This window comes from Cynocephalus volans, chromosome 7 (genome assembly GCF_027409185.1).
Source record: "Cynocephalus volans isolate mCynVol1 chromosome 7, mCynVol1.pri, whole genome shotgun sequence".
Classification (NCBI taxonomy): domain Eukaryota; kingdom Metazoa; phylum Chordata; class Mammalia; order Dermoptera; family Cynocephalidae; genus Cynocephalus; species Cynocephalus volans.
In genome coordinates, this window is record NC_084466.1 from 87,127,482 (window position 1) to 87,372,952 (window position 245,471).

The 245,471-nt window shown below is 38.7% G+C and overlaps 2 protein-coding genes across 2 annotated transcripts; one reads left to right on the forward strand and one right to left on the reverse strand.

The window, feature by feature from the left end:
• Positions 1-6,759: 6,759 nt before the first annotated feature.
• Positions 6,760-36,234, reverse strand: FGF9 (fibroblast growth factor 9). Its single transcript, XM_063102723.1, has 3 exons — positions 35,154-36,234; positions 26,763-26,866; positions 6,760-7,622 (listed from the first exon to the last, which is right to left on the reverse strand). Exons 1-3 carry the CDS (start codon positions 35,428-35,430, stop codon positions 7,377-7,379), a joined length of 627 nt encoding a protein of 208 aa, XP_062958793.1. The 5' UTR covers positions 35,431-36,234; the 3' UTR covers positions 6,760-7,376.
• A 75,183-nt stretch (positions 36,235-111,417) lies between these two features.
• Positions 111,418-232,395, forward strand: MICU2 (mitochondrial calcium uptake 2). The gene is made up of 12 exons (XM_063102763.1): positions 111,418-111,634; positions 148,102-148,243; positions 173,900-173,931; positions 174,025-174,100; positions 188,887-188,934; positions 189,907-189,989; positions 197,884-197,949; positions 211,305-211,402; positions 220,712-220,883; positions 225,528-225,636; positions 226,091-226,248; positions 231,199-232,395. The coding sequence occupies exons 1-12, from the start codon at positions 111,425-111,427 to the stop codon at positions 231,301-231,303; spliced, it is 1,299 nt and encodes a 432-aa protein (XP_062958833.1). The 5' UTR covers positions 111,418-111,424; the 3' UTR covers positions 231,304-232,395.
• The last annotated feature ends 13,076 nt before the right edge of the window (positions 232,396-245,471 follow it).

Here is a 245,471-nt window from a genome sequence, read left to right on the forward strand (position 1 = left end):
GAACTAATTATTATAAAACATGCTGAAAAGAAAAATTACATTATATTAACTTTGTGCATGTTTTCTTTTTCAGAGACACTTTTCAATTAAAGTCAAACCAAAACGGAATTTCTTCAGGAACACCTTAAAGCAACCAGTTGAATAGGAACCAAAAGAAGATTTCCAAATGGCCTAAGTACACTATCTAAAGTACTTGTTTTAAAGAGATGGTACTGTGCTTTAAACTACTTCCCAGTCCCCTTTCCCATAAAGGAGACAAGAAAAAAAAAGCCTCATGACAATTATTTCATGACACTTCTACAAAAAGCAGGCATAAGCCAAATAGGTCAATATACATTCCTATTATATATGGAAATAAATTTTAATAAGTCTGTTTCTACTTTCATAATCCTAGAACACTGTATATATCAATAATTTAGTAAGTTTCAATAAAAAGTTCCCTTTACTTGAATTTTGGTCAGTTTCTAAGCCATAGTTTGGATACTACAGACATGTTGAAAAATCATGTGTTTACCTAAGAATAAAACTCAACTCTTGGCCAATTTTTAATGGTTAATTCATGTACTTCAATAGAAAGCATTGTTAATACAACCCTTCCACTCAATAATCTATATTTTAAAAGGAATAAGCATTTTGCATCTAGAACAAAATGAAAGCTCTGAGGTGAGCATAACAGAATTCAGCCTTTTTGTATAGGAAATATGCCAAAGAAACAGGAAGACGAAGCAGTAAGACAAAGAAACAGGAAGCACATAAAGGCACATTAGAATCACCAAAAAATTTAAGTTGCTTCTTTGAAGCTAATCATCGGAAGAAATGGCTTGATTTTTAATTTTGTGCCCACCTACCAAAGAGTCATTCATAACCTCATCTATGTCCAGATGGCACGTCGGACTCTCAGGTGAACGGCAGTGTCATGGAAACGTTTAGCAGTTGAGCTTTACTCAGCAGGGCCAGTCATGAAGTATCTCCTGAAGGCTGGAGAGTATCTTTTCTTGCCAATACGCCCTGCTTTGAATACTGCTCTAATTCAGTTAGCTATCATTTCCTAAGCCAAATTTAGATCATAAAACTCTTCTGGGAAAATTCAAAAGACCATCCATCACACTCTGTCAGTTCTACTCATTCTGTAACACGCACCTAATCAGATCTACTCTTTAAATGTGGGTGGAAGAGGGTGGAAATTCATGGTACCCCATAAGAGAAAAGGAAATCAAAGGAAGCCAGAAGCTGATTCATTACACATTCGTAATGCTGGTGAAGACAAACAAAATGAATGGTCTTATTTTTCTAAGTTGTACAATTTCATTTCTTGGTATAAAGCTGTGGTTATATGCCACATGGCCATTTGTATTTGTTCCAGTGAGATGGGTTCTGTGGGAGGAGATGAGGCATTTCCCAAGCTTCACCAGTTCTTTAGCCCAGTAAGTGACATCTTCACTGAGCTCTCTTACCCTTAGAAGACATAACTAATCTACAGATGATAAATTTTTACATTCCATTGCCTTTTCCCTTGGATTTTCCCAAGAAGGAAAGAAAGAGTGGAGAATAGGGTGGCCTCCACTCTGTTTATTTCAAAAGAAACCCATTTACTGCCAAGAAGGAGCTCATTACCCAAACAGTCTATAACACCAGATTTGGAGAAACTCCTTTAAAATGCTGTCTGCTTAAAACAATAGGACTTGAACGGGGCTGCACCTAACTGGGTTCTTAGTCACTAATGTAAATTAAGTACAAAGTGGAAGAAGAGTGAAGATCATGGAAAACTGCCAAAGTTGTCCTAATTGCCTTGTAATGTGGGCACCCAGTCCTACAGTGTCCACGTCCTCATCGACATAGAACCCAGCTTTGTATTCAAGTAACAAGATCAGAATGCTGTCTGGTTTTTTCTCACCACTATATCCCCAGCACAGTTTCATGTCTATAGCAGTTGCTCAATACATATTTATTGAAAGAATGAACTGGATATTTTAAAGATTATGTTATAGTTTCACATCTTATAGTTTCCTATATCTTAGTTGTTATTATGTTGCAGATTTGGCCCGTGAGATGAGGTACACGTGAGGGGAAAAATTTAAATGAGTAATATTAAGAAAAACAAGTAGGGTCACCATCCTCTGACTAGAAACCAGGAACAACAACAGAGCGACCTCTGAAAAGGCCACAGGTAAGTGCAGGGCAAAGAGCTGGCCTGACCCAAAGGCTGTGGTTGTGACCATCTCCACGAGTCGACACCCGTGCACAAGGGGTAGGAAACCCTGCAAGACCAAAACTGGTCAATCAGCCGGCCTTGACATGGTGGGGCTCAGCCACAGTAACCCGGGAAACATCAGTAGAAGATATGACGAGCCCAAATTCCCACAGAACAGAGCACTTTCTTGACACACTTAGAGCGCGGAGGTGTCTATAGCTCTCTTCTCTGTAATTCCTGCTCCTCCTTTGCATTTCACCTCAGACATCAGGACGCCGGCCCTCAGAAGTCTGCATTGTGAGCACTTCCTGGCCCCCATTTTCATCACACTATACCACGATGCCTATTTGTTTAAACTCTGTGCCATCAGTGACGTGCCTGTCATCTTTATCACTGAGGCCAGCTGCACATAATAGAACCAAGGAAGGAGGGAAAGGAGTGAAGAAAAGAAAAATAGGACAGGAGAAATGGAGGGAGGGAGACTTTGCCAACGTTAGAAGGAAGAGAGTTTGGAGTATCGCTTCCCTCTGAAAGGGCAGTTGTAATTCTAATATCTTTGCAGATGAGGAAAAACTCTCTTATTATTAGTAAGAAACAGAAATCTCAGAAAGCTGTCATTTAGCAACCCTATGCATATGCATGCACGAGAAGCCAGAGGCAACAGCCAGGTGGAGTTTACAAAATGTTTTGCAACATCCTACAAAATGGTTAGGAAGAAGTCTGCATGAGCATTTTAAAAAATAAGTTTCTCGAAGCTGGGCCATGAACATCATCGATAATGCTTGCTCGTCCCCAGTGAGAGGACGGAGAACCAGTTGTTCAGCCCCGAATGTTCTCATTCCACTACTTTTTCTTTTAACTCTTTAGCTCCTGATATCAAATTTTCTTGGCAAAGTCCACTAATATTAACGGGAATCATCACCAAAACCACACACATAATTAAAAGGACCTTCAGAAGGGGATAGGAAAAAAAGCAAGGGCCAGTTGCAACCACAGCTTGTCAAGGGCTTATTCAGATATCCAGTATGCCTACACACTTTTAAATTAAAATTAAATTTTAAAAATGTTTTTCAGGATATAAGCTAGCATATAGTTAGAGAACAATGAAAATTTTAAGTAAGATTTTCTCCTTTACTATTAATCAAAATAGCAAAGAGGCCTCACAATAATCATCCAACCTTAGAGCCAGACGTGTCTGTCCAGCAAGCTCGTGACTACCGCTGGTGAAGACAGACGGGGGGATACACATTAGAACACAAGCTTTCACTTCCTTCCCAAACAAAATTATAAAAGAGTCTATTTCTTATTTCTACATGTTACTCTCGGGTGAAGAAAAGTTTACATCAAATTTTTTTCTAAACACCTAAGGGCAACCACAGAGGCACATTGCAAGTAAAAGGTAGAAATCAACTCTTAAGCCACTATTCACACATTAGCGACCAAATCCTTTGTGGCCAGGGACAATTCTACTAACCTGAATTCCGGAATTTGGTGCTGCGTACTGAAGAAAGTAGACACGATTTACTGTTATAATTTTTCTCCATTCCACTTTTAAGAATACAATGTCAATTTAAAAATGTGCCACGTCTCTGGATGCATGTGGGTACCATGCAGCACGTCCACCGCACGTACACACACGTACTCTCCAGAGGGGCTTGGGGCTAATACCTCTTTGAATCTATCTGGCATATCCCCCGCCCCCACCATTCCATCGCTCTTTCGTGCAAGTGACCACAAACAGTGGATCTAAATTTGGCACATTTCAAGGTCAAGTGATGCAGCAAACAGAATTTGACCTCAAACAATATGCCTTTGTCCATTTACCCATCCACATCAACGTGCACACCCGCGCTTTGCCTGCTGCGAGTTCATAAGTCTTCCTCCCAGAACATTGCTCGCTTCTTCACCAAACGGTTACAGAAAAGTCACCTGGATGTGTTTGTCCCTCCCCCTACCCCCACCCCCAGCCCCTCAACACACACGCCACAGCTGTAAGGGCAGAGGGAGTATGGTTTTTAAATTTCATTGGTTCATGCAGGCACAGAATCTGAAGCAGCTCCAAAATGGACAGCAAGTAAAAAATACCAGTTTTCAAAAGTCTATAATTATGTATTTACACAAATTACATAATCCTATATGTATTTACACACAATTACAGATTATCAAGTAAATAACACAATGCCGTAGTGTTAATGAGATGAAATAGAATGAAAACACCATAAATGGAAGCCATTCATTTATCTACAAAACAGGACCTGGCAGGGCAGGTTTCCAACACTGACCTGGCATGTCCTTCAACACTGCTTGGGCACATTTGCATGACAGATGGGAAGGTGGTTCAGTCCATGCCCGGTAAGTCTCTGACCACAGTGCAACTGTTGGCACCAAAAAGATAGTGGTTTGGTTATCTGAGCATCTGTTTGTGAAACTGGATCCACCCATTCCACAGAAGCTTGGGGCTGCCCTCCAAGGGGCTTTGGGTCTCTTACAACAAGAACCGGATACAAACCCAAGAGCTGGGGGTAACTCACTCTACTGCCCAACAGACCATGCCCACGCTGAAACCCTGAGCCATCTACTCTCCCAGAACACCTATTTACATAAATTGCGTAAGTCAATATTTATTTATTTACAGACTGTTACAGTTTATTTTGTCAATTGCAAAAAGCACATAACACTTTGCTTTTCTTGGGGGGGGGGGGGATGATACCAAAACAAAATAACTCCGAAAGTAGACATTAAAGTAGTATTTCCTAGGAATGCATGGAGATATTAGTCTTTTTTCACAATTTTTTTTCTTTTAGGCTGATTATCTAGGGTCTTGTGTCACTTCACGGTTACTTTTGGCTGTCTTCTCAAATCAATTTCTTCAGTGCTAAATATTATACCTATGACATCCTAGAAACTTGATTCTTCCCTGCGGTCAAATGTTTAACGTTTTCCAGCCAAAAAATAAATAAATGCCTTTTCGAAAAACTAAAGCCTGAATATGTGCACATTTTAGCAGCAGCAAAGAGTTAAATAATAAATAAGAATACTACTTCTTGGAATTAAATGCAGTTTCTGTTTAGGAAAAAAAAATTTTTTTTTAATCAAGAAAATAAATGAAGAGGACATTCTGACCTTTATCATGAATCAACTATTTTACATTGCTCTGTCCCCTCCCTGCAAAATATTTCTTAATTCCAAATATTATACTTGGTTTTTCCTCAGTGCACATCAGCAGCAGAGCAGTGCCAGGTGCTGAACCTGGACCACGGAAAGGCTGTGTGTACGTGCTCACAACAGCAAGCCATGTGCTACTAGTTCATAACAGCTTCAACTCACCAGTGACATATTTGTATTTCTCATAGAGAATGTGCATCAGAGCAAAACGAGGTTGGAATATTAAATTTTAAAATCAGTTACATAAATCCCAATTTTTTAACTGTCACTTTCAATTTCTCAGCAGAACGGGCTAAGAAGTGTTACATGTAGATGAGAATTTGTTATAAATTCCTTTTTCTTAAATATTGCTTTAAGAATTTGGCTCTTTTCTCCTCAGTATGTAGTAAGAAATAGTTTCCCTCACCCAAGGGCAAGTTCCAAAATTATTGCTACTAAAGAAATATGTATTCTTATGCTTTTTCAGCATAAAATGTTATAAAAGCCTTGTAAAAGATATTCTAAATAGTAACTTCCCCTCTAAAAAAAATGAGTGCTTATGACCATTTTAAAAAACAAAACACAGTCAACAAGTATAATACTTTCCCCCTCATTGTCATTATTGATAAAGATTTATTAGTTTCATTTTGCAAGTTTTACTTGAAGAGAACTTTTACCACGTAATTGACAGTTGACATCGAAAGCAACTTTCTATAAAAGATGTTACAATGACCCCTATGGTACTTGTATAATTGCATATTTGATAGCCAAGTGCACAAATAAAAAGTTTACAAGTATGATCCTGTTAACATGATTCTTGTTTCTTAAAAAAAAAAAAAAAAAGTCTGTGCTATGTAAACTCTTTATTTTTTTTTTTCTTTTTTTGAGAATTCTAAATCAGTACAATGTTTCATGTTAGTCCTGTTGTTCTGGAGATCGACTAAAATAAAAGCATAGTTATTATTTAGCTTTGGTATATTCTGCAATAGATTTAAACAGGTAAGACATCTACCAACCCTCGTATTTTCAGCTGTGAAGTTACAATGATGGAGTCACTTATGAGAGAGGAAATATAACAGACACAGAATAAAAGTTTGAGACCCAGTTTATCTTTAATCCTCTGGGATAAGCTATGAAACAAGCAGTCTGAAGAGTGAGTACTCAGTGTCATGAGCCATGTGCATAAGTTTACAATAATACGGGCACGAAATAGATTGTCGCCTTTAGTACATTAGGGTCATTAGAATTTCTCATATCCATGCACCGTTATACCTACTTGCATGAATTTACCACAGGTTCATAGCGGACTTTGCCATTTAATGCTTACAGAGCCTAAAGCTTCCGAAATGCCTATCTGGCCTGTACATATTTCATTAAAAATAAACTCTATATAATAAATAAATATATAAAATAAATAAAATGTTGCCTTTGGAATTTCTATAAATAAATTTAATTTTTTTTTCTTTTTTTTCTTTTTTCTTTTTTTTTTTCTTTTACTAAGAGGTCTTTGCTTTAAGTCACTGGGATGATGCCAGTGAGAACTGAAAAAGTCTTTTAAGTAAGACTGCACCCTCCATGCCTTTGAAAGTGCAGCGTACCTTTGCGCAGGCCACCAGCCAAAATCCTGATGAGTTGAAGTGTGGCAGCTGTGCTGATGCAGGATGAAGTACAGCTGATCAAAATGTAAAAGCGTGTCTGTCCCCGCATGCATGAGGCTGCTGTCCTCTCCGCCTTTGCTACTTTCGGTTCCCCTGCTCCTCATCCACTCACACACTCATACCTCTCTCGCTCAGCCTCTCTCTCCTCTTCTTTCACAATCAATCAAGCAAGTGGCCCTAGGCAGCACTCCAGGAGAAGGAGCCTTTAAGTGCAGAAGAAAATCAGCATGTTCTCATCCAAGCCTCCATCATACATTATGCATGCGACAAAGTTTGGCAACAGTGGAGCTGATGTGATGACACAGCTAATCAATACGAACCCACCGCATGAAACCTTTATAGTGGTTACTTTGTTAAGGGCTCAAGTGAAGAAATTGTCTTTGTCAACTTTGGCTTAAAATATCCTTATATAGTTCAGGTACTTTGTCCGGGTCCACTGGTCTAGGTAAAAAATGTGTGAATTTCTGGTGCCGTTTAGTCCTGGTCCCTTCTCTTGGAGTCCCGTCTTTATTTAATGCAACATAGTATCGCCTTCCAGTGTCCACGTGTTTATACAGGTTCGATGAGTACGTATTATACCAGTTTTCTTCAAACTGTTCTCTGAATACACACTCTTGGGTTAGTTTTTCCTGTTTAAAAAAAAAAAGTAAGTAAGTATGTTGCAAAATGAGCTACTCTGTATTAAAAGTAACATTTGCTACACAATATAATCCTGATGAGAAAGTAATGGTTTTTAAATCCATTTAAACATTTTAATGCATTTTACTAAAACGGCTTAACACTATAAATTTAACTACATTCTAACTTTTTATTCATAATGACTAACGTGCAAAAGATTCTAAATGTTTTCTAGTTAAACTCTTCTACATGCCAATTGTATGAATGAGCTGACCGCAAACGACAACTAACAATATGAGTCATTCTCATTTTCACTATAGCAATTACACGTGGTGACCATCATGGGACCATCCTGGGAGGAAGGGCTGTTGCCAAAGCTAAAGGCTCAAGTAACAGCTTCATCCCTAATATACTTTTCATAAACTATTTAAAAGACCAACATTAGCAACATTACCAGTGATATCAGATATTTTCGGCCCTTTTAAGCAGTGGCATTTATTTATTACTTTCTAAGAGTAGTTTTCAAACTCCAGTGAGCAGCAGAATCACCTGAGATGCTTTTTCAAAATGCAGATTTCCAAGCCCCAACCATTTAAAATTCTGATCCAGAAGTTCTCAAAATACACATTTTTAACAGGACCCTGAGAGAATTCTGATGCAAATAATCCTCAGTCCACATTTTCAGATACAATCTTTTTACCATCACTGAGGGAGTCTTCTGAATACAAAGAAGTAAAAAAAAAATATTCGGACCCTTTATTTCCTTGAATTTAGGTAGAAGAGCCACCCAACTAAAAAAGCCACATTCTCAGGCACACAGGTACCAAAAGGAAAGCTGGACTTCTTCCTACATTCCCAGAGCAAAAGGTTCCACATCTTTCCATAGGCATTGCACCTGCCTCCACCTGAGTTTATGAAAGCCAGGACCCCATTTAACCCCACAACTTGCGCTCCTACAGCTGCATTACGTGTGGGCAGTAACAACCGGGAATAATAACGTACACATCACATCCCAAAGCCACAAACACGTCGCAAGAAGAAATGTGTGTATCTGTGCCGGAGAAAGAAGGCAGCAGAACCACTGGCGTTCTTACCTTTCTCACGGAAAGTTTTTGAAATTGAAACTTTTGAAACCAATACCTTCCTGGATGGTACTTTTAAAAAATAAACGATAAGATGACTTTTCAAAACTATTTCCCTTCCTTTTGCCCTCCTGGCATTTACATAAATAAAACAACAAATACAGGTGAGGGCATCAGACATTCCACCATTTCTGTCACTCAGACTCAGAGGATAGACACCAAACTTCGTACATCGCCAAAATACAGATGTTCTTTGTACAAGCATACAATTCTAGTACACTGAAGTCACAGATGTTAGCTGGGTAGGGTGCACCATCTCCAACTGCTTAAGGAGTAAGTCAGGCGAAAAAAGGAGAGGAGAGAGAGTCTGACATAATCAGCCCACAGGCCCATGTCTCTTCCTAACCCAAAGGCTCATGAGGGCCTGCGCTTCCTGATAGGTGCTCTTCAAATTGGTCAAAAGCACTGAGTAGGTTTCTAACAAAATTTTGTCTCTTTGGACCAAGTTTGGCTGAGTTGGAAGGGGAAAGCAGCAGGAAAAAGCAGTGCATCAGGCAGGAATGAAAATGACCAGAGAGCTGCAGGCTGCGCCGTGGGCTTACAGGGACAGAATGAACTGCAGACAGCGAGAAGCGATCCCCAGCTCCACCCACAGCTGGACCACTCCATGCGGGGCTGGGGGAAGCTCTACCCTGCAGGAAGGGTGCACGTGAAGAGGCACCCTGACCCCCACACATGAACCCAGAGGGACATTCTGGGGAAACACAACCTCCTCCTGCACTGGGGAGATGAGGCTGAATGTGATTTTTCTCATCTCTGTTAAAACTGATGAAATTTTTAAAGTGTGTTAAAGACATTAATGGCTATTTTAGTCTACTTCCATCTGCATAATAAATAGTCTCCTCCCAGGCAAGATTATTCCTGGCTAAAAATGGCTGGTTTCAGTTTGCTGTAATTAAGTCAATTTCTGAACAAATTATGGGCATTTATTTTTTCATTAATAAAATAGACCAAAGTATGGAAATGGATGCTGAGTCTTTAGTTCTACAAAGGACAGAAAAAAACTAACTCAAATAAAGCTTTCTTTTTCTCAGCAGGAAATCACATAACCTGACAAACACTATGTAATTAATCTTTATTTTTTAAAAAGTAGGACACTTCCTCCTCCTTTTGGAACCATGACTTAGGCACTAGCTTACGTTCACTTTGCACAACGGCCTTTCTTGGATCAGAAACACACAGCAAACTCAGCAGAAGACAGCTAGTTAACAGGATGGGAAGAGGCTGGCCTGGGAGTCAGATGCCTACTCAAAACCCAGGTTCACCCCCACTAGCTGCAGGACATTTACAACTAGTCAGTTCACCTCCCCAAGCCTCAGAAGCCTCATGTTTAAAACAGGTTAGTAATAAGTATCTTGAGACAGAGTTGTGACAAAGAGTCAGAACAGGAAGCCCTCCATAAGCATCAGCGTTTCACATTATGAGTTACTCTGAGAACTGGAACAAACCCTAGGAAACAGCAAGAACAATCTTTGCAGTTAAATCCAAGGGACAGGAAGGCCCAGATGTAAAGTGATTTGCCCCTGCTCTATGCCATAGGGTCTTGTTATTACGGTAATGAAGCCACCAGAGCAAGAAGTTTCCAGAAGCCCTACTGGAGCCGTCGGACTCTCGGGAGCAGGCACCTTCCATTCTTGCTTTTCCCTGACTAAGCACCATGACTCCCCCAGCCCTGGCACCCAGGGACACTCACATGCCACTTCCCGGGGGGGGGGGGGGGTGCCAGAAGGACCGTGCAGGCAGAGCTGGATTCGCAGGCTAAGTTCACGTCTCTTCTCACAGTCATCTGTGCCTGCTTTAGCCTTTACCTCAAAATGTAATTTTTAAGAAACACTATTCACTTTGCAGAAGGAATGGGTGGCGAGGGGAGGAAAACAGAAAGCATGAACAAAATCCTGCAGCGCTAAAGGCATCACCCTCTGAGGAGGAAACACTTGTTTTCACTGCTTAAGAAGAGATTCTCATTTTGCACTTTTTTAAACCAAATATAAAAAACCCTTTTAAAAAGTTGAATAAGCTAAAAAATTGAACTGCCTTTTCACTGCTCAGTTAACATTGCTCTATTTCCCTAGCAGACTATTACAGCATTGTTTAAACACACAAAATATAACTTTCTAGGCAACCAGTAAATAAGGTGAATTATTCAATTTAGAACAGTGTAATCTACAACCAGCATTTTTCATGACGGTTGAGAGTTTAATCATCTCATACACGGGAGGGCTGTACAACTTCAGTTAACAAGTTAAATGAGATTATGCAGACATTACATTGCAAAACCACAGGTACCTTTCAGCTCCTGTAATTATGCCAATTATGCCACTCTGATAAGCTTGCATACCTTAAAAATTAAAATTGTCATTAAAAATTAAAGACTATTACTTTTCTATATCATGTATATGATTTTAAATAATTTCTTCCTCTTATCTGGAATTATGTCAATGTGTGATTTTTGCTTCAGATGGAGTAGCAAGATTTACAAAATTAATCTCTTTATGATCACATGTCAGTACTTAGTGATAAAATATTTAGTTGAGGTGAATATACTTATGTTATGCATTTCTAATCCAAAATTATTTTTCTAAATTAAAAATAAGTAAATGAATGCAAATTAGGATAGTAAAAAAATACGCTAACCTGTATTCTTACATATGTGCAGGGCTCGGGGGGAGTGTCTACCTTCAAATAAACTATACTTTAGAATTACAGAACTCAGATGTTTTAAAACTCACCACATGTTTCTAATGCAGACAGTTTATAGAGTATTCCACTATAAAGTGATCAATTCTTGTTTTATTGTATTTCCATGTTTTAATTTTTTTTTAGATTATTTAACTATAGCTGTTTATGGCATACCTATCTTTGAACTGTTGGATTATATCACTAGGCTTGGGTGGAGAATGTGGATTTAATTCAAAAGTCTACTAAAGCCCATGCTTTGGAACAAAATCTGGTGAATGTTAGCAACTATGGAAACCTCTTTTCATTTTATATTATCAAATTCTGAGCAGTGGGAAAAACTGAAATTAAAACTTCAAAACTTTTACCAACCCTATTAAAACCAAAGTATGAGATAAAAATGTGAAAATTATACTATAGCCCAGAGACGGCTTAGGAATGTCATAAGACATAAACTTACATAGATACTAATTTAAAATATTGGATAATTTGAAAATGTGTAATCCACATGGGCATTATTACGCCCAATCCATATCTACGCCCTTTTAAGAAATAAAATCAAAGTTGCTTCATAATTTGAGACTAAGTTCTCATTGAAAACATATAGAGTTATGTTGCTATTTTTAAATCATGATTTCCATATTAATAAACGTATGGTGTGGCTTTAACCACACTATCCAAAATGGTTGCATTTATCCAACTCAATGGGTTGCTTAAACTACTTGCTACTACAACATAAACTTCTACAACACATAAATTCAGGATCATTGACTATACAGACATTGACTTAATTGTAGAGTTCCCAAACATTTCATAAGTTAATAATTTTGACGTAATCATTCATTCTCATATCTACTGTTTATTACAGTCACAGTATTTAAACCTCCCTAACCACAATTACTCACACAGATGCACTCTTCCTCATTAATAATCTAGCAGTAAAGCCTTAATGGGAGTTGTTGCAGGGATCACGGTGATTAAATATAATGACTAAAGGACCATTAATAAGAAGCCAGGTCTTTTAACTCTTCTCTCCTGGGAGAAGTCCCCGACTAGACAGAAAGCAACAAACACAGAGAATAGGGTAGAAGGGCACTATTTCTTACTTTATTAGAAGCTCCAATCCAGATCCAACCCCCTTGTGCCCTCAATATGCCTCACCGTGAGTCTGCTTTCCAAAGCCTCTTTAAATTCCCCACTGCTCCAGATGGGCCTGCTTTTATATCCATGTTCCTGGCCATCAAAATTACCACCAAAATTGTGGGAAAAAGTAAATCTACTGTGTCTGGTCAAGGTAAATAAAATGAAGCAAGCAGGTAAGCAACTTTTCATTTTGTCTCATCAAAATATATAGAAAATTAAGAATTCCTATATTCTCTCCATTCTTCCCCCACCAAAAAAAAAAAAAAAGAAGAAGCAGCAGAAGAAGAAATGGAAAACACCTTCTCCCCAGAAGCTGCTTACTACAGCATTTGAGGACTCAAATGTCAGGGTCCCAGTGTGAATCTAGACGTGCATACACACGCACACACACCCCTTCCATGCCACATGCACGCCAGCCATGTGCCCTCCAATACACTGCCAAGGACAGAACCTGCCAAATGTACATAGAACAAACTAGACAACTGACAGGGTTTCCTTAGAAGCTGCCTATAAAAATGAATATTTGTTTAGCATATTAGCTCATAAACTTTCAATATATCTTCAGAGATGTATTCCCACAGGGGATCAAAAATCTTGCTCAAGGTATAATGGAATTCAAATTTGAAAAGGTCAATATTCACTTCAAGAAATGTTCTTGCTTGTGTTAATGTATAGGCAATGTACATTTAATTCTTCTGTAAACAAACCTATAAGGAAAATTTATCAAATTTCCTTTAGGATCTTAGAACACTAAGTTGAAAAAAATCACACATAACTTTTCTTATCAGACTATTATCTGATAAGAGTTGTAATATCATTCAATGACCACTTAAAATGCACATCAAAAATATGCAAAAGCTGAAAATACTTCAAATTAAATATTACTCAGTAAAAACTGAGAACAGAATACCCTTGAATTGACAGACAAGGGAGGAGAAATGTAAAGCTTAAAGGGTGAGATGTAAAATAAAAGGAAATAAGGATTCAGGAAGGGTACCATACAAAGACAACTCAATCTAGAAGGGTACTATACAAAGACAACTCAATCTAGAAGGGTACTATACAAAGACAACTCAATCTAACTACTCGGTTTTCATGATAGTCGCCAGATGTACTGGAGGGGGAAGAATCAAAAAAGAAAAATGTACCAAAGGCTCTCTATAATAGACAAAGCAGGTTAAATTCAGCACATGGTTTATAGAAATAAAGTGAGACAAATTGAAACATTAACAAATACAGTGACAGAATAAGCCAAAAGACTGAGTAAGAATAAGCCAAAAGAACTAAAAGATTCACAGAATGAATGTCCTTAGTAAAATCATGCCAACCTTCCAGAAACACGTGCACATCATCTGGTAACTGCAGGTAGGTTGATTAACATTCCTGGGCCTCAGTTCCTTTTCTGTAAAAGGAGGGAATTAACGAAGAGATTTCTAAGGTTCCTTTGAGTCTAAGATTCTAGTGATTCAGTCTTGGAAACGTCAGAATGTGGAAAGCAAAGTTGTCCACAGTACCTCGGGAAGGACACACTGAACAGGAAATGAAGAGAGAAACTGCAGTGGAGTCGGAACACGGTGAAGAAACGGCATGAAATGTGCACATCTGGGGCCCACTGCGGGGCCAGCGGGTCAGAAACGCAGACTCAACTCCTGCTTCCAGAAACAGCCAAGAGAAGGAGGTCACTATTCAAGGAGGACCCCAGAGGGAGGAGCGAGGACAGGAAAGGAGATGGCCACTTCAGTACAAGGGCCCTTCCTTCCTCCTCCCAGGAGATCATGGAGATGACACACTCCTGCAGGGCGCCTCCACTTCCTTGCATGTGGGGGCCTCCCACATCCTCTGCCCAGTGAACAGGGCTCATTAGTGAAGTGTCTGCCTGACCAATAAACCCTAGATCATGGACTGCCCTAAGAGAACTTATGTGGAGGAAAATCAAATCCTGCAGGAAAACGAAAAGTTAGCAATGTGGTAGAGCACTCAAATGGGAGGGAAGGTGACATGCACACAAGGCAGAGAAAACACATGCCAAAGAGCAGTAACAGCACGGCTGCCTCGGCCTTACGTGGTACTTCCACGCAGCTCTGGAACTGCTCGAGCACCCCCACCCGATGCACTGTCTCCTTGGCACCCCTCCTCCACCCAGCGCCCACAGAAGAATCTTCCACGAGACTGAGAAGAGGTAAAGCTCATCTCTGGCACCCTCCCTACTTTTTGGGTCCCCAACTCCTAGCTCCCACTGTTCTCATGTCAGCCCAGACTCTCTGGAACCAAACCCTTCCCCCACCCACCTGCGATATCTAAATGTCCCTTTCTCTCCTCAGCACTTCCACGACTAGTGGCCCTCCCTCTGCCACTTCCAGGGCTAATCAGGGCTGAGATGATCAACCTGTCTTTCTACTCTTCCAAGACACCAAATGGATATGCTAGTAGAGGCCTTTTAAACCCTGTGCCTTAAATGCTGAAAGACCTGGTGAGTTCACTAATAAGTGAACATCTAAAAAATAATAATAGGTGGCCAGTTAGCTTGGTTGGCTTGAGTGTGGTGCTGACAGCACCTGCGTCCAGGGTCTGGTCCCCGTACTGGCCAGCCACGAAAAGAAAAACAGAAGTGACAAAAAACGATGATCATCACAAAGTAAATGAGATCCCTAGTACAAGAAATTTCTCTAACAAGGGGATAAAAGATGAGCAGCGTATGAGAATAAAGTATGTAAAATTAATCGTGATAAATAAGGTCTCACCTACTAAAGTATAATTCAAAGGATGCCATAGTTTTATCTGAAGAAAAATTTTTACTTATTTTCAGAGCCTACGTAATGAGTCTTAATTTCAGAATTCAAACTTGCAAGAAACACAATGTCGGGGTAAGTCCCATGCAGTAAGGACTATCGGAGGTCACCCGAGAACAGCATTTCCATCCCCACCACAAGCATCCTTGAAGAAGGCTAGGACCAGCCATGGGAGCGGAGCGCTGTGCCACGCTTCCCGGGCACCGTGTCCCCTCAGCCCACAGCAGTGCTGGGAGATGGCCAGCATGAGACTGCATGACAGCCACTGCTCAGGAAGTCTGAGAAGATGCCCAAGTTTGCACGGCTAGTGAGCGACAGAGCTGAGACTCTAAGCTCTGTGCTTCCACTACCTGACTCTTTACCTCAGAGTTCCAACTGTTCAGAATGCAAGCGTAGACTAGAATCTTCCATCCAAACACAGCAAATTGAAAACCAGCTTGAAGGACAGAAAGAGAGAGAAAGAAAAAGAAAAAGAACACAGGACAAGTTAACACAATCAGGAGAAAAGTATCTGAAACACATCAATTCATGTGGAAAATGAAAGAAAGAAAAAAAGGAAGGAAGAGAGAGAGGAGGAGACTAGAAAGAAACGTAAAGCTGAGAGTGGACAGCGGCTTATGACGAGAATGCACAAGGCAACGCGCAGCCACATGGGCACCAGCAACTCAGGCGACAGCACCGCGATCCCACTGTGCACCGCGGGGGGGTGTCCTTGGCATGACTTTGGCAAGTCTGTTCTTAGAATACTGCATGGAGCTTTGAACTCTTCATTACAAAAGGGACACAAACTTCAATGGAGATTTCAAGAATTATCAAACAAACCAAAAAAAAAACACTAAGAGGGAATCAACTCATGTCAGGATTTTAAGCATTTATAGACAGCACGAAAGAGGCCAACTCTCTCCCACTTAATGCCATAACCTTTTAATCCCCAGGGAAGCCCTCTGCGGCAGGGGCGGCAGGAATGCAGACATTTTTCTCAGCCGGTTGTCACCATGCCACTGAGGCACACCAGGCCAGCAGGCTGACAGATGATGTTTCTGCACAAGTTCAAGTCAGTCCCTGGAGTGGGGAGGCGGGAGGGACCAGGCAGTCAGGGCAGCAGCTCCTACTTCACCCCAGTGGGGCCAGGTCTTCGTGTGAGGTTCAGGCGCACCTCCCAGGCCAGGATACATAACAACATAGCAGCAACATCCCAAGTAGATGCTGATGCTGACAGGGGAGGACCCTCCAGATGTCAACAAAAAAGCCTCTGGCAGCAGCTGGGATAAACAGAAGCAGAGACTAGATGAGGCAGGGACACAGGAAAAACCACAGAATCAGGATACTTCCAGCAGCCACCATGTTCCTGAACCCTGCAGCACAGGTGTCTTCTCTGCTGACAAGCTTTTTTCTCTGCTGAGAACACATGCCTGTTTTTCTCCATCTACTCTGTGGATAATCCTGGCATTCTCTTCTACCCCCAGAACTAAGCTCCTTCCTCCAATTTCTTCCAGCCCTTTCTGTACATAATTCTACAATAACATTTATCACACCAAATTGTAATTCCTGGTTTACACGTCTGACTCCCCCAACAAAGTCAAAAGTTCTTCCTGAATCAGTGACTCCTCCTGAATCACCCACAAGAGAAAGTATATTTGTATTCATAGGTACAGTTAATTCTCATTATTTGGGGTAGTTAAGTTATATAAAATCTCCTTGAACACTGAATTAGCAAATACCGAACCACTGCTCCTGGTGGAAATACAGGGTTAGGGTCCTGCAAGCCCCTGGTCACAACATTTTTGTCAACTGCTCAGTACACAACCTTCCTTTACACGTATTTCTGTTTTAAAATACTTTGTTTAACATATATTGCTGATGCATTAACATCCAGCTGACGGCCGCCTGCACTGTAACTCCCGACGGAAGCTGCTCTAGCACGTGTCTGCTTCGTGAGTCGCATCTCAGCCTTCCTGTGCTTAGCAACACCGGACAGCATTTCAGCACTACGCTGGGGCCATTTAATACACAAAGTCACCACCAGCCAGTACAAAATGTGAAATATGTGGCACTAAGAGATCCCCAGAAGGACCCTTGTTTATAGTCTGAGAGCTGCAACAAGAGGGTAGAGCGGTCTCCCCCAAGCCCAGCTGGGGGCTCACTTTTTGCTTCTCTGCATAAGTCCACAGATAACTATGAAAATGAGACAAATATTAATTTGGGGGTTACAAAATACTGGTTTTGGCAAGTGGGCAATAGTGAGGATCGACTGTATTTCCAGCACCTACTAAAGTACCTGGCACATATTAGTAGTAGGTGATCGATAATGTCTGTTGACTTTGTGAAAGAAAACAAGAAAGAGGGAGTCTGTGAGCGAGTGTGTGAGTGTGCAAGTGAGCTGTGAATGGAAGAGTGCAGGGAGAGTGAGAGTGGAAGAGTGAGCGAGTGTGTGAATGGAAAGGTATGTGACCGTGTGTGTGTGTGTGTGTGTGTGTGTGTGTGAGAGCATGTGAATGAGTGTGTGCGTGAGCGTGTGCATGAGTTACAGACCGGCTGGACAGCACTCCCCGTTTGAACCCTCTTTCTGAATCAGGCCAAACAGCACCGATTCAAAGAACTCAGGGAGACTACTCCATCAAAAGGGAAGTGGGAAACAGAGATTTGCCCTGAGGAGTGGTTCAGGGTTCTGTGTGGCTGACAAAAGGGGTGATGCTGGAGAGCTGAGATGAAGGACAGTTGTGAGGAAGGTGGGCAACAGGTGCTCAGAGCGTAGGAGGTAGAAGGGTGGAAGCTCCAGGTAGGGCATGCAGGCAGGCAGCTTGTGCCCTGCTGTCCTGATATCTTTGTCTCCTGGTTGTCCTCATTTGCCCCAACTTACAAACTGATGAAGTTTGGATGTGTTGTCCCCACCAAAACTCATGTGGAAATCTGACCTCCAATGTGGCAGTTTGGGTCACGGGGGTGGATCCCTCATGAATGGATTGATGCTCTCCCTGGGGGCGGGGGTATTAACGAGTGAGTTCTTGCTCTATTAGTTCCCATGACAGCTCACTGCTTAAAAAGACCCTGGCACCTTCTCTCTCTCTCTTGCTTCTCTCTCTCTTGCTTCCTCTGGCCATGTGATCTGCTTGTACCTGCCGGTTGCCTGCTGCTTTCTACCATGAGTAGAAGCAGCCTGAGGCCCATGCCAGATGCAGCCGTCCCAGAATCGTAAGCCAAATAAACCTCTCTTCTTTATAAATTACCCAGTCTCGGGTATTTCTGTTATAGCAACACAAACGGACTAATCCACAAATGAAATCAGACTTCACCTGCATGCCGGAGGCCCCGAACCAGGGAAGCAGAAGTCAGCACCGTCAGTAAACTACAGAAATGAAATACCTCTTTTCAAATGCATATGTGAACTGCTGGGCAGGAAATCCATTTTAAAGTGTTAATGAATTCACAGGAGTTGTTGTCATAATGCATTCTTTCAATCAGGAGACACAAGTACAGTTACTATGTGCGGGGCTCCCTAACACTTTTTATCAAAAAGGGAACTTCACACTCAAAATGACCAGGAGCCACAGGTTCTAGTCAACTCTTCTAGCTAGCAAACACCTATTCATAAACTTGGTGCTTCTCAGACAGGGTCTGCCTGATCTTTTGTAGGAAAAAAGAAACACATTTATTCGTTCAATATCCATTAAGTGCCAACCGCATGCAACACTGTTTCACGTGCTGGCAGTACCATGGGAAACAAGAGTAACAAAGTCCCTGCCTTCACAGAGCTTACACTTCACTAAATGGAACAGCTTCAATAAGTGTCTTACTTGGGACTTCCCAAAACCACTCCCTTGAGCTTTCCTCATCAGCCTCTCTGGCAGGGACTGAGGCAGAGGGACTTCAGAAAATGCAGCAGTGCAGAGAGGGGAATGCAAGGGAAACCCAGGGTAAAAGCTGAACCTGTCATGAGAAGAATTCTGCTCTGGGATTCCTGAGCTTGAAGAAAGGACATTCCTGAGCATGTGCCCTGGGGACCCAGACCTTTCTCCTTCCAACCTTTTGGCCCAGATAGGAATGTGTCTACTGAGAACTAATGATTAAAACTAAATCCTTCCCAAAATCTGGAAAATCTCCAGACCTGTGTCCTATGACTTTGGCCATACTCACTCGGTGTGTTTTAAGGGTGCCTCAGCCAATCAATAATGTAGCTACCCGGCTGAACAACAAAAACTTAACTAAAATCAAATAAATAAATGTATTATTTAAAAGATGATTTTCCACTAACTAATGGCCACCAGTGTACTCGTAGATGCAAAAGAAACAAATGAACCACCAAATAAAAACTATATTACTAGAAAGGAAAAAATTCCTCCAAATCGTATCTGTGAAAGAAATACTAAAATCTTGCTCTACTATGTGGTTAATTCCACTAAAAATATTTTTTCTTAACAAAAGTGGACGGCCACTTTGAACATGCTCATGTATCAGACAAGATTTACTAATTTGCCTACATTCAAATCCTGATTGGTTACTCACTGTCTATGTAGCCTTACGTAAGTCACTAAGTCATTAAAATCTCACTCTCCACATCTCTAAAATGAGGACACTGTATGAACTAAGACACAGAACAGAAGATGCTCTTCTGAGGTGCTTCCCTCTTTATGATCTAAGAATTACTACTTAATCCTCTGAAAATTGGCCATGCACATATAAAATATAGACCAATGCTCTATTACCCAAAATATCTGTTCAAAACCCATTTCCAGAGTATGCGTGATATCAGGTAGATTACTAAACAAATGAACTTTTCATTTTCTTTATATGAATTGCCTTCTGTGGACACTCTCTGCACAGGACATGTCTGAACGACTCCCATCAAAGCAACCTGAACTGAACCACTACAGTGACAAATGACTAAGTTTAGTGGTACCTTGCCACTAGGCACGGTACCCTGTTCAATGAACACACAAGGTTATTCTGCTTATTCAAAAGCTTCTCAGAATTGCCCCTGCAGATCACCCAATGGAGACAAGAAGGCCTCCAACAAACTGGGGAAGGACAGGGCTCCTTCCCCAACAGACCACTGACCCTACCCAAGGCTTCACATCTGCAGCAAGGCATCTCAAAACTGATATCTGCAGATCCCTGGAAGACAGAGGACATAATCTTGTGGGGGACGAGGGTGGACAAGTCCTCTACAAGAATGTCTTCACTTTATCTTTACATTTCAATGAAAAAGCAAAGGAATCATTTCAAGTATATTCAGGATCCTCCAGATGACCACCCCATAACCATATACTGCCACCCAAGAACGCATGTAGGTTCAAAATCACTGTCAGTGCCAAGTAGTGCTGCTTTCACCATCAGAGCTAACAGGAAAGGAAAAAGGCATACCTGCTACACCAGTGGTTTGAAACAAGTAAAGCCCAGATGAACAGGAAGTAGTTGGACGGGAGGCTGGAGCCGTCACGAGGCGCACTGAAGAACCACGTGCAGAGCTCACGCAAAGCAGCATCACAGAGAAGCAGCGTCTTGGCTTCCATCAGGGAACATTGGCCATCCCATTAAATCAACCAGGCCCATTTGCATTTTATGGGTCTTATCATTTATTTGAATTTGCATATAAATATGTTTTGAATTACAATTGTCAAAGAGGTGTAAGTATAAGGAATTTATTTATATCTAGTTTTATGTTTGTACATATTCAAATAACATAATAAAATAACTTACGTCAATATAGGGTTCTAAGAATCTAAGATACTTCATTTTTCCCTTTTAGAGATTGACATATTCCTCAATTCTGTGACAGGTGGATCTACACGGTTCCTCCCTTCTACCGCACAATATGGCAACACCATGCAAGAAATTTCTCTGGTTCATACACTTCTACCAGTAGAGAAAACTGCCCCAACTAACGTACTTGTTAAAAGAAAGTTTATGTGCACTGGAAACAGTTGAAACCCATCACACCTTGATAACTGATTACACAGATTCATATAAACCAGGGCCAATTTTGTCCCTGGAGACATAACCAAATCCATCAGGAAACACCTGTTTTTAAGGAGCCCTCAGTCAGAATGGTGATAGGAGTGGCTCCAGAGCGCTGGTCCGAGGCTACCAGCACCAGGCCTGAGTCCACGCTCTGCACATGCAAGTTCTGGGCCTTTGGGCAAGTCTCTCCACCTCTCCCACTTCCGGGTTGGGTAGTAGAATCAGATAAGCCCTGTGGCATCGCCTGGACTCTGCAGGCTGATTGGATGGTACTTGCACTGCTCGATGTTCTACACAGCAGACGCCACACACACATGGTTCGTGACAGTTCAATAATCAGGTCAACAAACATTCACCATGTGTCAACTGCACAGAAAGTACACTGCTGGACCTTTGGAAACAAAGATTATAAAGACAGAGGCTTCTCACTTTGTCAAATGGAAGAGACCTACAGGAATTAAAGTTCCGGGCAAAATAAAGTCAGTGCTGTGGAGGGATAAAGTCCCCACCTGTGGCTGCCGTCCCACTCACATCTGTAGACTGCACTCTCCACCCTCGCATATCACTACGATGTTAGTGAGTCTGCAATCTTTTTTAATGAAAAAGTCAAACACCTTTTACTAAATGCAAGCTTCTTGAAGGAGATTAATTTTTTCATGGCATTCTTTTTTTAATGAGACATTTATTATAGTTAATTATTCTTGCTGTTTTAAAGTGTCTTGATAAAACTCAGATAATTTTGATTAAGACCCTAAAAGTAACTATCTGAGCCACACCTCTAGTCTCTTTGATAAGAGCAAAAGTAACAAATATAAACTAATACTCTAATCTTCTAGTTGTGTGTGTGTGTGTGTGTGTGTGTGTGTGTGTGTGTGTGTGTGTGATCTGACATCCTCTCTAAATTACAACCAGGCAGGATATCCTAATCCTTACATTTGAAGGATTCTGTGCCCTAATTTCCCTTCCCTGTCCTTCCTTTTCTGAGTCTCCTATTCATCCCTCAAGACCCAGTTTAAATGCTCCCACCCAACTTCCCTCATTACTAAAAACTCCTCTGGACCCCCAAGACATTTGTACATTCCTCTACTATAGAGAATTTCACATTGCACTAAATTATTTATAATAATATTTCTCCTACCAGATTTTGAGATATATCTGTTTGGTATTTACAGTGCTGGACATGTAATAGATATAAATGTTTGTGAAATAAATGAATGAACAAATGTATGAATGGATGAATGGGTAATTAACACATGAATACAATAATCAGACTCCAACCCTGAGTTAGAATTACTTAGGTTTTCCTTCTAGTTAAGTCACGATACACATTAGCAATATAGTTTCTCCTGATTCCACATTTTAATAGGATATCAGAATCCTATAAATCTTTCTGAAGAAGTATTATCCCATTCACTTCTGACCTCTTAGATCAACTCTGAGGGTAAACTTGGAGACAAAAAAAAAAAAAAAGCCTACATGGACGAAAATAGAAAAATTAATCCCAAAATACAAAAATACATTTAAATGAGTTTTTGCTACATTTACACATTCATTTACTTTATAAAAGTGACTGCTGTTTCCACAAATCTCCTATTTACTTTTTTTCATAATGAGATCAGTCTTTTCAAAGTTTTTCTAACATTGAGAAACAAATCTCCTCTACTTTAGTTTACTGGACTTTATGCAACTTCATGCGGGTAAAGATTCCCCCAGCTCCAAACGCCAGTGTATTTAGTAATAAACTCATTGCCTGTTTCTTTTCTCTCCTTCCCTCAGTCTCATCACAATGAAAATGAGGTATTTTGGTCACTCTTCATTCCTGTTGCCTTACCAAGCATGATAACCACAGACCCAATAGAAAACGTGAGATTCCAGCCCCCAAAGAGCAAGGCTGTCCACCTCACCTGCATGAGGTGCAGACCAGAGGGAGATAACCTGCTGCCCAGGGAGCTTTCCTCCCAGCTCTGTACAGAAGAGGCGAAAAGATCATGCTGCATAAACATTTTGTGTGCACAGAGAACATCATGGGTTAGACAGGGAAGACTCCAAAAGCAAAATCTGAAAAATCCAAATTATAGAATTCCTGACATGCATCTAGAGTGGGAAGAGACATTCCAGACGTCAACTCAAGCTCTCCATCTTAGAGATGACGGAAGTGCTCCGCCATGCTCTTGCCATGACACTATCCTTTCTCCGGCCTCAGCCACATCGGCCTCCAGCCACACACACCAGAGACAACATCGACACAGTCCAATTAAGCATGGGAATGGAAGACCATGATTCTCCTTCAACTAGAGTCTTAAATACATACTGACCATACAAAAGGAGATACTTCAAGGTCCACCTATATATCTAAGGAAGGAGACAAGTAAATCACAACTTTTAATTCAGTTCAAGCCAATGAGCATTTATTGAGCAGCTATGATTGCAAGGGACATTGTTATGTGTTAGGCAACACTGAAAAGTCTGGTCCCTGCCCTTTTGATACATTAGGGAATATAGAAACACAATTGGCCATACTGTAAACTGCACTGTCACTATATAATAAAGGAAATATTAACAAAGTATAACTGAGGCCCAGAGGAAAACACAAGAAATGCTAACTAGAATAACTCGGGTTAGAGTTAGGGGTGTGATGAAGGATTTGCAGAAGAGGCATTATTTTCACTGAATCTTAAAGAAAGAGTGCTGCTTCCTCAGTTAGAGATGGGAAGAGAAAGGCATTCCAGAGAGAGGGATTCACTTGACCACATGTTCAAATCAGACTGCATGACATGTTTGGAGAAGGGCAAAGAGATGGACTCAAATCACACAGGGGAAGAAATGATGCTAGCAAAGCAGAGCCAGGCACAGTGGCCGTGAAGAGTGCCGAATGCTGCGCTAAGATGTGGGCATCACCCTTCAAAGGCGAATATCTGAAGGAATCTCAGTGGAGAAGTGACACTCATTTCTGGGTTTAGAAGGTAATTCTGCCACCGGTCGGAGAATGGATTGGAGATAGGAGATGCTAGATGCACAGAAGCAGCTGAGGAAATGTTTCCATAATGCAGTCATCACAGGGAAAAGCGTCTGTCATAGCATACTTTCCTCAGAGCCACTTCCAAGCCCAGGGACACTCTCCACATAAGCAGGTATGCATTTCTCAAGCACACAAGGAAAAAGGGCCATTTTGCCATTTCTGGGATTCCCTCCTTTGCCTAGCTGGGAGTCAGTGACTGGAGATGTCAGCTAGTTGTGTGGCCGTGTGGCAGTGCAGGCGAGAAGTCCACTCCTAGCCACACGCTCTGTGTGCTGGAAAAGCCCACAAGAAGGCAGTGAGGATTCACAGAAAACGTAACGAGACAGTGTGGCTTCCTAGAAAACACGCAAGACACTGCTCTCCAGCTCTCCCCCTGCATTCAGCGTGCCCCTCACTCTGCTCCCGGCACTGTGCTGGGAACTGGGGCACATGCCGGCAGGAGGGCGTGAGTAAGGAAGCCACTGAAATCACCCAGACGGGAGATGTGGCTTGCCCAGTCAACAATCCTACAAGCAACTGTGCTGAACACAAAATTAGATGTGCTGTCCTTGTCAACCAATAAACCACAGGGCTCTGAGTCACACCGGTGATCTCATCTGACAGACTGGTCATCTCTCAACTAGGGAGAAAACTCCAGTCAGGAACAAATAGGATGCCCTCTACTTGGGTTTACTCATACATCATAGCCTTTAAAAACTTTACTTTGATGTATGTTTTATAAAATAATACAACAGATATGAACTATACCTTTATATACAATTTAAAAATTATTTAATATACATATGTTGAGATGCATACTCCAAAAAAAATTTGGGGTAGGGGTATGTGATCAAAAAGGTTTGGAGATCTTTGTCCTAAACCATAGTCTCTTCCATACACTAAAGATCAGAACTTCTGTTCGACACACAAAAGAAGGCATTTATTATAAACCTGAAAGTGAAAAAAATTGAGGGTATGACAAAAAGGGAACATCATTTTATATTTTTTAAATTTATAATCTTCCTTCATCTTGGATCTTGCATATCTTTCTTTGAACTTAAATGTGTTAACAAAAGCTGTTTAGGAAATAAACAACTGCCTAAACCAAGAACTGTGTTTAAAAAGTTAAACTCAATCCTATACATACACATTTTTAAATAATTTATTCTCTCAAGGAGGCATTTTTTAAAAAGATTTAAATATCTTAACTAAACCAACCAACCTATAGTTTGAACTTTTTACCAAGGCAGAAATATCAGATCCTTGCATCATTAAAAATGGTGTGTATTAAATTCAAATTGCACAGGCCATAGTTTACTGTCATCTGGAGTTTTTGAGTAAAACTTCCATAGTATATATGAGTATCTTTGCATTGCATACATATATTTACCAGTATATAGATAGGAAAGGACTATATCTCTAAAAAAATTTGCCTTTCATTTCTGTGGACTGAGGACTCCAGAGCTTTTCCCATTCCAAGCTGATTTTAATTTTCAACTTTTTGTAGACTTTAATCAAAGTTCTCATATTTCAGATAATATGGATTAAATTTTCATTTGACCACCAATAATTGTAATGAAGAAATAAGGGTTAATTTCATTACAAGTTTTAATGTTGAAAACCCGAGTTAGTATATAGTAAATAATAATTCTTCACAGTCACATGTTTAGCAAAGATTTATTAACTCCCTACTATATGACATGCACTGTGCTTTAGATGCTTTAGATACTGTGCTAGCAGGAGTAAAAAGGCACAAGGATGTAAAGTCAGTCCCCTCCCCACGGAGCAGAAGGGACTTTGTCTTATTCATGGCTATACCCCAGCACCTGGAACAGTGCCTGGCACCTGGCAGGACACAATAAATATTTATGTACTGCCTCCCCCAAGGACCTTACAACCTAGTGGGAATGTGAAGTGAGACTGGGGGGGAAAAAACTCATAATACTTGCAAATAATCACAATATTGTTATATTCTTATTCATCTACAAAAATAGCTGACAATAATTTCCATCTCCCTTCTCTCTCTGCATAATGAAAACCTTATGTAGCTCAGAGAAAGAGTTTAGACTCACTGCATGGTCTATTTCTAGTTTTAATTACAATGCTTGGCAAAGCTTGGGAAAAGATCATTTCAATTCATTTCAAAAATAACTCTCATTCAGTACATGAAGATGGAATTTTTCACACTTGTGAATTTTTTATTTACTTGATAATGAAGGTGGTTTGGCATATAAATACAGCATCTTCTTCGCAACTTTGGTCTAATGAAGAGGCAGAGCTACCTGTCTATTAATAAAAATGAAATAGCTTTCCTCCTAAAGGAGAAACCTACACTCACCTTCCAAACAGACTCGGTTTCATTTCTAACTCGTTTGAATCTAGAGAAAATGCGGTTCAAACCACACTAGGGATCTAAAGCTTGGTGAAGTCTCCCATAGAACTTACTGATCCATACAGCTCCCCTCTCTCATTCATCCCGAGGTAGAGTCCACTGTCCACACCGCGGATGCTGACCAGGCCGACCGCTATGCTGATAAACTCCAGAATGCCTGTGAGACAAACACAGAAGGCAGAGGGCAGGTTAGAGCACAGAGTCCACAGCAGTCAAAAGCCCTGAGGGCTGTGCAAAGGACACCGAGTCCAGCTCCTAACTTTGTAAACCTTATACTAGTGTCTTCTTTTCTAAAGCCGCTGCTTAAAAGAATAGATTTTCCAACTAAATACTATCTTACCAAAATGATATAAAAAAATACTTCTCAACATTACTTACATAATAAAACATTATAAAAATAAAAAGTTAGTATCTACATAGATATGCTAAGAACAGGACAGATAACCAATGTAAACATTCTAATAAACCTAAAAGAGTATAATTCAAGAGAAAAACAACCTACTTCCCCTCTATAAATGTGAAATTAAGGATCTGTGTATGAATATTTTGATCTTGAACTTCCCATCCTCCAGAACTGTGAGAAATAAATGTCTGTTGTTTAAGCCAAAAAAAAAAAGAAATGTATTAGTGTATGGGCATAGGTCATAAAAAATTCTATTTAGAGAATTGGTCTTATGTCTCTCATAGTAAGAGTATGAGGTGCTAACTAAAGCCTTGATTGGCTCATACAGAAAATCACCCAGCTGTCTATTGTAGACCTTTACTGAGCTCCATTTGGAAAACTTAAAATAGTCTGCACACATCCCAAATATTTCTGCTTAAACAAAGTATTGATTTTTGTTGTACTTATACAAACCTCAAAGAGATAGTTAAGCAATTAAGATAACAATATTCTGGAAGGAAAAATGCTGTTTTCCAATAACACTCTGGATTTAAAGTAGGCATGGAATACTATATTCCAAAATCAAATCAATGTAATAATCTTATTTTTTTTCCTTCTTTCCCCTTGCTTACCTCACTAAGAATAACAACACCTAAAGCTGGGCATAAATCCAGAATTTTATGGCCACAAAACAGCAGCTTCAATTTCTTTAACTGCATTGTTGTTTTAAGATAATTATCCCATAATATATTTAGGACACTGCTAATATTACTAGTGCTCAGCCATTTTCTCATTTTTGTTATAAGTTAAAGTGCTACACTTTGTATTTACCTTGTATTAAAGCATACCAAATATTAAATTCTTACTATAAAAATATCTGCAAATATTGAAAAATATACTCACATTTAAGAGTTTAGAAAAAACTAAGGATAACACTGTACTATATAGTCAGTCTCGTGTGACTAATAAAAAAGCACTTACTTGGATTTTAAAACAATTAATTTTGCAACTCTCACAAAATAGACTGTGCTGCAATCAAATGAATACATGAACTACATAAATCTAACAAAGCAAAAGATTAACTCAAAAGGAAATTCTGTTCCAAGGTGATGCAAAAAAAAAGAGCTATTTCTTCTAAAGGGATATTCCTAATTATTTTATAAGCACGAAATGTAACAAATTTATCTCGTGCTTACAGTTTACAGAATATCTATCTGGACACGCAAACTTGTTTATTTTAATAGAAGGTGAAGTAGTATATGGAAAAAAATATAAGGAGAAATTACAAATTACTTTTGAATCTGATAATTTATGAATGTCTTGGAAAATCCATCTAAAACAAGCGAGTTTATTACTAGCCTTCCCTACCTCCCAAAACAAACGGGACAATAAATAAGGCAATAGTCCCATGAGATTCATTACACATGCGATGTACTCCCTTTTTGATGCAATTATTTTATTTCCTTGTAGTATTTCTAATTCTCATGATTCTAAATAATCAAAATTGTGGCATTTTATTACTATTAGGAGTCACATACATGTGAATCTCTTCCTAGCTACCTGAAAGTGCACCACAATGTAGCTCCTACTTATCGTGAAATTAGTGTTAGGAGGTAATGTCCAATTTTCATTATAAAATGAAATACAGAAAACACTTTTCCCCCTTTGAGTTCTCAACAATTTAATTTACCATGTCAATGAGGAAAAGTTTAACCATAAAACTAAAAGGTACTCATATCTTATAAAAGGGCACGAGATGCTCCTTCTGTTTTCTTTAAACATGAGGCAGCTCTGAGAACTAATAATGAATATTAGCCATCATTGCCCATCAGGTCCAACAACGAACAGGGTGTGCGTGATTTCACAAAGCCATTTGACTGGCTGGTCTACAGAAGGTCAAGAATAATAACAGCAACAACAATGCCCATCATAACAACTAGAATATTGACCATTTAGTCTGTGCCAAATGAGAAGTCTTCTCTATTTCAAGCCTCAGAACCACCCTAGGCACCACAAGGTTTTAAGCCCCAATGTATAAATGGGAAAATTGAGGTTTCAGGAGGTTAAATAAAGCCCACAGATTCCAAAGCCTATTTCCTTAACTATTATGCACATTTTACGTTTGGTTTTATCTTTTTTTCATGTATCTGTGATTTCTATACCATTTTCATTTAGTTAAGTTCTTTAATTATTATTATTATCATTATCATTACACAGTTTGGAAATGAATATACTAAGATATATATCTTGTTTATTTTTCTGGCATTGACAGGATAGCTGTAATTCATATGCGTTCACTTATTCATTCAAGAAACTGTTGAGAGACTATTATAAGCCAAGTACCACACCATTTATTGAGTATATAAAGATAAATGAGATATAGCCTGGGCCCTGTACCCTCGAATAGCTTACCATCTAATGGGAGGAAGGACAAACAAACAGATAAACATAGTAACAACGTGGTGAATGCAATGAGAGGAGATGCTCAGGACTGCTATGGGCAGTCCGAAGATGGGCAGCACATTCAGCTTTGGGAAGGTGAGTTAGAGGAGGGGTCCTGAAAAGAGTAACACCTGACATAAATCTTCAAGGAGCTATCCAAGTGAGCAGGAGCTACCTAGTGTCCCAGGTGGGAAAGAGTTCATCACCTCAAACCACCATCCCTATCTCTGCAGCTCCTTGAAAAGAGACCTCAAAAGAACAGCCCAGCTTCTTATGAGGTTACCTCAGTGATCCAAGGGCAAGTGCAACACCCGAAAGTATGAGTCACAGTCATTCCCCCACACGCAGGGAGAGCCAGTGCTATAAGGTCAGGAAGACCTGGCAACCTAGCAACAGGATCCCACCCCAACCAGACTAGAATCCTTATCATTCCTTGTACCACCTTGTCCAAAATGAATTCTCTAACCTCAACCAGGTCAACTAACCCTCTCTGGGCCAGAGCTGGTGCAGGCAGTGCTTCCAACAGCACCCTCTGTGTGCAGCCCATCCCACCGCACCTGCTCACACAAGTGGGCAGCACAGAGGGTGCTGGATCAGTAACAGCCAGGAGAAGGCTGCTCCATAGAGACTTGAATGTGTAATGATCAGGGGAGAAGAAGGAAAAGGAGGAAAGAGCAAAGAAGAAAAGAAGGAAAAGGGAAAGGGAGGGAGGAAGTGACAGGATTATGCCTAAAGTTGAAACTGTGGCCCTCATGTGTGCAACTTGGTGGCCTGTCTCTCCTCTTAGGCAGACACAACTAAACATCCTCAGTTCAGAAGGGCCACAGTGACAGTCAGTGACAGAGTGACAGTGAAGCACAGGTCAGTATCTAGTGTCGTTTCTCTATTCTCGTCCACAGCAGTCAGCAGTTCTGAATCAGGACATGCTCACTGGATGCCCTGGAGTCTGATGAGGTACCAGATCATACCTGGTCCAGCTCAGTGCCTGGACTACTTCAGGAAAATGACCACACCAGACATTCCTCCTCACCCCAGACTCACTAGCTATTAGTGATCAGCCCCAGAAATGAACAGAGCCCTGGCTCTGTTCAAAGGGGCCATTAACCCAAAGCTGGCCCAGTCCACTAGAGCCTATCATTTGGGCCTCACCTCCAAGGCTGTGTCAAGGCCAGCGATGGGGCTGGGAGGGCCGGCAGAAGCGGTTCCACTCTGGCTCACATCAAACAAACCTCTAACTTAAAAGCCCCAACAGGTAACAGAGCTGCACTCTTCAGAGGACACAAATATGTGCAGACTGTGAAGAGAGGCATGAAACGAGGCTATCAATTAAGCCCCTTCCCCTACAGAGCTCCCTGCTCACCGGGAGAAGCTCACACCAGGGCACCCATAACAATTCATCTCAGAGCCTGTATTGGGGTAAGTCTGCAACAACGAAAGCATATCTCAGAGTTTACTTGAGAAATGACTGACTGACTTAAAGCCCCACCAATTTTTCAAGAATCTGAAGCAATCCTAGTGAGATACTGAATTCTTTAAAGCGTAAAACCATACAAATAAGGGTTTTTTTAACCCCCCTTTGTTAAAAATCATGCCATCTATCATATTTCTCCTCACTGACCCCCTTTGAACGGGCAGCCCCAGTTTGGGTACTCATCTGGGGTCCTGATAAGTCCCGCCCTTCGGAGCCACCACCCCAGACCAAAAGCTCACCAGCTTAGGCTTCCCATGCAACCTAGCAAATCGGGCCCTACGTTCGCTTTTTCTTTATTCCGCACTGCCATTTCCCCAACTGATTTTCTGCTCACTTTTTTCAATCCATCTAGCAAGACAGGAGTATTTTAAAAGTGAAGTATGCATACGTGAACCGAAATGTCTTGCTCCCCGGCCTATTACCTAGAGACAATTCCCAGTTTCTTTCCTCCTTGCTCAACCTTATCTCCACACCACCATCCTCAATGAAAAAACAAAGGGCTCCCTCAAGGTCCCACCCAAGTTGTCACCGCCCCAGCTACTGCAGGAACCTCAGTAAGACTCCCCCACCCCCACGTCCCCTGCACTGCCTCTGCTGTGTCACTGCCGAGCTCGCCAGCAGCTGCAGTCACCTGCGGCTGCATGGGGGTGGCAAAAATCCTTTTTCCAGCACGTTTCCTTCTTCCGTTTCATTTCAGGTAGAAAATGCACCTTCTAGGTGTAAACTCACCCCACCCCACCCCCGCTACTCTTCTAGAGAGTCTGGAGAGAAACTGAGGGTAAGGACGAAGTCCCCATGGGGGGCCTGGGTGAGGAGGGGAGGCCGCTGCTCGGTGTGGGAGGAGGGCAGAAGGTGAGGCGGCAGCGAGCTGGAGCGCCAGGTGCGACGAGCCTCGGCAGCCCCTCGGCCCCCTCCCGGTACCCGCTCGCTCCCGCCGCGGGGTCCTAGCGCCGCCGCAGCCTCCGTCCGGGCGGGGCGGTGAAGGCGAGGGTAGGAGGCTCCGGGCACACGCACGCTCTGCAGAGGTTGCTAATATTGGGACCTGCCGCAGCGGTAGCAGCGGGAGACCGCGGCACTGCTGTCACCCCGGGGGCCCGCTTCTCACTGCAACCGGATGCAAGACTTAAATAACCCTCCTGCCTCGCGTCCTTCCCCACCCCCACTGCGCACAGCCACCCACTCCACTCCGTCCCCACGAGGATGAGCGGCGAGGCTCAGGGCCAGGCGCCCCCTCCCCGCGGCCGACCTCGGCCTACCGGCTCGCCGGCGCGCGTCGCCCCAGCTCCTGGGCCGGGGCTCCGGCTCCCCTCCCAGCCAACAGTACCCCTCCCCGCGGTGCCGAGCGAGTCTAAGGAGTGAAGATGTCACTTCCTTGGCGACACTTGTCTCCAACCTCTAGGATCGTGGAGGGAAGAGGTCTAGCTTTTTGTCTGGGGAGCTCTGCTCGGCCGCTGGACCTGCAGTCCTCGTCCGCTGACCCCAGCGCGCGCCCGTCCTTGCCTTCCCCGCCCGCGCGGCCCCCACCCTTGCATGCACGCCTTCCCGGGTGGCAGGGCGACTGCATTTCTGATGACTCGATTGCGGGTGGCAAACGTCCTATCTTAAAGGTGACTGCCTCAAAAAAAAAAAAAAAAAAAAAGCCCATGGCGGTGGTGGTGCGTAGAGCCGAACATCCACCATCTCCCTACGCCGGGGTCCAGTCCTGCTGCACTCGGGGTGCTAGCGGGGTCTCGCAAGCACAGGGCTCGGCTCGGCTCGGCCCGGCTCACTCACACACTGAAGCTGGCCCCGGCCCGCCGCGGCGCCCCCGCAGCTGTGAGCCCCCCGGGCTCCCCCGGGCGAGAGGCCGGCGCCTAGGAGGGGGCGGGGGAAAGTCGGCCCGCGGGCCGCGAGCTCAGCCCCCGGGAAGCGCTTAACAATAGCCCGCCACCCCGTCCGCCCACCTCCGCGGCCCTTTGTCCCCCCCGCCCCCCACTGCTTCTCCTGCGGCTCCGACCTCGTCCGGCCGGGGGCCCCCGACCCACCTCCCGGGCACCGCAGAGCCCAGCCACGCTCGGAAACTGCGTGCTTCGGGGGCGGGGGGCGGCCGGGACGGAACCGGGGAGCGCAGGGGTCGGACCTTCAGTCGGTCCTTCGTCCCCGACACCAACTCTCCTGCCGCGGCGCGCGCCTCCAGTTCCCACACCGCACACCACGGTGCTGCCCCGGGGGCGGCTGTCAGCCCCGTCAGATGCACACTCACAAAGAGAAAGCGAAGGCGCTACACTTGGGCAAAAATGAAAAATCGGATTCCCTAAGCGCTGCCAGAAGCATCAGCCCCTGCCCGCCACCCACGACACGAGAGCTCCCCGCAGCACCGTAGCGCGCCCCCGAGCCGGGCGGAAGGGCGGGCGGAAACGGAGCGCGTTTAGGACCGCGCGGAGCTGGCCGGGCGGCCGCCGAGAGCGCCGCGGGGACCTGGCTGCCGAGCCGGCACCTGCCGGCCGCGAGCGCGCGAGGGCTGATGCTCCGGCCCCGAGGCGCGCACCTAGGCCCGCCGCCCACGCGGCTCGCCGTCCGTCGGCTGGGCCCCGACTCCAGGCCGGCGGCCCCTGCGGCCCCGGACACGTGCTCTCCCACCCACGGGCGCCCACTGCCTGTTGTTCTGGTACTGAAAGCTCGGCACGGTGGCAGCCCTTAAAGCGGCCAGGAGAACGGCACTTTCAGTAAAGTTCAGTCTTCCCTTTGCAACAGCCAGAAGCTACGCTTACTTATGGACTGGAGGTGGGAGGACGCTTTTATTTCAACTGAGTAGTTTTAAAGCGCAGAGCTACAACTTTTTAAGCAGCGAGGAAATATGGCCAGAGAAATTTACAGGACTAGGTTCGGCTCTGGGTTTAGGCTCAGTGGTGAGACAGGAGAAGATCCTGGGCCTCGTGGACCTGGGACCATCCCCATGCCAGGCCCGAATCCTCCTCACCTCTGGCATGACCTACAGCCCCACGAAGCTCAACGTGTAGTTTAGATTGTGTTCGACATCTGGCATTAAAGCATGAGGAAGAAAAATCACACAGGACTTTGTTTTTTACGACCTGGTTTAAGTGTTGTCAGGTGGGTTCACTCAGAAGTTAACTCCTTCCGACAGTCTGGTTGCCCCAACTGTTTTCAGAGTAAAAAAATAAAAATAAAAAAATAAACCGAGAGTACCCCCCTCCTCGCCCAGTCGGGGCTGTGTTAGATGACTTCGTGCTGCTGGGCTAAGGGTGCCCAGCAGGCACGTGTGTGCAGGCATGGAAGTGGGCACAGTCACCAGCCCTCAGTGCTGAGTCACAAACAGCCCCCTCGGAAAATGAAATCCTCGGGATGCCCTTTAAAATTAACTCGCAGCTTTTGCACGCGCGCAGACACACCAGAGCGCCACACAAGAAACTCACACGGGGCTGCACACTATGAAATTAAAAGGCGGAGGTTATAACTTGGGAGCTGGAAGGACAAACACGCCTGGTGAGCGTTCTGACCCTTCCAGGACATTTTCCCCCAGCGCCTCTGCCCCTGCTGTTCGCGGAGTCAAAAATATGACTTTAGTCCTCCTCCCAACAGAACAATCAGTCATCAACCTTCGCCTACGGGGCTTTCAGACCCTCACAAGGGGAATAAACAATACACTTAATTTGCAATTCAAGCAGTATACTTATTAGAGGGAAAGGGGAAGGGGAAAAACCTTCATTTGGGCACAAGATACCCACAGCCTCCAGGAAACTGAATGCATTTTTAAGTTCTTAGTAGTTAATGATTAAAGCTTTAAACTCTTGGGATCAGCCCATTCAAAAGAAACTTCCTACAACCAATCTTCCCGTGTATCTAATAAACAAGAACTAGGGACTTGTCGTTTGTTTATAAACCATGCCCCCCCCCCTTTAAATTTGAAAATATAAAATAAAAAGGCCTTCCAATTTAGATTTGCACCAGTCCCAGAGGCAGATCTGCAATTCCGTAGGCTTTTTTTTTTCCCCCTGAGCTGGCGACAGAGAGAAGAGAGAGAGAGAGAGAGAGAGAGCCACGGGGGTGGGGGGATCCTTTCCCGCAACCCCCACCCGGCCACCGCCTTCTGGGTAGTTATAATCCGAACATGTCATCGCATGGACACTAAAGGGTTAATAGTATACCTACCAAATCGGCTGTGGTCTTTCCTGGTTCCCTGGATAGTGCCATTGGGGAAGATTTCTAAGTGAAATCCAGTCCTGCAGTATAGCTGCCTCCGCCTGAGAATCCCCTTTAAATGATCCAAGTCCGTGACTGCGGGTCCCCTGGGGAGCCCCCCTGCTTCGGACTGACCCAGGTGGTCACTTAACAAAACCGGGCTGTCCACCGGCAGCACGGGCACATTTCCAAACGGTACCGCATCCTGTACACCGAAATAGTTCCCAACTTCACCTAAGGGAGCCATCAGAGGACTCGGCTTTTGGAGCACAAGAATAAACAATAATGATGGTGTCGACCCAGGAGAAGATATTAGACGAGGTATATCCAACTCCCCTCCCTCACTGCAGTTGCAGAGAGAGAAAAAAAAAAAGGTCCTTTCTTCAATCCATTAAATGCATAAATAAAAGTAATCTGCTGTTTCACTGGCACAGGTTCAAGGTCAAACCACTGATAATCTAAGAAACCACCACTTTATACTCACACACTGACATACTGATAAACATATCTATGTATCTCTATGGATAGATCCCCAGCTCTTAGTAGGCAGGAAGGTCTTCATCCCATCCGACCGTAATAAGGAAAAAAATCTGTAGTTTCTCCATTTGGTTTGAGATGAGAATGACCATAGCAACTTAAATGCCTGGGCGTTATTATAGGGATTTTAAGATGCACGGGCTACGTCAGAATTTACGGATCCCGACTCCAGGAAGGCATGCGCCGTTTTTACTCTCTGACCGACTCTGCAGACATCAGCATGAATCCTTCAAGGGGAAAAAAAATCTCACGTTGGTGGCGGCGACACATCGACCCTCCCGGTCCCCCCCTCAAAAACACAATAATACAAAAAGAAGAAGAAACTTCAGGCGTCCAAAGCTAGTATCCGGAATTCTCCAGAGGTCCGGCAGATGTCCATTGGCTCAGAACGGGTGGCGAGCGGCGGGCGAGCAGAGCCGCGTCCGGGAGCTCGCGTGCCGCCCTGGCTGCCGCGAACAGGTGTTGCCGCGCCGGCTCGCGGAGCGTTGTAGCCGGCGGAGCGCTCCTCCTGCGCAGCCCCCGCCGGCGCGCAGAGTGGCGCAGGCAGCGGCATTGGGCTGGGTTTAAGGTAGCGCCGCGGCCGCCCGGGCTCCCCGCGGTCCTAGCGCCCGCCCTGCCGCCCGCGCCGCTCTGCGGCAGGCCGGGAGCCGCGTGCCAGAGCGCGGGACTTCCTGGGGAGGCCGCCGAGGAGCCCCTGCTTCACAAAGAGAATCGGATGAAAGATACACTGCGAGTGGCAGGAGGCTGAAACCTTGAGTTTCCTGACACGCATAATTCTGCGAAATACAAGCTGGTAACCTAAAATCTAACTCGCTGCGTTGGTGGAGGTTCAGAGTGAAATTGGAAAACTAGTTTTCACGTGGACTCTCACCTGGCAGTGTCTCACGAACTATGACTTAGCTGAGAGCGTTGAAGGTTAGGGGGTTGACTTGATGAGCTTGCATGGACATGGCAGTTTTTCATTTTCGTTCTTCTGCCAGACACACAGAAGCGCAGACTGTATTGCAGGTAAGACGACTGGATGTGACATTCCCCCCATACCCCACCCCCCGCAGATGTGACCGTCGTTTGGTTTTGTCCTGGGCGTTCTGCTGGGCATCTTTGGGCTGGGGGTGTGTTTAGGTCCAGCCCCGCCACCCGGGTCCCCGCGGCCGCGACGCAGTCGGCAGGGGGGGCGCCAGAGAACCGCCTCTGTCCCCGAGTTCGACCCGTGCCCCTGACTCGCGCGCGTCTTTGAGGAGTGGGGGTGGTGGAAGGCGCTCCAGTGGGCTCCCTCTTGCCCCCAAACAACGCCATTTAGGACGAGCCGTGCCATCCCGAGCCCTTCGGCTCGGGTAAGCGAAAGGCGAGTTCCCAGTGTCTCCCTCCACCGCCCGAAGCCCGCCGCGGAGCCGGGCGCGAGACGCCTGCGGGGCCGCACGTGGAAGCCTGAGCTCCAGGGCCCGGGCTCGAGCTTCTGCTCACGGCCTGCGGCCTTCGCGCCCAGCCAGAGGCAGGGACAAAGAAACCCACCGTCCGGGGCCACAGCGGGCCTCGCCGGGCCGTCCGCACAGCCCCGCGGCGGCGCGCTCTGCGCCCGGGCCAGCCCGCCCGCGTCCGGATGCCCAGCGGCGCCGAGCGCGGCGACCCCCGCCACACGCCCGCCCGCCCGCCGCCCTCTCTCTCCCCGGCTGCTCTTTGTTCACATTGTCTTAGAAATGGCCCGACTCGGGTCAAGATGGTGAAAGTTGCCGAGACTTGAGCGCAGCTCCAGACTGCGGGGCGTGCGAGTGAGAAGCGAAGTCGAAAGCAGAGACTGAACCCCTGCGGTGGGAAAGCGAATCAAAGCCTTTTCACCGGGGAGAAGTCGGATCCGCCTTCGTAGTCAGCTAAAGGCTGCAGGGGGAGAACTGGGGCTGGCCCTGCTCCGGACCGAAGGATTTCGCCGGCAGAGGAAAGGGAGCGATGAATTTGCAGATTTCGAGGGTGCTGGAGGTGCCGACGACCTGGGGCGACCTTCCCCTGCCCCTCCCCCCGGGGTGGAAGGCGTGCTCGGCCCGGGCGAGTTGGAAGGAGAACGACGTGGGCCTCCCCTCCTTGCACTCCCACAGCCCTTGCCGCAGTCTGGGGTCATTGGGCGTCCGGGGCTGGGGCTGGCTCAGCGCGTCTTGCTTACGTGATTCTGAAGCCCGGCAGCCCTGCCCCGTGATATTTACAGCAGTCACATCCGCGGTGGTACAGAGCAGGCTTTACTGTTAACTGCTCGGTGGCAATAGAAGAAGCTGGGGAGGAAGTGTCACTTCTCATAAACCACCCGAGTAGTTCGCATTAATCACCGAGGCAGCCAGCATCGCTGGGTTACGCAGAGGCGTTCCTCAACCGCTTGGTACAATGCGCCGGGTTGGTTACTAAAAAAAAAAAAAAAACTGATGGGAGAAAGAGACAGGCAGAGAGAGGTGGAGACAGGGAGACGCTTGATAAGGAGAGAGACGAGCAGCACGTGGACATTTCCACCGAAAGACAGGACTGGGACCATTTCCACCAGCTGTCTCCAGCCACATTCTTTCGGTCTGAATTTAGACTGTCATCCAATGAGCAAAGACCGTTTCCAGTTCCGAATCCTGCAGCGTCGTGACTGTCACTTTAGAAAGTGATGCAGCAATGGGAGAGAGGGCAGAGTTGCTGATGGAGCACTTTCCCAGGTAGACGCAGCCTCCTTCAGCAACTCTTTTCCAGCTGCAGTTGGCTTAGTCCACGTTTCATCTGCATCCCTAACTCCAGCTGCAGGAAGCTTTTGTTGCTCCCTTGCCCTTTGCCTTGCCCATCAGTTCTCTCTCGCTCTTCGGTTTGGCTGTTTTCCCTAGCATAGTAACTGAAACAATGTCCTTCGTTTGGCTGACCACATAACATTTCTCCGTCACTCATCACACTCGCTGTGGCTGACAACCTCAAGGTTCCTTCACAACTCTGCAATGACCATGAACTTCTATGTCCAGGCCTATGGGTATGTTTTACAAGTATGCTTCAATTAGTACTTGTATATAAATGTTAAGATCCAACAAGACTGAGGCCTTGCTTTCTAGAGATACATATTGTAATTGGCTTAATAACACCTGCCTTGGAAGATTGTTGTTAGGAATAAAAGAAAAAATGCACATAAAACAGGCAGCATGTAATGGTCACTCAAAACATAGTTGCTATTATTACACTGTTTCTTATAGCGTTCCCACATGGATTTTTGACATAGGGTACTCAGCAAATACTACTAATGATTTTAATCCCAAAGCTCCCTTAGGTTATCTCTTCTCAAAATGTTTTGATCCCTCTTGTTGTTCCTTCTTCCGCTTACCAATGTTTTCTATCACATTTGTTATCTGTCTTTTCTGCAGTCAACTTAGTACTTAGACCCAGATGGGAATAAATGACAGAAGACGTAAAGAGGGCTGTAAAGAGGAATGAACACTAGAGCAGGAGTCAGAAGATCTGGAACAAGTTATCCAGCCCTCTACCTATTCCATGTGTGGTTTCAGGTGCCCCCCTCATGGGTCCCATTGAGTTGCTGTGAAGACTGGTATGTGACGCATGTATGTAAAAGTGGCCCATAAGCTAGAAAGTCCTCTATACATTTAAGGTGGTCACTTGCAAAAAGTGCTCTGCTCACCTCCCCTGCTTTGTTCGTAAGCATGTGTCACCTCCTTTGGACCCCCAACGGCCAATCAACACAGTAGCCTTTCATGGCTTTCCTACCACAATAAAGGTGTAGCTGGGCCTCGACCCTTCCACTTGCATTTGCTCCATTCTCCCCACCCCACCCCACCCCACAACCCCTCAATCTATTCCTGGGCTTCTGTTTAGGAACTGTGAGGAGCATGGGATGTAGGCAGGTGGTTTGGGAAGGTTGAAGTCTGTTCCCAGTCTGTCCCCACGGGCTGGTTTTGAGCTTCAGAGATAAGTGGATAGAACCAGCATTCACTGACTGCTTGCTGTGTTTCACTCTACTAAATGTTTTGTGCTTTATCTTTTAAATCCTGAAAACTATCCTGTGAAATGAGTACTATTTTATCCCGTTTTACAGATGAGAAAACTGTGGCTTATAAAGTAACATGACTATTGCCACAGTGCTAATAAATGGTGGAGCCGAGTTCATGCACCTCAGACCCCCATTATGCAATACTAACAGGCATACACTTTTAAATTTTTAAAATAGCATGTCAATCAATGTGTTTCAATTAAAAATAAATAAGTTCCTTTAAAAATAGCATGTTTCCACAAAATAAATATACAGAAATAAATGATGGGTATATATACTCCACAACCATTTATACTGAGTGTATATAAACAACAACCAGTCAAAAAACATAATGAAGGAAAAGACCCCGCTTGCAATTAAGAAGAAAAAGAATAGAGAGATAAGATCCTTAGGAATAGAATTAACAAAAACTATTCAAGATCTATGTGAAGAAATATTTTTAAATCTTCCTAGAGACACAAAAGAAGACTCAAACAAATTTAAAGGCATTTAATGTTCTTAGATGATAGAAAAAAGTCAATTTCAAAAATAATGTAATTATTCCTAATCTAAAAACTTAACATGATCACAATAAAAATACCAAGTTTTTTTTAATTAGACACACTGATTCTAAAGGTAATACAGAAAAATAAATTCAAATTGGCAATAATTATTTTTAATTGACAAGAAAAATGAGGGGAGTAACTAGTCATACCATATTTTAAAATATTTTAAAGCTGCAATAATTAAAACAGAGTAGTATTATCATATGAATTATTCATATTAGCATATGAATAAACAGAAAAAACAATAACAGTATAGAAATTGCAGAAATGGACCCAAATACCTGCTGGAATTTAACATATGATAATCAATTAATGGAAGCAAATGAGCTATTGAGAAAATGGTTTTGAAACAACTGAATAGACAACTGGAGAAAAATAAGTGGTATCTATTCATTACACTTAACATGAGGATAAAACCCAAATGAAGAAAACATTTAAATGTAAAAAATATGCTGAAAGAAACAATGGCAGAATTCTTTTATAACCTGAATTATGAAGGCCTTTCTAATTGTAACACAGAATTGAAATGCCTAAAAGAGAATATTAATAATTCTAACCACTCACAAAACATATTTAACTGCATGGGAGGAAAACATAAATTAAAAAGATAAATGATGAAAGATAAATGGTGGAAATAATGTGCATCTTGTGTCAAGATAAAAGACTAAGTTTCCTAATATATAAAGAGCTCGTACAAATCAATAAGAAAAATATGACTTGTGATGTCTGGTCTGACATGTAAGGAGCTTGAAAGTCATCACATTCATTCACACAAGAAACAAACTAAACAAACTGAAAATCAAGAACTCTTCTTAGATCAATCAGAGAATTGAGGTCACAGGACAAACTGCTGCCCTGAAAACTGGAGAGACAGACAGGCATATAAAGAAAATTGCAGCTTACTGGAGCAGAAGCTGAGGTGCAGAAGCCCACAGCTGGAGCCAGTATCACTAGGAACACTTTAAATTTTAATTTCTGGAGGCTCAGTGTGGACACACTTGAAAGTTAAAAACTTATAGAGGGCTCAGTCTTAGAGGAGCCCCGACACTTTCCTGAGCTTTACCTCCAGGTGCTCTACCAGGTTCTCACTATGAAGATCTGAGAAAAATCCCATCCTGCTTCCCTCAGGAGGAGGGGAAAAGTAACATTTTGAAATATGCTCAGAGCTCTCTGTGCTCCTTAACAAGGCCTGCCCTCAAGGGAAAATGTTTTACCAAACCTAACCAACATGGGAGAAGGGAAATACCCAATTCCAGCCCCCTCTAGCCTTCAGTCTTGGGAGAGGGAAAAACCCAAGTCAGGCCCATTAACAGACTGAGACCTAATCATAGTAAGGCAGGACATTTCCCCACCTCCAGTCCTTCCCACCACATTCCTGTATAACAGGGATTAGAGCTAAAAGAAATGCAAGACCCAGGCCCTATTTAAGGAGTCTCTAGGGAATCCCAAGACAACAGGGAAGACAAAAACAAGGACACCAGAGAAAATTTTAGCTTCTGACACCTGCAGCTACAGCAGACAGTAAACCCAGACTAACTCCTGCCAGATAGATATAAAGCCTCACACTAAGGGCCTGTCAACCTCAGTAATTTTATCCAGTACATCATGTCCAGCTTTCAACAAAAAACTACGAGGTGTGTAAGGGCAAAAAAGCACAGTCTAAAGAGACAAAGCAAGCAAGAACCAAACTCAGATATGGCAGAGATTCTGGAAGTATCACACCAAAAACTTGAAATAACTATGATTAGTATATTAAAGTCTCTAGTGGAAAAAAAGTAGACAATATGCAAGAATAGATGGGTAATGTAAGCAGAGAGATGGAAACTAAAGGAAAGAATTCAAAAGAATGCTAGACATCAAAAACACTGTAATAGAAATGAAGCATGCCTTTGATGGGGGTTATCAGTAGACTGGACACAGCCAAGGAGAGAATCAACAAGCTTGAAGATGTCAATAGACACTTCCCAATCCAAAATGCAAGAGAGAGAAGCAGAAGAAAATTCGAAGTAATAAAGGCTGAAATTTTCCCAAAATTAGTTACAGACTCCAAACAACCAATCTACTAAGCTTAGAAAAACACTAAGCAAGGTAAATAACCAAAAAAAAAAAAAAATGCACCTAGGTATCTCATATTCAAACTGTAGACAATCAAAGACAGAGAAAATCTTGACAGAAACTGGGGGTGGGAGGGATGAGGGACATCTTACCTATAGAGGAACAAAGATGAGAATTACACCAAAGTTCTCTCCAAAAACCAGGCAAGCAAGAAGAGAGTGGGATGAAATATTTAGTGTTGAAAGAAAAAAGAAAAATACCATCAATAGAATAGAGTAGTCAGTTTACAGAAAAGGAAATATAAATGATTCTTAAACATTCATAAATGTGCTTAACTCTGTTCATAATAATAGAAATGCAAAATAAATTACGCTGATATACCACTTTTAACCTATAAATTTGACAAATATTAAAAAGTTATATAAAACACTATGTGTTAGAGTTTGAGGAATTAGGCACTCTGATACATTACTGGCAAAGATTAAACTGGCACAGTTATGAATGGCACTTTGGTAATATCTGTTAAAATTCTAAATACACAGACCCTTGGGCTCAACTATCTCTCTTCTAGGAATTTATCATATATCTGTGCACAAGTGTGCAAATTTGTGTGTGCAGAAGATTCCACACTGTGGCACTCTGTGTAGTATCAAAAGATTGAAAACAGCCCTTGTGTCTGTCAAGAATGAGTAGTTAGGTGAACCTCTATTGGAGATGGCTGAGTAGTCCAGCACCACTCTCCCCCACAATGAACCAATTCACAACGATTAAAAGCAAAGACTGCCAGCCTGGGACCAGAGACACACAGAGTTCATGAAGCAGGATGAGCTTCAGTGAAAGGAAGAAGATACTACTTGGATCATTTTAAGCCCCAGCCACGTCAGGGCCAGACCCAGTAAGGGGCAGGAAGAAGCCACAGCACACGGAGCAGGAGCCAGCAAAATCTGCAGCTGAGCCCTTTTTGTGAAGTTGCCTGGAGTCTTCAGCGTAGAAGAGGGCCTCAGAGCACACCATACCAGCCCCAGGCCAGCAAGACCACTGACAGGATTCCCATGGAGCAAGGGACAACAGCAGACTGCAGAAAGGAACCACCCAGAGGCTGGCGAGTATCGTGCATGACTAGCAAGGCCCACCCCACAGGAAGTATTTGGAGTGTGAAGGGAGGCTGGCCCATCAGGAGAACACTGGGTGAAGACTGGGCAGCTGGTCTGCCTCCTGATGGATACAGGCCCACTCAGTGGATACTGCTCAGGGTGATAGAACTGCACAAGGTACACTTTACTAGAAAGTTTCAGTCCTGGGCCAGAATTTCCACACACTCAGTTGTAACTGACCTCACAAGACCCAGAAGTGATAAAAAGTATACAATTAATTATCTACAATTAAAATATGGTCCACACGAAAAGCCTTCCCCAGAGAATCAGCAGCAAAGCAGCAATTTAGCAGAGCTACAGAGCTCAAGTGCTCATCCCCACAAGGAAGTTCCCCCAATTTTGTACTTAACGAAAACCACAGACCACAGACAAAGCTCTGATATTAACAAGTAAAGGTCTAAGACCACCAAATAATACCTATAAAACCTAGAAGAACTAGCAGGCTCCACAAATGCCCAGGCATCAACATATAGACACAAAGATCGACAAACAACAGAGAAATATGACATCAACAAATGAAGCACCAGCAATGGACCCAGAGGAACATCAGACTTATGAGATGTCTGACAGAGAATTCAGAATAACCCTCTGAAGGATGTCCAAGAAGTCACAAGAAAATACAGATAGAAAACAATTAAATGCTATCTGGAAAACAGTCCAGGAGCAAAATGAGAGACTTGACAAAGGAATTGAATCAATTTTTAAAAACAAATAGAAATTCTAAAACTAAAGAATTTATATTATCTAAATTAAAAACTCAATAGAAACCTCCAACAGCAGACTTAATCAAACAGAGAAAAGAATTAGTGAGCTTGAAGAGACAATATATGAAATTATCAAATTAGAGGAGCAAAAAGAAAAAAGAATAAGAAAAAATGAAGAAATACGAAAATATGGGACTCCCTCAAGTGAAATAACCTCGGCATAATCGGCATACCTGAAGGAGAGGAAAAAGGAAGAAGTATACAAAGCATATTCAAGAAAATAACAGCTGAAATTTTTCCAAGTACAGAGAAAGTTGACAGCATCCAGGTGTGGGAAGCTTTGAGGTCACCAACCAAATTCAATCTGAGGAGGAATGCCCAAGGCACATCATAATCAAATTATCAAAAACCAAAGACAAAGAATACTGAAAGCAGGAAGAGAAAAGAAATACAACACTTAACAGAGCCCCAATATACCTTTCAGCAGATTTCTCAGTAGAAACACTGCAGGATAGAAGAGAATGGTATGATATATTAAGAGGGCTAAAGAAGAAATACTGTCAGCCAAGAATTCTGTATTCAGCAAAACTAACTTTCAAATATGAAGGAGACATAAAGTCTTTCCCAGACAAACAAAAGCTAAAGGAATTCATCATCACTTGATCTGCATTACATGAAATGCTAAATGGAGTTCTTCAATCTGAAAGAAGACAACTAAGGAGCAGCAAAAAAACATTTAAAGATATACATTCATTAGCAAGTAAGTCCACAGACAACCTCAAGAATACTCCAGTGTTGTAAGGGGGAGGTGAATAAATCACTTACATCTTTAGTATGAAAACTAAAGGACAGACCTAATAAGACACTAACATATACAACAACCATATAAGAGATAGGCAGTATTAAAAGATGTAACTTGAGACAACAAATTGTCACAAATTTGGGGGGAATAACATCAAAGTGTAGAGTTAGCTTTGTGGTTTTTTTTTTTTTCTTTTTTCATAGATATCAAAGTTTTTAGTCTAAAAGAATCTGTTAAAACTATAACATGAGTTTTGTAAGCCTCGTGGTAACCATAATACAAAAATGTATGAGATATATTAAAAATAAATAGCAAGAAATCAAAGTACACTGCTACAGAAAACCATTCAATTACAAAGTAAGATAGCAAGATTGGAAAAAAGGAAAAAGATACCAACATACAACCAGAAAAAGAGGAACAAAATGGCAGTGACAAGTCCCTATATATCAATAATAACTCTAAATGTAAATGGAATTACTCAATTAAAAGAAACAGAGTGGCTGAATAGATTATAAAACAAAAACCAACAATATTCTGCCTACAAGAAACTCACTTCACCTATATAGACACATATCAACTGAAAGTGAAGGGACGGAAAAAGATATTTCATGCAAATAGAAACCAAAAAAGAGCAGGAGTAGCTATACTTATATCAGATAAAGTACACTTGAAGTCAAGGAAAGTAAAAAAAGTTAAGGAAGGTTATTATATAATAATGGGATAAAGGGATCAATTCAACAAGAGAATATAACAATTCTAAATATATATATATATACCCAACTTCAGAGCACCCAGTTATATAAAGCAATTACTATTAGACCTATCAGGAGAAATAGACTCCAACACAATAATAGTTGAGGGACTTTAATACCCCACTTTCAGCAAAGGACAGATCATCCAGACAGAAAATTAATCAAGGAACATCAGAATTAATCTTTTCTAAAGGCCAACTGAACCTAATGGACATTTATAGAACATTCATCCAAAAGCTGCAGAATACACATTCTTCTCAGTGGCACATGGAACATTCTCTACAATACACCATATGTTAAGACAAAAAACAAGTCACAGCAAATTTTTAAAAATTGAAATCATTTCAGCTACCTTGCGCAACCACATGTAATAAAACTAGATATCAACAACAAAAGAGACACTTGAAACTGTACAAACACATGGAAATTAAACAACATGCTCCTAAATAATGAATGGATGAAAGAAGAAACCAAAAAGGAAATTTAAAAATTTCTTGAGACAAATGAAAATTAAAACACAACATACCAGAACTTATGGAATACAGGAAAAACAAAAACAGTTCTAGGAGGGAAGTTTACAGCAATAAATGCCTATATCAAAAAAGAAGAAAGACTTCAAATAAACAACCTAATGTTACACCACAAGAAGCTGGAAAAACAAGAACAAACCAAGCCTAACATTAGTAGAAGGAGAGAAATAACAAAGATCAGAGCAGAAATAAGTGAAATAGAGATTTAAAAAAAGAAAAGATCGATGCAAAATAGAAATGGTTTTTCAAAAAGATAAATAAAACTAATCAACTAGTTTAGCTAAACTAATGAAGAAAAAAAGCCAGCACCACCCACACACATACCAAAACTGGAAAAAGACACACACACAAAAAAAGAAAACTATGGACCAATATCCCTAATCAACACAGTTGCAAAGATCCTCAATAAATACTAGCAAACAGAATCCACCAACACATTAAAAAGATCATTCACCATGATCAAGTGAGACTTCATCCCAGGGATGCAAGAATGATTCAACATATGCAAATCAATAAATGATACATCACATCAACAGAATGAAGGGAAAAAAACATATCATTTCAATATATGCACAAAAAGCATTTGATAAAATCCAACACTCTTTCATGATAAAAATACTCAACAAATTAGGTATAGAAGTAATGTACCTCAACACAATAAAGGCCATATACAACAAACCCACAGCTAATGTCATACTGAATGGAGGCTTTTCTTCTAAGATCTGGAACAAGACAAGGATGTCCATTTTCCCTGTTCTAATTCAACAAAGTACTGGATGTTCTAGGTAACACAATAAGGCAAGAGAAAGCAATAAAGGACATCCAAATTGGGAAGGAGGAAGTTCATATCCCTATTTGCAGATAACATGATCCTATATATAGGAAACCCTAAAGACTCTACCAAAAAATTAATAGAATTAATAAATAAATTCAGTATAGTGGCAGAATACAAAATCAACACACAAAAATCAATAGTCTTCCTATATACTAACAATGAAATAGCAAAGAAGAAATCAAGAAAGTAATCCAATTCACAATAGCTACCAAAAAAATGAAATACCAAGGAGTTATTTAACCAAGGAGGTAAAAGACCACCACAATGAAAACTATAAAATATTGGTGAAAAAATTGAAAAGGACACAAATAAATGGAAAGATATCCCATGTTCTTGGGTTGGAAGAATTAACATCATCAAAATATCTATATTATCCAAAGCAATCTACACATTTAACACAATCCCTATCAAAAAACCAATAACATTCTTCACCGAAATAGAAACAGCAACTTTAAAATTTGTATGGAAGCATAAAAGACCCCATATAGGTAAAGAAATCTTGAACAAAATGAACAAAGTTGGAGGCATTACACTTCTTGACTTCAAAATATACTATAAAGCTATAGTAACTAAAACAACATAGTATTGGCATAGAAACAGACAAATAGACCAATGTAACAGAATAGAGAACCCAGAAATAAACCCATGCACTTATACCCAACTGATTTTCAACTAAGGTGCTAAAAATATACTGCAGGGAATGTACAGCCTCTTTAATAAGTGATGGAATCAACCTAAATGCCCATTAACAGATGAGTGGATTTAAAAAAAAACTGTGGTATATATGCACAATGGAATGCTATTCAGCTATAAAAAGAAATGATATCCTATCATTCTCAGCAATATGAATGAAACTGGAAACAATCATGCTAAGTGAAGTCAGTCAGGTAGTTCTCATACAGGTAAGAGTGAATAGTTACCAGAGGGCCAAGAGAAGAAGGGGGTGGGGGAGGAGGAGTGGTAGAGTAACGGGTACAAAACTGTGCTATCGACTCTAAGTGAATCATTGTGCAGTATATGCATGCATTGAAAATATACTGTACTCCACAAATATGTACAAGTAAGTGTTAAAATAAAAAAATTTTTTAAAAAGAATGACTGGTAGAATTAATTATAGTAAATCCATAAAACAGAATCTTATCAGCTTGTTAAAAGAAAAAAAAATAGGGAAGCTCTTTGTTTACTTGTTTTTGGATCATAAGAGTCTATTATGAACAACTATATGCCAAAAAATGTATTTTTTATTGAAACGTAGTTGATTGTACATATCTGTGTGGTACCACATTGAATATCAATACCTGTGTGCAATATGTAATGCTCAAATCAGTATAGTTATTATATTTATCATTACACAATGTAATCATGTTTTGTGGCCCCCAACCAATTTCTTGCTAACTCCCCTCCCAGTCCCTCTCTCTCTCCTCTGCTGGCCTCAGTTCTGTTCTTTTGTTTTGAAGATTCAACAAATTATTGTGATTATTGCATCTTTCTTTCATTTTCTTAGTTTTTTAGCTCCCACATATGAGCGAGAACATGTAGTATTTCTCTTTTTGTGCTTGGCTTATTTCACTTAATGTAATTTAATATCCGTGTTGCTGCAAATGGCAGAACTTCATTCTTTTTTATGGCACAGTAGTATTCCATTGTGTATATATATCACATGTTCCTTATCCAGTCATCCATTAATGGACGTTTAGGTTGGTTCCAGCTCTTGGCTATTGTAAACGGAGCTGCAATAAACATGGGAGTGCAGGTGTCCCTGCAACATGATGATTTCCACTCCTCTGGGTATACACCCAGCAGTGGGGTTGCTGGATTGTATGGCACTTCTATCTGTAGTTCTTTGAGGAAACTCCTCTGTTTTCGATAATGGCGGCACTAATTACAGTTGGAATAACAGTGTTGGAGGGGTCCCCTTTCTCCACATCCTCACCAGCATTTGTTATTCTCTGTCTTTTTGATAGCAGCCAGTCTAACTGGAGTGAGATGATATCTCAGTGTGGTTTTGATTTGCGTTTCCCTGACGCTTCACACTGTTGAGCATTTTTCATGTGTCTGTTGGCCATTTGTATGTCTTAGGGAAGCTTTTTGGATACTAATATGGACTAAATCTCTGAAGAATATTGTTGAGGAAAAAATACAATCCAGAACCTTTTTCATTTGCACATAAAAGTAATAAATATCTCCAGAAATATATACAAGAAACAAGTACAACAGCATTGGTTGCCTTTGGGAAAAGAAAATTGTACAGGTGGGAGAGAAGGGGTAGGAAGGGGAATTTTTACCATATCTACTTTCTTGAATGTGATATTCACAAAAAAATAAACAGTTTAATTTTTAAAAATAAGTATATATTTCTCTTTGAAAGTCATGAAAGTACAGTGCCTGATGCAAAGAATTTGTAAGCAACTGCAGAAAATGTCATAATCAGGAACCACTTTCCTCCACACCCCCAGGCGTGTGTGACATGTCTCTGAAAATGACACATCTCTGAAAACAGGAAAAGTCAGACTCACCAGGCCTTTGGGAAGTTCAGTAAGATGCTGCTTCTTTCCATTTCTTTTCTGTACATATTATGTCCAGCTGTTTTCCTGTCCATTTTAACCTTCCTGCCTTTCCCTATTTCTCCTATCATAAAGTGTAGCTGATGAGGCCCTGGGATTTTCTTCACTCATAATTGTCCCAATATGACATCACATTGCTGGTTCAAAATGCCCCGTCACCCACTCTGAGTTTATCTCTTACAGCAAGTAGAGCTGCCCAGCTTCCCGATATGATCTTCTCTTCTTTATTTGCCTCTTTATTTCCATTTCTCTCCATTCTTTTGTTCACTCCAGCATAACCCATTTTAACTTTTCATTTCCTGCCTCTTTTCCTATTTTCAAAATATAGATGGGGTATAAATACTAATAACAATATTTACCAAACACTATGCATATAACTTCAAATACATTATTTCATTTAACCTCTTTACACTATGAGTTAGACATCATTACCTCTATTTGTTACGGCTGAGGAAACTGAGGCTTAGAGATGTCTAGACACTTGACCGAAGTCACACAGCTAGGAAGTGATGAGCAGGATTCTAACACAGACCTTTGACACCACAGCCTCGGTTCTCAGCCACTTCAATCCTCATACACTGTGGAATTTGACAGTAGGTTTTGTTGTTGTTGTGTTTTGTTTCGTTGGGTTTTGTTGTTTGTTTGCTGTTACATAGCTCACTTAGAGATCCTTCCATTGAATATATGGGGAGAGCAAAACTTCCCCCATTTTTTCTAAAAGCCTCTTGAATATTTGCTTCTTTCTTGATAGTTGGTGGAATGTTCCTAGTATTCTCCTAGGATAAGTAGAAACAAATAGCAAATTGCTTCTCATGGTGCTGCCATATTCTTCTGAAATTAATGTCCAGTGTGTAAATCCGCAGGTCAGTTCTCGACCTACTTGGCTCACCTCTCAGCAGAATTTTACGACTTCCCCCCTCTCTTGGCTGTCATAGACTGTTTTGCATCTGTCTTCCATGACCACAAACGTTCTGAGTTTTCCTCTGCTGCATCCTCCTCTCCTCAATATCCAACGTTTGGAGCGTCCAAAGGCTCAGACCTCGAATCTCTTATTTTCTCCATTTACACTCACTTCCCAGATTTCATCCATTCCCTCAGGCTTCTCAAGTGGCATCTCTAGCCCTTCCCTCTCCCCTAAACTCCAATGTTTATCCAGCCACTTTTGTGACACCTGCACTCATTGTTGAGGAGACCTTCAAAAGTCAACACTTCCACAACAGAGCTCTTGTGGCTGCACGTGCCACTCTCCCTAAGACTCTGGGCTCCCAAGTGTTCCCTGTCTCAGTAGATGTCACTACATGCACTCAGCTGCTCTGACTGCAAACAGAGGCGTTGCTCCTCATCCAAACCCTAGCAGTTCTACTTCCAAAACAGGTTTAACATCTGACCACTTTTCTACCATCTTCAACGACCCCACCTTGGCCCTAGCCACCACCATCTCTGCCCTGGGTTACTACAATGAGTTCCTCACTAGTGTCCCTGCTAAGATCGGAGTAAAGGGAATGCCACTGGAGGGATCAGCGAGCACAAAGACCAGGAGGCACGAGTGAGCCTGAAATGATTGGAGAATAGAAAGAGAGCCCGTGGCAGTGGCAGAATAAGTGAGGAGATGCATCGTGTGACATGAAGGGAGATGACCAGGGCCAGCAAGACCTTGCGAGCCTTGCTGAGGAGTTGAGTACTATGCTGAGTGTGATGACCTGGGTTATGTTATAGGGGTTAGACTATGGCATGTGGGTTAGACACGTGCACAGGGAGACCAGTGAGGAAGTCACTGATCAATCACAACAGTCGCTAACCCACGTGCCACACAACGTAAGTCAGCTGGTGGTGCTCTCCATTTCGCTGACACCTGATGACACACAACAGCATTAACTCTGACCCCAGCAACCACTGACTCCTTCCACCGCCGTCCCACGTGTTCACCTCATGGCTTCTCAGAAGCGCCAGTACATTCCAACCCGCTGGCTGACCTTCCGATTGGATCCCTTTTCCCTCAAATATCCACGGCTTGTTCCCTTGCTTCAGGAAGGTCCCTGTGAGATTATCTGTCTGCTTCACTTCTTATAGTTCTGTGCTTTTTAGTGATTCAGTAGATAATTACCAAGTTACCATTTTGTAATAAGTGGGTATGACCTAAAATATGAGACATAGGAAGGATACAATAACTATAGGAATATAAATTATATTAAAAAGAATAAAATAATATTAAAAGTGTGACTTAAATTTGTAGAAGTCAGTCATATATCAAATGTGAAGGATGAGTGAAAAAAAGAAAGAAAAAATAGTAAGAAATTTATTACAGAAGAGCATCTAACTCCTACTAACTTTCTGCCAACAAAAATTTTATACTTTTATTAAATAATTGCTTTTCTAATTAGATAAAATTTCTTTAGAATAGGAGAAAATATCCAGAAAATTCTTATTGAGCATGTATGTTGTATAAGATATTGTGCTAGAGTTTGTTTGGGATGTACATACATTTAAAACATGGTTCTAAATCTTATCTTTTATTTTTGTTTAGTCTATATTCATTTTATTTGTCCCTTCCTTTATTTCCTTCTGCATTTTCCTTTTTTCATCTGGAATCATTTTCCGACTGCATAAAAAACTCCCTGTGGTTTTTCTTTTAGTGAGGCCTGCTGGCTACAGATTCCCTCAGTTGTTATTTGTCTGAAATGTGTTCATCTCACCTTTTAAGAACATTTTCACTGGATATAAAATTCCTGGTTGACAGTTACTTTATTTTGCCATTTTAAAGCTGTCATCTTATTGTCTTCTAGCTTCTGTAATTTTGGTTGAAAATTCAGCTGTAAATTTTATTGTTACTACTTTGCAGGTAACGCATCTTTTATCTCTGGATGCTTTTAAATTTTTTCCTTCATTATTTGATTTTCTAGCAACTTTAGTATGTTGTGCTTTAATATAATTACTTGTGTTTATTCTACAAGTGGTTTGCTGAGTTTCATTTTTTTCTCATCCACCATGTTATTTATTTTTTTATTGTAACATAGTTGATTGTACATGTCTGTGGAGTACACTGTTGAATATCAATACCCGTATGCAATATGTGATGCTCAAATCAGGGTGATTAGTATATTCAACATTATATAATCCAATCGCTTTTCCTGGCCCTTTACCAATTCCTCCCTTTCCCTGGCACCATTTATGAAGAAGCAGTCTTTTCCCCAATATATGTTCTTGTTGCCTTTGTCAAAGATCAGTTGACTGTATAAGTTTGTAGCTTGATTTCTGGGTTCTCTGTTCTGTTCCATTAGTCTGAGTGTCTGTTTTTATGCCAGTACAATGCTCTTTTGGTTACTATAGCTAAATCATGTAGAGTTATGCCTTGAGCTTAATTTTTTTTTTTTTTTTTTTTTTGCACAGGATGGCTTTGGCTATTTGGGGTCTTTTGTTGTTCTATATCAATGTTAGGATTGTTTTCTATTCCTGTAAAGAATGTCATTGGTATTTTGATGGGGATTGCATTGAATCTGTAGATTATTTTTGGTAGTATGGACATTTTCACAATGTTAATTCTTCCAATCCAAGAGCATGACATCTTTCCATCTTTTTGTGTCCTCTTTAATTTCTTTCAACAGTGATTTGTAGTTTTCATTGTAGAGATCTTTCACCTCCTTGGTTAAATTGATTCCTAGATATTTTATTTTTTTGATGACTGTTGTAAATGGGCTTGTTTCTTGGTTTCTTTTTCTGCTAGCTCATTGTTGTAATATAAAAATGCTGATTTTTGCATGTTGATTTTGTATCCTGTGACTTTGCTTAAATCGTTTATCAACCCTAAGAGGTTTTCTTTGTGGGATCTTTAGGCTTTTCTATATATATAAGATCATGTCATCTGCAAACAAGGACAATTTGACTTCGTCTTTTCCAATCTGGATGCCATTTATTTCTTTCTCTTGCCTGATTGTTGTGCCTAGTACTTCCAATACTATGTTAAGTATGAGTGGTGAGAGTGAGCATCCTTGTCTTGTTCCTGATCTTAAGGGAAAAGCTTTCACATTTTCCCCATTCAGGATGATATTGCCAGCGGGTTTGTCATATGTGGCTTTTATTGTGTTGAGATACTTTCCTTCTATACTTAATTTGCTGAAAGCCTTTATCATGAAGGGATGTTGAATTTTGTCAAATGCTTTTTCTGAATTTATTGAGATAATCATATGGCTTTTGTCCTTGATTTTGTTGATGTGGTGTATTGCATTTATAGACTTGTGTATGCTGAACCATTCTTGCATCCCTGAGATGAATCCCACTTGATTGTGGTGTATATTTTTTTGATGTGTTGCTGCATTCTATTAGCTAATATTTTATTGAGGATTTTTGTGTCTGTATTCCTCAAAGATATTGGCCTATAATTTTCTCTTTGTTGCTGTTGTATCTTTGTGTGGTTTTGATATCAGGGTGATGCTGGCCTCATAGAATGAGTTTGGGAGAATGGCCTCTGTTTTAATTTTTTGGAATAGTTTAAGGAGAATTGGTATTAATTCCTCCTTAAAGTTCTGGCAGGATTCAGCAGTAAAGCCATCTGGTCCTGGGCTTTTTTTGTTGGGAAACCGCTGATTGTTGCTTCAATCTTGTTGCTTGCTATTGGTCTATTCAGGTTTTCTGTTTCTTTTTGGTTCAGTCTTGGTAGTTTGTATGTCCAGAAATTTACCCATTTCCTCCAGGTTTTGCAATTTGTTGGTGGATAGTTGTTTATAATAGTGTCTAATGATTCTTTGTATTTCTGTGGTATTGGTTGTAATGTCTCCTTTTTCATTTTTAATTTTTGTTATTTGGGTCTTCTCTCTTCTTTTTTTTTTTTTTTTGTAGCTAGGCTAGCTAACAGTTTGTTTATTTTGTTTATCTTCTCAAAAAAACAACTTTTTGTTTCATTGATCTTTTGTATATTGGGGGGATGAGTTCTGTTTCATTCAGCTCGGCTCTGCTCTTAATTATTTCTTTAAATCTACTTATTTTGGGATTAGATTGTTCTTGTTTTTCTAGTTCTTTGAAGTGTAGCATTAGGATGTTAATTTGAAGTCTTTCTATTCTTTTGATGTAAGCATTTATTGCAATAAGCTTCCCTCTTAATACTGCTTATTCAGTGTCTCAAAAGTTTTGGTATGATGTGTCTTTATTTTCATTCATTTCAAGAAATTTTTAATTTTCCATTTAATATCTTCTTGGCGCCATATGTTGTTCAGGAGCACTTTGTTTAATTTCCATGTGCTTGAATAGTTTTCAGAGTTTCACTTGTTATTGATTTCCAGTTTTAATCTATTGTGGTCTGAGAAGATATTTTAAATGATTTAAATTGTTTTTATAATTTGTTGAGGATTGATTTGTGACCTAACATGTAGTCTATCCCGAAGAAAGTAGCATGTGCTGGTGAGAAAAAATGTATATTCTGTGGTTGTTGGTTGAAATCTAACCAGATATCTAAAGAAATCTGCCAAGTCCAATTGGTCTAACATGTGTTTTAAAACTTGTGTTTCTCTGTTGATGTGTTGCCTACATGAACTGTCCAATGTTGGAAGAGGAGTGTTCAGGTCCCCAGCTATTATCATATTTGGGTCGATCTCTTTCTTTAGGTCTAATAGTATTTGCTTTACACATCTCAGTGCTCTGATGTTGGTCACATATATATTTATTATTGTTATGTTTTCTTGCTGGATAGATCCCTTTACCATTATATAGGAGCCTTCTTTGTCTCTTTTTATATCTTTTGGTTTAAAGTCTACTTTATCTGACATAGGAATAGCTACTGCTCCTCGTTTTTTATTTCCATTTGCATGGTAAATCTTTTTCCATCCCTTCACTCTTAGTCTGTCTGTGTCTTTACAGGTGAGGTGAGTCTCTTGTAGACAGCATATAGTTGGGTCTAGCTTTTTAATCCAATCAGCCAGTCTGTGTCTTTTGAATAGGGAATTTAATTCACTTACAATTAGGGTTGTTTCTGAGAGGTATTGTCTTACTTGTGGCATTTTATCAATTTTAATTTGGGTGTTTTAAATATCTTTTGTTTCTTTTTCCCTTTTATTGTTTGTCCAGTGTTTGTTGGTTTTTGGAGGTGGCAAGATACAGTTTCTTTTTCTTTCTAGTTTGCATTTTTGTTCCACCAGTGGGTTTTGTTCCTTGTGTATTCATAGTAGTAATTATTGAATTTTGGATTCCAGATGCAGGACTCTCTTGAAGATTTCTTGTAAGCCTCATCATGTGGTGGTGAACTCTCATAGTTTTTGTTTGTCTGGGACATACACTGTTTCTCTTTCATTTCTGAAGGCTAGCCTTGCTGGGTATAGTATTCTTGGCTGGCAGTATTATTTCTTTTAGTATTTTGAATATATCATACCATTCTCTTATGGCTTGGAGAGTTTCTTTTAAGAAGTCTGCTGTTAGTCTGCTGGGAACTCCCCTGTGGGTGACTTGACACTCTTCTCTTGTTGTTTTTAAGATTCTCTCTTTGTCTTTGAGTTTTGCCAGTTTTATTATACTGTACCTTGGAGAGGACCTTTTTGGATTGAAACTGTTTGGAGATCTTTCAGCCTCCTGAATCTGAAGGTCCATGTTTCTCCCTATAACTGGAAAGGTTTTCACTATTATTTGTTGAATATGTTCTCAATCCCTTTTCCTTTTTCCTCCCCTTCCAGAACCCCCATAATTCGGATGTTTGTGAGCTTAAGGTTGTCTGCTATCTCTCTTAGATTTTCTTCATTTTTTTAAATCCTTTTTTTTTTTTTGGCTGCCTGAGTTATTTCAAAGAGACAGTCTTCAAGATCAGAAATTCTTTCTTCTGCTTCCTCTTAAGGCTGCTTAAGATCTCAGTTGCATTTTTTATTACTTTGGATGACTCTACTTCCTTAAGTTTTGCTACATTCTCTTTTCAAGTATTAATCTCATTATAAATTTCCTCCTTCCTATCCTGGACAGTTTTACTCTGTTCATTATGTTGTCTATCTGTGTTTTCTTGTATCTCATTGTTTCCTTAAGGTTTTTACTCCAAATTCCTTTTCTGTCATTTCAAGGGTTTCCTGCTCTATGGGTTCTGGTACTTGAGAGTTATTGTATTCCTTTGGTGGACTCATTTTCTTGTTTGTTTGTATTTCGAGTATCCCTTTTTTGACGTCTGGTCACCTGGTAGAGTGGTTGCTTTTTCTTTTACTCTCTATTACTCTTCTATTCCCTGAGGTCTGCCAGTGACCCTCCTTGTTTCAATGCAGGTGAGTGGTCAGTGGTCTGCCTGCACAGTGGCAGTGGCTACTATAGCTGCTGCCATGGTGGCAGGCCACACTTGGATCTACAGTGGTTGTGGTGTTGGCTTTGGTGGGCTGCCCATATGGTGCCAGCAGTGGCTTCAGAAGCAGTGGGCTGCTAACATGATGATGGTAGCTGCTTGGTGACATTTGTGGTGGCAGCAACTGCAGTAGTGGTGGTTGCAACAGCTGTCCACTTGGCTGTGGTGTCCACAATGTTGGCCCATACAGCTATGGCATCTGCATCAGCAGTGGGTTTACCTTGCAGTGGCAGCAATGGCACTGGTGACTGCAACTCCCTCCCTCACATCTGTGGTGTCCTTGGTGGTGTCCTTGGAGGCAGTGGGGTTACCTCATGAAGGACAGCAGTGGGGGCTGGCAGTGGTGCCAGTGGCTGCAGCCATTTCCGTCACATCTGCAGTGTTCTTGGCAGCAGCAGGGTTAATTTGCAGTGGTGGCAATGGAGATGGTGGTTGCAGCCACCTCCCTTGTGTCTACAGAATCTGCAGCTACAGTGACAGGCCACTTGTAGGACTGGTGCTCTGCAGGGACATGCTCTGCAATGGGCAATGGTTCTGAGACCAGACAATGGCTCCAGCAGTGTTGGTGGGGGGGGGGCATTTTCATCGCCTTCTGTGGGAAGAATGTGCTTTGGGCACCTCTAGTCTGCCATCTTCCCAAAAGTCGATTTGCTGAGTTTCTTAAATCTATAATTAATGTCCTCCCGGTTTGGAAAATTTTTAGTTATACTTTTGAATATTCCCTATTCTCTCTCTTCTCTTCTTCTGGGACTACAATTATGTGTATGTTAGACATTTTTTCTATTAGTTTTTCTCTTTGTGCTTCAGTTTGTGTATTTTCTATTGACCTCTCTTCCAACTTACTAATCCTAGTTTCTACTATGTCCATAATACTGTTAAACCAATTCCCTAAACTCTTAATTTCATATATTGGCTTTTTCAGTTCTAGTCTGACATTTGATTTTTTAATAAATATCCATTCTCTGTTTAATTTTTCATATTTTCATCTCATTTCCATCTCTCCCTTTTCTTGAACATTTTAAAGTTCCTATCTACTAATTCCAATAGTTTTATCATATCATGTGATCTGCTTCAGCTGTTTTTGTCTCTTTATTATGATTTATATTTTTTTGTCCCTTTACATGTCTAGATACTCTCAATTGTATGCCAGACATTGTGTATAAAAGGGGAGGATCCAGAAGATGTTATATCCACCCAGAGAGTGTGTCTCTTTTATTCTTTTAGACATATTGGGTGAGGGGCTGATGACATGAATCAAATCAAGAATTTAATTGGGTTGAGTCTTGGTTGCAGTTTTAGTAAGACTCAATAGACTGTTGTTTCACCCCATATGTTGGGTGAAAGCCCTCCCAGGCTTTTGATGGACAGCCTGCTGGGTATCAGTTTCCTCAATGCTGAAAGATTGTGGGATATGTATATCTACCCTTCAGAGGAGTTCAAACCAGCTCTCCCATCTGCTGGCCTGAAAAGCTTCAAAATCTGTCAAAGGTCTTAAGGGCAAAAACAGCTTGAAGCAGGCTCTATCCTTTTAGAGGCCACTAGTTTCTTAAGAACATAAGCCTGTGGGAGGTCTCATTTGCTTTTAGAAATGTTCATATTCTCTCCTCAGTATCCTGTGAAGCCCAAGAACTCAGCAAATATTTTGTGGAGAAAACCATTTTTGAGTTGGAATCACCCCAAGTTTTCAGTTTTGTCCCACTAGCCCCATTTAACTAGTTGGTTAAAGCTTTTCTGGTTTCTCTTTCCTTCAGAAGGACCCTCTGCCTCAACCAAGTCTAATCCTCAATTTGTGTCCAGAATCAACAAAGGCCCCTAGGGCCAAAAAGAAAATGTCAATCATCAGCTTACCTTGGAACAGTATTTTCCTCTCTGTAATTTTAGTTCATCTAGTACTCATCTCTTCCACAACTCTCTGATGTCTTTAAAAATAAGATTTTTGTAATTTCCCCTTTTTTTTCTAGTTGCTGCAGTAGAACTACTGGCCTACCTCAACCAGCTACATCCTATCCAAAAGTAGTAGTCTCATATTTTATTTTTGAAATGAGAAAATTATATCAAGAGTTCTATCTGATATTTCACAGTTTTTATATTATTTAAAGGTCTTACATATTAACAATCCCAACTGAATATTTTACCAAGTCTGTGATATAGGTAAACTAGATATAGGTAAACCTGAGTTAGTGGAGATTCCCTGAAGTCACCTGAGCACAACTGTCCATGTGAAAGGCCAGGTGGGTTTTTCCAAGTTTGTATGAGACCTAGCTTGTCTACACTTTCTCTAATTTAAGGACATAAAAATAAATAGGAGATTATTCACCAGGCCAAACAACATAGTCTTCAACAGACTTGCACCTGTTAGTCTTTGTTTCCATGACGGCATGAATGCAGACTCAAGTTGAGATTTAAAGTTACCACTGAATCACCTTCCTACATCTTGGTAAAGATGAATTTACAACACTTATGAAAAAATCACCTCAGGCAGCATTTTCTACTAGGTTGATGACTGGAGAAAACACAAAATCAAAAATAACATTCCAAATTTCTCTAAGGCTAGATAGCAATAAAATTGTGTCCTATATGAACCTCCTGGCACATTAATTCTATGATTATGCTGGTATGTACTCTCACTTCTAGAAAGCTATCCTAGCTTCTCAATGTTATAGAACTGGAGGATATGTTTATTACTGTCTCTCTAGAAAGCTTTACCTAGCTGGCCTTTTGAAGAAATGGAATGTGCAACATCCTTAAGTATTTTCTTCTTGATAGCTTTTGCAATTCAGCAAAGCCCTTTTCACTGTGGCAGGGTAGTTGCTATTCAGCTGAGCTGGTCTTTGGCATCGTGGTCACACACACTTATGTGGTACCCTGTGAAGGAGATCCAGAAGGTCCCTATGCTCAAAACTTACCCCCCAGCATTAACACAACTGAAAAACAAAATCAGAGGGGAAATGGTGAATCTTATTCATGAACTGGAAGACATACAGTTCATATCAAGTTGTATATAAACATTTACTCAAGAATAATTGAATAGCATTGGTCAAAAGTAGGAAAATATAGTCACACCCATATACTCCATCACTGTAGACAGCTAATGTGTGTGTGGCATTCTTATTTGCACTACCACTCTACCATTACAGGAGCTACTTAAGGGCAAAGGAAGTGAAACTGTGTTTTAAAATGCCAACAATGGTGATGGTTCCTACTCCACATTGCTATAATTTAATTATATACAGATTTTAATTGATTGGCCAAACTTGGGATTGTTTACTTGATTGTGGTACTGTCCACTTCAATGTGTTAAACATACAGTGAAAGGACAATAAAAATTTCTTAGTATTTCTAAGTATACCCAAACATGTAGAGAATTCTGTATTTGAGCCAATTATCTGAAAAACTAAGTGAAGATCCAACGGACAGTGCCCGTTTTTAATCTTTGAACATGTCTTTAACAGTACCTAAAATTTATTTATTCATTGTTTTTTTATTTTACTTTGCATTCTTCCAGTTGGGTTGGAGGACCGTGCAGTATCTTTCCTGTCCGTTTCAGGTATGTATCTGATTATGTGGATTTCAAGTGGTATAGTTACTAGTGACTAATCCCAAGCCTAAAAACTCCACAGCCTTTTTGTCAGCAAAAATTATTGGAATGTAAACTAAACTTGAAGACATGAATGGAAGTAAAGCAATATGCACCTAAAGGAAAAAAGGCGTGCTTCCTTTTGCTGAGTTTAAGAAAAATTCTTATACTGTATGGCAAAGCATGGAGCCAGATGTTGAGTCTTTGCACATATTCTTTTCCACTGAACAAGATGAAAAGGAATTATTAAAAATAAAAACTTTAGACAAATTAAATTTAGTAGAGTTTAATTGAACAAAGGACAGTTTGAGAATTGGGCTGTTCTCAGAACCAGAAAAGGTTCAGAGGTAAGAAACGAAGAAAGACCATAGTAGAATGTTGAACTTTCAGAAGGAGAGAACAGACCTGTAGTTAGTGGAGATGGGGAAGGGGCGGGGATAGGGAGTAATTGGGTAAGGGACACAAAAGTAATTATGATTTGCAATGATGAACATGCTAATAATATTGATTTGATCATCACATACTGTACACAAATACTGACAATCAACTCTGTACCCCATAAATATGTACAAATAAAAATAATTTTAAAATAAAAATTTTTTTTTTAAAAAGGTTCAGAAAAACTTGTGTCTGCCACATGGTCAGGCAGCATCATATGCGCAGACAACAGAAATGAGGTCAAGTGAGGTAAGGAGACAGTTCAGGTGGTGACAGCTCAGCGTTGGCCTTATTTGAACGTGATTTGAGTAGTTGGTCACCTGTGACTGACTGAAGCGCAGCTCCTGTGATTGGTTGAGGCTCAGCTATTAGTTACAAGAGTAAGATCCTAAATTAGGCTTTCCGTTAGTTCATGTTCTAAGTTAGGTTGCAGTTCATTATGTACAGATCCAAGTACAGAGGCATCCTCAGGCCAAACTTAAACAGAATATTTTCCCACAATCCATAGATCCTGTCATCCACAAAAGAGAAGATAATGTAAAATAAGCAAAATGAGACAGTATGGCAAAGTAGTAAGAGCATATTCTTCAGAAGTTCTCTCATCTGGCAGACAGTTCCAAGCTCTTTCACAGTTCCAAGACCTTGTCTGTATAACAGGATGATAATAACACTTGACACATCCTTGTTTAGAGGATAAAAAGAGATAGACCATGTAAAATGCATAGTTACCTTATTCCTAGTGGAAACATTTAGAATATTGTTTTATATACTCCAGAGCTGTTTGCAGTGATTGCTAACAATGATTTCATTCACTTCATCATTATTGAGAGCCATGTGCCAGCCTCCAGGAGGAAACAAAGTAAGTGAGATAGGGTCCTGGCCTCATTATGTCCCTTGATAACAGTGGTGGCAGTTTTATTGTAAATCAGTGTGTGCATTAAGGGTCACTGTATCACTCAGCATCCCACCAGGGAAGCAGAGAAAGAGGGAGATGGAGGCAGGATGGGAGGGAAGAGAGGGGAAGGGGAGAGACCTATTGCAAGGAATCGACTTACTCGACTGTCAGGCCTGGCTAGGCTAATCCAAAATCCATAGGACGGGCCTGCAGCCGGCAGCTACAGGGCAGGAGCTAACCCTGCAGTCACAGGTGGAATTTCTCCTTCCTCAGGAAAACCCCAGCTCTGCTTTTAAGGCCTGCCAGCTGATTGGATGAAACCCACCCAGATTATCTGGCATAGTCTTCCGTACGCAAAGTCGACAGACTGTAGATGTTAATCACATCTATCTAGATGAGAGTTTGACGAAATAACAGGGGACTGTGGCCTTGTCAACTGGACACATCAAACTGAACCTCACAATCAACATTTTTCTACTTAATTTTCTCCTACTTCCTGGTTTATTTAAAGACACTAGTATCTCAGCTCACTTCCAACCCTGCCAAAAACAGTCCTCTCAGGCAGCAACGTCCTAGTTATGTCCCTGTCTTCCTTCCTAGGCCAGCTTGCTCGATGCTCTGCTGATGGGGACGTTACACTTGGCTGAGCCATCATGGAAACTCTCTCACTAGAGAGCACCTTAGCAGGGGAGGACGGTGTTCTTATTCTGGGAAAGCCGTTGCTTTAATCCTGATGAAATCCACGTGGAGAAGCATTAGAAAACTCAACGAAAAGCAAAATTTGCTTCTACAATTTGACCACAATGTCAGGAGGCAGAAGTTGGAGACTGGCTGTGATTCCACCACTGTAGGCTCCAAAGGTTTCGTGATTGTGGCCCTCTATTAAACTTTATTTTTATTAGGCAGTCTCTTATTTAAATTTATTTTAGGCCACGGTCTCTTACTAATTTATGTAACTGGCCTTACTCACGCCATGTGTATCTATAGCAGTGGTTCTTAACCAGGCGATTTACTCCCAAAGGGACTTTAAGCAATGTCTGGAGACATTTTTGGTTATCATAGTTGGGGCGCATGGAGAGAGCAGAGGCCAGGGATGCTGCGAAACATCCTACAATGCACAGGACAGGCCCCCGCAACAAAGAATTGTCCAACCCCAAATGTCAATCGTGCCAAGGTCAAGACACCCTGGTTTAGAACATTCTAGTATGAATTCTGCTATAGATTCCAATCAAGTTCCCCAAAAACTAGGTCTGTGAAGGAAATAAGCTTGTTAAATTTTCGGTTTTAACCTTTAGTTTGCAAGCTTTGTGGAAATTGACCTTTAAAATTGTGTCAAACCTCAACAATACATTGAACTTTCAGAAGGAGAGAACAATCCCAAGGCTGCTAGAGATGGGGGGAGGGAGAAAGTGGGTTTGGAAAGTGAAAGGTCAGGCAAAGTGCATAAAGAAATATCATGGTTTGTAAGAATTAATATGCTCATAATGAGTTTAAAATTTTTTTAAATAAAAAAATTAAAAATATTAAATTGTGTCAAAGTTTTTAGTGATTTGGGGAGGGTAAGATGAAGAAAATATGTCCTTTTTAAAAATAGCCGAAAATACTAATTCTCTGAATTAGTGAAAGTTATTATTATTGATTGTAGTCAAACTATTAAAACTTAAACTATACTCGTATATATAACATACCTACCATACTGCTATTAGTTTATCATGAAACATAATTTATGTTATTAATTTTTTAAAGTTACATATTTCAATCAATTTATTCAATTTTCATTTAACATTCTCGCATTGAACTTACATTAAACATCACTTGCTCATTTCAAAATCTATTTCATCTCAAAAGTGGAGTAAGAGGAAGTTTTCTAGATCGTAACTGAAGCATCTTCATGTCTAATATATCTAATTTACAATTAACACAATAAATGTCTTTCTGCTAACAATTCAATATGTTTGTCATCAAGAGAAAAAAGAAAGGCTGAAAATCACATGGTTTTTTTGCCCATTTGTTTAGTCAAGTTCTCCACAGAAACAGAATCAATGGGAGATGTAGCTAGACAGATACACAGACAGATAAAGATATATAATCTATACATAAATCTATATGCAGAGAGATAAGGAGATTTATTATAAGGAATGGGTTCACATGATTATGGAGGCTGGCAGGTCCAAAATTTGCAGAGCTAATGTCCCAGTTCAAGCTCAAAGGCCAGAAGCTGCTGTAGAACCAGGAAGGGCTCATGTCCCAATCCAAGGCCATCAGACAGGAGAACTCCGTCAGCCTTTTGCTCTGGTTAGGCCTTCAACTGATCGGATGAGGCCCACCCACATTAAGGATGGCCAGCTGCTTTTGTGGATAAAACAATACAAACACACAAACTGTTTTTCCTCTACTCTCACAGCACAACAAGCAACACAGACTGACTTCTGTGGCCAAATGTGTCAAAACTTTTCCCCTAACAAGCAAGCAAGCAATTCTCCAGCAGATACCAGCTAGGTGTCTGCCAACTTAATTCTGATACTACCTGGAGACAGTATCAGATTTCACAAGTTAAGGGCTCATTCCCCAAGACTGCCCCCCACTTCAGATGCCAATTGTAAGCCCAAGTCTCTGGAACTTCTGACCAACCAGCGATAAATTGGGGCTCCCAAAACTGCCTCTTTGGATTCGATTAGGTTGCTAAAGGGGCTCATGGAACTCAGGGAAGCACAAACTTACATCTACCAGTTTATTACAAAGGATATTTTAAAGGATACAAAGAAACAGACAGATACACTAGGCGATATCTAGTCCTGAGCACAGGATCTTCTACTCCCATGGAGTTGAGCACGCAGATGAGTTCAGCTGTCCAGAAGCTCTCCAAACCCTGTGCTCTTCGGTTTTTATGGAAGCTTCATTACATAGGCATGACTGAGGCATGGACAACCATGTAGAAATATGATTGGACAAAAAGTACGATCTAACGCTAACAGCCTGGGTGGCGAAACCCAGCAAGGCCTACTTGTTCAGATTCTTTTTGGCCTCTCTGTGCAGCATTCCTTTCTCTTGGTTATGGGGCAGGGCCCCTCCTGGAATGGGGGGTCTTATGACCTACAATTGGCTAAAGTAGGTCAAAGAATTTTTTATGGCCAGCTCCAAGACAGAAAGGCAAGGGAAGGTTAGAACAAGCCAAGAACTGTGGATGAAAACCAAAATATACATATCATAATATTACACTGCTTTACTCAGTCTACAGATTTAAATGTTAATTTCATCCAAAAACACTCTCACAGAAACACCCAAAATAATGTTAGACCAAATATCTGGGCACTCCATAGCCCGGTCAAGTTGACACATAAAATTAACCATCACACCCACTGAGGGGAAAAAAGACACCAGAAAAGGAGGGAAAAAATAGAAATAAATGTTCAATACTAGGATATCAGTTAAATAGACTAATTCAGCTGCACATTGATATTATAAACTATTATTTTTTAGTGTGGAAAAAGATTGTTTAGTACCATGGAAAAGTTTCCTAAACACCACTGACCAAGGTTCTGCCATCGTGTGCACGAATCCGTATAGCACTGTGGGACATGACTCGTCCCGGCCTAGAAATGTGAACCCATTTAATGCACTCAGGTCCTCACTTACCAGATCCGTGAAATAGAATTATGGTTGGAAGGAAACTTTGTGATTGTCTCATTCAAATCCCACCTAAGGGTGACTTAAAGAAAAGTAAGGCAGTGATTTTGATTTACCTTAAATTATTAATTTCAGGCAGATTTTTTAAAGAACAAGCACTTAAATATCAAGCTAGGATTGATGCCGACCACTAAAATTAATGGGGAAAGTACAAACCTATGTTGGTAAAGTTATGCTTCACTATTGCTATTATTTCTGAAAGTCAGAATTGCACTGGAGAAACTGATTAACCCTCTGTAGTATTGTTACCATCAAAGGAAACCCCGTGACCAGGTCTTGTGCCTGGCCATCCCTCAGGGTTATGTGCAGAGTGACACAAACATACAGTTGCTTGGGACCCATCTCTGACTTACTGCTAGGATTTTCCTCCCTTCTGCTGAGAACGCCGATCTAGAATTTTACTCAAAATTTGGACTAGCTTTATTTAGACATGCCCAAAGCAAAAAAAGAGCATTGAACATGTAAACTGTTATATTAAATTAAAAAAAAAAAAAAAACAGGTCTATAATTTCAAATACAGTGTTTTTACAACTACTTTTCTCCACCTCTAAAATAACATTTTGAATCAGAAAAAGTCTTAACTAAACTCATTTCTGAAGTTGATCACCAAAAAGTAAAAATACAGAGTATTAATTTTAATTTGATCAATGTCTGGAACCAGCCTGTCAGAATTCAGTTATAAACTTACAATACATCTACCTGTGAGCAATACTTAAATGTTTAAATGCCACACCCCATTAGAGTTTAAAGTTCTAATATTAGTGACAAACATAGTCTTCTTGTTCCATGTGGTGTGTGTGAACCGCAAAAAAAGTCTAAAGAATTACTGGTTCTTATTGCCAGGACTGACTTTGTATTATGAATCTTTTACTCTTGTACTGAAAAGTGCGGACAGCACAAACTCTGGCAAAACTATTATGAGAAGAATGCCTGCAAAACACATTAAGATCCTTAGATAAAAGTACCACATAACAAACTCTGAAGTTACAGCATTATTGTAGCTACAGTAATCAACATAATCAGAAAATTTTTCTTTAGTTTTGCAAAACTAGTTATTGAAATACATTACCTTTATGATGAATTAATTCTTCTTAAACCTAACTCAATAATTTATCAAAGGACCCTGCTTCCCACAGTAAACAGCTTCCCATAACTGGCTGCCAATGAAGGTGCTGCTTCTGAACCACTGGTTGTAAACAAGGAGTTCTAGAACTTTACATGGAAATCACTTGGGATCCTTGTTTAAAATTCATATTGCTGAGATAAGCCCCATGGAGATTCCAATTCAACCTGATGGGGCAGGGGGAGTGGGGATTGGTTGGCAAACATCAGCATTGTTAATACATACCCTGAGTGATTCTGAGTGGCAATCGGGAAACACACTTAGAGAAAGTCTGCAATAGGGTGTAGGCTTTGACTGGTTTCACCTGTCCTGATTTTTGCTGATTGATTCGAATTCTCTTACCTGGTTTTCTCCTTAACCCAGTGGTTCCCAAACTTGAATGAGCACTGGAATCATCTGGTAGCCAGGCCCCACCCTCAAAGATTCTGAGCAAATTGGCTAGGGGGGGCCACCTCCACCCATTTTCATAAAGCTCCCCAGATGATGGCCCAGTTTGGAGATGCAAACCAGCTGTATCGGGCCCCTCGGCCCAGCCAGCCAGCCTCATCATCCCGCTGCGAGTACCTGAGCAAACGCCTGTTAAGGTGCCCAGTACAAGACCCCAACTCCGGGCCACAGCTAAGTAATGGAGATTAGGGACTTTGATGCTAAGCAGAAAGAGGTCCTTCTGAACAGAAGCCTCCCCATCCTGGACACAATCCCAGAGATGCCCTTTGGGGACACTGCCCCTTACTCCCCACCAAAAGAAATTCAAGTCCGATCAAATGAGAGGGCTTCCAATCATAGAAAAGGGATTTTCCTCCCAGTAAAGGAGGGTTCTGCTCCTTCAGGAGAACTGTTCTGCTTTAGCTAGCCAAAAATAAACAAATAGATAATAAATTCATAAATACTGAATAAATATTTAGTATGTTTATTTATATTTTATTCTTGGCTACTAAAATAGAACAGTTTTCATAATGGAGAGGGACACTCCTTTGCTAGTAATGTGTATATATATATATATATATATATATATATATACACACATAATTTATAGGGTATTGCAAACATAACACAAGCTTGCTGTAAAACATTAAAACAGTTCAGAAGTGCAAGAAGAAAAAATAAACAATCCCTCTCACCCTCTCATAGGCGCTCACTGTACTTGATGTGTACCCTTCCAGACCTTGTTCTAAATACCGCCATATATGCATAGGCTTGTTCCTTTAAATGGGAACAAATTATATGTGTATGGATATGCAGCTTGCTTTCTTACAAATCAGTGCTATATACTCTGGATATCCTCTTCAGGCAGAACCCACAGACCTGCCTCGTTCTTTGTCGATGGCCACTTCCTTTTCCATATAATCAATGTACTGTACTTTAACTATTTTCTCCTGTTGGTGGATGACTGGATGGCCGACAGTTTTTCACCCTTCTAGACAATGTCATGATAAACATCCCTTAAACTGGGCACCAGTCTCCTCCTGAAGTCAATACCCCTCTTCACACAACTGCAGGGAGCAGTGCTCTGAGAAGGCAAAAGAGACACCGTGAGGTTGAGCAGAAAGACCTGCATGAAGTGATGGCTCCTTTAACCTAGTTCTTGGTCTTGCAGTTCTCCCCAGGAAGGCTTTCTTTACCTGTTGATAATATTCAGCTCAGACCCATAAATGTGGATTGAGCTCTTACTAAGCACTAACCCCTCTGCTAGATGCTAGGGATCCAATACCACATGGGCCTGGACCCCACCCTCAAGAAGCTCACCATGGTCGTATGTGTCAAGTGCCAGTCCAGTAACAGGAACAACGTGCAAAGGGAGAACAGAGGTGGGTGCAGTGCCTCACCAGGCCCTGATCTGAACATAGGCTTGAGCCCTTACAATTACTCCCCAGACTAACCCAGCTGCCTCACTTTCAAGAGATGAAATCACTCAAAGAACATCTCAAACATTTCTTCTCTGGGATAGATGTTGACTGTATATCTTGGGAAAAAAATAAAATATGAATATATATAACACATATACATTGTGTGTGCATGTGTGTATGTGTGTACATACAACACACCTAGAAGTGATGAACCAGCTTTCTGCATGGATGTTACATTACTTATCACCTTGCAAGGAAGAAAAAGTTTCCCTCTGTGTAAGCCCTCTCATCTACCTACAAGTTAGACACAAAATGCATGTGTTCTGTAGATGCGTAGAACTGTGTGTGATTTACTATTCTGTGCTCATCTCTCTAAGACAATGATTCATTATTTATTTATGTGAAGTAAGTTTATCACTGTTTCAAGTTTGAAAGATAGAATAAATGAAGCTTAAGGATATTTCATGACCATGATGGTTAATTTTGTGTGTCAATTGACTGGGCCACAAGGTGCCCAGATATTCGGTCAAACATTATTTATGGATGTGTCTGTGGGGGCGTTTCTGGGTAAGATGAACATGTGAACTGGTGAATTGAGTAAAGCACATTGCCCTCCCTATTGCAGGCAGGTCTTGCCCATGTCTCTGAGTTGGGACACGGGTCTTCTGCCTTAGGACTTGGACTCAAACATCATAGGCTGTCCTGGTTCCCAGCCTTCAGATTCAGACTGGAACTATTCCATCAGTGCTCTCAGGTCTCCAGCTTTGTCCACTGCAGATCTTGGGACATCCCAGCCTCCATAATCCCGTGAGCCAATTGTTATAGTAAATAGATATACAAAGAGTCTTCAAAAAGTTCATGGAAAGATTCATATGATCTTTTAATTCTATTTTTTACATGAACTTTTTGAAGTATTCTGTAAGTATGTTTCTCTGGAGAACGCAGACCTCCGCCAGTTTTAGGGAAGACTACGTGTCATTACCTCACTGTTTTTGCTGCCATTAACATCGTGTTCCAGTTCTCACTGCCATTCTTCCACATCTCTGATTTTAGATTTCTTTCCTAGCATTTGGCTTGGTTGTCCTTTACTATCCTCAAGTAGAGATTGCCACCCAAATAACAATTCTTGATATATTTCACTTATTTCATTTTCATCAAAAAATCTCATTTCAACTGTGTCTTCCCAAGCTAATAACCCTGATTTCCTTATTACATCTTTACTTTAATCACTTCCAACCTTCCACTATATTTTAGATTTCCTCTGAACTTTCTATTCTGCAGGATATGCTCTCCCAACACTACCCAAGCATAAGCTCTGCAAAGGCAGGGCTCTTTGTCCTGTTCACAGATATATCCAGGTCTCAAGAAGGGGGCTGGTTAATATTTAATGCTCAATAAAGATTTGTTGACTGACTGAACTAAGATCCCTGTCTCACCCTTCTATGTTCCAGGTCTGACTATATTTGATAAGTGTTCTGATTAAGGTTATACACCAAAAAAATTAAATCATTCTCTCCTGATCGTGACTGTGCTGGTTATCAGGATGTGTGAGTACCTTATGGCCAACTACTTGAAGACAAGGGTAGAAGTTTTTGAGTTCCATAAAATAATTTTTGTGGATACTTTGCAAATTTTTCTCACTCACTCAAAGCATTTTCTATGCATTATCCTTGATGTTACAGCATTAACTTTTCCTTCAGCCATGTTTCATTTCTGGGTTCTAAAAAGTAATGTGGTGTTTTTGTGCCAAGTCCCAGCTATGCCATTATTGATAAGTAAGCATACTATTTGGTATTTTAGGTCAATGGATATTGAGATTTGAATCAGAAACCAATTTTTGAACAAAAAGCTAATGTTAACATTTTTCTTTTCCTTTGTGAGTGATTATCTTCTGTTTAACTTTTGTTATAGAGCACTGTGATTTCTAGAGGAATGTCCTTGGCTTGCAAAAGGTGGGATAGATCTGAGAAAAAATAAAACTACCTCCTTCATTTTTCTTTTATTCTGGATAGGTTTGCTGTTGTTCCTCAGATTACGCAAAAAGGAGAGAAAAAACTAAAAGAGGAATCTGAACAACTATCAAGCTTCCATTAGACCTTGGCAGAGGCCCAAAGAGACCACCAAGCTTGCTCATAAATGCACAGTGTCTAATAAAAATGTGATGATGATGATTATTATACATTTACTGAGCAGCAAAAATGCATTAAATTAAAAAATGTATGCACTCTGTTTTTCATATTTCCTGATGGGTGTGTAGAAACTGCTGGCTGTTTGTTTTCTCCAGTAATTGGCACATTGTCCTCCTGGCCGGATGGCTGCCAGCAGTCACCATGCTGCTCACAAGCTTGAGGTTTTCTGTGGACCAAGGCCTGCACCTAACCCCACCACCTCATACTGGTACCACTAAATTACTGATCAAGTTCCATGCTATGCATTGAGTCAATGTGAGACAAGAATGTTTACCAAGTCCATTGGATTTGTTTTTAATCTCTCCAAAGGAAAGGATTCAGTTGAGCTTTCAAAGTGAGAAATTTCCTTCTTAACCCAAAGATCATGCACAAATGAGACTTTGTGTCCTACCTCTACTTCTGATTTAGAAATCACTGCAGGTAACTGCTGCCATCTTAAGCAAACCCCAACTCTATTTGGAGAATAACAAAAAATTAGTTCCTCAAGGAATTTTAGAACTCCCCCAACAACCATAATTTTACAAGCACTTTATCAACTCTGAGAAAAAGTCTTAAAAATACAGCATATGCTTAATGAGTGGGAAACCACACTTGTATTTCAAACCAGAAATAGGTGCTTTGTGAACTGCTTGCCCTCTCTAAGTTTTGCAATGAAAAGAACAAAAGATAGTCAACAGAAAGCACCTCTTTTACATAAGGTGAAGGCTGCTATTTTTCTTTGTACCTCCTCCTCTTTAAAGCTACAAGTCACTGAAATGACTCAAGCCAAAGCAAAGAATGAACACTATAGGACCCAGCTCGACTGGCAATGTTACCCCAGCACACCCATGGCCAGTTGCTTTAAAGGTCCCCTCCCTCGGTACACCTACAATTATATTCATGCACAAATAACACAAGTTAAATTGGTCATTTGTGAGCTGAATTCAGCACTGGCTCCTCATTTTAACTGGATAAGGGATTGTCATCTAGTGAAATTGTATTTTATGAGTAATTTTTGTGTCTGCATGCCATGGCTGAGACAAATGCTGAACCCTAAAAATGACAGCAAGAGCTGTCTTCAAAACTGAGTATACCAAAGGTATCTGTGACTTTCTCCCATCCTCCATCCCCACGTTTCTAAACTGGTAAATCAACAGCTGTCATACGTATACAAACTCAAAAAAGCGAAAACCCAAAGTTTCTCATTTTTCTTTTTCCAAACAAAAATGACCAGACTTGCAATCAGTTATGCTCAAGGGAAAAATTATTATGGTGAAAAAGATTTAGCTTATCTTTGAATCCACCCAGTCGTTGTCTTCAATTTTGTTTTCTGATATTTTGCAACTCATTCAACACCTACATCTTTCTACACCAAAGACATGGTCTATGTGTCCACATTAGCCAAATTGAGCCATGTATTAAATTCAGTAAAAGTAAATGAATCCTGACATTTAGAGAAAGCATTCTCATGACTAAGAATTGAGGGGTTCTTCTCAGGGCCAGGACCAGGAGAGGCTGCAAGAAGCCTGTGATGGGGGGCACTGGTACCGGAGGGAGCCCCTCACCTTCTGCATGCTGCTGCCTTGCTCTGCTCACCAGAGTCCAGGGCCTCCTGGGGTCCAGTCTATGCAGCCACGACTGGGCAAGGCTGGTCATTCTACCAGATGAGGTAAAGCCGAGCTGTGGCCTCATGGGCCACCGTGAGCCATCTGTGACCTTAAAACACCAGGCTGTCTTAGGCAGGGACCGGCAGCACTGGTTCTGTCAAACTTGTGATGTGAAAACCCAGGACAGTAAACTGGTTCAATTATTTTAAATAGCACTGAACAGCTCTTACTCACCACTAGAGTGAGTCCCAGCCTGCGGACGGGCTCTCCCGCGAGGCTTCTCCGGTCCCCTCTCCTGCACTGCTCTCTGCCGCCTTGCACTCTGCACGTGTGCGGCCTGCTGCTCCGTGCCGGTGCAGCACACAGCCTGGCCTGAGAAGGGACGCGGAGGGGAGGCACGCTTCCTTCCTCACTTGCTGGTCCAACTGCTTTGGCAAGCAGGAGTAAGTCCATGTCGCTGTATATGTATTTTGGCTTTCTCAGGAGCTGCTCGACCTACAGGAGACGTGGAAACCACTTCTAGCCAACAACGCTGAAGTGCTAGTCCCTGAATGGACATTGTCACGGGCCTGTTGTTGCTCAATGAGATTAGTCTCTAACTGATGCACACGGGTCCTTCTGAAAAGGCTCTTCTGTAATTGTTGCCATTAGCGAGGAGGCTACCTTTCGGCCGTTGCCTGGAACTTCCTGGGGGGACTCACTGCAGGCTCCAGCAGCCACAGTTCACTCATGTAGAACAGCAGGAGCTGTGCTAATTTCCAGTCTCCCATCCATTAGGGGACAGAAGCAGCTCATTAGAGGTCCTACCCTCTCAACTCCAATTACCCCGGGATAATGACAAAACATGGAGCGCCCTGGAAACTTCCAGAGCTGCACAGCCAGTCCTCTCATTCATGATCTGTTGATTACATCCACAGAAATAAACTCCAGCCCCCAAATCTTCTCACAGCCAGCCTTGTTCACATAACCAGCCGTGTAAATGCTGGGGTGCATTAATTTACATTTAATTTACAAAATGTAGGTGCATTTTTACCTACATATAAGATTTTTGGAGAAAATGCTTAACATAATAGAGTAGCATAGAAAGTTGCTTTGTTTTGTGAGAGGAACTCCTGATCCTCTCACAAGGAAAGAAACTCTCACAGTAAGGCAAAGCAAAATCAGTAGTCTCAGAAGTTTTAATATCTCTAAGCTTTGCAGAAACTGCACAGAACTTAAACCCTAACCTGGATAGCCCCTCTCTCCGTGGCTTATTTGTTTATGAGTAAAAAGTCGCAGCTGGCGTGGGGGGTAGAAGGAAGGTTGAGAGGAAGAAAGGGAATTATTTCCCAGAAAAGCAAAAATCTGCTCTAAAAATTGCATCTTCACTCCCATGTGCCAAAGAACCACCCCACCACGCATAACAGAGACCTGGAACACGGGGACTGATTTCCCAAAACTTCTCTCCAGTGCCACTGACATCCCACTTCTGCTTCCTTGCTGGCTGACTGCTCAGTTCACGAGTTATGTGGCGATTTCACACTAAGTTCAAAGGCCACGGTTGTTTGATTTTCAGATTTCTTCACCGCTCTTACCTGTGTCCTCCTCACCCCCAGGCTCACCTCTGGGACAGACAGTCCCTTTCTTATTCCTGGGTGCAATCTAGAAGTGTCATGTCACTCAGGTCTGAACTGCTAATGGCCATGTGTCCATGGTGCTCTCGCTAGAAACTGCGCCCTTCCGTGTCCCACTACCTCAAATGAAGCAACCTGTCATTTTCTGTGTTGGGTAAGTAGTCGTTCAAGTATGCTGAAGTACGTTTTGGAGACGACTGTTTTACTGACAGATCTTGTTCCTAGGCGCTAATGAAGGAGATATTGTTACAGATAATCAGATAGCATGAAGTTCATATATTAAAGGATGCTGTTAGGAGGGGCACAGCCTGTGTTTCTCTAATGTTGTAACATCACGTATCCCAAAGTCCCAAAGGAAAAAGCTATACCTTTTTGAAATTGAATCGAACTTTCAAAATTACATAAAATCAGCTCTGTAAACAGCAAAACATAAGTCACTCTTCTGTTTATTCCGTACCAGCATGAAAATATAAGGCGTTGCTTCCAGGTAGAAAAAAAAAAATGAAATAAAGTAAAATTAAATAATATTAAATAAATAAAATAAAATAATACAATAAAATAAAAAGAAGATAGGCGCCCTCTTGTGTAGAGAGCCAACATTACCACTTCAAAATTTCTAGCTTTCTCCAAATCAATGTCCGGAATCCAACAAATGTTTTTAAAGACGTTGCCCTTCCTAATTATTGCTCGGGTATTTACCCTGCTAATCAAGGGCTTCATAGTTTCCTTTGCTGTGCAATCAGAGGCCTTGACTCCCAAATTCTGGTTCTAGGGTTAACTTAGCAGACCCACCTGCGAGTTACCACGGCCCAGGGACTGCCAGGAGGGGTGTACACGTGGACCTCCTCTGCTGGGACTTCAGACAAGAGCTGGGGCTACCCTGGCCTGTAGAGACTCCAGCTGGTCTCACTTCAGTCCTTGCTCCTTTGGGGGCACACCGAAGCCATTGTAGCCTCCTTACTACACGTCGAACGAACTGGTCCTTCCCTGTATTAAACGCTGTACATTAATTTTATCTCCATTATGCGAAAAAGAAAACCTGCTATCAATGTCTTGTGATCATGGTCCTCAGAGCAATGATAATGCTGTTCTCATGTCTGGAAAACGTGCCAGAACAGGAGCTCTTTTGCAGCGTCGGTTGGAGTTGCTCAGCTGTCTCTCCCTCGACTGTAAGCACCGTGAGGGCAGAGACAAGCTCCTCTTCTGACAATCGTGCTCTCAGGGCCTTGCACAGTTTCCAGCACACAGTAGGTGCTTGATAACTAGGAGTTGCACAAATAAATCCCATCTAGATGTCCAACTTTGGCTTGCTAGAAGCAACAGCCAGGACAGCCCATAGGTAGTGAGGTGCACGTGGGAACAGCAGGTACAGCAGAGGACACCGGAGGGAGAGGGCAGGGGCGGCGAGCCTCGGCAGCCGCAGGATGACACATCCGCCTAACGCAGCCGCACCCACACTTCCGTGGGCATCAGACTCACCTGCAGGACTTGTTAAGCGCAGGTTGCGGGGCCCCACCCTCGAGTCCCTGATTCAGTGAGCCTGGCGCGGGGCCCAGGAATTTGCACCTCCACCAAGTTCGCAGGTGATGCTGCTGCGCTGGCCTGAGGACCGCATGTGACAACCGCCCTACCGCGCATCAGAACCCCCTGGAGACTTGTGAAGACGGGGGTGGCCCAGACCGCCTCGGAGACACCTGACCTCAGAATCTCTGTGGGTGGAACCCAGGCCGCAGTCATTTTTAAAGCTCCGGGCAGGAGGCTTTACAGACAGGCTTTGCCCAAGTGCAGGGCGCTGTGCCGGCCTAGGTTTAGTCTCAGCAACAGAAATTTACGAGGGCACTGCAGCAATTTCGTGGCATGATTGGATTATCCTTCCATTCTATTTTTCTACGGACTTTTTGAAATACCCGCGCACAGTGGTAATGTATTTTTTTACTACAAGGACTTCCCCAACAGTATCTTATTTGAGCCTCAAACAACCCTGGGAGAGAGGAAAAGCAAAAGTTTTTGCTCGATTTTAGAGAAGAGTTGTCGGGTAATAAGTGGCAACACTTGGACTTAAATTTTTTTTTTAAAAAAATTTAAATATGAACTTTAGAGTCAAATGAACTTGGATAGACCTCAGGGTCTGATTAGGAAACCAGAAGCCTTTTGGAGAATTTAATGCAGCAACTCGGTCACAGAGGTGATGGAATTGCTGAGAGAGGGACTCGGGGACCAGCCACGCAGGAAAGCGCCTCCCAGGCTGAACTGAAGGGGGCGCTGCTGTTACTGGAACCCAGGGTCACTTGGTGGAAGCTGCATCCATAGTGGGCCCGGCAGAGTCTTGGCAGAGAGAGAGAGGGGGAGAAATACCCTGGCTTCTCCCACCCTGGCAAGTCCCAACCAGAGCCTTCTTTTAGCCCAACCAAGGTGGAAGCCACCTGACCTGGGAGCCTGGGAGATGCAGCCTGAAGGGCTCAGCAGAACAGGGAGGACCTGGGCACACACAAGCCCAGGTCTGTCCACATAAGCTGGGTAACCTCGGGCAAGTGACCACACCTCTCAGAAATGCAATTTTCCACTCTGTCAGGTGGAGGTTGTATATCCAGATTGAATGACTGAGTGACCATATAGACCCTAGCACATCACCGGATAGGCACCCCACAAACATTAGTTTTCCTCTCTTCACCCTGGTCCTCTGCTATCAAAGCCTTTGGTCTTCCCACTAACCCATAATTAAGAAACCATTGAAAATGCCAATGTTGGTGAAAACAGCAAGTGTCTGTGATCAGAGTCAGGCCCTTTCCCGTGGAGCATGTCTGTCATAGCTGCTATCACTGCAGACATTGCCAGCTCCAGGGCTGCTGTGGCTGTCACAGGTGTTAGAACAGTACTAGAGGAAAGTGGCTACTGTAGGGTGAGGTATGACAGGCCCAACAAGGCGCTGAGGATGGGGCGATGGTCAGTTTGAGAACCTACTTACAACACAGCCCAGAGAGGCAAAGCCACTGCTGAATAAACTGATGGAGAGCTGCCCTGCAGGCTGGTCCCAACAGCACTGGGACCATGCCAACAGGTGGGTGACCACAGCCATGGCATTGGTCTCTCTATGCTGCCCAACAGAATATCCACAAGATAAAACATTTTCTGTAGACATTTTCAGGCACATGAAGAGCACTTATTTTTATATCACTAATTTTAATATCAATCTAAAGCAGTAGACTCATCTTCTGATCATTTTCTGTTTAGAGAAACTGGATGTCCGTCATATAGGAATTAATAAAGACAAATAAGAAGAGAGAAAATGTTGAAGGTAGGAAATGTAGCTTCGTGATTATTTGGTAAAAAGTAAACGAGACTTTCATCATTAACAACCCAACATGGCAGACTCTGTTTTAAATAGTCTACCCTATAGAATGCTAAATTATTAAAGCCTAATAACAAGTTGGTATTTTGAAAAAAAAAAAAAAAGGAAAGACAAAATCTTTATCTAGAAGAAAGTACTTAACTAGGAGTCAGTGGACCTGGATTCTATGGCTGGATCCCATACAAAAACTTCAAGTCTCTGGGTTCATTTTATTTCCTTTGTAAAATTAGACTTAATAAATAATCTCAAAGCTTTTTTCCAGATCTAAAATTAATAATTCTTTTAAAAATTGAAAAATGAATTTCAAATTTTACTTATTATCCCACTGGAATTTATTAGTTGGGGTGCTGGGTTAGAGCGACACATTAAAAGTGTGGTGCGACAGCTGTCTCCCTGAGGGGCAGCACAACGCTGGACTGAAGACGCTGAAGACGCGCAGCCCGGGGCAGCTCACGCGACTTCTCTGGAGCTCAGTCCTCGGCAGTCAGATGCACTGACTTTCTCCCAGGGGCTGATGGGAAGATTAAAGGAGCCCACCCACGTTAAGCACCTTTCCAGTGCCAGACACATGGTATCTCCTATGTTAGCAGTTACTACGCCACACTTAGGTGCTAAGAAAAACTTCTTCTTCGTGTTGGTCAGTTGTAAGAAGCCTGCAGAATCCCACACTAAGATTTATCATGGAAAATATCATTTTACACTTTTGAGATCAATTAAATAGTCATTCAAAAATAAAGTTAACTTCTAGAGAATTTGAGCGTTCATGTTAATGCATATAATGGACAAACAGGTCTTTCTCTCGTCATTAGTACAAAATATTAGAACAATAATAATCATATCTTTTCCTCCATTCAGATGGCACCTCCTGCCCAAAGAATTTCATGTATTTTTCATAAGCATTTTCTTTAAATATCTTGACTAGAGGATATAATCCCAGTTAAAATACGATGTGTTTTGTAGGAAACAATAATTATGATGTAGTTTTATAATCTTAAACTTTATTGAGGGAAAAAATTATATACACTTTGTCGTCTTCAATATTATTTTTAAAAGCATCACATTTTAAGATGAACTGTACTATTAATTATTATTATTATTAACAATAATAATACTAATTATAATCATTAGTCCTTGGCAGCTGCTCAGACAAAGAAACTAGAGACTCAATAAGCCTCTTCAAGTTTAGCATTTTCATGCAACATATAATTTAAAAATACTGAAAATAGATTTAAACACTAGTAATTCTATATTTGTTTCCTTAATGGTGTTGTGACGTAATAGATTTCTTTCCTATTTAAGTTGTTTCTTCCAGCTGCATACATAGTAATTATTCAAACCTTTTTAACTCACATCAGACTTAGAGACAGAGATCCTAATAAAACTTACTAGAGTTTGGAGTAAAATATATTGATTAACTTTGTTAATCTTGGCATGTTTTACTATGCTTCTTAGTTCAGCTTATTTCAGAGCCTAGAGAAATATATATATATATATATATATATATAAACTTCCTTATTATAATACCATGTTAAAAAGAAAATCATCAATAAAAGGAGTAACAAGATTAATAATTTTACTAAGAATTAAAAAGAACTAATTCCACTAATATTACACATCCTAAACCTTCTAGAATTAATAATTTCACTTGAGTACCATTATCAATACTTATCAGAGGGAAATCTGAAAATACTCAAAGGGCTAGTAGTGAATGATAGCACGTGTGCCTTACAAATTTTTCCAAAAATCATTTACCTTTCCCAATCCCGTTTGACCCATATTTTTTCCAATATCTTCCTTTATATTTATATACGCTACAAGGGTACTTCAAACAGTTCATGGAAAAAATAGGATTAAAAGATAATGTGAATCTTTCCATGAACTTTTTGAAGACCCCATGTACTCTGCGTTGCCTCTGTCCAAACTCATAACCACTATATTCCAGTTCATTAAATTTAAAGAATACAAGTGTTTGCTCTTGGATAAATAACATTATTCCATAGTCAGAAAAATTAGGCCATTAAGTTTTTTAAAAATTAAAGTAGGAATTATGACATCTGTTGGTTCTCAAATCTTAGTGCAACATAAGAATGACCTGGGAACTTCTGATCCAGCAGAATGGCAGCCTAGATAGTCCGAGAGGCCCTCTCACGATGGGACAAATAGATTCTGCATAAGATACAATTTTTGCTGCATTGCTGGTCTTACAGTAATTAAGACTTGGCAGGCATTGCTAGGCTCACTAATACCCAGTTCTCTTTTCCTTCTGGGGACCTTGGAAGACTGTATTTCCCAGGTCCCCTGCAGCTGGGGAAGTCACGTAACCAGTCCTGGCTAGTTAAATATGAGCAGGATGACAAGCAGCACTTTTGAGTTGATAGCGTGAAGGTTTTGTGTCTAATTCTCTACACTCTTCCCGTTATGTCATGAAGGCAGAGGCCTCACATTGAGATAGCGGATCCACACAGACAAAGTAAGGTAGGCAAATCAGTCAGCATGTAGGACAGGTGTGCTAGAAAGGCAGGTTCTCAGACTGTCGCATGCCTTGCATGGGTGGGAATTCAACATTTGCTGCTTTAACCCACTGAGATGTTTAGAGGTGTTTATTAAAATAATGCAGCCACACTTATTCTAATTGATTCATAATGGTAAACTATGGCGAGAAAAAATAAGCAGTGAGCTTATTTTTACATAGGAAAAGGGCAGCGTTGCCCCAGGGATAAATGTTAATATCAACTTAGCCATCACGAAGGGAGGGAAGTTGAATTAAGACACAAGGATTTTGCCAGAGACTCTACAAGGATTCAGTGAAACCCCTGGCTTCCAGCAGAAACAAACATCCTCAGTTTAGGTCCATAGGTTTTCCATATATTAAGATCAATCAGATATGAGCTCCCAATCAAAAAATCACAAAACCGAAAAAGAAAAGATAAACCACCATGGGCGAGAGTCAGCAGAAACAATAAACAACAATTGGACACTCCGCAGAGACCACACGCCCTGCGGTGCCAGTGCAATCCAGCAGGTAAGCCTCACCGCAGCTGCCCAACTCCATCCCCACCCGGCCAAGTGCATGCTGACCAGAGAGGCAGCTCCCCGGAGAGGCCCAAGACCCAAGGCAAACACACACACAAGGCACTAGTGGCCAGCTGGGCAGACACTGATGTAGCCATACCAAATTGGCAGCCCCAGCAGCATTCTAGCCAGAAAATAGTGTCAAACCAGTGGACTGTGCAACCCCCTGCTACAATGAGTAAACATCAAAGGAAAGATACCAGAAATATGAAAAATCAAGAAAGTACACCACCAAAGGGTAATAATGCTCAAGCTCTAGATCCTATAGAACAAGAAGCCCTTGAAATGTCTGACAAGGAATTTCAAGTGATAATTCTAAGGAAACTGAATGAGATACAAGAAAACTCAGCTAGACAACACGATGAAATGAGGAAAAGTATACAGAATCTGAAAGAAGAAATGTACAAGGAAATCAATGCCCTGAAAAAGAATGTAGCAGAACTGGCTGAGCTGAAGAATTCATTCAACAAAATAAAAAACACAACAGAGAGTTTAACCAGCAGGCTTGCAGAGCAGAAGACAGAACTTCTGACCTTGAAGATGGGCTGTTTGAAATAACACAGACTGACAAAAAAAAGAAAAGAAAAAAGAATTAAAGGCATTGAAGAAAATCTGAGAGAGATATCAGACAACCTTAAGTGCTCAAATATCCGAGTCATGGGTATTCCAGAAGGGGAGGAAAAGGAAATGGCATTGAAACATATTCAACAAAATAGTGGCAGAGAACTTCCCAGGTATAAGAAAAGACACAGATCTTCAGATTCGGGAAGCTCAAAGATCCCCAAATACATTCAACCCATAAAGGTCATCTCTAAGACATGTTATACTCAAACTGGCATAACTCAAAGACAAAGAGAGAATCTTAAAAGCTGCAAGAGAGAAGCATCAAATCACCTATAAGGGAGCCCCAATCAGGCTAACATCAGTCTTTTCATCAAAATCCCTAAAAGCAAGAAAGGAATGGGATGATATTTTCAAAATACTGAAAGACAGAGATTGCCAGCCAAGAATACTCTACCCTGCAAGGCTATCCTTCCTAAATGAAGGGCAAATAGTATATTTCTCAGACAAACAAAAACTGTGGGAGTTCACTACCACACAACCACCCTTACAAGATATTCTCAATGGAGTACTGGGTTTGGTACCTGAAAAATAACTACCACTGCCATAAAAACTCAAGAAAAATCAAAATGCACTAGTAAAATTAAAATGGCAACAATGAAGAGGGTAAAAAATGTTTATCTACAACCCAAGGAACCAACAAATACAGAAGACAAACAATAAATCAGAAAGACAGGAACAAAAGACACTTAAGACATCCAAACAAAAATCAATAAAGTGCTAGGATTAAATCAACACTTTTCAATAACAACTCTTAATGTAGAAGGATTAAATTCCCCAATCAAAAGACACAGGCTGGCTGACTGGATTAAAAAGGAGGACCCAACTAAATGCTGCCTTCAAGAGACCCATCTCACCCATAAAGACTCACATAGACTAAGAGTGAAAGGATGGAAAAAGATTTACCATGCAAACAGAAAAGAAAAACAACCTGGAGTAGCTATTCTTATATCTGATAAAATAGACTTTAAACCAAAAACCATAAAAAGAAATAAAGAGGGCCACTACATAATGATAAAAGGATTGATCCATCAAGAAGACATAACAATCATAAATATATACACACCCTATGTTGGAGCAGCCAGATTTATAAAGCAAACTCTATTAGACCTAAAGAAGGAAATAGACACTAATACCATAATAGCAGGGGACCTAAACACCCCACTTTCAATATTGGACAGATCATCTAGGCAAAGAATCAGCAGAGAAACACAAGATCTAAACAACACTCTAGACCAATTGGTCTTGTCAGATATCTATACAACATTCCATCCAACAACCCCAGGATATTCATTCTTCTCATCAGCACATGGATCATTCTCCAGGATAGATCACATGTTAGGTCACAAATCAAGTCTCAATAAATTCAAAAAAATTGGAATTACCCCATGTATTTTTTCAGACTACAATGGATTAAAATTAGAAATAAATAACAAATGAAATTCTGGAAACTATACAAACACATGGAAATTAAACAGCATTCTACTTAATGACATATGGGTCCAAGAAGAACTCAAACAGGAAATCAAAAAATTTATTGAAACTAATGAAAATAATGATACATCATACCGAAACCTGTGGGATACTGCAAAAGCAGTACAAAGGGGGAAATTTTTCACATTAAATGCTTACTTCAGGAGAATGGAAAGATGGCAAGTGAACAACCTAACACTTCACCTTAAAGAACTAGAAAAACAAGAACAATCCAAACCCAAAGTCAGCAGATGGAAAGAAATCATTAAGATCAGAGCAGAACTTAATGAAATTGAAACACAAAAAACAATACAAAAGATCAATGAATCAAAAAGTTTGTTTTTTGAAAAGATAAATAAAATTGACAAACCATTAGCAAGGCTAACTAAGAAGAGAAAAGATCCAAATAACAAAAATTAAAAATGAAAAAGGTGATATTACAACTGACACATCTGAAATACAAGGAATCATTCGAGACTACTAGAAACAACTATATGCCAACAAATTTGAAAATCTGGAGGAAATGGATAAATTTCTGGACACACACAAGCTACCAAAACTGAGCCAAGAAGATGTAGAAAATCTGAACAGACCAATACCAATAAAAGAGATTGAAGCTGTTATCAGAAGGCTCCGAACAAAGAAAAGCCCAGGACCAGATGGATTCACAGCAGAATTTTACCAAACATTCAAAGGGGAATTGACACCAATTCTCTACAAACTATTCCAGAAGATTGAAACAGAGGCAATTCTCCCAAACTCATTCTATGAAGCAAACATCACCCTGATACCAAAACCAGGTAAAGATACAACTAAAAAAGAAAACTACAGGCCAATATCCTTGAGGAATATAGATGCAAAAATCCTCAATAAAATACTAGCTAACAGAATACCGCAACACATATGTAAAATTACACACCATGATCACGCGGGATTCATCTCAGGGATGCAAGGTTGGTTCAACATATGCAAATCAATAAACATGATACTCCACATCAAGAAAAGCAAAGATAAAGACCATATGGTCATCTCTATAGATGCTGAAAAAGCATTTGATAAAATTCAACATTCATTCATGACAAAGACCCTCTATAAGTTGGGTATAGATGGAAAGCATCTCAACATAATTAAAGCCGTATATGATAAACCCACTGCCAACATCATCCTGAATGGGGAAAAGCTGAAAGCTTTTCCTTTAAGAACAGGAACTAGACAAGGATGCCCACTCTCACTACTCCTATTCAACATAGTGTTGGAAGTAGTAGCCAGAGCAATCAGAGAAGAGAAGGAAATAAAGGGCATCCAGATTGGAAAACAGGAAGTCAAACTGTCCCTGTTTGCAGATGACATGACCCTATATATTGAACAGCCTAAAGCCTCTATAAAAAAACTCTTGGAGTTGATCAGTGATTTCAGCACAGTAGCAGGATACAAAATCAACACACAAAAATCAGTAGCATTTCTTTTCTCCAATAGTGAACATGCAGAACGAGAAATCAAGAAAGCCTGCCCATTTACAATAGCCACCAAAAAAATCAAATACTTAGGAATTGAGTTAACTGAGGAGGTGAAAAATCTCTATAACAAGAACTACAAACCACTCCTGAGAGAAATTAGAGAGGATACAAGAAGATGGAAAGATATCCCATGCTCTTGGATTGGAAGAATCAACATAGTGAAAATGTCCATACTACCCAAAGTGATATACAAATTCAATGCAATCCCCATCAAAATTCCAAAGACATTTTTCTCAGAAATGGAAAGAACTATCCAGACATTTATATGGAATAACAAAAGACAACACATAGCCAAAGCAACGCTGAGCAAAAAAATAAAGCTGGAGGCATAACACTACCTGACGTTAAACTATACTACAAAGCTATAATAACCAAAACAGTATGGTACTGGCATAAAAACAGACACACTGATCAATGGAATAGAATAGAGAATCCATAAATCAACCCACACACCTACAGCCATCTGATCTTTGACAAAGGCACCAAGCCTATACACTGGGGAAGGGACTGCCTCTTCAGCAAATGGAGCTGGCATAACTGGATATCAATATGCAGGAGAATGAAACTAGACCCATACCTTTCACCATATACTAAAGTCAACTCAAAATGGATTAAAGAATTAAATATACACCCTGAAACAATAAAACTCCTTAAAGAAAATATAGGAGAAACACTTCAGAAAGTAGGACTGGACACAGACTTCATGAATATGACCCCAAAAGCACGGGCAACCAAAGGAAAAATAAACAAATGGAATTATATCAAACTAAAAAGCTTCTGCACAGCAAAAGAAACAATTAACAGAGTGGGAGAAAATATTTGCAAAATATACATCTGACAAAGGATTAATATCCAGAATATACAAGGAACTGAAACAACTTTACAACAAAAAACAAGTAACCCAATTAAAAAATGGGCAAAAGAGCTAAATAGGCATTTCTCTAAGGAAGATATATGAATGGCCAACAGACACATGAAAAAATGCTCAACATCACTCAGCATTCAGGAAATGCAAATCAAAACCACACTGAGATACCATCTAACCCCAGTTAGGATGGCTAATATCCAAAAGACTGTGAATGATAAATGCTGGCGAGGTTGTGGAGAAAAAGGAGCTCTCATACATTGTTGGTGGGACTGCAAAATGGTGTAGCTTCTATGGAAAATGGTATGGAGGTTCCTCAAACAGTTGCAGATAGATCTACCATACGACCCAGCTATCCCACTGCTGGGAATATACCCAGAGGAATGGAAATCATCAAGTCGAAGGTATACCTGTTCCCCAATGTTCATCACAGCACTCTTTACAATAGCTAAGAGTTGGAACCAGCCCAAATGTCCATCTTCAGATGAGTGGATATGGAAAATGTGGTATATCTACACAATGGAATACTGCTCTGCTATAAAAAAAAGAATGAAATACTGCCATTTGCAGCAACATGGATGGACCTAGAGAGAATTATAATAAGTGAAACAAGTCAGGCACAGAGAGAGAAATATCACATGTTCTCACTTATTTGTGGGAGCTAAAAATAAATAAATAAATACACAAACAACCAGTGAGGGGAAGAAGACACAACAATTACAATTCCTTGAAGTTGATACAACAAGTGAACAGATATGAGGTTGCTGGGAGGGAGGGGGGAGAGGAATGTTTTGGTAATGGGCCACAATAATCAACCACATTGTATACTGATAAAATAAAATTTAATTTAAAAAAAAAAACCAGAATTGGACACTCAAGATCTTCAGATATTTAAATTACCCATAGACTATTTATGTATATAATGTTTAAGTGTAATCCCAAAAATTAGCAAGCAATAGGAAATAGTCAAAAATAAAACATTTATAATTCATAAATCAAAAATAATGATAGTTTTGCTGTGCATTGATTGAATTGTGTCTCACAAAGTTCGTATATTAGAAGCTTAATTCCTATTGTTAACTGTTGAGGGCAGGAAATCCAATTATGGTAGTTGAAAAATGGGGCCTTGAAGAGTTGATTAGATCACAGGCCATGCGACAGTGAATGGCTTAATAATGGTGGTCAGGGCATGATTCTGAGGCCTTTAAAAGGAGAGCATGCAAGAGTCTCCCTCTTTCTGCTCCACCATTTTCTGTCATATGAGACCTACACATTACTGTAAAGCCACCGCCAATGAAGATCCTCACCAGATGTGTTCCCTGGACTTTGGAGTTCCAAGCCTCTGAAATTGTAAGCAATAAATTTTGTTTTCTTATAAATTACCCCCTTTCAGGTATTGTGTTATAAGCAGAAACAGACTAATACACATTGAAATTAAAAAAAAAAAAATCAATGGATCAAATAGCAGAAAACATAGCTGAAGAGAAAATCAGTTAAGTGGAAGGCTGATCTGAAGAAATTATTCAGAATGCAGCATAAAGGGGAAAGAAAGAGGAAAATTTAGAAGAGGCATTAATAGATGTAGAAGAATGGAAAGTAAGTCTAACAGAAGGAAAAAATAGAGTGGAGAAGAGGCAGTAGTTGAAATGATGATAATTGAGGATTTTCCAGAACTAAAGAAAGATATGAATTCACAGTTATTGAAAGCACCATTGATTGAACATGAAAATGAGAAGAAAGCCACATCTAGACACATTTTAGTAAACTGTTGTTCACCACAGTTGAGACTATCTTAAGAGCTAAAAGAGACATCTCAGAAGCAACAATGGAAGCAACAAGGCAGTCAGATATCTTCAAAATGCAAGAATAGAAAAGGGGAGGGGAGGAGGAGAGGAGGGGGGTTAATGAGAAACTGTTTAACAGACACAAAGAATGACTACATGTTGTAATAATGAATGAGCTAGCTATCCTGATCACACATGGTACCCAAGTATTGAAAGTCAAATTGGTACCCCACGTATATGTATAATAAATTATCTTAAAAAAATAAAAAATAAATAAGATGGAGTTAAACGTTTTTTTTAATGCTAAGAATAAATAATTACCAATCTATAATTGTGTGACCCAAAAAATTATCTTTCAGAAAAAGTTCAAAATAAAGAAATGTTCTGATAATCAAAAACTGAGAGTGGTTAACACTAATAGATTACACTACAGAAACTTCTAAAAGATGTATTCAGGAGACAGGAAAATGATCTCAGAAGGAGGGACTGAGATGCAAAAAGGAATAGTGGGCAAATAACTTGTTTTAATTGTAGGAAAATCTAAGGAATTATTTGTCTTTTGAATCAATAGTGATGTCCAATTTGTAAAGATAAGAAAAAGGATGGAATAAAATACTGATGAAAATAACATGTATGCTGGGAGAAAGGAATCAGAGCCAAGGTGTCCCAAGGCCCTGAATTGTTAAAGGGGGGCTGAAATGTTAACTTGAAATGTTGATAAAGTAAGTATGCATAGTATGATTTCAAGCCTGAGAAGAGAATGTTATAATTTCCAACTAGTAGATGATGAGAAAATGAATTAAATGAACAAATTTTTTTAAATTAATATTGAAAAGGCAAGCATGAAGGAGAAAAAGCATAGGAAAATCCAAGCAAACAGAAAACATCAGGTGAAATTATTGAGACAAATTGAAATATATCTATAAGGACAATAAAAGTGGACAAAATTGCCTAATAAAGGATAGGTAAAACCCACTGATATGCTGCTTGCAAATATCAGACCTAAAGCACATGGACATTGGAAAGTTTAACAGTAGAGAGATGGAAAAAGAAATTCCAAACTACTACAATTCCAAAACGTATATGCCTCAAAATATAGCAAGCAAATGTTGCTAGAACTGCAGGAGGAACATGACAAATTACAATCACAAAGTGCATGTGTGGAGAGGAGAGTTCGATACATCTTTCTCAAACAAAGAGAAAGGACAAGTCAAGCAAACAAAAGCAGCAGCAACTACAGCTGTAGAGGAGTTCAGACAGCACGGCCAGCCAGCCTGACCTACTGGACATGTGCAGAATGCACCTAACAGTTGTGAAACGCACACTCCCTCCAGCACAAATGGGTATTTATGAAAAGTAATATAAAACAAGCCTCAATATTTTAAAGAAATATAGCACAGGCTACATTCTCTAAACCTGAGACATTGCCATTGCAATAACAAAAACCTAAATGAAAGTTTATCATTATATATCTTTGTATTCAGAATTTTTTAGAAACTTCTGGAAAAAGGGTCAAAGAAAATATCATAATGGAAAGTTTAAAATATTTATAAATGAATAGTAAAAATACTGTATGCTAAAACTTGTGAGGATATAGCAAAAGCAGTACTTCACAAAAATTTTAAGCCTTAGATGATTTTTTTAGAAAACGATAAAGACTAGAATTTAAGTGTACACTTAAGAAGTTAGTTTTAAAAAAGATCAACATAAAGAAAGTTGAAAAAAAGGAAATAAGAGAAGAGCAGAAATTAACTCAATATAAAAACAAAGAGGTAATGAAGAAATGATGCCCAGCGATCTCCATCAGTGGCTCTCAAATTTCCCCTTGCAACAGGATCACCTGGAGGGCTTGTGAAATCACAGATTGCCTGGCCCCATCCCCCGAGTTTCTGATTCAGTGGGTCCAGGATGGGCCCATGATTTTCTATTTCTAACCAATTCCTGGGTGATGTTGATGCTGCTGATCCAAGGACCAAACTTTAAGAACCAGTGATCTAAATTAATGTTTTAAATTCTAACCAAAATAACTGTAAATGTACTTTTAGTTCCAGTTATAGAAGACAGATTACACATATGCATTTATCTTCTCTTCCTCTGACACTGTTAAAATATAAACCCAAGTAATAATTAGAAGATCAGGAGAGGTCTATCAGCAGGTGAGAAGGTACAATAAAGTTCTGAAAGAAAGCAGCTAGAGCAGTGATAGCACGAGTGCACAGTGAAGAAAACCAGTTTCCTTGCAGACAAGAAGGGTGCTGAATTACTTCTGATAGAACCCTAGACAGGATCGGAATCAATCTAGGATGCATGGTATCAGACTAATAAGAATTCAAGGGGGGAAGGGACAGAGAAAACAGAGCAAAAATTTATCAGTGAAATACACAAGACAATAATTTGGCTTCAAGTACCTCAGGATCTACTTGGAGAGAGACATATAAATGAAGATGACAATTATCAAACTCAATCAGGCTGGGTAATTAAGAATATCGGGAAAGATTTTACAAAAGAAGTAGAATTTGACCTAGTCCTTAAAACCACCATATGTCATATGGGGAGTGTGTGTTTCTTAAAGTTATTTTTTAATATTTCATCTTCCAAAGTATTTTGTATCATTGATGAGTAGTGCTAAAGGTAGTTTACAAACTAGCTAAATTGCTAAAAAAAAAATTACTAATTTTAAGTATTTGATAAAAAATTAGAATTTTACACATATATTCATAGGCAAGGAGAAAAAGAAACTAATAAAAGAAATATTTTATTTGCAAAATATATTCAAATAATGCACATATATTCAAAGCAATGTATTTTTAATCCAAAGACCATGAAGTCCAGAAACACCTGAACCATACTATACCCCTGCAGATGTTTGATATTAAGAAAGATTCAAAATGAACTTGTCAACTTATTACTAAAAGGGAAAAATTTAGAGGATTAACCTTAAAGCATTAATACAGTAGTAAGATACTTAGTTGTACCTTGGTCACTTATATTTCTTTAAATCTTGCTCCTAATTGTATACCATTCTTATATGTAACATCATAGAACAATAGAGGAATATTTTTAAAATTCTATCCCTTACATTCTACAAATAAGATAAAGGAGACCCAGAGGTGTTAAATTAATCCATTAACTGTCATGCTCTTATTTTAATAAAGACTTTAGTTCAAAGAGAAAACTTAATAGCAAGGTGCTATAAAATTTAGCTTATTTAGAGAGAAGCTTTTGTTTGATGATGGTTGACACCAATCTGGTGACAAACACATAAATTGCAATGCTTCTAAGTGGATTTTAATAAAAGTACATTTTCATGTGTGCTAATTTTGCAAATGCGAAACTGTAAGCAACTACAAACGTCTTACAGTAATTACAGTCGACTCTTCATCTTCATTGATTGTTTTCTCCCCAGAGGACATTTTCTTAGACGTGTGTTGCAGCGGGATGCACAGATATAATCCTTGGTGTCCTCCATTTTTTAGAACTTATTTTGAGAAATTAGAGTTTCTGGTTATTCTCCATGAGAGCTGGTTTTTCTTTCATTCTCCTCAACAAGAGACAAACTACCTCATATATTTAGGCATTTTAATTTCATGGTTTGAAGTGTCTTCCTGCTCCAGAATAACTCATCTCACTTGGCCCCACCTCATATCTGTGCTCATCAGAATCCAATCCCTGGCTTTCATGCACTTTGAATATCTTCCATTTCCCTCCTCCCACTTGACATTTCTGGTGGATTGAATACAGGTGAGATGCTTGGGTGCTAGTGCCACCTACTGTTGAAAGAACGGAAGTGACTATGACTCTTGCTAATAAGACTACACATTGAACTAATTGGCTTTAAGACTATCAAATGATAGAACCACAATCTTATTTTTAACCTATTACAAAAACACTGCTGTAGTAGATGGTCTGTAGTTATATTTTATCTTTGTTTATGTAAGATTTACAAGACTCTTTGCATTTTTGCCATATTCGATTAGACTAATTTTATGATAAAAGTGGGTATAAGCACATATTCCAAGCACAGAAAAGAGATCAAAATCCAAATGAAAAAAATAGGTAAGTTAAATAATAAAGGGTACCACGTATGTATAGACAAAATGGTCAGTGCTATAGTTGGTTCAAAAATTTAAGGCATTTTGCTCTAATACCAAGTCTTCAATTATGATAACATAAACATACCTTGATAATGTTTTTCATTTAAACTCCAAGAGTTGACTTGAAATAAAATTTTAAAGATATAATTTTTGAATAAAGCTTCTCTTTGTGGCTGCCTTCGAAATTTATACAAAATAAAACATCCCTTAAAACGTGTTCCCATTCGTATTTACCACACCCAGGAACGGAAACTGTTAAAAGGGTAGAAAATAAAAATCATGAGGAAAGACAAAAGGCACTAAGGTTATTTACAATCTCCTGTGATCCTTTCAACTCTGGGTTCTAAGAGAATCGACAACAAGATTGCCCTTGGAACCAGAGGACAATAATGAGCCTCCCACAGGACAGTGCCTGACACAGTCTGGAACTCCGGAGCAACACCTGGATCTTGCACACCCTGAGGGTGTCGTTTAGACCAACTTCCCGCCCAAAGTAAGAATGCCTTTTGAAATATCCTCAACAAATGGTCAATCCTATTTTTCTTGAACATTTCCTGAGTGGAAAGTTTCAGAGAAGTTTAAGGCCTCCCAGGGAAGCCCCTTCCACTATTGGGCATTTATAACTGTTGGGATAATCTTCTCCAAATTAAGTAAAACTAAAAATGCCTTCTACTTGGTTAGAAGAACTTAAGTGCAGCAGGCAAAATAATTTTCCAGCTTATTGGCTGCCCACACAGCCCTCTAACCTGACTGTCCCATCAAAATATGAAGATTACAATACTATTATGTAAATATATTGTACAACTTTTCAAAGGCCCACAGTAAAAAATAAAATCGCTCAATAACAAGACTTCCTTCAATCACCAAGTAATTTTTTTAATTTGTTTTTATTAGCATATTCATTGTTACAAGTCATACTTACTCTTTCTGCCCCTTGTCCAATCTCTCCCCTTCTCCCTCCACCCTCTCTAATGACCATAGATTCGTTCTCTCCATCTGGTAGATTAACTGTTGCTCTGTTGGTTTGTTGCCTAGATCACCTGTCCAGTGCTGAGACAGGTGTGGCCAAGTCCCCTCCTATTATCATAAATCAGATGCTTCTTCTATTATTCTGGAGTGTGCTTTGTGGAGAGAGAGGACCTCTTCTTCTTTTTTTCGGTCTCTGCTGCTGCTTCTCCTTGTGCCAATGCAGTTGAGAATCTGGCGTGCCATCTGCACGGTGGCTGTGACTGCTGCTGTAGAGACCAGCCGTTCTTGCGGCAGCCATGGCAGTTGCGTTGCCTATGGTGGGCTACCCGCATTCTCTACCTGGTTGCGGCTGGGTTCAGCTTCCCCTGGCTCCATGTCTCAGTCTAAGATGTTGTTTTGGAGCAGTTGGCAGGGAGGGGGAGAGGACAAGGGGGAGGGAAAGAGGGTGGGAAGAGGAGGAAGGAGGGGGAGCATGATCAAAGCCCGTGGTACGGGCTTCCAGCAGCTGTGCTGACTGGGTGGCAGATCAGCTGTCCATGCTGTGCCCCACTGTTCCCCCAGTTGCCAGTCTCCCCCACCCCACCCCAACCCTGCACTCCAAACACTTACTATGGGACAGGCTGTGCACTGGTCCCTTGCAATGACTCACTGGCCTCTCAGTGGTTCCTTTTTCCTGTTGTCTATGGCTCCTTGCTCCTATGTGGGTCCACAGGAACCCTGTTGGTGGGCTTGCTGGCCTGGGGGCCATCAAGACCCTCTTCTCTCCTACCATCTCCCAGCAATTTCATACAAAGGGTACACTGCGGCTTTTGCCAGCTCCTGCTCCATGTGTTCACCAGGGCCAACCTTGAAGGGGCAGGGCTCGAAATGGTGGGAGCAGTCCTTTCTTTTTGTCATTGTGGCTTCTCCTGCCTTCATGAACTCCCATAGATCTCTCCTCCTCTTCCCCTGAGTTCTAGCAGCCCCAAATTGGCTGTTGTTGCTTTTTAATAGTTGTAAGTTGGCAAACAGAATACAGCAACACATACAAAAAATTATTCATCACGATCAAGTGGGATTCATCCCAGGGATGCAAGGTTGGTTCAACATATGCAAATCAATAAATGTGATACACCATATTAATAAACTCAAACACAAGGACCATATGATCATCTCTATAGATGCTGAAAAAGCATTTGATAAAGTTCAGCACTCATTCATGACAAAGACCCTCTATAAGTTAGGTATAGAGGGAAAGTATCTCAACATAATTAAAGCCATATATGCCAAACCCACTGCCAATATCATCCTGAATGGGGAAAAGCTGAAAGCTTTTCCTTTAAGAACAGGAACCAGACAAGGATGCCCACTCTCACCACTCCTATTCAACATAGTGTTGGAAGTAGTAGCCAGAGCAATCAGAGAAGAGAAGGAAATAAAGGGCATCCAGATTGGAAAAGAGGAAGTCAAACTGTCCCTGTTTGCAGATGACATGATCCTATATATCGAACAGCCTAAAACCTCTACAAAAAAACTCTTGGAGGTGATAAATGATTTCAGCACAGTAGCAGGATACAAAATCAACACACAAAAATCAGTAGCATTTCTTTTCTCCAATAGTGAACATGCAGAACGAGAAATCAAGAAAGCCTGCCCATTTACAATAGCCACCAAAAAAATAAAATACTTAGGAATTGAGTTAACCAAGGATGTGAAAAATCTCTATAATGAGAACTATAAACCACTGCTGAGAGAAATTAGAGAGGATACAAGAAGATGGAAAGATATCCCATGCTCTTGGATTGGAAGAATCAACATAGTGAAAATGTCCATACTACCCAAAGTGATATACAAATTCAATACAATCCCCATCAAAATTCCAAAGACATTTTTCTCAGAAATGGAAAAACTATCCAGTCATTTATATGGAACACTAAAAGAACACGCATAGCCAAAGCAATGCTGAGCAAAAAAAATAAAGCTGGAGGCATAACACTACCTGACTTTAAACTATACTACAAAGCTATAATAACCAAAACAGTATGGTACTGGCATAAAAACAGACACACTGACCAATGGAATAGAGTAGAGAATCCAGAAATCAACCCACACACTTACTGCCATCTGATCTTTGACAAAGGCACCAAGCCTATTCACTGGGGAAGGGACTGCCTCTTCAGCAAATGGTGCTGGGATAACTGGATATCCATATGAAGGAGAATGAAACTAGATCCATACCTCTCACCGTATAGTAAAATCAACTCAAAATGGATTAAGGATTTAAATATACACCCTGAAACAATAAAACTTCTTAAAGAAAACATAGGAGAAACACTTCAGGAAATAGGACTGGACACAGACTTCATGAATACGACCCCAGAAGCACAGGCAACCAAAGGAAAAATAAACAAATGGGATTATATCAAACTAAAAAGCTTCTGCAGAGCAAAAGAAACAATTAACAGAGTTAAAAGACAACCAACAGAGTGGGAGAAAATATTTGCAAAATATACATCTGAAAAAGGATTAATATCCAGAATATATAAGGAACTCAAACAACTTTACAAGAAGAAAACAAGCAACCCAATTAAAAAATGGGCAAAAGAGCTAAGTAGGCATTTCTCTAAGGAAGATATACCAATGGCCAACAGACATATGAAAAAATGCTCAACATCACTCAGCATCCGGGAAATGCAAATCAAAACCACACTGAGATACCATCTAACCCCAGTTAGGATGGGTAAAATCCAAAAGACTCTGAACGATAAATGCTGGCAAGGTTGCGGAGAAAAAGGAACTCTCATACATTGTTTGTGGGACTGCAAAATGGTGCAGCCTCTATGGAAAATGGTATGGAGGTTCCTCAAACAATTGCAGATAGATCTACCATACGATAGATAGATCTAGCTATCCCACTGCTGGGAATATACCCAGAGGAATGGAAATCATCAAGTCGAAGGTATATCTGTTCCCCAATGTTCATCGCAGCACTCTTTACAACAGCCAAGAGTTGGAACCAGCCCAAATGTCCATCATCAGATGAGTGGATACGGAAAATGTGGTACATCTACACAATGGAATACTACTCAGCTATCAAAACGAATGAAATACTGCCATTTGCAACAACATGGATGGACCTTGAGAGAATTATATTAAGTGAAACAAGTCAGGCACAGAAAGAAAAATACCACATGTTCTCACTTATTGGTGGGAGCTAAAAATTAATATATAAATTCACACACACACACACACACACACACACACACACACAAAACCGGGGGGGGGGAAGAAGATATAACAACCACAATTACTTGAAGTTGATATGACAAGCAAACAGTAAGGACATTGTTGGGGGGGACGGGGGGAGGGAGAAGGGAGGGAGGTTTTGGTGATGGGGAGCAATAATCAGCCACAATGTATATCGACAAAATAAAATTTAAAAAAAAAAACAAAAAACTTCAGATGCCACAGGACCGGAACAGAATCATTTCTCCTCTTTTCAGCCCATGTCTTCGCCCTGCATAGACCTCCTCCTCAGCTGCCCCTGACTGTTCGTGGTGATGTCAAGATTCTAACTGCTCCACGTTTCCCCCGCTCTTCAAAATCCCATCAGCCGTCAGGTCCTTTTGATTCCACCTCTACCTTGTGCTTCAAATTGCCCCACTCTCCACGTCCCCTGTGCCTGTCCTAGGTCAGGTTGGTATGTCTTGACTCCTGGACCAACTGATCTTCTGGTCCTCCACTTAGGAACTTGGATGATTCTCCATTAAATACAGAATGAAGTCCAAACACTTCGACCTAGAATTCAAAGCAAAACCCTTCGCTCTTGGATAGTCAGACGTCTTTTCAGCCTTATTTTCCGTGGTGCTTCCCCTGAACCACACCCTGCAGTGGTTGCTCTTCTCCTTGTACCTCAACACCTGTGCCGAAGCAGCTCTGTGGGAACGTTCCTTGAGAAATATTCACAGTTGTTATACTTGCCATTCTTGAATTCCCACTGCCAACTGTTACCTCTTCTAAAAACACTTCCAGTCTTAATTAATCCCTCCTTCCCCAAATAGTCCCCAAAACTTTGAACCTCTACTGCAGCATGTATCTCATTCTACCTTCTATTAGGGTTATTTAAGTGAGTCTTTTTCCCACTAAACTGCAAACTTGAAAGCAGGGACTGTGTCCTATTTATTTCTGTTTCATCCATCTATTCTAGCAAAATCCTCTGTTCGTAGTGGGCACTTTATAAATATTTGTAATTGGAGTGAACAAAAGTCTCATTGAAATTAGAGTAGAGTAACCAATCACAAGAGCCAACTCTTTAGGAAACATTGAGAAGATGTTCTTCCTGTTTTCTTCATTTGTTTTTTGTCTGCAGTTGATTAATAAGATGTTGTACGTGGCTGCCACAAGCTGTGGAAATGAATAAGATAGGATGGATGATTTGAGAAACTTGGTTGACAACAGGCATAAAAAGAACGTTACAAACTCTGCTCCACAATTTATCCCCAGAATGCTGGATTTAGGTTGTTTTGTTTGTAAATGATGAAATTTCATAAAGTACTGATAACCTTGGAGGGATATGCAAACATCCTTCGAAGTGCTTCAGCCATGGAGGATATTTCTTCCTTGCTTTGGGGCTCAAGAATGAGGATGACAGAGACCGAATGGAAAATGGAAGAGATGGGGAGAGAGGAAAGAAGCCAGTGGTAGAGAAGAGCAGTGGGAGGAAATAAAAGGCACAGGAAGCAACTTAAAAGGACTAGAAGTGATTTACAGCCCATCTGGTGTCCAGCGCTCACGGCTCTGCCCTCAGCCCTGGGTTGTCTTTGATCTTGCTCGCATCCCATCTGCTGCCTGGAGGAGCTGGAGGGACCCAGGGTCAGAGGAATGTTATTTCCTCTCCTGTTAAGCCTCCTGCTCTCTCTGCAGTCCACTTCCTCACTACTCACATCAGGACGAAAACCAACAACCCACCTGGATAGGTATGTGTGTACATATTTGAGGGGACTGTCGTAGGTTGAGTTGTGCCCTCCAGAGAGAGGTGTTCAAGTCATAACCCCAGTATCAGGAAAAGTGACCTTACTTGGAAATGGACCAGAAGCAATCAAGTTTGCAGATGTAATCAACTTAAGAGGAGGTCACACTGGACTAAGCGGATCCTAATCCAGTGGCTTGTATCTTTATAAGAGAAAGGAGGAGATTTGGACATGGACACGCACGCAGAAGACAGCCATGTGATGACAGAGGCCGGGATCGGATGATGCTGCGGAAAGCCGAGGAACAGCCAAGGGCTGCCAGCAACCACCAGAAGCTGGGACGAGGCGAAGAGGGATCCTCCCTCGATCCCTCAGAGAGCTTGCAGTCCTGCCAACACTTTGATTTCCGACTTCCAGCCTCCAGAACTGTGAGAGAGCTCATTTCTGTTGTCTTAAGCCACCCAGTTTGTGGTGATTTGTACGGCGACCCTAGGAAACTGATACAGGGACTAAGGATGTTGAGTAATCGGAGATATTAGACCAGAGAAGAAAGATATAAAAGTCCTCCCCTCCTAAGACAGAAGTTAATCCATTTGGCCCAGACCTCTAAACAATGTGGTTTGCTCTACTTGAAAATATTTTGTAATATTAAGTTCTGACTGGGCAATTTCATTTTATTAATGTTTAAAATCTTAACCAGGCAGGACAAAGAAGCTGTCACTGAAAAAAGAGGAGAAAGTAGAAGAGTCAGCAAATACCTGGCATTCAGTAGGAGTTTAATAAATACTTGTTGAATGAATTAATGGAAACAGAATCATCAGAAAATATCATAAGACATAAAAGCAGAACCTCTGATTCCAATCCCGAATGACAAAGGAGCTTTGACAGTCTGAGCTGAGTAAGTCAAGAGCAAGTGTCTACCACAGGAGAGCCACGAAATTCAAGAGTAGTATGTGTAACATAAAATACGTGTAAAGCAATATACTACTGCACTGCAGAAAGCACTATACGCTCAGGTAAATAAAATGTTTTCCTAAGGGGATGGGTTTGGGGATAGGACTGTGGGGTAATGTAGTGTTTACCCTCTGCTTGTAAAAAATGTAATGAGCCAAAAAAAATAGTTACGATGTGAGCGAGTAATGTTTCATCTTTGTTCCCCCCCCACTTTACCTCTTCAGTACATGTGTGTTGCCCTTCAACAGAGAGGCGTGCAACATGTGAGGTGCTAGTCCGTTCTTCATCCCTTGCTGGCAGCCATGAGAACCTTCCCCTGTACTCAAAGACTCTTATCACCCTACCTAAACCTGACTGTTGCATTGCCCCTCTCCAGTTTAAATGCTGTCATCAGAGCAATCACTGTCTAGGTAAACATCTGTCAGTAACCTGCAGCCACAGATTCTCATTCGTTCTATGCCCTTCAGTAGATAGCCCTGTGCAATAGACCTTTCTGCCGTGATGAGAATGTTCTGTGTCTGTGCTGTCCAGTGCAGTAGGCACAAACCACATGTGGTTATTGAGTGTTTGAAATGTGGCTAGTATGACTATAGAACTTAACTTAAACTTCGTATTTCATTTTAATTTAAATTTGAATGGCTACAAGTGTAAAGTGCCTACTGTAGTGGACAGCATAGCTCTAGGCTATTTTTGAGGAAACCCCAGTTTTTGCTTCCATCACCTTCTGCATCCTCACTCTCAGACTCCAGTCTAATTGAAGAGAACTCATAGGCATCCATCCACATGCACTCCATCCATTGGCCTTGAATCTGCAGAATCTCCCAGGCAGTGAAGAGTCTGCCTGTCCCTACTCTGCCTATGAAATGGCAAATATTTAGGCAATTAATGAAGTTGCAAAGAATCTATATCCACTTGGATAATCCATTGCTGAAAGAAATTTTATCATAAAAATGAATTAACCTGGCTGCACCTGGAATTTTCATCTGATATCCAGTGGCCTATCATAATGTTAGTCAATTAGCATTTTTTAACAGCTACTGTTTAGGAAGTGGTTTTCTAGACACTCTGTAAAAAGTAAATAAGGTATGACCAGGAGGGGCTTCCGTCTAATTGGAGAAAATCTGTCATTCACAAAGAGATAATATACATATAAAAGTCAAATGTTCAGGATATATTTGTCATCTTACTTTTGCTTATTTATTTCATCTCCTGCTGTAAGCTGCTTAAAGGCAGAAACCATGCCTTTCCTAGAGCACATAGGATCTTCCATTCTCAGTCTAAACCCTTGCTACTTAAAGTGGTCCTCGGACCAGCAGCATCAGAAACTCATGGAAATGTCTTAGAAATGCAAGGTCCACCTTATTCCTACAGAACCCGAACTTGCATTTGAACGAGATGCCTGGGTCACTCGTTTGCACATTACAATATTGGAAAGCACTAATCTAAACCATTCAGAATTGTTCACACTGATTTCAGTAAATATTTGTGCTTGTTAGAAAGACGGTAGTAGGCTGGCCTCTAGCTAGTATTATATTTACTGGGATATTTAGATTATTTATAAAAATAATTAGCTAATTAACTGTAACTTAAATTTGAGAAGTAGTATAATTGTTGTGGAAAAAGTACTAAATTGAGACTAGAAAACCTTAATTTTCTATTTTTGGCCCTGTGATTATCTATTGATATGAGTATAACTTTGGGCAAGCCATTAATTTTGTTTGGTTTCAGTTATTTTTATTTTGTTTTTGTTTTTAAACTGCTATTCATTTAAATTTATAAAATGAGGGTTCTCTACTAGTTGCTCCCAAACTGGGGTCTACAGCTTTTTAGAATTTCACAAAAAAGTAATGATAAGACCTCAAATAAATTTTTGTATATAAAAAAGCCTAACATTGGAATTATACATTTGACCATGACAAAGTTACCCGGAATTTGCTCTTTAGTTACCACATCTTCACTGCTTCCCCAGATTAAAGTCAAGATTTAAGCTGTCTCAAACATACGAGAAATTCTATCATTTTTAAAGACTTCTGGAATTAATATGGAAGTAATATTTAACAGTCTTGACTGTAAACAAACCTAAATCCTTCAATCTTTAACCTTCATTTGAGCCTGAATCCTCACAGTCAGTGGAGATTAAGGATAGCAAGTCACCCTTTTCTGAAAAGAGCCTTTTATATAGACCCTACCAGGGATTAGTTGTCAGTTAGCTCCAGGCAGGACCCTCTAGGAATGGCATACAAGTTACTTGCAGGGGTGTGTGATGGAGGGAGGAAGTAGAATAGGACAAAAAACAAAGGTGATCCACTTCTTGCTATTGCCTGGGGTCAAAGGCCTTTCTGGTCACAGACAGAAAAGAAGATGAACACAGTTATTCCTTTGTTCATGCTTTTGTTCGGCTTATTTCTTCCTTGGGCTTTCCTAGGAATGTGAAGCCTTGTTTTCTGTTTGACTTCAGTGATTTCATACAGTTAATACTTGTAAAATCGAAAGCAGATCTGTCCCCAGTAGGGATACCTCAAAATTTTCCAGTCCTTCAATGTTCTAGGGACTTAGTAAAGGCTGTATTTAGACACCACACTGCATGTCAGAGAAAACGTGATTTTCCTTGAAGAGTCTGCTCTCACATCCCTGTACTTACACCAAACATACTTTCAAGTTAATAAAAGCTCTACCTGCCGAGGCAACAAATCTGGCTATAATTAAAAGGGAGGAAACATTTTACACAAGAGAATGTGTTATTTGGTTAAAGCATAAATATGAAAAACCATGAAAGGTGATAACAAGATATAATTTGTATTCCTGTTTTTTATTTACTGAACAAGCTGTTGGAAGAAAAATTGTTTTAACTATTAACTTACTATATTCTACATGTTTTTAATGTTTCACATAATGACTTCAGTGGAGCCTATAAGAATAACTTTGAATTCCAATGTCAAATGGGGCATGAAGATTTGGTTTCATTTTCAAAACTGCTCTCTTGAGAAATACGCCCTAAAAAGCAGTTCTCGTTTTACTCCCTTATAGCTCCAACAGCTGCAGGATGAATTATAAAATGTATTTAAACCAATTTGAAATTTAGAATTTTGATCTCTGAAGAAAGCATTTTTGAAGAGTCTCACACATGCTAGAAAAAGGATTTAGAACTTTGGTAAGGCTTCAGAAAGCGAGAAGCACTGTGAAATTTTAACAAAGGGCTACCTTCTTTTTTTTTTCCCCAAGAATGCCTCAGATCTATACTAAACAATTTAATACTTTATATACTGTATGATATATGGATGAGTACTTTATTCCTGAATTTTACACCCTTCTGGGCACAACATTTTACAATAGACAAAAAAATTCAAATAAACATGTATTTGTTCACAAATAAGCAAATGTTACACGCATATATATATACATAGTATATATTTATGTTTTATGACTATTCATCCATAAAAATCATGCTTTCAAGCAGAGTACGTCTTTCCAAAACTGCAGACAGCTCTTTGAGGAGTGACTGGTTAATAAGGACCCAGAGCCATGGTAATTTTTCAAGCCCATGCCAGGGGAACATCTCAGATCTCTAGGGAAGTGTGGAGATGGTCTACAGCACCTTGTCTGGACTGGCGGCCTTTAGGATGCAGAGCAGGCTTCCCATGGAACACTGGTGGGCTTCAGATAGGACTGATGCCATAGCCTTATCTGCACTTAAGCTGCTGTGTGATTCATCACTGCCATCATCTGTGAAAAATCACAATATGGTGCTTCAGTATCTGCTTCTCTACAGACATGATAATGTTTGTATTTGCACTAGGGAAAAATATACTTAAATAATTCTTACATTAATAAAAAATATTCCCTGTGCTATCTCACTGATTTTCCTTTTACTTCATTAAAAGATTTTCAGTGAATCTGTAAACACTATGTCCTGCCTAAATAATAACTTATGTTCTTATGCTTCTCAATGTCTACATTTGACTGAGAAATAAAATGTTTCTTACAAAAAAAAAATTGCAATACACGCTGAGATACTTTGAACTGAAATATAGAAAAGCTTATATAACAAAAGACATGTGCACCATGCAAATCTACCTGTAGATCTGATCTCTAGTTGTTTAGTATCTAATGTCCGTTTTCCTAAGTTCCTCCGTTCCATTTCTCTCATCTAATTCTATTTTAAACTGAACACTTTAAGTCAACACATATACTACATCTTTATTAATCAAGCAACCAAGAAATATTTCTTAAATCCTATGGGGAGTGCTACCAAAAATCTAGAAGACATGTTATGAACTCTCAGTTTATAAACTAACTGAAAAATATGACAAATCAGAAAACAGTAAAAGTCTCCATATTTTTTAATTTGCAGATCAGGTACCCAGGCAAGGGATCCTTTGGGATTACTAGAACTAAGACACGTTTCCCCTACAGATTCTTAGCAGGCGATACAATAGGACTTATTGAGCTACACAACCTTAAGGACAGTCTTTCAATGTTAATATTGAGTTTCCTTTTGCTGTAGGGCATTCTTCAGAGGAATGGCACTGAGACACGGTAAATAACTAACTGAGAGCTCCGTTGGAGGATTTAGGTCGGGAATACTAACAGATAACCAGTGGGTTAGTCAGTGTAATTCACGCCAGCTGCTGTAACAACTGCCCACAACGTCTCAGTGTCTGAACACGAGACAGATGAGGGAGACGCGGGTCGAGCGCTCTCCTGCACTGCCTGCGCACTGCCAGCCCTAGGTAAAAGGGGCTCCTGTCAGACAAAAGAGTAAGAGTTCTGCCACCTGAAGGAGTCGTGAGAGGTGTCCTTACCTGATGCTCATGAGCGTCCGGTTAGGTGGATTCACTGGTGACGTTAGTGCTATGGGTTGAATGTGTCCCCCAAAAGTTCATGTGCTGGGAACTTGATCCCCAGCGTAACAATGCTAAGAGGGTGGGAAATCTGATAATAGTATTTGAAAGGTGGAGCCTTTGAGAAGTGGTTGGATCCTGAGGGCTTTTCCCTTGTGGATGGATTAATCCGTTCATGGAGTAACAAGTTAATGGTTTAATGGATTTTCTTGGTCGTAGACTGGTGGCTCTATAAGGAGAGCACTCCAAAATGCTCTTGCCCTCCTCACTTTGTGATACCCTGTGTCACCACGGGACCTCGTAGAGAGTCCCCATCTGGAAGAAGGCCCTCACCAGATGTGCCCTCTGGAACCTGGACTTCCTGGCCTCCAAAATTGTAAGAAATAAATGTCATTTTCTTTATAAATTAGCCAGTTTCAGGCATCCATTATAAGCAACAGAAAACTAACTAATACACTTTCTCTAGTTTAAATAAAAATAAGCCTGACAATAATGGATAACTGGCTTTAAAAGAGTCCTGCAAAAGCACTACAGACAGGAGTTGATACTAAAATACTAAAATACCAGTCAACAAGGACAATATAGCAGGGCCCGGGCTTCTACTCTCTAGCTTTACTGTGAGATAAAGATAACTATCTAATTAGACAAAGTCAATTAATAAAAAGATAGCTATCGATAAGGTTATTTGAAAATAGATTTATATCAACTATCATTAATAATGAACCTAATCCTAAATGTATATTGTGCCTTGAGATATTAGCTATTAATGGTATGGAGCCATGATAAGAATTCAAAACTAACTCTCCAAAAAACAAAGTCAAGCTTCTACAATACATTTTTTCAGCAATATTCAATCCGGTACTGGACAAAATTTTACTAAACTTAAGGATAAATGTTCACAAGTTTCTGAGATTTGTTGCTTAATCACAAAAACAAGTGTCCAAAAACTCAGTGAGAAAAGCCTTGTTTTTCCTTCCATAATAAAAATTACTAAGATAATATCCATTCAATCATTCAAAAAGTAATTATTGCCTTCCATGGGCAAGGCATTGTTCTAGGCCTCAGGGACTTGGGGGTGCACAAATAGGCAAAGTTCACTGCCCTCCTGGAGTTGACAGTGCAGTGGGGGCAATTTTGCCCCCTGGGGGATATTTGACAACATCTAGAGATATTTTTGCTTTTCACAGCTGGGGCAAGGCAGGGTGGGTGTGGGGTGCTATTGGCATCTAGTATCTAGAGGGTAGAAGCCAGGGATTCTGCTAAACAACCAGCAGTGCACAGAACAGCACCCCCCTCAAAAAATTATCTGGCCCAAAGTGCCAATAGTGCTGAGATGAGAAACCACCAACTCTTAATTTTGTAAGAGTAACATATTTAATGTATTATAGAATCTTTACAATACATTGGAATAAGATGGAATGTGAGCATGAAACTCTTTTGGACCACACAGTGGTTTGCAAGTCAACTCACAGCAAAGTAATTTAAACAATATCCCATGGAAAGATGAGTTACATGACTTTCTTTTACAAGATGGCAAGTGGCCTTTATTTCTCACCCATTTCTATGACAAGCAGATGTTAATATACTTATTACTAACATATTTATTACTAATATGCTTATTAGTAATGCACTTTTCAAATATCCAATTTGAGGCCTTCATCTGCAACCTTTGGGCACTGAGAGGTTGGCAGGGGTGGGGGTGCTTCAGACGATGACAAAGACCCGTTGGCCGGGCACTGTCGGCGGAGACAAAGAGGAGCTGTGCAGAAGCTGTGTTGCTCGTGAGAACTTCTTCAGAAGTAGAGCCAATACACTTGCTCTGGGAAATTAAGTGCAGAGCAGCACCTTGTTTGGGGCACGTGGCAGTATGAGGGTTTTGTAGAAACCAGTCCAGGTGGAGGTGAAGTGATTACTTCTGGGCTGCCTGGGGGAAGGGCAACCATGGAGACCCCCTGCCTTCAAGGGGGTTCTCTTGGCCTGCTGGGGAGCCTGAGATGATTTGCAGGTTGACGGCTTGCAGGGTTAGGCTGACTGAGTGGGCTGGGTGGGCTGTTCACCTTCAGGCAGACCATGTTCCAGAACCAGGAGGGCAAGCAAGTTGAGGAGGCACCAGGAACCGAGAGTGTGAGCACTGGGGTTGGTGGGGAAGGTTTGGAGGCCACCCTGTGGCCTATTCCCTGGGGCAGGCAGTGACAAGCTGCTCCCACGCAGCTGTCCCACAGGGACCAACTGACATCTCGGGTCTGGGAACTGGGCGTGGGAGGACAGCATGGCCAGAAATACCACCATGATGTTACAGTTCCATTTACTAGTGAAGGGACATTTTTGTTGGAGTTTGGCTCTGAAATCTCCAGATTCTTCAATGTCATTCTCTCGTTCTTTCAGATGAATTCAAAAGGTTCAAAACTCATTAAAAATCTTCCTTTCAAATATTTTCAAATGGGCTAGAAAATCTGGTGTTCAGATTTTGTAAACATGTAGATATGAGTTTTTCTAGGACACACACTTACATCATTTTTTGGCAATAAAACCACAAAGAGATGCAAATATTTCCAGATATTGTTACCAAAATTTATACTCCAAAAACAAGTTGCTTTCAAAAAGCAGTTACTTTCTTAGCCGTTGTTGAAACATCAACTTTGCCTTGAATAGACAGAGTTATGGCCCGAGGACATGGTGAGCCAGACCAAATGGAAGCTGCCTGCATCACCCGCCTGCAAATCAAGCAGGCGGCAGCCATCTCTGGCATCCCAGTTATCAGTGTGCTTGTGCACAAGGTGCAGATCTCCCCACCCTGTGAGTTACTGCAGGTCACCTGTCACGCCTACCCTCATCCTCCCTGCAGATCTCCAACATCTCTCACCACCTTATGGTCATCAGTGTCTGTGTGGGAGCCATAGAATGGCAACCACCTCGGTATATTTTTCTGAGAATCTGAAACACAAAACAAACTCAGGACAACCAGTTAACTGAAGAAAGAAGCTTCTGAAGGGAACTGAGATTCTGCTGTCCTCAGTTAGACCAATCACCTCTGGGTGGTAGTGCTTCTACCACCTGTTCGCATAGTCTGGCAGCCTAAAGACAGCCAACCAGCAGATCTGCTTTTGGGGGGGAAAATAAATAACGAAATTGAAATTTTTTTATTTTATTATTAAAGAAATAATAAAAATATCAAAGCTTTTGTTCTAACTTAGTGATGTGGTCTTTTACAGACTTAAGGACAGGTTGTGATACTCTGGATGTCTTGATGCACATGACATGAATACATACTGTGGACTTGAAAATTCCTGCTGAAATCTTGGGATCAAGGAAATATACAGATTTTTTTAGTTCCTGTTCCCCTCCTTCCCCATGCTCCTCTGTATGTGCCAAACTTAACACTTCTCTAGTCAACATCTTTGATGTGCATTTTACAGTTGAAAAGGAGCAAAGGAAAGAAAAGTGTTAATCTTCTTTTATGGTAGGCTGTATAGTACCTTGGACATATTATAATGGACTTGAAAAGAATCAAATTCTACTGACATACACAATCTGTTTCATAAAATGTGTTTTCAGAGAAAATTTTTTTTTTACATCCCCAGACGTTGTGGTATCGCTCATTTTTGTGAGTGTACTTCTGAGCAAGTGCTACATAGCACTTGTATAGTGGACTTTTCTTTTCTTTCTTTTTTTTTTTTTTAAAGATGACCGGTAAGGGGATCTTAACCCTTGACTTGGTGTTGTCAGCACCACGCTCACCCAGTGAGCAACCAGCCATCCCTATATAGGATCCGAACCCATGGCCTTGGTGTTATCAGCACCACACTCTCCCGAGTGAGCCACGGGCCGGCCCGTATAGTGGACTTTTCAATCTTCTTCCTGTTACCTTGCTGTCCCCCTCAACTTCCTGGCATTTTAAGCAATTTATACAATTTGTTTTCTTTCTTTCTTTTTTTTTTTTTTTTTTTTTTTTTTTGGTGGCTGGCCAGTATGGGGACACAACTTGCTTTCTTCAGTAAAGTTTTGTGTGTCCATTGGATTACACGTTATTAAGAAATACAAAAGCAAAAAATTGCATGCGGATTTTCTTTTTATGAGTCCTCATCTTTTAAAAATACATAATGAAATGTGTAGAAAGAATTATGTGAACCTGGGTTGCTTCAACATGATCTAGTTGAGGGAAAAGGAAAAGACAGAGAGGAAACAAGATTGGCCATGAGTTAGTCATTGTGGAAGTTGGGTTACATGTATACAAGGCTCACCATTTTGGTCACTCTGATTTTCTGTGTACTTAAGATTTTTTGCAATAAAAAGATGAAAAAAGACACAAGTATCACAATTTCATTAGTTCAGCTAATAACAGTCACTCCTTCCATCCAGATTAATATATTTTTGTCAGATACCTTTTTGAGCTATGACAATCATTGAAAACTAATGTCTAAATGAACTGAATGTAATACTAGACCTTTGTATTTCTATCTCAGAAAACAACTCAAAATTTTCCAAGTTAATGAGGCCAATTTAATCACACTGACCTCACTAAAATGTTATTAACATTTTTAGAGGGAGCAAAATATTTATTGCATGTTTAATAATAAAATTAGAATTTTATTTTATAAATACTATTTCTTCTTTATATCATCATTTAAATTTTTACTTTTTTTTAACATTTAGTTGTAAATGTGTAGATTTAAGAAATAAACAAACATATGTAAATGGGGTCTACATACTTTAAAAAGTTTTAAGCATAGGAGGCAAAATTCAATGTGTGAGACCATGGCCTGTGACTGGGCACCACAGGGTGGGGGACCAGGGCTCTGTCTTCTCTGTCCTGGCATCTCCAAGGCATTGTGCCATGCCTGGCACATTCACATTCAATACAGTTTGTCAAATTTTAAAAAAATAAAAAATTTAAAAAAGCCACTTTAGAGTGGCACAGAATAGGAATTCTAGAATTGGAAAAATAAACTGAAACCAATCTCCTCATTTTCTGACCAGGAGACAGAGGCTTAGGAAGGTTAAATCGCACAGCTAATGGATGTGTGGTGAAAGAAATGTTTTAGGGAGATTGATCTGACATAGATCTATGCTTTAGAGGAGAAAAAGACTAGAAGCAAAGCCTCATGTTAAGAGACGATCGCAATCGTCACAGCACAAGGTAACAAGAGCGTAAACTGGGATGATGGGATGGGAATGAGACAGAGGAGCATCTGAAAGACAGAAAATGCTCCTCTGGCCAGTGACTGCTCACTGTCAGTAAGATTTCATCTTGACCTATTTCTACACGTGCTAGTGTCAATCGTGATACCCAGATATTTTTACCCATGGCCCCAAACTGCACAAAAAGACATAATTAGCAATTCTTTTGACTCATCTAGGGCCTCTGAGAGTGATTCATACCCTCTGCTACACAATTATCCACCATAACTATAGTTCAAATTCTGTCTATTCCAAGAAATGGTTCTTTATAATGTCCATTCTTAAGCCCTTTACTCCATTTCTATAGGATTGAGTCCATCTTCTTTAACTTATCTTTTGAGACCTCCCCCATATTTTTTCTCCTCCACCTAAGATAATCAATCTTAATGCACATTATTCTGTACTTTTTTTTTTTCTTTTTTTGACTGCTGGCTGATTCAGGGATCCAAACCTGTGATCTTGGTGGTACCAATACCACGTACTCTCAAGTGAGCTACCCAGACAGCCTCATTTTTCTGTAATATAACCGTAAACAATCTTTCAGAATCATGTAGTGATTTTTGTTTATCTCCCCCACACATGCTAACACCAAAGATGCATTTCAGTTAACAACTTCTTTGAAAATGGAAATACAATAGAGAATACGTCTTCAGTATGAAAAACTAGTTGGTCCTTTTTGTTCAAAACCAGCAACCCAAAAGGAATCAAAGTTTTGGTTGTCAGTAAAAAGGAAGATAATTTAGAGAAGGCCATGGATAGTGGGTGAGAAAGGCCAGGATAAAGTCTGAGCAGGCAGGAGACAGACACTGGGGTAGAGTGTCTGAGATTCAGAAGAGGAGATCAGCCATGGGGACAGGGGTGGCAAGGGGGAGATGCCGGAAAAGAGGAGCGAATACCCCAAGGACAAATGTACAGAGGGCCAAGGGGGCTGACAAACTGTTCCATACACTGTGAAAGTCATTGCACAGCCCCCCTCTGGCCCCCAAGACTCTCCAGGTCAGCCCCCAACCAGCCCTTCTGCTCCATGCCTTGTAAACACACGCTGGATCTGGCCCTCCCCAGGCTCTCAGCCCAGCACTCCTCGAGTCTTGAAGGGCCTGCCTCAGCTCACACCAAGTTCCAGATCAAGTATGCTCTCTTCCCTAGATGCTTTTCCAACTGTTTCAGCCCACCACACTCTTCCCCCTCTGTACAGTACAATAGTTAAAGACCATCTTGCATTGTTTTGAAATTCAGACTTAGTCTCGCCAGTGAAAATAAAGCTCCTCGAGGGCAGTTTTTCTGCCATATCACTTTTGTCCCTCCTTCAGAAAAAAGAGCACAGAGTAAGTAAATTAAGAATGATATTTTGAAACTGATAGGTATTTCCATTCTGGTTTTCTCTAATTACCATTTAAAACAACATCAATCTTTTAGCTTAGAAGCAGCTTCTTATTTGGGGATTGTTTTATAAATTGCATGGTTGAAGATACATCCCAGCCTAGGACTTTCTCTACAGCTGATGATGAAGAAATGAACAAAGCTGGAGCCCAAAAAGACCAACATACTCAACATGCTTAAACAAATGTTAGCAACTGCCCAGGAAGATTTCATACTTAGAATGGTTAGTTGACTAGAGATTGGTTCTATTCTAAGGATTTGTTTCCTCTGCAAAAGAAAAGTTTGAATACATTAAATCCTGAGTGAGGGTTCTAAAGTTCTGGGCACATAATGCAAAAAAAAAAAAAAAAATTGAACGAGGCTTTTGTCTTGAGAAATAAATTACACCAAAGGAATAATATATTTCTGTATGTTTGATACCCAAAGCATGGAAATAGGCCCCCCAATGCTTCATTTGTTCCATTTATTTATCCACTTACATACTCATTAATTGAATATCTAATATGTGCTGTGCGTTGTGCTGGGTACTGGGGAAACAGAGAAAAATAAAATATCCTCAACCACAAGAATGTCAAACTGTGGGAAAAATGTTTTAAAATATGCCAAATGCTTCAATAGGAATAGGTACGTATCTTGGGATTGAGGCCCTGACTGAGTAACAGATGCTGAGCTTCATTAAATGGGTGGAGAAACTGTGTGAATTAGGCAGTTTGAAGCAGACAAGTAAAGACTATGGTTTCTGGAAATCACGAATAAGCTACAAGGTAAGACGTTCAGGGTGTTCAAACATATTCTAGAAATCCCATAAGCACCAGGGAACAGAAACAAGCTAGATGTCAGTAATCCAGAAAAACAGGACATATGCCAAGAGCTACCAGAGTTCGCAAGAGGTGAAAAACAAACCAGAGGTTTACCAGGTCAGGCTAGATGCAAAACAGCAAGAAAATCTCAGGTTAAGGTGAGCTAGTGAAATCATGGACATTCCATCAGGCTCATTTGTGATCACAGGACAGGAGTAAACCAAATCTAGAAGGTAAATACATCTGTCATGAGCTTACTGTGTGCCAGGCATTTGGCTAGTCATTTCATATAAAATGTCTCATTTAATCCCTTCATCCAAAACTGGGACACGGTTGTTTACAGATGAGAAAATTGAGACTCAGAGAGATTAAATACCTCACCCCAAATCACAGTGATCGTATCTCAAACCATAAGAAAGCTGTTCACAGACGAGAAAATTGAGACTCAAAGAGATTAAATAACTTGCCCCAAATCACAGTGATCATCCTAGAAGTGCCAGAATTCAAACCTTGAGATCTGGCTCACAAGTCTATGCACAGAGAGTCTTATCTATTTACTTCCTGCCTGGGAAGATGCATTAAAAGTGGTTTCAGAAGCTGAGGAAAAGGGAGGAAGCTCTGACTACAGATTAATTTACACAAAAGGTGGCTAAGGAAAGGGAAGCAAGAACTAAAGGTGGATCGTAATAAAATGACCCAGGGCACTTCCATTAACTGATTAGATTTAGTATGATAGCTGTTTTTTGGTGTGTGTGTGGGGGGGTTCTTTTTAAAAACTTCAAGATGGCAGTGATTACATATGATGAGGAGCCTCAGCACCTTTGGCTTTGGCTCTAAGTTACCGCATGTCCAAGTAAAGCTTCAACTAGCTGGGAACATTTCAGAGGCTGAACAAAGAGTTTATCAAATAAATTTACTCAGGAAAAGTGAACACCAAGGAATGAAAGATCAGAGGCTACGAAATAAAGCCAAGTCGTCTGCCTGGGCTAAACCATTACTCATCAAGAAGGTATCTGCGGCTTATGCAGATTTCTGAATAGCACGGTACAAATACTGCTTTGTTAAGAAGTCCTTGATCCAGGCCGGCTTGTGGGGTTCAGAGCAAATCTAGTGTTGTGGAAGATGCAGAACTTCTCAGTTCCACACCCCGACCCCTCCGGATGGGCTCCTACTCTTAAGATCAAGCCCGTCGGAAAGGCAAATTACTCAATTTATCACAGTTAACACACTTTACTGTCGCAGTGCCATGCCACAACGCCGGCGCTTTCCTCTCGAGCGCCACAGTGACCCCCCACACACCGGACTGCCCCTTGGCGACCGATAGGATGACACACTTCGCCTCATGGAAAAGGTGGGACCCTCCTACACAATAGGGGCACTATCTTGTCTTGAATAGAAAGAGCCTGTTTTGAGTCGTTTTGACACTTTTCCAGTTATCCCATCCCCACCGTCGTAGAAGGCGCCGCCTGAACCGAGGGTCACATCCCGCGGCTCACAGCGTCGCCTCAGCAACTGCACGCACGTCGCACGCCCGCGCGACCGAACAGAGGCCGCCCGGATCTCGCGAGAGCGGCGTCCTCGCGGGAGTCGTCAGGTCGAAGGCGTAGGGTGAGGGGAGTGCGGGGCGGGGCGCTGCTCTGCGGCGCTTCCGCAAAGATGGCGGCGGCTGCGGGGAGCGGCGCTCGGCTGGCGGCCTGGGGAGGGAGAGTGTGGCGCGCTCTCGCTGCCAGCCGACGGGCCGTGCCGGGCCCCGGGCCCCTGGCGGCGGCAGTGGCCGGCGTGGCCCTGGTAGGAGCAGCAGCGACCTGGCACCACGGCCGCGTAAACGTCGCGGCGCGCGAGGGCAGCCTCACAGTCTTCGCTCAGGTACCGGGCGGGACCTTCCTGCGAGCCCCAGCCACGCTCCTCCCTGCTCAGACGGCCCTGGGTGGGGAGGGGTTTGGAGCTGGGCGGCCGCGCCAGTCTTCCCGAGCTGGCGTGGGACGGGCTCCTTCCTGGGCACGGGCCCCCGAGGGCATCCGAGGCCGGTGACAGGAGACTCAGCCTCCCCTAGGAGAATCCCACGGAAGCTGCACGCCACGGACAGCAAACCGACCGCACACATTTGGTGGTGATGAGGGTGGGCGTGTCTTAACTCGAGTCTTAATTCAGTTTTCTCTCCACACCTCGCCCCTTCCTCCCCGATTAGTGAAGTGGCGTTCGGGTTGCAGGTGTGTGCGTCCGGTTCCCCACCCCGACGTACCTGTGCTAACCTGTGCAACTAAAAGCTTTACGACCGCTTCTTTGTATTGCATGGTGAAGTTATCCTAGCGGGTAACTTTTTTTTTAGTCATGAAAATGTCAGTCATAAAAGTTAACCAGTCGATAATTTCCAGATTTTATCAATTCTAAGGAACATTATTACATAATTATAAACCTTAATGCTTTAATGGACCGCAAGAACTAAGCAAAAAACATTTTTGCTAAAACTTCCATCTGTTAAAGGTAAAGGTCAAGGACCGTACTTCAAGATAAGTAATATTGCTATGTAAAACATTTAAACATTTGATAAAGAGTACTACCTTTAATATGTTTTATGCAGATTTTAATTTTAATAAGTTTTATATGTGAATTTGTTTGAAAATTAAAAGTAGTATTTTATTCTTTTTCTTTATTTGTTAGATTTGTGTTATGCCTTTCTAAGGAAAAACATAAGGGACATTCAGACACAATAAAAGAGAGGAAAACAGGCCTTGTGAATTTAAGTATTGGCAAATGATGTTTTTATTTGTATTAAATTAGGATACTGCTACATAATACATGCAATAACTCTCACCCATCCTCACACCGTTTCTGATCACAGGTGGAAGGATCTATCTTCTAGTGTTTTATAGCATTTTTGTTAATTGGTCTTGAGTCGTAATTCAATTTATTATTATTCGTCGATTTCTATCCCCTTAATTCATCCTGTTTGGAACGCTTAATCTTACCCAGAATATTACTTTAACCACACGGTGTATACCCTTCTTCAGAAATCAGTAGTGCTTCATTCTGCCTAGTATAAAATCCACATTTTTGAACTTTGTCTTAGAGCCCTCTATAGTCACACTCAGAACCTTCCATCCTAAGTGATTCATTCACTGTCCCAGATGATGACTTAAATCCCCCCCCACCCAAGCCCTTAGCAATTTGTAGATTCTGATTTCACTTAATCTCACTGGGGGTTTTTTCTGACCCACTTTTAGTCTGTTAATGTTTTGAATTCCTGGCTTGACTCTGAAAAATTCTCAACAGTGTAATAATTTGGTTTCTCTCCCCAGTTCTGTCCCCACTCTCCAGCAACTTTGTAACTTTCGGCCTAGCTAAAGTAATACAGAAACCATTTTATTATCAATTGTTTTATTAGGTCTGTTGACACAGCATTTGCTTGATCTGCTGTTGGACCAATTTAAGACAGTGGTTCTCATCCTTCTGCTACCACAGTGGACATTCCTCTCAGCAGCAGAGGCTGAATATTGGAGAGAATGAGGGGACCTGAGAGAATTAGTGATCTTTCATCTCTGGATACAATTTTATTTTATGAGTTCATATAGTTATAATTATTTTACTCAGTATCACAGGACAATAAAATCTTCCTGCTATGGATCTATAATAATAGTGATAATGTCTTTCACTTTCAATCATCACACCAGGTGATTTTTCCAGTAAAAACAGTGAATTTATATTAATGGAATCCTACACTTTTCTGGTTCCCATTTGTGAGGGTCAATTACAAATTAAAGATAGAATTCCAGGTCATGAAACAGCAGATAAATTGGGATCTCCCTTCTTTGAATTCCACAGTTATTGAAATCCTACTTTGTGCCAGGCAAAGTGCAGGGAGTGGGTATTAGAGACACAGTTCATGTGCTTACCGATTAGTGGGGGAGGGAAATTTTAACACAGTGTGGTAAATGCTGTCATAGGTGTAAATGCTGGGTGCTGTGGGAGTACTGGAAGAGCACCCAACACAGTTTTGGTTACGTAAGTGAATAATATGTAAACTGACACATGAAGGACGATTGGGAGTTTGCTGGGCAAAGAGAAGGGGAAGATTGTTGCAGGCAAAGATAATAGCTTTGCAGAGGTCTGGAAGTAAGATTTGACTCCGCAGAATATGAGCTGCGATAGATGAGGTTCAAAACTGGGTGTGAGTGATGGCCAGGTATCAGATCATTAAGTGCCCCTTAATCATGTGACAGGAATTTTTTCTTGAGGGCAGCAGGAAGCCATTATAAAGGTTCTTAACCCTCATGAACCCCCATAGATCCAGGCACAGAATTCAGGGGGTCTGTGAACTTAGAAAAAGATTACATTTTTGTTTTCATTGACCTATAATTTAATGTTTTCTTCAATTAGAAATGTAGGCAACAAGCTACAGTAGTATCGTAGTTACTGACATTGTCATCAACAGAAATCTCAGATTATTTCCTTTTATATCATAGTTGTTACAACTATCTCAAGGTATCACATTTTCAAAATGAGAGTACTTATTAAACTTGCCACCACATGTTATTTATTGCATAAAGAAGTACATGTATTACTATATCACAAATTTGGTTTTGACCTTTGGGAAGAGTATGGAGACTTTAGTAAAGGGAATGAATTGAAAACTAAAGTTAGAGAGCTGTTGCAGTAATTCAGGAGAGCATTGATGGGAGCTAAATTAGTGGATAAATTTGAAGAACATCTAAGTATAAATTTCTAAGAAGTCTGAGTCACAGAAGTCTTGCATAAAATGTAGTTGTATTGTTTCTAGTGATTACAACTGGGTAACAAAATATTGCCTCCTACAAAGAAATTCTTAGTAGAATTTGCTTTAGAGCATGTCAGCATATCAGTTATTTCTATGTAAACTGCTTTTTCTAAAACACATAAGAATATTTGAAAACTGTTCTAAGATTTTCAGTATTATTCCCATTCCAATATTATTATATTTGATTCAAGCATAGTAAAATCAGATCATAAATGATAGGAGGAGGGAGACAAAATGTTATTCTATTGTTCAGATCCATTCTGCTCTAAAAGGATAGCTGCATTCTTAATGAACCTTGATTTTTAAAAAATATTATAAAAAGTTATTTTAGTAGGTTTGAGAAATGCCCTCACCCATCCAGTACGAAAGGATGGATGCGGAGACACAAGGTACAGCAACTTTAATTGCGGCCTTGCAAGGTTCAGGTGTCTGAAGGGCAGGCATGCAAAAAAGGGCTGTAGCAAGCAATTTATTTCCTAGTATGCAAGTCCCTCCCCCCAGTTCCTCATTGGCTGAGAGTACTGCGGGGTGCACAATCTTCCTGGATGACACCTAAGATTTATTACCCCAATTTATTACCCCCTTATAAGAAGTTTCTTTGAGGACTCAGGACAAGCCCACAAAAAAGGCCCACTAAAGCCCTGTGAAAGGAGGAACACCAGGGAATGGAGAAAACAGTGGGGGCTAGTAACTAATTACCGTATCAAGGGGAGCTCTATCTGTTCACCAGCCCTCCAGGAATGGGCTGGACCAGTCAGGCAACTTTCAGACTGGGCCTGAATCATTTCAGTTAAAACACCCTCAGATAAGTCATTTCTGAAAATGAATCACTTAGATTATTTTCTTACAGTGGGGAAAGCGGTTAGGAGCTAGAGAGTTTTAGAGTTGCAATGGCAAAATAAATTTTTTCCTCCACAAGAATTTCAATAATAAAAGAGTTATGGCTATTATTGTATTTTGTTATTACAAGCTAGAAATAATATATTGGTAATCCAAAATCAATGAAAACAAATAAACAAACCTCCGTATTGCTAAGTAAATCCTCAACAGCATGTAAGATCAGACTAAAAGTAAGATTTCTGAACCTTTGGTGTTATGTCATTGTAATAATAAGGCCCAAAACTTAGCAGCGGGGGGAGGGGGAGTAAAGAAAAAAACAGTAAAACAAAAGTAAAATGCAGTATAGTTCACAGTTAGCAACAGTGGTGGTATTTTATTTGTTCTTATTCATTTGTTAATTGCACAAATATTTCATTTGTTCCCTAAATTTTTGGTTTTTTGGCTTTACATTAATTTTCTTTTTAAATTATGTCTAATATTGGATACAATGGGTTTCCCTGACTTCATAACAGGTCTTTTTTTTTGCTGTTTCATTTTCAATGGAGAATTTGTCCAATACTGTTTAAAAAGTAAAATTATTTTGCATAACCTAGTCTGTAACACTGTATTTTTTAATTCTAAATAAGTCCAAATTCCTTATCATTTAAATTCATTCGTATTTGATTTCCTTTTATACATTTATTTATTTTTGTATTTATAAACCCTTAAATTTTTTTCCTCTGTTATCATTTAGTTGGTTTTTCTTTTCTCTTGTGCTTATCACTCTTTGAAATTATTTTATCTAGTTATTTAGTCTTCTCCTGCTAGAATGGACTCTTGCCTGTCTTTTTTTATCTCTGTATTCTTAGGGCCTAGACTAAACACAGTCACACAGCGGCACATAATAAATGTTTATCCAAAGAGCAAATGAATGAATTGAACTGAATTACATTACATGGTGACTTTGTCTATTTTTGGTTTGATTGGCATTTATAACCAGTATCTAGAAATGGTTAGAATCAGCTAAGTTGCCAACTGTCCTAACTACTCAATTGTATACTTAAAGCCATAGAGGCATGTCATGCCATATTCCCAGTAGAAAACATGAGTAAATAAGAGACCTTGCTCTTTTCAGCTGTATCTCCAGGGCCTAAAAAATAGTTTGTCATGTAGTAGATGTAATAAATGTTTATTGAATGGGTGAATAGATTGATGAAATTTATAATGCTATAATAATAGGTATACCTTTGTCTCAAAAGTTTAAAGATGGGTCTGTTCCACCTATTACTACATGTGAGATTGACTTTTTAATTAATATTAACATTTATGTTTGTCTTTTATACAGCAAGTTTTTGTCCTTCACTATCACATTACAATATCAAATATCAATTTTAGAATTTAAATAAAATTAAAGCATTTTCACTCCAGTTATTGAGAAGCTTCAACTGGTAAACCTCAAGCCAATTAAATTATTTTCTAATTTGGGAAATAATCCTCACATATGGCAAAGCCAACTGTGTTAATAAACACTATATTTTTGTGTTGTAGTTAAATGCCTGGTACACACTTTGTATAACATTGATTGCACCAACTGAAGATATAGCCACAGCAAGGTCTATATCTTAACAATTGGCTAAAAATCCTCTTAGGAAGAGAATGGTTTTTGTTTACATACTATGATAAGTACTTGAAGTAGAGAGTAAACCCCATAAGAACCTGAATGTGACTGACTCAGGCCTCAGAGGTGAGGGAAAGCTGCTTCACATAATACAGGCAGAAGAATGTGGAGCATATAGGGAAATGTGGGAGCAACGGAGTAGTGGGAGTAGAGACAGAAGGGAAAGAGGAGGACAGGATTGGAAAGGCAGCTTTATGACCTTATGATCTTCCCATCTCCCAGCCTGTCTTTAGTAAAGTTAGTAAGTTCACAGGTGCTTGAACAGTTACACAAGGTTCCTGTGGTTTAAGCAGAGGTAGCACTGGATGAAAGTGATACCTAAGAGAGGAGGCAAGGAGAATGTAAGTTCCCCCTGTTGCCCAAATTCTTAGCAACCCTCCTGGGAGGGTTTTGAACATTCATAGATTGTGAAGTTAAAGGTGGGATTTATCTCTGTCAGGGTCCAATTTGGAGACAAAAATCAAACCAGTAGTTTGAACAGGGAAATTTAACATAAAAAATTATCCAGTAAAAGGTGATTGACTGCCAAAGGAGTAAAAGGACTCTTGTGGGGTACAGAAGTAGCAGGGGCCGAAAAGTAGCTACTACCTTTAGGTCAAGGGAGACTGGACAGTGAAGGAACTAAGGACTTTGAAGAGGTCTTCCCTTCTACCCCCAAATTTGAGATTCTGCCTCTTTGAAGAGGGTATGGCTACCACAGGGATATAAAGGAATATGAAGAAACTTGCCAGATGACACAGGCCCCACAGCCAGACTGTAGAAGGAGACTGCCATTGCTGGAAAGGGTGAGTGTGCTGGAACTTGTGTATAGAAGTGATCTGCTGGGTAAGAGAATGTGGCCTGAGGCCTGGCCAGAGCTATGCAGAAGTGGCTCCCTGGAGCAGCTCATAAGTTGCAGCCTGGTGGGGTGTATGTGGCCTAAGGACCCCTCTGAAGTTGCTTTGGAAGCTGCTCACTAGAGATGTTTGGAAGCCTCCCACCAGGTGGGAAGAGCGTGTCCTGAGGGTGCAGCCAAGCAACTGTATTTGCCCACTGGAACTGATTGAAAGTGGCCCTTGCTGGTCTTGTGAGGGCCTTTGGGCTCCTGCTGTGAATTTAAAAAGGCAGACTGGGACCTGGAAGGAAAGTGCATTTCTGCCTCTGGTTGTCTTGCAGTGTCACTCCAATGTCCTCCTTCGACAAAGACTAATGCTCCTGCTGGCAAAGGAGAAAAGTTTATGAAGTCCAGCTCCAGTATCACAAAGCAGAACAAAGAAGGGTAGATTAGGAGCTGAGAGACAATAAATTAATAACTGGTATAGAGTTAAAGAGAGTTTCACCCAAGTTTCAAGGGACAGAGCAACCCTTAGTTTGACTACTTGTAACAAAGGGTACAAGTTAAAGTTTTTCATATTTGCGTTATATGCAGTGCTGAAGATTTGCGGACACTTGATATGGTCCAACTTGTCCCTTGTTTTTCAAACAGTTCTCATCATCAAAGAATTTAAAAACACAATAAAATGAGCTTCTCTTTAGTATTTATTGTCTGTCTGGCTAACACTGAATTTAAAGCCTGGCACTTTTCAGGTGCTCATTAAATGTTTGTTGGATACATTTCCCTGATTTGAAAAAATAGACTCATCCCTACCAGAGATTTTGCCTGGCATTACTTTTTATTGCTCTTTAGAAAATTGCTGATAATTTAGTGTGGGAATTGAGTTTAGAGTATTTTAATTGTAGTGAAAAAAATAATGAAAGAAGAAGGCTATAAGACATTGTTGAAATTACAATTTTTATATTTTTGATACAAATATCATTAACAATAGCAGGACAGTCACTGAGATCAGTGTGATGGTTAATTTTATGTGTCAACTTAGCTAGGTTATGGTGCCAAGTTGTATGGTTAATCACCAGTGTAGATGTACCTTTGAAAGGTATTTTTTTAGATGTGATTAAGATTTAATCAGACTTTGAGTAAAGCACATTGCCCTCTATAATGTGGGCGGGCCTTATTCAATTATTTTAAGGCCTTAAGAGAGCAAAGACTGAAGCTACCTGAGGAAGAAGGAGTTGGCCTCCAGAATGCAGCATACAAACCTTGCCTGAATTCCCAGTCTCCCTGGCCTGCCCTGCAGATTTTATATTCAAGACTACACCATCACCTCTTACCCAAATTCTAGCCTGCCAACCTGCACTGCACATTTTGGATTTGCCAGCCCCCACAATTGTTTGAGCCAATCCCTTAAATATCTCTTTTTCTCTTTTCTCCCCTCCCCTTCCTTTCCCCCTACCCTTGGGGAGATGTGAGAGTACTTCAAAAATTTGTGTAAGAATAGAATTATAAGGTAATACAAAGCTTTCCTGAATTTTTTGAAGTACCCTCATATATATCCTATTGATTCTGTTTCTCTGGACTAATACAGGTTTTGGTACGGGGAAGTGGTGTGCTGCTGTAACAGATACCTAAAAGTGTGGAAGTAGCTTTAGAATTGGGTGAATGGGTAGAGGCTGAAAAAGTTTTGAGGTACATAATTTTAAAAGTCTGGATTGCCTTGAATAGACTGTTACTAGAAATATGAATGTTAAAGTGCTCTGGTAAGGTCTTAGATGGAAATGAAGAACAAGTTATTGGAAACTGAAGGAAAGGCAGTCATTGTTATAAACTGGCAGAGAATTTGGCTGAATTGTATTCTTTTGTGTTGTGGAAAGTAGAACTTGTGAATGATGAGATTGGATATTTAGGAAAGGAGATTTCTAAGCAAAGTGTGAAAGGCATGGCTTAGTTTTTCCTCACTGCACATAGCAAAATATGAGTGGAGAAAGAAATTAAAGAAGGAATTGTTACACAAAAAAGGAAATGGAATTTAAGATTTGGAAAATTCTTGGCCTGTCCATATCGCAAAAAATGAGAAATTAGTGTACTTAGTGTACTCTGCAGGGTACACTAAGTGTGTGTTTGGACAACTGTTTGCTGAAGAGATTAAGTGTGTGAGCCATGGATATCATCATCCATCTCAGCAGAAACACTACCAGCTTGGACTGAAGGGAACAGAGAAGGAAGTAAGTGAAAGAAGGCTGTCAGACTTCTGGGATTCCATAGGCCAATAGAGCTATCTGGCTGTTGTCTTTCAAGAAAAGGGAAGAATGACCTTGAGGATGAGGCCACCACCCGGTAGACCCAGAGTACAGAACATGGAGCCACTGAGCATTATTCTCCAGCCTTCAAATCTAATGGAATTTGCCCAGATAGATTTCACACTTGCCTGGAACCCCTGACCCCTTTTTTTCCTTCTAATTTCTCCCTTTTGGAATGGGAATGTCTGCCCTATGTCTGTCTGATCATTGTGTTTTTGAAGCAGATAATATGTTGTCTGATTTCACAGGTTCACAGGAGTAGAATTTCACCCAAGGATGAATTACACTGAGTCTCACCCATAACTGATTTGGATGATTTAGATGATAAGATTTGGGACTTAGTTATAATATTTAGATAAGAGTTTCAGACTTAGAGTTGATACTGGAGGATTAATACTTTGGGGAATGTTGGGATGGGTTGAATGTATTTTGCATGTGAGAAGGACATGAATTTGGGGTAGAGTGTTATGACTTTAGTTGTGTCCCCTCAAAATTCATATGTTGAAATTTTAAGTCTCATAACCTCAGAATATGACCTTAATTTGGAAATATGATCATTGCAGTTGTGTTAGTTAAGATGAGGTCATTCTGAACTAGGTTGGGCCCCCGATCCAATATGACTGGTGTCCAAAAAAAACAAACAAAAACCTGTACACAGTCCGGCCACTTAGTTCAGTTGATTAGAGCACAGCCTTGTAACACCAAGGTCAAGGATTCAGTTCCCTGTACTGACTAGCCGCCAAACAACAACAACAACAAAAATATGACTGGTAGCCTAATAGAAAGGGGAAATCTAGACATGGAGATGCACGCATAGGTAGAATACCATGTGAAAATTGGAATTATGCTGCCACGAGCCAATGAACTACCAGAAACTAGGAGAGAGCCCTAAAACAGATCCTTTCTCAGGGCCTTCAGAGGGCTCATGGTCCTGAAGACACCTTGAGCTTAGACTTCTAGCCTCCAGAACTGTGAGACAAGTAGATTTCTGTTGTTCGAACGACTCAGTTTGTAGTACTTTGTTATGGCAGCCCTAGGAAACTAATGTAGTCAGTATTTGGTATTGGGTCTTAAAGAGCCATGGTTTCTAGCTGTGTTCTATCAAAGAGGCTTCTCAAAGTCTAGAAGAAAATCAGATGGGCAGCCTTTGAGAGATCCCTTCTTGCTATCTGTTTTATGTACAGAAAATGCTACTAAAAGTTGAAAATAATCTTAGATTTATAAATTAGTCATCTTTGTCTTAGGGTTCAAAACATATTAGGTTTATAATGCCTTTGAATTTTTCAATAAAACTTATTTTTAGTGAGAAAATTTAGTAAATCACCAATATGAAAATTACTGTTGTGGTGACCAGAAATTGTTGGTGCACTTCAGAAAACATGTATTTTAAAACCATACTTCATAAAATTTGTACCTTCATGCTTTATGAAAATGTGGCTCAATGTGTGAGAATCACTTTGATTTCTCCTAAGAGGAAGGTTACTATGTAAATTGAGGTAACATCATTTTCTGAGTAAATAAAATTATTTTTTCTGTAGTTGCGGTTCTAATTTAGTTGTCAAGTCCAATTTCAATAACTTCTCACCTAATCTTTATTGACATTTCATAAATGTTTTATCTCTCTTGATGTTTTAATTTTGCATGCTTTTATTTAAGTAAGAAAGTAGTGGAAAAAATACTTTTAAGGTGGATCCATGTAAATATTTTGTGGATCCATGTAAATATCATGATAAAATGCCTTTCATACAAACGTATCTTGGAATAATGTGTGTTACATTGGTGTGATTTTGTATTTAGATCCCATATAGTGACCTTTGTGACACATATTTCTAAACTGATATTTTGCCTCTTAGTCTCACCCCATCTTAGATTACGATTGACCATTTTAAATGAGTATAAGACAAACTGCAGCAATATTAGATGATCTATTAGAAACTTGTATTACAAAACAGCATTAGCTCTTGCAAACTTTCTAATGTTTACCTCTTAGAACAGCCTAGTTTTTCGTGCTTTTAATTTACACATTTTGGCATCCATGATGACTATCAGTTTCTGTTATCAATTCCTGCTAATCAACCCTCTGTAAGGAGTGTCATCTCCTCATTCTGAGGATCTTGTTTATATCCATGGAGATGATCTCCATGAAGCCTACTTTAATTTCTCCTTTCTTTTACTTTTCGTAGTGTTTTGTTTTGTGCCATTAACTAGTATTTGTATTTTCTCATGAGTATGTCTAGTCTCTCTAACAACATTATTAGCTTTTAAGTTCAGAAACTATTTTTTATATTCTGATCCATAGCACTTTGCTGAGTATTTAAATATAATTTGTTAAAAATATAAAATAACTAAAGAAATCCTTATTAAGGTAGATTTAATTAAACTATCACAGCAGCCCTGAGCTTATGCTGTATTTCATTCATTCTAGGACATAAGTCAGTGGTGTTTTACAATCCCTTTGGCCAGGTGGCAGGCATGACCTAGTTGTCATTGCCTGAGAATGTGAAAATTTAGTCACATTTTCATCGCTTCAGTTGAGATGACATGCATTGTTTGACAAAACCTTTGTCCTTAGGAGAATGGAAATCTTTGGTATGGAAGTAGCTCTCAAAGAAACGTAACAGAAAGGTTTCCCTCAGATTGGAAAATGATTTCCCCAGTGCTCAGGAGAAAGGCAAAACAGGCTAGGAGTAGTTAAGAAAAAATGCTGTTTGTCCACTGTGGTCAAATCATGTTAGATAAATTAATATGGTTTGAGAATTAATAAATAGTATTTGGGTCTTTCCATATAGATACCAAGACTGGCTTAAAAGTTTTCAGAATTCTTATATATTACCTGTTTTTATAACCTGCCCGGAATCTGGATTTGAGGCTTTGGCAAGGAAAATAATATGGCAGAATATTATATTTCAGTCATTGTCTCACATTATAAAGCTTACTTACTGGGTTTAGATTAATTTTGTATGATCATTCCTGTAGTTGATTCTGTTATATATAAATGTATTGTAAATGCTAAATTTAATAATTAATTAATTAATTTGAATTAGATGTCTTCACGTTGGGAAAAAGCAAAATGTCTTCAGCCGTGCAGTTCTAAGTCCAGCTTCTCTGAATCTATTAAAAAAGAAAATCAAGATCCAGGACTCACTGAAATTTCATCTACTTTAAGCTCACATTTAGTTATTATTTTACAACTACCATTCTAAAGTACTTGTACATAATTATTTAGCTTTCATTTATCATTTTACTAACAATACCTAGCACAGTCCCTGGTTCATAGTAAGTACTTAATAAATAATTATTAAATGAATAAGTGAGTGGATGAATGAATGAGTAGATAGAATGCCCAGCTAAAGTTGTGCTTAAAATGGCTAAATTCAGTTCAAAATTAGTGTGTCTTTCCTCCAAGATTCAGTCCATCTATATTGTTCTTATACGTGTTAGCAGTTTTAAAGCATTTTCACCTGTCATTGAGTAGTGGCTAGTTACTTTGCAAACAGTCAAACAGAATGTCCCTTAATTTAGGTATGGTGGTTTTTTCCTCAACTATATTTATGTTTTTTGCATTTTTGTTGTGAATACCACTAAAGCCATGCTGTGTTCTTTCCAACGTATCACATATTAGGAAGCACACAATGTAGATTTCTTCTGGCGATATTTACTTTTATCATTTGGTTAAGATGGTATCTGCCGCGTTTCTTCATTGTAAAGTTAAGTATTTTATGCTCATTAATTAATAACTATATTGTGGGGAGATACTATGAGAGTTCATAGGGCTTTCTCTTCTCCCCTGTTTATATCTACTTGGATTCATGGATTCCTATTTTACTCAGAGTTTCAACCCATTACCATCAAGTTTATTTGGATACTGAGTCTCCCCATATGTAACAGTCTCCTGAAAGCTGTACCTTACACATGCCATGCCCTGCTCCACTCGTCCCTGGCAGAGGGGAAGAAAGAAGAAAGGAATGCAGCCAATTCTTGATTAACTGATGTGAGGGAAGAAAGTTTTTAGGTTAGGTATCACGAAATGACAGATAATTTGCCTGGGATATGGAAAATCTTATTCTCTGAAATGTCAGACAAATAATGGGAAAGAGGGAAGAAGAAGCCTGGAAGAGCAGCTTCTAGGAAGACAGAGGTAGACATTGTTCCCTACCAACTTTAATGCTGTCATTCTTTTTGTACCATATTTATGCTGACATTGGTAATAGAAAGACTTAAGGTGGTTTAGAAAAATGCTACTGTAAGTTAAAATTTTTAAAAGAAAAATAGGGAAAGGGGAGTAATAAATATATGCCATAAGATTAAAATATATTCTATAAGGTCCCATATTACGCTTGAAGTGACTCATAAATTTGATTTTAAACTTAGCAGCAAGTTCAAAGCGGGAACAGGGCAGCTACATGCTTCATAGTAGCCAGTTGCTCAGAAGCATAACTAATTCTGTGAATAAAACAGTATTTTCTCCTGTTTCATGGATACTGTAGCATCCTTTAAGTATAGCAAGAAGTTTCATATGGCAGTTTCGTATAATCTTTCTAAAAGAAGAATATTTGCATAACCAGAAAGCATTAGATAAGTGGCAAAATTATATGCTTAACATTACCGTATAGTCATGAGAAAGTGTTTCAGGAATGAGGGAGTGCTCATTTATGTCTGTTGCTGAGAAGGTGAGAACAGAAAATCGAGCTTTGGGTGTGGCAATAGGGAAGTTGTTGATGACCTTGACAAGAGGAGTTTCAGTGAAACATTTGGGACAGAAATCTAATCAGAATTTGTTGGGGAGAGATTGTGAAGTAAGGAAGCAGAGAACACAAGTAGAGATACTTGTTTGTAGAAGTGTTGCTGTAAAGAGTTTTAAAAAGAGCACAGGTGGGCAGGAGATATGAGACCAAGGGCAGGTTTTGTTTTTGTTTTTATTTTAAGATGAGAGACAGTAGAGGACGTTTGAATGCTGATACAGTGATGTATTAAGGAGGCAAGAATTGTTGCAGATCTGACTTGGGATAATTATAGGCCGACATTTTTGAGAAAGAAGGCTATGTGGAGTGAAGACCACAAGTAGAAAGGTTCGATGTTTTACAGTAGCAATGATACTTCTTCCATTATAACAGGAGTGAAAGCAGAGGGTATGGTTAATCCTAGAAGCCAACTAAAAACTATTTTTACTCTTGCCTTATATTAAAAAAAAAGAAAGAAACTGGGCCGACCCCGTGGCTCACTCGGGAGAGTGTGGCGCTGGGAGCACAGCGGCGCTTTCACGGTGGGTTCGGATCCTATATAGGAATGGCCGGTGCGCTCACTGGCTGAGCGCGGTGCGGACAACACCAAGCCAAGGGTTGCGATCCCCTTACCGGTCACAACAAAGAAAACAAAGAAAGAAAAGAAAATGATTGTGTACTGCTCTGGGAAATACAGAGGTAGAATCAGAAATGTGGGCCATATTGACGGGATCTGTAGTAACTGCTCCTGGAGAGAGTAACCCAAAGAGTTAAGGGGAGAAGGGATAAGTTACACAGTTCATGAACAATGAGAGTTTAGACCCAACAGTTATGATGAATATAGGACCAATTGCCACAAGCTTCTGATGGCTTTCTTTTGGCATGTCACCTAATTGGAATTTTTAAATATTGCTATAAAGTATTATCTAATAAATTATTTTTCAGAAATATGGTATTATGAGTTTAATACAAGTAACGTATATGGGCATTAAGTTAAAAATTATTAAAATGCTAAAATAGTAAGAGAATACCAAAGATGGTTTGTTTTTCTTTGGTATCATTTAAATTCATATTTTGAACTTACTTTGTATTTTGTGAATACAACCCAAATAAAACATATGGTCACAAATTTTAAATAAAAGCAAGGAATGTGGACCATTATGTTTAAACAGTCAAACAGAAATATCTTAACTTAGGAAATGAATTAACAAGTTTCATTAGAGATAAGACTTTCTTCTATTGTACATCAGTGACTATTTTAAAAACTCAACTAATGTAATTAATAAGATGGAGCTATTTTAACATGCAATTAGCACTCTAAAGTATTTATAAAATTAAATTGGCATTGCTTTCTCTTATTTGCAGCTGTTTTATTTGTGGTGATTATTTTTGTGGGAACAAATGACATTAATAAGACATTAATAATGGATAAAACTGGAACTTATTAGAGTGTACTGCTAGTGTATTTGTGTGCAGTGCATTGGGTTTAATGATAGTACATTTAAAATTGGTATGCCAAGGGCAATAAACTTTACAGCAAGATACAGAAGTTTAATAACCATGAAACATTCTAAGCCCAATGAAGGCTAAAGCTTTCTTGCAGCAGTCAAGCAAGAATGCAAAGAAGTTTTTATACTTTATTGCCTCAGGTAGAAATGTTTGTAGAAACAGATAAGTGATGACAAAGCTTTGATGTTAATAAACCCAAATGGAAGTCAGAAATCAAAGTGTGTGAATGGCTAGATTATGAAAAGAAAAATGGCAAAGTTATATCCCATGATTAGATGTAATTTGTGCCTTTGGCGTAGCTATTTGTCCTGCATGAATGAAAGGTTGTCTTACTTTCCTTCCTTGTATATAATTGAAGGACAGTACTTAATATATCCTACTCTAAATCCGTGGAGGTACTTTTGTGGGGGGCCAAGGAAGAAAGAAAATTGTAATATAAAAGCATAATCTTTACTTTTGCAAATATATTTGTTTAGCTGAACCCAAGTAAAAAATTGTTACTATTTGCTCTTATTCTATAATCCATATGTTCTAGTAGATAATGTATACAAATTAATGGTTTTGTTACTGTGAATTTTGGAGTTTTATGAATTACAACAAAGAATAAACATATTCTAAGCCTCTAATAGTAGCAGTGTATGAATTAAAAGTTGTATTCAGGGCCGACCTCGTGGCGCACTCGGGAGAGTGCAGCACTGGGAGCGCGGCAGTGCTCCCGCCGCGGGTTCTGATCCTATATAAGGATGGCCGGTGCGCTCACTGGCTGAGTGCGGTGCGGCCGGTCACAAAAAAGACAAAAAAATAAAAAATACATATAAAATAAAATAAAATTTAAAAAAAAAAAAAAAAAAAGTTGTATTCATAGTTTAAAAAAGTGGTGAATATTTGGAAAGTAAATCAATAGCAAATATTTTCTCTTAATAACCTGCCCTCCATAAGTAAGATTATTAAATGTTTTCTAGCTGTAAGTAATTTCAATATAGAAATAGTATTTCAAGAATCATTTTTTAAAGTACAGCCTGGTCTATATAAAAGTTATCATTGACATCTATGAAAGTTCCATGGATGTATGGTGTGTAGAGTAAAAGTTGTGATTAGTATTAATTAAGAAATGAGGCCTTATAAGATCTTAAATTTATCCACATGTATATTATATGCTTTATATGTTATGTACCAGAAACTTTATACCTTAAGATCCCAGGCATCTTTGTCCTCAGTCCCTCATCACTTAGCTGGTATGTACCCTGGAAATACAAACCATTTTTTAAATTAGGCAAAATGATCCTTAAATATGAAAGCACAGTGGTTTTCCATTAATTATTCTAGATATTCCAAAGCAAAATATGAATGACTTAGTATATATACGGTTTGTAATTTTTCTCATTCACTAGTATACACAATTAGATTATACACACAAAGCTATAAATGAGTTGGTTTCTGTATTTTTGTGTGTGTACAGTGTAAATGCCAAGAGATAAAATCACACTATTGAAGGTTTTATTTTATTTATTTATTTATTTATTTATTTATTTATTTTTGTTTTTTAAAAGATGACCGGTAAGGGAATCTCAACCCTTGGCTTGGTGTTATCAGCACCGCACTCTCCCGAGTGAGCCACAGGCCGGCCCCTTTTGAAGGTTTTAAAGACAAAATCTTTTTCAGTTTAATTTGGTGTAGTTGCCAAATTAAGAACAAACTCAAATCAGAAGCAGATTCATAATATGGCTTCTGCCTCTATTTAAACCCACTGTCCTGGGGAGTTCTGAAATGCTTGGAATTGCTCCAGGATTGAAGTTTAGGTCTGGGGGGCTGCTCTTTTGGTGGTGTAGTACTGCTGTGAATGTTGCTTCAGCGGGTTTGCCATAGGTGGAGTTGTGACTGCCATACTGCAAAGGAAAAACAAACAATAAATAGATGAGCACCTCCTGAAGGCTCATTTAATCATCACGTCCAGCATGCTACATATGTTGAAGTGTATATGAAAGATTTTTCTCTTCTAGTAGTACTTACTCTCAGACATACCAAGTATAAGATACTTGAATGGCAAACGGAAAAAAATGATTATAAGGAAGCGTCGGGGTTTATCTAGGAACTTAATTCTAACTGATCATATTTTATCAGTGATTGGAACCTGACGTATTCTAATACTGCAACTTTTTTGTTTTTGCATTAGGACTTAGTATTTCATTAGTAGACTTGACCATTAGGCAGTGATTAAGTTCATCTTAAATTACAGTCATGAAAAGATTGCCTCTTGAAACAATAAATAAATAATAAATATTTTATTATGATTACTGAAATTTCTTATATTAGGAGTTTAGCTGGTGCTGTTGTTTGTGTCTTGGTTCTTAAAAGTTATATTGGCTTTTTTCTTATTGAAATGATGTGTATATTATTATTGAAAATTTAGGAGAAAAGTCAAAAAGGAACATCTAAGAACCATCTTCCTCCTATCGCAACTTACAAAAACTAGTTACTGTTAAACTTTTGGGTGTTATATCTTGAGTAGAAAGATTTTTTTTTTTAAACTTTGCAGGACAATACTGATGTATTAACAAAGTATTGTTCTTTCATATTGTAGAGATAAAGTTATTAGCTCTGAAGCTAAGAAATAACAATGTTGGTTTCAAATAGTGTCATTATAGTGAAAGTGAGCTGTCCTGGTCCTTTTGGAGGCTGTCTCTTGCCTCTTTATCCTTGCTCTCCAGTTTCTTCTTGCCTGTATTTCTCCTTAGTTGTTTCTCTGCTAAAGGCCTTAAGTATTTCTCATACTTATTGTGACAACTGCTTCCTAATGTAGAGTAGTGGGGAAGGCAGGCTATGGTGGCTTTATTGCAACATCAGTGGAAAGGTATAATGAAAACAAAAGTCAGAATTATGCAGATATGCATATAAGATTTTATTAAGACCAGGCTTTTATTTGAAATTTTTATGTAGCAATGATTTTCATTAGTCTTTGCTTTATTCTGGCTATATAGCGGTTGTATGTATTCTTTGTTTTAATTAATCTGCTTTATCTGATAGAAAATGTAAGACATTTTTAGAAGATCTAGAATTAATAGATTTCATATTTCATACTTTGTCACGTTGGGGAAACTTTTTTTTCCTTTTAAATTTTAAAAGAGGGCTGCCCAGTTAGCTCAGTTAATTAGAGCATGGTGCTGATAACAAGGTACAGGGTTCGATCCCTGTGCCGGCCAGCTGCCCAAAAAATAAGTAAATAAATTCTAAAAGAGACCACTTTCTATATGTCTAAGGGAGATTCAGTCTAATATTTATCTGTTATTTAAAGTTAATTAACTATATACACTGTTCTAATATGAGCAGTACTTAAAATTGGGGCATTTTATTTTGCTAATCATCATTGTATTGTACCATGTTATTACTCATGTTTGCTGATTCATCTTGGTCATTTTTCCTTATCTTTGAATAGGTTGTGAATCTGTTTGAGAATGTGGTAAAAATTATGTATCCTCTCTCCCCAAAAAATGAATACACATATTTCACATATGATTTCAGGGAATTAAGAACAACAGAAATATGATCATGTAGTGTGAGGTTAAGAGCCTCTGCTCTAAATTTTTAGGTTACGTCCTTGTCCCTTCCTGATTCTTAATATTTATACTTCTTCACATTATAAAATGTTTCAAATGTTATATATAAAATTGTTTTCCACTTCCCTGTGTTACTTCTAGCTTTTGGATGATACTACTTTTAGATCAGATAATTTATGATATTTGCTTCTAAACTCTTCACCAGTTCTTCTCTTTTGTACATTCTCTGTTCTAGCCCAGCGTACATTCTGTTAGCCCTGTTTTACTAGCTTATCCTGTTTACACCTTTATAAATGGAAAACACATTTGTCGGTTAGAACCAAGCTTCATTGACCAAGAGAGCTTCTTCAAATTTATTCTCTTCACCCTCTTGTCTGTGAGTGAGTTGAGTTAGTCAAGCACTCACAGCGTAAGAAGTCTACCTATAAATTCATAGGAGGAATATTAGTAATACTGGTAAAAATATATATTACTTATATAAAGTTTCACAAAAATTATAAGTTAAGAGAATATCTAAGTAATATCCCATAAATATTTAGAAACTAATTTTTAACTAAAAGTGACAAAATCCATCCAGGTTTTTAAATAATCAGTGTTACTTTTGCGTACTTCACTAGCAATTCAAGTTTGGAGATTTTGGTTGCCTGAATCATTTCAGAACTTCAGGCTGTGTCTGTTCTAGGCTACAAATATTTACTTGTTCCATTCTCTTCCCAAGTTCTAAGATTATTTTCTTGATTATAAAGAGCACAGTAGTTGATACACCAAATAAATTTTAATAGGGAAAGATTACCCAAATGCTACATGTGTCCATGCCTACCATTAAAGAATGTATGTAGCAACTTATAAATTACAAGTTTTTGCTGATTTTGTTTCTCGTATAAAATTCTAAAATCCTCAGGTTAAGAAAGATTTTTTTTTCACATGCACCCAAAGAACTTCATATTTGGTACGGACCTTAGTGCTACCTGGGCAAATGTTAACAATTCTGCTAACTTCCACCTCACTGCTTTGATCACGTCACTATATTACTCCTAGCTTTTGGATGATTTGCTGGCACAGTTTTATTTTTATACTGCTTCTTCCCATACTTGAGGTTAAGATTTAGAAGTCACATTTCCCCAGTTGACACCAACTGTTGTAAAAGACATAAAAGGGCAGAGGAAGTTGAAGGAGAAAAGTGACTCTGGGAACTAGTCAATTGGCAGCAATTGTGAAGAAGTAAAGAGGGAAATTCTTTTGCAATTATTTAGCAATTTTACTTTTTTGTTTGTTTTAACTTTAGTTATTTTTGATGCCACCTTAAAGCAAAAAAAAAAAAAAACCTGGTTTTCTAATCATCATACACCAAATTCTGTTATAAAATTTTTTAAAATCTTCATTGCTAAAGTATCTTCAGTAATTACTAAATGAAAGCATGGATATACTATCATGAAATATGTCAAAAAGAATAAGGTAAAAGCAGAAAGGAAGGTTTTGGCAAATCCTTGCCAAGTCTTAAATGATTTGCTCTACATTTATACATAATATACAAAGCAGAGCTTGGCTTGAACAATAAATTAATTTGCCAAAATATTATGTAATCATATCTGTGCTTTATTTTACTTTTTATATTGTGTAATCTATATATTAGTTTATTTACTGGTGACTTAATTTATAAAATCAACAGAAATATGAATGGCATGTATCTTAGTACCGTTGCCGGTAAACTGCCTATTTTGGTAAAACGTCCACCTCATCCGTAGCTTATTTCATACCAATACATTTTAATAGCAAAATTTTGTCATTGAAATATTGTATTTTAGTCTGTCAGTGAACTCCAAGATAAAGCTGAAAAAATCCATTAAAATCTAAACCAACCATGGTATAAGGCCTGAAATTCGTCAGATCATTCATTCAGATTTACAGGAGGAGAGTATGAAAGCAGCTGGTATAATCCAGTTTCAGACCTTTCTGTTTCTGAGATTCCATGGTTTCTGTGCTAGGCAAAAAAATAAGGCAATCCCCTTTGGTACAATTAACACTGCCACAACCTGTCGATGTCTTTACATCTTTCCCCTTGTTACAAGGCATTTTTTAAAATTTAAAGTAATTAGCAGTGTGCAGTAATTTGTGGTTATAGTAAAAGGAAAGAAAGGGCCTTTATTTCTGTTTGTGTGCATACTTCTTTAGTGAAATTGCACATGGCAGAGTATATACCTAGCTATCTAAAGATATTTTAGTAGGTTATTACTAAGGTTTAAAATACAAAAACTAATCTTTGTATATTGGTTCAAAGACTGAAATCTATTTTAAAATTATTTTTTAATATCACACTTTGAGCTTGGTATTGATCCCTATTCATAAAGATCCATTCATTTGTGGCACACTTTTTTTTTTTAAGCATTTAACAGTGTTAACCATGTACTAGGTACTAGTGATACAGAGAAAAAAAGATACTTTCTGTTCTTGAGGAATTCAGTGTATTGTGGGACAAACAATTCCAGTACAGGGTCAGGACTTTGATAAAAATTTACTTAGGATTGTGTATGCTTACAAGGGAGGACGCTTAACCCAAAATGAGTACTCCAGGAAGGACTCCTGGAGGAGGTAACTACCAGAATTGTTAACAAATTGGTTAGCCAAATGAAAAAGGGGACAAGAAGCAATTAACTCTGTACATGCTTAGCTATGTGAAGTGTTTCAGTTACAATCAGAAGCAAGTAAGTCATTTTTTAATCTGTCTTCTGGAAAGGATTGCTGAAGTTGATCAAAGGCAGCCAAGTGAATACTAAAGCTTAAGCACACCCCACCCAGCAAGTCAAGTCAGTTTTAGGGAAAAAAAATGTTAGCAGTGATCAAAACTAAGGTTGACTTTTTAAATTAGTACAATATTCATTTTGTACTAAGACAATTTTGTAAAAAATACTATCAGTGGAATTTTTAAAAAGAAATATAATTTTTTGTTTTTGATAAGAATTTACAAATCTGCCTCTGCATGTAAACTTTCATTATCTTTCCATTTACGTGAAAGTTGTTAAAAATTTTGTTCTGTTTTTGTTTTGAGTAAAATTTCCATTTGTATGCAACCAAAATACATTGCAGTTTTGAAAAACAATTCCAATCTTTAATCAAATTTTGTGTAGGATTAGGGTGTGGGGCTTGAGGGATTTGGTGATAGGCAAACTGACGTCAGTATTCACCCACATACTTTAAAAAGCCATCCTCACTATGAGTTTTCTGTAAGCTGGGGAAGCATACGGAGGTGACAACCATTTGCTGGGGATTGGGATATGGATGTCTGAATTGGTCATGGAGAATGTGGGAGCATAGGGGGAAAGCAGGGCAAAATACTGTATGAATGAATCACTTTCCTTCTACAGTCCCAAACTATAAAATACTTATGGCTGCAGACTGCAGCTGTTCCCATGAAGTGATGGGAGGAAAGAGAGAGGGATCCCTTTAATCCATCCCTTTCTTTGCTTCTTATTGTGTAATGTATTGTAGGATACAGTGTCCTAAATGTTGTTATCCCTAGTGGTAGCCCCTGTTTATGATTCAGCCCTCTGATAGCAGCACTTTATCCAGACTTACTTAAAGTTCTCAGTTTCCAGACCTTTTTTGCATGGATATGTAAGGTTCCTGAAATTAAATCATAGCTTATGTCATAAAAGTTTCTTCTTACTGCTCTACATCTACTTCTCAGCTGCCCAAAGAGGTCATAATCCAAATAAATTTACTGATACCAGTTCTGTTACTAGTTTCCTATTTAAATTTAATTATATAATCTTGAAAAATATTAGTCTGGTGCATATCTCATTGTGAAAAGTAAGAAATCAAAGTATCACAGTTGATTGATAATGTGGGAAAAATAATTAGAGTTTGAAACTTATTCCTGTGGTATATACACATTTGCTAAATGCTGGTTGCTCCTTTTATACTTCTGCTTTAACACTGTCTTCTACTATGCCTCCCTCTATCTCTGTATGATGTTTGGGCATAGGAGACATGCAGTGTTGATTAAATAAGTTGATGTTGCGTACAGATTGAGTGTCCCTTATCTGAAATGTTTGGGACCAGAAGTGTTTCAGATTTTGGATTTTTTTGGATTTTGGAATATTTGCATTGAGCATCCCTAATCTGGAAATCTGAAATCCGAAATGCTCTAATGAGCATTTCCTTTGAGCGTCATGTTGGCTCTCAGAAAGTGTAAGATTTTGGAGCATTTTGGATTTTTGGATTCAAGTTGCTCACATGTAGTTGTAGAAAGAGTTCACAAAGTAGTATTTTACCTTCTCCTGTACAGGGAAATAAGCTAAAGAAAGTCAGTTGTTTCTTAAGAAAAATATTAATTAATTATGGTTGCAGTATATGATATTGATGATACTTTAGGAGGGGTATTGAGAATTTAAATTAAGGCTCTAGTTTTTTCCTTGATCATTTGAAACCTAATTGAACTTTTTGTTTAGAGCATAAACAAAAATATATGTAGTTATGAGGTACCTCCTCGAAAGTAATTATGGAAGAAGGGAAAATTAACATTCTGCTCAGTGATTTAATCAGGAAAGAGAAAGCAGTTGCTAGAAGAAAGGAAGCTTATTTCTTTACTCATCAGCATCTCCTGACAGTGGCCACTCTTTGCCAGACAGAAATCTATGGCGTTTTTTAAAAATAATCTATATAATATATGCCATTTCATTTTACCATGCTCATTTAAGAAAAGCCACTCTAGCTTTCTTCAAGCCTCTGGGAAGAAGTCTAGACTAGACCATCACTAGATCAGACAATATTCAAAAGCCTGAGAGAGTATTTTCCAGAGCTTCCAAGTTTCCCACGAATGTCTTTTGTATCCTTGGCTAATACTCTGTCGTTTCATAGACGTTATCATGAGACTTAGCTTATGCAGTGAATACTTCTAACTTAGTCTGGCAGTATTATGTTTCATATACAGTAAAATCTCCCAAATTCAGAACAAAGTGGAAAAGTTCTGTCTAATGAGTGAAAATTTCCAATTGTAGAGGTTTCTTTAAGAAAAAAAGATATATTCTTTCAATCACACCAACAGAAAGTTCAAAGACAACAAAGCAATTATTTTATCCAGATTATTACAAATTCCAGGATAAAGGCCCCAAATGAGTAGGTTTTACTATATTTTGTCTAAGGCAGTGTCTGTATATATTGGACAGTTGAAAGCTGTAACATTGTAATACAGGCCCTTTCTTTCTTCCTGAGAAATGCAGAGACCAAAGAATGTTCAACAAAGAACAGAGAACTAACTTTTTCCAATTTGTCACTTCATGGATAAAAAGTAGAGACAGAATGGTGAAGCACCTGTTGCTTTAAAGGCAATAAACTAGTGAAATGTTTTAACAGAAGTCATCAGCTTTCAAAGATCTCTTTTATCCAGTTCACATCACTCATTGCTCTTAATTCCTTTGTCACAATTTTTACTGCATTACAAGTAATCCTTGAAATCCATGGAGCATTTTATACATAACTAGAACCATGTGGATGGTTCTCACGTGTTCAGTATAACCCCAAATCCCAGCATTTCTTCTGCTTCTCCTATCCCATATATTTAGTATTAGATGCAGGTTTGAGAAGCAAATTGGACGAATTCATCCCCCACTCCCACCACTTTCTACCTAGGAAGACTGAATTCAGTCTCTGATAGATTTAGGATAACAGAGCCACCAACAGGCTAAGCTGCTCTTTGATCTCCGCACTGCATTCCATACCCTTCCTCTCTTTCTGACAAGCTGGGTTCTCAGGCAGCTGCTTCTCATGCCAGTCCATCAGCTATTTATATGTAATTGTATACATTGGCCAACAGAGTAGATTTGTGCAGGTATCTTATGAAACCTCATTCCAATAAAGGTTAAAATTAATATTGTTTATTCCATTCCTACTGGAATAGTTCCAACTACAATAAACAGGTGGGGGGGCGCAAAAAATTCTCTCCAGTATTTCAGGTTGAATACCTTCAGTGCTTTTACCTCCCTTGCAGTGCTTTTATTTCCCCACATAATATATAAAGGCAATATAAAACCAGAATGTGATTTTCATTGTTATTTGTTTTCTATTGTTCTTCCCTTCATTTTTCCTGTGGAATTTTGGATAGGCCCCACATTGGGTTTTAAACAATCATTGGGTTTTAAAAGGCAATGTGTGTCTTTTAAGAATAATCTTAGAGATAAAATATGTGTAATCTTCTACTGTGTCTTTTTTTGGTGTTAGGGAACAGTTTTTAAAAGATTGAATCTAGCAATAAGGGCATCATGGTTCTAACTTTATTCAGATTTTCTGAAAGAGACTAAAACGGATCAGTCTCCCCTGAGGCCTTCTGGGATTATTCAAACCTAGAGTGCATACTCATAGGGCAGTGGCAATAGAGTGGTAAGTTCAAGTCTTTGTTTCAGTAAATTTTTTTCACTGTATTTTTTAAATGGTTGTTTGATTTGCTCTTTATCTTCCTGAAGCACAGCAGTTATTCATTCATCTGTTGAATCTTTGGTGTCTGTCGTGTATGTGGATATTATTTTCTCTGTTTGCTTTTCTTTGTGCTTTTCTTCTGCCTTCTATGTGATTTTTTTTTATAGTCCATATATTTGCATATAGTTAATATATTTTCTGCAGTGTTGAGTCTAACCTTGACTGCTTAAAAATTTTTTTTAAGTTTTATAATGGTATTTTTCTCCTGTTTCTTTTATTTAGCTTGACCCTTCTCAGATATTTCTGTTGTCTTGCATTTATCTTTGCTCTGATGTTACAAAGTCCACATCACCTCTTCAATTTTCTGTAATTTTTTTTGTTTTCTTTCAGAATGTGATTTTCATTGTTATTTGTTTTCTATTGTTCTTCCCTTCATTTTTCCCACAGAATTTTGGATAGGCCTCACATTGGGTTTTAAACAGACATTCCAGCCAAATATGTTACTTGCCAAAAACAATGTGAATATGTATCCTTGACTCCTTTCCATCTTGACCTGAGTACACTTATCTTCTCATTAAAATATTAGCTAAAGAACAGAATGTTAATAGTTTATATCAGTTGTTCAGTCATTTTGCTGCCTGAGGGATCTGAGAAAGAGCTGGGCTATCAACTGTTCTCTATGTCCTAGATCTACTCTGTTTGGAAGTTTTTTCTGTTCTGCAAAGTTGGGTTTTGACCCATTCCATGGGCACTCCCAGTTTCACTTTGTTCCCCCATTTTGGGGTGCCTGCCAATTTAGGGAAACATTCTCACCGTGTGTAGGTTTTAGGTTAGTGTATCCATAAATACAATATTTTCTTCTTCCCTTCCAAGCCATAACTTGCTGATGCTGGTTCCACCTTTGACAGGACACAGAAGGAAAGAAAAAGGGGAGGGAAGTTAGGCCTTTAGTGAGTGCAATGAGTGATAGGAGCTTCAAGTGGGACCTTCTGCACTTTGGTGTAGTGGATTGAATTATGCCCCCCCAAACCCACTGAAGCTTGAATTGTGTCCCCCAGGTGTTATGTATTAGAAATTTGGTCCCCACCGTAACTGTTAAGGGGGTGGGAAATCCTGTTAGGGTAATTGAAAGGTGGAGCCTTCAAGACGTGATTAGATTGTAGGTGGTCAGGGGTGTGGTTCTGAGGGCTTTAAAAGAAGAGAAAGGAGAGTCTGTCTCTCTCTCTGCTCTCTCTGCTTCCACGATCTTGCAGTTTGAGACCCCTGGGTCACTGTCGCCACCACCAGATAGACTTTGGACATCCCAGCCCCGGAAACTGTAAGCAGTAAATTTTGTTTTCTTTATAATCACCCAGTTTCGAGTATTTTATTATAAGCAACAAAAACAGACTAACACATCTGACTTACCCAGGCCTGCAGATTGGGAGATATTAGTGACAGCATTACCCCTAGCCCATATGGTACTTTTATTCAAATTAGAAAAAGACATCCCTTCCTCAGTGTACCTTGCTGTTGTTTGCTAGAAATCATGATGTCACAATATGAATGGTGCTCCTTAGAGTTGTGCAGTGCACACAAAATGTGCATGGTGGCCCTAACCAAGGAGGTGGTTCAGAATTTCACTTCTTGTTCCACTACACCATTGCTGTTCTCTCTGGAAGAAGAAACTGGTTTTCAGTCCTGGTGTTGTCTTACAGTTTAGTCCAGATTTTCAGTATCCAGAAGGTCCTCTAGAATAAATTTAAAGTGGGAGGTTAGGAGCTTGCTTCAGCATGGCCGTGTTTACTTCTTTTTGGCTTTTTGTCACATTGGGAAGAAGGTTTTAAGAACTTTCTCTTACCACTTTCTCATCAATTTGTAGATTTTTTAAATGATTTTATTGAGTTAGGAATATATGTAATACTTTTTTTTTTTTTTTTTTTTTTTTTTTTTTTGAGAAAACTAGCATAGAGAAAGGAACTTCCCAGATTATATTTCCAGGTGGATTTTTACATAAATTGAGAGTAAAAACCAAAATCCAAAAGAATAAAAAAGCTTAAAACTTTGTTTAAGCAGCAGATCCTATAATACCTGGAGATTCCAACTTCCTCCAGTACTCATATTCTCTCCATAGACTTGAAACAATCCTGTGTACTAAGGATTTTAGACATGGACGGCAACGTTTATACTGAAATTTATAACCTAAATAAATTGCTTAAAATTATGGTCTGCTTCATGATACTTTTTATCTTCGTAAGGAATTGGTTTAGCTCTGGGAAATAACGGTCATATATCTCTTGATGTCCTGAAATCTCCAAACCTGTGTATCGTCATACTGAATTGTTATTCATATAGATGCTTTTCTTGAAAGTGATGCTTCATTATCACTAAGAATGAACTAACAGTAAGCTCTTTAAAAAGTCTATGTTAATATTATTGGAAAGGTGAAAGCATTTGCATCTTGTGGTCTAATTTAATTTGACATGTGACAGTACTTTTCACAACCCCAAACTGGGTCTACTTGTATTTTTCTCAGAGACATCCTTTTTTCAATCACAGCTCTAATTGTTTTCAGTTTACATAAATATAGTGCTGGTATTTTTATAGAACATACATTCCACAAAGTACTTTAGATGTATAGTAAATCAGACAGTAATGCTGAATTTATATTGTGTCAGTGGAATATGAGGTGTGCCATGTAAGTGAATCTTCCATGTAACTAAAATTACCCTTGTAAGAAAGAAAACTTTTTTTCTTATGAAAGATTTACATTTAAAAAAGCTAAACTACATGTCACATTTTCCTACATTTTGAACAGAATATTATCTACATAATTTGTTTCTCAGTGACTGAAGATCATCACCATGAATAGACCTAGGGGCTGTTGATTGGTTATAACATTGATTGGTCCAGACTATTGCAGCCTTGTCTGTTTTGTATTATTTTTCTCTCCTGCCTTACTGTCAGGCTATTAGATCTCCCTTCTGCCATTAGTGTCCTTGACTCTAGCATTTATAGTTTAGTGTTTTTAATATGCTGGAGTTTTGAAACTAAATAACCAAGTTCATTAGATTAATATGAATTTAAGAGTAAGTGCTGAATCATGGTATGAGATATCCTATTTTTATATTTCAATGTAGGCTTCAGTGTCTTACATATATGGTGTCTCTTGTGTAAAGTAACAAAAGAAAATGTCAAAATCCATGATGGTCTTTGCAGTATAGTATGTTTGCTGTCCTCTTCTTCTGTGCATTTTTATCATATACCCCAAAGACCCTCTACACCATGGATACGGCTATCCAAATCTCACAGCTAACTTTAGTATAGTTTGCTCCACTGTTGTTCCCTGTCGTGGCTAACAACTACTCATCCTTTGAGATCCAGTTCAAATGTCTCCTGCTAGGTGATGCCTTTCTTAAGTCTGCAAGGCAGTAAGTTGGTCCTCTGTGTCTTCTCATGGACTTTTTTAAAAATGTGTTTCCATTAGAGCATTTGTTGAAATTATGATGATTGTAATAGTAATAGCTAACCTCCTTAGAGTACTTAATATGTGCTGGGCATTATGCTAAGGGTTTTATGTGTATTATTTCATTAAATGCTCATTTAAAAAATAAAAAGAAAATTGAACAACCCCTTGGGGTAGATACTATTATTTTCTCCATTTTACAGATCAGTTAACTGAAGAGTAGTATAACTTGCTCAATTGACAGAGCTGGGATTTAAATCTAGGCAGTTTGATTCCAGTTTTTCATATGAGTCAGCTGAGGTGCAGAGAGATAATTGGTCCAAGGCACATACCTAGTAAGTGACAGAACTGGAATTCCTAGCACTATGACTCTAGAGCTAGTGCTCTTAACTGTTTATGTGCTGTCCAACACTCCATTTTGTAAGCTCCTGAAAGCAGAGACCTCACACTATCCATCTATACATCCCCAGAACAATGACATATAACAGCTTTTCAAGTGTTTGAGAATGAATTAATGAATTTTTTCACTGCCTAATATGTTACAATACCAAGCTAAACATTTGTGCTTGCATTGTTACTCTCAGATATAACTTTCATATTTTGACATTTCTTATTCGTCCTTGTCTTCTCCATTCAAATTGATAATCTAACTGTACTTACTTAAGTCTGCAAGCCATTTTCTTTGCCTTAGCTCAGTTTACCAAGCCCAGCCTACGACAAATAGATCACAGTGAGAAAGAGAAGGCAGAGATTAGAGAAACGAAAACGAGTACCCAAAACAATGTGGTTAGTTCAAGGAATATGAAAAAGCAGCAGCAACAACAAAAAGCCACCTGAAATGTAGGAGGGAAGGAGGGAGAGAAACAAAGGAAAATGGGAAAAGAGAGAGAGCATGCACACATGTGAACAGGAAAAGCATGCAAGTGAAAGGAAGGGAGAAATGAAGAAAGAAAGGAAAAGAACAGGATAGGAAATAGTTTATATTTTCCACCAAAGGTTTGTTGGAAGCTGCTTTTAATTATTCAGGGTAACGAAAGATAATTTGGCATGCGTTATCGTAGACCATAAATTATTAGTAGCATTTGGACATTAGTCACTTGCTCCCACCATTTATTAGAAGTAGTTAACAAGCAAACTAGTTAACCAAGCATGGTATGAGACTCAAAAGATCTGACTTCTGGTCCCTTGCATGGAGCTATTGGACCAGATGATCTCTAGGCCCCTTTTAACTCTTATAATTCTGTGTTATAAATTAACTATATTCCCACCATGTACAAGGCACCAGCCTAAATGCTTAGCACAGTACAGTGAAACAGATGAAATTTATGCTTCAAGGTTTACAGTCTAGTTGAAAAATTAGACAAAAAACAGACAACTTGGTTTTTATTGTGGTGCATTCCTGGACATTACATTATAAAGCCATCTTTTTCTTCTTAGGAATACTATTGTGGTTGATTATGGCGTTCTTGACCATTAAATCCATTCAGGAAATCTGAGATTTGATCAAAATATGTAAGAATGAAGTAAAGAAAGGTAAGCCTGGCAGATGAATAAAGGATTTTAAATGGCATTGGCAAATTAATCTTCCAAATTCTATGAAATAAGAATAAATATGTGATACTTACTGATTATGCTAGTGATTCTTTAAAATGTACTTTTAACATTCAACTACTGTATGATAAAGATGACCTAAATAAAACTATGTTGGTTCATCAACTTAGAATTAGAAAGGCTCTGGTAATTCAGAACAATACTTTCTTTCCTCTATATAAATTTTCTTGTAACAAAGAAAATATTCAGTACATCCTATTTGCTTTAAATTTTGTTGAACTAGGGAAGTAATACATTCCATTTAGGAAATGGACAACACTTAGCCCAGGGTTTAAAGGATGACTAATTATAGTTCTGTTCTTTGTTATCTATTCTCTAGACCCTAGTTTACGTTCTGCTCTTTTCATGAAAACTTCAACTATCATTACTCACACTGCTTTCTGCTGTTTCTATTTTCCTAATTTATCTAATTCTTACAGGAGCTAATATAGGATAGTGGTTGAGACTGGAGTTTATGTCATACTGCCTATGCTGTCACTTACTTGCTGTGTTAATCTAGGCAAGCTGGTTAACCTTGACAAACCTTAGTTTCTTCTTTTGTAAAATGAGGATGATAAAAATGGTGTCTACTATTAGGGGCATTGTGAGGATTGAATGAGAACATGTATATAAAGATGTTAGCACCCTGCCTTGCATATATTACATACTTAATAAACATTAGCTATTATTGTTAGTATTTACAACTGTACAATTGCCCCCTTGATATATATGTGTTCTGTCTCTTCCTACAGTGTCCACAAATTAGTAGGTGCTCAATTAAGTGTTTACTTTAGAGGGTATGGGAGTGAGGATGAAAGGAAAGAATCTAGTAAGAGATCGTGACTTGAGGGTTTCCACTGTATATTTTGTAAGGGAAGTGGTAGGATTAGAATCTGCAGTGGTGATGACCTCCAAGTCATAGCTGTGTACTCAATAAGCAGAGTGTGAGAGGTAGTGGAGAGGATTAGGAAAAGCAGAGATATTATTGCTGGCAATAGGAGTTTGGGGGTAGTAAAGTAGATTTATTTATAGCATGGAGCAGCAGGAATGAAAAGTTGCCATACCAAATTGAATTGGGCAGATGTTGATGGGATTGTTGGAAAGTTTTATACACACCATCTGTTGCTGGAGAGTGTCCTGGTAGTGGGACAAATTCAGAGGTCATTTGTGCGTAAGCGACCTTCTAAATTCATGGTCTTCAATTTCATGACAGCTTCCAGCTCAGAAACCATCTTTTTAAGGAGAGCTTTAGTTTCACCTCCTCTGCCTTTTCTTGTTCACTAGAGAGAGTGTTTAACCAAAATTGAAAGAGATGACAAACAACCCGGTCAACCATCCAACTCAATAAAATAGTATTTCCTTGAATCATGGACTCAAGACTCTTCAGAAATGTTAATCCTTTGCAAGTTATAGACATATTGGAAAATGGTAACCATGAGATAGAGGAATTTATAGGGTCTAAACCTCCTAGAAGAAAAAAAATAGGATTTCTTTGAAAATAGTTTTCATGTGTTGCTGTAAGAGTGGGAGGTTTGTGTTTTTACTTCTTGTGAGGTTGGATATTAGTTAGGACCAGGAAAGACTAAGAGTGCTGTAAGGCAGAGGACAAAATGAAAACCGGAAGAAACATAGAATTAATGGTCCATCCTGTTAGAAGACCAGTAGAGGAGAGGGATCAATCAGTAGTTGATCCTTTATAGTTGGTTGAGGTTTGGAAAGAAGAATTTGTTGATTTATACAAAAGGATTAAGTTGTTGGTAAAGTATTTTTTTAAACCAATCATGAACAACTTAGATATTAGGAAGTATAAAAGAGCCAACATTTATTTAAGGATTTGAAAATATATTTTCTGTGTAGATTATTTAATCTCATTAATCTCTCCCCCCCCCCATTTTGAGAGAGAGAACACATTCATATAACTTTTATTACAGTATATTATTATAATTATTCTATTTTATTACTAGTTATTGTTAATCTCTGCCTTATTTATAAATTAAACTTTATTGTAGGTATGCAGGTATAGGAAAAAAGTTTGGTGCTACTTCAAAAAATTTGTGGAAAAAAATTTTTTTCATCTTTTGAACAGCTTTATTTACATATAACTCACATACCATATGTATTAATTTTCTACTGCTGTTTCACCAAATTATCACAAACGTAGCGGCTTAAAACAGCACAAATTTATTATCTTCTAGTCCTATAGATCAGAAGTGTGACACAGATCTCACTGGACTAGGATCAAGGTGTTGGCAGGGCTGTCTGTGTTCCTTTCTGAAGGCTCTAGGGGAAAATCTGTTTCTTTGCCTTTTCCAGTATATAGAGGGCGCCTGCACTCCTTGGCTCATGACTCTCTTCTTTCATCTTCAAAGCCAGAAATATCAGGCTGAGTTCTTCTCATGCTGCCATCTGTCTGGTTCTCTCCTCAGATTCTCTCTGCTATTTGTTTTTAAATTTATTTATTAATATTATTACTTTTTACATTCTAAGATTTTACGGAGCAGTTGGGGAGGAGGGGAGAGAGGGAGGAAATAGGGTGGGGAAAGGAGAAAGGAGTTGAGGCCTATGACACCCCCCCCCTCATTCCTGCAGGAGAGACCAGGTGGCTTCCAGTGGCAGCTCGGTGGTCATTGCTGGGCTGGTTGCAGGTGTCAGGGGGCATTGCTCAGTCCCCTGGCCCTCCCTCCTCCCTGGCTTGGTAGCCCGGGGGGCTTCTCGTCCTTCTAAGTTTTATAGGTGTTCTTCGGTGATGTGAGACCTTTACTAGTTAATGTCAAACTTTGTCTCTGGTCTGTGGGTACTTTGTTTTTTCTTTCAGTTCTGTGTTGGATTATTTGCTGTTCTCACTACTTAAACTCTACACTGAAACTAATTTGTTGCCCTTTGCTTACTTCTAAAATGGGGGAACTTCCTGTGGGAACCAGCATTTGAGCCCTGTAGTTGAGCTAAATTGCTGCTTTGCTGCTCACTCCGTGGGGAAGGCTTTTTGTGCAGCTCAGGTTTTAGTGGTTGACCTTGTATTGTATTTCCAGGTCTTGTGAGGTCCAGTACACCTGGGTTGTATGGAAACTCTGGTCTGAGCCTGAGACTTTTAATCAAACTCCACCCCCTGCAGTTCTATATTCCTGACCAGTCAACTCTGAGTGGGCCTGTGCTGATTGGAGGGCATATCAGCTGTCCATGCTTTGCCCCAGTGTTCCCCTGACATCTCCCCCACTGCCGGCACTCAAAACACTTCCCATGGGATGGGCAGTGTGCCAGTCCCTTGCAATGACTCACCGGCCTCTGCATGGCTCATTTTTTCTGTTGTTGTGGCTCCTTGCTCCTGTGTGGGTCCATGGGAACCCTGTTAGTGGTCTTGCTGGCGTAAGGGCCACCACAGCCCTCATCTCCCCTGCCGCCTCCAGGCAACTTCATAGGAAGGGCACAGCTGCAGCTTTTGCCAGCTCTTGCTCCATGCACTCACCAGCTCCAGCCTTGAAGTGGCTGGGGCTCAAAATGGAACAGTCTTTTCCTTCTCATCGTGGCTTCTCCTGCCTTCATGAACTCCACAGGTCTCTCCTCTTCCTCCCCTGAGCTCTAGCAGCCCCAGCTTGGCTGTTGTTGCTTTCTAATAGTTGTAAATTGGTTGATTTGTGGAAGAGAGTGACACTGGGGACTGTCTGTTCTACCATCTTGACCAGAACCAGTTTGTGGAAAAATTGAATTAAGGATAATACGGGCTGGCCAATTAGCTCAGTTGGTTAGAGTGCAACAGTAGTACAACACCAAGGTCACAGGTTTGGATCCCAAACGAACCAGCCACCAAATTAAAAAAAAAGATAACATGAATCCTTCCATGAACTTTTGAAAACCCCTCATATATATAGGGTTCTATAGCATCCACATTTTCAGGTGTCCAATGGGGGTCTTGGAATGTATCCCCCACAGATAAGGGGGGATTACTATATAATAAATATAAAACTTCTCTAAACTAATAATATATATGCTCTGGTTCAACTTCTTTCAGTTCTTCTAATATGCTGTATTCACTCTCATATCTAGGACTTTGCAAACGCTAATACCTTCACTGAGAATACTTTTACCTACCCTCTGTTCCCCATCCCAGCCATACGCTCTCTATAAGTTCACTGCCAAAGCACTTAGTACTTTCTGTTAGGAATTAATTTTTATCTTATTTACCACTACTTTCCTATATATGCTCAATAACAATTTGTTAAATAAAATATGTATCTGTTGCTGTGTATAGATATTGATATTTTACTGTGTATGTATATGCCTCATGTAAAATGTTCAGAAGTATTAATAAAATTCAGTTTTCTGATTACTAGGATGAGTATGGACTCATAGAATTTAAACATGCCCCTTGTATTATTTTTATAGTGGTAATTTAAGGGGGAAGAAAAGGAATGATATAGAGAAAATAGGGGTGCAGATAATTGCAACATTATTGAGTATTCTGTATATATCCAGTATTCTGGTAGGCACTGTACAAAACATAAAAGAGGTGTAAAACTAGCTGCTCAGGGAAATATATTAGAGAACTGAGATCAGCCAAAAAGAGACTGTTGACAGCTTTGAATTTGGAGAGGTTTGAACAACTGGAATTCATATTTTTTCCATTTCAATTCAAGTCAGCAGTCACTGAACATCACCTGTGTGTCAGGGTCAGTACTAAGTGTGAGAAGTAGATGATGTATCCAGGAAGTATGTTGTGGTCCAAGTTAGAGCAGTGCCTTAGGAAAACAGTCCAGGGTGAAAGCCTGGAATTGGATTTCACAGATAATATATTCTTGAGTCAGGATTCCTGCGAGTCAGGATTCCTGCATCAACATATAAGTGTCTGTGTTAACTGCTCTGTCATCTTCCTCCAGTCTGTCAAGTTCGTAGTAGTCTACATGCCAAGTCATGTGTAAGAGGATAGAGTGGTAGTCAAGAGATTGAAACCCTTTGAATTGGGCAGATCTGGTTTTTTAGCCTGGCTCTGCCATTTGCTTCTCAGTTTTCATATCTATGTGGTATCTGAGTTATTGTGAGGATTATCTAAATATCTATGTAAATAGTGCCTAGCTCATAGTAAGTGCTCAATGAAAAGTTAACAATAAAGATTTCAATATTATCTCTATTGACAGTTGGTCAATATCTAGGTCCTGCTGCCTGAGATGCATACTCTTATACTAACAGTATTTTACCCATCCGTATTAGTCCATTTTGTGTTGCTATAACAGAATTACCTGAGACTAGGTAATTTATAAAGGAAAGAGGCTTATTTGGCTTACGATTCTGGGACAGCTGCATCTGGCACGGGCCTCAGACTGCTTCCACTCATGGCAGAAAGTGGCAGGCAGCCGGCTGGTACAAGCAGATCACATGGCGAGAGGAAGCAAGAGAGAGAGAGAAGGTGCCAGGGTCTTTTTAAGCAATGAGCTCTCACGGGAACTAATAGAGCAAGAACTCACTCATTAATCCCTCCTCCCCCAGGGAGAGCATTAATCCATTCATGAGGCATCTGCCGCCATGACTCAATCAGTTTCCAACACTGCCACGTTGGAGATCAAATTTCCACATGAGTTTTGGAGGGGACAGCACATCCAAACTCCATCATTCCGCCCCTGGCCCCCCAAAACTCATGTCACTCTCACATACAAAATACGTTCTATCCCCACAGTCCCAAAAGTCTTAGCTTGCTCCAGCACCAACTTCAAAGTCCAAAGTCCAAAGTCTCATCTGAGACCAAAAGCAAAAGTCATTCCAGCTCTGAACCTGAAAAAGAAAACCAAATTTATCTACTGCCATGATACAGTGGTGGAACAGGCATTTGGGATACATTCCCATTCCAAAGGGAAGAATAGGCCAAAAGAAAGGAAAAACAGGCCCCCAAACAAGTCCAAAACCCAGCAGGGCAGACATTATGTCTTAAAGCTCCAAAATAATGTTCTTTGACTCCAACTCCTGCATCCTGGGCACACTGGGGCATCTGGGCTCCCAAAGCATCAGGCAGCCTTGTTCCCACAGCTCTGCCAGGCACAGCCCAGTGGTCTGCGCTAGTGCCTGTGGCTTTTCCAGGCCTGCATTGCACATTACCAGTGGCCCTGCAGTTCTGGGGTCCTGGCAGCAGCCCTGCTGTCTTTGGCTTTACTAGACATTTCCCTGGTAGGGGCTCTCTGTGGGAGATCCGACCCCACATTCCTGCTCAGCATTGCTCTAGTAGATGGCCTCTGTGGTGGCTCCGCCCCTGTGGCAGGTCTCTGCCTTGGTCCCCAGGCTTTTCCATACATCTTCTGGAATCTGGGTGGAGGCTGCCACGCCTCCACTGCTCTCACATCCTGCCGGCCTGCAGACTTACAACATGGACGCCACCAAGGTTTCGGGCCTCTACTCTCCAGGGCTGACCTCTTCAGAAAGACCTTCCCTGACTATTCTATCTAAAGCACTACCCCTTATCACCTTCTTATCCTGCTTTATATTTCTCCATAACACTTATCACCATTATACTTATTTTATACATTTGTTCATTAATTGTCATTCTCCCTTTCTGGAATGTAACTTTAGTGTCTAAAAGTGCATAGTAGGCAGCCAGCAAATATTTGTTAAGTGAATAAAAGTTTGGGGGTTGTCAAACCTAAACATGAAAATTGCTCTTTAAAGATTATTCTACAATTAGTTGAGTTTGGGAATAATTCTGAAAAAAGTGCTAAATTACAATTTCTTTTTCCTTTAGAAAAATGTTGACCATGGAATGATAGGGAAACTGTCTCTTCGTAAATGGCGCTTCATGCAGTTTTCTTCACTGGAACATGAAGGAGAATATTATATGACACCACGAGACTTCCTCTTTGCAGTAATGTTTGAGCAAATGGAACGTGAGTTTTTATTGTTGTTTTAATTTTTTCAAAATCAAACTTTAGGACTAAAAACGCTGTTTTTCAAAATTGGTAACAGCTTTTCTTCATTTTAATTATCATTCTTTGTACCATGCATTTACTTATTATTTGACTTTTCATTCCTTGTGACACAAGTGTAGTTAACTTTCATATGTTCTTTTATATATAGGATTTTCTAAAGTGACAGAGGGTAAAAATAGGTAAATTTTTAAATGCCATTAAGTACATTATTAATAATTAATTTGTCCAGGATATTAGTTTTTGGTGGTATTGATGCTTTAAATCAGGCAAAAAAGTGAAACTAAATTAGGGAAGTTAGGAGAGTCACTTAATGGAGTCATGATGCAATAGGTAGAAAATCCTGAAAAACATAATCAGAAGAAAAAATTCAAAAGCTGTAATTATATAATTTTATTTCATAAACAGCCAGCTCACAGTTATTCCAAATGATGTCAGAGATTCTCAGTCCCATTACTTAAACCAGACCCTGTCACTCTGTGGAGGTTGTGTTTGACCTCGTCCTCTGTGGCCATATTGCAGAAGTGGTCTAAAAACTTCTTGGCTTCCTGACACCTGCAAAGGTGCACTGGAGTATGCCTTAGAAATAAATAGCTGTACAGATGCTTCTGAACAGTGGGGTTAGGTCCTGGGAAACCCATCATAAGGTAAAGATATCCTGAAATTATTGCATTTAGGACACCTAACCTACTGAACATCATAGCTTAGCCTAGCCCACCTTAAATGTGCTCAGAACACTTACATTAACCTACAGTTGGGCAAAATCATTTAACACAAAGCCTACTTTATAATAAAGTGTTTAATATCTTATGTAATGTGTTGAATACTGTACTGAAAGTGCATAACAGAATGGCTGTGTGGGTACTTGAAGTACGGTTTTTACTGAATGCCTATCATTTTCATGCATTGTAAAGTTGAAAAATCATTAAGTCAGGGTCCATCTGCATATCCAATATCTGAAATGGATGAGGGCAAGGTGGGCAGTCAGAGAAGTACATACGGAATTGGAAAAGACTAAGGGGACTTGGTAAGGCATTATAAACATTGAGGGATGACTTGAACAAAAACAAAATGAACGATCATGGCATATTCTAGGGACAGTGAGTTAACCAGTTACTGGAACCAGAGGACCACTTTGGGCAGTAGGGAGAGATCAATTTGAACAACAAATAAGGGCCAAATTGTACAAAATATTTTAGTGACCCTATCCAAACACCAGAGGAATGTGTATTTAGCAGGGATGGGTGGAATTCATCTTGAATCAATGAGGTAATAGTGAAGGTTTGTGAGCAGGAAAATAAAATGGTAAAAATATGTTTAGGTTATTTTAGTACATCTCCTTTGGAGAGAAGGTTGGCAGTATGTATTTAAAAATCTTAAAAATATCTACCTACATTACTGGAGTAAGTTCACTACGTAAATAATCAAAGAGATGCCAAAATATTTCTTTAAGTAGTGTAGCCTCTTTGACACAGAAAGAACTTGGACGTCATCACTTCTGTCCTCATAGCAAAAAAAAAAAAAAAAACTGAAAAATGGAAAATCAACAACAACTTCTCTTATATCCATCAGAGAATTGAGGGCACAGGGCACACTGACCTGAAAGCTAGAGGCAAGCAGATGCAGAGAATCAGAGCTTACCCAGAGCAGAAACTGCCCAGAACCCATCACTGGAGCCAGCATCAGGCAGGAATACTTAAAGGGTAATTGACTAAATGCTAGAATCTGAGTGTGGGCTATCTTGAGAGGTAAAAACTCCGAAGACTTAGTGGTAGAGAGGCCCCACCTCGAGCCCTACCACGTTCTCACAGTGAAGATCTAAGAAAAATTCTCTCCTTCTTTTCTCAGAGGGAGGGGAAAGTAGCAATTTTTAAATACTACCAGAGCATTCCATTCTCCTTAACAAAGGCCTGCACAAAAAGGAGACTATTTTACCAGAGCCCGACCAACCTGGGGGAATGGAAATTCCCAGCTCTAGCTCCTCTAGCCTTCTTGTCTAACCAAAGGGATTTTTTTAAAAAATTGAGAAACACTTTTGAAGGGCACAGTCTGACAGAAAGATGGAGAGCTGATCATGGGACCGTACGACACTTCCTCACCCCCCCCCCCCATTTTACCACCACATCAATAGAGTACAACTGAAGGAACTGCACCTCTGAGATCTTATTTAAGGAGAAGTTTCTAGGGAAACAAAAAAATGATAGAGGAGAAAGAAAAAACAAAGGCAGCAAAGGAAATTCTAGCCTCTGAGACATACAACTATAGCAAACGGTAAACACACCCTAATCCTAGGCAGGTAAACGTAAAAGGCCTATTCGTAACTTTTACCTAGTACCTCATGTCTGACTCTCAACAAAGAAGTCACAAGGCACGCTAATAGGAAAAAGCACAGTCTGAAAAGACAAAGCATGCATTAGTACCAGATTCTAATATGACCAACATTTTGGACTTATACCAGGAATTGAAAATAACCATGATTAATATGCTAAGGACTCTAAAGGAAAAAGTGCACAACTTTTAAGAACAGATGGGTAATGTAAGCAAAGACAGTGATACTCTTAGAACAGAGCAAAAGGAAGTGCTAGAAATCAAAAACACTGTAACAGAAATGAAGAATGCCTTTGATGGGCTCATTAGTATAATAGACCTGGAAGAAGAAAGAATCAGTGAGCTTGAAAATATGTCGGTAGAAACTTCCCAACCTGAAAAGCAGAGAGAAACAGAGACTAAAAAAACCAGATTATTCGAGAACTGTGGGAAAATTATTAAAGGTTATACACATAACAGGAATATCAGAAGAGAAAGAAAGAGCATTAGTCTGTTTCCGTTGCTTACAACAGAGTGCCTGAAACTGGGTAACAAATAAAGAGACAAAATTTATTTCTTACAGTTTTGGAGGCCGGGAAGTCCAAAGTCCGGGGAACACGCCTGGTGAGGGCCTTGTTCTTGGTAGTGACTCTCCACAGCAGCACAGGGTGTCACATAGTGAATGGCTGAGAGAGCCGACCTCACTTGCTCTCCTTTTAACACCATCAGAACCACACCCATTACCACTTATTAAACCATCAACTTACTACTCCATGAATAGATCGATCTATTCACAAGGGCACAGCCCTCACATTCTAATTGCCTCTTCAAGGCCCCACCTTTGAGTTACCATAATAGTATTTCTCATCCTCTTAACATTGTTACAGTGGGGATTAAGTTTCTCATACATGAAACTTTGGGAGACCCATTCAACTCATAGCAAAGAGAAAAAGGAACAGAAAAAATACTTGAATTAATAAAGGCTGAGAATTTTCCACAGTGATTAGCAAACATCAAACTACAGATTCAAGGAGCTCTCAGAACACCAAGCAGTGTAAATGCTAAAAATTCCTAGGCATATCATATTCAAACTGCAGAAAATCAAAGAGAAAGATAAAATCTTGAAAGAAGCCAGAGGGGGAATAACACCTTACCTATAGAGGAACGAAGAATTAAACCATACTTCTCTTTATACATCACGAAAGCAGGAAGACGTGAGATAAAATATTTTAAAATTTGGAAGAAAGATCCAGTAATCTAAAATTCTATATCCAGTGAAATTATCCTTCAAAAGTGAGAGAGAAATAGAGTTTTTCAGACAAAAAAAAAATTGCAGGAATTTGTCACCAATAAATCTGTTTTACAAGAAATGTTGAAAGAATTTCTTCAGAGAGGTGGAAAATGATGTAGGTCAGAAATTTGGATCTACATGAAGAAAGGAAAAGAGTTATAGAGTGAATAATGAAGATAAAATTAAATCGTTTATTTTTATTCTTAATAGATCTAACATAACAGTTAATTTAAAATAATAGCAACAAAATATTGGATGATTAATTCTTATGAATAAGTGAAATGTATGACAGCAGTGTTATAAGGGACAGGAGGGAGGAATTGGGAAAACTCTGTTATAAGGTAACTTGCACTATGTGAATGGTGTGCTGTTATTTGAAATTGTACTTAGATAAGTTGTAAATGTGTATTACAATCTTTAGAGTAACCACTAAAAAAATGTTTTGAAGAAGTAGAATGGACATCTGAAGAGAGGAGAGAAAATCAAATGATATAAAATGCTCAACTAAAACCAGAGAAGGCAGAAAAAGAGTGGAAGACAAAAAACAAGGGCAATGAATAGAAAACTGTTACCAATATGGTAGATATTAATCCAACTATATCTATAATCACTTTAGATATTGTCTACATACACCAATTAAAAAACATGTATTTTATGCATGTTGTCTAGAAACCCCCGCTAAATATAAAGACATAGATAGATTAAAAGTAAAGGGATAGGGAAAAATATATGTACTAACACTAACCAAAAGAATACTGGAGTAGCCATATTGATTTCAGACAAACCAGATTTCAGAGAAATGGTAATTATCAAAGAAGAGGCATTGCATAATGATAAAAAAGGATCAGATCTACAAGAAGACATAACAATCCTTGCTGTGTGTACGCCTAACAGCAGTGCATCAAAATACGTGAGGCAAAAGCTGATAAAACTGCAAGGAGAAATAGACAAATCCTTGGTGACTATTATACTTGGAGACATCAAGAGCCCTCTTTCAATAATTGACAGATCCAGCAGGCAGAAAACTAGTAAGTGTATAACTGAACAGAACAGGGCCATCAATTAATTGGATCTAATTTACACCTAGGGGATTCTTCATCCAATCAGAATATCCATTCTCAAGCTAACCTGCTACCATTTACCAAAATAGGCCAGATTTGGGGCCATAAATAAAACACACCTAAGAAATTTACAAGAATAGAAATCATACAGAGTATGTTCTCAGAGCACAGTAGAATTAAACTAGAAATCAATAACAAACGTAGCTGGAAAATGTCAAAATATTTGGAAATTTTCTTTAAAGCTTATTTTTTATATTTTTGGTGGCTAGCTGATAATAGGAATCAAACCCTGGATCCTGGTTTTATCAGCACAATGCTCTGACTGACCGAGCTAGCCAGCCAGCCCTATTTGGAGATTGAATGATACACTTCTAAATAACACATAGGTCAAAGAAGAAGTCTCAAAAGAAATTTTAAAATATTTTGGACTAAATGAAAATGAAGATACAGCTTATCAGAATTTGTGGGGTGCTGTGAAAGTGGAGCTTAGAAGGGAATTAATGATATTAAATATGTATATTACAAAAGAAGGAGGATCTGAAATCAATAATCTAAGCTTCTACCTTAGCAAACTCAAAATAGAACAGCAAATTAAATCCAAAATAAGCAGAAGAAAAGAAAGATAAAAATTAGAGCAGAAATTAATCAAATTGAAAAAGGAAATTAACAGAGAAAATCAGTGAAACCAAAAGCCAATTCTTTGGAAAGATCAGTAAAATTGATAAACGTCTCTGTAGTCAAGCTAAGAGGGGGTAAGGGTGGACATATTATATAATTCCCGTTCTGTAAGAAGCCTATAAGAGAAAAGAAGAAATTATTTTAAAAGTTGGTTGTTTCCTGAGTAAACATTTTAATTTTAAGAAAAAATTTAATTCTAAGAAAAAATTTTAATTCCTCTTAGGAAAATTGTTCTTTTATATGGAGAAAATACCTTAAGGGATCGATCTTAGAAAAGAAATATCCTTTGTATATAGCAAACATTGTAGAGAGTTAGATATAGATGAGTTCTACATAATGAAGAAATAGGAATTTTGGTGCTCACTTCGGCAGCACATATAATAATAAGAAATAGGAATTTTGGAGCTGTAGGCTGGCTTCTTCAGAAGAGGAGAACCCTAGGTAGTAATTATCTGGAAGTCTGAGTGGAAAATTTAAAAACTTATAGGACCAGGCAGAAAAAAAGTATTGTGTGGATTGAGTCAATATAATATAGTTGGTGGGACAGGGTATGTGGCTAAATGGAGAGTTTAGGTCTTATTACAGATACTCAAATTGAAAATTTTTACAGAATACCGTGTTGCCCAGCTAGACATTTCTACAAGTAGAATCAGACCTGTAGGCCCCAGTTGGTAACCCCTAATCCATAGATTCAGTGCGATTCCAACAGTAATCCCAGTAGGTATGTATGTGTTCATGTTTTTCACAAGCTGATTTGAAAATTTATAGAGAAAAACAAGGGGCCTGAACTAAGACACTTCAGAAGAAGAAAAAAATGGGGAAGTTGCCCTACCAGGTAATAAGTCTAAGTAATAAAGCTAAGTAATTAAGATCAAGTGGTATTGGGACAGGGATCGAGGAATTGACCAGTGAACAGAATACAGAGCCCAGAAACACATGGGTATAAAAGGAACTTTGATATATGATAGTGGTGGTATTGTGTATCAGTGGGTAAAAGAAAGACTATTCAATAAATGGTACTAGGACAATTAGAGATTCATACAGAAAAAAGCAATACTTTATGATCTTTCAAAGATAATTTTGAAAATCTCCTTGGGTTAGAGAAACATTTGTTAAACAAGACACAAAAAGCATGACATTAAAGATTAATAAAATTCAACCATATTAAAATTAAAATTTCTGTTTATCAAAAGAGAAATTGAAAAGGCAAAGCCAAATATTGGCAAAATTTATTTACAACACATATAATTGACAAGACTTAATATTTAGAATATAAACAGAACTAGAAATTGATAAGAAAAGGACAAGCAACTGAAAAAAATGGACATAAGAAATAAATAGGCATTCACAAAAGAGAAACATGTAAGAACAATGAACATAAACATGTTTGCCCTAATTATTAGTGACTTCAATAAGATATAATTTTATACCTATTACATTGGCAACAATTAAGTCTGTTAATAACAAAGGCTGAAGAAGATGTAGATCAGCAGGGACTTTTATACACTGTTAGTTGGAAATGTAAATTGAAACTATTACTTTGGAAAACAATTAGTAACTACCTTATAAAGTTAAACAGCATAACTTTTGACCTGCAAATCCCATTCCTGGGTATATATACTATACACCCAACAAGAACAATGCCCATGTGCAGTAGGATATATGTATAAGAATGCTTATAGCAGCAGTGTTATACGAGCAAAAAAGCTGGGAAGAACCCAAATGTCCATTAATAAGAGAATGGATAAATAAATTGCAGTATAGTCACACAATGGAATTTACTTCGTAACAGTAAACAAACTGAGGAGATCGACTTTCCTCATAGCATCACGAGAAGCTCCATGGACCCACTCCCCACTGAAACTTAGTGAAAACTTTTTGGGAACATCATTAAAGTCTCTGGAGATAGTCCTAAGGTCGTACAGCAAATTAAGAAAAGTCTGTTCAAGAAAATCTACTAAAACTGGATAAGAAAAGCAGCTGGCTATTTGAACTAAGACTGACCCCTCCCTACCCCATCCCAGCTTGGTGAGATGGAAACTTATTCCATACTGGGGCAGCCAAAAATACAGGGATCCCTCTCCCCCCAGCTCCTGGTCAGAGGGATTTCTTCCTGGGAGGAACAGGACATCAGCATTTCTCATCTTGTCCCCAGCTACTTGCTGCCAAGGCTAAGTTCTGGGGAGTACAGCTGAGAGGCAGGAGTTCCCTTCTTCCACCCAGTGCTCACAGGTGGAATGGAGACTCTACCTTGGGCTCTGTGCCACTGAGAATACTGGTGCTCTGATTGCTCTGGTCCTAGCTTGTAAGACAGTGGTTCCACGCTAAAAGATGCAAGTTGAGAAAACCCGAGGTTACGGCCACCCATCTCCTAGAGAGGAGTGTCCCTCAGATATAAGTGCACTATTGTTTCCAGTCCCAGCTCTAGAGCCCTGGCCTGGAGATTTTGCCTGGGAGAGAAGCAGGTAAATTAGGAGATAACTTCTAATCTCTTCTCAAAGAAACTGACTTCATTTTCAACAGAAAATGGAGAAGTTCAAACCTGAAGAGTCATTCTCAAAAATAGGTGGAGGTTATAGTGAAAGGTAATTGGGAGGACATTGACAGATTCCGTGATGATAACAGGCTAAACTGTAGGCTGGCTACTTTGCAGAAGAGAACTAGGGAAAGAGACAGCTGTAAGGGAGCCCTCCTCAGGTCATAACAAATATTAAACACTGACCATGGGAATTCTTCCTTCCAAGGAGCCCAAATTTGATTGGATTATCTCTAGAGCAATTTGGATCCCATGGCATTCTTGAAAACTATAGGACAATCAGCTGGCAGTTAGTGGAGCTTAACATCTTGATATGGTGAGGAAAAGAGACCTAGAGAGTTGTCAAAACTACTGTCATCCCTGGGGACTGTGGGCATACCCAAGGATGTGCTTCCCTGAGGAGCAACATCCAAGGCTTAACACTCGCAGGGGACTGGGTGAGGGACAGTCTTCACTAAAATAATTCAGCCAGGCAATAAACAAATAAACAAGCAAATAATAACAAGCCAGGGGGAAGGGGAGATTAGCGCTCAGAGTTGCTACAATATATTATCTAAAATGTCCAGTTACCACCAAAAATTATGAAACATGCAAAGAAACAGGAAGGTATGACACACACACACGACACACACACACACGACACACACACACACACACACACACACACACACACACACACACACACACACACACACACACACACACACACACACACACACACACACACACACACACACACACACACACACACGACACACACACACACGACACACACACACACACACACACACACACACACACACACACACACACACACACACACACACACACACACACACACACACACACACACACACACACACACCCGGAAGCAGCAATATCTGCTTGCGATTGCAACCACATATCAGAGTTAGCAGAAAGAGACTTCAGAATGGCTATTATAAATATGTTCAAAGAACTAAAGTAAACCATGATTAAAAGATTATAATGTTTCCACTTTTATTATTCATTGGAATGCAATTAAACTCTATCAGAAGGTATTTAACTAAATTAAGAATTCAGTAATTCTGTAGGCCAAATAATACATCCTTTATGAGTATGACGTATTTCATCTTCATTTTTCATCATGGATAAGAAAAATAATAATCTTGGTTGCATTCCTACGGATCATGATGAACAGCAAAACAAGGAAAAACAGGGCAACCCACTGACCTGTGATCTCCATGTATAAGCAGAAAGATAGAAAACAATCTAAGATTTATTAGATCCTAAACTTTATCTTTTTGGACTTTTTGCAAATAATATACTTTATTAATAGTAATTGATAAGGCTCATATAAATCATTTCCCCTGCCTCTTTCAAGTGCATACTGGCTGCTTATTCTCCCTGGTTCCATGGTAGGCTTGGGGGAAAACAATGTTATTCTTAGTCCTCTATTGTACATTCTAAACATCATAAAATTGTGCTCCTTTGAGACTTAGGTTTTCTAGCAGAAATGCCATTATCCCCTTTTTAATTTGTAGTTCTTTAATCCTCAATTCCAGTGACCTTCATTCTTACCATTCATTTCCCATGTCCATTACCTGGAATCGCTCCAGTTTTAAAATCTCAAATTTCAGAATCACACTCTCTGGCAACAACTTATCAGTTATCCTTTCACCTAATCTGCTTTCTAATACCCAGTGTAACTATTCTCTGACCTCATAAAAGCTTCTGATTCCAACTATTCCATTATTCCCAAGCTCTTCACTCCTTCTGAATCTTCTTCCCTGTACAAACAGGGTTTGTCACTTTATCAGTTTTATAAGTACTGGCAAAAATCTTTCCCTTTTGTACCTCTTGTTGAATTTACCCTGCTATGATTTGTTGGAGAAAACAAATGATTTTGCTGATTGTTTTTTTCATTTTTTCTTTAATTTATTGAAACATAATTGATTATATGTTATCTGTGGGGTACAGCATTGAATATCAATACCTGTGTGCAATATGTGATGCTCAGATCAGGATAATTAGTATATTCATCCTTACACATTATAATCATTTTTTGCAGCCCTTTACCAGTTTCTCGCTAACCCCCCTGTCTCTCTCCCTTTTCTACCTCTGGTGGCCTAGTTCTGTTCTCCTTTTGATAGTTCAGTGAATTACTGTGATTATTGTATCTTTCTTTCTTCCTTTTTTTCTTTGTTTAGCTCCCACTTATGAATGAGGACATGCAATATATCTCTTTTTGTGCCTGACTTATTTCACTTAACATAATTTTCTCCAAGTTCATCCATGTTGCTGCGAACGGCAGGATTTCATTCTTTTTTATGGCACAGTAGTATTCCATTGTGTGTAGGTACCACATTTTTCTTTTCCAGTCATCCCTTGATATACATTTAGGTTAGTTCCAACTCTTAGGTATTGTAAACAGAGCTGCAATAAACATGGGAGTACAGGTATCCCTTCAACATGATGATCTCCATTCCTTTCAGCATACACCCAGCAGTGGGATTGCTGCATCATATGACAGTTCTATCTGTAGTTTTTCGAGGAACTCCATTCTGTTTTTGATAATGGCTGCACTAATTTACAGTCCCAACAACAGTGTAGAAGGATTCTCTTTGTATCCTTGCCAGCGTTTGTTATTCTTTGTCTTTTTGATATTAGGCAGTCTAACTGGGTAAGATGATATTTCAGTGTGGTTTTGATTTGCATTTCCCTGATGCTGAGTGATGTTGAACATTTTTTAATGTGTCTGTTGGCCATTTCTATATCTTCCTTTGAGAAATTCAGCTCCTTTGCCCATTTTTTAATCAGGTTGTTTTTTTTTACTGTTAAGTTGTTTGAATTCTTTGTATTTTCTGGATGTTAATCCCTTGTTGGATGCATAGTTTGGAAATATTTTCTCCAACCCTGTAGATTATTTTTTGAATCTGTTGTTTCTTTTGCTGTGGAGAAGCTTTTTGGTTTGATATAATCCCATCTGTTTATATTTTTCTTTCATTGTCTGTGCTTTGGGGTTCCTATTCATAAAGTCAGCTCATATGAGCTCATGTCTTTGTGGTTTCATCTTGGACTTTTGAAATTCTACAAATCTTAACTTTAAAAATTATTGCAGTTAAAATATATAGTTATTGTCTTTGCCATTATATAGCCATCTGATTTGGGGTTAGTCTCCTAATCTCTCTGAGATTGTTTCCTTACTCTATAAAATTGAGTATCATTTCATTCTTTCTAATCAATAAGATAGCATAGAATTTTCCAGACTTGCTCGATAGTAAATTCGCTTGGGGCATTTGTTAAAAATCTCAAGTCTCATCTTTCCCCCGTTCTGGGAGATTCTGATTCACAAAGTCTGAGATAGGGCCATAGAATCAACCCATAACACCTCCTCCATCTACCTGTCTGTCTTACCTAACTATATTTTAACAAGCAACCTCCAGCGATTGTTTTCATTAAACAAGTTTGAGAAATATTTAAGGTGCCTTGGGATATAATGTATCATTGTTATAGAGGCAAGGGGTGGCATATTGGAGTGAAACAGGACTGGGAGGTAGTCTTGTCTCCACCACTTGACAAGCCCCATTGTGACCTTGGGAAGCTACCTGACCTCTCCTGTCTGTTTCCAGAGCTATAGAATAGTAGTATCTACCTCTTTGTGTTGTTGGGATGATTACATTAGAGAACATGAGAAAACCTACAGGTATGGGTTAATATTAATATTCCCAATTAAATGATTAAAATTAAAACATTAAAACCTTCAACTCACAAAATCTATATTAAGATCTTAACCATACTCATCAGGTAAACATTAGCAACTAAATGTTCTAGATTAAGAACTAATACTTTTTTATTATAAAATCTATGTTCATTTTAGAAGCTGAAACATTACAAAGTATAGAGCGGACAATAAAGTCAGCCAGAATTCTGTTACCACCACTCAGAAATAACCAACGTTTACATACACAATTTTTTTTTTTTTTTTTTTTACAAATTCAAGACCATGCTTTATATACTACATACATAAATATATAGTATATATACTATACATAACATATAGTGTATATATATATATATATACTATGTATTTTATAACCTAACTTTTTCTATTTAATGCATCATGAGCAGTTTTCCTTGTGAGTAAATATTTTTCTAAAATATTATTTTTATGACTACAATACTGTTTTATTAATATGCCCTAATTATAGTTTCCTAATGTTAGAACATTTAAGTTGTTTATAATTTTTTCACTATTATGAAAATGCTGTAGTGAATATACTTTTTTAAAAAAATTTTTATTGAATCATAATTGATTATACATATTTTGGGGGTTCAGCGTTGACATATGTTGATCAGATCCTTATTACTAGTGTATATGTTCTTACAAATCATACTTATTCTTTATTTTCCTTGTCTAATCTCTCTCTATCCCACTCTCCCTCCCCTTTCCCCCTCCCATCACCTTAGATTTCTTCTCTAGTTCTGAAAGAGTAATGGTTACTCTGTTAATTTGTTGCCTGGATGATCTGTCCAATACTGAGAGGTGTGTTCAGGTCCCAATATTATCGTAGAGCACATGCTTCTTCTGTCACTCTGGAATGGGCTTTGTGAAGAGAGACATCCTCTTCTTTTCTTTGGTCTCTGTTGGTGACTCTCCTTGTGTCAATGCACTCCAGTGGCTGGAGGACCATCTGCATGGTGGTTGTGACGTCTAGGTGCTTTCGCAGCAGCTGTGGTTTATTGTGGTGGCTGTGGTGAGCAACCCACATGAAGGCGATGTTTTTGGCATGTTCCTTGGTGCGGGCAGTGTGCCTGGTTGGTGGGGGCAGGGATCTGGTTCCTGGATCCATGCCTCAGGACCCTGGGTAGCCCCAAGGCACTGGTGGTGTGCCTGAACCAGAACTAATTTTTTGTCCTTTGCTTACTTCTAAAATGGGGGAACTTCCTGTGGGAACCAGTACTTGAGCTCTGTGGTTGAGCTAAATTGCTGCTTTGTTGCTGATTCCCTAGGGAAGGCTTTTTGTGCAGCTCAGGTCTTAATAGTTGACTTTATAGGTACTTCTAGCTCTCCAGAGACCCAGTGCACCTGAGTTGTATAGAAACTCTGATCTGGGCCTGAGTCTTTTCATCAAACTGCACCCCATGCAATTCTAGATTCCTGACCAGTCTCCTCTGAGTGGTCCTTTGCTGATTGGGGTGCCAGTCAGCTGTTCTTGCTGTGCCTCAGTATCTCCCTGGTGGACCCGTCTTCCCCACTGCCTGTGCTGCAAACACTTCCCATGGGACAGGCTGTGTGCTGGTCCCTTACAATGACTCACTGGCCTCTGAGTGGCTCCTTTTTTTCAGTTGTTGTGGCTTTCACTCCTGTGTGGGTCCATGGGAACCCTATTAGTGGTCTTTCTAGCCTAGGGGCCACCAAGGCCCTCTTTTCCCCTGCCACCTCCAAGCGACTTCCTCCAAAGGGCACAGCTGTGGCTTTTGCCAGCTCCTGCTCCATGCGCTCAGCAGCTCCAGCCTTAAAGGAGCCACAGCACAAAATGGTCAGAGCAGTTTTTTCTTTCTCTCATCTTGGTTTCTCCCACCTTCATGCACTCAGTAGGTCTCTCCTCCTCTTCCCCTGAGCTCTAGCGGCCCTAGCTTGGCTGTTGTTGCTTTTTTATAGTTGTAAATTGATTGATTTGTGGGAGAGAGTGATGCTGGGGACTGTGTATTCCGCCATCTTTACCAGAAGCTGAATATACTTTTTTATAAATCTTTGATTAACTGACTGTTTTAGGACATAATTTTCTAGAAGTGTTGTCATAAAATATAAACATTTTAGGACTTTTGAACTATATTGTCAAAGTTAAAACCCAAGATGTTCTAACTTCTAGTCCTAAACTGGAAAATTTCTCATCAATTTTTTAATAATAAATTGTTTTACACCATTACATTTAAGTAGAAAACTCTTTTATTTTCTTTCTTACTATCATTAAATTAATTAAAAGAAAATGTACTTGTGCGATAGCCTATTGGAATGAGAGGAAGAGCCAAAGGCATTAAGGTTCAATTCAGGCTCTCAACCCATTTTTCATCTATTTTCTTTAAACATCTTTTAAACCTGTCTCTTATGAACTCAAAACCATGGCAAAGAATTCACCAAATTTCTTTCTACTATTTGACTTTCCCCTCTTGTAGCATCTGACATTTTAAAATTTGTATTTTTGTGTGTGTGGTACAAAGACATAAACTGGGGCTTTAGACTACCTCCTTTTACCAGCTGAATGATCCAGAACAAGTAATCTCTTCTGTAAGTCTCAGTCTTATCCATAAAGTGGGAATAAGAATAGTATCTGTCTATAGGGTTATTTTGAGCATTAGATAACATAATTTATATGAAGTGCTTGAACATGCCTAAGCACACAGCATGTGCCAAGTCTTAGCTAGCTTATTATTATTAATTCACTGAATTGCTCCAACCAAACACTTGTTTAAAATTGAGATATAATTCACATACCACAAAATTCATCAATTTAAATTATATGATTCAGTGGTTTTTAGTATATTCACAAGATTATGCAACCATCAGCACTAACTCCAGAACATTTTCATCGTGCCAGGAAGAAACTACCCCATTAGCTGTCACTTCCCATCTCCCCTCGCCTTAATTCTTGGCAACCACAAGTCTGCCTTCTGTCTCTGTGGATTTGCCTATTCTAAGTACCTCATATATGTGGAATCATATGGTATTTGTCCTTTTGTGTCCAGCTTCTTTTACTTAGCATAATGTTCTCAAGGTTAATCATGTCATGGCATGCATTTATTCAGTTTTTAATGGCTGAATGATACTCTTTTGTATGGATATACCACGTTTTGTTGATGCGCTCATTTGTTGATGATTGCTTCCACTTTTTGGCTGTCATGGATAGTGCTTCTCTGAACATTCATGTAAAGTTTTTGTGTAAAAGTATGTTTTCACTTCTCTTGGTGTATCTAGGAGTGGAATGGCACTTCTATGTTTAACTCTTTGAGGAACTGCCAAACTGTTTCCCGCAGGGGCTGTCCATTTTACATCCCGCCAGCAGTGTATGAGGGTTCCGCTTTCTTCCTATCACCCCCAATGCTTGTTATTTTCTAGTTTTTGGTTTCTGTTGTTATAGCCATCCTAATGGGTGTAAAGGGTTCATCTCATTGTGGTTTGGGTCTGCGGTTTTCTAATGACTAATGGTGTTGAACATCTATCTGTTCATGTGTTTGTTAGCCATTTATATGTCTTCTTTGGAGAAATGTCTTTTTATATCCTTTGCCCATTTTTAATTGGCTTATCTTTTTATTGTTGAGTTCTAAGAGTTCTTCATATATTCTGAATACTAGACCTTTATTAGATATGTAATCTGGAAATATTTTTTCCTATTCTGTGTCTTTTCACTTCTTTGATAGTGTCCTTTGATGCACAGAAGTTTTTAATTTTGATGAAGTTTAATTTATCTATTTTTTCCTTTGGTTGCTTGTGCTTTAAGTGTCCTAACTAGAAACTGTTGGCCCATCCAAGGTTTAGGCTCAGCTACATCTCCATACTCATAAAGGCTACATTTTAAATAAGCTTCTTTGTCTGTCGAATGCTTTTTAAATTGACTACAGCTTATGCCTACTACAATTTATTAGTTGTGTTTGTAGTAGTGTTTTTTGATGTCACATTCATTTGGGGGCACCTCTGAGACAGTACTCTGTCTGATGTAGTCCAGTGCGTTTTCAGGTTATTTTGAATTTCCCTTAGTTTCAGGTTGATGCTTGTAATGCAGGAGCCCCACATCTGTGAGGGCACTCGTGTAGTGTTTGCCTGTTCGAAAGAAACACCCAGTGGTGCAACAGGTAGAGACATTGGTTTATTACACTTATGAGAGGTACTGAGGCAGCCATTGGTCAGAAAATCCGTGCTACCATGGAGTACAGAGTGTAAATCATTTTCAGGCGTACGTGCAGACCCTCACCCAGCTCACATAACTCAGAGCATGCAGGAGATCTGGCAGAGCAGATAAGTTAATCTACTCACTACTCTCCTGGAACCAGTGTACTTGTTCATTTCCTTAGGGTCCCTGCTTCCTCTAGCCCTCCCTTTGTCTTAAAGGGGATGTACCTTTCCTTGGGTAACTACCTTGGCCAGGGGTAGTCTCCCAGGGGGGAAGGGGAACTCTGGTATGCACAGGGAGGGGGGAATAGGGCTGTGTCCAGCATTTACCCTATAATGCTACAAATTTGTTGGGTTTAAATACCAGTTTTTGACAAACAATAAAAAGTACGAACAAGGATGTGGTGAAATTGGAACCCTGCTACGTTGCTGATGGGATGTAAAATGGTGCAGCTGCTTTTGAAAACAGTTTAGCGGTTCCTCAAAATGCTGAACATAGAGTTACCATATGACCCAGCAGTTATACTTTTAGGTGTACCTTCAGGAGAAGTAAAAACATACATCCACACAAAACTTGCACATAAATACTCATGGCAAAATTATTCATAATAGCCAAAAAGTAGAAACAACTAAAGTGTCCGTCAACAAATGAATGGGTCAACAGAATGTGGTGTATCCATATAATGGAATATTATTTGGCTGTTTAGAAAAATGAAGTACTGATATATACAACAACTTGCATGAACCTTGAGAACATCATACTAAGTGAAAGAAGTCAAGCACAAAAGGCCACATATTGTGTGGTTCCATTTATATCAAATATCCAAAATAGGCAAATCCACAGAGACAGGAAGTAGAATTAGTGGTGGAGGAGAAAAGGGGGGACTACTAATGGCTTTTTTGTTCTTTAGGGAGTGATGAAAATATCCCAAAATTAGATTATAGTGATGGTTTTACAACTCTGTGAAAATACTAAAAACCACTGAACTATATGGTTTAAATGGATGAATTTTTATGGGTTATGAAATATATTATAATAAAGCTATAAAAAATTCCACTTCTTGATCCTAATTGAAAAATATTCATTTTAAAATTATTATTCTTGGGCTGGCTCCGTGGCTCACTCGGGAGAGTGTGGTGCTGGTAGTGCCGAGGCCACGGGTTCGGATCCTATATAGGGATGGCTGGTGTGCTCACTGGCTGAGTGTGGTGAGGACAACACCGAGCCAAGGGTTGTGATCCCCTTACCATCAAAAAAAAAAAAAAAAAAAAAGCTAAAATTATTATTCTTAAGAAAAAAGTAAATGGAGAATGACACTAAAATAACAAAAACATGATAATTTATATGCTTTTCTTATTAGAAATTCATTGTGGATCTAAGCAGGTAGGTAAATTGAAACATTAATCTAGTGCAATTCTAACAGGAAAATGATCTGATATGTAGGAGCCAGCTGGTTTTTATGTATTAAATTTTAAAAGTACAGGTTGATGATAAATTCATTTTCAAAAAAATTAGCTATGTAGGCCTCCAAGGACTCATTAAGAAGTCCCATCTACCTCTTTATCCAGTTGGGCAGAATATCAGTACCTGGGTGGACCAGGGCCATGAGCATCATCTGCTGTCACAGCATTTGAAGACTATGCAGAAGGATCCAGTTTTCCAATCATCCTCTACACATAAACATTTTCTACTCTCTGTGCTTTCTTGTACACACACGCGCACGCGCGCGCGCACACACACACACACACACACACACACACACCTCTAACCCACCCCCCACCCCCCAGGATGGAGCCCAGTAAGGATTTTCTTAGTTGTCAAACTGCAAGATGGCAAATAACTTAAAACTTATTAGTCCTCTGGTTTATCACCAACCCACCCCCAACCCCCAACTAGAGCGTATGCATTTTCCACTTGGAGAACAGGTTGAAAGCCCACAGGCCATCCTTTTCATTCTTATAGATAGACTGCCCCTTCCCAGGGATATTCAGGAAGGACACGTCCCTTCTCTCCTTATATTCTTCAGGCGTTCTTCTGCTTACAATCAACATAGTCATTGTTCCTTTCACTAGAGTACTCTTTCCTCTCTGAATGGTATAAAAAGGAATCACTAAAAAGAAGTGATGAGTTACAGGCAAAGCCGTAATTGAATGAAAGTTTTAAAATAAAATTATTTTCATAATTCAAACCCAAAGCATGTTATTACTCTTTGATAGCCTCTGCAAAATAATTCTGAATTTGAGATTCTTTGAAATTCCATCCAGTTTAATCCTACTTTATGGGATTTCTTTATAATGAATAAAAAGTAAAACAAGATAAAGCACTTAGTTCTAAAATGATTTTGCTTGCCAATTTCATAAGAAAAAAATAAAATAAAGACTTCTCTTGAATTCTTCTTTCTAGTATTCATATACATGTGACTTCTGGCTTATTTTTGTGATTGTTTTAATAAGGAACTGAAAGAACTTCTAACTGTTCATTTTTTAAAGGTAATTTACCAACACCAGTTTATACTATTTTGGAATGTGGCTTGAAGAAACATTAACCTAAAAGATTTATTCAGTGCCAAAAGCATACCAACCTCTCGTCTTTCTTTTATAGTTGAAGCATTTCCTTCAGATTCCAGATTATGCTATAGTGTGTTTATAAAGTGGAGGCTGCTGCAAAAGTTACAGGCTCTAACTCCTTGCTTTTATGGTAGCTGGTTTTTTTTTTTTTTTTTTTTTTTTTTTTTTTGTCTTTTTCATGACCGGTACTCAGCCAGTGAGCGCACCGGCCATTCCTATATAGGATCCGAACCCGCGGTGGGAGCGTCGCCGCGCTCCCAGCGCCGCACTCTCCCGAGTGCGCCACGGGCTCGGCCCGTAGCTGGTTTTTTGATGGGGGTTTGTAGATACATCAAGCAACTCAGATCAGTGTGATGTTTAATGCATGATAAGTGTTTCACATAATAAATACCCTGGCAAAATATAGGCAATAAATAAAATATGGACCCTCAAAAAGTTTTCTGTCTAGTTGTAAGAATAAAACTAATTCCTATCTTAGAAATTATTACTTAAGGTTACATCTTCAAGCAATCCTCTTCTCATTTTTCACCTTCCTCCTAATGATCTTGTCCACATCAGTGATTCACTTGTTCTCTGAACAATGATTTCCATATATGTATCCCCAGACCAGACAACTCACCTAACCACCAGATCCATATATCTACCTGTCTTTTGGACATCTCTGGGAAGTGCCAGAGGCATCTCAAGTCAGCTATCCTAAATGCACTGCAGATGCTCTACTCCCACCACACCCTCCAGCACACATAACACCTGTGCCTACTTTATCCACAGTCCATCTGTTAATGATTAACAGCATCAGGGTCTGTCTCGTTTCATTCTGTGTTCACAGCCTAGCACAGTGCCTGGCATAAGTGTTTGTTGATTAGATTAATACATACATCAATCAATACAAACTCTTATGTAATGAAATAATAACTTATAATCCATAGATTTATTAAATTTTTATTGGATTCACCTCATGTCCAGGCACTGTGTTAGGCCTTGGGGATAACAGTGACTAAAACAGATACTATTATTAATAGAATTCAGTCTGGTGTAAGAGTCTTGGAACAGAGTTTTCTTTTTTTGGCTGATTTTTCACTCATTTTGTTCAGGTTTTCTTTTTTTTTAATTGGTTATGCATATTCATGAGGTACAAAGCTGATTGTCACCCCTCGTGCCCATGATGTGAGGGCCAGATTCACACTGGCAGCATACTCATTACCACAAACTGCATTTGCACCCCATGACCCCCCACCCAACCATCCCCAACCTCCCTCCCCCCTCCTCCTTTCCCCCACACTGTACTTTGTAGCCCGAGAAATGTTCTCTCCCTCTGCAAGTCCAATACGCTACTCTGGTCTTTCTTTCCTTCCTTCTTTCTCTCTTAGCTCCCACATATGAGTGAGTACATGCTGTATGTATCCCTCTGCTTTGCTTATTTCACTCAGCCTAAGTTTCTCTAGGTTCATCCATGTTGTTGCAAATGGGAAAATTTTATTCTTTTTTATGGCAGAGTAGTATTCCATGGTGTATATATACCACAGTTTCCTTATCCAGCCATCCAGTCGATGGACATTTAGGTTGGTTCCATGTCTTGGCTATTGTAAACAGAGCTGCGATGAACTTGGGAGTGCAGGTATCCCTTCGACATGATGATTTCCATTCCTCTGGGTATATACCTAGAAGTGGGATTGCTGAGTTTCATGGAAGATCTATCTGTAGTTGTTTGAGAAACCTCCATACTGTTTTCCATAGTGGTTTTACTAATTTACAATCCCACCAACAGTGTAGGAACATTCCATTCTCTCCACACTCTCGCCAACATTTGTTATTCACTGCCTTTTTTATTATAGCCAGTCTAACTGGAGTGAGGTGGTAACTCAGTATAGTTTTAATTTTCATTTCCCTGATGACTAGTGATGTTGAGCATTTTTTCATGTACCTGTTGGCCATTTGTATGTCTTCCTTTGAAAAATGTCCATTCAGCTCTTTCGCCCATTTTTAAATTGGGTTATTTGTCTTTTTACTGTATAATTGTTTGAGTTCCTTGTATATTATGGATATTTATCCCTTGTTGGATACCTAGTTAGCAAAAATGTTCTCCTACTCTGTAGGTTGTCATTTCACTCTGTTGATTGTTTCCTTTGCTGTGCAGAGAAGCTTTCTACTTTGATATAGTTTCATTTGTTTATTTTTTCTTGTGCTTTCAGGCTCAAGTTCATAAAGTCTGTGCCCAGACCTAGTTGCTGTAGTTTTTCACCTAGATTTTCTCTTAGTAATTTTACAGTTTCAGGTATTTTACTTAAGTCTTTAACCTATTTTGAGTTGATTTTAGTGTTCAGGTTCTCTACAGAATGTTTTTATGGGAGAGTTACTGGGAATAGACTATCCTAAGTGTGATAAAGTTTCAGCAGAGAGATCAGTGAGGGCTGGAGCAATCACACAGGACTTCACAGTGGGTATGAGAAGAATGGATAGAATTTCCTTAGGTGAAGAGCAAAAAGGAGAATATTACATATAAGGAGATAAATCAGTTAAGGTGCTGTAGCAGATTGTATTTCCAAAAATGGCTGCAGTAATATTTCTGGCCCCTCATGCTCTTCCAGAACCTTGCCACTCCTCATCAAGAGATGGAGCTGGTATTCCCTCCCCTTGAACCTTTGTGACTTCCTCAGCTCATAGAGCATGCATGGAAGTAACATTAAGGACTTAGGAGAGTAGGTCATAAAAGGCCATATGTACAAAAAGCCAATTGCTAATATCATTCTTTATAATAAAAGTGTCAGTGCTTCGCCCCTAAGATCAGGAACTAGGCAAGCTGTCTGTTCTCACTACTTGTATTCGACTCTGTACAAATAATAAACCTACTAGAAGTAATAAGTGAGTTTATCAGGGTCATAGAATACAGCATCACTATACAAAAATCAATTGTATATCTTTATACTGGCAATCTCAGATGCATCATTCTGAGTTTCTGCAAGCCTCTATCCCTACACATTCTCCCACACTCCTTAACAAATTACCTGACCACCTATTCACAGAGAAAATAGAAATCATTAGATAGGAACTACATCAATTGCCTCTACCAAAACTACTAGCATCAGCACTCAACTTCTCCTCATCTCAGTAGGAGCAACTGGCAGGGCCTACTCTCTGGTCCTAGAACCTTCCAAATCTTTGCTGTCTCAGAACTGATGGACATGCCATTCCCCTTACTTGGAATGCTTTTAATATAGGCTGTTCCCCTTACCTGGAATGCTTTTAACTCCAGTGTTCTGAGCTCATTCATACTGCCCTTCAGATCTTAGCTTAAGTAGCTCTTATTTGGGTAAGCTTTCCATTATCTCTTCTTCCCCACATTATATAGTCTCTTAGCCCCTGTATTTCCCCTTTAGATCGGTTTTTAATCTGTAATACTGTAATTGAATAAATTATTGTGTATAATGTTGTTCTTGTTAATTCACAATGCTTGATGTTGAAAAAAAAAGGTCTCATTTCTTGCTTATCCCTTCAAAAACAGTTTATGTATTTTAAGACCCTACTTAGCAAAGTTGGCAAGGAAAACAGTTTTAGGCATTTTAGGGGCTCACCATTTGTCTTCCTCTAGAAAAAATACAACCAGAGTATATCTTTGCAGTCGCTATTTAAATATTCCAGCAAAAATAAACAAGCCATATGCTTTGTTGAAGGAAAATAGCACCATTGAATTTGCCCTCTTTTTTCCCCCCCATTACCACTTTTTTTTAGTGATATTAGGAAGTTTAGCTGTTTTGCTAATATACCATTTTCTGCCTTGGTTTCCATAATAGCTGTGACTGAATAAAAGCCAATATTGGAGTAACCAGCTCTGTCTTACACTGATTCTAATATTGATGCCACATTGTTCCATATATTTATGAAAAAGATATGAAATGGTGGAAATGTCTGTATATTCTGATTTTAATGTGTCAAAAGACTGCTTACCTCCAGCAAAATGAAAATGAATTATATACTGTTGGTGGTGTTTTCATAACTGTGATTATCAAATAACTTTAGATGCAAAGATTTATTTGACCTGTAACAACACTTAATATGTATAAATGCAGTTTTATTTAAGTATTTTTGAGCTGCCTTCCTGGTTTTTACTTTATAAGTCCTCTGTAAATAGTGAAAACCGAATGGTGGAATCTCTGGAATAATTGGAGACCTTTAAAAACATTCTACTTCCTGATCTAGAATTCTGTCATAGTGCTTGAAGATCTCTGGGTCCTCCTGCAAAAAGAAAGGAAAAAGAAAAAAAAACCCACAATGTATTTTTCATATTTGTACAATAAAACATTCCAGCCTCAACTCTAGATCTGCCTTTTTTGCTAAGTTTTCCTCCCATTCTATTATTTCTGTATGTGGCTTCATGAATATATATAAAATAAAATAGCAGTGAAAATAATAAGACTGAATTTCTTAAGTGTGGAATGTTGAAATAGCCAAAGAAAGAGAGGCAGGAGCCTTCTCCCCCCACACCCCCCGACCCCTTAAAACAGAAAAACCATAAGGGAAAATTAGATTTCTAATTACAGATGAATTTTACCTTTAAATAGAAAAATGTGACCTGAAAATACTTAGGTATATTTAAGGTGGCCCTACCTTGTATTGCTGTCAGGAAAACAAAGGTCATGGCTTCTCCTATAGCCTGTCACATCATGGAACTCTGACTTTGCTGCTTTGGTGTCTTTCCTGATACAGCCCATGAACAAGTGGTATAATATTTTGCACGCCTGGCCGAGACAACCATCCACTGAAGAAATTCTACAAGAGCGTTCCGGGTTTGAAAGACTCAGAGAAAAGTGCATTAACTTAGGAGAAAGAGGAAGCTGGAGAGAATAGGCCTTGTCTTTTTTTTTATCTAAAAATTAATTTTATGTAAGAGTAACTTTCAGACTTTTTACAAACAAAGATTTTTTTTTATCATTTTTGTTTTGTTTTGTTTTGGCAGCTGACTGGTAAGGGTTTTGTTTTTTGGGTTTTGAAATCATTTTTTAGTCATTGATTCCATTTGAAAAATTGTTTTTTTTACAAGTTAAGCTGCATTACTAAGTAATGGTTTCTTCCTTTTTGATAATCATGTTCCTCCTGTATAAGGATCATTAAATAGCCATTGTTACCATTTTGAATTATAATCAAAAGCAACAAAACTGCCTCTGTAATCATATCATGTGTAATTATTCAGTTCTGTTCAATATTGAAAGTAGTCCACAGGTTCTCATTACTCATTTCGTGGAACTTAAGGAGTCTAACACCTGTTTTTGAAAAATCTGTATGAGAAAATAAATCGTCCAGTACCCATATTGTGACCTAATTCTTCTTGCTCATTTGTTTTCTATGTAAGATGGGGATAATAACTTATGCAAAAGGCAGGGATCTGGAAAAGAAGATATTATGAAATCTTTTAAAATTATTTTATTCAGTTATTTATTCAACAAATATTTGAATACTACACACTGACCTGCATAACTGTAAGACAGATATGGAATCTGCCTCAGTAGGTTTTACAGTTCGTTTCTTACCTATAATTCTGGTGTTATGTCATTCAGTTAGTTCATGGCTTTATTGTTGTATTTCATTCACATGATATTGAATTTTATCAGCTTAGCTGTTTGGCAGCCAGACTTCTAGCTTCAGGGAAGCAAACATTACCTTCTTTCCTCATTCATTTTCAAATAGAAGGATCTTAAGCACAAAGACTTTTAAAATATCAAAAAAGAATTAAGTTATCAGGCAGATATAAGACCCCTTAGAAATAATCTCATTTCTAAGAAACCCCTAGAAACCACTCATATTGCCACCTCAAATTCTTGGCCCTTTTCTGCCTTCAAAATGCCAATTATTGCCTCCTAAAATACTGAGTTGAATATAAGATTAATGTATTTTTTAAAAAAAACTGATGAGACTAACCTTAATTGTCTAAAAATAAAAGTACACATGGTAATAAATAATTTGTGACATAACTTTAAGACAAACATTATAAGGCATATGAACCATGATCAGTTTCTTTTGTTAAGTTAATAGAATATGTAAAGATAGGGAAAATACATGTATTACACAGTTTTCTGAAGTTTATTAGTGTTATATTACTACATAGTTTTATATACACATTCACACAGACATTTAGATTTGCAAATTAAATAGTAACCTTTATCTATTTCATGATCTCATAATATGATAGCACCTAACATTAGAATCTAGAGTTCTTGGTTCTTGGCTGTCACTTAATAGTTTATCAATGAATAATAATTATCCCAAAATAGTAACACTTAAGCTTACAAACATGCTCATAGGTGTTTCTAAAAAATATAGTCATATTTACAACTAATGTTTTGACTGATAGTGTAAAAATGAAATCTTGACAGTTTATTAACACCAAATAAAATTTGTCCCCAGTGGATTTATAGTCCAAATTAAGTAGCCCAAACTACAGAAAAGACACATCTAAAAGGACCTATTTTTTAAATATTACGAAAAATTTCACAGACTGTAATTATACTAAAAGAACTTCATAGATAAGGTAATTTTGGGAGCAAGAAGTGAAATTTGTGATGTACATGACTTACATCAGAGCAAAATAAAACGTCTTTAATTATTGTTCTAGATGTATAAAATGGCTTGTGGCTATCATCAGAATAAGTCCCAACAAAAGAAAGAATTTGATTGCTTTAAAATTATAGTAAATAGGAGGAAAATGATGTAGACAGTAAAAAGGTAGCTGAACACAGGAAAGAATTTTAAATCTTTGTTATCCTATAGAAAACTAATAAGATTAGCATCACTTCAGAATGAACAGTCATGTTGGCTAGCCTTTACATTTTACTGGATAGCTGTAAGCTTAAGAGGACATTACAGGGTTCAATAATAGGTAGCTTTCTAAACCATGAATGTGGTTGTGGTTTTGTTTTTGTTTTTGTTTTTTTTAATCAGTGAAAGTAAAAAGAGACTGATTTTTAAAATCATGTGAAGAAAGAATGTTTGGCAAGAATTAATGTATAATACAGACAACTAAGGTAAGTCAAAGATGGTTATAAGATTTCATATGTATGAAATAGGGTGAGTGAAACTGAAAATATCTTGCAAAAGATATTTTCTAAGTAAACTACAGTGCCTGTGTTTAGACTTAGAATTCTCTGGCTCATAATTTTGGTTTAAGAATATGGGCTAAAATTGCAAACCTTTATATTTAGTTTGTTTTAATTTTTTATTTCTTTGTTTATTTATTTAATTAATTAATTTTTTAGTGCAAGTGTAGTTTTACCAAGGAATGTGGATACTAAATAATGTTTCTTCTTTGCTTTAGGTAAAACTTTAGTCAAGAAGTTGACAAAAAAGGTAAGCAGTATGTGGGGATTTGTTTGTTTTTGGTAAGATACAAAATGAACTTTTATGAGTTAAATTGAAAGATCTTCATATGTATATTCAAAGGATATCGAGGATGCACTGGCAGGAATCCGGAGAGCTGGTTGTGGCTCAACCTTTTTTAGAGACCTTGGTGATAAAGGTAATTTTCATTTATTATTAAATTTCTAGGTATGTGTTTTATTTAACTGAAGTTCTATTAAGGAATTAAGGTATGAGATTTGTACCATGTTATTTAATAGGTGTTTTTAAAACATAATAAAATACTCATTAAGTAGGAAGTAGCTTTCTTCTACTCCCAGAGCAATTACAGATAAATTATTAAAACATCGATGCTAATTAAAGCCTGGAGTGGGAATGAGTCAGAGTATCTGACGTAGAAAGATGAGGAGGCCTCGGAGGATACAGAGGAGCACCTCCATTTAAAGGCTCAGCCCGGAAGAAGTGCCCACGAAGGAGACCGCAGTGCTTGACTCTTCACACCTCAGCTTTCTCCTCTGGTGACAGAAGCGTGGCACACTGGTTGGCACATGGGAAAAAGGCAATAACAGTAGCTATCATCATGAGTAGAGCTGTAAACAGTAAAAAAGAGTGAGAGGCTACGGCAGAGTAATCAGAGAAGTGCAGGAAAGTCACAGGATGTTATCACAGAAGCTGAGAGAAGATGGTGTTAAAGAGGGAGTTATCAAATATGTAAAAACAAGTAAGGGGGCTGGGAAAGCTAAGGACTGAGAACTGTCCGTTATATTTAGCAGAAGGAAATGTTTGACACAGTGGCAAGTACAGATTCGTAATGGGATAGGATCTGAAGCCAAGTTGCAGAAAGTTGAGAAGTGAGTGGAGACATGAGAAAATTGTGGTCCACTTGAGAGACCTGGCATGAGCAGAGGATAGTAGCTGGGCTGCAGACAAGGCCAAGGTAATATCTGAGCATATTTCTTGTTGATGAGAAGGAGGTAGAAAATATGAGAAAGGAAATATGAGTAAGACAAAATCCTGGAAAATGTGAGAGAAGGGACTGTCTGTAGAGCACAGTGGAAGGATCAGCATTCCACAGGGAGGATAGCTTTTCCATTGTGTCAGGAGGAAAGGATGAATAGATGAGTATTTTATTACAGATATTTGCAAATTAGTGGCAAGAACTTGAGGCAGGTGTTTGAGGTAGCCTTGATTTTCTTTATGAAGTAGGAGGTAGCAGGGATGAACTTTAAGGAGATGGGAGAAGTTTATTGTAGCTTCTGTGATAAGGAAAGAGAACACAGAAGGATTTCTGGGAAGCATTCAGGGACCAGAAGAGACTGTAGGTCATGAAAGAATAGAGTCATCAATTGGTACAATTGTGTGATGATTCTCCTGCAGACCACCTGTAGGAATATAAATGTTGGACAGTTGTATTAGAGTTAGGATTTTGCTAGGCAAATGAACATAAGGAAAGTCTTTGGCAGGGAGTTAAGAATGTTAAGGGCAAGAGAGGTTTTAACTAATGAGCCATGGAGTCTAAGCAGGATAATAGAGAAGAAAGTAAAACAGGAAAAGAGATGAGAAGAAGAAAGTAGAAAGGTTAAGAAAGAAAGCTATGAGTGGGATTGAAAAACAGATGTAGTGGGAGTCCAAGAGCAGAAAAGAACTGTGGTCAGAGAGTAGGTGTCTGAATTTACAACTACTGAGCTGAAGCAGTTGCAGATGATTTCAGGTTTCAGGGAATGATCATAGAAGTAGATTCTGAATCTAGAAGTAGGTTAATTTAGTGAAAGGTATCAAAGATCTGAGACAGGGTATTGTCATATATACGTAAGTCACCTAAAATGAATACTTTGAGTAGAGAGAAAGACAGTGAACCAGGTGCTGAAGTCTTCAGTAAATGAAAGATAAAGAGAGGGAAGTTTGGTACCACTAAGAAGATAAACAGAAGGTGGTGTAGCTAGGTGGCATTAGCCTCAAAAAAGCAGTGGTTTTTACAAGAGGTTCAGAAAGTTCTAGAATTAGCATTGGAGTAGAAGAAATAAGTCACCTCCATTTGAGAAGTCTGCAGGGGTACGAGTATCCTTGGTGGAGAACCAGATTTCAGATGAGGCAAGATTAAGCATACAGTGAATAGGTTAAAGATGTTTACTGTGGAATGGTAATTTCAGAGAGATAGTGGACAGGTGTGGGTAGAAGTGGAGGAGTGGGAGATTGGTTGTCAGGAGCGACAAAACATAGACCAGCATGTGGACATATAACCAAATAAATAGACACTATTTGGAGAAGGAAGGAGTGACTGCTGAGGACGGTTGGACGTAAGCCTGAGAGGTAAGCAGAGCCAAATCATATATTACTTTATAGGACATATTAAGAGTTTATACCTCATCCTGAGAACATGGGTTGCCATTGAAGAGCTGTAAGTAAGAAAGTGACAGATCAAATAAAATGCCTAGGAATAAATCTAACTGAGGAGGTGAAAGATCTCTACAATGAAAACTGCAAAACACTGATGAAGGAAATTAAAGAGGACACAAAAAACTGGAAAGACCCTCCATGCTCATGTATTGGTAGAATTAATGTTGTGACAATGACCATACTACCCAAAGTGATCTGTTACAGATTCAACGTAATCCCTATCAAAATACCAATGACATTCATCACAGAAGTAGAAGAAGCAATCCTAACATTTATGTGGAACAACAGAAGACCTCAAATAGCCAAAGCAATTCTGAGCAAAAAGAGTAAAGCAAGAAGCATTGTACTACCTGCCTTCAAAATATACTATTAAGCAATAGTAACCAAAACAGCATGGTACTGGCATAAAAACAGACACACCAATGGAACAGAATGGAAAACCTAGAAATAAACCATGTACTTAAAGCCAACTGATCTTTTACAAAGGTGCTAAAAAGTTACATTGGGGAAAGGACATCCTCGTCAATAAATGGTCCTGGGAAAACTGGACATTCATGTGTAGAAGAATGAAACTAGATCCCTATCTCTCACCATGTACAAAGATCAACTCAAAATGGATAAAAAACTTAAATGTGAGACCTGCAACTGTAAAACTTCTAGAAGAGAACATAGAGGAAATGCTCCAAGAAATAGGACTAGGCAAAGATTTTATGAATAAGACCTCAAAAAAACACAGGCAACAAAAGCAAAAGTAAACAAATGGAATTTTATCAAACTGAAGAGCTTCTGCACAGCAAGGAAACAATCATCAGAGTGAAGAGACAACATTTGCAAACTACACATCTGACAAGGGAGGAACTCAATAGAGAAAAAATACATAACCCAATTAAAAAATGGGCAAGGGAGCTGAATAGACATTTCTCAAAAGAAGATATACAAATGGCCAACAGATATATGAAAAATGCTCAACATCACTAATCATCAGGGAAATGCAAATCAAAACCACATTGAGATATCATCTCACCCCAGTTAGACTAGCTGTTATCAAAAAGACAGAAAATAACAAATGCTGGCCAGGTCTCAGAGAAAGGGAAACCGTCCTACACTATTGGTGGGACTGTAAATTAATGTAGCCATATAGAAAACAGGAAGGAGTTTCCTCAAACAACTACCGATAGAACTGCCATATGATCCAGCAGTCCCACTGCTGGGTATATACCCAAAGGAGTGGAAATCATCATGTCGAAGGGATACCTACATTCCCATGTTTATTTTAGCTCTATTCACAACAGCCAAGATATGGAACCAAGCTAAATGTCCATTGACAGATGATTGAGTAAAGAAAATGTGATATATATACACAATGTAATACTACTCAGCCATAAAAAAAAGAATGAAATTCTGCCATTCACAGCAACATGGATGAGCTTGGAAAAAATTATGTTAGGTGAAATAAGCCAGGCACAGAAAGAGAAATATCACATCCTCACTCATACATGGGAGCTAAAAAAGAGAACAAAATAAAACAAAAAAACTAATAATAATAATTTGTACTTTTAAATGGAGAGAGAGAACTGTAATACTGGAGGGGTGGGGTAAGAGGCTTGTTAATGGAGATAAAATTACAGCTAGATGGGAAAAATAACTCTTATTGGTGTACGGTCGACCTCAGAATCTATAATTAACAATGTTTTACTGCATGTTACCAAACAACTAGAAGAGAGATCAAATGTGCACATCTTTGTAGAAATAATTGAGTTTTGCAATGATGAATATGCTGATGGCCTTAAATGGATGATCACACATTGTATACACGTATTGAGATATATAACTCTGTACCCCATAAATATGTACAATCAATATGTTTCAGTAAAAAAAAAATTTTTTAAGTGACAAATCAGATTAGAAAATCACTCTGGTGGCTGTGTGGTGAATGGATAGAAGAGGGGGCAGAAGAGGAGACAACTAGGAGGCTTTTGCAATAACAGCAGGAGATCGTGTGCTGGAGAAGAGGTAGTGGAAATGGAGAGAAGAGTACAAATGGGATCAATACTTTGGTGACAGAATTGATAGGACTTGGTGACTGGTTGCATGTGAGAGGGGAGGAAGAAAAAGGAATCAAATTTGATGCCCAGGTTTCTGGTTGGGCAGTGTGGCGAGTGAGTGCACCATTCCCCAAGATACATGGAGCGTAGTATTTAGATCAAAGCTGTGTCCTCTGATTTATACTTTTATGAATGCATTTTGAGATTTTAAGAAAGATATTTAGCAGTTGTGAAAACATGAGTAATCTTTGGGGATAAACTCAGTCATTTTATGATTCTTTGATTTTTTCTCTGAAGTAAAGGAAGGGTGGGGAGAGTTCTGAAATCATTTTGACTTGATGGCAGAATACTAGAATGAGAGTAAGTTACTTCAGTTTTTGTGTAAAACACTATATAAATAAAATGTGATTTTAGAAATTCTATTAAAAATTATTTTCAAGGAAAATTCATAAAAACTGAAAAGAGAAAGTTTAAACTATTTTAAGAAAAAAAATATTTCAGCGATACGAGACTAATCTGTAGTACTGACGAGAGACCCATTTCAAGGACCTTAGAAGCATACTTTACTTCTGAAAAGAAGTACCTTTATAGCCTTGTTCCTACGTTAACCTTCCAAACTGTAGGTAGTACTTTAAGTGCTGCCTTTTTCCTTTATTTGGAATACCATCCATACTCCTATTACCTGTTAAGCAACTTCCCACCCATTAGCTACCCTACTCTATGAAAGTAATCTATGAAACCATTAAACAGGGTTCTTGCTCTGTCTCGTGTTTTGCATTTTGTTACCCTGTACTATTTTTAATCTTCACTAATTTAACTATAAATTCTCAAAGAGGAAAAATTTGTGTGGTCATTTTTTGTATCCTTAGTTGCCTTGTATGCTGCCTAAAACATAATAAATGCTCATCTAAAATTAATTTCATGCTAATTACAAATTTTTCTGATCTGTTTCAGTGAGTCCCTTGAGTATTTGTGTTCTGCAATTTTAGTTAGTGTTTCTGTGTATTGAAAGTATAAACACTATATATTTTTAAAAATATTTTCCAGGTAAATCTTTTCAGTGATTTGTATTGACCTTCTTCTCATTTAGGAGTGATTGGTACTATTATATCAACAAAATTAGATTTACTGGTAATGCTTTCATAAATTTTGGAAATAAGGCATCAACTGTTTATCAACATCTGAATAAAAAATAAAATTATCATCATCTAATTTTTATTTCTTTTTTATTAAAACATTTCCTTTTGTTTTAGCAGCTGGCCAGTACAGGGATCTAAACCCTTGACCTTGGTCTTATAATACTGCCAGTCTAACCAACCGAGCTAAGCACCCAGAACATTTCTTTGGATATGAATTGTTTCTAAGATATACTAGAAGAAAGTTCTGCCTGCTAGTGAGCAGCATTTTATCAGCTTAATAGTTAATGACTTGCAACTGTATAGAATATTTTTTCTTTTTCTGAACTAGATATTATTTAAATTAAGGTTACTCAGTGTATTGTCATGTTTAATGTGGTGTAGTTATTTCAAAGTACATTACCTATAAACTCAAGTCACTTAATTGAAGAAAATAAATCTAATTATGGCAGTATTAAACATAAAACATCATTTTTTAAAGTTGGACTGCCCTACTATTGATTACAAGAATTTATATCTAGAATCATGTTTTCTATACTCAGAATCATAAAGATAATTAGGTAAATTCATTGCGAACTATATTCTACGCACAAAGGAATTCAGTAAACTTTTTAAGGCATTTTTTTCTTTACATCAAGGAAGAAAGAACTCGCCTCCAGGTCCACTACTGCATATGCGTCCTATAACTGCGCCCCTCTCCTGTATCTTTACTGCTGCTGTAGAATTTCTCTTCCTTATAACAGAAGCCTGTTTCTCCATCTTTGCTGCTGGCCTTTTCTCTTGCCTTCTCAAGACTTTTCTGCTTTGATGTTATTCCCACTTCCTAACCATCGCCATTCTCTTTCTCTCCACCGAATCATTCCTCTCTTATGTAAATTTATCAATTTTCTATTTTTTTTAGAAAAAAATTCCTCCTTTGTCTGTACATCTCCTGCTTACTACCTCTGTACTGTTCTAATCCCCATACTTCTCCTAGTTCAACTCTTTCTGTTTTGTGTTGTGTCCACTTTCTCACCTCCCATTCATTCTTCAGCCCGACACCCACCCTTGGACACTGCTCTTGTCAAGACAACCACTGACCTCCTTGTTATTGGATATTTTGTAGTCTCCTACATGGGGGCTTACATGACCCCAGCAGTATTTGATACTATTGTCTACTCACCTCAAAATAGTCCTTCTTTTGGCTTCCATGACCCCGAACTTTCTCATGCTGTGTTTCTTACCATCCTTGTATTTTCCTCTCTATGTCCTTTGACAAGAAGCACCTAACCTGGGAATCAGACAGTTAAATCATTCTGATGGGGTGACTTTGAAGGAAGGGGCTGAATGGTCAATCCTAAGAGAGCAATAAGAAATTCTGTATCTCACAGGAGATTATGAGGTTTACAAGTGAGATTTAACAAACTTTAAGGAAAGTGGGGAGGCTACCTGGCAAATGACAAAGTGATATTTTGAAGGCATGGGCATGATGAGGGAGTTAGGATTTCAGAGAGCAGTAAACAGACATTTCATTTTCTTGGTATGAAGAAGATAGCAGGTATGATAGAGATTATGTAAAGATGGTTAATGGGAGCTTTGAAAGCAGCAATGAGATTTGAAGGCAAGGTAGAAAATTATTCCAATTTAATTAAATCTTGATTCTTCAGACAGGAGAAAAACAAACCTGCAGATGCTCTTTAGTCTCTTCTTGAAATTGAGACCACTGTTCTCTTCATTGAGTCTCTACTTGCAGCAGCAAGACTTGTGGAGCAGTTTTCCATATTGGCAGATGAGGGGTTAGGATTCTCACCTCCTCCTACTCGGTGTCAGAATTCTGTGAGAGTATAATCACATCTGGAAATCAGGAGTCGGGTCTCTGGAAGGATTTCTTTACCAGCTCTGCTTCTGTACCATACGGGAGAATAAATAGACATTTGTGTTCAGAGGATACTGAGAAAGATAGTAACTTTTTTATTTTCTTTAACTGTCAGTTACAGAGATAGATAATCTTTCTGTCAAGGACATAAATTCAGCCTGTTCACACTTTTTCTCCATTGGATAGTTCTCTCTCCCTGTTCTTTGTATAGCTGGAGACTATTTTTATTCTCAGAATGAACAGGGACATTAATCATACATTTCCAGGGTTGTTTTTTTTTAAGTAGGCTTTATTTCTATACATTTCCAGGATTTCTTGAAAGAGAATTAAAACCCAGTATCTGGATGATGATTGGGAGAAGGCCCTTAATGATGAACTGCTGGAAAAATAAACAGAAAATGGAAGTCCACAGTAGGAAGTTTGGTGTTTTTTCCCCCTTAAACAAAACACATGAGGATATTCATATGAGAAAAAGAAGAAAGAAGATGATTGGGGGCGGGGGGTTAAGAAGAAGTAGAAATAATTAATGACTACAAGGATATGTCATATAGATAGCATTCATTTCAGAGTCAGACCTGAAGGAATAAAAAAATATACACCAGGTGGCTGCAGGAGGAAAATTAAACTTACCTTCCTACCATTTAGACAGGCGTGTATAAAAGAACAGCCTTCTTTAATAAAGCACTGGCAGGGAAATCAGGGCTAGAAGTTATGGCTTAATGATGACAAGAAAATTAAGCAAGTTTTGGGAAAAGATGAGGCAGAATAGCACTGTTGCATAATTATGAATAGTTAGAAATACAGTCCGTCCTCCATATCCATGGGTTCTGCATCTGTAGATTCATCTAACTGCAGATTGAAAAAATTCGGGGAAAAAAGTCCAAAAAGCTAAACTTGAATTTGCTGTGCGTCAAGTGCTACACTGAATCCACACAAATGAAGTGATGTATAGGCATTGCATTAGGTATTGTAAGTACTCCAGAGATGATTTAAAGTATACAGGAAGATGTGGATAGGTTAGATGCAAATACTGTGCTGTTTTATGTAAAAGACTTGAGCATCCATGGAGTTTGGTATCCCCAAAGATCCCGAGGGACAACTGTATCATGAAAGGGCAAAATAAGATCGACTGTCTCACCAGTTGTCCAAATGCTGGCTTCTCTTAAGTTAGGCTTTCCTGTACTTGATTCTTTCCCACTCTGACTAGAGTCTCAGCCCTGATCCTTCACCATCTCCATTCCTGCAACACATCTGCTTTGCCATCCCACAGCTGGAGGGAGTGTCCCCAAGGTTGGGAAAGTTTTGTGGTCTGAATATCTGGAGCCTCTCAATTCCCATGTAGCCTGTAGTTTATAAGCTACTTTTTTTTTAAATTTTTTTTTTTTTTTTTATTGAATCAAAATTGATTATACATATTTTGGGGGTTGAACATTGAGATCTGTTGATTAAATCAGTATTACTAGCATATATATTGTTACAAATCGTAATTATTCTTTGTGCCCCTTGTCCAACCTCTCCCCTTCCCCTATTTCCTCCCCCTCCCCCCTTTAATTGCCCTAGATTTCTTCTCTCCTTCTGAAAGAATAATGGTTACTCTGTCAATTTGTTGCCTGATCTGTCCAATGCTGGGAGATGTGATCAGGTCCCCCAATATTATCATAGAGCAGATGCTTCTGTCACTCTGAAATGGGTTTTGCGGAAAGAGATATCCTCGTCTTTTCTTTGTGTCTGCTGGTGACCCTTCCTGTGTGAATGCACTCCAGTGGTTGGCAGACCATCTGCGTGGTGGCTGTGGCATCTAGCCGCTTTTGCAGCAGCCATGGTTATTGTGGTGGCTGTGGTAGGCCACCCACATGGAGGTGCTGTTTTTGGCATGCTCCTTGATACTAGCAGTATGCCTGGTTGTGGGGTGTGTTTGGTCCCCTTCTCCATGCCTCTGGTCCCTGGGCAGGCCCCAAGGCACTGGCACCATGTGCCTGGTTGTGGGAGAGGGGTCCAGTCCCCTTCTCCAGGTCCCTGGGTGGGCCCCGAGGTACTGGCGCAGTGTGCCTGGTTGTGGGAGGAGGGTCCGGTCCCCTTCTCCATGCCTCTGGCTCTAAAGCCTATTTCATCTGTAAAATAGAGATAACAGTATCTACTTTAGGTTGTAGTGAGAATGACATGTAAAGCTTCTGGCACAGTGCCCAAGATCAAGTGTCAGTAAAAGATCTCATTATTGTTATCAGGCAAATCCATGTGCCACAAGTCTTCTTGGTCTCTCTGAAACCACACTGTCTTGGTTCTCTTCGTGCCTCTCTCTCCATCATTGGCTCTCTTTCTCTTCCTGCCTGTTAAACATTAGTACTTCCTAGAATCCTGTCCTCCACTTACTGCTTATCTCCAGCTCAGGCTGCTCTCCTGAGCCTCAGACTTCTGTATATACCTGCTTTGGGATCTCTTTCAGTTACCTTGAATGCAGCATATCTCAGACTGCACTCAGCATCTTCCCCTAAGCCAGTTTCTTCTGTATTCGTGATTTCATCTGATAGCAACCCCTTCACCATCTCATCCAAACCCAGGAAATGTCTTGGCACCCTTTCTCTCTCTCTGCCCCTCACATCCTTCACATGTGATCACATATGAAGTCTTTCTGCTTGTACCTCTTAAATATTTGTTAAATTCATCATCTCTTCTCCCTACCTTTAGAGAACTTACAGGAAACAGATCAAGTGACTTTGTCCCTTAATAAATAAAATCTGACTGCCTGAGTTTGCTCTATAAACCCTTTGTGGCCAATGCCCTACTTAAATGTGCTGGTCATGCTTTTGTACTTTGCACCTGTCCTTCACTTTCTTTGCTCTGTTCTCTCTCCTACTTTCTAACCCACCTTCTCCTCCCAGCCTTCTGCTGAGTTGGTGAATTAGCCCAAGCTTCATCTCTTCTGTGAACCCTTGTTTATTTCCTCAGTGAGAAAGAGTTGTTCCCTCCCCTCTGTTCTCATTATTTACATATCCCTTCCAGCCACATTTTATTATAATTGCTTATGTGTGATCTGCTGACCTCTTAGACTGTAAGCTCCTTGAGGAAAAAGGCCATGTCTTTCCTTTATAAACTTCTAAAATCTAAGCATAGTGTCTGGCATGTGGTATGTGCGCAATAAATTTTATTTATTTGTTTGTTTTGGCTGAGCAAATAAATGAAACAGAATAACAAAACTGATTATTAAATTGTGAGGGAGCCCAACACAGTAGAAGAGCTAGGACTTTTGTGTATCTTGGCTATAATTTTGGTTGTGATCTGATAGTAGCTAGGAAAAAAAAATAGTGTTTGTAAGTACAATAGGAAAAAACCTTGAAAAGACTGAACAGTTATTTTTTAGTGTTTCTCTGAAATACATGAGTTGAAGCATACATTTCTAACTTAGAGGAAAAAACACTAATGTGAATATTTATTTTATAGGAAAGATTCAACACTTTTTTTAGGTATACATCTTTGTTGATATTAATAGTCATTTGGAGTTGAAAAATATATAAAACTTAGCTACATTTGGAACAATTTTAAATATTGCATTTTACCACATATAAGAACTATCAAAATTTATACTGAATCATAACTAGCAAAGGTAGTTAATTCTTGAAATCAGAAAATAATTCACTCACCATGCATTATTGTAAGGAAAAGTACATTGCACGTTATGATTATTATATTTTTATAAAACTATCCTCAAAGATGTACTGAATATAAGTTACAAGATACGTTATAAGATATAAATATATTCTTATGACAGATGATGTAATCCAACCTCTTTGGGAAACAGGGTTCTCAAAATTGCATTCGGTAGTAGGTCATCTGTTAGAAAAGTTTCAACTAAAAAATATTTCTAGAGAAGCATAGGAACTAATAGAAATTATTCATCTCTTCTAGTAGCCCTTAAGGATTCTTTAACAAATTATAAAGTATTTCCGTATTGGCATGCAATTTTGAAACATTGGCATTTAACAGCGTTTATTTTACACTCAAATGTGACAAATATATATTAAACTGTTTCTCCTATAAATATTCTAAAGTTTCGGTTTTCTTTAAAAGGAGATACAGTCATCAAATGCTATTGTAGAATTGTATTGTTTATTTATAATCTATTTTGAGAGTGCAGGGTGCTGTTTTTACACTGTCTCAACTCTGTGTTTATTCAGGCTTTTCATTTGTCAGTATTTCAAAGAAAGACACTGGAATTTTCTTCTTTGAAAAGTTCCCATTACATAAAGGACATGTACCTTTATCTAAAGAAAAGAAAGGAAAAGTGAGGTCTCTTTTTGGCACCAAGCCCAGTCTAGCAGTTTGGCCATTTTTTCACATTGCTTTAGTTCTTTGAAAATTAGAAAAATGCTGTTGTTCATTTTTTTTTTTTTTGAGGCTTCCAAGGGATGAAAGACTTTGATCCTTCAACTAAAATTAGAGCACTTCTCCCAGGCACAAGATATAACAAAACACATTTAATTTATTCTCCCTTCGTGTAAACACTGAATAGCTTTAAGAAAAAATACCTGAAGACCTACGGTAGGCTTTTTTATTAAAGAGAAGTACACGTGCTCCAAAATAAAAACCACAAAATATTGGAAATGCAAAAAAAAAAAAAAAAAAAAAAAAAAAAAAAGTAAGTCATTAAAAACACTTAAAATATATACCCGAAGTTACTTATAAGCTAATACATTGAATTGTCTAGATATAAAGTCCTTTTCTCCTTTGCTGTGAACTACTTTTGGCCCTTAGTTCCTGCTCTGTTTGACTGGGAGCCATTAGGATGTGGTCTTCCTTCATACAAGTTTAAACACCTTCCCATTGCCATCACTCTCTTCAGGCCTTTATTCCTTGTACCACAGTAGTTTTATTTTCCATTGCTTCTCCCACATGAACATTATTCCAGACAAATAATTACTTTTTAATTTTCATATTCAGGTTTATCTGTCTTATATGGCTTTTCCACTTATACCACACCTGATTAATTAAAATTTTTACCTATAATTTAAAGACCAGTTTTAGAATTACTTCCTTTACAACACCTCTGATCATCTAAACTCTGGAAACGATTTCACATTTTTCTAAACTTCTATAACTTTTACTATCAGTATCTCTCAGTGGTATCTAGCATTTTCTGTAAACAGCTGTGTTTTGGCCTCCTGTTGGAAATATACAACATCATCTATGAATACTTCTTGCCAAAATCAAACCCAAATCTCAGCACACCTCTGGATCTAAGTACCAGTTTGTAAGAAATATAGAAGTTGTAGGAAAATGTGAAATGATACCAAAGACATACAGCCATCAAAATTTTCCAGACTGTTAGAAATTTTGCAGGACAAATGACTGGCTTCTTCAACAATTAAATTGAAAGGTGTGGGGAGGGGGAGGGAATGCAAGGAAGATCCTATAGATTAGAGATTTAAGACAGAGGGAACAAAAAAAAATAGATAAGTTAGTCTTCATCAAAATTAAGAACTTTTGTAAATCGAAGTATGCTATCAAGAGAATGAAAAGACAACCCACAGGAGAAAATATTTTCAAATTGTTTCTGATAAGGGATTGATATTCAGAATATATACATAATGAGCCAACAACTCAACAACAACAACATTTTTAATGGGCAGTAGACTGTAACAGACATTTCTCCAAAGAAGATATACAGATGGCGAATGTGTGCGTGAGAGGACGCTCAACATCATCAGGGAAATGCAAATCAAAACCACAGTCAGATGCCTCCTCATACCCGTTAGGGCGGCTGTTGTTAAAAAACAAAACAAAACAGAAAATAACAAACACTGAGGGCGTGGAGAAATTTGGAACCCCTGTGCATTGCTGGTAGGAGTGTAAATGATGCAGCTGCTGTGGAAAGGTTATGGCAGTCCATCAAAAACTTAAACATAGAATTACATAAAATTAAACATATGATCCAGCAATTTCATTTTGTGGTATATACCCAAAAGAAGTGAAAGCAAGGACTCAGATAGATGTTTGCACATCAGTGTTCACCATAGCCATAAGGTGCAAACAGCCCAAATGTCCATCAGCAGGTAAATGGGTAAACTATGTGGTATATGTATATACAATGGAATATTATTCAGCCTTAAAAAGGAAAGAAATTATGACATATGGATGAACTTTGAAGACATGCTGAGTGAAATAAGCCAGTTACAAAAGGACAATTAAAGATTGAATCCATTCTCAGGCTCTAAGTACTGGCCCTCTAGCAGTTCCAGTCACTCTCCATGACCTCACATTCCTAAGCTTAACATTCTCACATTATCAAAGCCCATCACCAAAAAAAAGAAAAAAGAAAGTCAGTGATCCAGCATTCTCAACAGACATCCTACAGAACCACTCTGAGTGGCCCATCTTAGATCATGGCCTGTCCCTAAACCAGTCCCTGGAGCCAAATTAAGGCAACCTGCTCATTAGCTTGGGCCTAAGCTACTTAGTCCCTGTGTCAGTTCCACAGGAGTACAGTGATTGGCTTAAGCCAATCAGCATCTACCTCCAGAGGTGAAGGTAGAGTCATCCCACCCAAACTGCAGGTTTGACAGTAGGAATGACTTCCCAAAGGAAAATCAAGTTAGTGTTATGAAGATTTAATTACTATGTCTTAAATAATGTAATTCAACTGTTGGTATATACAAATCTCTGTTATTCTGCTGAATTTATAAATTTGCTTCACTTGAGGTGTTATGAATAGTAAAAATTTAAATAAAAAGTACATGAAGTGACGTGCATATAAACTTCTGATATAAACTTATATAAACTTATTTGCATATAAACTTATTTGCTAGCCAGCATCCATTCCTCCACTGTATTAGTAGGTGTTCTCCAGAGAAACAGAACTGATAGGAGACACAGAGAGAGATTTATTATGAGGAATTGGCTCATGTGATTATGGAGGCTCAGAAGTCCCATGATCTGCCATCTGCAAGGTAGAGACCCAGGAAATCTGGTGGTGTAATTCAGTCCAAGTCTGAAGGCCTGAGAACCAGGGTAGCCAGTGGTGTAAAACCCAGTGTGATAGTAAAAGAAGATGGGATGAGATGTCCCAGCTAAAGCAGTGAGGCAGAAAAAAAAAGGGTGAATTCCTTCTTCCTCTGCTTTTTTTTAGACAGATTGGATAATGCCCTCCCACGCTGAGGAGGACAACCTACTTTACTGAATCTATCCACTCAAATGCTCATCTCAAGTGGAAACACCCTCACAGACACACCCAGAAATAATGTTTATTCTGGGCACTCTGTAGCCCAGTCAAGTTGACACTTAAATTTAACCATTCCATCCTCCTTACCAGTAATAGTAAGCTGATGAAACGAGGTATCTTTTCTCAGTATTAGGACTGTACTTCAACTCTGTATTATAAAAATTTTCCACTGTACCAAAGAGAGGTAATTTTAAGTAAAAATGTGTTTTTTAATTAGGTGAAGTTTCATTATTAATATTCCTATTGGTTACCTCTAAACCATCTAAAGCTTATTTTCTGGTATGTTTTTATGTCTTTCAGGGCTAATTTCATATACTGAGTATATTTTCTTGCTTACGATCCTCACAAGTAAGTATCCTACAATTTTTCTGAGTGATCATATGGAATTTTCCTACCAAACAAGATTTTGGAAGTTTGTTATTTATGTCTTTATCATAAAACATATGGTTGGTGCCTTGGTCCCTTATATACAAAATGTTAATGTTGTATTAGATTATCCCTTTAGGTCTCTTTTACCTCTTCTACTATGGCACCCCATAACATTGTCTTCTTAATAGAAGGCTTGTTGAACAGAATAATCACAGAGTTAGCCTGCACTTAGGAATATTAAAAACTCCCATCTGATATACAAAATTCCTGACCCTTCAAAAGTATGAAGGTGATGAAAAACAAGGAAAGACTGAGAAACATTCACAGATTGGAGGAGAGTTAGGAGATGTGATAACTAAATGCAACATGGTGTCTTGTATTTGATCCTACAATAGAAAAGCAGCATTAGGAAAAAAGCACAATTCAAATAAAGTCTGAAGTTTAGCTCATAATGCTGTGTTAATTTCTTAGTCTTGATAAATGTGCTGTGGTAATGCCAGATATTGACATTAGAGGAAGCTGGGTGAAGAGTATATGGTGACTCTCTGTGCTATCTTTACAACATTTCTATATGTCTAAAATGATTGCGACATAAGAAGCATCTTAAAAAGGCTTGCTCTGAAAAAGGGAAGTAAAAAGTAATCATCAATATGAAAACAGCCAAAGTACTATAAAAATATAGGAAAGCCCCTAGGAGAGCTAAAGAAATAAGTTCTCAAATTAATTTTGCATTGAAAGGCAGAACACTTAATAGCAGAACAGCAGCAACTGTGGAAAAGGTGCTGGAGAATGCAGGGAACAAAGCCTCCACACCGAATGTCAGCCTTTGCAAACTGTTATAAGGAGAGATCATTATTTTCTCTGTTTAGGTACTTACTCATAGTTTCTGGTGGTTTATTTCAAATTTGAGGATCTATCTGCAAATAATATTCATTTTTCACTTCATTGCAGAACCCCATTCTGGATTTCATGTTGCTTTTAAAATGCTGGATGCAGATGGTAATGAAATGATTGAAAAAAAGGAATTTTTTAAGGTAAGTAGACTCTAGTTATTTTAGGATTATCACAAAACATCGGGATGCTTGCGTGATAATTTCACATTTTCATAAAAATGAAATTATATTGTGTTTACATATGAAATGTCAATAAATTATTTGAACATTCAAAAATGTTAAATTTTTTGTAATTCAGCTTTGAGGAAACCAGTAAATGAACAGAGCACAAGATTCCAAACAGAAAGATAAGCTTAAGCATCGACATTTTTGAGAGTTTTGTTTTTATCATTTCGGCAAATAATACTACAGTAAAAACGGCTTCATGGGATACATATACACATTAAACAATATGTGTTAAAGATATACTAAAAATTATTTTTACACCAAGAAAAAGGAATAGGTGTAATAGAAATGTAAGCCTTCATAAAGAACAGGAAAAAAGTGAAAAAGCCACAGTGGTATAAATTGGTGTTAATTTTCCAGGAATTTGCGAAGGCTAATATTTGAAAAGCTGAAAATATGTCTAAATGCTATTTCCTAAGACATTACTCTAGAATAGCCAACCAGTAAATTTCACTCTCTTCTCAAAAAGTTGTTGGTAATATCAAAAAAATACCTTAGTGCACATAAACTGTTAGGTATGTGCCAGTTAGGGTCAAATGTTTTTAATCTCTTGAAGAGCTTTATGGAGAAAAGATAACATGTAGATATGTAGCAAAGTGATTAATACATACTAGCTATCATTGATGAATTAATGAGTACATATATAAATGACAAGTACATACATAAATGACTAGTTTAGACTTTTTTAAAAAGCCTTTGAAATAATGAAGCAAGTAGAACTCTCTTGCATTGCTGGTAAGAGTAAAATGGTATACACACATTGGAAAACTAAATTGGTGGCTTCTTTTACAGTTCAATATATATATTTAGCATATGACCTAGCAATTCCACTGTAGAGACAGGCAAGTATAGCAAGCAATTGTCTGGAAATCAAGAATGTAGCCAGGATTTGGGAACATCCTCATAGGGGTGATAAATAAGTCATGAGAGTGTGTATGACCTCAGAGGGGGAGAATGTGGAATGGAAAGAGGTAAGACCAGAGTCTTGAAAAACAGTTTCATTTAAGAGGTCAAGCTGAGGTTGAGAAGCCAAGAAATGAAATTGAGAAGGAACAGAGTAGCAGAGAATTAGGAAAGCCCAGAGAGTGCAGGGTAATGGAATCTCCAGAAGAAAAGAGTAACAAAGAAGGAGTCTTTAATACCAAACTCTTTAAAAAGCGGTCAAGTAAGGTAGGGACTGAGTAGAGAGTCCCTTAAATTTTGTAGGTCCGTAGGAACCATTACAGAAGCAGTTTCAAAAGAGTGGTAGGGACTGACTCCACAGAGCAAAAGACTGTAGAGGAGTGAACAGGAAGGACAAAATTGGTAGCAGTAGATAAAAATATTGCTTTGAGATATTTGATGGTTAAGGGAAAAATTAAGTTTAGCTTAAGAAAAAAAATATGTTTGCATAAGTAACACATGAAATACCAGTGCCATAAGTCACAAGGTACCTTTACTCTCCAGCTACATCAATCTTCCTCAGGGACAAGAAACAGATAGATTTAAGACTGTTGTTATTATTCAGGTAAAGAGTAATTCGTATGACATGGCCAGGATAGATAAAGGTGAAATTCTATTGAATTAATTAAGCTATTAATGTTTGCACATGCCATAATTCCCTCAGACCTGGGTGAACTTTCTGGTTTTATTCCCGGGTGTCACAAGGTATAGAGAGCCAAATCTCAGAAGTACCGTATCAACTATGTATCCCTAGAATAGTAAAGTTGGAGGTAATTTTATGAACTGATTGTAATATTGTCATACTTACCAGGACCTTTGTTTTGATGCGCTATCATAGTTTGGTGGTGATGTGAGGCCAAATCATAAAGCCTGGATGTAGCTAAAGGAGACACTGAATGTGAAACTGAAAAAAGACACTAGAGGGCATGTTGTTGTAGTTTCCTTTTTCACAGAGCACATTAGTGTGCCTTTTATGCACAGTCTCCTTTATCTTTTACTGTGTGTACAGCCTCTACTCAGGAAATTGTTGCTCATACCTACTTTCAAAGATTTCCAAATACATTTTTTCACATAACAGTTTAATATGCTGGATTTTGGGAACAATTTCTGAATACTGCAGGTCTCTACTTAAGTGTTTGGAAAAGTCTTGGATGTTCAACACATGAATTACGGAAACAAGAAAAAGAATACGTGAAGATACATCACTGATTTTTTTTTTTCTCTACACAGTAGAATAATGACAAGTCTATTTACTAGTATAAATTGCTCCTTGGTTGGTCGTTTTATTTCACATTACTTTCATACTGGTAGAAAGGACTGTGCTCTTAATATAGTAATGTTCTAATTTTGTCATACTAAGTATACCTGCTAAAGCTATTATTAAACAAATATAAAAGCTTTCAGTAGAATTTATTCTTCTCGATTTTGTAACAGTATTCTTGTTCCAGACTTTAAGCCATCATGATCCTGAAAGCAAAAATAAATTAAATTGACCCTACATACTTTTCTTCAGGCTGAAATTGAAAATATTGGTGAAAACGAACTTAAGTAGTCAATTTGATAGTCATTTTTTAGTCATTCAGAATTTCTGTCTAGCAGATGGGCACCTTCCTGCTTCTTTTACCATGTTTGTATCACATGGTGCCTTCTGTTTCTCTAACACAGTACCCCTGTTTCTTCCAGAAGCCGTGCTCTTCCTTGTGCCTGAGATGTCCTCTCCCCGTTCCAATAAGCCTAGCTCACGAGAACTCCTCCCCAGCAGTCTCTGAATCCTCTTATCCTACTTTATTTTATTTTAGTCACAGCACTTGACATTATCAGAAATTACCTTATTTGTTTACTTTTTTATAACCCCTAGCCCACTACAATATAAGATCAGTGAGGACAAGGACATTATCTGACCCTAACCTCTATATTCACTGTACCCAGAACAATACTCTTGTCACCTAGCGGGCACTTCGTACATTATTGTCATGAATCAGTGTCACATATAGCCATTGTAGAAAGTGTCTTAGGAGACCAGAGAGACTTTTAGCCTAGATCTCTAGGCCAAAATGTTTATGCTCTTTCAAATGGAAATGTTACTACAGAACTAACTATACAGCACTATAATCTTCGAAATACACTAGAACCTGCTGTAATCCTCTCCTTGAGTCCAAACGGAAATGTTTTAGGTAATACCTGACATGACAAGATTTATCTGGCCCTAGAATAAACCCTCTTGGGGGGCTGGCCAGTTAGCTCAGTTGGTTAGAGCACAATGTTATAACACCAAGGCCAAGCATTCAGATCCCCAAACCAGCCAGCTACCAAAAGAAAAAAATAATAAACAAACACTCTTGGATAGACTTCAAGACAGACCCTTGTTATTCTAAATTCCACATCCATATTGTGATAAGCCTTCTAAAAAATTCTTACTTCAGTCAACTACTCTTATTTGTTTTGTTTGTTTTATTTTGTTTGGTTTGTAACTATTTGACAATAAGACTATGTAAAGATTATAACAACTGTATTAAATGTCTTAAAAGAAAAATAAGTTTTGAACTTTCTACAAAAATTTGTAGTCAGTATTTTATGGATAACATCTATCACTTTTATTTTTTAAATTATTATCTATATGATAAATTTTGACTATTCTTCAGTACTTGATCTAGCAAAAAAAAAGAGAAATTACCAATATTAAGAATGAAAAGGAGATATAGCCACAGACCCTACAGATATTAAAAGGATTAAGATGGAATATTGTAAACAATCAATTCATACATGCTGTAAATTTGCCAACTGAGATGAAATACTTTAAAGGGCAAATACTTTAAATAACAAAAGTAACAAGAAATGAGACAGAAATCTGAATAGCCCTTTGTCAAAGGAATTGAATTTATTGTCAAAACCTTCCCACAAAGAAATGTTCAAGCCCAGATGGTTTCACTGATGCAGTCTGTCAAGCATTTAATAAAGAAGTAATGCCAAGTTTACACGAGCTCTTTCAGAAAATACAAGAAAAAGGAATACTTCCCTCCCACGTTATGAGACCAGCATGTTCCTGACAACTAAAACTTGGCAAAGACTGAACAAGAAAAGTAATCTATAGACCAGTTTTCCTCGTGAACAAAAGTACAAAAATACTTAACCCAAATAGAGCAAATCAGATCAAGCACTATATAAAATAGTACATCACAACCAAGTGAGATTTATCAAAGGAAAAGAAAATGAGTTTAATGGTTGAGAAATCAATCGGTGCAATCTATCATATTAACAGAATAAAGGAGAAACTAATATGATCATGTCAGTACGTGCGGACAAAGCATTTGACAAAATAAACCTTTTCACCATAAAACTCAGCAAAGTAGGAATAAAAGAGAAACTCTTCAATCAGATAAAGAGCATTTACAAAAAAATTTAAGTTAGCATCATGCTACAAGGTCAAATACTGAATGTTTTACCCTTAAGATTAGAAACAAGGCAGGGATGTCTATTTTCACTTCTTGTTTGACACTTTACTGGAGGTTCTAGTGATAACAGCAATGCAAGAAAAAAAAAACAAAAAGACTGGAAAGGAAGAAGTAAAATCTGACTTTATTCACAGACAACATGATTTTATGAAAATCCTAAGGAACCAACAACAAAAGCAAAGACTGCTAGAACTATAAGTGAAATTAGATTTTGGGATAAAAGATCAATATGCAGAAATGAATTGTATTTCAGTATTCTAGTAGCAAATAGTTGGAAAATGAAATTTAAAACAGTTCTACTTAGGGTAGTATCAAAGAACAAAAGAATTAGAAAAAACTTAACAAAAAGCATGCTCTAAAAACTTCAAACATTGCTGGTAGGAACTCAGAGAGGCCTAAATAAATGGAGAAATATAACATGTTAATGGATTAAAAGATTCAGTAGTATTAAGATGTCAGTTCTTCCCAAATTGGCCTAAAGATTCAACTTTCCTAAGCAAAATCCCAGCAGGCTTTTTTTGCAGAAATTGACAACTGATTTTAAAGTATGTAAACAAAAGAAGAGGACTTAAAGACACCCAGGTCAATCTTGAGAAACAAGAACAAAGCTGGGTAATTCACACTAATTAACTTCAAGACTTACTACAAAGCTACAGTAATGATGACATTTTGTTATTGGCCTAAGGACAGACAGGTAGATCAGTGGAAGACAATGAAGAGTCCACACTTACATGGTCATAGTTTCAGTCCATTTTCTGTTGCTGATAACAGAATACCTGAAACTGGGTAATTTATAAGAAAGTGTAACTTATTTCTTACAGTTTTGGAGGCTGGGAAGTCCAGGGGGTACATCTGGTAAGGGCCTTCTTCTTTGTGGGGCTCTGTACAGAGTGTCGTGGTGCACACAGAATATCACATGGCAAGAATGGCAAGAGCTCTTTAACATGCTCACTTGTTCTCCTTGTAAAGCCACTCCCATGACAACCCACTAAACCATTAACCTATCAGTCTATGAATGGATTAATCCATTCACAAGGGCATAGTCTTCACAGTCCAGTCACCTCTTAAAGGCCCACCTTTTAACACTGCCATAGTCAGATTTCCCACCCTCTGAACATTGTTACAGTGGGGTTCAGGCATCAATGAGTTTGTGGGGGGAGGGGAGAGACAGTCAATCCACAGCAATCACGTAGTTTTCAATACAGGCGCCAACTCAATTAATGGGGAAAGAAAAGTCTTTTCAACAAATGGTACTAGAACAAATGGATATACATATGAAGAAAAAATTAGCAAATAATTTTAGCCCTACCTCACACCATATACAAAAATGTATTTGAGGCAGATTCTAGATCTAAACATAAAAGCTAAAACCATTAAGCTTCTAGGTAAAAAACATTTTTAAAAATCTTCAGAATCTAGAACAGGCAGTGTTTCTTGGGGCACCGAAAGCAGTAACTATAAAAGGAAAAACAATAAATTAACCTTCACCAAAGTTAAAAACATGTACTCCTTCAAAGACACCATTAAGAAAATGAATAGGCAAGCAGTAGATTGGGAGAAAATATTTTTCAAACAGATTTCTGACAAAGGGCTTATATCCACAATGTTTAAAGAACTCCTACAATTTGAGAGTATTAAAAAAAATTTTAATGGCAAAGGACTACAACAGACTCTTCACAGGAGAAAATATAGAAATGAGAGATAAGAATTTGAAAAAGTATTCTACGTGAGTTGTCAGGGGAATGCAAGTTAAAACCACAATAACATACTGATGACCACACCAAGTGTTGATGAGGAAATGAAGGAACCAGAATTCACGCTGGAGAAAGGTTTGACAGTTTCTTATATAATTAAACAGACCTCACTGTTACCCTCCTAGGCATTTATCCAAGAGAAATTAAAGCCTGTGTCCACAAAAATGAGTTGTGCATGAACGTATGGCAGCTAGATTCACAATAGCCAAAACTGGAAACAACACAAAACATTTATCAACAGGTAAATGGGTAAATAGTGGTACATGTATACAGTGGAATACAATTCAGCAGTAAATAAGAACAAACACTGATGTGCAAATAACATGGATTAATCTCAAATAAATTTTATTATGCTGAGTGAAAGGAGGCAGACACAAAAGAATACATACTATTTGATTACATTTATTGGAATTTCTAAATGAGGTGAGACTAATTTAGGTGGAAAAAAAAAAAACCAGAACTGCCTCTGTGAGGGTATAGAGAGTAGGGAAGAGACACAAACTGGCAAAATTGTATGGCTAAGATTTGTACATTTCAATGTATGACTTTTTTCCATAAGAGTTGTAAATAATAATACAGAGAGGAGCAGCGAAGTGGGTAGAGTATAGATGATCCAAGACTGGCAGAATACTGCTAATCATTGAAGCTGAGTAATGTTTATATGGTGGTTTATTGTAGAATTCTGTTCGCTTTGCTTATGTGTGAAATTTTCCATAATAAAAATTTTAAAGGTGGGAGGGAGAGGATTAAGCAAAGGGAGAAATGTTTGTGTATTGAGGTTGGTGTTATACCATTTGGTTGTCAACTTAAAAGGTAAAACAAATAAAAAGCTTTTCAACTTTTTTTCCTGAAATAAGGAGGAGGAGGAGCATTGAAAACTGGCTGAGGGATTTAGCAAGAGATAAACCATTTGCCTGAAACAAGCAGAAATAGCTAAATTTGAGATAATTGATTTGGAATTTAATTGCAATAATTTTCAAAGTATTAGAAAGAAATAGCCTAGGAAAAACTGAGTGAAGATTTGTCTCCTAATTGATTTGAATCCATAGTTTTGGATTTTTGTCTACATCTGATTTATTTTAAATCCTTTTTTTAAAAATTCGCTTTCCATATGAGGATTGGTATAAATGACTCAAAGGTAAGTGGGTTTGTTAATGTACTCAATTTCAAGGTACTATTGACAATTTTATATTTAGTAAAATATAAATTGTTAAATTATTTTAATACTTCATAAATGCATAAAGGGAAAGGAAGAAAATGTATGGGATAAAAACAGCTTTTTAAGAGTTATATACTTGAAAATGTGGCCATAAACTATCAGGGATATAAAAAATTAATTTTGAATGAAAATTCTCTTGAGAGAAAGACACGGCACTCATGAAGTGTTTATATAGAGCTGCCTTTAGAACATGTATCCATTACATAAGCTAGCTTTCTTAGGAGAAAATTGTAATAATAATAATAATGTTAATACTTTTATTTTTCTCCTTTGATTCTTACATGATCTAAGAAAAAAGATGTTAGGAGTAATGATACAGAAAGAGTTTGTTAATATTTAACAAATAAGTAGTGTATATTTTATAGTTAATAACATCTGTTTTTTAAGTTGTTTTGAAAAATTCAGTAAACACATGTGTAAACTCGTGTTTGCAATCTTTTTAGCTGCAGAAGATCATAAGTAAACAAGATGACTTGACAGCAATGAAAACTAATGAAACGGAATGTCAGGTATGTACAAATAAACTAAATATTTCCAAACAGATGATATTTATAATAGCTGCTCTATTCTGTTTGTTCAAATAAATACTCCCAGATCATTGGTAAGATTTATCAGTAAGTTAATTCTTAACATATTTTAAATAGATGTGCTATATGCACATGGTCCTGACTTTAAAGGGCATGTATGTAGGTAGAGCAGAATTTTCCTCCAGGTCACCCAGTTCTCCTTCCTGGGCAATGAGTGCTAGCAATTTCCTGGATATTCTTCTAGAAATAGTGTATGCATACATAAGCATATTTGTAAATACATAGATAATCTATATATTCTTTTTCATCTTTATACAAGCAGTAGCATATTATACACTTTTGTTTTTTCACTTAGTATGTCCAAACATCTCATTCTTTTTTAATGGCTACATAGTACTTGGTTGTATGGATGTAGCAGTTTATGTAACCATTCCCCTTTTGAAAGACATTTAACATGTATTTATCTTTTGATATTACAAATAATGCTGCAGTGAATAATTCTGTAATATCATTTTTTATATATGTGAATATATCTGAGGGATTCTTCCCAGATTCCATTGCTGGGTCAGAAGGTACAAACATTTCCAAGGTCACTGATAGACTTTGATAAATACCTCCTATAGAATATGAACCAGTTTCATTCCCACCAGTAATGCATATCAGTAAATCTTCAATTGATAATCTTTCAGTTGTAATTCCACACTGTGCTTTCCATGAGATTTTCTTAAATTTCTAAATTGTTTTCTCTTTCACAGCATATCTACTTCAAAATTTGCAAATTATTAAAATCTCAGTTCTTAGGCCACCAGACATGTGGGGGTGAGGGGGGAGAAGTTGGCGAGAAATTGCTAAAGGGCTACAAAAAAACGATTACATTATATAATGTTGAATGTACTAATTAACCTGATTTGAGCATCACATTTCAACAGGTATTGATATTCATACCCACAAATATATACAATCAATTATGTTTCAATAAAGAAAATAAAATCTCAGTTCTTTTTTACATTTCATTCCCTTTGAACAGTCCTATACTGGACTTCTTTGTCTCACATCCAAGGCCTTGAATAGTATTTCCTTTTCCTAGATGTACATATCCCATATGCTCCCAAAGTACTCTGTGTGTCCCTAATCATAGCACTTTGTCATACGTTAGCATAATTGTTCAATTGTTTGTGTCCTCCTCTACAGGGAAAGCATCATGCTTCTCTTTAAGGTTTTGTAAAGTTAGGGAAGCAGTCCACAAAACCACTCTCACTTCTGATAGCAACCGCAAGTTCGAGGGACCCCAAGACTACCTACCCTGAGGCCTAGGAATTTACTGGGAGGACTCCCAGAACTTGCTGAAAGTTGTTATGTTCATAGTAACAATTGATCACAGTGAGAGGATAAAGATTAAAATCAGCCAAGGGAAGAGGCACATGGGACAGAGTTCTAGAAAGTCCCACAAGCAGAGATTCCAGTTATCCTCTCCTAGTGGAGTCTTGGACAGTGCTAATAACTTTCCCAACAACACTGTGTGATAGTATACATGGACTAGTGCCAACCAGGGAAGCACACCCAAGGCCTGATTTCAGAGATTTTATTGGGATGAGCCAGTTAAATTAGATTAATCTATGATTATGCCCATTAAATTAATCTATGAATTCAGCTCAGTCCAGGTCACAACTCAAAAACTGAGTGTTTAGTTTTTGCTTTTTGGTGTTTTTTGGCTGACAGAGGTTGGGAAGGAAGTGCATGTGGGCAGTTGTGTACTGAATGGCAAAACGATTCTAAAGTTTATCTGGAAGAATAAACATAAGAGAATAACCATGAATATTCTGAAAAATGCAAGTAACGAGAGGGACTCTTCCTACCAAATAAAGTGATATCATGAGAAATAGAACAGTCAAAATATAACCAAATACATATGGGCATTATTATATAATATAGGCAGCATTTTTAATCAGTAGAAAAACACTGATTATCAAATTACTTTTGAGTAATCCAAAAACCTAGAAGTCATTCTTGACGTCTCCTTACTCTTCTTGTCCAATTTGTCACTAAATCCTGTCTGTTCTGCCTCTCAAATATTTCTCAAATTCATCCTTTGTTTCCTTTGTTTCCTCTGCTATCATTTGGTCGGGCCACTGTCATTTCTTACATGAGTCACTATCTGACTTACCTCCCTGCATCCACTCTGTTTTAGAGTTCATTTTCCCATTGTAGCCAGGGTGACTAAAAGCACAAATGTGATATAACCGTCCTTCTTAAAATTCTTCAACAATTTCCTTTTGCTCATGGGATAAATTCAAAAATCCTTGTAGGCCTGGGTAACCCAGCCCTGACCATCCTATGGCCTGTTGCTACACCACTTTTCTCTGAGGCAGAGCAAGTGCACAAGAACTCAGACTCAGAGGCCTAACTGCCCAGGTTCAAATGCTGCTTTCATCATCTAGTATCTGTGTGACCCTGGGCATACCAGCCTACCTTAGTGGGTTATTTTGGTGTTAAATGAGTTAGTACATTTAAATCTCTTGGAACTGCTTAACACATCAGTAGTATGTAAGTATTTGGTACTATACTTATTGTCACTTTCTGCACCACAGCCATGTAGCTTCATGCTCTCTTGCACCTTGAGGCCTTATACATTGTGCTCCCCATTTGGAATGTTTATTCGCACTTCTTAGTTAAATTCTGTAAAGATTTCTGATCTCAGTTTAACTGGCATGTTCTCAGGAAGGCCTCACCATAGCTTCTGAATCAGTCCTGTTACACCCTCCCATGGCTTCCTGTACCCTAACACTTCATGGTGTGATTACTATTTTTAATCACTTGTTGAATGCCCAACTATCCCCCGAGAATGGAAGACCATGAATCCCCTAGGGCTAATACAGTGTCTGGCACATAATAGGTATTCACTGCATTCTTGTTTTTATACTATAGGTAGTACAGTTGTATTCCAAAAGCCATAACAAAATTCTTGTAGATTTGACTACTGATATTTTTTTTAATAAACAACACTTCAATGGGAAAATAGGCAAAAGACATGAAGGGGCAATTAGCAGAAATACAAGTGACCAATAAATATGAGTAATCAAAGAAATACAAGTTGAAATAATAGTGATTTCTTTAAAAATTTGTTTTCCTACCAGATTGCAAAGATGAAAAACAATAATAATCCTTTGTGCTCTCTAAGGTACAATGGAGTGGGCACTCTTGGTGGTAAAGTAAATTGCAAAGATATCTAACAAAATTAAATGCAAATGCCATTTGTCCCAGCAATTTCACTAAGTAATTTATATATACAAGTGTATAAATATAAACATATAACAGTATTTCTTACAGCCATGTTTATAGGGGGAAAAAAATTAGAAACAACCTAAATATCCATCAATAGGGAATGAGTTCATTACATTACAGCAGGCAGCCCTGGCTAGGCCACATGTCAAATGTGGCATTTCTTGTGAATGAAAAGAACAAGAAATATATGTTAATAAAAAAGAAAGAAAGTAACATTTGCTACACTGAAAAGATGTGTTCATGTGTGTTTCTTTATGTGTGTTTATGTGTGTCTCTTTCTCTAGTCATACCTTACGCAAATGAGATCATTACATACATGTTCTGAAAACAGCTTTTTTTCTTATAAAGTGGAGCAACTTTTCATACGACAAATATAGATCCTGTCTCATAATTTTTAATGGCTAGTCCATAAAATGTACCATTTTGACAGGTTGTCCATAAGTAATTTTTTAGCATTTTTTTTTTCCTAAAGATGACCATTAAGGGGATCTTGACTTGGTCTTGTCAGCACCACGCTCACCCAAGTGAGCTAACCAGCCACCCCTATATAGGGATCTGAACCCGTGGCCTTGGTGTTATCAGCACCACACTCTCCCATGTGAGCCACTGGCTGCCCTAATTTTTTAGCATTTTGACAAGTTGTCCATAAATCAGAATGTTTAATGTGTTTGAGAAGGCATCGTTATCACACTGAATTGGAATAATTCTAGCCAGAAGCAAAGTAAATATCAAGTTAGCCTTCAGAGCTCTATAAGGATAAATATGATTTCTTTCAGATATTTTGAAATATCGAACATAGCTGTAGAAAGTTTTCATTTGGTTTAGATTTAGGTCTAATGACTGTCTTTTTGTTTGTTTTTTTAAAAGAAAGTACAAAAACAGCAGGTATATGCACGAATGAGAAGGCCCTTCAAACCGAAATGAAAACTTGGAAACACCTGTCCATTAAGAATGAATTAAAATATATTTTGTGTTAAGAATAGATGAATAAACAATGTCTACAGTAGTCATAAAACAAATTTGGGGTTAAACTGCAGCTCTATTTAGTTTTACATTCAGAGCAATACTTTAATTAGGAAAAAATTATCGTATGTTCTATCATTTGTTCTTTGTCATAGATGAATATCAAATTAGAAGCTATCCTGAAAGAAATTTAGCAGTGTAACATTGTCTAGACTACAAGTATAGCTGTAAACCTGGAGAATTAGTAATATTCTATGTTTATAAGTATATTATTTCAGATTATTGGGACAAGCATAACAATCAGCTTATTACCTGTCCCATCTATAAATACTACTGAATGCTTTGGAAGCAGAACAGTGTTTGCCCAGCTTGAATTTGATGACATTTTAGCTAATTATTTAATTGATATAACCTTATTTTGGACAATAAATCTGAGGCAAATAACTGTAGCCTAAGTAGATATATAGGACCTGAGCACTTGGAGAGACAAAGTTGAGTCCAAGAATAGAAATTTCTAATTCACAACTACGTAGAACAGAAAAGAGAACAACAAACTTAGTCTTTCATAGACCATAGTATTCACATAGGGAGTAGAGAACCTATATTAAGGAATTGGGGATCAGAGTTGCTAGGAAGGGCCAAAATAAGTTCTTTTGATCTTCATTCTTTATCCATTCTAGGCAATCCCTGTTTTGAACAGGGAAGGTCCAGAGAGCACTATGTCCTATGGCACTGACCAGAGTCACATAAATAGCCCTCATTAAATTGTCACTCCATAAGGGGACTAGGCAAAGGAGAGTTCAGGAATGAAGCCAACATGATAGAGTTGGAGATAGTTGGAGGGTTTGGGGTGCTGGGGTTACAAACCTGCATGACATGGAATACAGAGCACCTCATGGCTAAGTCTTCTGTATGGGCAGCCATTCTAAGAGCATTTCAGAGTATTAGAAGTGGGCACGTTTATTTAACAAATATGTTCTGATATGTAAATGATTATTAAGCAATTTTACAATGTATTTAAGGACTTGTGTGCTATGTGTTAAAGTTACAAGTTTCGTTCCCTCAGAGTTTATTTATAAACTAGAGAAGATACTTAAAAAGTACAGTGCAGTGAAAGAGCAAAACTACCTTTCCACTATCAAAATGGAAAGGAAACTAGTATCCATTATTTATTCTTGGATAAATGGATAGCTTCATATGTTCATTCTCATTCACATTCTAATTCAACCCTTGAAATTTATTTTTATTCTAATGAGAGACTTTGTCAATTATTTCAGACTTCTTGGAGTTTTGGGGGATAGCTTGAGGGTAAAGAAAGGCTTTTCCCTTGAATCTAAGATCAAAATCCTGAATGCTGACTCTGAATTCTTTAATAATTTTAGTTTATGGACAAATTTGAATCTTAAAACTGATTATTTCTCATTTTTGGTTTGCCCCCATCTTAGTCCATTTCTGTTGCTTATAACAAAATACTTGAAACTAGGTGATTTATAAAGAAAAACAAAATCTATTGTTTACAGTTTCTGAGGCTGGGAAGTCCAAAGTCTGTCTGATAGTAACAGTAGTGACCCAGGGGTCTCACATTGCAGGATGGAAGAAGCAGAGAGAGAGAGAGCAAGAGGCCAACTTACTCATTCAGTCTCCTTTTAAAGCCCTCCAAACCACACCTATGATCGTCATTTTTAACTCATTCACTACAGCATGGTCTTACAATCTAATCTCTTCAAAGCACCACCTTTCAGTTACCATAATAGGATTTCCCACCCTCAACAGTTACAGTGGGAATTAAGCTTCTAATACAGGAAATGTGGGGGACACAATTCAAGCTTCAGTGAGTTTAGAGGGGATATAATGCAATCCACTACAGCCCCCCAGGAATTTCAAAGCAAAATTTATAATCTACCTTTAAGAATTATGGAAGACCCTGTAGCACATTAATGTTTTTATGTTAATTCCCTAGCTTTCTCTTACCAAAGGACCCTTAGTTTAACTTCATGTTGTAGGGTGTGAGGGAGAGAGAGAGAGAGAGTATGTGTGTGTGTGTGTGTGTGTGTGTGTGTGAGATTAAGCAGTCTTAATTCCTTTGTGGAAGGGGGAGATAAATAGATGGACAGATGAGCATATTAAGTTCTTCTGTAACACAAACTAACAAGAGTTCAAAGACAAGATAAAATAACAACAGAATGAGATGATAGTGGATACCTCAGAGCTAAGAAAACAAATCAAGACCCCAAACGGCATTATTGCAGATGGATAGATGGGCAGTTAGACAGACAGAAAGATTTGATTGAGGGTGCTTGGAAAAGCTGGGTTAAAAGGAGTGGAAGTGGATACTCTCATATGCCTGCGTACCACTAAATACTCAGAGACATATGTTCTCTTTGAGAAAGAAAATAAAGGAAAGCCTTGGAATAGAGGGCAGATCTGTGTCAGTCAGGATGCAGCCTATGGATACTGATACTTTTTTCTTTTTTCTTTTTCTTTCTTTTCTTTTTTTTTTTTTTGTTTTGATATTTCTTTAAGGATTTAAGGGGAGACAAGTATTTATCAAAAAACAAATGAGAAAGTCTGTTCTATTCCTAGCAGTTTATAATCTATTTATTAGATTTTTAATAGTGTTGCTTGTTTTTTCTCTTCTTTTTTTCTCTAGCTCTGTTTCTCCATTTTTATCTTTCTCTTCTTACTGTATCTTACCCTTGAATTCTTGTTCATGTCATAGAAGCATTTAATATGGATCTGAGCTAAAAATAAGGAGCCCTTTCATTTCTGGAAAGATGGAGTTGATGTACTTTTCCCTATTTCTCCCTCCAAGTATAAATAAAAACCCAGAACATTATGTATAAAACAAACATACAAGGACCAGGTGGAGAAAAGAAGGAAGACCAGCTAGGGACCATAGAACCAAAGGAATGACAGGGTCGTGAGTTTCCTGGGTTTTATTTTTGTCTCATATACCCCAGACTTGGAGCTAAAGGACCTGGCAACCCAGAGATACCAACAAGCACAGATTTTAGAAGCCTCAACAAAAGCCTGCTCACCCTAACCTAAAGACCAGGGAAGGAGCAGCCTAGCAAGACAGAAAACTTTTACACAATAATTACTCCAGCCAAATACATGGAAAAAACTATCGCCACCTCTCATCCACTCATATCAGCAAAGGTTGAGTGCAGAGCCTACACATCCACTCCTGTAGGCCTGTAATGAGGTGACCCAAACTGTCCTCCACCCACAATGGTGGCGTCAGAGAAGGCAAAGTAAGGAGCCAGGATTTTTATCCCCACTAATGTTATCAAATGAGGACTAGTGGGAAATCAAGACTCACAACCCCCCAGTAGTAATGAAGCCATTTTCTCTATCTCCCCTCACCCTTGGTATCAGTGGAGGCTACAAAAGAACATTAACAAGGCACTCCAACCCCACCCATCCAGGGGATTATCATTGGAGGCCTAGTATGGAGCAAGAACTCCCACCCCTGCCCAATAGTAATGAAAAGATCCCTCCCAATTAGAAGCATTAAATAAGGCACAGAGTGTTATGATACCCAAAATGTTCACATTTCAATAAAAAAATCATTCATTATACAAAAAGCCAGCGTTATCCAAACTTAATAAATATAAACAAAATCATCAGATGGCAACACCAAGGTGTCAGAAATGTAAGAATTATCAGAGATTCTAAAGCAACCATCATAAAAGTGTTTCAACAAGCAATTACAAACACACTTGAAACAAATGAAAAGATGAAAACCTCAGCAAAGAAATAGAAGCTACATAAGAGTTATTTCAAGGAGTCTGCAAATTTTTATGGTCACCAAGCATCATTTGCATACCAAATAAACAATGCCTTGGACATGCCAGTACTCTTATTTTACAAAAATTTGTGTATACATGTTGATGAATAAAAGTTCATTTATAAGTATTACTGAACTCACAGTGAAAAAAGAAAAAAGAAAAAAATAGAAGCTATACAAGAAAAACCAAATGAAAGTTTTAGAACTGAACAATGCAGTAACTGAAATAAAAATCTCAATGAATTGACTCAACAGCAGAATGGAGGCGACAAAGAAAGGATCAGTGAACTGGAAGATAGAACAATAGAAATTACGCAGTGTGAACAACAGAGAGAAAATAAAACTGGGGGAAAAATGATCAGAGGCTTAAGCACCTGCAGGATTATAACAAAAGATTCTAATGTTTTTGTCACTGTAGTATCAGAAGGGCATGAATGCTGTGGATTGAATCGTGTCCCTCAAAGTTCATGTGTTAGAAACTTAACCCCTACTGTAACAGTGTTAAGAGGTGGGAAATCCTATTACGGTACTTGAAAGGTGGGGCCTTGAAAAGGTGATTGAACTTGAGGACCATGCCCAAGTAAATGGATTAATTCATTGAGGGTTTAGTGGTGGCCACGGGCGTGGTTCTAAGAGCTTTCAGAGGAGGAGTGAGGAGTTAGCTCACTCTCTGTGTCTGCCGTCTGTCATGTGATGCCCTGCTTTGCTGTGAAGAGTCATTACCCACCACCAAGTCTCTCACCAGATGTGTTCCCTGGACTGTGGACTTCCCATCCTCCATAACTGAAGTAAATAAATATTGTTTCTTTATTAATTATCCAGCTTCAGGTATTTGTGTTATAAGCAACAGAAATAGACTAATACAATGAGAGAGAGAGCAGTGCTGAAAAACATACTCAAAATACTAGCTGAAAACTTCCCAAATTTGGCAAAAGATGTAAACCTAGAGATTCAAGAACCTGAGCAAACCCCAGATAGTCTAACCCTAAAGAAATTGACACCAAAGGGCCGACCCCGTGGCACACTCGGGAGAGTGCAGCGCTGGGAGCACAGCGGTGCTCCCGCCGCGGGTTCGGATCCTATATAAGGACGGCCGGTGCACTCACTGGCTGAGTGTGGTACAGCTGGTCACAAAAAGACAAAAAAAAAAAAGGAAATTGACACCAAGACATATTATACTCAAACTTCTGAAAATGAATGGCAAAGAATCTTGAAAGCAGCACCAGTGAAACAACACCTTACCTGTAGGAGGAAAACAATTAGAGTGGCAATGATCTCAAGTGCTGAAGGAAAAGAACTGTCAATGCAGAGCCAATATACAGTGAAACTCTCTTCAAGAATGAGGGGGAAATCAAGATGTTAGAGGAGGAAAACTTAAGAGAATTTGTCACCAACAGACCTACCCTAAATAAATAGCTAAACATATTCTCTAAACAAAAAGATAACAACAAAAGAAAGAACTTTGGAACATCAGGAAGAAGAATGCACTAAGCAAAAATATGGGTAAATACAATAGACTTTTCTTCTCCTCTTGAGATTCAAGCAAAAATTATACCATTGACTGATATGGTTCTAAGTGTTTATTTAAGACCATTATATTATAAACAGGAGAAGTAAAGAAACTTAAACATTGTAACACCAGTAGACTGTATTAACTTATGTATATGTAATGTAATACTTAGAACAACCACAAAAGAGGCTATACAAAAATATACTTTCAAAAACACTGTAGATAAATCAAAATTAAATTTTAAAAAAGGTTTAAGTAACCTAAAGGAAGAAAAAAGCAGAGAAGCAAAAAAACAATGAAAAGAAAACAAAAGCAAAAAACAATGAACAGAAAAAAAAATGGCAGACTTAAGCCCTAACATATCAATGATTACACTAAATGTAAATAGTGTAAATGTACTCATCAAAAGACAGACTGGAAGAGTGGATTAAAAGATGACCCAACTATATGCTACAATAAACTCACATCAGATATAGAGATATAGGCACCTTGAAAGTAAAAAGATGAAAAAAGATGTACCATGCAAACATTAATCACAGGAAAACAGGAGTGACTATCTAATGTTATATAAAGTTAACTTCAGAGCAAAGCAAATTACCAGAGACAGAGAAGGATATTACATAAGGATACAAGCATCAAACCACCAAGACAACATTCTAAACATGTATACAGCAAACAGAGCTAAAAAAAAAAAATGTGATACCAAAACTGATAGAACTGTAAGGGGACATAGACAAATCTACACTTATAGTTGGCCATTTCAACAACTCTCTTTCAACAGCTGTTAGAACAACTAAACAAAATCAGTAAGGCGTAGAAGAACTCAACGGTACTATCAAACAAGATCTAATTGATATTTATAGAACACTCCTCCCAATAACAGAAGACACATTCTTTCCAAGTACCCATGAAATATATATCAAGGTAGAAGATATCACCAAGGCAAACCATATCTCAGGACACAAAACAAACTTTGACAAATTTACTATTTTCCTTTTCTTAATTTCTTTCAAAAGAATGAAGCTGGATTCCTGCCTCAAACTGTATACAAAAATTAACTCAAATGTATCAGAGATCTAAACGCAAAAGCTAAACTATACAACTCTTACAAGAATACATAGGGGAAAAGCTTCATGACATTGGATTTGGCAATGATTTCTCAGATATGACACTAAAAACACAAGCAACAGAAGAAGAAATAAATATATTGCCCTTCATCAAAATTAAAAACTTGTTCATCAAAGTACACTGTTGAGAGTTTAAAAAGACAGCCTACAGAATCTGACAGTGGTCTAGTATCAGAACATGGTCAAGCATCATTTAATGACGGGGGTACATTCTGAGAAATATGTCATTAGGCAGTTTCATTGTGTGAACATCATAGAGTGTACTTACACAGACTTAGATGGTATAGCCTACTATACACCTGGGCTATATACAAGGGGTCTTCGAAAAGTTCATGGAAAGATTCATATATCTTTTAGTTCTAGTTTTCCACTAACTTTTCGAAATGCCCTTGTATAAGCTATTGCTCTGACCACCTTCATATATGCAGTCCATTGTTGAATGATAATTCATTGTAAAGTGCATGACTGTATATAGAGAACTCTTACTACTTAAGAACAAAAAGACAAACAACCCAGTTAAAAACCGGGCCAAGGACTTGAGCAGACGTTTCTCCAAAGATACACCATCAACCAAAAAAAAAAAAAGCTCATGAAAAGATGCTCAACACTTAGTCATTAGGGCAATGCAAGTTAAAACCACAGTGAGATATCACAATACACTTATGCAAATGACTAAAATTTTTAAATGCTGACAACACAAAATGATTGCAAAGATGCAGAGAAACTGATAATTCAGTGATCGCTAGTGAAAATGTAAAATGATACCACCACTCTGGAAAATAGTAATTGCATTCCTGGGCATCTATCCCAGAGGAATAAAAAAGTATGTTCACACAAAAACCTATACATGAATGTTTTTAGCAGCTTTATTTGTAATAGCCAAAAACTGAAAACAACCCAGATATCTGTCAACAGGTGAATATTTAAACTGTGGTAACCCCTACCATGAAATGCCACTCTGCAATAAAAAGAAGCAAGCTATTGATACAGCAACAACCTGAATTAATCTCCAGAGAATTATACTGAGCAAAAAAATGCCAATACTAAAAATTACATACTGTATAATTCCATTTATATAATACTTTTGAAACAACTAAATTAGGGAAATGGAGAATTGATTAATAGTTAGTTGCCTGAGGTCAAGAGGGAGTGTGAGCAGGAGGGAAGTGGGAGTGGCTGTAAAAGAGCAACATGAGGGATCCTTGTGGCGAAGGAAATGTTCTGTATGTTGACCATATCAAGTTGTGATGTGCTATAGTTTTGCAAGATGTTACTATTGGAGGAAAATGAGTAAAGGATACAGGGGATCTTTTTGTATTATTTCATACAATTGCAAGTGGATCTATAATTAACTCAAAAAAGTTTTAAAAAAAAAGACTCGGGAGTATGCATTTGTTCCCTGGGTTATATGTCCTTCTAGACTGGGTTTTTCCTCCATTTTGCCTGATTTATTCCTTTTCTATTTCTTGCTTCAGTGCCTTGCATAATTGTCACGCCCTGTTTTTCCTCATGCTCTGTCCAGACCTTCTCTTATTCCCACCTTATCTGGAACTAATTTATCTTTTTCCCCTTGAGCTGTAGATACTACCTTTTGATCCACTATTCTGTAGAGGGAAGTTCTCTGGGCTAAATGCAGACCTTGCTGGAGGACCTAGGTTCTGGTCTTTCTCTGTAATCCCATTAAATGTCCTAGACCACAGCGCATTCCACCCCTCTAAGGTATAGCCAGTTATTCCTCCAGTGTAACATAGTGCTCGGGAAGGGTGTAAGCCCTTGAAGCCCTTCCTCACTCTGCTGAAGTTCCGCCATGCTCCAAGTAGGAGTTTCCACTCGTGGGACTTCCCTGATTTGTCTCAGGGGTGTCTTCTCAGCCCATTAATCTACTTATAACTAAATTGAAGGCTTTAATGAACAAAATGCAATAACCTTACATCCCGTTTCTATTTCTGAGAAGTAGAGTTAGGGGTAGAAGTAGGAGACTTGATGGACCATCCCACTCCGGAATCTAGTGTTTCTTTCTCTGACTGCTTTTTCAAAATATTTGGCTTAAATTTGTACCCTTTCTTGTTTGGTTGCTGCTGCTAATTTTTTGTACGAGTCTTGTTGTTCTTTTTGTTGTTTTGTTAAAGAATTGAAGAAGAAAGAATCTGTAAGTCTGCCTCACTCATTACCTTTAATGGAATTCTCACCTGTTAATTTTAAAATTAGGAAAAGCAAGTGTTTTTCACGTATTTCAAATATTCAGCAAGAGCTCAAAGACTTTCTTGCTTTTAATTCTCACAGTGCTGCTTCATTAGAAAATACCTAGAGATCACATTTTGAAGTAACATTTATTTCACTATTCTAAGCTCCCTTTTAGGCCTAATCTAAGATTTTGTTTACTGCTGAAGTCCACCTTGATTATTTTAGCCCTTACTGTTTTTCTCCTGCTTGAGCAAAAATGATTATAGAATAATATTATGCAAAATAACAGACAGAAGGAATGGCTACGTGTGTCTTTTTCCACCTTTTCTCTCTTTCTCTCTCTCTCTCTCTCTTTTTTTTTTTTTTTTTTCCCCCTACAAGAATCATTTCTGGATATTGTCCTAAGAGTTCTAGTCTATAGTTTCCATTTTTGTTCTTATTTATAATTACTTGAAATTATGGTGTAATTTTTTTTTTACAGGAACCAACAGTGAAAGAACCTGAAATTAACACAACCCTTCAGATGCATTTCTTTGGAAAAAGAGGAGAAAGAAAACTTCATTATAAAGAATTTCGAAGGTAAATGCAAACATTTATATTCATTTAGGGAAATTTTATGGGTAAGAAATGAAGAAATTGAATGTATTTATCTCCCAGAACTGCATACCATAAAAGTGAATATTATCTGTGGATATACAGTATATAGTATATCCCTTTGGTAGCACAGAAGATCACTTAGTGTGCTCTGTATTAAATGTTGGTAACAGGTGGTCAGGAGAGACTTTCTGGATGAACTGGTACCTAAGCTGAATCCTAACAGGCAAAGGGGGTTTGGGCAAGGAGGCATTTGAGAGAAAGAGAGCAGCAGGAGCAAAGACATATGAAGGTGCTTCAAAAAGTTCATGAAAAAATAGAATTTAAAGGTAATATGAATCTTTACATGAACTTTTTAAAGTACCATCACAGAGGCATGAAAATGTGTGGTTTATAAAGGGACTTATAAGCTGTTGAGAATAGATAGAGTAGTAAGCAAAGGCAATGAGAGTGGAGTTTGAGGAAGGATGTACTTAACTGTAGTAGGTTTTGTATGCCATAAGGTAGAGCTTACTGAATTAACTCAGTGATGGGAGGCCCTGAAGAATGATACATGAAGGATACTTCGTCAGATGTGCCCGTCACTCTGGCAACAGAGTAAAGGTTTTATGAGAGAGAAAACCGTTCGAATACTCCAGAACTATCTTCCTTCTTAATCTTTATTCTTTCTGTTTTTATTTATAATTAATATTCTATCCCCTCACATGAAAAGTCTGAGGTTGCTCTGAGAATTAAAGAAGATAATATATGTTTAAGTAGACAGAGCATGACACTTGGTAAACATTAAGGATATGTGCCAGACCCGTGTCAACTGAAATTATTTTCAAAGGCTCTCCCAGCTTGTTTCCCAGCTAGCAGAGCTGTCTCCTTAGAGAGTTCTCTCTCTCACTGGCTATCCCTGGCTTCTCTCTCTCTGCACTTTACCAGCTGTCTCCCTCAAGATATCTTCTTCAGCATGGCGTATCTTCGGTCTCTCCTAAGAGGCTCCCCAGTTCAACACCTAAAGCAAAAAATTCAAAGCTAAAATAAAAGTATAGCATTCTCATTGTCTTTTTTCCCAACAACTGACTCTTTACAATTCAGAGAGAAGGACTTTTTAAGTCAGAGAATCCAATTTAGAATAGAAAACTGGGGCTGGTGAGTTTGCTCAATTGGGAGTGGAGAGCATGGTGTTAGTAACACTGAGGTCATGGGATTGGATCCCCATATGGCCAGCTATCAAAACAAAAACAGAAAAAATAAAACTGGACACCATTTTTATTTTTATCACAGATGGCAAAGTTATTTCCAACTTTATTGTCAATTTTTCTGATTTGAAAATTCAGTAGTGTTTCATAATCGCTTAAGACAAGATATTGAGAACTTGTATAAATTTTATGAAGGATCCGTAGTACTGATAAAGTATTGTGAAAGTTTGCCTGTAATATAATTATACCTACAAGAAACCTAAAGTTATTATAAAGCAGTAATTAATATATATGTAGCAAAAGACATTGATGTCAAATTTAACTACTATATAGCTCCAGATTTTGTTCCATGCATTATTAATTATAGAAATTTAAATTCTTTATTCACACAAAAGAAATTATAAGTTGCTAGAACAAAACATTCCTTAGTAAATGTGGATTTTACACTAAGAAAAAATCATTTATTTAAAAATGTTTTGCACTCCAGTAAAAAAATAATTTTAAGTCTCTAAGTCAAATTTTACATTATAAAATATTGAGGTTTTTATCTAAATCTCTGGCCCTGGCAAAATTTACCCCCATAAAAGGAGATGAGAACACCATCTCACCATCTATTTTTCTACCCTAAATTATGATTAGATGTTTTGATGTTTTTCATTGTGATGAAAGCAGCAAGTAATTTAAATTGTGAAAATTCAGTTTTTTATCAGCGTATTTATAGTTCAGGGGGAAAATGCTCAAGCTGCTCAGACAGCTGCTGATGGTACTTACCACGGACTGACTGATAATGTATAGAATGTTCAATACCAGATAGGTGCTATAAGGAACAGCCTGTGAAATTTTTCATTGGACTTACTGTAATTGTAAAGGATGTAATTCTCTTTATTATACAGTGTCTTTTTTGTGAGAAGCCATGGGAAGGTTTTGTTTCTGACCTTAAAATGAGAAGTAAATGTCCTACTCTTATGCAGAATCAGAGATCCTTAGACAAAAATTCTCAGAAATATTTTAAGTTTATTGTCATTCCTCAGAATAGTTTAACTGAAGTAATATAGACAGACAGGTAGTACTTCTTAATATCTCAGTTAGGAAAAACATGCATATTTGCAAAATTGGTAAGAATTATCAACCCAGTGCTAATCTAAACCTAGCGATTACTAAATAGATAAAATAATGTGTGCAAAGTCATGAGAATACATGGCAAATTCAGAAACTAGAAGTTATTCATTATGGCTTAAGCATAAATTTAAAGGGGGAATTAGCAAGGGAGGAGGGTGGAGAGGTAGATAGGCAAAATCATGAAGGCTTCTTCTGCTGTGATGAGAACAGCAGAGAGCCAGCGAAGGTTTCTGAGCAGGAGGAGAAGGTGGTCATGAGATTTGACAGGTTACCTGAGGAGATCAATAAGAAAGGCAGAGACCTGTAGAGGCTGTTGCATTACTACAGGAGAGATGACGGTGATTGGACTCAGGCAGTGGCAGTGGGGACAGAGGGAAGTGGAAGGATCCAAGGGATTATTTATGAGAAGGGAATTAACAGTATCTGGTGACTGATTGGATGAAAAGATTGAGAGACAGAAATCAAAGATCATGCCCCACTTCTGACTGGAGTCAGTGAATGGCGTGATGCCTGTTTCCTGAGCAAGAGAACACAGTAAGAACAAGTTCAGGAAGGAAAATGATGAGTGTAGTTTAAACACCGTCAGTGAGAGCAGAAGTCAGACTGCAGTGGGCTGAGGACAGAGTGAGGGGTGAGTGGTGAAAGAAATACAGGGAACTCTCAAGAAGATTAACTGCAAAAAAAGGGAGAGAGAGAATAGGAGGGGAATGTGAGAAAGTCTGTCCCCACATATTTAAACAATGATGTAAGGAAGAAAAGACCAAAACTGCAGGAGTGAACGGGAATGACCAGAGGAGCAGAGAGCTGGTAGGTAAGTTAGCCATCGTGTCAGGAAGGAGAACGGGGGGTTGGGGGGAGCGTGGGTGTGGTGCTGTTCTGTTTTTAGAGTGATAGCAAGAAAATGAGAGAATTTACCAAGAAATAATTTTTAGTTTCTCTGTGAGTAGGGGCAAAGTTATCTGCTAAGGACAAACACAACGCTATTGGGATAAGTTTCTAGACGGTGAAAAGGGGTTGAAATAGCCACCATGTAAAATCAAAAAAACACACTTCTAGGCTTGCAGAAGGATAACTGGAGGGGTGAAGGACCCATGTGAAATGTGTAAAACATGAGTTTATGTAAGTACCGCTGTGTGTAGTTAGTGTATGGTTTTCTTCAAGCCGCACTTGAAGAAGGCTTTCAGCAGCCCAGGGAGCTGAGGATGTGCTGGAAAGTGGTGGAAGCATTTAAGAGTGGAGTCTGGCCTTGAGTGGAGTCTGGCCTTGAGTGGAGTCTGGCCTTGAGTGGGGACGAAAAATGAAAAGATAATTACGTGACATCCTCAGTATCATCACAGTATATTGTAAGTACTAGTGAATACGTTTTTCTAAGTATTTTACACCTTAAAGGTGAGAGAGGTACTCTTCCCTTTGTAAAACTGGAACTTGATGAGATTAAGGGACTTGGAGGACTTGGTCCAGGGTCATATACCTTAGAAACTGAAGTGGTTCGATTCAGACCCAGGTTTGTCTTGAAAGGTTTAAGCAATCACAAGGTTTCTGAAAGAGTTAGTCCCACAGTTCTCTGGTAAGTGGTGGGTGCATTATTGAATGGGTTTTCAAGGAAGTAGTATTAGGAGTTTCCGGTCAAGATGGCAGAATAGACAGTCCCCAGCATCACTCTCTCCCACAAATTAACCAATTTACAACTATAAAAAAGCAACGACAGCCAAGCTGGGACCCCTAGAATTCAGGGGAAGAGAAAGAAAGACCTCTGGAGTGTATGAAGTCAGGAGAAGCCACGATGAGAGAAAGAAGGGACTGCTCCCACCACTTCGAATCCCAGCCACTTCCAAGCTGCAGCTACTGAGCCCACAGAGCAGGAACTGGCGGAGCCGCAGCTGTGCCCTTCAGATGAAGTTGCATGGAGGCAGAAGGGGAGAAAAAGGCCTTGGTGGCCCCCAGGACAGCAAGACCACTAATAGGGTTCCCATAGACCCACAAAGGAGCAAGGAGCCACAACTGAAAAAAAGGAGCCACTCAGAGGCCAATGAGTCATTGTAAGGGACCGGCTCACAGCCTGTCCCATGGGAAGTGTTTGCAGCACGGGCAGTGGGGGAGACGGGTCCACTGGGGAAATACTGGGGCACAGCAAGGACAGCTGATCTGTACCCCAGTCAGCGTAGGACCACTCAGAGGAGACTGGTCAGGAATATAGAATTGCAGGGGGTGCAGTCTGATGAAAAGACTCAGGCCCAGACCAGAGTTTCAACACAACCCAGGTGCCCCAGATTCCTAGAGCCAGAAGTACCTATAAAGTCAACCATTAAGACCTGAGCTGCACAAAAAGCCTTTCCTAGAGAATCAGCAACAAAGCAGCAATTTAGCTCAACCACAGAGCTCAAGTACTGGTCCCCCCAGGAAGTTCCCCCATTTTAGAAGTAAGCAAAGGACAACAAATTAGTTCCAGCACAGAGTTTAAGTAGTAAGAACAGCAAGTAATCTAACACAGAACTAAAAGAAAAAACAAAGTACCCAGAACCAGAGAAAAAATTTGTTATTAACTAGTAAAGATCTCATTTCACCAAAGAACACCTGTAACACCTAGAAGGACCAGAAATCCCCTGGGCTACCAAGCCAGAAAGTGGGGAGGGCACAGGGCCTCAGCCATGCCCCCCAACACCCACAACCAGTCCTGAGGGTGGGAGCCAAGGGCCTCGGCTACATACCCCCAACGTGTACAACCAGCCCAGTGATGACCACTGAGCCGCTGCAGGAAGCACCCTGGGCTCTCCCAAGCTGGGGCAGTGGGGGGCCGAGGGCCTTGACCATGCCCCCAACACCCACAGCCAGCCCAGCAACGACCACCAAGCCACAGCAAGAAGGGCCCCAGGTTCCTGAGCTGGGATGGTGGGGGGTGAGGGCTTTTGCAACACACTCCCTGACATCTGCATCCAGCCTGGCAATGACCAAGCCTCCACTGAAAGCCCCCCAGTGTCCCCTGTGGGAATGAGGGGGTGCCACAGGCCTCAATCCTGCCCCTCCTCCTTCCTTCTTCTTCACATTTCCTTCTCCTTTTCCCTCTCCCCCTCCCTCCCACCTGCTCTGCAACATCAAAGAATGTAAAAAAATAATATTAATTTAAAAAATTTTTTTTCAAATAAAGATCTTTAGGAAACTGAATGAGATATAAGAGAACACAGACAATTCAATAAAATCAGAAAGAAAAAAAAAGGAAGTAATACTAGGCACTAGGCCAGCTGAACAGAGGGACAGACATATTAAATAGGTAGTACCATGTGTCAAGAGAAACTCATCAGTTAATGAGGGAGCACATGGATAAAAATTAATTAATAGTTTGGTTTTTTTGTTTGGTTTGTGTTTTACTTTTACAACTAACCAAAAGATCTTCCGTATCGCTTAGCCATTTAAGTAAAAACTGAAGTATAATTTTAAATTCTGTCTCCTAGAGTTTTGATGTTTTTTCATTGTTATAAAAGCAGCAAGTAATTTAAATTGTGAAAATTCATTTATTCATCAGTATATTTATAGTTCAGGAGGGAAAATGCTCAGTGCTCAGGCAGCTGCTGATGGTGCTTTCCACTGGGTTTCAGTGCCTCTTTGTTTTGTTGGGTTTTTCTTGTCTCTTTTTCCCTCTTCTCTTCTATTTTGTTTGGAGCCTTTCTTCTTCTGCATTTATTTTCCCTTCTTTTAAACTCTACCAATTAACCTTAAAAATAGTGATGAGAAACAGTCCTTGAGTTTATTTCTTGTATGGTACATTTGACCTCATATGTTATTCCAGTAAGTTTTTAAAACTGAAAATAATCCTGTGACTTAAATAAGGAAAATGGTTAAAGAGAAGAAAATTGGTCTCATCAGGAAAAATTCTTATCAAGAAAAATTAGAAGGCTGTTAATACTGATGTACTTTTTAGGACTGGGATTGTTAAGAGTTCTGCAAAATTATTAGTTGACGATACTCTGAGTTTCATGAAGCCTTTTTATAAATTCAGAATTGTCTGTATGCAGTGGGGTGCTGGGAAATGTGTTTAACAATCATCTCTCTCAGGAAAAACAGCCTTGATTTGTAGCATTTACCAATTAGTAGAATAAATACTCTACCAAGCTAATGTTAATAAGCTCCCTGACATGAAGTAGAGATGGGAAGATGTGCACAGTATAGACTCCTACTAGCTCCAGTACACCACTGCCTAAAAAATCCCAGATAAGGAAACACCGATTTTTTTTCCCATTGTTTCTAATCAATCCACTAATTTATCAACTATTTAATTTGTTCAGAATGTGTCCAGAGGCCTTATCTCCTATAAGTTCTTCAATACATATATGTATATCCAAATTATGTCCCAGATTTTCATGTCATAACAAGATACATAATTTTAGACTTACGGAAAATAACAAATGCTGACAAGGATGTGGAGAAAAGGGAACTCTCATAAATTGATGGTGGGAATATAAATTAACGCAACTATTATGAAAAACGATATGGAGATTTCTTAAAAATCTGAAAATAGAAGTACCTTATGACCTGTAAGTCCCACTACTGGGTATACTTCAAAAAGTTATGAAAAGCTTTGTATTATCTTTCAATTCTATTTTTCTGTGAATTTTTCGAAGTACCCTCGTATATCCAAAGGAAATGAAATCAGTATGTCAATGAGGTGTCTGTCTGCACTCCCATGTTCATTACAGCACTGTTCACAATAGCCAAGAGATAGAAGCAACTTAAATGTCCATCAGCGGATAAACAAATTTTTTAAATGTGGTATAAGAGGGTACTTGAAAAAGTTTGTGGAAAAATAGAACTGAAAGATAACATGAATCCTTCCATGAAGTTTTTGGAGACCCCTCATATATACACAATGGAATGAATACTCTTTAGCTATTTTAAAAATGAAATCCTGTCATTTGAAGCAACATGGATGGAACTGGAGACCATCATGATGAATGAAGTAGGTGAGGCACTGAAAGACAAATACCGCATGATTTCCCTCGTGGAATCTTTTAAAAAAAAAAAAGGTAAAATAATGGTTACCATGGTTACCAGAGGCTTGGGAGGGGAGAGCAAGAGGTGGATTAAACAGGTACAAAGTTACGGGTAGATAGAAAGAACAAGTTCTGGTGTTCTACGTTGACTATAGCTAATAATATTATATTGTATATTTCTAAACAGCTAGAAAAGAGGATCTTGAACATAATCACCACAAAAAAAGATAAATGTTTAAGTGATAAATATACTATCTACCCTAAGTGGATCATTGTACAATATATGCATGTATTGAAACAACACACTGGGTCCCACAAATAAGTATAATTAATTTTTTTATTTTACAAAAAGATATGCTAAGAAAAAATTTTAGACTTAAAGATAAATGATTATATCATAAAATGTACTGGTGTTTTTCAAAAGTAGTATGATTAGTTAAGGTGAAAGTAGCTTAAACCAGACAATGTATAGTTTAACAGCAATTAAGTTTATAATATTTCAGTCACAGATGGAGCCTGAAGAAAAAGGAAAGAACAAGTTAGTAATGTTTTTCTATTATATTTTCTATTTCCCTAATTCATTGTACTCTCATTTGCAAGTAAAGCATTCTTTTTTTTTTTGTGACTGTTAAGGGGATCTCAACCCTTGGCTTGGTGTCGCCCACACCACACTCAGCCAGTGAGCCCACCGGCCATCCCTATATAGGATCCAAACCTGCGGCCTCGGCACTCCCAGCACCGCACTCTCCCGAGTGAGCCACGGGGCCGGCCCAGTAAAGCATTCTTTTAACAATCCTAATAATCAGTTGAATGTCATGCCAGCAAAAAGTACAATAAAACTCAAACAAAAGGCAAAGTATATTAGTAAAATATTTTGTTAATCTATCAGTTCAAACTTGAAATGCTTCAAGTTTTAGACAAAATTCTGTTTTGACCCAGAAAAAAAAATGGTAAATCTGTGTATCCAATACATTCATAAAAAATTTGTAGTTGCAATAGACTCTTACCTACCACATAGGTAGAAGCCTAGGATCAAACTCTCTTCCTTCATGCTTTTTTCTTTTGGGGGAGGGTGTTACCAACTGAGGCCTAAAGCAACTATTTTTTTAACTGTGGCAATTTTTTTTGCAGAGAACTGGAATATACCTCTTTTTTCACCCATATATATTTCCATTTATATTGTGATACGACAGAGAGTACAGATCTTTTAACATGAGGGAAAGTGAATAGACAGATCTGCCACGTATTAAAACTCACAGAGATCGTAATACTTGTCATATGATTTAGGTTATAAATAAATCAAGTGCATTTCTTAGTTCTTGTTCAAAGAAAATGTATTTTAATCTGATATCCTTTCAACTTGTACCTTTCCCAGGAAGCTTTGATGACAGTTAGATCAAAGTGCCATGTTGTTTTTATAAGAAAGGAATGAGTCATATATAAATGTTATTGTCCAAAGATTATAAATATTTTTAGGTAGATCTAAGCTTTTAATGCAAAGCCATTGATTACATTTATCAACTTTGGTATCTGAAAAATATTAGGAAACATTAATTATGATTGATGTTCTAAAAGCAGTGTCCCACCTAATTTTTAAATTTCTTGATTATTAATAATTTTTTATATTGGAAGAAAATTGTTTTCTATGGAATTTTATTTTCTATATATGTTTCAAAGCAACATTTTACATAATTTTTTAAGTCTTTAAGTTTATCAAAATGTAGGTTGCCAGGTATTTGCACAAACAAATTTAGCATAGGGAATCACAGATTAAAGCAAGCAGTGGACTTAACTTTTCTGCATCCTACCCTTCCCCATAACCCTTTCCACAGCACTAATGCCTTATTCTGCTCATCATATCAAGAGGCCAACCACGCGGTAGGTAATAGAGAAGGTACTTTGCAATCGCAGCCTAGTCGACCTAGAACACCAGGACTTATTCCTACGGTACTAAGGTTGAATGCCACTAATTACTTATATCAATTTTGTATTTTAACATTTAGATTTATGGAAAATTTACAAACGGAGATTCAAGAAATGGAATTCCTTCAGTTTTCTAAAGGTTTGAATTTCATGAGAAAAGAAGATTTTGCAGAGTGGCTACTTTTTTTCACTAACACTGAAAATAAAGATATTTATTGGAAAAACGTGAGGGAGAAGTTGTCAGCAGGAGAGGTTGGTGTGCCTTTCATTATGCATGTGGTAAAGATGAACTAAGAAGTCCAACATATTTATGTAATTAAATAATTTCTAAATTAACCAAGATTATGCTACTCTGGTATAAAAGCAAGTTGAGGAATGCTGTTCACAGCCTATTTTCCTATGAATGAATTACTGCCTAAGACAGAATCGGTATAGCAACCATGCGCTTAACATTTCCAGTCAAGTCAGAAACAAGACAGGACTGCACTATCACCATTATTATGTAATATTATTCTGGAAATCTTAGCTAGTGCAACTTAACAAGATAAAAGAAGTGTATAAAATTTGAAAGATGGTAACAGTTGTCTTTGTTTGCATATGATATGATTGTATGCCTAGAGAACCCAAAAGAATCCAGTTGAAAAACCTTTAGAAACCATGAGAATTCAATAAAGTGCCTGTTACAGTGCTAATATATTAGAAGTAGTAGCTGTCCTGTGTATAAATTACAAATTAGAAAAGGTAATAGTTTGCGTGTTTCTGCATATGTGAGATGCGTGAAGTGATAACTGCCAAACTATGAATAATGATTAATGTACAGTAGTGAGATTGCAAGTGATTTTAACTTTCTTCCTTTATACCATTACCAGAAAAATTCTTGGAATGGGCAGGTATTTGTACATAACTTTGTTTGTTTGTTTTGTCAGCTGGCCAGTATGGGGATCCAGACCCTTGACCTTGGTATTATAACACCATGCTCTAACCAACTGAGCTGGCCAGCCCTATTTTTATATAACTTTTAAAAAAAAAACTATTTCTATTGTGAGAAAAAGATGAAATATAATAGAAGATCCCATTTATAATGGCAACAGAAATATATAATAATTAGAAATAGATTTGACAGAAATTATATGAAGAAAACTTTACAACCTTGATAGATATAAAAGAAAACTTATCTAATTATAGAGACATCCTTATTATTGAATAAGAAGTCTTAGTATTATAGATACAGCAGTTCTCTTTTTATTTAATCTGTAAATGTAATGGTTATTGAGAATAGCACAGGTTGGCTGCAGTTACAAATTAACCCTGAAATCGCTATGGCTAACACAACATAGGTTCCTTTCTCAGTTATGCTTCATTTCCATTGTAGACTGGTAGGAGGCTTTGCCCACACAGTTGCTCAGGGATTCAGACTCTCTAAGGCCATGCCATCTTGGAGCTCCATCATCTGGAAGAAATGCCATCCACACAGGCTGTGGCAGGAAAAGAAAGGAATCACATTCCAGCAATTAAATGTTTTGGTCTGGAAACATCACATGACATTTGGCTATTGGCCAAATCACATAACCTCACCTAAATGCAAGTAGGCAAAGAAGGGTCGTCTTTCGTATGTGCAGGAATCATAACAGAAGCAGATACTGGTGAGCACTAATGGATTTCAGTAAAAATAGTACTGGATTCTCAGGAGCAAACTAGACAAGCCATAAAAGTTTATATGAAAAGAATGCCAAGGTATGTAAATGTATTATCAATCCTTAGTAACTAAAACAGTTTGTTACTGACAATGAATTTGACAGATCAGTTGAACAGAATATAAAGTCCAGAAGTAGACTGAAATACACATGGAAATTTAGTATACTCGTATGTAAAGCAGTATTTCAAATTAGTTGGGTAATATAAGAATTATTAGTACATGCCATTAGGATTATTCACTGGCCATCTGAGGGAGGAAATATACATAAATCTCTACCTTACTTATTACTCTCAAAATAAATTCCAGATGGATCAAAAAATTAGAAGAAAATGAAACTGAAAAAATATGGAAGAAAATTTGGAAACAGTGTATCTGTTTGAGTGTGGTATATATATCTTTCTAAGCAAAACTCAGAAGCTTTTAAGGAAAAACTGATAAAGTTACTACCTAAAAATTAAAATTCTGTTGCCTCCCCTCATCTCCCCCAAAATTATAATCAAAGTCAAAAGAAAAAATTGACACAATGGAGGAGAAGAGGGGATATTGTCATCACACGTAATAGAACAATTTTCTTAATTTATTATGGGATCTTAAAAAATCAATAAGTATCAAAGAACTTTGCAGGGTCTGAGATTTTTCCCTGTTACATATATACAAGGGTACTTCAAAAAGACTGTGGAAAAGTAGAATTAAGAGATATTACAATGTAAATCTTTCCATGAACTTTTGAAGTACACCCATAATAGGATCTGCAAAATCAACGCATTAATAACTGTGAAGTGTCTGAGATTTTATCCATTTCTAGGTTAGCCTACAGAATTTCATGGATGCTTGCAGAAGATACAAGACTGTTAGGTCAGAGACAAAGAACATTGTTTTTCATAGCAGAGCAACAGCACGAGCATCATGTTTGTGTCCATTCCCCCTTGCCTCCCTAGTTCTATGGGGTGATGCTGAGAGGCCCAGGTGGATGCTGCCCGCACAGTGGATTCAAGTCACAGTTGAAGGAGGTCATCTTAATGAACCGAAGTCTTTTATGATGGGCAGTAAGCAAGGCTTCCTCACCTTTGCTGCAGAGGGAAGTGTTGTATTCATTATACTGGACAGTAAGCAAAGCTGTCCTCTGCTACCAAGGAAGACCTGTTTGTGTTCAGTGCTGTCAAACATAGCCTGGATCAAAAAGGCAGTTGGTGCCTCTGTTTGAAAGGTGTACGGTAGTGTGAGACCCATGGAGAATTGCCCTCTGCAGTAAGAAGTCATCCATCAACCCATTAGAAATCTGGCAAAGGACATAAAGAGGACACAAGAAGAGAAATCCACAAATGACTAATAACATGTGAAAAGTGCTTAACTTCATCCACAACTAAAGACATTCAAATGAAACATTTTCTACCTATCAGAAAAGCAAATGTCAAAAGGTTGCACCCATTACCTGCTTTGAGCTCATGATGGCAAGAAATGGCCACTCTCTTATTTGTGCTGACAAATACATGTCCTGTTAAGAGAATAAAGCAAGGTGCAGAAATGTGTGAAGAAGATATTTCCACTGTGTAGAACAAGGAGATGTGTATGTGTGGGCACACACTTATATGAGTAGAATATTTCTGGAAGTATACACAGGATTGTTAACAGTGCTTTACTTCTAGGCAGGAAAACTTCAAGTATCTGTCTGTTTGAATTTTTTTACCATATGCATATATTACATCTTTAAAGACTTAAATTTTAAAAAATAAAATCCTACTTAAATTTAGAAAAGCTGAAAACAGTGAAACTTGAATAAAACTACACATAAACAGCATGATCCTGAAGGTCCCTACAAACAGAAACTTTTTCAGGCAAGGAAGAATTTATTTTCAAATTAAGATTTTTCATCTTTGTTCATGTTTTAATGAAAAACTAGTTTTTTGGGGGGGGGGGCGGCCCCATGGCTCACTCGGGAGAGTGCATCACTGGTAGCGCTGAGGCCTTGGGTACGGATCCTATATAGGGATGGCCAGTACGTTCACTGGCTGAGCGTGGTGCAGACCACACCGTGCCAAGGGTTGTGATCCCCTTACCGGTAAAAAAAAAAAAAAAAAAAAAAAATTGTTCTTTTAACTTTTTGTTTTGTTTTTAAGTACATAGGTTTTGAAGTCAGATGGACCAAGGTTCAAATCCTGATTATTGCCCTTAGTAGATCTTGGGCAAATTACTTAACCCCTGAAGGGTTACTTACCTGAGGTTTAGAGAGGCCAAGATCATATACAGAGTAAATGGCAGAACTGGAATTTCAGCATAGGTCCATCTAACTCCAAAACCCAGTCTTATGTCCACTGACAGAACTAAGTGGAAAGAAAGGCTCACCCGTTAGTTCATTTGGTTAGAGTGTGGTGCTGATAACCCCAAGGTCAAGGGTTCAGATCACCTTACTGGCAGCTGCCAAAACCAAAAAAAAAAAAAAAAAAAAGCTAAGCAGAAGTGGACCACTTAACAATGGTCTCCTCAGGCTGATGTAACAAAATACCACAGATTGGGCAGCTTAAACAACAGAAATTTATTTTCTCACAGTTCTGGAGGCTGGAAATCCAAGATCAAGGTGTGGGTAGGGCCAGTTTCTGCTGAGACCTCTCTCCTCAGCTTGCACACAGCACCTTCTCACTGTGTCCTCACAGGGCCATTTCTTTATGTACACACACACACACACACACACACACACACACACACACACACACACATACACACACACACACGGAGGGTGAGAATAAATGAGCTCTGATGTCTCTTCCTCTTATAATTACATCAGTCTTAGATTAGGACCCCACCCTTATGACCTCATTTAACCTTCATTACCTCGTATAGGTCCTACCTCCAATACAGTCACATTGGGTTTTAGGGCTTCAGCATAAGAATTTTGAGGGGACACAGTTCAGTCCATAACACAGGGCCACCCCTAGGTTTGCCTGGCACAACTCTGAGAGACCTCATTTATGCAGTGTACAGTGTGCACAGCCATACGTAGTGGCCCTGCTAGTTATTCTCCTGTGGCTCCTCTTAATGTCTAAAACCTATAATTCCGTTATTCTGTGTCTCTAACTTTCTAATAGACTTTTTTAGAGAAGTCTAAATTCATAAGCTTTATGATAGGAAAGAACATTCACAGTTATAGTTATAAGATTAGTTAATGCATTTATAAAATTCTAATAAAAACTTTATTTTATTAGAGCATTAGTTTGGATGAGTTCAAGTCTTTTTGCCATTTTACAACTCACTTGGAAGACTTCGCTATCGCCATGCAAATGTTTAGTTTAGCTCATCGTCCTGTCAGACTGGGTAAGTTATATGAATCATTTAATTTTTATCATCTATAAACAGTTTCATTCTGTTCTTCAACTAGATGATACCAGTCAAGGAGCCAGTTATCGGTGAAATAATTGATTAGCCTTTTCTTTCAATGTGCTTACTCTGGATTTACAGCACCAGCACTCCAATTTAAGTTACTTTATCTGATTTTATTTTCTTATTCTCCTAAAAAGAAAAAGGCAGTATTTAAATATATGTGTTTAAAGCATTGATTAAATTAAAATAACTTATCTTGACAGCTACTGTTATGACATTTCTCAACCAAACTTGATTCGAACGCATTCTTGATGGTCATTTTTGTTTTTGTTTTACTCCCAAATAATAAAAATTTAGATTTGTTTTTACTTCTCAAAAATGAAAATTTAGATTAATTCAGACTGTATCATATAATTGAGTTGTTTATGTGTTTTGGGGTCTTTTTTAGCGGAGTTTAAGAGAGCTGTGAGAGTAGCCACAGGACAGGAGCTCTCCAACAATCTTTTGGACGCTGTCTTCAAGATCTTTGATTTGGACGGTGATGAGTGTCTCAGTCACGAAGAGTTTCTTGGGGTGTTAAAAAACAGGATGCATCGAGGTCTATGGGTAACAGATTTTGAATTTTTAAATAACTGCATGTTTACATGTAATGAACTGAATGTTATGAAACGTAGAATTTGGGCAAATGTACAGTCTTAAATGGAGTTTTAATCATTCATAAAGAGATTATAAGCTATAATTACAGCACTGAAATATCTTTTACAGATGGAATTTTTCTTCATCATTTTTCTTTGCTTTTTAAATAAAATCTGAATCTAATCAGTAATCACTATTTAGAAATCACAGTCTAGAATTTGGGCTCTGCATTTGGACACACCTAGGCTCGAATCCCAGCTCTCCCATTTACTAACTGTTCAGTCTGGCAAAGCAGCTTAATTTTTCTGAGCTTCAGATTCCTCATCTGTATAATGAGGAAATTCACAGAAACTGCCAGAAAGAATTATTGTGAGAATTCACGTGAAGTAAATGTTAGCTATTAGTCTTATACACTCAAACTCACATATTGGTCTGTAGTTATCTAACAAATCAAATTCAGAATTTGTTTAGGTTAGAATCTTCTAGAAGCACTCTCATGAAAAAGTCTGCAAGGGGTAAACTAGGGTCCAAAGAGAATCTACATGGTAGGTAGGTACTTAGGCTGGAAGAAAGGAAGGCAGGATAACAGAGAAAAAATATATTGTGTTTATGAAGACAAAGTTACTTGTTTACAGCTTAGGGAAGCAAATTCAGTTTTCTGCAACAAACATAACTTGTAGAAAATCAATAAATATGATTTTCATTAGCAAACATGTTTTACAAGGTTTGTACTCATCCAATACTCCTTAGTTAGATTCCTGGAAATTAAATCAGTCTTTGCAGTTAATACTTTAATGTACCTGACTTCCAGCAATGCTGTGTTCCTTTGATCACAAGGATCCAAATATTTTGTAACTTTCTTCATTTTGTTGAGAGGAGTAATAACTACACAGTATTTTAATTCACTAAGCACTTACGTGAAGTAGATTTCTTCTTCATAAAGCTTCTCACCAATATATTGTGACCTATGGTTTTTCTTTTTAATTTTAGGCAAGTTTAAATCTAAGTTCTAGGCTACAATTTTTTTTCTTTTTTTAATTGAAACAATTGATATTGTACATATCTGCGGGGTACAGCATTGAATATCAATAACTGTGCAATACGTGATGCTCAAATTAGGATAATTATTATATTCAACCTTACACATTATAATCATTTTTTATGGCCCTTTACCACTTTCTCACTAATCTCCCCCCCCCCTTTCTTTTCCACCTCTGGTGGCCTCAGGAAAAAAGAGTTCAATGAATTATTGAACTTTTGGAAGTTCAATGAATTATCGTATCTTTCTTCCTTTCTTTCTTTTTTTATTTACTGTTTTATAAATTTTTTTTAGTTCCCACTTATGAGTGAGGACATGCAGTATTTCTCTTTCTGTGCCTGTCTTATTTCATTTAACGTAATTTTCTCCAAGCTCATCCATGTTGCTGCAAATAGCAGAATTTCATTCTTTATTATGGCACAGTAGTATTCCATTGTGTATGTGTACCACATTTTCTTTATCCAGTCATCTGTCAGTGGACATTTAGGTTGGTTCCAATTCTTGGCTATAGCAGAGCTGTGATAAACATAGTAGTGCAGAGATCCCTTCCACCTGGTGATTTCCATTCCTTTGGGTATATACTCAGCAGTAAGATTGCTGGATTGTATGACAGTTCTATCTGTAGTTGTTTGAGAACCTCCATCCTGTTTTCGATAATGGCCACACTAATTTACAGTCCCACCAACAGTGTTGGAGGGGTCCTCTTTCCCCACATCCTCACAAGCATTTATTATTCTCCATCTTTTTGAAGTGAGAGGGTCTCTCAGTATAGTTTTGATTTGCGTTTCCCTGACGCTTAGTGATGTTTAGCACTTTTTCATGTGTCTGTTGGCCATTTGTATATATTCCTTTGAGAAATGCCTTTTCAGCTCCTTTGCCCATTTTTTAATCAGGTTACTTGTTTTTTTACTGTTAAGTTGTTTGACTTCTTTACATATTCTGGATATTAATCCCTTGTCAGATGCATAGTTTGGAACTATCTTCTCCCACTCTGTAGGTGGTCTTTTCAATTTGTTAATTGTTTCTTTTGCTGTGCAGAAGCTCTTTAGTTTGATATAATCCCATTCATTTCTTTTTTGTTGTTGTTGCCTGTGTTTTGGGGGTCTTATTCATAAAGTCTGCCTAGTCCTGCTTCCTGAAGTGCTTCCCCTATGTTTTAAGAGTTTTATAGTTTCAGATCTTATATTTTAAGTCTGTAATCCATTGTGAGTTGATTTTGGTACATGGTGAGAGGTATGGGGCTAGTTTCATTCTTCATGTGGATGTCCAGTTTTTGCAGCACCATTTATTGAAGAGGTAGTCTTTTCCCCAATGTACGTTCTTACTGCCTTTTTCAAAGATCAGTTGGCTGTAAGTATGTGGGTTGATTTCTGGGTTCTCTGTTCTGTTCCATTGGTCCAAGTATCTGTTTTTATGCCAGTATAATTCTGTTTTCATTACTATAGTTTTGTAGTATAATTTATAGTCAGGTAGTGTTATGCCTCCAGCTTCATTTCTTTTGCTCAGTATTGCTTTGGCTATTCAGGGTCTCTGGTTGTCCATATAAATGTTAGGATTGCTTTTTCTATTTCTGTGAAGAATATCAGTGGTATTTTGATGTGATTGCATTGAATCCGTAGATTGCTTTGGATAGTATGGACATTGACAGAATGTTAATTCTCCCAATCCAAGAGCATGGAATGTCTTTCCATCTTTTTGATCCTCTTTTTTTTTTTTTTTAATACTTTTTTTTCTTTTTATTTGAAATTTTTATTTATTATTAGCATATTCATTCTTACAAATTGTGATATTGCTTTACACCCTTTGCCCAACCTGTCACTTCCCAAACCCCCTCGCTCCCTCCCCCCCATCTCTAGTATCCTTAGGTTTGTTCTCTCCTTCTGAAAGTTCAGTGTGTTGTTGTGGTCTTTTCTTCTTTCCTTCATTTCTTCCTTGATCCTCTTTAATTTATTTCAGGAGTGATTTACAGTTCACATTACAGAGATCTTTCACTTCCTTGGTTAAGTTGATTCCTAGGGGTTTTTTTGTTTGTTTTTTGGTGACTGTTGTAAATGGGCTTTGCTTTCTTGATTTCTTTTTCTACTAGTTTGTTATTGGAGTATAAAACTACTGATTTTTGCATGTTGGTTTTGTATCTTGCAACTTTACTGAAATCATTTGTCTCTCTAAGTGTTTTTTTGGTAGAGTCTAAGTTTTTCTATATGTAGAATCATATCATCTGCAAACAGGGACAGTTTAACTTCATCTTTCCCAATCTGGATACCCTTTATTTCTTTCTCTTGCCTGATTGCTCTGGCTAGCACGTCCAATACTATGTTAAATAAGAATGGTGAGACTGGGAGTCCTTGTCTTTTTCCTTTTCCCTTTCAGGATGATATTGCTGGTGGGTTTGTCATATATGACTTTTGTTGTATTGATATACTTTCCTTCTATACCTAATTTGCTGAGTCTTTATCATGAAAGGATGTCAAATGATATCCCTTGAATTTTTGTCAAATGCTTTTCTGCATCTATTGAGATAATCTTGTAGTTTTTGTTCTTCATTTTGTTGATGTGATGTGTCACATTTATTGACTTGCGTATATTGAACCATCCTTGCATCCCTGGGACGAATCCCACTTGATCATGGTGTATAATTTTTTGATATGCTGCTGTATTCTGTTTGCTAGTATTTTGTTGAGGATTTTTGTATTTATGTTCATCAGAGATATTGGCCTGTAGTTTTCTTTTTTTGTTGTATCCTTTGGTTTTGGTATCAGGGTGATGCTGGCCTTATAGAATGAGTTTGGGAGAAAGGCCTCTGTTTCCATTTTGGGGAGTAGTTTGAAGAGAATTGGTATTAATTCCTCTTTAAAGGTTTGGTAGAATTCAGCAGTACAGCCATCCAGTCCTGGGCTTTTCTTTGTTAGGAGACTGCTGATTACTGCTACAATCTTGTTGCTTGTTATTGATCAGTTCAGGTTTTCTATTTCTTCTTGGTTCGGTCTTGGTAGTTTGTATGTGTCCAGAAATTTATCCATTTCCTCCTGGTTTTCCAATTTGTTGGCATATAGTTGTTTATAATAGTCTCTAATGATTCTTTGTATTTCTGTGGTATCAGTTCTCATGTCTTTTTCGTTTCTGATTTTTGTTATTTGAGTCTTATCTCTTCTTTTTTTAGTTAGCCTAGCTGATGGCTTGTCTATTTTGTTTATCTTTTCAAAAAATGAACTTTTTGTTTTATTGCTCTTTTGTCTTGTTTTTGGGGTCTCTATTTCATTTAGTTCTGCTCTGATCTTAGTTATTTCTTTCCATCTACTAATTTGGGGCTTGGATTGTTCTTGTTTTTCTTTCTAGTTCTTTTTTTGGCAGTTGGCCAGTACAGGGATCCAAACACGTGACCTTGGTGTTATAAGGTTGTGTTCTAACCAGCCGAGCTTACTGACCAGCCCTTTTTTTCCCCCCAAGACTATAATTTTTATTCCACATAGCTAAATAAAGGTCACCAGGAAAAGGGAAACATTATAAAATAATTAAATTTTAAAACCAGTATATGAAAGAAGATGGCCTAGAGTCTTCATTATCTTCTTAGGGAAGAAACTCCATTAATGCATACTTAGTCTGTCAATGTTCATTACTTACCCTAAGGATAGTCTCACATCACATTCACTTTTTATCTTTTACCCTTATTTGCAGCTCTGTTGCAATGATTTTTTATAGCATAATTTCCCCTCAACTACTTTTTGTAAAAGGCTAAAGATTTATGCGATCTGAAGAGAAACCAGAGTATAACTACTTTTTGGAAGAGTGTGGGAAGGAAATAAACAGTAACATAAAGTACACATGAAATTTTGTTTAACCTTGGTGAAAATGATCCCTTAATTTTTACTTTTGGTTAACAGGTACCACAGCATCAAACTGTACAAGAATACTGGAAATGTGTGAAAAAAGAAAGCATTAAAGGAGTAAAAGAAGCCTGGAAACAAGCTGGAAGAAGTCTTTTTTAGAAAAAAGATAATAAGGCAATTATATTGCTCCAAATGTGAGAATTTGTGATTTTTTAAAGTACTAGTCGTTTATCTTCTTAAGTCTTCATTGATTTCCTTGTAATATAAAGGTGCCTTGTACTTGCTTTCTGATTCAAAAATTTCTTAATAAGTTTTCATTAAACAACTTAGTAGAAAGAAAAGAAAGTATTCTTTTACAAAAACAGATACCAGATTCTGTCAGAAGACCTAGATATGAAGTAATATTTTGTACTTTGGTGAGAAGCAAAGCCTAGTTATTCAATGATTTCTTAGACACAATAGCATGATATGCTTTCTGGAAGGATAAGCAAGTCCTTTTGGAAAAAAACTACTTGATACACAAGGCCAATATCAATTTCAGAAGTCCTGCTGTTCCTAACAGGGTAAATGAAGTTTAAAACTTATGTCAGATTTTTCTTATCTGTATCTTATGTCTCATAAGTTTCTTGTATATTTTATTTGTTAGCTTAGCTGTATATTTGTTGTCTTAAAAATAACATGTAAATTTCAATATCCTATCTAGAAGCAGAATAAAGTATTCATATAGATACAAAAAATACTGAGGTACTTTTTATTTTACATGTTTTTTTAAAACTACATTGCCAACCTCAGTTTATGTTCTTAAAAACTCATGTAGTCGGGATAATTTTGATCAGGGTCTCATGGGATATGTTGGGTTATTGGAAATATTTTAAATGGCACTAGAAGTTAATTTGCATTAAAGTAAATATAGTATTATAAAATGGCATTTAAAAAACATGTAAAATAAAAATTATTTTTTAAACGTGCTTATCAAATAAGAAAATTGCAAATATTTAAAACCAGTTCTCCCCAGAGAACCGGCTGATTCCAAGGCTGTGGTAGGGAAAGTGCAACATGAGCCTGTGGAACATCTTGTGCCTGAAGGAAAGGAAGGGTTCACAGAATGATGGTGAGTCAAGAGGACAGAGCCAGCTGAAGGGGCTCCCCAGCCAAATATGGTACAGTTTGCACGTCTAAATAATTAATGTCTGTGACGGATTGTAGCCTATTCAATAAAATAAGAATCCATGAGCTTACACTGAAAATTAATTAGCTGATTGATTAATGAAGCAAGAGAAATCTCTCCCTTACAGTTGTTAAAGGACAAGGCCTTGAAATACATTAATCTGCTAAATTGGAAAATTCTTCTTTACAGTTTAATGTTTGAGATGGACAAGTGGCTAAAGCTAATGTCCAATTATCACAAAAATACTTATTCTGCTGCTGATTAAAAAACGAAATTTGCTCTAACTCATTTTCTTATAAATAGTTGTTTATAAAGTAATTTTTTATCTATCATAAAACCACCAACAGATGAATGAACTAAAAAATGTGGTATATATACACAGTGGAATACTACTCAGCCATAAAAAAAGAATGAAACCATGTCATTCATCGCAACATGGATAAGCCTGAATGACATCATGTTAAGTGAAATAAGTCAGGCACAGAAAGATAAATACCATATGTTCTTACTCATATGTGGGAGCTAAAAGAGTGAGTTCATTGAAGTAGAGTAGAATTGTGGTTAGTAGAGGCTGGGAAGGGGAGGGGGAAGAGAGGTAGGGAGAGATTGGTTAACAGATACAGAATTACAGCTATGAAGGAAGAATAAGTTCGAGTATTCTGTAGTAGTGCTACATGTCTGTAATTAACAATAATTTATTATATATTTTCAAATGGCTAGAAGAGAGGAGTTCAAATGTACTCATCACAAATAAGTGATAAATGTTTGAGGTGATGGATATACTAATTAACCTGACTTGAGCAGCACATAGTATACATATGTGTCAAAATGTTCCTCCGTACCCAATAAATATGTACAATTATGTGTCAATTAAAAAATAAAATTTTTAGGGCCAGCCCATGGCTCACTTGGGAGAGTGTGGTGCTGATAACACCAAGGCCACAGGTTCGGATCCCTATATAAGGATGGCCAGTTAGCTCACTTGGGAGAGTGTGGTGCTGACAACACCAAGTCAAGGATTAAGATCCCCTTACCGGTCATCTTTAAAAAATAAAATAAAATTTTTAAAAAAGACAAATAAGTGAAAAGACAGTCTGTGTTCATGGATTGGAAGATTTAATATTGTCAAGAGGTCAATATTACCCGAAGCAATCTAACAGATTTAATGCAATCCCTATCAAAATCCCAGTCACATTTTTTGCAGAAATAAAAAAACCCATCCTAAAATTCATGTGGAATCTCAAGAGACCTTGAATAGCTACAACAGTCTTGAAAAAGAACAAAGTTTGGGCTGGCCGTTTAGCTCAGTTGGTTAGAGCATAGTGCTGATAACACCACAGTCCACAGTTCAACCTCTGTACCAACCAGCCACCAAAAATAAACAAAAGGAACAAAGCTGGAGGACTCACACTTTCTGATTTCAAAAATCAGAAAATTACTATACTTCACAGCTACAGTAATCAAACCAGTGTGGTTTGATTGGCTTAAAAGACAGACATAGACCAATGGAATACAATAGAGCCCAAAAATAGACCCTCACATATATGGTCAAATGATTTTTGACAAGGCTGCCAAGAACATTAAATGAGGAAAGAACGGCCTTTTCAATAAATGCTGGTGGGACAACCACCATTGTATATCCAGATGCAAAAAAAATGAAGTTGGACTCTTACCGTTTACTATAAATAAAAATTAACTCAAAATGGATCAAAAACCTAAATATGAGAGCTAAAACTATAAAACTCTCATAAGAAAACATTTGATTTGGCAATGATTTCTTAGATACTATACCAAAAGCACGGGCAACAAGAGAAAAACTATATAAATTTATCATCAAAATTAAAAATTTATGTATCAAGAAAGTGAAAAGACAACTCACAGAATAGTGTAAAATATTTACAAATCATATATCTTGATAGGGATTAATATCCAGAATATATAAACAACTCCTACAACTCAACAACAAAAAACAACCTGATTAAAAAAAGGCAAAGGACTTGAATAGATATTTCTCCAAAGAAGTTATACAAATGGCAACTAAGTAAATGAAAAGATGCCCAACATTATTAGCCTTTAGGGAAATGCAAATAAAAATCACAATGAGATACCACTTCACACCCATTAGAATAGCTATTATTAAAAAAAATAGAAAATATGAAGTGTTGGTGAGGATGTGGAGAAATTGGAAGTTTTGTACATTACACATGGGAATGTAAAATGGTGCAGCCACTCATGGAAAACTGCCAGTTCCTGAAAAATACCACTCCTAGGGACTCAAACAAGTACTTGCGTGCTAATGTTCATTGCATCTTTATTCACTTAGCAAAAAGGTGTAAACACCCAATGTCCATCAACAAATGCATGGATAAACAAAATGATATACAATGGAATATTATTCAGCCATAAAAAGGAGTAAGGTTCCAACAGACATGCCACAACATGGGTGAACCTTGAAAACATGCTAAGTAAAATAAGCCAGACACAAAGGGATTAATATTGTATGATTCCACTTATGTAGGTGCCTGGAATAAGCAAATTCATAGAGGCAGAAAGAGGATTAGACGTTTCTGGGGTCTTGGGGGCTGGGGGGAAGGGTGGAGGTGGGGAGAATGGGGAATTAATGCTTAATGGTTACAGAGTTTTGCTTTGGGATGATGAAAGTTTTTGGAAATTGGTGATGGTTGTACAATATTGGTTATGTAATGAATGCCACTGAGTTGTACACTTAAAAATGGTTAAAATGGCAAACTGTATGTTATATATATTTTAATCTCAATTTTTAAAAATTAGCAATGTAATATACCAAAATCCACTGGATTATCCTGCACTTGGATAAGATACACTTGAGTGAACAGTATGGTATGTTAATTATATGTCAATAAAGCTGTTCTTTTAGAAAACAATGTTTAATACAGACAAGATTAACCAGTGGGTAACAGGCTGAAAAAAGTGTTTGGAAATGTGAAAGCCAGCAAGGGGTTAATATCTACATCAGTGGTTCTCACTCTAATCAGACCCAGCGTCCTCCCTACAACTACCACTATTTTTAACAAGTATTTAGTAATGTCCTTTTTACTATCCTGAAATGAAACTCATAGGTAACATAATTTTCCTACACACTTATTATTTAAAATAACGTAAAGCACCAACTTACATATAAATTTTAAAATAATTTATGATAAAATAACATGTAATCAATATGTATATGTTCGGGCACTACTATACTAGATGTCCCAAAACAAATCCCTACATATTTCTAAAACACCCTTTAGGGTCAGTGCCATCTAGAATAGAAAATATCACCACCAACAAATGAGAAACTCAATAGAAAAACAAATAATAAAGATTTTGGTAGTTCACTGTTGAGAGGTGAGATAGTGGGCAGGAGGTAGATCTGAGTGGCTAAGAAAGAAATGTTTGAGCTCATTAGTAACCAGAGAAATGCAAATTAAAACAACAAGATACCAATGTGCACGTATCAGATTGGCGACAGAGAGAAATCTGATAATACCAAATGTTAGTGTGGACTTGGGGAAATGAGACCCCTTGTGTGTTGCTGGCTAGAAAACGGTCTGGCAGTCTTCAATGAGAGGGAGTGTGTGTTCACCCTGTGACTCCTCAGTCTCTTGGACAGATGCCCCTAGAGAAGCAAGCACAAACCCACAGGAGCGTATGTACAAAGATGTTCGTCTCAGTATCAACTGTAGTGGTTAGAGGAACCCAAGTGTCCATCACTAATGAAATGCATAGACAAAACGTGGTGGTATGTGCCATGGAACGCTATGTAGAAGTTAGAATTATGAACTGGAACAACACAGATCTTCAAAATATAATGTTTAAAACATGAGAAACAAGATCTATAGCAAGTGTATCCATGTAAATGTTTTTAAAAGCAACACTATTGGGGGATGGCAATGGGCAAAGCAAACAGTAAAATAAAATGAGAGGGGCATTGCTCAGACCAGTGATGATCGTGGTACATGCCTCAAACTAAGGAGCATGATGAACTCAACTCCAGCACTGATGTGCAACATGACAGCTGAGCAACCACATGAAGGATCTGAACTGAGGTGTGCAACATCCCCTAACAGAATGGCTTCAGATTATAATTTAATAGAGTCTATTAACATATCCTAAGAGAGTTTGTCTCAGAACTTAAATGGGTCAGTCAATAAACTGTTTAGGACTTCTGGTTTCCAGTACAGCACAGAAGGAGATTGTAAGGTACCACTCCCATTTTCGTAATAAGAATAAAGCCAAAGAAACTGAAAGGCAACAACACTTCTTAGATCTGTCAGAAAACAGGTTATAGGGCAAACTGCTGCCCCCAAAATTAGAGAGGCCAACAGGTAGATACAGAGAATCTCAGCTTCCTGGAACAGAAACCTCCATGGTACCAGGACAGAGAAACCTAAGCTGTAATTGATGAATTGCTGAAGGCTCAGGATGAACAAGTTTGAGAGTTAAAAACTCCAGAGGGGCCCAGTACTGGGGAGGCCCCACACTGTTTGAGTTTTACTTCCAGGAGCCCTACCAGGTTCTCACAATGAAGACTGAAGAAAAATCCCTTCATGACTCCAGCAGGGAGAGAGAAAAGTTAACCATTGTGAAATATAAGAGCATTCTGTTCAGAGGAAGCCCTGCCCTCAAGAGAAATGATTTTCCAGAGCCCAACCTACTAGGCTTCACTGTAGCCTAACCAGCTAGGGGAAGGGAAATACCCAGCCCCAGCCCCTCTAGACTTCCTGTCTCACCTAAAGGGAGAGGGGAGAGGTGGCCTGAAAAGCACTCATTATAATCGCAGCCCGAGAGCTCATGCTCACTAAAAGACTGAGGTCCACACACAGGAATGTAGATTGCTTGCTCTCCCCGCATGCCTGACCACCGCATCAGTGTGACTCCTGCATAATAACATGGAATACAACTGGATAAACTACACGTCTTAGACCTTGTTGAAGTAGAAGTCCCTAGGGAAACCCAAAGACAACAGGGAAGACAAAAACCAGGACAGCAGAGGTAATTTTAGCCCCTGACACCTCTAGCTACAGCAAAGAGTAAACACAGCCTAACCCCTAGCCAGACGTAGAGCTTTACACTAAAGTCTGGTTAGCTTAGTTCCCTTACCCAGTACATCATGTCCAACCTTCAAGAGAAACTTACAAGGCACACTAAATTTTAAAAAGACAAACAAAAAGCACAGTTTGATGAGACAGAACAAGCATTACAACCAGACTGAGAGCTGGCAGAGATGTTGGAGTTGTCAGATCAGGAATTTAAAACACTGTGATTAATATGCTAAGAACTCTAGTGGGAAGAGATGGGTAATTTAAGCAGAGCTGGAAATTCTAATAAAAGTAAATGCTGGAAATCAAAAACACTGTCGTGGAAATGAAGAATGCTTTTGATGGGTTCATCAATAGACTGGACACAGGTGAGGAAAGAATCAGTGATCTTGAGGAAATGTTTCAAAAGAAAAAAGAATGACAAAGAACAGAATATCTAAGAACTATGGAACAGTAACAAAAGTGTTACAAATGCACAACGGGAGTAGCAGAAGGAGAAGAAAGAAAGGAACAGAAGAAATATGTGAAACAATGATGGAGAATTTCTCAAAATTAATGATAGACACCAAACCACAGATTCAGGAAGCTCAGAGAACACCCAACAGGATAAATACCATAAAATCCACACTGAGGTATATCATATTAAAACTGCAGAAAATCAAAGACAAAGAGAAAGTTGTGGGGGGGAGGGGGGAAGCCAGAGGAGGAGGAAAAAAACCTTAACCTGTAGATTGGATTTCTCTTTGGAAACCATACAAACGAGAAGAGAGTAGAGTAAAATATTTAAAGAGCTGAAAGGAAAAATCCACCAGTCCAGATTTCTGTGTCCAACAAAATTATTCTTCAAAAGTGAAGGAGACAAAAATTCTCAGACAAATAAAAAATGAGGGAATTTGTTGCCAGTATACCTGCTTTGGAAGATATGTTAAAAAATTCTTCCAAAAGAAGGAAAATTGTATAGGTCAGAAACTTGACTACCTAAATATAAAGGGAGAGCACTGGAGAAAGAATGAATGAAAGTAAAATAAAATCTTTTATTTTTCTCAGTCCAACAAATAACAATTTGTTCAAAATAATAATAACAACAATGTACTTACTGGGTGTTAATAGCTTTTGGATAAATGAAATGAATGACAGCAAAGTTAGAAACGACAGAGGAGGCATTGAGAGTGCTGTTATAAGGCACCTGCATAACCCTTGAAAGAGGAATGGGTTAGTTATAAACATATATGCAAACTCAGGCAACCACTAAAAAATAAACCACCTATTTAGGTTACTTTCAAAGGCTTCCCATAACGATAAAATTCAAACCCTTACCATGATTTCAAGGCTCTTCCTGCCACCCCCTCTGCCCCCGACTCTCCAGGCCTTGCGTTCCCAGCCCCGTGGCCGTCTTGTGTTTCCTGGAACCCCTCAAGTCCCTCCTGCCTCAGGGTCTTTGCCTTGCTGTTCTCTTGGTTCATCATGACTCTGGGTGTCCCATAGGACTCACTCTTTTACACGGTTCAGGTCCCTGCTCAAAGTCATCGTTATCAAAGACGATCACAGACCTGTCTCCATTACTGTCCATCATCTCACCCTACTTCATTTTTCTTCATAGAACTTTCTTCATCACCTAATAGCATATTAGCTATCACCTGTTAATCCTATTATAATATGTGTTCCGTGAGAGCAGGGAGTTTCTTTTTATTCACTACTGCATTCTCGAAACTTGAAGCAACACCGGCACATAACAGATGCACAGTAAATATTTTTGAATCACTGAATAAGTGAATAAATCAGAAAGAGCTTTGGGTCAGTCATGAGAGCATAGAAAAGAAGCCCAGAAACAAGCAACGCAATGCTCCTCCCAGAGCTTTCTTTCCAGAGAAGGCCGCCCAACGATGAAGCACTCTCCTCTTGTGACGGATCTTCCCCTGTTAAAACATGGGCACATTAGGTTACCAGAGCCTGTTGTTAGTAACTCTTAGTCACATTATTTTGTTAGCGTTCTGATTTTATGGGCACCGGGCAACCTGCTGGTGGTCTGGTTTCCATATCGTCTGCTTATGGGAAGGCGTATTCCTCGGTATTCCACCATCCCCTGGCCCTGCTGTGACCTTGATGTGGGCCGCCCCATGTGTCCTCAGTGGGACTCTTGGACACAAGCACTGGAAAGCCATCTTGGAAGTAGGTTGGACAAGAGAGGAGCTGACTGGAAGGCATGGAGGTCACGGGGTCAAATCAGGGGAGCAGCTGGGATGTAGGAAAACTCCTACAGGGGCCTTGAAAACCACCCGAGCTCTCACCCGCTTTTTTCTGCTTCTGTCTGTGTAGCAATTTCACTTTCTTTTCCGGGACACGCACCACAGAAACTCGAAAAGTCCTGGGACAGGTGCTGATTGGCTGGCCCGTCTGGACCAGGTTCCATCCCAGAGCACTGTGGCCAGAAGGGTGGGGTTTATAGGAGCGTGACAGCATTTTCTAGAAGGGGCGACTACTCTTGGAAGAAGGCAGGGGTGCTGGACAGACACACAGCAGATTCTTACTCTAAAATGTGAAATTCTGTGGGCCAAGGCTGGTTTCGGGGCTTACAGTGCAAATTATACTCAATATAATTGAGCATGATTTTCACCCTGACTGGAGGAAAGTCACAGATAAGTTCACAGAGAACTTTCAAGAGGTTGGCTGTCTGTTGGCTGCCTGGCCAAAAAAGGACACCACGAGCACGTCGTTCCAAGAAGTCTGTATACGTCACCCTTTCTTCACCAGTATATTTGCAAGTGGGCCATAAATTAAGAGCTCTGTGAAAGAATTATAATTTGCTTCACGTATTTTGATTTTTCTTCTCCTCCTGGTGCCTGTGGGCCAGGCAGCGAGACACTCAGGGACTCGGGGGAGGGCAGAGGAGCCGGTGGGGCCCCGCTGCCACCCTGGGAGTCCCGGGCTTCTTTCCTGAGCCCGTCGGTGCCCGTCTGCCCTCGGTCGGTGTGATGCATGCACAGGGGGGCACGGAGGAGGGAAAGCAGCGCCTTCCCTGCGGTGCCAGTACCTTGGGCATACTCCAGACTCCAGCTGCTGTGCCAGCATCATGCCAGGAAATAAAGATCCGACATCCACAGATGCACCTACTGGCCAGCCGAGCTGAACTCCAGTCACTTCAGGAGAGACGTTTCTGTGCGAGAAGGAGGCGTTCCTGACCTCTGAAAAGTTGGCATCGCCTGTGGTTGAACTGCACATTATCTCACCTCTGCCTCTTAAGCGGCAGATATTTAACCCCAAATTGTGATAGTTAAGTGGACTTTATTTATTTATTTATTTATTTATTTTTATTATTTTTTTTTTTTTGTCGTTTTTTCGTGACCGGCACTCAGCCAGTGAGTGCACTGGTCATTCTTATATAGGATCCGAACCCGCGGCGGGACCGTCGCCGCACTCCCAGCGCAGCACTCTACCAAGTGCGCCACGGGCACGGCCCTTAAGTGGACTTTTAAAGAAATTTCCCAGATAGTCCCTGGGGAAGGACAAGGCAAACTGCAAAGTCAGTTTGATGCAAGTGAGCACACAGATCTACAAAGGCAGCGCAGGACAGATGAAGCACTAAGTTTTATTTCAGAGACATTGCATATTCTCAAAAGATGAGGTGCAGCTGGACACTAATACCACCTTAGTGCCGTAGAATAAATGAGACAAAAGGACGAAATGCAAGGAGGAAAACCGTACTGAGAAAAATTTCAGGAATCCTGCGAATCTCTTGTAGTACCACTGATTTAAAATAAAAGAATTAAATACAAATGTTCCACAAGATGGCACCCTTGCTTTTCCAAAATTTTTAATCTTACTTTAGCACCGAGCACGATCTTTAACAGAAAAACCAAGCGTATAATGAAGATATACAGAAAACTACAGTATATTTCAAAGATGGCTTGCTCATGGAAGGAGAAGTATTTTGGGAAACTTTGGACTGACATGCCTTAGCCAAATATTTACCAACTCCGAGAAACGAACACAAAACATTAGCACATTTACCATTAGCACGTGCTGTTTGTGTTTGGTTATGTTCACTGAGGAAGGAAACTAATCTTTGGATTCTCTAGGCAAAACCTCGTTATTGGCTAGGCTAGGTCATTTCTTCAGCATCAAATCTTTTTCGGTATCACATCTTTATTGAAACCTGTTCTATCCAATGCACTCTGCTAGGTGCTGGTCTTCATTCTAGGAGAGTTCTCTTTCCAAGAGGACAAAACAAGATAAAATATTTTGCTTATAACACTTATAACACCTGGATTACATAATATTTAGACGTTCAATATTTGGAGGAAAATATTAAAAATAATTCCTTTATGCTTTACAGAATGTCATACGAATTCTCCCTGACTATAAAAGCTTAAGATCCAAAAAGAATTAAAGGAATGTTCATTGCAGCAGCATCTTAAATAGTAAAACTTTGGAAATAACATGAGTGTTCTGCACCATGAAAAGGATAAATAAATTGTGCTATAGTTGCACAGTGGATTTTCAAGGCAGCTCTTAAAATGGTGAAAGAATAAATTATTACATAATTTCGCTGGTTACCAAGCTCTGCACACTTGGCTTTGCCGCACTGGTTCCAACTGGAGGCATGCTAGGCTCTGCCAACAGGGCACAGTCGAGGGAGCCCGCAGGCCTGCAGGAGGGAGGCGAGCTCGGTCCTTTCTCCCCATCGTGTCAGTGTTACTGTGTCGCAATCTCAGCTTTCATCCTGGCAGCCGTTGGTACCAGTCTCTGCCTTTTTTTTTTTTTTTTTTTTGGCACTCCTAAAACCAGCCTCATTGTTCCCTCACCCCACCCCACCCCCATTTCGTGCCCCAGCCCTGGCAGCGGGAGCTGCTTGTGGCAGTCCCTTTCTCTTGAGTTTCTCCAGTGCCCTTCTGCTTTGTTAGTTCTCTAACACCTGTCTTAACAAATTCCTTCTAGAATGGAAAGATGGCAAGTGAACAACCTAACACTTCACCTTAAAGAACTAGAAAAACAAGAACAATCCAATCCTAAAGTTAGCAGATGGAAAGAAATCATTAAGATCAGAGCAGAACTGAATGAAATTGAAAACCAAAAAACAATTCAAAAGATCAACGAATCAAAAAGTTGGTTTTTTGAAAAGATAAATAAAATTGACAAACCATTAGCATGGCTAACAAAAAAAAGAAGAGAGAAGACTCAAATAACAAAAATTAGAAATGAAAAAGGCGATATTACAACTGATTCATCTGAAATACAAGGAATCATTCGAGACTACTATAAACAACTATACGCCAACAAATTTGAAAATCTGGAGGAAATGGATAAATTTCTGGACACACACAAGCTCCCAAAACTGAACCGTGAAGACGTAGAAAATTTGAACAGACCAATAACAATAAAGGAGATTGAAGCTGTTATCAGAAGGCTCCCAACAAAGAAAAGCCCAGGACCAGATGGATTCACAGCAGAATTTTACCAAACATTCAAAGAGGAATTGACACCGATTCTTTACAAACTATTCCAAAAGATTGAAATGGACGCAAATCTCCCAAACTCATTCTATGAAGCAAACATCATCCTGATACCAAAACCAGGTAAAGATATAACCAAAAAAGAAAACTACAGGCCGATATCCTTGATGAATATAGATGCAAAAATCCTCACTAAAATACTAGCAAACAGAATACAGCAACACATACGAAAAATTATTCATCACGATCAAGTGGGATTCATCCCAGGGATGCAAGGTTGGTTCAACATACGCAAATCAATAAATGTGATACACCATATTAATAAACTCAAACACAAGGACCATATGATCATCTCTATAGATGCTGAAAAAGCATTTGATAAAGTTCAGCACTCATTCATGACAAAGACCCTCTATAAGTTAGGTATAGAGGGAAAGTATCTCAACATAATTAAAGCCATATATGACAAACCCACTGCCAATATCATCCTGAATGGGGAAAAGCTGAAAGCTTTTCCTTTAAGAACAGGCACTAGACAAGGATGCCCACTCTCACCACTCCTATTCAACATAGTGTTGGAAGTACTAGCCAGAGCAATCAGAGAAGAGAAGGAAATAAAGGGCATCCAGATTGGAAAAGATGAAGTCAAACTGTCCCTGTTTGCAGATGACATGATCCTATATATCGAACAGCCTAAAACCTCTACAAAAAAACTGTTGGAATTGATAAATGATTTCAGCACAGTAGCAGGATACAAAATCAACACACAAAAATCAGTAGCATTTCTTTTCACCAATAGTGAACATGCAGAAGGAGAAATCAAGAAAGCCTGCCCATTTACAATAGCCACCAAAAAAATAAAATACTTAGGAATTGAGTTAACCAAGGAGGTGAAAAATCTCTATAATGAGAACTACAAACCACTGCTGAGAGAAATTAGAGAGGATACAAGAAGATGGAAAGATATTCCATGCTCTTGGATTGGAAGAATCAACATAGTGAAAATGTCCATACTACCCAAAGTGATATACAAATTCAATGCAATCCCCATCAAAATTCCAAAGACATTTTTCTCAGAAATGGAAAAAACTATTCAGACATTTATATGGAACAATAAAAGACCACGCATAGCCAAAACAATGCTCAGCAAAAAAAATAAAGCTGGAGGCATAACACTACCTGACTTTAAGCTATACTACAAAGCTATAATAACCAAAACAGTATGGTACTGGCATAAAAACAGACACACTGACCAATGGAATAGAATAGAGAATCCAGAAATCAACCCACACACTTACTGCCATCTGATCTTTGACAAAGGCACCAACCCTATTCACTGGGGAAGGGACTGCCTCTTCAGCAAGTGGTGCTGGGATAACTGGATATCGATATGCAGGAGAATGAAACTAGATCCATACCTCTCACCGTATACTAAAATCAACTCAAAATGGATTAAGGATTTAAATATACACCCTGAGACAATAAAACTTCTTAAAGAAAACATAGGGGAAACACTTCAGGAAATAGGACTGGGCATAGACTTCATGAATACAACCCCAAAAGCACGGGCAACCAAAGGAAAAATAAACAAATGGGATTATATCAAACTAAAAAGCTTCTGCACAGCAAAAGAAACAATTAAAAGAGTTAAAAGACAACCAACAGAGTGGGAGAAAATATTTGCAAAATATACATCTGACAAAGGATTAATATCCAGAATATATAAGGAACTCAAACAACTTTACAAGAAGAAAACAAGCAACCCAATTAAAAAATGGGCAAAAGAGCTAAGTAGGCATTTCTCTAAGGAAGATATCCAAATGGCCAACAGACATATGAAAAAATGCTCAACATCACTCAGCATCCGGGAAATGCAAATCAAAACCACATTGAGATACCATCTAACCCCAGTTAGGATGGCTAAAATCCAAAAGACTATGAACAATAAATGCTGGCGAGGCTGCGGAGAAAAAGGAACTCTCATACATTGTTTGTGGGACTGCAAAATGGTGCAGCCTCTATGGAAAATGGTATGGAGGTTCCTTAAACAATTGCAAATAGATCTACCATATGACCCAGCCATCCCACTGTTGGGAATATACCCAGAGGAATGGAAATCATCAAGTCGAAGGTATACCTGTTCCCCAATGTACATCGCAGCACTCTTTACAATAGCCAAGAGTTGGAACCAGCCCAAATGCCCATCATCAGATGAGTGGATACGGAAAATGTGGTACATCTACACAATGGAATACTACTCAGCTATAAAAACGAATGAAATACTGCCATTTGCAACAACATGGATGGACCTCGAGAGAATTATATTAAGTGAAACAAGTCAGGCACAGAAAGAGAAATACCACATGTTCTCACTTATTGGAGGGAGCTAAAAATTAATATATAAATTCACACACACATACACACATACACACACAAACCGGGGGGGGGGGGAAGAAGATATAACAACCACAATTATTTGAAGTTGATACAACAAACAAACAGAAAGGACATGGTTGGGGGGGAGGGGGGGAGGGAGAAGGGAGGGAGGTTTTGGTGATGGGGAGCATTAATCAGCTACAATGTATATCGACAAAATAAAATTTAAAATAAATAAATAAATAAATAAATAAAATAAAATAAAATAAA

What these genes read in the sequence shown, in the direction of transcription:
- FGF9 (XM_063102723.1), bottom strand. Translation starts at nt 35,430, where the DNA reads ATGGCTCCCTTAGGTGAAGTTGGGAACTATTTCGGTGTACAGGATGCG. An exon ending in GAAAGACCACAGCCGATTTG is followed by an intron (nt 26,867 to 35,153) that starts GTAGGTATACTA and finishes TTTGTCTCACAG; the next exon opens with GCATTCTGGAGTTTATCAGC. An exon ending in GAGGGGAGCTGTATGGATCA is followed by an intron (nt 7,623 to 26,762) that starts GTAAGTTCTATG and finishes TTTTTTAAACAG; the next exon opens with GAAAAACTAACCCAAGAGTG.
- MICU2 (XM_063102763.1), top strand. Translation starts at nt 111,425, where the DNA reads ATGGCGGCGGCTGCGGGGAGCGGCGCTCGGCTGGCGGCCTGGGGAGGG. An exon ending in TCAAGAAGTTGACAAAAAAG is followed by an intron (nt 173,932 to 174,024) that starts GTAAGCAGTATG and finishes GTATATTCAAAG; the next exon opens with GATATCGAGGATGCACTGGC. An exon ending in AAAAAAAGGAATTTTTTAAG is followed by an intron (nt 189,990 to 197,883) that starts GTAAGTAGACTC and finishes CAATCTTTTTAG; the next exon opens with CTGCAGAAGATCATAAGTAA.